General features: G+C 42.8%; 23 protein-coding genes and 1 pseudogene across 33 annotated transcripts; 12 read left to right on the forward strand and 12 right to left on the reverse strand.

Moving 5' to 3' along the window:
- The first annotated feature begins 21,127 nt into the window (after nucleotides 1–21,127).
- Nucleotides 21,128–25,495, forward strand: LOC129833913 (DNA-3-methyladenine glycosylase-like). Its single transcript, XM_055898739.1, has 3 exons — nucleotides 21,128–21,367; nucleotides 24,490–24,683; nucleotides 25,036–25,495. Exons 1-3 carry the CDS (start codon nucleotides 21,128–21,130, stop codon nucleotides 25,493–25,495), a joined length of 894 nt encoding a protein of 297 aa, XP_055754714.1.
- A 36-nt stretch (nucleotides 25,496–25,531) lies between these two features.
- On the reverse strand, nucleotides 25,532–40,014 carry LOC129833106 (GATOR complex protein NPRL3-like). 2 transcript variants are annotated; one of them, XM_055897410.1, is made up of 14 exons: nucleotides 39,471–40,014; nucleotides 39,302–39,371; nucleotides 37,555–37,593; nucleotides 36,548–36,680; nucleotides 34,777–34,851; nucleotides 33,199–33,352; nucleotides 31,049–31,130; nucleotides 30,816–30,953; nucleotides 29,603–29,759; nucleotides 28,810–28,916; nucleotides 28,226–28,355; nucleotides 27,596–27,788; nucleotides 27,164–27,356; nucleotides 25,532–26,643 (listed from the first exon to the last, which is right to left on the reverse strand). In XM_055897410.1, exons 1-14 carry the CDS (start codon nucleotides 39,667–39,669, stop codon nucleotides 26,478–26,480), a joined length of 1,836 nt encoding a protein of 611 aa, XP_055753385.1. In that variant the 5' UTR covers nucleotides 39,670–40,014; the 3' UTR covers nucleotides 25,532–26,477. The 2 variants fall into 2 exon arrangements, with proteins under 2 accessions (XP_055753385.1, XP_055753387.1); XM_055897412.1 differs by lacking the exon at nucleotides 37,555–37,593.
- A 7,044-nt stretch (nucleotides 40,015–47,058) lies between these two features.
- LOC129833107 (hemoglobin subunit beta-1-like) lies at nucleotides 47,059–47,976 on the reverse strand. Its single transcript, XM_055897413.1, has 3 exons — nucleotides 47,814–47,976; nucleotides 47,365–47,587; nucleotides 47,059–47,254 (listed from the first exon to the last, which is right to left on the reverse strand). The coding sequence occupies exons 1-3, from the start codon at nucleotides 47,903–47,905 to the stop codon at nucleotides 47,126–47,128; spliced, it is 444 nt and encodes a 147-aa protein (XP_055753388.1). The 5' UTR covers nucleotides 47,906–47,976; the 3' UTR covers nucleotides 47,059–47,125.
- Nucleotides 47,977–48,949: 973 nt separating this feature from the next.
- On the forward strand, nucleotides 48,950–49,804 carry LOC129833115 (hemoglobin subunit alpha). Its single transcript, XM_055897419.1, has 3 exons — nucleotides 48,950–49,102; nucleotides 49,296–49,503; nucleotides 49,613–49,804. Exons 1-3 carry the CDS (start codon nucleotides 49,008–49,010, stop codon nucleotides 49,739–49,741), a joined length of 432 nt encoding a protein of 143 aa, XP_055753394.1. The 5' UTR covers nucleotides 48,950–49,007; the 3' UTR covers nucleotides 49,742–49,804.
- Nucleotides 49,805–54,155: 4,351 nt separating this feature from the next.
- On the reverse strand, nucleotides 54,156–55,100 carry LOC129833108 (hemoglobin subunit beta-4). Its single transcript, XM_055897414.1, has 3 exons — nucleotides 54,942–55,100; nucleotides 54,543–54,765; nucleotides 54,156–54,403 (listed from the first exon to the last, which is right to left on the reverse strand). Exons 1-3 carry the CDS (start codon nucleotides 55,031–55,033, stop codon nucleotides 54,272–54,274), a joined length of 447 nt encoding a protein of 148 aa, XP_055753389.1. The 5' UTR covers nucleotides 55,034–55,100; the 3' UTR covers nucleotides 54,156–54,271.
- A 1,852-nt stretch (nucleotides 55,101–56,952) lies between these two features.
- Nucleotides 56,953–57,883, forward strand: LOC129833111 (hemoglobin subunit alpha-4-like). Its single transcript, XM_055897417.1, has 3 exons — nucleotides 56,953–57,109; nucleotides 57,320–57,527; nucleotides 57,616–57,883. Exons 1-3 carry the CDS (start codon nucleotides 57,015–57,017, stop codon nucleotides 57,742–57,744), a joined length of 432 nt encoding a protein of 143 aa, XP_055753392.1. The 5' UTR covers nucleotides 56,953–57,014; the 3' UTR covers nucleotides 57,745–57,883.
- A 5,494-nt stretch (nucleotides 57,884–63,377) lies between these two features.
- LOC129833110 (hemoglobin subunit beta-1-like) lies at nucleotides 63,378–64,333 on the reverse strand. Its single transcript, XM_055897416.1, has 3 exons — nucleotides 64,178–64,333; nucleotides 63,728–63,950; nucleotides 63,378–63,574 (listed from the first exon to the last, which is right to left on the reverse strand). The coding sequence occupies exons 1-3, from the start codon at nucleotides 64,267–64,269 to the stop codon at nucleotides 63,446–63,448; spliced, it is 444 nt and encodes a 147-aa protein (XP_055753391.1). The 5' UTR covers nucleotides 64,270–64,333; the 3' UTR covers nucleotides 63,378–63,445.
- A 1,876-nt stretch (nucleotides 64,334–66,209) lies between these two features.
- Nucleotides 66,210–67,086, forward strand: LOC129833116 (hemoglobin subunit alpha-like). The gene is made up of 3 exons (XM_055897420.1): nucleotides 66,210–66,362; nucleotides 66,565–66,772; nucleotides 66,882–67,086. The coding sequence occupies exons 1-3, from the start codon at nucleotides 66,268–66,270 to the stop codon at nucleotides 67,008–67,010; spliced, it is 432 nt and encodes a 143-aa protein (XP_055753395.1). The 5' UTR covers nucleotides 66,210–66,267; the 3' UTR covers nucleotides 67,011–67,086.
- A 2,404-nt stretch (nucleotides 67,087–69,490) lies between these two features.
- Nucleotides 69,491–70,436, reverse strand: LOC129833109 (hemoglobin subunit beta-4-like). The gene is made up of 3 exons (XM_055897415.1): nucleotides 70,277–70,436; nucleotides 69,878–70,100; nucleotides 69,491–69,738 (listed from the first exon to the last, which is right to left on the reverse strand). The coding sequence occupies exons 1-3, from the start codon at nucleotides 70,366–70,368 to the stop codon at nucleotides 69,607–69,609; spliced, it is 447 nt and encodes a 148-aa protein (XP_055753390.1). The 5' UTR covers nucleotides 70,369–70,436; the 3' UTR covers nucleotides 69,491–69,606.
- Nucleotides 70,437–71,584: 1,148 nt separating this feature from the next.
- Nucleotides 71,585–72,710, forward strand: LOC129833112 (hemoglobin subunit alpha-4-like). The gene is made up of 3 exons (XM_055897418.1): nucleotides 71,585–71,742; nucleotides 72,197–72,404; nucleotides 72,497–72,710. Exons 1-3 carry the CDS (start codon nucleotides 71,648–71,650, stop codon nucleotides 72,623–72,625), a joined length of 432 nt encoding a protein of 143 aa, XP_055753393.1. The 5' UTR covers nucleotides 71,585–71,647; the 3' UTR covers nucleotides 72,626–72,710.
- Nucleotides 72,711–75,476: 2,766 nt separating this feature from the next.
- On the forward strand, nucleotides 75,477–76,356 carry LOC129833117 (hemoglobin subunit alpha-like). The gene is made up of 3 exons (XM_055897421.1): nucleotides 75,477–75,632; nucleotides 75,835–76,042; nucleotides 76,152–76,356. Exons 1-3 carry the CDS (start codon nucleotides 75,538–75,540, stop codon nucleotides 76,278–76,280), a joined length of 432 nt encoding a protein of 143 aa, XP_055753396.1. The 5' UTR covers nucleotides 75,477–75,537; the 3' UTR covers nucleotides 76,281–76,356.
- A 10,885-nt stretch (nucleotides 76,357–87,241) lies between these two features.
- On the reverse strand, nucleotides 87,242–88,196 carry LOC129833118 (hemoglobin subunit beta-1-like). Its single transcript, XM_055897423.1, has 3 exons — nucleotides 88,041–88,196; nucleotides 87,592–87,814; nucleotides 87,242–87,438 (listed from the first exon to the last, which is right to left on the reverse strand). Exons 1-3 carry the CDS (start codon nucleotides 88,130–88,132, stop codon nucleotides 87,310–87,312), a joined length of 444 nt encoding a protein of 147 aa, XP_055753398.1. The 5' UTR covers nucleotides 88,133–88,196; the 3' UTR covers nucleotides 87,242–87,309.
- A 1,636-nt stretch (nucleotides 88,197–89,832) lies between these two features.
- On the forward strand, nucleotides 89,833–90,712 carry LOC129833119 (hemoglobin subunit alpha-like). Its single transcript, XM_055897424.1, has 3 exons — nucleotides 89,833–89,988; nucleotides 90,191–90,398; nucleotides 90,508–90,712. Exons 1-3 carry the CDS (start codon nucleotides 89,894–89,896, stop codon nucleotides 90,634–90,636), a joined length of 432 nt encoding a protein of 143 aa, XP_055753399.1. The 5' UTR covers nucleotides 89,833–89,893; the 3' UTR covers nucleotides 90,637–90,712.
- Nucleotides 90,713–94,099: 3,387 nt separating this feature from the next.
- LOC129833120 (hemoglobin subunit beta) lies at nucleotides 94,100–95,049 on the reverse strand. Its single transcript, XM_055897425.1, has 3 exons — nucleotides 94,886–95,049; nucleotides 94,487–94,709; nucleotides 94,100–94,347 (listed from the first exon to the last, which is right to left on the reverse strand). Exons 1-3 carry the CDS (start codon nucleotides 94,975–94,977, stop codon nucleotides 94,216–94,218), a joined length of 447 nt encoding a protein of 148 aa, XP_055753400.1. The 5' UTR covers nucleotides 94,978–95,049; the 3' UTR covers nucleotides 94,100–94,215.
- A 1,132-nt stretch (nucleotides 95,050–96,181) lies between these two features.
- On the forward strand, nucleotides 96,182–97,330 carry LOC129833121 (hemoglobin subunit alpha-4-like). The gene is made up of 3 exons (XM_055897426.1): nucleotides 96,182–96,340; nucleotides 96,816–97,023; nucleotides 97,117–97,330. Exons 1-3 carry the CDS (start codon nucleotides 96,246–96,248, stop codon nucleotides 97,243–97,245), a joined length of 432 nt encoding a protein of 143 aa, XP_055753401.1. The 5' UTR covers nucleotides 96,182–96,245; the 3' UTR covers nucleotides 97,246–97,330.
- A 14,373-nt stretch (nucleotides 97,331–111,703) lies between these two features.
- On the forward strand, nucleotides 111,704–112,668 carry LOC129833122 (hemoglobin subunit beta-like; annotated as a pseudogene).
- Nucleotides 112,669–114,428: 1,760 nt separating this feature from the next.
- On the reverse strand, nucleotides 114,429–115,288 carry LOC129833127 (hemoglobin subunit alpha-2-like). The gene is made up of 3 exons (XM_055897431.1): nucleotides 115,164–115,288; nucleotides 114,848–115,055; nucleotides 114,429–114,661 (listed from the first exon to the last, which is right to left on the reverse strand). The coding sequence occupies exons 1-3, from the start codon at nucleotides 115,256–115,258 to the stop codon at nucleotides 114,533–114,535; spliced, it is 432 nt and encodes a 143-aa protein (XP_055753406.1). The 5' UTR covers nucleotides 115,259–115,288; the 3' UTR covers nucleotides 114,429–114,532.
- Nucleotides 115,289–116,523: 1,235 nt separating this feature from the next.
- Nucleotides 116,524–117,477, forward strand: LOC129833123 (hemoglobin subunit beta). Of its 2 annotated transcripts, XM_055897428.1 has the most exons (3): nucleotides 116,524–116,660; nucleotides 116,895–117,117; nucleotides 117,220–117,477. In XM_055897428.1, the coding sequence occupies exons 1-3, from the start codon at nucleotides 116,569–116,571 to the stop codon at nucleotides 117,346–117,348; spliced, it is 444 nt and encodes a 147-aa protein (XP_055753403.1). In that variant the 5' UTR covers nucleotides 116,524–116,568; the 3' UTR covers nucleotides 117,349–117,477. The 2 variants fall into 2 exon arrangements, with proteins under 2 accessions (XP_055753403.1, XP_055753402.1); XM_055897427.1 differs by having other exon boundaries at nucleotides 116,895–117,477.
- Nucleotides 117,478–119,405: 1,928 nt separating this feature from the next.
- LOC129833128 (hemoglobin embryonic subunit alpha-like) lies at nucleotides 119,406–120,106 on the reverse strand. The gene is made up of 2 exons (XM_055897432.1): nucleotides 119,681–120,106; nucleotides 119,406–119,554 (listed from the first exon to the last, which is right to left on the reverse strand). The coding sequence occupies exons 1-2, from the start codon at nucleotides 119,774–119,776 to the stop codon at nucleotides 119,426–119,428; spliced, it is 225 nt and encodes a 74-aa protein (XP_055753407.1). The 5' UTR covers nucleotides 119,777–120,106; the 3' UTR covers nucleotides 119,406–119,425.
- Nucleotides 120,107–128,582: 8,476 nt separating this feature from the next.
- Nucleotides 128,583–129,452, forward strand: LOC129833124 (hemoglobin embryonic subunit alpha-like). The gene is made up of 3 exons (XM_055897429.1): nucleotides 128,583–128,718; nucleotides 128,823–129,030; nucleotides 129,226–129,452. The coding sequence occupies exons 1-3, from the start codon at nucleotides 128,585–128,587 to the stop codon at nucleotides 129,352–129,354; spliced, it is 471 nt and encodes a 156-aa protein (XP_055753404.1). The 5' UTR covers nucleotides 128,583–128,584; the 3' UTR covers nucleotides 129,355–129,452.
- A 1,879-nt stretch (nucleotides 129,453–131,331) lies between these two features.
- Nucleotides 131,332–132,141, reverse strand: LOC129833126 (hemoglobin subunit beta-like). Its single transcript, XM_055897430.1, has 3 exons — nucleotides 132,005–132,141; nucleotides 131,673–131,895; nucleotides 131,332–131,571 (listed from the first exon to the last, which is right to left on the reverse strand). Exons 1-3 carry the CDS (start codon nucleotides 132,094–132,096, stop codon nucleotides 131,443–131,445), a joined length of 444 nt encoding a protein of 147 aa, XP_055753405.1. The 5' UTR covers nucleotides 132,097–132,141; the 3' UTR covers nucleotides 131,332–131,442.
- Nucleotides 132,142–135,112: 2,971 nt separating this feature from the next.
- Nucleotides 135,113–143,170, forward strand: LOC129833914 (hemoglobin subunit beta-1-like). Its single transcript, XM_055898740.1, has 5 exons — nucleotides 135,113–135,147; nucleotides 136,183–136,405; nucleotides 136,505–136,560; nucleotides 139,080–139,163; nucleotides 143,164–143,170. Exons 1-5 carry the CDS (start codon nucleotides 135,113–135,115, stop codon nucleotides 143,168–143,170), a joined length of 405 nt encoding a protein of 134 aa, XP_055754715.1.
- A 341-nt stretch (nucleotides 143,171–143,511) lies between these two features.
- LOC129833130 (KN motif and ankyrin repeat domain-containing protein 2-like) lies at nucleotides 143,512–168,313 on the reverse strand. 2 transcript variants are annotated; one of them, XM_055897442.1, is made up of 13 exons: nucleotides 167,957–168,313; nucleotides 158,357–158,462; nucleotides 150,604–150,668; nucleotides 148,701–150,152; nucleotides 148,185–148,391; nucleotides 147,976–148,090; nucleotides 147,107–147,865; nucleotides 146,873–146,960; nucleotides 146,381–146,600; nucleotides 145,982–146,124; nucleotides 145,399–145,599; nucleotides 144,983–145,081; nucleotides 143,512–144,874 (listed from the first exon to the last, which is right to left on the reverse strand). In XM_055897442.1, the coding sequence occupies exons 3-13, from the start codon at nucleotides 150,641–150,643 to the stop codon at nucleotides 144,818–144,820; spliced, it is 3,381 nt and encodes a 1,126-aa protein (XP_055753417.1). In that variant the 5' UTR covers nucleotides 150,644–150,668; nucleotides 158,357–158,462; nucleotides 167,957–168,313; the 3' UTR covers nucleotides 143,512–144,817. The 2 variants fall into 2 exon arrangements, with proteins under 2 accessions (XP_055753417.1, XP_055753419.1); XM_055897444.1 differs by lacking the exon at nucleotides 167,957–168,313 and adding an exon at nucleotides 158,904–160,743.
- Nucleotides 168,314–170,427: 2,114 nt separating this feature from the next.
- Nucleotides 170,428–216,704, reverse strand: LOC129833129 (dedicator of cytokinesis protein 7-like). 8 transcript variants are annotated; one of them, XM_055897435.1, is made up of 46 exons: nucleotides 216,305–216,697; nucleotides 213,479–213,563; nucleotides 212,694–212,869; nucleotides 212,286–212,354; nucleotides 211,792–212,131; nucleotides 204,593–204,678; nucleotides 204,321–204,387; nucleotides 203,949–204,098; nucleotides 198,952–199,032; nucleotides 198,497–198,653; nucleotides 196,909–197,039; nucleotides 195,858–195,951; nucleotides 195,507–195,669; nucleotides 191,079–191,196; nucleotides 189,993–190,063; nucleotides 189,757–189,895; nucleotides 189,434–189,535; nucleotides 189,241–189,327; nucleotides 188,885–189,116; nucleotides 188,466–188,630; nucleotides 188,069–188,244; nucleotides 184,406–184,507; nucleotides 183,710–183,796; nucleotides 183,107–183,202; nucleotides 182,714–182,854; nucleotides 182,436–182,549; nucleotides 181,948–182,118; nucleotides 181,647–181,786; nucleotides 181,331–181,500; nucleotides 180,706–180,854; nucleotides 180,132–180,314; nucleotides 179,864–179,990; nucleotides 179,685–179,766; nucleotides 179,290–179,521; nucleotides 178,953–179,105; nucleotides 178,332–178,591; nucleotides 177,705–177,897; nucleotides 177,468–177,611; nucleotides 176,583–176,729; nucleotides 174,369–174,494; nucleotides 174,123–174,212; nucleotides 173,763–173,999; nucleotides 173,438–173,581; nucleotides 173,236–173,342; nucleotides 172,937–173,116; nucleotides 170,428–171,983 (listed from the first exon to the last, which is right to left on the reverse strand). In XM_055897435.1, the coding sequence occupies exons 1-46, from the start codon at nucleotides 216,352–216,354 to the stop codon at nucleotides 171,941–171,943; spliced, it is 6,357 nt and encodes a 2,118-aa protein (XP_055753410.1). In that variant the 5' UTR covers nucleotides 216,355–216,697; the 3' UTR covers nucleotides 170,428–171,940. The 8 variants fall into 8 exon arrangements, with proteins under 8 accessions (XP_055753410.1, XP_055753409.1, XP_055753413.1 ...); XM_055897434.1 differs by having other exon boundaries at nucleotides 198,946–199,032; XM_055897438.1 differs by lacking the exon at nucleotides 184,406–184,507.
- Nucleotides 216,705–224,120: the final 7,416 nt, after the last annotated feature.

Below are 224,120 nucleotides of genomic sequence, written 5' to 3' on the forward strand. Positions count from 1 at the left end.
TGTTTGACTAAATTGGTCTTGTTCTTTCATATTTTTACAGCCCTGATTCAAATCAAATCAAATTGTATTTGTCAAATGCGCCAAATACAACAGGTGTAGACCTTACAGTGAAATGCTTACTTACAAGCCCTTAACCAACAATGTAGTTTTAAGAAAAATAAGAGTTAAGAAAATAAAGTAAAAATAAAGTAAAAAAAATAAAAGAGCAACAATAAAATAACAATAACGAGGCTATATACAGGGGGTACCGAGTCAATGTGCGGGGGTACAGGTTAGTCGAGGTAATTGGGGTAATATCTACATGTAGGTAGGGGTAAAGTGACTATGCATAGATAATAAACAGCAAGTAGCAGCAGCATAAAAAGGGGGGGGTCAATGCAAATAACCCAAGTAGCCATTTGATTAGATGTTCAGCAGTCTTATGGCTAGAATCTGTTACAAAGTCTTTTGGACCTAGGCTTTGCGCTCTGGTACCACTTGCCATGCGGTAGCAGAGAGAACAGTCTATGACTAGGGTGGCTGGAGTCTTTGGTGATTTTTAGTGCCTTTCTCTGACACCGCCTGGTGTAGAGGTCCTGGATGGCAGGAGGCTTGGCCCCAGGCCCCAGTCATGTACTGGGCCGTACGCACAACCCTCTGTAGCGCATTGAGGCCGGAGGCCGAGCAGTTGCCATACCAGGCAGTGATGCAACCAGTCAGGATGCTCTCGAAGGTGTAGCTGTATAACCTTTTGAGGATCTGCTGACCCATGCCAAATCTTTTCAGTCTCCTGAGGGGTAATAGGTTTTGTCGTACCCTCTTCAAGAATGTCTTGGTGTGTTTGGACCATGATAGTTTGTTGGTGATGTGGACAACAAGGAACTTGAAGCTCTCAACCTGCTCCACTGCAGCCCCGTCGATGAGAATGGGGAAGTGCTCGGCCCTCCTTTTCCTGTAGTACATGATCATGTCCTTTGTCTTGATCATGTTGAGGAAGAGGTTGTTGCTCTGGCACCACACTGCCATGTCTTTGACCTCCTCCCTATAGGCTGTCTCATGAATGCATTTGTTTATAGAGATACTTCCATTTTCCTCCAAGAGTGGCTGAAACTCTTATGTAGACCCAACCTCTTTTAAGCAGTCATGTGTTTTCCCTGTTTCCAGGTCGGATTTGTTTTTCATGTCAGCTATTAACAATCTGTAGCAGACGATCACCTACAATTACAGTGTGGATCAAATTAACAATTTGATATTCAAAGTACTCTCTGTTCTTTAATTCAATCCAAGGGAGGTTTTTGTCCTGGAATAGTTGTTTGGAGCTTTTAAGTGCTCCTCAGAGAACAAAGTATTTTGGTTCTAATGTAAAGACCATTCAATTCCATGTTCTCGGTGAAAGCTCATATCCACTCTGGGCATTTAGAGTAGGGAGTCTGATACGGGGGCAGGAGGTTCCAGAGATAATGACAGCCCTAGCGGGTTTCTCTAGATTGTGACTGCTGGGTACAGTAGCCCCAGGTTCCTCTCCTGGCAGGGGTTACCTCAGCCCGGGATTCCCTCCCTCATGGCTTTCTGGCTCCACTTCTCCATCCAAACACTCTCTCTTGACCAGAGAGTCTGGAAGCCCTGAGGCTGTCCCTGGCTGAAGTCGACACTTATTCATGAAAAGCAACAGGTTGCCTAGCAGTGTCTTGCCTCCCCTGTAAAACACTGACTCACTAGCTGCCAGAAGTGACCACAAGACACACATGGCTGGCGTCATGTCAGGAGAGTGGCAATGAAACCTTGCAACACCTCGAAAGTGGCACGACTACTGAACATTTGTGCCATTTTCCGCCTATAAAGAGAAATGTTTAGTCCTGAAGAAAATGTCAGAAACACAGAAACATACTGTATGCTTCTGAGCCTCTATTAGCATTGTGGCGGCAGGTAGCCTAGCGGTTAAGAGCGTTGGGCCAGACACCGAAAGGTCGCTGGTTCGAATCCTTGGAAAGATTTGCCGTTCTGCCCTTGATCAAGGAAGTTAACCCCCAACAATAACTACTCCCTGGGCGCGGATGACATGGACCTCGATTAAGACAGCCCACCACACCTCTCTGATTCAGAGGGGTTGGGTTAAATGCGGAAGACACATTTCAGTTGAATGCATTTAGTTGTGCAACTGACTAGGTATCCCCCTTTCCCACTGTATACGTTCTGATATACCTTGTGAGTAAGTAAAATACAAACGTCAGAACTCTCTTCAATACATACATTAAAGGCCTGTGAGGTAGCGTAGGGAGTTTCTGATTGATGTACCATGAAGTAGCTGTGATTACTCCAATTGGGGGATCGGTGGTAGGGTTTGCGGGGAATAACAATAAAGGTATACTCTTTAAAAAAAAGTATGTATGTCTATGTAGGTATGTGTATGTATATATGTGTATATGTATGCATACGTGAATGGATATATATATTTACTCAAAAAAATATGGGGGATTGGAAATGATGCAGACAATTACATTGGAAGCAACATTCTTTCCGCAATATTAAGCTGATCCACCCCCAAGAAAAAAAAAAGAAAAAAAAAAAGTAGCTGTGATTAACGGTAAACTTTCACCGGGGTCGAGGAGAGGGGGAAGTGCGAAAGAGGTAAAACCAGGCCAGGGCATAGGCAACTAGCGATTAGACAGCTGACGCCAGACCTCTAAGAGCACTCCAGCTCCCCTGAAGCTCCATCAATCACACACAGATAAAAGGATTGAGCTGCAAAGGCCATGTTTAAGCAGAGGAACACTGTCAGACGGATAACACAACTGTTTCCTCCTGTGTCAGCCAACCACAGATGTAGGGGAAGGACCATTATTTCTGAGGGTAAGCTAAAGCAGGAAGAGAGACAATAATTCCTGGGCTACGCAAGCAGTACAGTGAGGATATGGTTCATTCATGGGTTAAAGCCATTCTCATTCAGGTGGGGAAAACGGATACATACAGCAGGCTGGGGGAGTGGAGGCATCGGAGAGACAGGCAGGCTGACAGTCTTCAAAGCTCCATTGAGATATCATCCAGACAGCAGACTGATAGTTCCATCAGGGATCTGAAGCTTAACAAATAGACTGGGGAAAACAACAGCGAGTGAGACCATGTAATGCGTCAATGCATTAACATCAGCAGACTGACTGCATAATCTTATAGTGTACAGCTTTGAGATAATGAGGCTTTTTTCTACATTTCTTTAGGGTCTTGGGTGATTCACTGCAGTGCATTTTATACTCTATTTTAGAATAACTTCATAAATTCCATAAGAGTGAATGGATCTGGAAAGGGTATAATGTAAACTGACATATAAGAACAGCTAGCATGAAGAGACTCTGCACACTGCTCTAACCCATCTGGATAAGAGGAATACTTATGTAAGAATGCTGTTCATTGATTACAGCTCAGCATTTAACACCATAGTAACCTCCAAACTCGTCATTAAGCCCAAGACCCTGGGTCTCGACCCCGCCCTGTGCAACTGGGTCCTGGACTTTCTGACCGGCCGCCCCCAGGTGGTGAGGGTAGGAAACAACATCTCCACCCCGCTGATCCTCAACACTTCGGCCCCACAAGGGTGCGTTCTCAGCCCTCTCCTGTACTCCCTGTTCACCCATGGCTGCGTGGCCATGCATGCCTCCAACTCAATCATCAAGTTTGCAGACTGGTGGTGGTAGGCTTGATTACCAACAATGACGAGACGGCCTACAGGGAGGAGGTGAGGGCCCTCAGAGTGTGGTGTCAGGAAAATAACCTCACACTCAACGTCAACAAAACAAAGGAGATGATCGTGGACTTCAGGAAACAGCAGAGGGAGCACCCCCCTATCCCCTCCGACGGGACAGTAGTGGAGAAGGTGGAAAGTTTTAAGTTCCTCGGCATACACATCACAGACAAACTGAAATGGTCTACCCCCCATACAGCGTGGTGAAGAAGGCGCAACAAAAATTTGGCTTGTCACCGAAAACACTCACAAACTTTTACAGATGCACAATTGAGATCATCCTGTCGGGCTGTATCACTGCCTGGTACGGCAACTGCTCCACCCACAACCGTAAGGCTCTCCAGAGGGTAGTGAGGTCTGCACAACGCATCACCGGGGGCAAACTACCTGCCCTCCAGGACACCTACACCACCCGATGTCACAGGAAGGCCATAAAAATCATCAAGGACAACAACCACCCAAGCCACTGCATGTTCACCCTGCTATCATCCAGAAGGCGAGGTCAGTACAAGTGCATCAAAGCTGAGACCAAGAGACTGAAAAACAGCTTCTATCTCAAGGCCATCAGACTGTTAAACAGCCATCACTAACATTGAGTGGCTGCTGCCAACATACTGACTCAATCTCTAGCCACTTTAATAATAAAAAATTGGATGTAATAAATGTATCACTAGTCACTTTAAACAATGCCACTTTTTATAATGTCAATTAACATAACCTACATTACTCATCTCATATGTATATACTGTACTCTATACCATCTACTGGATCGTGCCTATGCCACACAGCCATCGCTCATTCATATATTTATTTATATGTACATATTCTTATTCATTCCTTTACACTTGTGTGTATAAGGTAGTTGTTGTGAAATTGTTAGATTACTTGTTAGATATTATTGCACGTTCGGAACTCGAAGCACAAGCATTTCGCTTCACTCGCATTAACATCTGCTAACCAATAACATTTGATTTGATTTGATGGGAGAGGATCTGTCAAAATGACTTATTGACAATCTACTCTCAGTGGCTGTGATGTTCAATGTAAAGCCACAGCCTCTGCTCTATCAAGATCCAAAGTCATCTCACTTGTCAAATGTTTCACCCTCCATACACCCTGTAACCCATACACCAGCTGCCACTGAGACATCTCAACAACTACCCTATACAGTGATACTCTGCAAAGTTGACTTTTGTATATACAGTACCGGTCAAACGCTTGGACACGCCTACTCATTCCTGGGTTTTTCTTTATTTAACAATTTTCTACATTATAGAATAATAGTGAAGACATCAAAACTATGAAATAACACATATGGAATCATGTAGTAAGCAACAACAAAAAAATCTACAAATCCAAATATATTTTATATTTGAAATTCTTCAAAATAACCACCCTTTGCCTTGATGACAGCTTTGCACACGCTTGGCTTTCTCTCAACCAGCTTCACGAGGTTGTCACCTGGAATGCATTTCAATTAACAGGTGTGTCTTGTTAAAAGTTAATTTGTGGAATTTCTTTCCTTCTTCATGCGTTTGAGCCAATCAGTTGTGTTGTGACATGGTAGAGGTGGCATTTAGAAGATAGCCCTATTTGGTAAAAGACCAAGTCCATATTATGGCAAGAACAGCTCAAATAAGCAAAGAGAAAGGACAGTTCATCATTACTTTAAGACATGAAGGTCAGTCAATACGGAAAATTTCAACAACTTTGAAAGTTTCTTCAAGTGCAGTAGCAAAAACCATCAAGCGTTATGATGAAACTGGCTCTCACGAGGACCGCCACAGGAAAGGAAGACGCAGAGTTACCTCTGCTGCAGAGGATAAGTTCATTAAGTTCATTAGTTAACTGCACCCCAAATAAATGCTTCACAGAGTTCAAATAACAGACACATCTTAACATCAACTGTTCAGAAGAGACTGCGCGAATCACTACTAAAGGACACCAATAAGAAGAAGAGACTTGCTTGGGCCAAGAAACATGAGCAATGGACATTAGACTGGTGAAAATCTGTCCTCCGGTCTGATGAGTCCAAATTTTAGATTTTTGGTTCCAACCGCCTTGTCTTTGTGAGACGCAAGAGTAGGTGAACGGATGATCTCTGCATGTGTGGTTCCCACCTTGAAGCATGGAGGAGGTGTGATGGTGCTTTTCTGGTGACACTGTCAGTGATTTATTTAGAATTCAAGGCACACTTAACCAGCATGGCTACCACAGAATTCTGCAGCGATACGCCAGCCCATCTGGTTTGCCCATAATGGGACTATCATTTGTTTTTCCACAGGACAATGACCCAAAACACACCTCCAGCCTGTGTAAGGGCTATTTGACCAAGAATAATGATGGAGTCCTCATCAGATGACATGGCCGCCACAATCACCCGACCTCAAACCGATTGAGATGGTTTGGGATGAGTTGGACCGCAGAGTGAAGGAAAAGCAGCCAACAAGTGCTCTGCATTTGTGGGAACCCCTTCAAGACTGTTACTACATGATTCCATATGTGTTATTTCATAGATTTGATGTCTTCGCTATTATTCTACAATGTAGAAAATAGTAAAAATAAAGAAAAACCTTTGAATGAGTAGGTGTGTCCAATCTTTTGACTGGTACTTTATACTGTATATTGAATTCCAACCCAATGAAACCTCACATTCTCACAGTTTATAACACATTAATAATAGACATGAAGAATACAAACGAAGCAGCCGCAGGTTGCATTCAGATCAAACAACCAAACAAGGAGAAAACCGTCCATCCCATTCTCACATTGAGCAGCTGAATAAGTAGAGCAGAGTGAGGCCTCTAAAAGAGTCATAGGGGTAAAATAAAGAACAAACAAAACACAGTTTTGGCTGCAGGCACACAGAATGTGATTCCCCTAGCCATGATCAGAGCATTAGTAGTCGACTGTGGGCTGTAGACAGCCTTGCTTCGCCTGCCTGCCTGCCTGCCTGCCTGCCTGCCCGCCCGCCCGTCCGTCCGCCCGCCCGCCCGCCCGCCCGCCCGCCTTTCTTGGGAACCACACAAAGTTGAGTGACTAAATGTGAGCAGGTTGGACAGATGTTTCTGATCAAGCGTGTCTCTGACAGTTAGGCGCAGCCAGCCAGGGCCCTCTCGGAGACTCTTGTTGAGCAGTAATCCTGCCTCTCCCTCCCACTGAGCATCTACGCCCACCTGACACCTCTGTTGCACCACACAAGAAAAGAGTCTCGTGAAACATTCATGATCATCTATTAAATATGAATCCCATCAAACAGAGAGGAGGCAGATGAAGATTAGGCTCTGCCGTCATCCAAAGGCCTCGCATATGGCTTCTTCTCATCAATTAGTAACAAGAGAACCTCGGTGACTGGTTTTCATTAACAGGTGAAAGATCACCTCAAGACTGGATTGCTGATAAAGGTGATTGAGCGCTGTAGAGAACACCTGGGCTAGAATCCATGTAATGTTCAGAAGAAGAAGTCTGATGCCAACTGAAACAAACAGGTAGCTGTAGATAAGATTATGTGCCAAAATCACTTGGGTAGCCACAACTGCTTCTGTAGCTGATGAATAACAGCATGGAGAACCACTTCAAATGCAGAAAACAGACTATGATCCTAAGCAAACAGCTTTGTGAAATGTGAAAGACATACAACGTTTTTTGGAAGTATGTCAACTATAGTTTAATTCAGTAAAACATGACACCGCCCTTTCAACGTAGAATCAATGTACCTATTTAATGGAGAGAAACCTAAATACATTACTGCTCAAGTGCTTGAGCAGAGGGAAGAGAATTTTAAAGAATTCAATTAAATGTTTCTAGCATTTCTCTCTGAAGCACTGATTCACTCAGCTGCAGTTTTGTCCTCTGAAAAATGCAAGTCTATCCAACCAAGAAGAAGCAGCAAGCATGCCCTTGACCTGCCACTGTAGCAAAATAAAAAAATTAAGCCACTACTAACTGAATGAAACCACCGATACTCTGAGATTTACAATATTCAAAGAGAGGCAGCACGCGAGAGCGAGACAGTACGCATGAGAGAGAGAGAGAGAGAGAGAGAGAGAGGAGGGAAAACTAGAGTACAGTAGTGCAGGACTATGGAGCCTCTGATTAGTAACGCTTGGATCTGCTTGTCAGCTGACAGAGATATCAGGTTAAATTTAGCAAAAGTTCAGTGAGGCGAGCAGATGAGGCAGTGTCAGAAAACACTGTGTTCTAAAGTTGTGGCTACTTGCTTTAAAACTTCATGTTTGGGTTTAGTTATGATTTATTTACATTGGGTGGTACTGCAGCAGCTATTTTCATCATAGTTCCTTTGAGTCTAACATTGGACTCAGGTCTGTATACTGTTAGTTGTCAGCTCTCTGCTCTTCTAAATGGGTTATTGCCGTGCTTAATTCATGGTATTTGTCCTTAAAGAGTAACGTGAGGGATGATGAGCTGCTGTGGAGAGAGTTAATACACTGAACAAAAATATAAATGCAACAATTTAAAATATTTAATGTAAGGAAATCAGTCAATTAAAATAAATGCATTAGGCCCTAATCTTTGGATTTCACATGAATTGGAATAGAGATATGCATCTGTTGGTCACAGATACCATTTTTTTTAAAGGTAGGGGAGTGCATCAGAAAACCACCATGTAGCCAATGGCCTCTGCATAAAAACAAAAACAAACGAGTTAACCTCCTTCGCATAGAGTTGATCAGGCTATTGATTGTGGCCTGTGGAATGTTATAACAGTCCTCTTCAATGGCTGTGCGAAGTTGCTGGTTATTGGCAGGAACTGGAACACACATCGATCCAGAGCATCCTAAACATGCTTCATGTGTGAGGATGCAGGCAATGAAAGAACTGGGAGATTTTAAGCTTCGAGGAATTGTGTACAGATCCTAGCGACATGGGGCTGTGTATTATCATGCTGAAACATGAGGTGATGGAGGCAGATGAATGGCACAACAATGGGCCTTGGGATCTCGTCACGGTATCTCTGTGCATTCAAATTGCCATCGATAAAATGCAATAGTGTTCATTGTCCGTAGCTTATGCCTGCCCATACCATAACCCCACTGCCACCATGGGGTACTCTGTTCACAACGTTGACATCAGCAAACCACTCACCCACACAACGCCATCTGCCTAGTACAGTTTAAACCAGGATACATCTGTGAAGAGCACACTTCTCCAGCGTGTCAGTGGACATCGAAGGTGAGCATTTGCCCACTGAAGTCAGTTACAGTCAGGTCAAGACCCTGGTGAGGACAACGAGCATGCAGATGAGCTTCCCTGAGACGGCTACTGACAGTTTGTGCAGCAATTCTTCAGTTGTACAAACCCAACTGAAGAATGTGTACAAACTGCACATTTTAGTGGCCTTTCATTGTCCCCAGCACAAGTTGCACCTGTGTAATGATCATGTTGTTTAATCAGCTTCTTGATATGCCACACCTGTCAGGTGGATATATTATCTTGGCAAAGGAGAAATGCTCACTAAAAGGGATGTAAACAAGTTTCTGCCCAAAATTTTAGATAAATAAGCTTTTGTGCGTATAGAAAATGTCTGAGCTTAACATCACTTTACATGTTGTATTTATATTTTTGCTCAGTGTAGTATGAAGATAATATACATTTGGCATATGGGGAAGCCTAATGAAAAGCATGCAGGATGTAATACTCCCAAACAGTATGGCTTTGCTCCTTCTCCTTGGTGTGGTACACTGAGCACACTAAGCCAAGCAGGTGCTCCACTGAAACATGAGAGGGTTGCCATCTGTCTGTTTAAAACATTTAATAGGTAAATCATTACATATCGCACCATGTGAAAGCACAGTTAATATGTTGTCTTACAGAGATGCCTGCATCGACAGCTTCAGGGGATTTCTATGAGCGCAATACATCTTCCAAACACCTTTTACAAACCGCAAGCAAATTATTTCCTAAATGCTGTGTCAGAAGTCACTGGTGGGTCAGAGTGAATTCCTCCTGGGTCATGTTCAGTAGGGAACACCGTAGCAAAACCTTTTTCAATGGAAAACAAAAATGTATTTGTATTCTGTATTCTTAATGGACTAGAATACAACCCTCATGTTATGGCTTTATGATTGGTTAGTGGATTAAAATATGCTTGAGTAAATCCAAAGTATACTGAACAAAAATATAAACGCAACATGTAAAGTGTTGGTCCCATGTTTCATGAGCTGAAATAAAAGACCCCATCCCATCCCATGTGTACATCCCTGGTAGTGAGCATTTCTCCTTTGCCAAGATAATCCATCCACCTGACAGGTGTGGCATATCTAGAAGCTGATTAAACATCATGATCATTACACAGGTGAACCTTGTGAAGGGGAATATTTTGTGCATACAGTATGGAACATTTCTGGGATCTTTTATTTCAGCTCATGAAACATGGGACCGACACTTTACATGTTGCATTTATATTTTTGTTCAGTGCAATTAGGGGGCTATGAGTCACAGTGCTATCAGATATTTAGACAGCCTGTGCTGCCTTGCGCTGGCTGATGCATTAGGTTGTTGTACGGAGACCAACCATCTGTGCATCACAGACAGGTCATTGGCGTCCCTGCAAAGAAGCATCGTCATAGCTATGTTCATATCAGAGATGAAAGAAGGCCAGAATTCAAAAGGACAGCCAAGCTCTACCCGCCACTACCCATCCAGCCCATTTAACTCATCAGTGGCACTGCCAAGCTGCCAGGCCCGGCCCAGAGCCCATCCACACTGCTGACAGTCACAGGAAACACAGATAACCTAGCCAACAGATAGAGCCAGAGCATGGCAACGATGGCCTCAGCCAGACTATCAGATCAGATATATGACAGAGTCATCCAACCATCCCTGGCCTCTACTACCAGAGCTGCCCTGGGGGTTTGTGTCTGGCGTCCACCTCGGCTCACCATCCGTCAGTCACAGACTTGTCGCCAATAGGAATTAAAGGACACCTGGTTTCCACATTGGCCACACATGATCTTCCAATAACTTCAACATGCTGCCCTCAAAGCATAGAAGTGTTTGATTTGCAATGTTGATGTACTCAAAGTACTAAAGTAAGGCAAGGAATTGAAGTTCTCATAAATGGTTGCGCTCTCTGTTATTTTTGGATAATGACCAGCTACCCTTTTCTCTATTGCCACATAAAAAAGTAGAGCATTTCCATGTAAAAAAAATAAAATAAAACTATGAGCACTAATATGTGAAGTTCATATTAGCATATCAAATTTGGTGTCAAATGAAAGCTAAGAGTCTGTGTTTTAGAAATTAAGGCATACAGTGCATTCGGAAAGTATTCAGACCCCTTCCCTATTTCCACATTTTTTTTACCTTACAACCTTATTCTAAAATGGATTAAATAAAAAATGTTCCTCATCAATATACACACAATACCCCATAATGACAAAGCGAAAACAGGTTAAGAACTGTTTGCAAATGTATCAAAAAATATATAAAACAGAAATACCTTATTTACATACGTATTCAGATCCCTTGCTATGAGACTCGAAATTGAGCTCAGGTGCATCCTGTTTCCATTGATCATCCTTGAGATGTTTCTACAACTTGATTGGAGTCCACCTGTGGTAAATTCAATTGATTGGACATGTTTTGCACACACCTGTCTTTATAAGGTCCCACAGTTGACAGTGCATGTCAGAGCAAAAACCAAGTCATGAGGTCAAAGGAATTGTCTGTAGAACTCCGAGACAGGATTGTGTCGAGGCACAGATCTGGGGAAGGGTGCCAAAATGGAAGAAGTTTAGAAACACCAAGACTCTTCCTATAGCTGGCCACCTGGCCAAACTGAGCAATCGGGGGAGAAGGGCCTTGGTCAGGGAGGTGACCAAGAACCCGATGGTCACCCTGACAGAGCTCCAGAGTTCCTCTGTGGAGATGGGAGAACCTTCCAGAAGGACAACCATCTCTGCAGCATTCCACCAATCAGGCCTTTATGGTTGAGTGGCCAGACGGAAGCCACTCCTCGGTAAAAGGCACATGACAGCACGCTTGGAGTTTTTCAAAAGGCACCTAAAGGACTCTCAGACCATGAGAAACAAGACACTCTGGTCTGATGAAACCAAGATTGAACTCTTTGGCCTGAATGCCAAACGTCACATCTGGAGGAAACCTGGCACCATCAAGCATTGTGGTAGAGCGTCATGCTGTGGGGCTGTTTTTCAGCGGCAGTGACTGCGAGACTAGTCAGGATTGAGGGAAAGATGAACTGAGCAAAGTACAGAGAGATCCTTGATGAAAACCTGCTCCGGAGTGCTCAGGACCTCAGACTGGGGAGAAGGTTCACCTTCCAACAGGACAACGACCTTAAGCACACAGCCAAGACAACGCAGTAGTGGCTTCGGGTCAAGTCTCTGAATGTTCTTGAGTGGCCCAGCCAGAGTCCAGACTTGAACCCGATCGAACATCTCTGGACAGACCTGAAAATAGCTATACAGCAACGCCCCCCATCCAACTTGACAGAGCTTGACAGGATCTGCAGAGAAGAATGGGTGTGCCAAGCTTATAGCGTCATACCCAAGAAGACTCGAGGCTGTAATGGGTAATGGGTCTGAATACTTATGTAAATGTTATATATTTCAGTTTTTATTTTTAATAGATTTGCAGAAATGTCTAAAAACCTGTTTTTGCTTTGTCATTACCGGGGTATTGTGTGTAGATTTATGAGGGGAAAAACGATTTAATCCATTTTAGACTAAGGCTGTAACGTAACAAAAATTTGAAATAGTCAAGGGGTCTGATTACTTTTTGAATGCACTTTATATACATGTTTCAACCATTTTCATTCTACGAATTAGGAATAAGCAAAGGCTTTGATTTCTGGTCAAAGGGGTCTAAGGAAACATCTGGCAGAACAAGTCTTAAAAGGTATAAGAAGTACATTAAAACACAATAATGTTGAAGACCCCTGCCATCATTCTCTAACCAGATGTTAATCAACTTAATTTACTGTAGTTCAAAAACAAAAGTTGTTTCATCATAGCTGACACCCTATTCTTTCTGCAGACATCTTTGAATCTTAATTCAGAGTAAACATTTAACAGGGAGTTTGGAAAACGTCACATAAACTGAGGGGAATTTTACCGTCATTCTGTTACCAAACTTTACATCTAAACGTTTGAGTAAGTCTGTTTTTGTTAAATTTTCAGTGGAAATTGTTAAAACTAGTCCTTGTGCATAGAGTTGTATGGTTTGTTTAACATTGCAATCAATGGTTTTTGTTTGGCATACTATTAAAGTGAATAATCTAAGTCTCATTCTGTTATTCCATTATCGTGGAATTGCCCAGTATACATTCCCAAATTATTGAGAGATAATAAAATCAAAGTTCTTGATAACGATGTTATCTTCAATAAAACCAATCAGATCTCCACATATCTTCTAACTCTGGACCATTGGACCATTAATTCTTGGACCGACTCTCTTCTCTGTATACATCAATGATGTCGCTCTTGCTGCTGGTGAGTCTCTGATCCATCTCTACGCAGATGACACCATTCTGTATACGTCTGGCCCTTCTTTGGACACTGTGTTAACAACCCTCCAGACGAGCTTCAATGCCATACAACTCTCCTTCCGGGGCCTCCAACTGCTCTTAAATACAAGTACAACTACATGCATGCTATTCAACAGATCGCTGCCTGCACCTGCCCGCCCGTCCAGCATCACTACTCTGGACGGTTCTGACTTAGAATATGTGGACAACTACAAATACCTAGGTGTCTGGTTAGACTGTTAACTCTCCTTCCAGACTCACATCAAACATCTCCAATCCAAAGTTAAATCTAGAATTGGCTTCCTATTCCGCAACAAAGCATCCTTCACTCATGCTGCCAAACATACCCTTGTAAAACTGACCATCCTACCAATCCTCGACTTCGGTGATGTCATTTACAAAATAGCCTCCAATACCCAACTCAACAAATTGGATGCAGTCTATCACAGTGCCATCCGTTTTGTCACCAAAGCCCCATATACTACCCACCACTGCGACCTGTACTCTCTCGTTGGCTGGCCCTCGCTTCATACTCGTCGCCAAACCCACTGGCTCCAGGTCATCTACAAGACCCTGCTAGGTAAAGTCCCCCCTTATCTCAGCTCGCTGGTCACCATAGCAGCACCTACCTGTAGCACGCGCTCCAGCAGGTATCTCTCTCTGGTCACCCCCAAAACCAATTCTTCCTTTGGCCGCCTCTCCTTCCAGTTCTCTGCTGCCAATGACTTGAACGAACTACAAAAATCTCTGAAACTGGAAACACTTATCTCCCTCACTAGCTTTAAGCATCAGCTGTCAGAGCAGCTCACAGATTACTGCACCTGTACATAGCCCATCTATAATTTAGCCCAAACAACTACCTCTTTCCCTACTGTATTTATTTATTTTGCTCATTTGCACCGCATTATTTCTATCTCTACTTTGCACATTCTTCCACTGCAAATCAACCATTCCAGTGTTTTACTTGCTATATTGTATTTACTTCGCCACCATGGCCTTTTTTTGCCTTCACCTCCCTTATCTCACCTCACTTGCTCACATTGTATATAGACTTGTTTTTCTACTGTATTATTGACTGTATGTTTGTTTTACTCCATGTGTAACTCTGTGTTGTTGTATGTGTCGAACTGCTTTGCTTTATCTTGGCCAGGTCGCAATTGTAAATGAGAACTTGTTCTCAACTTGCCTACCTGGTTAAATAAAGGTGAAGTAATTATTTTGGTCACACAAGAGCAAGTGATAAAAGTACTACAGGACAGCTGCCATGACATCATAAAAACGAGCCATGCAAATATTAGATCTGGGAATGTTTATGCCATTCTTAAGTTACTGATATCAACTTACCCCCACTGGCAACTCCCTGCGTGCCCTTCACCTATTTCTGCTATGCTTACACATAAGACCACCACTCCACAAGCACACTGCTGTCTCTGGCAGGCCTCCAAAACGTTTGACTGACTGACTGATCCACACAGGGAGGAACTGCTGGGGTGCAGAGATCAGCAGTTAGTACATCACCACCCAACCATGCATTGCATTTCTCCGATTGAAATATACAGTATCATCTTTTCTCAGGAGTGGCAACAGACCAAAACTAGCGAGAAAGGCCAGCCTTAATATGAGGAAAGATATAATAAAGAACATACACTGCTAGTCCAAGATCACTTATCTCCCATAATTTGATAAGCTGCGATATGGGCTAGCATAAATAAACCTAGTCCTTAAGGCCACACATCTCCACATCTCCCAGTCTATCAGCCTCACAAAAGATGATAGGCCTGACAGTTGACTGACAGCTGGTTTAAATGGACTTGTTTTCTAGGAGGTGCAGTAACCGCCTTCAGCTCTGGGTCTTCTATCCCTCTTATCCAGCTTGATCCTAGCAGCCTGTTGCTTGGTAACAGACTGCGACCACTTCCCTCTCCCTTAAGTGCAAGAGGCCTGCCTTGGAAAGGCTTCAGAGGGGCATGTCACTGAACCATGGGAAACAGGCTCCACCATGTCCCCCTCTACTCCTGTGTTCCTGTGCTGTTTTAGAGCAGCTGAGCAGGCTGTCTTTGGGGAGCAGGAGGAGAAGGCGGTAGGCCAGGCGGCTGGGAGCATGTCTGGCTGGTGCTGATGACAGAACCCTACGGCAGGGAGAGGCAAGGGGGACCAAGCTAGAAACCCCAAAGTCTGTCAATCCCATCAGAGTTATTAACCATCACACAATGTCAAGCAAACCTGGGCAACATGGGGCCCACTCTCATCCTGCAAAGTTAAGTCCTAGAAGAATGTGAAAGCCAAAACGGGAGTGGAAAGTGACCCTGCATCATAACACTGAAGCCCATCTTTCTCAAATCATCTGCTGTTTCTATTTTCTAGGATTGTTGTTATTGCAGGCAGTTTCAGAGTAATACTGAAAGTGGGAGGTAGGCTGAAAGTATAATTAATTTCTTCCCTGTACTGGAACTCACAGGCCTGCATCAAACATTTTATGGGGCTAATCATAGAATTACATATAGAATCCCTATTAATTCAATAGGATCTCTGTGGGCCTATTCATAAAGATGAATCATTTAAAATGTATTACCTTTTATTGTGGCATAAACACAACCCGTCATGGTGTTTTCATCTGATTGTCAAATAATCACTTCAAAGGGCTCCTTTACTTGGCTACCAGTGCACGTTCATTCCCTTGCAACATATTTCCAGCCTCCAAACAGTGGTGAAAGGAAAGAGACATCTATTACATAAAACACCAAAAAGTGTGATGACATTTGGTGATTGTCATTAGGCCAGAATTAATGCGTCCACTGCTGTCCGTGCGTGTCTCGGTGTCGCCCACTCATCTCTGCCTTGCCAAAATGTCAGTGTTCTCGTCGAACCACATCGCATTTTGGAGCGTAGGCTATAGGCTACCTCACGTTTTCATGTCCATTCCCTCATTTTTCATGCATCTGACTTCCGTGGTAAAAAAGGGGTGTAATAGCATACAGTTTTGTTGCCATTTTGTTTTAATTATGTGATAGGCTCATGTTTTAGCAGTATGGTGTACCTTCACTGTTTATTTTGCTGGGACACCATACCGGACCGTACCACCTGACTATGAAACACCATGGCACATTCAAAAATAATAGCTAATTTCATATCACTACCTCTGAAAGGCCTCCTAAACTGTTGTGTCACAAAAAAAAACATTTTAAACACGAGGATAATGGACGGACTGCTGTACTGTACTTCATTCCCAGTGTGCCATGCTGTGTTCACACTCGTGTCACATTCTATTATAGACGGCCAGACTGGCACATTGGTCAACACAGCCTGGGGCCAAGCTGCCTGGTGCAGACAGCCCTCTTCCTGGGCCCGGGCGGGCAGGCACGAGGACATCAGAACTATTTATATCTGCTTATTAGACCAGCACTGTTTTCCTAATGAAGTTGTGTCAAATGAGAAGGCAGAAAGAGGAAAGAGTGGACCCAGGTCTACTACATGCAGTACAAAATGCCCCTTTGAGATTGTACAACTCAATATTAGGAAGGTTTTCTTAATGTTTTGTAATGTTTAGATTGAGATAATACAAAAAACTCAAATTGAGAGTAGCAAAGTGAAATGCCATCTCTAGGGAACCATCCAGATGCTCTAAACGTGTGCAATGTGAAGTGATATCCATGGAATGTGTTCAACAAACCACAAAAAAAGTTTAAATAACTTTGGCATGGGTCAATAACTATGAATGTTATGAACGTAACCAGACAAAGGCCATTACCTCGCAAGGCTGCAGGCCCAGACGGCATTCCCAACCGCGTCCTCAGAGCATGCGCAGACCAGCTGGCTGGTGTGTTTACGGACATATTCAATCAATCCAGATCCCAGTCTGCTGTTCCCACATGCTTCAAAAAGGCCACCATTGTTCCTGTTCCCAAGAAAGCTAAGGTAACTGAGCTAAACGACTACCGCCCCGTAGCACTCACTTCCGTCATCATGAAGTGCTTTGAGAGACTAGTCAAGGACCATATCACCTACACCCTACCTGACACCCTAGACCCACTCCAATTTGCTTACCGACCCAATAGGTCCACAGACGACGAAATCGCAACCACACTGCACACTGCCCTAACCCATCTGGACAAGAGGAATACCTATGTGAGAATGCTGTTCATCGACTACAGCTCAGCATTTAACACCATGGTACCCTCCAAACTCATCATCAAGCTCGAGACCCTGGGTCTGAACCCTGCCCTGTGCAACTGGGTCCTGGACTTCCTGACGGGCCGCCCCCAGGTGTTGAGGGTAGGTAACAACATCTCCACCCCGCTGATCCTCAAACCTGGGGCCCCACAAGGGTGCGTTCTGAGCCCTCTCCTGTACTCCCTGTTCACCCATGACTGCGTGGCCATGCACGCCTCCAACTCAATCATCAAGTTTGCGGACGACACTACAGTGATAGGCTTGATTACCAACAACGACGAGACGGCCTACAGGGAGGAGGTGAGGGCCCTCGGAGTGTGGTGTCAGGAAAATAACCTCACACTCAACGTCAACAAAACAAAGGAGATGATTGTGGACTTCAGGAAACAGCAGAGGGAGCACCCCCCTATCCCCTCCGACGGGACAGTAGTGGAGAAGGTGGAAAGTTTTAAGTTCCTCGGTGTACACATCACGGACAAACTGAATTGGTCCACCCACACAGACACCGTTGTGAAGAAGGCGCAACAGCGCCTCTTCAACCTCAGGAGGCTGAAGAAATTTGGCTTGTCACCAAAAGCACTCACAAACTTCTACAGATGCACAATCGAGAGCATCCTGTCGGGCTGTATCACCGCCTGGTACGGCAACTGCTCCGCCGACAACCGTAAGGCTCTCCAGAGGGTAGTGAGGTCTGCACAACGCATCACTGGGGGCAAACTACCTGCCCTCCAGGACACCTACACCACCCGATGTCACAGGAAGGCCATAAAGATCAAGGACAACAACCACCCGAGCCAATGCCTGTTCACCCCGCTATCATCCAGAAGGCGAGGTCAGTACAGGTGCATCAAAGCAGGGACCGAGAGACTGAAAAACAGCTTCTATCTCAAGGCCATCAGACTGTTAAACAGCCACCACTAACATTTAGTGGCCGCTGCCAACATACTGACTCAACTCCAGCCACTTTAATAATGGGAATTGATGGAAAATATGTAAAAATGTATCACTAGCCACTTTAAACAATGCCACTTAATATAATGTTTACATACCCTACATTACTCATCTCATTATGTATATGTATGTACTGTACTCTATATCATCTACTGCATCTTGCCATCTTTATGTAATACATGTATCACTAGCCACTTTAAACTATGCCACTTTATGTTTATATACCCTACATTACTCATCTCATATTTATATACTGTACTCTATATGTGACAGGTTAAAGGAAATACTAATAGCCTGTTATACATTAAAAAGTATTAGTAAATTCAAAGTATGTGAGGATCTTAAAACATCTAAGGTTAAGAAGATCATGCATTCAGTATTAGTTGATAGATTGATAAAATTTATATAATTGTGTTTAAAATCCGTAAAGCATACAAAGGGTACGAATTGTGAGAGGAATGTGTAAATGTTATGTTGATTACTTTATGTTGTCGTGGGTAAAAGTGTTAATCTGTGATCTACTAAATGCTCTTAATCTATGAGCCTGAGATCGATTGCTCTGGTCTCCACTCAAGTTCACGGAGAATTCGCGGTCTTTTTCTCATTGCGCTAAAAGTTCTCAATGAGTAAACATTCCGTATCACAATTGTGATTCTTTCCCCCCTTTCTCAGGTACGTTATTGATGATAAAAAAAAAGAGTAATTTAAATGTAATAACTGGCTAACATGTCAAGAGTGTTTAGGGTTTGTCTTAGTAACATATTGAGGAAGTTAGTTAAGTTTGCAGAGAGTAATATGAGCCCTACTCGGTTGCAGCTAGCTTCGTACTGCTAGGTACTGCTACGTAGCTGCCATTTTATGTCGATTGTGAATGAACAGGTGCGTTGTTAATAATATATTTTGCGGTGTTATTTGTGTAATGGTTTTTCAAACACTTTAATGCCTGTTGATAAATTGAGTTATGGTTTACTGAGTTAAAGCTTATATTATTATATTATATATTGAAAATAGTATTTGTTTCAGTGATGTACAGTGTATACTGTTGTGATTTAAATAAGCCTTGTACCTTACAAAACTATCTATTTCCTGTAGATTTGTTATTCTGTAACATGTGTTACTTATGTAAAATGTTTGCACTAAAATTCTCAATGAGTAAACATTCCGTATCACAATTGTGATTCTTTCCCCCCTTTTTCAGGGGTGTAACATATACCATCTACTGCATCTTGCCTATGCCGTTCTGTACCATCACTCATTCATATATCTTTATGTACATATTCTTTATCCCTTTACACTTGTGTGTATAAGGTAGTAGTTGTGGAATTGTTAGGTTAGATTACTTGTTGGTTATTACTGCATTGTCGGAACTAGAAGCACAAGCATTTCGCTACACTCGCATTAACATCTGCTAACCATGTGTATGTGACAAATAAAATTTGATTTTGATTTGACCTTATCAGGATCAGCTAACAGACATATTCTCATTCAGACATGGCCAAGACAAAATATTCATAAAATAACAGGAAGCTGACACAATCTGATGTCACTGTGAATCCATCCCCCCAGTCACCTGCTTTGAGTCTTGCTGGCAGTCCAAGCAACACAGCTGGAAGGTATTCACTGTGAACAAAGAGAAATTGTGAAGGGAAACTCAACAATCATCCTAGGTTTACACAAAGGTCAAGTCACTCATTTGAAACATCCCCCTGTAAGTGACTATGATCTGCTGTGCCTGTAAGCACAGATGTACAATGTAAAATTGCACAACCACTTGTTCATGTAGCTAAGGTAGCCTAAATAGTGATTTTCTTTTGTGAGTTGATGTAAGAAAATAAAGTAGAATGAGAAAAAGAAGTGGAAATTAAAACATATTTTCCCCCACCATTCAATCATATAATTTACTTCACATAAATTAAATTCTCTATATAAGAGAGCACATTTTATAAGTACATTTTTGGATTGAATTTGTTCATCTGATGTGTGTGGTCCCTTTAAGAGGAGTCAAAAGAAAATGCTGCGCTTATAACCAAGTGGGCATCTGGTATTTACTACACTGGTAAAAATCCGGTTGAACGAACCTCCAACTGGTAATTACTAGTGGTACAACTGGTAATTACTAGTGGTAAACTCGTGTACTATCTCCGAGCTCCGATTTCTCACACATGATGAACTCTGACGTCACATATTAAGGAAATGGTCTCAATAACAGAATTTTCGGCAGTAAAATGCTACAACAAAATAGTATTTATAGAAAGAAATCTATTGATGTGTTTTTTTAACACTATAATTTGCTTGCGAGCATGATCGCGGTACTTTTTGTCGATGGTTGACATGAGCCAATCGGCGTTTCTCAACAAGTTGAAAGCACGTGAAATCACCCAACTCGTATATACGACTTCACAACTGGTAATTACCACCTTCCCATTAGTTACAAACGCAGCAGAAGCCCCAGCATCCCACGCGATACAGCTAGCTAACTAGCAAGCCAACCCGGCTTTTGACAAATATTTCCTATAACAAATAATTTGTGGGTGCAAACCCAATTTCAGATTAATACATAGGAAACGGACATTATTGATGTTGCATACTGAATAGGCCTGTATGTTCTGGCTAACATAAATGTCCCTCAACAACCCTAACGTTACATCGTTGCAACAAGCCTTATAGGCAAAAAAAAAACATGTCTAGTTAACAAGCTAGATCACAGATGAAAGTTATAAGTATCTCTGGCTAGTTAGATATTTTTACTCGATTACAAGCTCAGGTACATCAAGCAATGTAGCATGTCAGGGCGAAAGAGGACACAAGTATCCGTGCCTGAGCCCGAGGACCAAGTAAAAAGGGGCGTGTCACTGAGACAGGTGAGGTCTACCGTCCATGACCATGAGAGCAGTGATGTTGATGATGTCAAACCAGGGACAGTGAAGAGTCAGTACTTCTCCAAGGAGGGGGACCCACAAAGCCTTGGAGAAGAGTTCTTCAACCAGCCCTGTATACGTTTGGCTAAAGCATTCCTGGGGAAGGTACCTTCCCTAGAATCAAACATCATTTTAACCCAAACCGCTGTTGAATAACCCTTGATCAGATATAGATTATAACACAGTAGGTAGGTCTATGACTAGGGCAGCCCTCGTGATGGGAAGGGGGCTCTTTGTGGACTAATGTCTACCTCTGATATAGCTACAGATTGTTACACCAGATAATGTGATTGAACTTTTTTTGCTCCCTGAAGTAATCCAACAATGTGTATGCCGCCAACTTGTCTATTTCAAGTATTTTCTCATTGATCGAGACTGGTGGTTGTCCACCCTAAGGTGCTCGTGTCATGAAGGACAGACACCTGTCTCGATCAATGAGAGAAGACTTGAAATAGACAAGATGGTAGCGTACATATTGTTGGATTACTTCATGGAACAAAACGATGATTATCTGGTATAACAATCTGTAGTCACCTCTAAGGATTATTGTTGCAACTAAGAGTTGTAAAGGTCATCTATATTAATCCTGAACAGAAACACTGCTTGCATTCAAACGACCAGCAAATTTCAAAGCCAGGAAGTGCTTGTGTATGCAGAGTGACTATTAATAATCATAGCCATGACTCCTTTGCACGTTGCTTCTTTTTAAGCCCTCCAGTGGCTGAATCCTGTGCATGTTTGTGTTTAATTAAGCTATGTCTGGACCAGTTTACAGGAAGGCTGTAATAAAAAGTATGAAAGCCATTATCATGTGGCAAGGCTTCCGGGCTGGTTGTTAATTGTCAGAGAAGCTTGGTTCCCCCCCGGTGTGATCATGCATTCCACCAAACTTCCAGCACACACTGCCTCAGAACACTGTGTGGTTTGTGAACAGTCCTTTGCTCAATACTGAAATAATTGCTCTCCTCAATGGTGACTTCTTTCAACGGCACTGAAAGAAACTCTGACTGTGAGTAGTTGGTGCTGACTGAGATCCAAACAACTGTTGAGAGAGGACTTATCTTGTAGGGAAATATTTTTTTCCTTCTCACATTAACCTAATTTTATACTACTTTGTCCCCTCCAGCTCCATCAATACTAAATGCCTTCTCAGTGGAGTCTCATGGCCTCTTTTGATTTTGTATTTATTATGGATCCCATTAGCTGCTGCCAAAGCAGCAGCTACTCTTCCTGGGGTCCAGCAAAATTAAGGCAGTTTATACAATTTTAAAACATTGCAATACATTCATAGATTTTACAACACGCTGTGTGCCCTCAGGCCCCTACTCCACCACTACCACATATCTACAGTACTAAATCCATCTACAGTACTAAATCCAGTACTAAATCCACATGTGTGTATGCATGTGTCTGTGCCAATGTTTGTGTTGCTTCACAGTCCCCGCTGTTCCATAAGGTGTTTTTTTAATCTGTTTTTAAAATCTAATTTTACTGCTTGCGTCAGTTACTTGATGTGGAATAGAGTTCCATGTAGTCATGGCTATGTAGTACTGTGTGCCTCCCATAGTCTGTTCTGGACTTTGGGACTGTGAAGATGCATGGGTGTCTGAGCTGTGTGCCAGTAGTTTAGACAGACAGCTTGGTGCATTCCACATGTCAATACCTCTCATAAATATAGGTAGTGATGAAGTCAATCTCTCCTCCACTTTCAGCCAGGAGAGATTGACATGCATATTATTAATATTAGCTCTCTGTGTACAGTTGAAGTCGGAAGTTTACATACACCTTAGTCAAATACATTTAAACTCAGTTTTTCACAATTCCTGACATTTCATCCTAGTAAAAACTACCTGTCTTAGGTCAGTTAGGATCACCACTTTATTTTAAGAATGTGAAATGTCAGAATAATAGTAGAGAATGATTTATTTCAGCTTTTATTTCTTTCATCACATTCCCAGTGGGTCAGAAATTTACATACACTCAATTAGTATTTGGTAGCATTGGCTTTAAATTGTTTAACTTGGGTCAAATGTTTCGGGTAGCCTTCCACAAGCTTCCGACAATAAGTTGGGTGAATACTGGCCCATTCCTCCTGACAGAGCTGGTGTAACTGAGTCAGGTTTGTAGGCCTCCTTGCTCGCACACACTTTTTCAGTTCTGCCCACAAATTTTCTATAGGATTGAGGTCAGGGCTTTGTGATGGCCACTCCAATACCTTAACTTTGCTCTTGGTTGAGTGTTGTAGTCATTTCAGTCGCTGTAGTAGCTGACGTGTATAGTGTTCAGTCATCCGCATACATAGAAACTCTGGCTTTACTCAGTCAGTGGCATGTCGTTAGTAAAAATAAATAAAAGCAAGGGGCCTAAACAACTACCCTGGGGAATTCCTGATTCTAACTAGATAATATTTGATAGGCTTCCATTAAGACAAGTAACTCTTTATTCACATTATAGCAGGGGGTGTAAAGCCATAACACAAGTTTTTCCAGCAGCAGACTTTGATTGATAATGTCAAAAGCTGCACTAAAGTCTAACAAGACAGCCCCCACAATCATTTTATCATTATTTATTATTATTTTCTCTCAGCCAATCATCAGTCATTTGTGTAAGTGCTGTGCTTGTTGAGTGTCCTCCCCTGTAAGCATGCTGAAATTCTGTTGTCAATTTGTTTACTGTAAAATAGCATTGTGTCTGGTCAAACACTATTTCTTCCAGAAGTTTACTAAGTGTTGGTAACAGGCTGATTGGTTGACTATTTGAGCCAGTAAAGGGGCTTTACTATCCTTGGGTAGCGGAATGACTTTAGCTTCCCTCCAGGCCTGAGGGCACACGCTCTATAGTAGGCTTAAATTGAAGATGTGGCAAATAGGAGTGGCAATATCTTCTGCTATTATCCTCAGTAATTTTCCATCTAGATTGTCAGACCCTGGTGGCTTGTCATTGTTTATAGACAATAATTTGATCAGAATTTGAGTTGATTGATCTAGCTAAACATGGTGGGAAAATGTGTGTTGTGTATTCCTGTATCAACATTGGAGTCCAGCTAGCAGTTGCACAGCCATTGGCACACATACACCATCAGCAGGGCTTATTGTGACCCCACACATGTAATCTAGTTCTCTTCAGAGACAACAATAGATCAAGTTCCTACTGAAGACTTACCCACTGAGGGTAAGCCATAACACAAGAAAGTATTTATTTAGGCTATCCCTTGTTTGCGCTGCAAGGTATTGGTGCGTCGGAGTGCTGAGCTGAGAGGGAGGGTGGTGGAGACTGAGGCCTACCTGGGAGGAGAGGACAAGGTCTCTCACTCTGCTGGGGGAAAATGCACTGAGAGGAACACAGCAATGTTTATGAAACCTGGCACCATCTATGTATACCCCATCTACGGCATCTACCTCTGTATGAATGTTTCCAGTCAAGGTAAGACCATACAACAAAAGAGTACAACAGCCAGGCTTACCCTGAAGGCAGTGGACCAAACCACCATTAATAAACCAAACTGCCATTAAAACCACATGCAGTAAAGTTCAGTGTGTTGGCCTTATCTGTAGGAAAATCACCTCATTAGAGACTAAGTAGTGTTGCATCTCCCAGGCTCCCCCATGTTACTTTCATTAGGCCATTGTTCTCTTTTTTCAACTGTTTCTCATTATTGAAGACGTTATATTATATGTTGCACCATGTAATTATCCATTCATTGACACTGGAGAAAGGGCAAAGGAAGGAGACAGTTTGGCTCCACTCTATCGTTCCCTGTGTGTGTTCTCTCTGGGGGAGGGTGCTGCCGTGCTTCTGCGCGCTCTGGAGCCTCTACATGGCCTGCCTCTGATGAAGCAGCTGCGGATAGCCAGGCGGAGGGAGGGGCCCCGGCCCCTGAAGGACAAGGAGCTATGCAATGTTCCCTCAAAGCTGTGCCAGGCCCTGGACATACCACGCTGCTTCGACCGGAGAGACATAGCCTCAGACCCAGAGGTGTGGCTGGAGAGGGACATCCAGATAGGTCCGCAAGAGCCAGACCTCAGGGAGGTGGTCTCAGCAAGCCGGATCGGCATTGACTCTCATGGGGAATGGGCCATCAAACCCCTGCGCTTCTATCTGCGTGGTCACCACTGTGTGAGTGTAGTGGACAAACAGGCAGAGACACAGACTCACTCACTGGTCAACAATGTGATATCAGACTTTGCGTCCTCCACAGTGGACATATGTGATGGTGACACAGGACAGTGTTGAAACTGGGAATATTTTTGGAATTGTATCAAACCATGATGGGTATATACTTAATGTTTTTTTTAATCTTAACTATAACCAGGTTTTTACAGACATAATGCAAATGAAAACATGTCAGCTATGAGCTATTTCAGTAATTTGGTCTAGCTATGGGGAAATCATTGCAAAAGACCCAAAGCCAAAATTTCTGCTCTGAGGGGAATCCAGATGAAATATATCATTACTTCTACTTAGATACACACATTGTTTCCCAAACACAAATCCCACAGATATGTAATATGCCATATTTGTATGCTACAAATGATTAAACTACATTCCAAACATCTGTAAAATATTTGATCTAGCCTCCCCTCCCTGCTATCAAAGCAACTAGAATTTCCATTCCAGTCATTCTCATTAATAAACATCCTTGCTTGAAAAGTTATCTTGGAATCATTGATGTCACAGATGTTTGGAACGCCGTGCTCCTCCTCTCAAAGCAGAAACAGCATGTCTGATGTTTGGCATCTTTTCATTCTTTCCCTCCCACTGAGACTCCTGGGGGGAGGCAGCCTTGCCTGCAGCCTGGAATTAGCATTAGGGTTGTTTTCCTACATTGTGTTTGTTGGAGATGATTTAGCACTTTTGGGATTCCCCCAAATGGAAAGGCTCAAGTGGAGTACAGTTTATAGGTATCAGTAAAGCTCTTCACACACTGTTATTCAATAATGTACAGTAGTATTGAAAACAAGGCATTGAACGTAAAACATCTAAGAGAGAAAGGGACAAATTAAATCATCTAAAAGCTATATACATTCACTCCCAGTCCCCCAAGCAGAGCAGACAGTTATGCTTTTATAAATCTTATTTTTGGGGGGTGCATTGATATGAGTACAGTTGGCTGAAAGCAGCAAGCACCAAAATAAGGCCTTTGTACAGCAGCAGTCCGTGTCATTCTGTCCGTCTGGTATTTCAGAAAGGGTCCTTCACCTCATGACAGACCTCTCTACTCCAGAGGAGACTGGAAGAGGGAGATGACAGGGTCCTCATGGTTGGTGACCACCAGAACACTTCTGAATTTGTCAAAGAGGGTCTTCAGCTGAGAGCGCCTCATGTTTTCGTTATACATGATCTCCTCCAGGTGATGGTGCCCTCGGAAGTAGTGCAGCAGTCTGGAAAGAAGGAAGGAACATCACACAACAGGCAGATAAATGAGACTAAAGCAAATTCTCCACCAAATCATTAGCTGAGTAAATCTAGCATGAAGCAGCACTTGTTAAAGCCAGTAATCCCATTAGTGCATCCTGCACACTATGCAGTCACACTATTGATTCACTGCTTAGGGCTTTGGCATTTTCCTTCAAGCTTTTTCTCACTTCTGCAACTCAACAATTGTTACACAACTGAAAAATAACATTCTCTTTCCCATATATTCTTACATGAAGACAGGATGAGAATTTATTTATTTCAAAGCCTTGAACAAAAATCCTTTAATTCCCCACAAGACCAAGCTGACAGATGTATGTTTGTTCTGAAGATATATGAGTCACAAGAGCCTCCAGCCCAGGTCCTTCAAAACGACCCAGCCCACCTGTCATACTGGCTGTTGCACAATAGAGGGCGCCATTACGCCACTGAAATACAGTAGCCCACCTTGGTGCCAACTAGTAAAGGGCAGGGGACATACTGTACCTGGCAAACATGCGCAGGTCTTCAGGACTTTGTGCAGCCGGGATATTGAGGATGACCTGGCGCTCGTGCTCGGACAGGCTGGCCAGTAACGTCTCGGTCATCCTCCTGTTTAGTGGAGAGTCTCCACCAGGAAGCAGTTCTGCACTGGAGTTATCCATACTGGGACTGGTCAGGGTCATGTCATCACTGCTAGCTACAGAGAGAGAGTGAGGGGTGGAGAGAATGAGAAAGACAGACATTGATTGAGGAGAAGGAATGACAGACGGGTTGATGATTAGCTGACTAGAGGCACAACTGTAGCAGGTAACCCTATTGAACAGGTTAACCAGGTACGGTAGTACATAAAAACATCCTCTATCATAAAGATAGAGAGTACTTCAACACTTCATCCCCAGAGTGCAAGACAGCTGGTTGAAGGGGAAGTTCACATACTTGGAGATCCGAAGCTGAGTGCGCTGGGCGTGCTGAGGCTGCGTCCCCCCACCCGGGCCACCAGGGGGAGCTCCTCGTCCCGCAGCAGACCTGGCTCCTCCTCACTGGGGGGCACCAGCAGACACACGTAGGTATGGAGCTGGATCAGCAGGCGCCGCTGGAGCATCCACACCACCATCTGGATCAGCTGGGCCTGGCCAGAGGAAGGCGGAGAGGGAAGGGGGTGGAGGAGAGAGGAAAGGAGAAGGGACCAACTGGGTTAGAGACACCACTCAAAGAAAAAAACTGAACAAGTGGAACTGGAAGAAGCATCACCCTGTAACTGGGCGCATCTGTTTCAGACAGACAGGTTCCAACCTGGCCCAAAATAGAGCCAAAAAATAGCTGTGTGTTCTGGTCCTGTTCTCATGAAAAATAGATGTTGAGAAGGATGGAGTTGATGTGATGTCTTTTATAATTTATCATCTTCGTTTAGAGAGCTCAGCCAAACCAGGATGGGTCTGGGAGAGAGCCCAGATGTTCTTTCTGCTTCAGACATCAGCATTTCTAAAGTATCAATTATATGCTGAGTAGCTTTCTGGAAGCTAACTTTTAGTCAAAATGAGCGTGTGTATTTCCTAATAGACCTACCTCCTGCACAGATGCATCCAGTGGGTTCCTAAACTCAGACAGTGAGAGGGGCAGGGAGAACTTGGCCAGCATGGAAGGCAGGTCATGACCTGGGAACTGCTGGCCAAACGCCTCAGCCAATGGAGAGTACCTATGCAAGAAGAAGGAGATGGTGATTTCTTACTTATTCATATTCATATTGTACCCGGTACAAATGTTCAAGCAGGAGAGAATCCTTTCAGTCTACAGTACGAAACACAGACGGACCATGAGTGGCCCAAAGAAAATCTAATTCAGTCAACAAAAATAATGGGTTAACATGATATGACATCACATTTTGTTATAGATTCACCATCCAATCATTAGGTCATAATTCAACATTAGCACCCTGATGCTCATGATGACAGCTTATTATGTTGGTATAAAATGGATGTACAGATTACAGTGTCTGGTTCATTAGTTTAGCCACCTCTCAGCACACACCCTTTTAATGAGGCATGGCAGAAATGAGAGGAGAGAAAGGGAGCACGAGGCTGTTCAAACACACACACACACACACACACACACACACACACACACACACACACACACAGAGAGATACTCACAGGCTGATGTTGGCGTGTGGGGACAGCATGTAGACATTGTTCTCACACAGAGGGTACACTATGATGGCTTTTCCCCAGTACACCAGGTGAGCAGCAATCTGGAAGATCTGCACACACAACGAACAGAAACAAAAATGCAACTGTGAAAATGCATTATTGGGCATGGACAGAACCTGTCTGTTTAGAAATTAAATATTACTGAAGAGAAAGAAGATTCCTAATTTACCCCACTAGATGGCAGTATGAGAACAGCAACATTATAACACCAACACTATGATGTGACATTGAGGACAGTTTGTAATGACTTGCTATGCTTTATATATACAATTCTTTATAATGTAGCATGTTAGTGTTCAGCAACTTACAATCAAATATAGTCCCCTGTTGAAAAGTGGGCCGATGTCAACTAAACCTGGCTTCAAATACTATTTAGGGTATTTCAATTGCTTTCAAATACATTTGGAAGTAAGTATTTATATTTTATTTTTAAAGACAAGTAGTTGAATATTGGAACGTATTTGGAAATACACTCCTATGCATTAAACCTGGGCATTTAAAAAGTGTTTGAAATTAGTATTTGAAAATGCTTTCAAATAGTAGGCTATTTATAGGAAATTATTTGAAATACATTTACATATTTCCAATAGAAGTATTTTATTCACCACATTATTTGAAAATACTCAAATACACAGAAAATAAGTATTAAAATAATAAACAATCAAATACCCATGTATTTGAACCCGATCAAATACCCGTGTATTAGTGTGTACTGATGCAAGGTGCTCCTACCAACCTGTAGCAGGTTCAGGTCTGCATCCTGTGCCAGCTGTTGCAGGTTCTTGACTGCAGAGCAGGTCTTAATGAGGCGCACCAGAGCAGGAGAGCAGTCCAAAGGCAGCTGGGCCAGCAGAGCCTTCTCACTGTCCAGCAACAGCAGAGCATGATACGGCCTGGGAGACAACAACACATACATTTAACACAGAGCCCATGTTAATGACTAATTATCACTAGTTACATTCTATATAGTCCATGAAGTGTATGGAAATCCTTTATTGCTAGAAATGTACAAATTTTTCTCTCTTGGAAAATACTCATAATATATAGCTATCATTATGGCTTATATTTAAGTTTCAATGCATGTTTTACTAAGGGCAAAATTGTAGTTGTATTAGTATTTTGAGATGAAGACGCTGCATACCACCCTGCATACCACTACTGGCTTGCTTCTGAAGCTAAGCAGGGTTGGTCCTGGTCAGTCCCTGGATGGGAGACCAGATGCTGCTGGAAGTGGTGTTGGAGGGCCAGTAGGAGGCACTCTTTCCTCTGGTCTAAAAAATATCCCAATGCCCCAGGGCAGTGATTGGGGACACTGCCCTGTGTAGGGTGCCGTCTTTCGGATGGGACGTTAAACGGGTGTCCTGACTCTCTGAGGTCATTAAAGATCCCATGGCACTTATCGTAAGAGTAGGGGTGTTAACCCCGGTGTCCTGGCTAAATTCCCAATCTGTCCCTCAAACCATCATGGTCACCTAATAATCCCCAGTTTACAATTGGCTCATTCATCCCCCTCCTCTCCCCTGTAACTATTCCCCAGGTCGTTGCTGCAAATGAGAACGTGTTCTCAGTCAACTTACCTGGTAAATAAATAAATAAATAAATAACATTGGTCTGACTAAACATAAGCATGTGAAAGGCAGAAGTAAATAAAGAATGCCATTAGGTGGCGCTGTGGCCTACAGGAAATGATTGGTGGAGCTGCTCACCAAAATGCAGTTAAAAGTTCCACATAAAGAAGCAGGCCACAAGAGCTAACTGTTGCCACAAAGAGTTCTCTCTCACAGCCTCGGTATATTACTGGAAAACTTTCCATAATGCAGATCTGATCAACTAAATGTCCACATACAATGAAAACCTACAAAGTTCTGCCGTCAGTTAGAACTTGTAACCCACACGTCACAAACAGTGTTCAGTAGCTCACAAAAGGACAAACTCACAGGCATACACACCTTATGGCCTTGAGGCTACGCTCCAGAGCCTCTGGGGGTACGTGGTTTCCCCCTACCTGGTGGATCTTGTGAGGTAAACAGAAGCTCACCTCCAGCCAGTTGTTGATATGGAGCCTCACCACCCCTGTTGTACACAGGCTAGAAACACAACACAGACTCTATTATTACATCTGCACTGTTAGAACAAAGAAACTATCCACAAATACATGACTTTGTACGGTGTTTTTACAAACCTGTCATATGCTTCCTTCAAGTCCCTGGCAAGCTTGCATTTAGGAAGGATTTGTCTGAATGGTGACTGAGGGCTGCCATCAGCTAAGAACGAAAACACAGAAAATCAAGTCACATGCATTGACCTCTCCATGACATTGTAATCCATGTCGCGTGAAGACTTTGACGAAGACACCTCTCATCCCATCTTCTTTGGAACAATATGGAGAGGAAAATATATGCATTGTTCTGTAAAATGCTATCAGAGTAAAGTAGGTACTTCATGGTATATGGTACTTAATGGTGGGTACTTTTTGGTACTTCTACTCAATACCCATCCCGGATCCGGGATCATTCTCATCAGAAACGCTGACTAGAATAGCCTAGCACAACAGGGAATATCATATAATATAAATACATGAAATCACAAGTCCAATACAGCAAATGAAAGATAAACATCTTCAGAATCCAGCCAACATGTCCGATTTTTAAAATGTTTTACAGCAAAAACACAACATATATTTATGTTAGCTCACCACCATATCCCAAAACACAACGCCATTTTTTCACCGCAAAGATAGCTTTCACAAAACCCACAAATAGAGATAGAATTAATCACTAACCTTTGAACAACTTCATCAGATGACAGTCTTATGACATCATGTTATACAATACATTTATGTTTTGTTCGAAAATGTGCATATTTATAGCCAGAAATCGTGGTTTTACATTGGCGCCATGTTCAGAAATGGCTCCAAAACAGCCAGAATAATTACAGAGAGCAACGTGAAATACAGAAATACTCATCATAAAACATTTATGAAAAATACATGTTTTACACATAATTAAAGATAAACATCTTGTGAATCCAGCCAACATGTCCGATTTTTAAAATGTTTTACAGCGAAAACACAACATATATTTATGTTAGCTCACCACAATAGCCCAAAACACAACGCCATTTTTTCACCGCAAAGATAGCTTTCACAAAACCCACAAAGAGATAAAATTAATCACTAACCTTTGAACAACTTCATCAGATGACAGTCTTATGACATCATGTTATACAATACATTTGTTTTGTTCGAAAATTTGCATATTTATAGCTACAAATCGTGGTTTTACATTGGCGCCATGTTCAGAAATGGCTCCAAAATATACTGAGAATTTTTAGAGAGCCACGTAATCTAACAGAAAAACTCATCATAAACTTTGATGAAAAATACATGTTGTACATATAATTAAAGATACACTGGTTCTTAATGCAACCGCTGTGTTAGGTTAAAAAAAATTACTTCAGTAAAAAGCACAGCATGCAATAATCTGAGACAGCGCTCAGCCATTCTCCGCCATGTTGGAGTCAACAAAAATACGAAATAACATCATAAATATTCCCTTACCTTTGATGAACTTTCATCAGAATGCAGTGCCAGGAATCCTAGTGCCACAATAAATCGTTGTTTTGTTTTAGAATGTCCATTTATTCTGTCGAATTAGCAACTTTGGCTAGCATGTGTAGCTCACGTGTCCATGAAGATTTGACGCAATGAACGAAAACTTCAAAATGTGATAATAAAAGTCGAATAAACTGGTCAAACTCAGTTGAGATTCAATCTTCAGGATGTTTTTCTCATATATATCCAATAACGTTCCAGACAGAGCATTTCTTCGTGTCTATCTAACGATTTGCAGACAAAGATATGACATACCCAAGTGCGTGGCCAAAAACTGGCAATATGACTGACCTGTCACTCCAAAGGCTCTCATTCGGTCCCACATAATGCTAGACACTTCATTCCACGTTCTACTGCCTGTTGACATCTAGTGGAAGGCGTATGAAGTGCATACATATCCATAAATATTAGGCAATTGAATAGGCAATGTCTTTCACAGCGACCCATTTCAGAATTTTCACTTCCTGTTTGGAAGTTTGCCTGCCAAATGAGTTCTGTTTTACTCACAGATATAATTCAAACCGTTTTAGAAACTTCAGAGTGTTTTCTATCCAATAGTAATAATAATATGCATATCATATGATCTAGGACAGAGTACGAGGCCGTTTAATTTGGGCACCATTTTATCCAAAAGTGAAAATGGCGCCCCCTATTTCCAAGGCGGGTACTAGACTCAAGCACTGAGTGGTGTGTTTTGGGTAATGTAGTATGTGACTCACTCTCGGTCATGTTGGTGACCTCGTCCTGCACGGCCAGCATCAGCTTGGCCTCTCTGGTGAGGTACTGGCAGCGGCGCTCCTCGTGCTGCAGGGCGATGGCGATGCGCCGGGACAGGTTGTGCATGCAGCTGATGACAGACGGGTCGGCGTTGGCCTGTAAGGTGCACCAGGACAGAGAGACGGCATTATGAGACACTGGTGCAAAGCAACTGGAACACTGATCACACTTCAACACTTGGTTAAAGGGATACTTCGAGATTGTGGCAATTAAGGCCCTTTATCTAATTCCCCATAGTCAGATGAACTCGTCGATAACATTTTTATGTCTCTGCGTCCAGTATGAAGGAAGTGAAAGGTCGTTTCGTGAGCCAATGCTTAGACTTAATAGACTTCCAGTCATTGCGTTTGAGCTAGTTAGCAACTTCCTTCAAACTGCACGCAGACTCTGAAATATCCCTTACATTTTTTACTACTAAAAAGTACTTTATTATTAGTTTATAGATTATTATAAATCTGTAATAGTTAAAACACATTGGTTGAAATTGTGAGAATCTACTAAATTATTACATTGTAATTGTAACAAATAGGGAATCTATGGTCCGGCAAGTCAGTAACTCAAGATATCGGTTTGTTTACATCACATGTTGACTTTAAAATATTGTAATCTCTAAGTAACTTCAAAACAGCAATATTAGCAACATAATCCATTTTAGAAGTTCAATAATAGCTTAATAAAAAAATGTGAGTGGTAAAATGGCCCTAGTTCCAAACTGCTCATTTAAAAATTGTGCATACTATAAAAAAAATGATATCAGATATTTTATCAATACATGCATGTCAAATTTTATTTATTGCAGTTAAATAATTTTGGGTGAACCGACATTGAGTGACATTACTGATATGAATATTTTTATGAATATAAAAATATGAATCAATAGCGTATTTAAACAAATTACTCATATTTCAAAATAAAAACCAAACAAGTCAAAAGGGCAGGACATCATTTTCTGCATGGTCATGTTAGGCGCAGAGCCGTGGAAAGTGCCAGTGAGTGACAGGCTGGGTGGGTTGCTGGGCAGATATGAGGTTAGAACATGACTGTGCACATTCCGCCCAGTCTCAGCTGTGCAGGGCTAGGCAGCCTCCAGTGAATCAGCAGTCTGCCAGGCTGAGTCATGCCCAGGGGAGGGTAGTGCCATGCAGGGTAGAGTGATTAAACAGAGCCCACTGCCCCCACCCAGCTCTCACCCTCCTTTCCACCACAGATAGACCCCATGCTGGAATGTTATCACCCCAAGAGACCCATCCTTTTCTGGGAAAGCACTCTCCCTGACCTGGCCTCACCCACCCAAATTACCAGACAATTTATTTTATTTAATTAGAGAACATTTATTTTTCACCAATGAATGTGGTGTTTGTAAAATAAGCACATAATGTGGAAAACATTTAGCTAATCCAAACCTGAGCATTAGCACTTATTCATCAAATTAAGATGAATATTATTGACATGACAGTAATTATATTCAAGAGGAAAGAGAAAGCTATTTATGGAAAATAAAATAAAAATTATGTTCTTACTCTCAGAGCAAACACAACACTGAACAGGATCATGGTGGGCATCTCCCTCTTAGGTGAGGGGTCTGTCTTGGACACCTGGACAGAAAGAAATAAGATAATAAATATAATAGATATAAGATGTTCTAAATCATTCTATGATCAATGGCTTTGCACATCACTATTTAAATCATAATACTTGCTATTGTATGTATTGAAATGTATAAACAACACAGTGAAAACATTCATGTTAGTCCTGTGGCAAAGCTCTCTAGACAAGAATAAACAGCTGTAAATGGCTCCTTTTATTCATGCCTTTTATACTGGTATTTTCATCTTATTTACAAAAATACATACATGTATAATTGCACTTTTTAAAGCTTGGTTTATTATAGTAGGTATTCAATTAAGCTTTAGAAGAAAAAAGAAACGCACACCTATGTAGGCGAGGTGCTGGCTAGCGGAGTAGAAAACTAGAAAATAAAGGAGAGCCGCACACTCTAGGAGCTCAGATGCAAAAATATTTAATTACCAACGTTTCGACAGACAAGCTGTCTTCATCAGGGTATTCAATTAAGCTTTGAAATAACATTTTATGAGAGCCATAGCTCATGAATTGTTGGTATAATTTCTGAAAAGGAACATTTTGTAAGGATTCTAACATACAACTCAGGCTCGGTTTTTAGGGGATCACACTGATGAGAAATTGCCATTTGGATACAATCAACAGCATACAAATCACATGGATTAAATACATGTCTTTATGGAAAGCAAATGATTCACTGCACTAGTTGAGTAATTTGTTATCAGGTTCATCAGGACACTAATTTCAACCCTCTAATAGGCTACATGTAGTCCAGCGAATGGAATAGTACCTATCATCAACCTACTTAGGTTAGATACGTTTAAGTTACAAACATTTCAATATTTGTCTAGAATTTCACTCCAAATGATTTCTCCACTTCTCACCCCTTATATTCAATCCATTCTATCTTACTTCTGTGAATTGTCAAATAATGATTGTGAAACACTGAGATGTAAGGCACTTCTTCCACTAGATGGAGCGTGGGACCTGAATTCACAGTCTCAGATTGGAATTAAAAGGAGAATTGCTGTTTCAGATCGAGGGGAGAAGAACTGCCCCCTCTTATTGAAGCCACGAAGTTCAAAGCCGACCGCAGTACTGCACAAATTGTTTGCAGAAAATAGTGATTTGGAAAAGGTCAATCTTCGTGTAAATAAATGAAAATATTCTAAGACAAGCATGGTACCAATAATTAATTATATTACACCAGATGTATGTCCTTGAACTGATTATTTTAAAACGAAAAGGTCGCTGGTTCCAATCCCCGAGCCAACTAGGTAAAAAATCTGTCAATGTGCCTTTGAGCAAGGCACTTAACCCTAGCTGCTCCTGTAAACCGCTGTGCAGAAGAGCATCTACTAAATGACTAATGGAAGCCTGCAGTACCCCGGTTGGCCTTCAACTTGATATATTCATTGAGAGGGGGCAGCACTGAGCTAGCCTGCAACGTCACTTTCTGGAGTAGCTCAAACTGTGCATGTTATATATCCATGAGATGCCATATTAACCGACTTCCTTGGCTTCAAATGCGCTATTGAGTCTTCACAAAGGGATGAATTGTGTCACGTGATTGATGGCTTTGTCCATCCATTCATATACAGTCATTGTTCAGATCTCATGCTACTACTGCTGGACTGACTGACAGAGAATCTCTGCGGTGAATGTGTATTTATGCTCAGGCCATCACAAATTCACAAAAAAGTATCTTACCTGAATGGTGTGAGGATGCTGGAGGAGGGTGGGGTGCCCAACGAAACGCACATTGTCTATCTTCAGCTCAAACTTCTTCCCACACATATCAGACTTGGTGGCCAAGATAGTGGCGAGGATGATGTCAGAGAACCTTATTGGAGAAAGAGAGGAGAAAAAGACCTAAGTAAACCAGCCGAGAGTAGAGCAGGAAGGGAGGAGAGCAACAAGATATCTGAGAAAGTGCCAATTATATCTAATTCGGTTTCATTGTCTTTGTTTTATTATTTAGTCCATCAACCTATAATGGTAGCCATAGTGTGACTATGGATAGAAGGGTTAGGTCAATCACATGGATCAGCCTGCAACCTGATTGATAGATCACAGTTTGAGAAGAGCTGGTGTAAATAGTACTTGGAGAGGAGAGACGACAGTGAATAAGCCCCCTCTGGCAGAGAAGGCGAGGGCTTTGTAAAGGGGAGGTGACAGATTCATGCTGGTTTACATAGCTCATGCTGCAGGCCGGCCCCATCATCAAATACAAATTATATCATCATCATTAGGTGGTATTATTCCACCAGAAAACCGAAAAGGGACAGATTCTAATCCAATCTTAATCATGGCTATGTTTTTGTTCTGAGAAATAAGTGAGGATATTACTATGGCTCTGCTTGGTTTAGCCATGTAAAAGAAGTCTATGTATCTATTCAGAATTGATTTCCCAAAAATCAAATATCATCAGATGAAGTGGATTCTAATGCTAAATGAACTGAAGAATCTACGTTGCTGGTTTTGGAGCAATCATTTAGCAAGGCTTAATTGAAATGCAGGATTTACCAAGATAGACCAGTGAATCATTCCATTTGTAATAATTCAACAGGAATTTCAGAGATTAAGGTTGGCGTAGGTATATATATGTACACACACAGGATATATATTTATGCAAGACAAAACAGGAAGGAAGGAGTGGATAAAGACAAGGGTGTTCTAAACAAAGGAAAGGTGGTTTTAGAATGATGTGGTCTTACCCTGCTACCAACTGTTCATCAGTTAGTGGAGTTTGTTCTCTGAAATGGGAATAGGGCCATAAAAAAAAAACGCAAACAAAAGAAAAAAATGCAGCAGACAATTGGACAGAATGCATAACAGAAGGACATCACAAACAAAGCTAAACAAGATTACCACTTGAGAGTGACTTGAATAAATATTTTAAAGCAAATTGATCTATTTTTGTACCAAAGACTTGATTACAGAAAATGTTGTAACGCTTCACGATGCATTACTCTTGTACCGGAGTACAAATGCTATAATTAACCCAGTAACAATGTTATGAACATGTTATTACAAAGTAATTTAGCATTTGCTTTGTAATTACATAGTAGTCAACATTAGATTTTGTGGTTAGTGGACTCAACTCCATTAACATGCAACAACAAAGCAATAACTAACAACAAGTTACTAGAGTAATTACCATGTTAATATCATAGATGGGTTGAAATAGGTAAAGAGTAGGCCAAACTTGATGTAAATATGCCTGTAGATTTTATTTGAGTAACTATCAATTGTAGGCATCTGTATTTTTGTTAAATTCTTCCTTTTAAATTAAATGAGTGACTGAAATTTTCATTAAAAAAAATCTGTATCTTGTGGCCACTATTTTGCATGCCGGCCATTTCTTATTATCTGAATGTCACTTGAAAATTAAAACGCAAACACTTTAAAAGCCCACATGTTAAACAAAAGGCTCTTATGTAACAAGGTTAAAAAGCTCATGTAATTATCCATTTATTTGACATACATATAGAGTGACTTTCATAACCACATATACCAAACAACAGATAAGGGGTGTATTGCCATGAACCAATGCTGTAATATCACAGACACATTTGCAAGAAGGCACAAATACAACCCTAGCCCTCTTGGGTGAACTAGAGCCAATAGGACCCTAGCCAACACACATGCCGCCATTGTTTTAATCAAATGTTGACTAATTTTGTTCTGATATGAACATATCCTAAACTTGACTGGTTAACAAAACGTATGATGAATATGCTGAAGCCTGTCACACTGGCGCAGTGTCACACAGTCCCAGTGTCACACAGTCCCATACCCCATTCATAAATGCTAACTACTTTAGCACATAATGATGATAGTATCTTCTGACTAGGGGAGTTTTATTGAGAGCCCAAACACTTGCTCTAAACATTAACAAGCATTGCCTTTCATATCAGTGAGAAATACTTTTTTATGTTTTATTAAAGTTACTACACACCTTTATAGGGTTAGTGTTCCCACATGGCCAAATCTCCATGTTAAAGAGCTTGTTGATAGAAGACATTGGCCGCCACCTGTTAAAATTGGCTATCTAGCGTGCTCCGAACACCTGTGTGTAAGCTAACTGAGGAGGAAGTGTAGTTCATCAACTGGGGGCACACAAAGTGTATGGATCTGTGTAAAACTACTAAAGTAAGTGTATCGTTAATTGAAAGATTATTTCTCGCTGACATGAAAGATAGGGGGCATATCAGCATACGTTTTGAAAACAGCTTCGAAAGCGATGATTATTGACGTTTTTAAACCTTAAAACACAGCATCGGAATTGTAGTTTACACCGAGCCAAATGCGGGCGAATGTAATGGCTGAAAATCCGACACAAGGAGAAGGTTTTTCGAAAGCTAACAGTCCCCATTCAAAGGGATGTTGTTTATTTCCCCATCGTGATATAGACCTAAACATGGAAACAATATGTAGGTGACATAATATGATGACCAATACCTTGAATCTCCATCCGGGTCTTCAAGAACATCTCCTGTAGTGTTCAATGCATATGGACTTCGCTGTTTTGCTATTGGGCAAAAACATCAGATTAGAAGATTGTTTACCAAATCTTACATATCACACCACATAGTAAGCTAACGTCACACACACAGTAAGGACTACTTACTCGTGAGTGAAGATGTGCAATCTGCAACCCGTTGAAATGGGTACCTAAAGAGCAATTTGTTCCCTCGGCTACCCGAAGTAACCAAAATTACACTGATAGGGCTTGTCTTTTCACCACATTTGAAGAAGCTATTTTCAGACTGTTTATACATAGATTTTCGCTCGCCTTGTAAATCAAATGAAGATGAATGAATGTACATATTTTAACGTCGAGTAAGCAAATTGTTTGTCAATTGATATTTAACATTACAGTAGCTAGCTACATGGTTATAAGAAACCTAGCTACCACTTGCCAGACTTTCCGACAATTATTAAATATAGCTAGCTCGCATGCTAGCTCCGAGCTAACTAGCTTGTGCCAGCTAAGAAATGTTGAGGGTTAATGTTACCTATCGCAGCACCATTAGCTACATTGATTAACAACACTCGGTAATATACTGGTGACAATATATTTTAATACTTATATAATTCCGTTATCTGCTAGATGTGTTATTGTTTCTCTACTCCAGCTCAGCGCTGCCTGCCAATGTTGTGTGTTACACTGATATGTGATGTAGACCGTAACAATAGTTCCGCTAGTGGGGTGGGAGATTACAGTGACTATGTGAGATTATCGGTCGATTCTAAAACAAATACCCTGTTGTAAAACTCGCATTTTACCAGTTAACATCATCACTGTTATTTTTCATATTCAATAGCAATGCAACTGTACTGTAGCCTCGCGAGCCAGCATGATCACGTGAGGCTAATACAACTGGAAAGCACAGAGCAGGGGTTATTAAACGTTATCACCTCGAGACCCAAATAAAACATCAAATCAAATGGTATTGGTCACATACACATATTTAGCAGATGTTAATGCTTGTGTTCCTAGCTCCAACAGTCCATTAGTATTTAACAATTCACAACAATACACAAATCTAAAAAAGAATGGAATGGTATGGTATTAAGAAATATATAAATATTAGGATGAGCGATGTCGGAGTGGCATTGACTAAAATACAGTAGAATAGAATACAGTATATACATATGAGATAAGTAAAGCAGTATGTAAACATTATTAAAGTGACTAGTGTTCCATTATTAAAGTGGCCAGTGATTCCATGTCTATGTATATAGGATAGCAGCCTCTAAATTGCAGGGTTCAGTAACCTGGTGGTAGCCAGCTAGTGATGGCTATTTAACAGTCTGATGGTGTTAAGATAAAAGCTGTTTTTCATCTCTCAGTCCCTGCTTTGATGCACTTGTACTGACCTTGCCTTCTGGATGATAGCAGGGTGAAAAGGCCGTGGCTTGGGTGGTTGATGTCCTTGATGATCTTTTTGGCCTTCCTGTGACATCAGGTGCTGTAGATGTCCTGGAGGGCAGGCAGTGTGCCCCCAGTGATGCGTTGGGTAGACCGCACCACCGTCTGGAGAGCCCTGCAGTTGCGGGCGGTGCAGTTGCCGTACCAGGCGGTGATACAGCCTGACAGTTTGCTCTCAATTGTGTATCTGCAAACGTTTCTGAGGGTATTAGGGGCCAAGCCACATTTCTTCAGCCTGTTGAGGTTGAAGAGGTGCTGTTGCACCTTCTTCACCACACTGTCTGTGTGAGTGGACCATTTCAGATTGTCAGTGATGGGTATGCCGAGGAACTTGAAGCTTTCCACCTTCTCCACTGCTGTCCCATCGACGTGGATAGGGGCGTGCTTCCTCTGCTGTTTCCTGAAGTCCACAATCAGCTCCTTAATTTTGTTGACGTTGAGGGAGAGGTTATTTTCGACGTCCTCCTTTTCGTCATTGTTGGTAATCTGTTGTGTCGTCTGCAAACTTGATGATTGAGTTGGAGGCGTGCGTGGCCACGCAGTCATGGGTGAACAGGGAGTACAGGAGGGGTCTGAGCACGCACCCTTGTGGGGCCCCTGTGTTGAGAATCAGCCAATTGGAGGTGTTTCCTACCTTCACCACCTGGAGGCGGCCCGTCAGGAAGTCCAGCACCCAGTTGCACAGGGCGGGGTTCAGACCCAGGGCCCTGAGCTTAATGATGAGCTTGGAGGGTACTATGGTGTTGAGCTATAGTCAATGAACAGCATTCTGACGTAGGCATTCCTCTTGTCCAGATGGGATAGGGAAGTGGCAGTGTGCAGTGCGATGGCGATTGCATCGTCTGTGGATCTATTGGGCCGGTAAGCAAATTGAAGCGGGTCTAGGGTGTCAGGTAAGGTAGAGTTCATATGATCCTTAACTTATCGCCAGCAGCATAACACCCTGCATACCACTGCTGGCTTGCTTCTGAAGCTAAGCAGGGTTGGTCCTGGTCAGTCCCTGGATGGGAGACCAGATGCTGCTGGAAGTGGTGTTGGAGGGCCAGTAGGAGGCACTCTTTCCTCTAGTCTAAAAAATATCCCAATGCCCCAGGGCAGTGATTGGGGACACTGCCCTGTGTAGGGTGCCGTCTTTCGGATGGGACGTTAAACGGGTGTCCTGACTCTCTGAGGTCATTAAAGATCCCATGGCACTTATCGTAAGAGTAGGGGTGTTAACCCCGGTGTCCTGGCTAAATTCCCAATCTGGCCCTCAAACCATCATGGTCACCTAATAATCCCCAGTTTACAATTGGCTCATTCATCCCCCTCCTCTCCCCTGTAACTATTCCCCAGGTCGTTGCTGCAAATGAGAACGTGTTCTCAGTCAACTTACCTGGTAAAATAAAAAAATAAAATAAATTATCTTTCAAAGCACTTCGTGTGAGTGCTACGTGGCGATAGTCATTTAGTTCAGTTACCTTTGCTTTCTTGGGTACAGGAACAATAGTGGACATCTTGAAGCAAGTGGGGACAGCAGACTGGGATAGGGAGAGATTGAATATGTCAGTAAACTCTCCAGCCAGCTGGTCTGCGCATGCTCTGAGGACGTGTCTAGGGTTTTCCCTTTGTAGTCCGTGATTCTCTGTAGACCCTGCCATATACGTCTCGTGTCTGAACTGTTGAATTACGACTCCACTTTGTCTCTATACTGGCGTTATGCCTGTTTATTTGCCTTACGGAGGGAATAACTACACTGTTTGTATTCGGCCATATTCCCAGTCACCTTGCCATGGTTAAATGGGATGGTTCGCGCTTTTAGTTTTGCGCGAATGCTGCCATCTATCCGCAGTTTCTGGTTCGGGCAGGTTTTAATAGTCACAGTTGGTACAACACTTCATATACACTTCCTGATAAACTCAGTCACCATATCAGTGTATTTGTCTATGTTGTTCTCGGAGGCTACCCGGAACATATCCCAGTCCGCATGATCAAAACAATCTTGAAGTGTAGATTCCGATTGGTCAGACCAGCGTTGAATAGCCCTTAGCACGGGTACTTCCTGTTTGAGTTTCTGCCTATAGGAAGGGAGGAGCTAAATGGAGTCGTGATCAAATTTGCCGAAGGGAGGGCGGGGGAGGGCCTTGTAGGCATCTCGGAAGTTGGAGTAGCAGTGGTCGAGTGTTTTAGCAGCGCGAGTACTACATTCAATGTGTTGATAGAACTTCTGTAACGTTTTTCTCAAATTTGCTTTGTTAAAATCCCCAGCTACGATAAATGCGGCCTCAGGATATGTGGTTTCCAGTTTGCATAAAGTCCAGTGAAGTTCTTTGAGGGCCGTCGTGGTATTGGCTTGAGGGGGAATATACACGACTGTGACTATTATCGAAGAGAATTCTCTTGGGAGGTAATACGGTCGGCATTTGATTGTGAGGTATTCTAGGTCGGGTGAACTAAAGGACTTGAGTTCCTGTATGTTATCACAATCACAGCATGAGTAGTTAAAAATGAAACATACATCCCCGGAGAGATATTTATTCCATTTCAAATTTCCACTCACGCATTACTCCAGACCCTAAAACAGAGCACTTTTTTTATTTATTTTACCCTTATTAAGCTATTCAGGTCAGTTAAGAACAAATTCGTATTTATAATGACGGCCTAGGAACAGTGGGTTAACTGTCTTGCTCAGGGGCAGAACGACAGATGTTTACTTTGTCAGCTCAGGGATTCGATCTAGCAACCTTTCAGTTACTGGCCCAATGCTCTAACCACTAGGCTACCTGCTGCCCAGCATGATTAAAACCCTTTGCTTGATACTGTTATCTATAATAAAAGTCAACATTAGAATCCAGTTTACTTTTAATAACCACCGCCAATTTATCTAAAGAGCTCTAGTGCGCCTAAAGTCGTTTTTCATGGCTTTGTTGCCGTTATATCAGTTCTAGCGTGTCTCAATAATGACCAATCTACACTGAACAAAAATCTAAATGCAACATGTAAAGTGTTGGTCCTATGTTTCATGAACTGAAATAAAAAAATCCCAGAAATGTTCCATTTGCACAAAAAAACGTATTTCTCTCAAATGTTGTGCACAAATGTGTTTATTTCCCTGTTAGTGAGCATTTTTCCTTCACCAAGATAATCCATCCACCTGACAGGTGTGGCATATCAAGAAGCTGATTAAACAGCATGATCATTACACAGGTGCACCTTGTGCTGGGGGACAATAAAAGGCCACTTTAAAATGTGCAGTGCCACAGATGTCTCATGTTTTGAGGGAGCATGCAATTTGCACGATGACAACAGGAATGTCCACCAGAGCTGTTGCCAGAGAACCGAATGTTCATTTCTCTACCATAAACTGCCTCCAACAATTTGAGAAATTGAAAGCGAATGACAAGTGACTATTGCTGGTTCGACAATTTAATGCGCTCAAATACTTTGAATCACGTTTGAATCACGTTTGCTTACAGTTCTATATGTACTGTTTAAGACATGTTTCTTTTTGATCAACGATGAGGTTCTGCTCGCTTAAAGTCACACTCGCAAGCTCTCAAGTTTAATTTGACTGGCCTGTGTACTCGCGGGACCGCTCCTCCGCTCAACTATTTTCTTCTCTCTCGACTCACAATGCAGAGGGCTCCGTATAGCTCCTCCTTGACATGATTGGTTGACTGTAGGTAGAGGCGGAGGTCCAGTATAAAACACAAACTCACTTCCTTGGCAACTTCCTTCACAACAGCTCTGCTTTGCAAAACAAAGGAGTATGAAAACCCTGACGACTGCGGAGGCTGCATGGGGCAGTGCGGAGCCTTTTACCCACTAATGCCAGACAGCCTAAAATAATGAAAGAAAAACCTTAATGTAGCCTATAGTTATTAATTGCTCAAGAATTATACATTCATTGATTTTTAAATGTCTTGTTTTCTCTTTCAACCTGCCGCCAACCACACTGTAAATCCTTATGCTTTACTAGCACAAATATATTGAGTAGACTGAACTTAAATATTTCCAAATGTTTGACACACTCAAACACTTTAAGTGCTACTGTCTGTTTATCATATATGCATAGTCACTTTAACTATACATTCATGTACATACTACCTCAATTGGGCCGACCAACCAGTGCTCTCGCACATTGGCTAACAGGGCTATCTGCATTGTGTCCCACCCACCACCCAGCCAACCCCTCTTTTACGCTACTGCTACTCTCTGTTCATCATATATGCATAGTCACTTTAACCACACCTACATGCACATACTACCTCAATCAGCCTGACTAACTGGTGTCTGTATGTAGCCTCGCAACTTCTATATCCTCACTACTGTATATAGCCTGTCTTTTTACTGTTGTTTTAGTTCTTTATCTACCTATTATTCACCTAATACCTTTTTTGCACTATTAGTTAGAGCCTGAACGTAAGCATTTCACTGTAACCTGTTGTATTCAGCGCACGTGACAAATAAACTTTGATTTGATTTGACTCAAAATTTGATGAGAAGTCATGTGAACTTTACATTTTCAAGTTGACCTAAACAAGTACACACTTTTAAGTATTTATAACATATTATTTTTAAGTGAGTAGCTTAGTTGTATAAGTGAATATAACAAAACACAGCTTGCACATTGAATATTTATTTGCTTGTAGATGCAACTTAAACGCAATTGTCACAAAACAAAACGTGATTTTTACAAGTTAGCATAACATTTGTTTTACTTTAAGTACCTTGAACTCAAATGATTTCACTTTCTCACACAAAGAAATTGTTTGAAACAACAGTTAAGTAATTTTGCACACAAACGTAATTAGTGCAATTTACATAAAAAATATACTTTTATTTTGTTACATGTGATATTTAGTTGGCATTTGTAACATTATAATTTTGTGTTCAAATCAGGTAAACATATTGTGTGTTTACAACTTACCTTTAAATTGTCAACCTTGAATTATATACATTTGTTTAGCTGACTTCGCAAAAAAAGTATTATCACCTTGCTAAATGTAAGTACTTATGTAGCACTCAAATATTATAAGCTACTTTGAAATTAGAGCAACTTTTTTTGTGTTGACTTCAATGTAAAATATTGTATGTCTTCAACTTACAACCTATTTATCTAATATGACTTTCAGGTTTTCGTCCAGCTGGCTTTGCAGTAAAAATAGGCAAATTTAAGTGATATTTTTTTACTTCGATATTCACCGAATTTTGTTACATTATAATTTCATGGCGAAATACGCAGCCTAGATACGTCATGCCATGCAGCGGCTACGCAGGGGTGTCAAACTCATTCCACGGAGGGCCTTGTGTCTGCAGGTTTTTGGTTTTTCCTTTCAATAAAGCCCTAGACAACCAGGTGTGGGGAGTTCCTAACTAATTAGTGATGTTAATTCATCAATCAAGTACAAGGGAGGAACGAAAACCCGCAGACACTCGGCCCTCCGTGGAATGAGTTTGACACCTGTGGAATAGAGTAACTAAAGTAATTAATTAGAGTGATACAACATGAATGATTTAAGTTATTAATCAAGTGATATTAACATATACAATAGTAATATTACTTGGAATTGTAAGTAAGTTGTGCAAAAGTTACACAGTTTGGATACTTAAACAATTGAATTCACAGTGACATGATAGAACCAAGTTAAGTTACAAGTTGTTATGGCTTTAATGTTTTGAGTACAAACAGAACTTTACAACAAGTTATTGTAGGGAGTAAAAGCAAGTTAATGGACAGACATCTTTTAAGTATTCTGTACTCAAAAAAATATACTTCAACATGTTGCCCAGACTACAAATTTGTAATAGATGTAGCTCAAACTACTATGTTTAGGTAACTCTGAAATTACCATTAGTGGACAAAAAGTATTTAAGTGTGTTACACTACTAATCTACTTCATTAGCAAACTATGTTGAGCACAATGTACTTAAAATATTCCTCTACTTACTAAAACGTTTTGTGTTTAATCAACTTTAAATTGTGGCCCATTTGGGATCATGAGACACTTAGAGCTGGCTTTACTCAAACTATAACGTTGTAAGTAACTGTACTCTAGAATCCAAGTGCAGTGGGTTTCCACAAAACTGTAGAGTAATGATAACTAATAAGGGTTTACAGTGCAGCCGCCCTTAATTCACACAATAGTCCGTGACCCTAAACCATCCGTTCCCCATCGGTCAATGCCCATCTCTATATTGCCTAAATATTGATGTTATGGATTTTGTGGTGGAACTTTCCCCCAAAATTGCTACCCCCCAATCCTAACACTAATGTTGTTTGTACAAATACGAATAGAGCAGCTTGTTTCGATGTCTTTATTTTCAATCAGGCAGGGATGTCAGAACATAATCACTTGTCTGGGGTGCATTTAGAAGTACCGACTGCCCATTGCGGCTACAACCACTTTCATGAACTTCTGCCAGGTTGCTTGGATTTCAGGAGTGAAAGCAGCTCCGAACTTGGCGGCAATGACAATTGTGAGGACGTCAGCCAACACCTGTGGACAAAAGACAAAAGAGGAATATGTTAAATTAGACTGCTGTTTTTGTTTTACCTTTGTAATTAGACGTGTAGCCTAAAACATATTGCGCGAGACAGAAGGCATACCCTGAAATTTTCAGGGTCGACGAAGAGTTTGTTGGCGTGGGTCTCGCTCAGTGACTTGTATGTGGCCAAGATGTTGCCCATGTTCTTCACAGCTTTATCCAGAGCTCCACACACGACCTTGCCGTGAGCAGCAACTTTGGGGTTGCCCATGATTGCTGCGGGAGTGGACACATCTCCGAAAGAGCCGAAATAACGCTGAGTCCAGGGGTAGACGATCAGGACTCTGTCATTGCAAGAATACCGAAATATGTGGATTATTTTCAAATCTATTTCAATTATATGCCTAGTTAATAATCTAATATGCGCCATTCAAACTTAATATCAACTCAATATTAATAGTAATGATAAGATAACAGGACAGGTATAATATTGTTATAATTACTCATGATCATCTCCACTATAAACTATATTAGATGACATATTTGAATGAGGCTGAAGCCATGACCTACCTTGCCAGAGCCAGTGGTCCGACCTCATTGACATCTACTTTGCCCCAGACAGCACTGATGGTGCTCTTCTCGGCGTCTGTCCAGTCAGCCATGTTGTCAGTGTTTGTTTTCCGGTTTTGCAACAAGATTGAACAAAGAATGTGTTGTATAGGGAGACACTTTGTCTGCAACTTATATTTATGAGTGCTCTCCGCCCACTGGAGGCGGCGCATGTGATTGGCTCTGGAAAAGATCAGTATTGGCCAAGTTTTAATGAGCGCTTCAGCTCTTGTACTTGATAATTCAAGCTAATTCCGGCCTACAATTTGGCACAGTTTCTTATCTACGACAATATTTTGCCTTCCTTTTTTATCGGGGGATTCAGACCGTTCCGCCCATTTTAAGTGATTAATTTCAAGACATTACATATGATAAGCAGGAATGTCCTGTATTATTTGCAGATAGGTGTGTACCCATGTCCTCGCATGACCTCTGTCTTCCTCTGACTTTTTTTTCCGATCATCATTCGAAGTACAAGCAACCTTCTAATTGGGAATCATATCCAACTTTAATTGAACAAATGTCAAATATGTCACCTTGAATAAATATTTTCCAATTGAATGCAGGTCTTGAAGGTGGATTTGATTTGTACAATTTAATTTACTAAGGTGCATCGTAATTTTAAATAGCCAATTAACTAGCAATGAAATATATATCTATTTTAGCAAAATCAGCTTTAGAATTAGCCTATTGGAAATATATGATTGATTATACAGAAATGTTTCGTTTATGAAACGAAATAAATTATTATTATTATTATGTATTATATTTATCAAACAAATTGAAAAATTGTTGACAGCTCTGGTACAATTTATTTCCATACATTGTTTCACAGTACAGTCAGAAGACGAAAACATAGGCAAAAAAAAAGAAAGTTTCAGAAAAACTTTAATGATGTATATTATTACAAACATAGCCCTCTGACATCTTATGGGAGGGCCTAATATAGAAATTCTAACTTAACATTTGATAAAAGCCAAGATAACGTTTCTTACTCTTGGATTTTGACCAAGATGGGTGCAGTGTAGGGGGAGTGTACCCTAGTAGCTGGGCGTGTCTGCCGCTCTGCTGTAATATAAAGGACCTAGTTGTATAGGCAGTCATCTTCAGTTCATTTCTCGTAGATTTAACACACGTCAATCAATAAGGAGCAAAATGAGTCTGACAGCAAAGGACAAATCTGTGGTCAAGGCCTTCTGGGGCAAGATTAGTGGAAAGGCAGATGTCATCGGCGCTGAGGCTTTGGGAAGGTAAGCCTTGTTAATGAAAGAATGATGAGAATGATTGTGTTTAACCTGCTGACAGCGGCCTATGTGCATTTGAACATTAAGTCAACTACTTTCATTACATTGTAGACAGACGATGGGAGGAGTAAGATACGCATAATGCTTAAAAGTTAAGGCATCTAAATACGCTTAAAATGATATACAAACTCATTTGCAGGATGCTGACCGCCTACCCCCAGACTAAGACCTACTTCTCCCACTGGGCTGACCTGAGCCCCGGCTCTGCCCCAGTCAAGAAGCATGGAGGCGTCATCATGGGTGCAATTGGTAATGCTGTCGGACTGATGGACAACCTCGTGGGTGGACTGAGTGCTCTCAGCGATCTGCACGCCTTCAAGCTGCGCGTTGACCCTGGAAACTTCAAGGTTTGCCCCCAGATAACCTATTGTCTATATATTGATCACTCTCGACATCAACTCTGTTTGTTGCTATGGCTTAATCCTTCAATATTAACTTTGAAAATATACTTTTCAGATTCTGTCCCACAACATCCTTGTGACCCTGGCTATTCACTTCCCTGGGGATTTCACTCCCGAAGTGCACATTGCTGTGGATAAATTCCTTGCAGCTTTGTCCGCTGCCCTGGCTGACAAATACAGATAAATTGTAGTTCAGTTCCTGAGCTGTTGTTATCACAATAAAATAAACGGGCAATGAATTAAGTTATGTTCTGTTTTTGTGTCCTTATTCCCCCATATTTCACCATCAAGGTCATATTTGAATGTTATATATATTTGAACAACAGACTAAATACAGTAGATTCACACATTTAAAAAAAATGGAATGACAAAGGAATGAAGACATAATAAAATAATGGTGCTTTCATTTTTACTAGCTCTATGTTGTTTCCCATCATTTTGTCTAGCCTATCTAATACGTGTAACATTTATTTTGATGAATGTGGAGTAGTTGCTGAATGGGATACTACTAGAGACAGCATAGGCACAATGAAAACCTTGAGATGGATGGTATTTATTTCACATGAATTTTACATTTTAAATTAGGATTCTTTTGAGTATTTTGTCACTTGTATCGGGGTAAAATCAACGTGTAATTTGTAACAAGATAATTCAGAGAATGGTTTTTAGTATTTTCAATGTAGTGAATTTGGTCCAAAATTGGGAAGTGGACTCGACTTTGAAAGCGAACACGTTGCTTAACTGAAAGTCCTGCGCAATCTAAAAAACGTACGTGTTGTTTGGTTGGCACAACTGCTGGGCTGCCGGCGTTTGGTATTTAGTTAGGTAGTTTTCTTTAAAAAGAGCAGTGTTGGCTGATGCTGGGTTATTGGTGCTGGGCTATTGAGATTTATAAAATGGGTGGTTCGAGACCTGAATGCTGATTGGATAACAGCCGTGGTATATCAGACCCTATACCACTATGACAAAACATGTATTTTTACTGCTCTAATTACGTTGCTAACCAGTTAATAATAGCAATAAGGCACCTCGGGGTTTGTGATATATGGCCAATACACCACGCTAAAGGCTGTATCCAGGCACTCCGCAATGCATAAGAACAGGGAACAGGACATAGCCGTTGTACAGTTGAAGTCGGAAGTTACATACACTTAGGTTGGAGTCATTAAAACTCGTTTTTCAACCAATCCACACATTTCTTGTTAACAAACTATAGTTTTGGCAAGTCGGTTAGGACATCTACTTTTTGCATGACACAAGTCATTTTTTCAACAATTGTTTACAAACAGATTATTTCACTTATAATTCACTGTATCACAATTCCAGTGGGTCAGAAGTTTACATACACTAAGTTGACTGTGTCTGGAAAATTACATAAAATGATGACATGGTTTTAGAAGCTTCTGAGAGGCTAATTGACATCATTTGAGTCAATTGGAGGTGTACCTGTGGATGTATTTCAAGGCCTACGTTCAAACTCAGTGCCTCTTTGCTTGACATCATAGGAAAATCAAAAGAAATCAGCCAAGACCTCAGAATTTTTTTTATCCTTGGTAGCAATTTCCAAATGCCTGAAGGTACCACGGTCATCTGTACAAACAATAGCACGCAAGTTAAAACACCATACCGCTCAGGAAGGAGACGCGTTCTGTCTCCTAGAGATTAACGTACTTTGGTGCAAAAAGTGCAAATCAATCCCAGAACAAAAGCAAAGGACCTTGTGAAGATGTTGGAGGAAACAGGTACAAAAGTATCTATATGCACAGTAAAACGAGTCCTTTATCGACATAACCTGAAAGGTCGCTCAGCAAGGAAGAAGCCACTGCTCCAAAACCACCATAAAAAAGCCAGACTACGGTTTGCAACTGCACATTGGGACAAAGATCATACTTTTTGGAGAAATGTCCTCTGGTCTGATGAAACAAAAATAGAACTGTTTGGCCATAATGACCGTCGTTATGTTTTGAGGAAAAAGGGGGATGCTTGCAAGCCGAAGAACACCATCCCAACCTGAAGCACAGGGGTGGCAGCATCATGTTGTGGGTGTGCTTTGCTGCAGGAGGGACTAGTGCACTTCACAAAATAGATGACATCATGACGGAGGAAAATTATGTGGATATATTGAAGCAACATCTCAAGACATCAGTCAGGAAGTTAAAGCTTGGTCGCAAATGGCTCTTTCAAATGGACAATTACCCCAAGCATACTTCCAAAGTTGTGGCAAAATGGCTTAAGGACAACAAAGTCAAGGTATTGGAGTGGCCATCACAAAGCCCTGACCTCAATCCTATAGAAAATTTGTGGGCAGAACTGAAAAAGCATGTGCGAGCAAGGAGGCCTACAAACCTGACTCAGTTACACCAGCTCTGTCAGGAGGAATGGGCCAAAATGCACCCAATTTATTGTGGGAAGGTTGTGGAAGGCTACCTGAAACGTTTGACCCAAGTTAAACAATTTAAAGGCAATGCTACCAAATACGAATTGAGTGTATGTAAACTGGGAATGTGATGAAAGAAATAAAAGCTGAAATAAATCATTCTCTCTACTATTATTCTGACATTTCACATTCTTAAAATAAAGTGGTGATCCTAACTGACCTAAGACATGGCATTTTTACTAGGATTGAACGTCACCAATTGTGAAAACTGAGTTTAAATGTATTTGGCTAAGGTGTATGTAAACTTCCGAGTTCAACTGTATATTGGCCATATACCACACCCTTATTGCTTAAATTACCCAGTGGGTCAGATCAGAAGTTTGGAGACGTAGTTTAGGGGTGTGGCTTTCCGATAATTATGTTTAACCACCATGAGAGTTAATGTCATTCTTGTTAATCTGTCTGTTGTGTAGTTATCACATGTTAAGGTTGAACATTCACTTTTTTTATCTTCAATGAGGCTTAGAGAAGTGTATGAGTTCCCTTAAAGCCTATGCAAATCACATTGTTGGGATAAATACCACCTTATTATAATATGTAATACATAATCTGAATATTCTAGAAGAATCTTTCAAATGCACACATTTAAAAAACTCTTAAATGTAACTAAATGTAATCTAAAATGTAATCTACATAATCCCCCAAAATAATGATTTATCATGAGAGGGCCAAAAACAATAGTAATACTGCATACTCCAAGAAATGTTAACATCTCCCCTTTCTGTTAAACGTAGTTATACATTGCTGAGGTGTAGTCACTTTTGAGAACACAAGCTCAAGTACAAAGTACAAATATGATACAAATATGAAAACATTAAATATTTATATGATGTATTTCCTGTTCAACAAAACAGTATGAATAAGACTTCAAATTACTTATATGCTTTCTAAAATGACTAACTATAAGATTTCACCTTCCTTTTAACTATAAAATACATATTTGTATATACAATGTTAGAGAAAATGTGCATATTTTCTAAAGGTCTCTCTTGATCCAAATGTCTTCCCCCATTGCTGTGAATGTCTCACAGAACTCTTCCTGAACTAATTAGGAATTCGACTTTCATCTCATTTTAATCTGGTCCATCTATGACAAACAGAAAGTGGTTTTCGTTTGAATTATATGAATTATTTAAGATTACTGTCTATCAATCGATCTCTAAATGTGCTACAGCGACGAGACCACTATATCATGTTACTTTATGATGTAGGGATTCCAGGTATATGCGTTGTTAGTTGTTAGTGGCTGTGACATAGGGTTCAGCCAGGAGTTGATGGACAGTGAATTGATGCAATAAATAATATATATAGGCCTTTTTTACCCTCCAATTCCGTTATATCAAATTGGTAGTAGCAGTCTTGTCCCGTCACTGCAACTTCCATACTACAGATCCGAGTTCGCATGGCTCTCGACCTTCACCTCGCCTCTAGCACTGCGCTGTGCCTTAGACCGCTGCGCCACTCCGGAGGCCGCAATAATACTTGCAGCTCTATTTTGTATTTTATCGGATTTGTTTGAATAAAGCTCTGCATCAGTTGCCCTCGTTTTGCAAGACGGCGCGATCTGTCACATTGCTCTGGATAAGTCCGGTGATGGTGAGGGCAAGGCTCCAAAATCATATTTTAAATGGATTGTGTTAGGCTACTCAAGTAATGTGTTGAAAATAATTTCACATGATTGGGCTATGACGTTTAAAATGTTGCTAAAAAGATTGACTTAAATGGGCTTTTAGGTCCAAAAATTGTAAAAGCATTTGTTGACAGTGGATTGCAGTCATTCTAAGGAACTACATATTTAAATATCTAAAACAAAGAAAATAAATATTTTAAAATACTGTAGTTATCAGATTACAATTAGCAAACATTATGTGATGGTCGGCAGGTAGCCTAGTGGTTAAGAGTGTTGTTAACCGAAAGGTCGTGCGTGCCATTGAGTACTTAACTCTAATTCAGCAGACTCTCTGGATAAGAGCGTCTGCTAAATGTAAAACATGTGATCGCCTGTCCACGTTTTAGGAAATCATTTATTTTTCAAACTTGAAAATGTGTAGGCAAGGCATCGCTTATTTGAATCCACTGGAGGTCTAACTAGAACCCATTTGCCATCATTGCAATTGCAGGAGAGCATTTTCCATAAAAAACAATACTTCAAAAAGATAAATGCTTTTAAATGTATTTTATTCATTTCAATATGTGTCGCTATGGCACAGCTTCCAGCCTAACAGACTGGAGTTGGAGTGTCATCTCTCTTCCATATTGATGCTGTCGAGTGATGCGCTAGTGGTACTGTCTGCCAAGAGCGGACACAACGACAGCCAGGAACTTCTGGAAGGCTTCCTGAGTATCAGCACTGAAAACGGCGGGACCGAGCTTGGCCGCCACGCACACGGTGATGCAGTCGGCGAGGAGCTGTGGAGAGTGGACGGTAAAGGAACCAGATGGAGAATGTAATATTTGAATAAGCTTTACATCGGCTCATAACGCTATTTAATTTATAAGACGATATATTTTTGTATTTTGTTTCAGTTTGCTAAAGTGTAATACTCACCCTGAAGTTATCGGGATCCACGTGCAGTTTCTCGGAGTGCATCACACTCAGTGCAGTATAGGTGTTCTTGATGTCATCCAGGTTCTGCACAGCTCTGTCCAGTCCGTGCATCACGGTCTTTCCGTGCTTGGCCACGGCGGGGTTACCCATGATGGCAGCGGGTGTGGACAGGTTGCCGAAGGTGCTGAAGTGTCTCTGAGTCCATGGAGACACGATCAGAAGTCTAAAAAGAAATAAAACAGGCTGCCATTAAAATTATACTTCACAATCAATATGGTCTGTATCGCACCAAAGGTGAACAACGCGGTTTCTAACTACGCAATTAGTGCTAAATAGTCTAGGTAGCCTATTATCGTGTTATTATTTAATGATGTCTACATAAATATTATAAGAATGTACCTGGCCAGGGCCTGGGGTCCGATCTCATCCACGCTGATCTTTCCCCACAGGCCTACGATGGCACTGCGCTCAGCATCTGTCCAGTCGACCATGTTGACGTTTGTTTGTTGATTTCCGTTGGTACTTGCAAAATGTTACAATGGATTCCTGAACTGTTTGTCTCCTGGGACTTCCAATTTATTGATGTTCAGTATCTCCGCCCTGAACAGAACACAGAAAATGATTGGATGAACGTCTTGAGGGGGCAAGGTCCTCGAGTGTGTCACATATCGGCATTGTGCCAACTTCATCCCACCTTTAAAGATAATGCTTGGTCATTTAGGCGTTTCCAAATTCTAATGATTATGGATGGAATAAACAAGTCATGATTAGCCTCCATCGGCATTTTTGTCAAAATGTAGTTATTGACATAGCCTTGTTCTGTTCAATGTTCTCTACATACTGCATACTTAATACTCCAATTCATATTGTTAAGTTCAAAATAATATCTAACACCACTCAAACCAATGAAGGTTCGGAACTTTAATGCCAATTATCTCAGGATAGAACCTTATTTAGCACAAAATTCTCTTTTAATTTATCGTTGTAATATTCACATTGAATTGCAATATTATCTTTATAAAATGCTAATTATTGATGTAAGTGTTTATTTAGGGTCTCGTTTAAAAAAAAGAAAAGCCTCGATTGGGAGTAAACTATTAAAGAAAGAGCATGACTCAATGTGTTTTATCTTCATATTCAGACGGCCCCACCCATTTGAAAGTTCCATATTTCTGGTCTTTTTGAATGATTAATCGAAATGTCAGTTGGTGACTAGTCGTTTTATAGGCCTTCATCAGGGGAATTGATACGTTCTAACTGGACACTATTCAATGTGGATGTTAGCCTATTTCATTCAATGAAACTACAGCTTTTTGTTTAACTCCACTGAAATACAATGCACGTAACCTATATATTGTTACAATGTTTAGTGATAGGCCTAGGCTACGCTTTGCAACCAAAACAAAAACTTTCCGATTATCAGGTCTATACTTTGTCTCAGTATTTATGTGTTAACTGTGAATATTGACTACATAGGCCAAATTGGATATAAGCCAACACGTCTTGATTTGGTTGCTAGTTGCCAATCCAATCACGTTGCAACTATTTGTCAGTGTTGCGGAAGCTACTCTGAAAATAAAATTGACCAGGTTAGCAATTACTTCACACTGGAAGAAGATAAGCTACACTAAAGCTACCCCTAAGAAAAATATTAAGGTACAATGGCAAAGTAGTTCACTATTCAAACTACTTCGTAAAAAATGATCATATGTAAATCTGAAATGTAATAGAGTAAAAACTGTAAGTCAGAGAACGTTGGGGTAAAATGTTGACAGTGTGTATTTTAGCCTATTAGCAGAAAAACTATGTTTCAAGTCAGAATTAGGCAGGTCTAATGCACCAAAAAGGTAAATGATTGCCTACTTCATCCATATTTTATTTTATTTAGCAAAAAAAGTCGTGTGTAGTTCCAGTAGTTAGCTGCTACATGGGGAAAAAAAGTAGTTAACTACTGAAAACCCTAACTCGATTTAAATGTAGTTCAACTCCCACCAAGCTACTGCAAAATGTAGTTAAATTACTAGTTGAACTACATGTAGTCCACTACTCCCCAACACTGCCTTGTGTACAGAATCACATAGCCTTTACTCACCAATGAGTATTGGCAATTTTAGACCGTTTGACTAAACCTTAACTGTAAAGAAAATATTGAGGTATTTAGTGTTTCAAAAAAACTTTGTTATTCAGTCTAAATAAAATAAATACATGCAATGTTATGACAGCATTTTTACAAACGAAATAGATTATGTGCACTTGTCATATTTTGGACATTACACGAATTGGCTCAGTTCCATAACATATTAAAAAAACATGAATCATGTCTTGGAAAAATGCCCAATGAGGGGAGGAGCCGAGATTACATCGGGGTGTGCCTTTTCTTGTGCCTCAATAAAAACAGCCTCTGAGAAGTCTGTGCTCACACGCTTCTTTTCTCAGCATCTTCATTTAAGTGGGTTAACGGACAAGACAGCTATGAGTCTCTCAGCCAAGGACAAAGCCAACGTGAAGGCCATCTGGGGCAAGATCCTCCCTAAATCCGATGAGATTGGAGAACAGGCTCTTTCCAGGTAATTACATAACGATGTATGATAAATTAGACTAAATTAGATAAATAGACCTGAACATGTATTCAAATTATTAACACAACTCCTCAGTCAATTATATGGAAGCTATGAATGCGTAGCCTATCTCAGCAAAAATATGGACGGGATTTCCGACCGTGTGAATTATTATTTAAGATGAATTTTGTCTCACCTGATTTCTAATGTCCACGACAGGATGCTTGTTGTCTACCCCCAGACCAAGGCCTACTTCTCCCACTGGGCTTCCGTTGCCCCCGGTTCCGCTCCAGTGAAGAAGCACGGCATCACCATCATGAATCAGATCGATGCCTGTGTTGGCAACTTGGACGATCTCTTTGGTTTCTTGTGCAAGCTCAGTGAACTGCACGCCACCAAGCTGAGGGTGGACCCCACCAACTTCAAGGTAAGAGAAAAAGACACAAAAAAAAATAAAAAATGTAAGTTTTTACCTGTGTGAAGGTGAAATAATCTATTTCCCTTTTGCTTTGCAGATCCTGGCTCACAACCTGATTGTGGTCGTTGCCGCCTACTTCCCTGCGGAATTCACCCCCGAGATCCACCTGTCCGTGGACAAGTTCCTGCAGCAACTGGCTCTGGCCCTGGCGGAGAAGTACCGCTAAACTGGAGTTCAGCTGCTAAACTGTCATCAGAGCTACAAGCTCTCACAGTCTTACATCAGAATTAGACGTTCATCCATGTTTCTCAAACGTAATGTCCTTCCGATATTGACACACTGACAATAAACCTAAATTAAACTCATACTGAGGTGTTTGTTTTTCATTTTCGTTATCCATAGGGGGCACAGGGGCACGTACCCCATCATATTTTTCCTCTTAAAAAACGAAATAATGATAATAATATTTTTTCTCTGTAGTACTACTAGCCATTTAGCAATTGTATGAAGTTGGCTTTAGCTAGCTCAGATGGGTTCCCAATCTCCCAAACTCATAACTATCTACCAATAAGCCATTTCAGGCTATCAATCAAGTTAGAGAGCAAGCTTGTCAAAATTCTTCAATTTAGGGACCACCCCACAGCCCCACAGCCATCACCCCTCAGATCTTTGCGGTGCATGAAGCCCCTGCTCACATTGTCTTGTGATTTACAGTGCATTCGGAAAGAATTCAGACCCCTTTACCTTATCCACATTTTGTTACGTTACATATTTATTTTAATATTTATTAAATCGTTTATTCCCTCATAAATCTACACACAAAACCCCACAATGACACATCAAAAACAGAATTTAAGAAATGTTTGCAAATGTATTAAAAAAACAACAACAGGAGGAGTCGTGTAGGACAGCGAAAAAAGATGGCAGCATTTTAGAGAGCTCCTACCTGCATGCAAATATTGAAATTCAACGGCATACGCTTTCATTTGTGTCTTAATATATTGACTTGAAGTACAGTTGTCACGCCCTGGCCTTAGTATTCTTTGTTTTCTTTATTATTTTAGTTAGGTCTGGGTGTGACATGGGGAATGTTTGTGGGTGTTGTCTAGTTTAGGGTGTGTGTATTGTTTAGTTTTTTTTTGTAGTAGGTATGGGGTAGTGTTCAGTGTAGGTGTCTAGGAAAGTCTATGGTTGCCTGAATTGGTTCTCAATCAGAGACAGCTGTTTATTGTTGTCTCTGATTGGGAGCCATATTTAAGGCAGCCATAGGCTTTAGGTGTTTGTGGGTAATTGTCTATGTGTAGTGTTTGTGTCAGCACTATTTGTTATTATAGCTTCACGGTCGTCAGTTTGTTATTTTGTTAGTTTGTCTATAGTGTTCGTTTCGTGTTTTTTCCCTCTTCTAAATAAAAGAAGATGTATTTCTCACACGCTGCGCCTTGGTCCTCTTTCTCACCCATAGACGATCGTGACAACAGTTTAATATAAAGATAATTTACATTTTGAAACATTTTGCTAAAGTGGCGTTATTGGAATGTCGACACACGCTAAAAACGTATTCAAGCCTAACACACGGTTTTCACAGAAGGCCACATCGACTAGCAAACAAACAGCAAGTCTTCCCGAACACCCCCACCGAGACATTGAAAAACACGTAAAAGCAGAGAAATCGGTACATATTTAGGATCTATTTGAGCAAATCGGAAATTGAACATGATTTTGTTTGATGTTCCATCTGATTTCTCCACGATAAAAACAAGCAAGAGTCTCACATTCAATTCGTGCACATATGTACATAATGCATTTCAGCAAATTTCGTGCGTTTAAATTTCGTGCATTTTCGTGCGTTTTTGTGTGGCCTAATTCGTGAGAAAAGACACGAATTTATGTGCTTCTTAATTCGTGCAAAAATACACAAATTTAACCATTAAAGCCGCGATAGTCTATATTTCATTTTTGTTCTTCTTTATGGCTAATTCAACGTTATGAATATACAAAAAAGTTGTCTTTGTTTAACCATGTTTTAAAATGTGTCGTTGTATGGCTATATGTACTGTTTTAGACTTTCTGAACAGACATTTTGAGAAAAGACACACATTTACGTGCGACTTAATTCGTGGGATTTTTTAATTATTAATGCCAATGCTGTTTTCTATGCTTGATTTCGCTTACTACTTTAATACTTTGGGATAGTGATGCACTTGTAATCAGAAAGGCCCTTTTTGTCATGTAGGCAACAGTACACGATTTTCTTCATAACCCATTTCATATTTCGTTGAGCCTAATTCACACAATTTTCTTCATAATGCATTTATTACATGTTAAACAGGTTAATGTAAAATAATGAATTACGTTCATGTCAATAATGGTATATACTGTAACGCGTTCAACCAGTTAGCAAGTCAAAAATGTCAGTTTCCTAGTACCGACTAGCACTTGAATGGAGTATTATGCTGGCTTCACATTCTCGTGGGAAATGGGAAAATGGGAAGTTGAACATGATTGTGTTCAAGTGCTTTTGAAGTCGGAACAATTCTTAAACCAATAAGATTGGCAACATCATTTTCTAACTTCCCACTTGTAATTCCTATTCGGAGGGTCATTCAAGTGAAATTAGTAAGTGTAATAGACAACAGTAGGGTCTGGGTCGCGGAGTGTCCAGGGCTCATACACATTCACGACCACCGCGGAGTGTCAGTATCCTACTAGGTGTCCGTTCAGTTAACTAGTAGAATTATTGTTTGTGAAGTAAGTATGGGGATTATTATTAAGGTTCTGGTCGTCTGAGATACCAACAGCCTATATATACAACAAACAATATAACTATAGAATTAAGAAACTAAAGTAAATAAAGTAATAATGAAATCAATGCAAAAACTAAAATATAACATTCACAAATGTTTGGTTGCTTTAAGACTAATATGTCATGTCTACACAATAATATTGGAGCAGTTCCAATGTTTAGCCTACATCCAATGTTTAGCCTACATCCAAGGTTTAGCCTACATTCAATGTTTAGCCTACATCCAATGTTTAGCCTACATCCAATGTTTAGCCTACATCCAATGTTTAGCCTACATCCAATGTTTAGCCTACATCCAATGTTTAGCCTACATCCAATGTTTAGCCTACATTCAATGTTTAGCCTACATCCAATGTTTAGCCTACATCCAATGTTTAGCCTACATCCAATGTTTAGCCTACATCCAATGTTTAGCCTACATCCAATGTTTAGCCTACATCCAATGTTTAGCCTACATTCAATGTTTAGCCTACATCCAATGTTTAGCCTACATCCAATGTTTAGCCTACATCCAATGTTTAGCCTACATCTGTCTTCAGATTTATTTTATGGGTGATTTTTCCATTAAATACATTTCTTTCAATTATCCAAGATTATACCACTCTGACCTTCTTCTCTCCTACAGTACCAGCCCTCATGCTCTCTCCCCTCAACCACAGTTGGCCACCTTGTCATCCCCAGGTCCAAGCTCCAGAGTTTCAGGGCTCTGGAATGCCCTCCCTACAGCCATCCGTGACTCTGAGTCCATCATCATCTTTCTGTCCCGCCTAAAAACCCACCTCTTCGCCATGTCCTACCCTTACCTCCCCCTCCACCATTCTCACACACACCTCTTCTGTTTCACACACTTGCACACACACTCACACATACGCGCAACACCTGCTCGCTCACTCACCTGCTGTCTCACTCACATACTCACACATCACACCCTTTCCTTCAAATCAAATCAAATCAAATCAAATGTATTTATAAAGCCCTTCTCACATCAATTGATATCTCAAAGTGCTGTACAGAAACCCAGCCCAAAACCCCAAACAGCAAGCAATGCAGGTGTAGAAACACGGTGGCTAGGAAAAACTTTAGAGAAAGGCCAGAACCTCGGGAGAAACCAAGAGAGGAACCAGGCTATGAGGGGTGGCCAGTCCTCTTCTGTCTGTGCCGGGTGGAGATTATAAAATGGGGCTGACCAACAATTCTCTGTGTCTGAAATTCCAAAAAGACACTGGGACCTTTTTACACGCAATATGGAAATATACATTAGTGCTACCTTTCTGGAAGGATGTTTTGAAATACTTGGAGGGTTGGATGGTTGGGGTTAATGGTTTGGGTTAATAATTCCAATAATAGCCATTTGATTACCTGTTCAGGAGTCTTATGGCTTGGGGATTAAAGCTGTTTGGGGATTAAAGCTGTTAAGCCTTTTGGTCCTAGACTTGGCGCTCCGGTACTGCTTGCCATGGTGTAGCAGATTGAAAAGTTTATGACTGGGGTGGCTGGGGTCTTTGACCAGTTTTAGGGCCTTCCGCTGACACCGCCTGGTGTAGAGGTCCTGGATGGCAGGAAGTTTAGCCCCAGTGATGTACTGGGCCGTACGCACTACCTTCTGTACTACCAGTCAGTGATAGTACTACCAGTCAGTGATGCAACCAGTCAGGATGCTCTCGATGTTGCAGCTGCGAAATATTTTTAGTTTCCTGAGGGGGAATGGGCTTTGTCGTGCCCTCTTCACGACTGTTGTGTGTGTTTGGACCATGATCGTTTGTTGGTGATGTGAACACCAAGGAACTTGAAGCTCTCAACCTGCTCCGCTACAGCCCCATCAAATCAAATGTATTTATATAGCCCTTCTTACATCAGCTGATATATCAAAGTGCTGTACAGAATCCCAGCCTAAAACCCCAAACTGCAAGCAATGCAGGTGTAGAAGCACGGTGGCTAGGAAAAACTCCCTAGAAAGGCCAAAACCTCGGAAGAAACGTAGAGAGGAACCAGGCTATGAGGGGTGGCCAGTCCTCTTCTGTCTGTGCCGGGTGGAGATTATAACAGAACATGGCCAAGATGTTCAAATGTTCATATATGACCAGCAGGGTCAAATAATAATAATCACAGTGGTTCTCGAGGGTGCAACAGGTCAGCACCTCAGGAGTAAGTTGGCTTTTCATGGCCGATCATTCAGAGTATTTCTACTGCTCCTGCTGTCTCTGGAGAGTTGAAAACAGCAGGTCTGGGATAGGTAGCACGTCCTGTGAACAGGTCAGGGTTCCATAGCCGCAAGCAGAACAGTTGAAGCTGGAGCAGCAGCATGCCAGGTAGTCCTGAGGCATGGTCCTAGGGCTCAGGTCCTCCGAGAGAGAGAGCATACTTAAATTCACACAGGACACCGGATAAGACAGGAGAAATACTACAGCTTAAACAGACCCCGACACAAACTACTGCAGCATAAATACTGGAGGCTGAGAAAGGAGGGGTCAGGAGACACTGTGGCCCCATCCAAATATTTGACCCAATCACAGACTTCACTACAGGTAAACCTAGGTTGTGTAGGCAATCACTCTGACTATGTCTGCAAATAGCCTATTGATTTGGCTTATTATGCTTTGCAATAATGGACTAAATCACAGATCGAGCACATCATTGCGCGCATGTCACACATCATGGAAACCTTGAGGCAAAAAGTACATAGCCTAGTGGCAATATAAATCAATTGATTGAACATGAAATTGAGTTCAATATGATTGAAACAGCCTACATACATGGGCATATAAAGGCTATGTTTTAATACAGTCATCTCGGTTTTCATTTGAAGCATAATTGTATCCTACACTTGTTTATAACAATTGCAGATACTTCGGCTATTTTTTTTGTAGTCAGCTTCGTTCTGATGTTATCCGCAGTCACAGACAGAATCAAGATGTTTAGCAGAGATTTTCTGTAATTGAAGTGACGCGGAAGGGCAAAGAAAACATCTAGCCATGCACTTCGGCTGGTCTATTAGTGGTCTGTTAATGTTAAGAATTTGTCGTGGACTGTCCCCCCTCTAAAAAAAAATGCAATGGTTTGTTTCGATGTCTTTATTTTCAATCAGGCAGGGATGTCAGAACATAATAACTTGTCTGGGGTGCATTTAGAAGTACCGACTGCCCATTGCTGCGACAACCACTTTCATGAACTTCTGCCAGGTTGCTTGGATTTCAGGAGTGAAAGCGGGTCCGAACTTGGCGGCAATGACAATTGTGAGGACGTCAGCCAACACCTGTGGACAAAAGACAAAGGAGGAAGATGTTAAATTAGACTGACGGTTTTGTTTTACCTTTGGAATTAGACGTGTTGCTCTGATTGTTATGTGTGTAGGCTTACATCAATAAAGCCTAAAATATAAGCCTATTTCTCAAGACACAAGGCATACCCTGAAATTGTCGGGGTCAACGAAGAGTTTGTTGGCGTGGGTCTCGCTCAGTGACTTGTATGTGGCCAAGATGTTGCCCATGTTCTTCACAGCTTTATCCAGAGCTCCACACACGACCTTGCCGTGAGCAGCAACTTTGGGGTTGCCCATGATTGCTGCGGCAGTGGACACATCTCCGAAAGAGCCGAAATAACGCTGAGTCCAGGGGTAGACGATCAGGACTCTGTCATTTCAAGAACACCGAAATACCGAAATATTATTTTCAAATCTATTTCAATTATATGCCTAGTTAATAATCTAATATGCGCCATTCAAACTTAATATCAACTCAATATTAATAGTAATGATAAGATAACAGGACAAGTATAATATAGTTATAATTACTCATGATCATCTCCACTATAAACTATATTAGATGACATATTTAATGAGGCTGAAGCCATGACCTACCTTGCCAGAGCCAGTGGTCCGACCTCATTGATATCTACTTTGCCCCAGACAGCACTGATGGTGCTCTTCTCGGCGTCTGTCCAGTCAACCATGTTGTCAGTGTTTGTTTTCCGGTTTTGCAACAAGATAAAACAAATTGTCTTGTGTAGGGAGACACTTTGTCTGCAACTTATATTTATGAGTGCACTCCGCCCACTGGAGGCGGCGCATATGATTGGCTCTGGTAAAGATTAGTATTGGCCAAGTGAGCGCTTCAGCTCTCGAACTTGATGACATCAATTCTAATAATTTATCTGTTAAACAGTAAATGTTAATTTATTAATTGTTACAGAATCAAGTCTGTAGATTAGATCCTAAAAGCTGGAAGCATATGTAAATATGCATATACAATTTTCTAGATTACCAACGTTTCAAAATTCGCATGATCACTATCTAAAAGAGTTTTAATTTATCCAACTGATGCAAGAATAAAAGCAAGGTTATGGCAAAACGCTTCCGGAGATTACATGTCCTTCATTGCAGTGTATAAGGCTATACAAATGAAAAAATAGAAAGACGCAATCAAATATAACAAATATGAATTAGGAACATGTAATAATTCCAGCCAATTCCGGCCTACTATTTGGCACAGTTTCTTATCTATGACAAAATGATGCCTGCCTTTTTTTATCGGGGTATTCAGACCGTTCCGCCCATTTTAAGTGATTAATTTCAAGACATTAAAAATGATAAGCAGGAATGTCCTGTATTATTTGCAGATAGGTGTGTACCCATGTCCTCGCATGACCTCAGTCTTCCTCTTACATTACATTTACATTTAAGTCATTTAGCAGACGCTCTTATCCAGAGCGACTTACAAATCTGACTTTTTTGTTTCGATCATTCGAAGTCCAATCAACTTTTTTAAATGGGAATCATATCCAACTTCCAACCCCAGAGTAGTCATATAACTGACTTGCCTAGTTAAATAAAGGTTAAATAAGAAATAAAAATGTGAAACACGTCACTTTGAATAAATATTTTCCAATTGAACGCAGGTCTTTGAAGGTGGATCTGATTTTTACAATATAATTTTCCAATGTAATATATATTAAATAACTCTACAATCAAATATATATATAGCCTACCTTTAATTATTTAACATTATGTAGGATAGAACAAAGTTTGCGTCATAATCTAGGCCAATACAATTTCAAATAGCCAATGAACAATTAATGAAATATTTGTATATTTTGGCAAAAGAAGCTTTATCTTTTGAATTAATTTATTGGAAATATATGCTCGATTAGGCAACTCTGAAAGATATCCTTTTATGCAACGAAAAAATAAATAGTAATAATTATCTTTATTAAAAAAATTGTAAAATAGTTGACATATTTTTCATCTGGTGCAATTGATTTAAATGCATTATGTTAGAGTACATTCAGAATATCAAACTGTAGGCTACAAAAAGAAACAAAAAGTTAATTAGGCCCTAATGATGGATATTATTAGAAACATAGCCCTATGACATCTTATTGAAGGGTTTAATATGGAAATTCAAACTTAATATTTCATAAACGCCAAAATAATTATTTAACGTTATTTAGGATATAAAAAGAAATTGCCAATTCACTATAAATGAAATATTTGGCAAATTTTGGCAAAAGCAGCTGCAACTTTAGAATATAATATTGGACATATACGCTTGATTACACTGAAATAGTACATTTTATGCAACAAAAATAATAATCTTTATCAATCAAACTGTAAAATTGTTGCATCTGGTAGGCCTCCAATTAATATGCATTGCGCAAAAGAACAAAATGAATGATGGATATTGTTAGAAACATAGCCCTCTGACATCTTATTGAAGTTTTTAATATAAAAACTCGAACTTAATATTTGATAAGCCACAAAAAAAGCTTAATATTTGATAAAAAGATCTTACTCTTGGATTTTGACCAAGATGGTTGCAGTGTAGGGGGAGTGTACCCTAGTAGCTGGGCGTGTCTGCCGCTCTACTGTAATATAAAGGACCTAGTTGTATAGGCAGTCATCTTCAGTTCATTTCTCGTAAATTTAACACACGTCAATCAATAAGGAGCAAAATGAGTCTGACAGCAAAGGACAAATCTGTGGTCAAGGCCTTCTGGGGCAAGATTAGTGGAAAGGCAGATGTCATCGGCGCTGAGGCTTTGGGAAGGTAAGCCTTGTTAATGAAAGAATGATGAGAGGGATTGTGTTTAACCTGCTGACAGCGGCCAATGTGCATTTGAACATTAAGTCAACTACTTTCATTACATTGTAGACAGACGATGGGAGAAAAACGATATGCGTAAAGCTTAGAAGTTCAGCATCTAATACAAAGGCCTATAATAGGAACTATTCTGTACCTTCCTTTGCAGGATGCTGACCGCTTACCCCCAGACTAAGACCTACTTCTCCCACTGGGCAGACCTGAGCCCCGGCTCTGGCCCAGTCAAGAAGCATGGAGGCGTCATCATGGGTGCAATTGGTAATGCTGTCGGACTGATGGACAACCTCGTGGGTGGACTGAGTGCTCTCAGCGATCTGCACGCCTTCAAGCTGCGCGTTGACCCTGGAAACTTCAAGGTTGGCGCCCAGATAACCTATTGTCTTTATATTGATCACTCTCGACATCAACTCTGTCTGTTGCTATGGCTTAATCCTTCAATATTAACTTTGAAAATATACTTTTCAGATTCTGTCCCACAACATCCTTGTGACCCTGGCTATTCACTTCCCTGGGGATTTCACTCCCGAAGTGCACATTGCTGTGGATAAATTCCTTGCAGCTTTGTCCGCTGCCCTGGCTGACAAATACAGATAAGACCATCATGCAAGTCCAAAATTGGACTCCAGTTCCCGCTCTGTTGTTATCACAAAATAAACAGGCAATGAATGAAGTTATGTCCTCTGTGTCCTTATTCCACCACAGTTCACCATCAAAGTCATATTTGAATTTCATCACTATCAACATCTAGATTGAATACATTGAATGAAGAAAAGAATGGATTAAGTACTAAATAGTGCTTTGGGCGCACCATCCACTAGCTCACTATGTTCTTCTCCATAACTTTGGATAGCCTATCTAATACGTGTAACATGAATTTTGCTGACCTCATTTAATATTTGATGAATATGGAGTAGTTCCAGATAGGGGTTGGTAAACTGAATGGGCTATATGAAGACGGTAGAGGCACAATGAAAACCTATTCAGAGATGACAAATATGTATTTTAGACCTACATGAATTTAAAATATTTTAATAACTTTTAAAAACGGTAAAAACAAAACAAGATACTTAATAGAATAGGCTATTTTGTATTTTAAATGCAGTGAATTTGGTTGGGGAAGTGAAATCGACTTTGAAAAACGAACAGGTTGTGTTTTTCTGTATATACCACGCACTCAATCTGGATGTTCCGTGCCTCGACTTTCTTTCAACCGCGGCATTTTGTAGTTTATTTTGATATATTAGTATTTAGGATTTTTAAAATTTTGTAATAATAAAGTATCCTTGCGCATCTCTGAACCTAAATGTCTGTAAGTTAAATGGTTTTACTATTTCGTACAAACATGTATTTTTTTATACATTTGTGGAGATTTAGTCTAGTAGGCCTACTAGTAGGATAGTCTCTCGGGTTTTTGTTGCACGCCCTTTATCCTGATCGTTTTAACGCGCAGGCTTGGTTTTACCCGCAGGTTAGGCGCAGACGTAGCCTAACATATGGGGGAAAAGATTACACATGAAAGTATTTAAATTCATATGCAGTTTTGCACCACAAACAGTGTACTCACTGTACACGTCAGAACCGTGGGATAAAAATAAATGGGGGATATAAACAGACAATGAAAGCTCTTACAATATTAGATTATTACATTTCTCTAAAACAGGTTATAGGTTGTTTGTGCACCACCAAGTTAGAACAGAAGAGGACTGGCCGCCCCTCATAGCCTGGTTCCTCTCTTGGTTTCTTCCTAGGTTCCGGCCTTTCTAGGGAGTTTTTCCTAGCCACCGTGCTTCTACACCTGAATTGCTTGCTGTTTGGGGTTTTAGGCTGGGTTTCTGTACAGCACTTTGTGACATCAGCTGATGTAAGAAGGGATTTATACATTTGATTGATTGTTGGATTGAACAGTATGCGAAATTAAGAGGTGAAAATAGACCAAATTATTAGGGTGAGGCACATTGAAGTCGTTTGGGTCTTTACCTGTCAAAAAAGATACACGACATATAACACTATTTGACGCATTAAATACAAGTTTAATTTGACACGTCAAATAATACAATTATATAATAGAATGTTGTGTGTGCTGAATTTGCACGCGAAAGCCAAGCACCACAACTACTATCAGTAGCAATGTCAAAGCTGTACAAAACAATTTGCCAAACAGGCAGAGATCTGTCCACGACCGATGTGTTTACAATACCGCTTTGGAGAAAATAGAACACATTATTAGGGTGAGGCACATGGGCTACTAACATCTTAATACACAACATTCACTAAGTATTACTTTCTTAGCTACAGTATACATTTCTCCCTTGCATATTACATAATTTATGCAGCAGCATACAAGACATGTTTGGATTCACCTTGTGAAGGTGGCGCAGCGGTCCTTGGTTGGCACATGTTGTCATCAAACTTTGTTATCAAAGTCTGGCATTTTCTGGATTTATGGTGGGAACTCGGGAAACACAGCCACTCCATTGAATAGCAGGCTAACGTTAGTGGTTTCTTTGCAACGCTTGCAGTTATCCACTGATTCCTTCCAAACGACTCATTGTTGAATTTGCGATTTCCAACTTGTTGTGTAATCTTTATGTCCAATGGCCGATGAGCATGTTTTCTATAATTTCTCTTCATTATTTCTCTTCATATGACAATGATTACAAAGGATTTGCCAGTAGATTGTCAACTTGATGACAACTGATGACTGATGATCAGTCCAATCAAAGCTACTGTAGATATAACGTGATTTGATATTGTTCTATTTGTGGCCAATGACTTTGAGGCTTCTTGGATGGGCACTTCTAATATAACTCTATGGCAGAACCCAAGGGGCTACAAAAACATGTTTGTATGCCGCTTTATTAACTCAATTACATTTTTTGCCATCCTCTTTCCTTACCTCATCAATGAATATCCCATAGGCCTCTAGATTATGGACAGAGTATGTGTATGAACACCATCATCAAAATAGTTTTTTTCATTCACATTCCCCAATTTTTAGAGTGTAGAACCCATTTGCAATCAGTATAATTGCAGGAGAGCGTTTTCCATAAAAAACAACACTTCAAAAAGATAAATGCTTTTAAATGTATTTTATTTATTTCAATATGTGTCGCTATGGCACAGCTTCCAGCCTAACAGACTGAAGTTGGAGTGTCATCTCTCTTCCAAATTGATGCTGTCGAGTGATGCTCTAGTGGTACTGTCTGCCAAGAGCGGACACAACGACAGCCAGGAACTTCTGGAAGGCTTCCTGAGTATCAGCACTGAAAACGGCGGGACCGAGCTTGGCGGCCACGCACACGGTGATGCAGTCGGCGAGGAGCTGTGGAGAGTGGACGGTAAAGGAACCAGATGGAGAATGTAATATTTGAATAAGCTTTACATCGGCTCATAACGCTATTTAATTCTTAAGACGATTTATTTTTGTATTTTGTTTCAGTTTGCTAAAGTGTAATACTCACCCTGAAGTTATCGGGATCCACGTGCAGTTTCTCGGAGTGCATCACACTCAGTGCAGTATAGGTGTTCTTGATGTCATCCAGGTTCTGCACAGCTCTGTCCAGTCCGTGCATCACGGTCTTTCCGTGCTTGGCCACGGCGGGGTTACCCATGATGGCAGCGGGTGTGGACAGGTTGCCGAAGGCGCTAAAGTGTCTCTGAGTCCATGGAGACACGATCAGAAGTCTAAAAAGAAATAAAACAGGCTGCCATTAAAATTATACTTCACAATCAATATGGTCTGTATCGCACCAAAGGTGAACACCGCGGTTTCCAACTACGCAATTAGTGCTAAATAGTCTAGGTAGCCTATTATCGTGTTATCATTAAATAATATCTTCATAAATATTATAAGAATGTACCTGGCCAGGGCCTGGGGTCCGATCTCATCCACGCTGATCTTTCCCCACAGGCCTACGATGGCACTGCGCTCAGCATCTGTCCAGTTGACCATGTTGACGTTTGTTTGTTGATTTTCGTTGGTACTTGCAAAATGTTACAAGGGATCCCTGAGCCGTTTGTCTTCTGGGACTTCCAATTTATTGATGTTCAGTATCTCCGCCCTGATCAGAACACAGAAAATGATTGGATGAACGTCTTGAGGGGGCAAGGTCCTCGAGTGTGGCACATATCGGCATTGTGCCAACTTCATCCCACCTTTAAAGATAATGCTTGGTCATTTAGGCGTTTCCAAATTCTAATTAATACGGATGAAATAAACAAGTCATGATGAGCCTTCAATAACATATGCAAACTCAATGATACAATCGAACATCATTTCAAAAAAGTAAAATGTATAGACATTTAATGGATTTTGGTTCCTTTAGCCATAAATGCTCTTTTAATTGTTCGTTGTAATATTGGCATTGAATTGTAATATTATATTTATAGAATGCTAATTATTGATGTAAGTGTTTATTTAGGGAAAACCGTAGATTGGGAGTGAACTATTAAAGAAAGAGCATGACTCATGACTCAATGTGTTTTATCATCATATTCAGACGGCCCCACCCATTTGAAAGTTCCATATTTCTGGTCTTTTTGAATGATTAATCGAAATATCAGTTGGTGACGAGTCGTTTTATAGGCCTTCATCAGGGGAATTGATACGTTCTAACTGGACACTATTCAAATTCAATATGAGCCGATTTCATTCAATGAAACTACAGCCTTTTGTTTAATTCTTCTGAAATAAAATGCATGTAGCCTACATGTTATTAAACTGCTTTGTGATAGGCACAGGCAACGGTTTGCTACCAGAACGAAACATTTCCATCGATTTTTCCATCGAACCTTTTGTAGGTTACAGAATGACATAGCTTATACTCACTCACCAATGAGTGCTGCAATATTAGACCTAAATAAACCTTAATATTAGACTCAACTTTAATTGTAAAGAAAATATTGAGGTATTAAGTGTTTCAAAACCCCTTTGTTATGCAATCTATATTAAATAAATGCATACATTGTTATGGCAACATTTTTACAAACGAAAGTATTATGTGCTAAGGTCATATGTTGGGCATTACACGAATTGGCTCGGTTGCATAATTATAAAGTATAAAAAACATGAATCATGTCTTGGACAAATTCCCAATCAGAGGCGGGACCGAGATAATATCGGGGTGTGCCTTTTCTTGTGCCTCAATAAAAACAGCCTCTGAGTTTTCCACGCTCACAAGTTTATATTCTTAGCATCTTCATTTAAGTGGATAAACGTACAAGACGCAGCTATGAGTCTCTCAGCCAAGGACAAAGCCAACGTGAAGGCCATCTGGGGCAAGATCCTCCCTAAATCCGATGAGATTGGAGAACAGGCTCTTTCCAGGTAATTACATAACGATGTATGATAAATTCTAGACTAGGTACATGTAGGCTGTTGGAATTATTAGCACACTATTCCTCAGTCAATTTGGAAGCTATAAATACGTGGCCTACACTCTTAGAAGAAAAGGTGCTATCTGGAACCTCATAGGGTTGTTCAGCTGTCCCCATTGGATAACGCTTTGAAGAACCCTTCTTGGTTCCAAGTAGAGAACCCTTTTGTTTCCAGGTAGAACCCCTTTGGGTTCCATGTGGACCCCTTTTCCCAGAGGGTTCTACCTGAAACACAAAAGGGTTCTACTTGGAACCAAAAAGGGTTATCCTACGGGACAGCCGAAGAACCCTTTTGGAACACCTTTTTCTAAGAGTGTTTGTCGGCGAAAATAAGGGCAGGAGCCCCGAACGAATGATTATTTAAGATGAATTTTGTCTCACCTGATTTCTAATGTCCACGACAGGATGCTTGTTGTCTACCCCCAGACCAAGGCCTACTTCTCCCACTGGGCTTCCGTTGCCCCCGGTTCCGCTCCAGTGAAGAAGCACGGCATCATCATCATGAATCAGATCGATGCCTGTGTTGGCAACTTGGACGACCTTTTTGGTTTCTTGACCAAGCTCAGTGAACTGCACGCCACCAAGCTGAGGGTGGACCCCACCAACTTCAAGGTAAGATAATTTTTAAAATAAAATAACACTAAAAAAATCTGAGTTTTTACCTGTGTGAATGTGAAATAATCTATTTCCCTTTTGCTTTGCAGATCCTGGCTCACAACCTGATTGTGGTCATTGCCGCCTACTTCCCTGCCGAATTCACCCCCGAGATCCACCTGTCCGTGGACAAGTTCCTGCAGCAACTGGCTCTGGCCCTGGCGGAGAAGTACCGCTAAACCGGAGTTCAGCTGTCAAGCTGTCATCCGATGAATAATGTCCATCCAATATTGGCACACTGACAATAAACCTAACTGAAACTCATACCGAGGTGTTTGTTGTTTGTCATTTTAATTGTCTTGCATTGTCTTGTGGTTTATATTGTAGGCTACATTTGGATTATCTTGTAGAATGGATTTGTCAAATCAAGTATAAAATAAAGTTAACAGCCTATTTCACAGTATTTCAAGGGCATTTCATAAAAATGATGCACTTCACAATAAATGTATATTTTTACTCCACCTTTGCATACACCTTGACATTAAAAAATCCCAAATGAATGTCCCTGAGACCAATATGTTGTGGCCCGACATTACTGTCCATCATGGACGTCACCAGGACCTGGCTTTCAGGGCTTTAGCCCGCTATGATTTTGGGTCAGCCCTGAATCCTTTGCGCAGCTGCAATGGTTTAAAAAAGTGTAGTCAACTGAATGCGCCACTTAGTTCATGGAGCTGTGCTTACTTGAAACCCCCGAAGTCATCCAACAGTTATAATCAGGAGTAGTGCTGCGGGTGCACAGCAGAGCGACGCTCTGCCACTTCTTAAAATGGTGATATGTCTCGCAAGATCACTTCATGATTGATTTGTATTCTACATAACAAACCGACTATAATAGCATGATAATGTCAGGCTACTGTTATACCAAAAACACCATGTCATTTCTTATGATAATTTAGGATGATTGTGCTGAAATGTTTTTTTTTAATTCTCATGTGGTGGCTGTGTTTACTCCGTTTGTTCTAAAATGTGATTAGTTAGGCCGGTTAGCCACCCTTACTTACATCATTCAAGAAAATCGAAATGCACATTCCCATGAAACTGATTGGGATCCAATGGTTGGCATGCATGCAGCATGGACGTTTCACCCGTACAACGTGAAGAATTATCATTATCATCGACAGTGATGATGGCCTAATTTATAATAAGGTAGGCCTAATTTAGTGTTTTAATATTTAAAAAATAGAAAATGTTCCTTTAGCCACTTACAGTATTTGTAGGCATAGGCAATCATGCAGTTTGGATGATGCGTTGTATGTAGCCTACATTCTAGAGTTATTTTATACAATAGGCTTCATGATGGTATGTGTTTGTAACTGATGATTCTAGCACCGTTTTGATTGGACAGCATCACTGCGCTGCTTTGAGACAAGGAACTCAGCTTGATAAATCAAGAAATCAATCAATGTCAGATGTTTGTTTTCACTGGATCTCCGTTTGGATGTTTGGTTACAATTACACTGGGATATGTTCTCATGATCATTAGTCTAGTAATTGAAAGCAACGCAGATCTTCTATACGCACACACGTTAGGCCTACTGTATAGTCTACCCGATGAGCTTCCCTGATGTTCTCATGAACTTTCCAATACCTTTCTGATGCATTGCCGTCATTTAGCCTACTGATGCGAATACACATTTTTACACTTTTCTCGTAGGCTAGTCACTTGACATATTTTTTACTGTTTAGAAATGTCATAAGGCCTACGTCGTCTCAACAACAATAGAGCTGAAACCACTATTGGCTTCATTGACTTACTGAGACCACTTGCTGATAGATTATTTAAAATAGTATTTTAACAGTAGACCTAAGTACACAATAACCACATATGGCATTAATGACCACAATCCATTGAATTATTAAGTGTTGATTCATTTATTTGGCCCTGGGGAGAGCACAGCGCATGGAAGAAAACAGCGCTACAGAAAGGGGTCCTGGAAGTGATGCAGAGAAATTGGAATACATTTGCCAAATTTTATAATTAGGGTGAGTATTTGTAAAATGTGAAACTTTCTGAAAATGTTTTTTTGCAGAACACATTACAGAATCCTCTCATTGTCTAACCCCTGACACGATACCATTCTAAATAGCTTACAAACTCTTACAAAATAAAATATAAAGGGACCACATTTTTTAAGTCCATACAGGCAAATTGGGACACCTTGATTGGCAAAGTGGGACACTTAATTCTTTATTGTAAAGAAGGATAAATTAAAGAGTATATGAGTAATTTCAATATTTTAATGATAAACTTAAATTATTCATACAAATTAAACGTATTAAAATATTATTTATTTATTTATTTTTGTGGAACATTAAGAATTATCATGTACAATAATATTTATTATTATCATTATTCCTCTTCTTCTTCTTATCATAATCATGCCTGATTATAATTATATGATGTTGCCTGTATGTAATTGTATAGACTATAAATAAAATATAATGAACTTCATGTATGTCACGTCTGCTCCCGCTCTTCCCTCCCCTGGCGCTTGAAGGCGCCAGAAAGCCTAGCATCACGCACTCCTGCCATCCATCACGCACACCTGCCTTCCCTCGTCACGCGCATCAGCGTTATTGGACTCACCTGGACTCACTTATCACCTGTTTATTTCCTCCCCTATATTTGTCAGTTCCCCAGCTCTGTTCCCCGCTGCTGCATTGATTGCTTTTTGTCTTTGTTTTCTGTTTGCTAACGCTGTTCCTGTCTTGTTCAATGTCCGTTATTTATTAAATGTTACTCCCCGTACCTGCTTCGTCTCTCCAGGGAATGTTTTATTGTCACCAGAGTCAAATACCGCAAAATGAACTTTTTTATTATGGATATGAATATAGCTAGGATTTTTTTTATGTTGGTGAGGTAATAAACTCTAACTTAATATTTGATAAGCCACAAAAAAAGCTTAATATTTGATAAACAGATCTTACTCTTGGATTTTGACCAAGATGGGTGCAGTGTAGGGGGAGTGTACCCTAGTAGCTGGGCGTGTCTGCCGCTCTACTGTAATATAAAGGACCTAGTTGTATAGGCAGTCATCTTCAGTTCATTTCTCGTAGATTTAACACACGTCAATCAATAAGGAGCAAAATGAGTCTGACAGCAAAGGACAAATCTGTGGTCAAGGCCTTCTGGGGCAAGATTAGTGGAAAGGCAGAAGTCATCGGCGCTGAGGCTTTGGGAAGGTAAGCCTTGTTAATGAAAGAATGATGAGAATGATTGTGTTTAACCTGCTGACAGCGGCCAATGTGCATTTGAACATTAAGTCAACTACTTTCATTACATTGTAGACAGACGATGGGAGAAAAACGATATGCGTAAAGCTTAGAAGTTCAGCATCTAATACAAAGACCTATAATAGGAACTATTCTGTACCTTCCTTTGCAGGATGCTGACTGCTTACCCCCAGACTAAGACCTACTTCTCCCACTGGGCAGACCTGAGCCCCGGCTCTGCCCCAGTCAAGAAGCATGGAGGCGTCATCATGGGTGCAATTGGTAATGCTGTCGGACTGATGGACAACCTCGTGGGTGGACTGAGTGCTCTCAGCGATCTGCACGCCTTCAAGCTGCGCGTTGACCCTGGAAACTTCAAGGTTTGCCCCCAGATAACCTATTGTCTATATATTGATCACTCTCGACATCAACTCTGTCTGTTGCTATGGCTTAATCCTTCAATATTAACTTTGAAAATATACTTTTCAGATTCTGTCCCACAACATTCTTGTGACTCTGGCTATTCACTTCCCTGGGGATTTCACTCCCGAAGTGCACATTGCTGTGGATAAATTCCTTGCAGCCTTGTCCGCTGCCCTGGCTGACAAATACAGATAAGACCATCATGCAAGTCCAAAATTGAACTCCAGTTCCCGCTCTGTTGTTATCACAAAATAAACAGGCAATGAATGAAGTTATGTCCTCTGTGTCCTTATTCCACCACAGTTCACCATCAAAGTCATATTTGAATTTCATCACTATCAACATCTAGATTGAATACATTGAATGAAGAAAAGAATGGATTAAGTACTAAATAGTGCTTTGGGCGCACCATCCACTAGCTCACTATGTTCTTCTCCATAACTTTGGATAGCCTATCTAATACGTGTAACATGAATTTTGCTGACCTCATTTAATATTTGATGAATATGGAGTAGTTCCAGATAGGGGTTGGTAAACTGAATGGGCTATAGCAAGACGGTAGAGGCACAATGAAAACCTATTCAGAGATTAACAAATATGTATTTAAAAAACTTTTAAAAATGACCATGTAATTTGCAGCAAGATACTTAATAGAATAGGCTATTTTGTATTTTCAATGCAGTGAATTTGGTTGGGGAAGTGAAATCGACTTTGAAAAACGAACACGTTGCGTTTTTCTGTATATACCACACACTCACTCTGGAAGTTCCGTGCCTCGACTTTCTTTCAACCAAAACACCTTTCGGCACCGTGGAATTTTGTAGTTTATTTTGATACTTTAGTATTTAGGATTTTTTTTATTATTTTGTGATAAAGTATCCTTGCATCTCTGAACCTAAATGTCTGTAAGTTAAATGGTTTTACTATTTCGTACAAACGTGTATTTTTTTTATACATTTGTGGAGATTTAGTCTCGTAAACCTACTAGTAGGATAATCTCTCGGCCTTTTGTTGCACGCTCTTGTTTCTGATCGTTTTAACGCGCAGGCTTGGTTTAACCCGCAGGTTAGGCGCAGACGTAGCCTAACAAATGGGGGAAAAGATTACACATGAGTATGTAAATTCATATGCAGTTTTGTACCGCAAACTTTGTTTGATGGGACTACGTGAATTGATGCAATAATTCTTGGAACATTATTTTGTGTGACTCACCATCATCGAATTTGTTTGAATAAAGCCCTGCATCAGTTACCCTAAAGACGGTTCATCTATCAGTGGCAGAATCCCCTCCCAAAGTGTGGCGCTCAAAACTGAATGACGGGATGCCACTGGTGTTACTCAATTAATCTGTTTAAAGGTCCAATGCAGCCGTTTTTATCTCAATATCAAATCATTTCTGAGTAACAATTAAGTAGGCTATCCAAAAAAAGCTTCTTAGCCAAGAGACATTTCTCAAGTAGGAACGTTGCTTGGACTGTGAGAGTGGTCTGAGTGGAGAGGGGAAAACTTAAAACTAGCTTTTATTTGCAAAACTCCATCCAATGAAAACAGGCAGGAATTTCATGCAGTCTTTTCAAACCACTCTTACACTAAAAGGGCATTACCATAATTTTCACAATTTCACATTATTATTCCCACCTCATAGTGTGGAAATATATAAAACGCAGGGAAAATCACGTTTTTGACTGCACTAAAATTATTTATATGATTTGGGTATGACCTTTAAAAATGTACTTAAAAAACTGATTTAGGCTACATGGGGTTTTAATCCAAAAACGGTAAAAGCATTTCTTGACAGTGGATTGCAGTAATTATTTTGTAAGGAAACCAATATCTAAATATCTAAAAACAAAGAATATAAATATCTAAATATATTTAGGCCTATATATCCCTTTAAAATTCGCTAATATTTGTCCACGTTTTATGAAATCATTTTGATTTCATACTGGAAGATATGTAGCCCTAGGTTTAGGCCTGTATCACTCATTTGAACCCTCTGAAGGCCTAACTACACTCTAAAAATAAAAGGTTCCTGAAGTACCCTTTAAGGTTTCTTCAAATTGAAACTGTTGGGGAACCCCTATAAGTTCTTCGAAGAACACTTTAAAAGGGTTCTTCAAAGAACCCCTTTAATTGGATCCTCAAATAACCTTTTGGGGTACATTCTTGAACTACCGCCCCTCCCCAGTTATTATTCTCATTAATAATAATATCCATAACAACAACAACACAATATTTTAGTTCTCAGTGTTTATTATGATGTTAGTGGCAAAGCAGAATTAAAAAAAATCTAAATATGTGAAACTCTCAGCAGTGCCCCAAGTCCAATAGATATAACCTCTGGGCACTGAAAATGGCCCCCAAAAGGTTCTTCCAAGAACCCCACAAGAGGTGGGGTTCATCGAGGAACCTCTCTAGTTGGTGGGGGTTCTTACAGGAACCTAACTGCCCAACTGAAACATTTGGATTTGAAAGGGCAGCAGGTGCCGGCACTTATCTGAAAAATGTAAAGATCTTGTCACGTTCCTGACCTGTTTTCCTTTGTTTTGTATTCATTTTAGTTGGTCAGGGCGTGAGTTGGGTGGGTTTGTCTATGTTTGTATTTCTATGTGGGGTTTTGTGTTCGGCCTGGTATGATTCTCAATTAGAGACAGGTGTGTATTGTTTGTCTCTAATTGAGAGTCATACAAAGGCAGCCAGGGTTTCACTGGTGTTTTGTGGGTGTTTGTTCCTGTGTCCTCACAGGACAGTTGAAGGTTAGTCACGTTTGTTGTTTTGTAGTTTGTAGTGTCTTGTTTGCTGTTTTTTCATTAAAAGATGGCTTATTTCCCTCAATCCGCATCTTGGTCCTATCCATGCTCCTTCTCGTCTAAGGGGGAGAACAACATTGACTGCCTTTACAGAAACACCCACCACAACAGGACCAAGCGGATTGAGGAGAGAGAAAAAGAACTAAGGCACTGGACACAGGAGGAATGGTCTTGGGAGATCATGGACGGAAAAGGACCCTGGGGAAGGGTTGGAGAGAATCGCCGCTCTCGGGAGGTGAAGAAGGCAGCCACAGCCCAGGAGCGGTGGATTGAGGAGGCAGCACGTATGAGAGGCTGGAAGCCCGAGAGGCTCACCCAAGAATTTCTTGGGGGGGGGCTAAAGGGGAGTGTGGCGAAGCCGGGTTGGATACCTGAGCCAACTCCCCGGGCTTGCCGTGGAGTAAGAGGGCGTCGTACTGGTCAGCCACCGTGTTATGCGGTGAAGCGCACGGTGTCCCCAGTACGCGTGCTTAGCCCAGTGCGGGCTATTCCACCTTGCCGCACTGGGAGGGCTAGGTTGGGCATCGAGCCGGATGCCATGAAGCCGGCCCAACGTATCTGGCCTCCAGTACGTCTCCTCGGGCCGGCGTACATGGCACCAGCCTTACAGGTGGTGTCCCCGGTTCGCCTGCATAGCCCAGTGCGGGCTATTCCACCTCGCCGCACTGGCAGGGCTACGGGGTCCATTCAACCTGGTAAGGTTGGGGAGGCTCGGTGCTCAAGAGCACGTGTCCTCCTTCACGGTCCGGTATATCCGGCGCCACCTTCCCACCCCAGCTCAGTACCACCAGTGCCTACACCACGCACCAGGCTTCCAGTGCATCTCCAGAGCCCTGTTCCTCTTCCACGTACTCTCCCTATGGTGCGTGTCTCCAGCCCGGTGCCTCCAGTTCCGGCACCACGCACCAAGCCTCATGTGCGTCTCCAGAGCCCTGGACGCACTGTTCCTTCTCCCCGCACTCGCCCTGAGGTGCGTGCCCTCAGCCCGGTACCTCCAGTTCCGGTACCACGCACCAGGCCTAGAGTGCGCCACGAGAGTCCAGTGTGCCCTGTTCCTGTTCCCCGCACTCGCCCTGAGATGCGTGCCCTCAGCCCGGTACCTCCAGTTCCGGTACCACGCACCAGGCCTATAGTGCGTCTCAGCCGGCCAGAGTCTGCCGTCTGCCCAGCGGTGCCTGAACGGCCCGTCTGCCCAGCGCCGTCTGAGCCATCTGTCTGCCCAGCGCCGTCTGAGCCATCTGTCTGCCCAGCGCCGTCTGAGCCATCTGTCTGCCCAGCGCCGTCTGAGCCATCTGTCTGCCCAGCGCCGTCTGAGCCATCTGTCTGCCCAGCGCCATCTGAGTCATCCGTCTGCCACGAGCCATTAGAGCCGCCCGTCTGTCCCGAGCCAGTAGAGCCGTCCGTCAGTCAGGAGCCGCTAGAGCCGTCCGTCAGTCAGGAGCTGCCAGAGACGCCCGCCAGTCAGGAGCTGCCAGAGACGCCCGCCAGTCAGGAGCTGCCAGAGACGCCCGCCAGTCAGGAGCTGCCAGAGACGCCCGCCAGTCAGGAGCTGCCAGAGACGCCCGCCAGTCAGGAGCTGCCAGAGACGCCCGCCAGTCAGGAGCTGCCAGAGACGTCCGACAGTCCGGAGCTGCCCTACAGTCCGGAGCTGCCCTACAGTCCGGAGCTGCCGTACAGTCCGGAGCTGCCCTACAGTCCGGAGCTGCCCTACAGTCCGGAGCTGCCACTCAGCCCGGACCTGCCGGAGTCCCTCAGCCAGGACCTGCCGGAGTCCCTCAGCCAGGACCTGCCGCCCCTTATCCCGGTGCTGGTCCTTATCCCGGTGCTGCCCCTTATTCCGGTGCTGCCCCTTGTCCCGGTGCTGCCCCTTGTCCCGGTGCTGCCCCTTGTCCCGGTGCTGCCCCTTGTCCCGGTGCTGCCCCTTGTCCCGGTGCTGCCCCTTGTCCCGGTGCTGCTCCTTGTCCCGGTGTTGCCCCTTGTCCCGGTGCTGCCCCTTGTCCCGGTGCTGCCCCTTGTCCCGGTGCTGCCCCTTGTCCCGGTGCTGCCCCTTGTCCCGGTGCTGCCCCTTATCCCGGTGCTGCCCCTTATCCCGGTGCTGCCCCTTCATTTAGGTGGGGTTAGTGGGAGGGTGGTCATTGGGAGGGGGATAAAGAAGCGGGGATTGATTATGGTGGGGTGGGGACCTCGTCCACCGCCAGAGCCGCCACCGTGGACAGACGCCCACCCAGACCCTCCCCTAGACTTTGTGCTGGTGCGCCCGGAGTTCGCACCTTAAGGGGGGGGTTCTGTCACGTTCCTGACCTGTTTTCCTTTGTTTTGTATTCATTTTAGTTGGTCAGGGCGTGAGTTGGGTGGGTTTGTCTATGTTTGTATTTCTATGTGGGGTTTTGTGTTCGGCCTGGTATGATTCTCAATTAGAGACAGGTGTGTATTGTTTGTCTCTAATTGAGAGTCATACAAAGGCAGCCAGGGTTTCACTGGTGTTTTGTGGGTGTTTGTTCCTGTGTCCTCACAGGACAGTTGAAGGTTAGTCACGTTTGTTGTTTTGTAGTTTGTAGTGTCTTGTTTGCTGTTTTTTCATTAAAAGATGTCTTATTTCCCTCAATCCGCATCTTGGTCCTATCCATGCTCCTTCTCGTCTAAGGGGGAGAACAACATTGACTGCCTTTACAGATCTCCTCAATTTAAGGTAAGGTTTGTCCCTTGTATGACCTAAATGTATATTGTTTTATGATGAGCTATCTTTTCATATATGTGCAAATCTTTCTAAAACAGAAAATGGACGCAATTCATTGGATACCAATCAACAAAGAGGTAAGAAAATGTAGGCTATAAGAATATGTTGAAGGCTTGGGTGCAGATTGTAAGGGTGCGAACCAGCGGCAGAGTAGTCAGACGCAGGAGAGAAATAGCTATTTCCAACGGCGCAGTTTATTAACAAAACCCACCAGAAAACAGAATGAATCAAATAAATGGGTACATAACCCAACGCACACCAGGACAGACGTGCACTTACAATAAACAATCACTGACAAGGACATGAGGGGGAACCGAGGGTTAAATACACATGTAATTGATGGGATTGGAACCAGGTGTGATGGAAGACAAGACAAAACCAAAGGAAAATGAAAAGAGGATCAGTAATGGCTTGAAGGTCGGTGACTTCGAACGCCGCCCGAACAAGGAGAGGGACCAACTTCGGGCGGAAGTCGTGACAGTACCCACCCCCCCCCCCCCCCCCCGGCGCGGCTCCAGCTGCGCGTCGATACCGGCCTCGGGGACGACCCGGAGGGCGAGGCAAAGGGCGATCCGGACGAAGATGGTGGAACTCCTGCAGCATAGATGGGTCCAACACGTCCTCGACCAGAACCCAGCACCTCTCCTCCGGACCGTACCCCTCCCACTCCACGATCTGTAATAGTTTGCAGGCTCTGCCACATAAGACGAGCGTCGGAGCCGGTGTAGTCCGATTCAATCTTAGTCCTGTATTGATGCTTTGCATGTTTGATGGTTCGACGGAGGGCATAGCAGGATTTCTTATAAGCTTCCAGGTTAGAGTCCCGCACCTTGAAAGCGGGACTCTAACCTCTACCCTTTAGCTCAGTGCGAGTGTTGCTTGTAATCCATGGCTTCTGGTTGGGGTATGTACGTACAGTTACTGTGGGAACGACGTCCTTGATGCACTTATTGATGAAGCAAGTGACTGATGTGGTGTACTCCTCAATGACATCGGAAGAATTCCGGAACATATTCCAGTCTGTACTAGCAAAACAGTCCTGTAGTTTATCAACGGCTTCATCTGACCACTTTTTTATTGACCATGTCACTGGTGCTTCCTGCTTAAAGTTTTGCTTGTAAGCAGTAATCAGAAGGATAGAATAGTGGTCAGATTTGCCAAATGGAGGGTGAGGGAGAGCTTTGTATACTTCTCTGTGTGTGGAGTACAGGTGATCTAGAATTTTTTCCCCTCTGGTTGCGCATTTAACATGCTGATCGAAATGAGGTAAAACTGATTTAAGTTTCCCTGCATTAATGTCCCCGGCCACTAGGAGCGCCGTCTCTGGGTGAGCGGTTTCCTGTTTGCTTATTTCCTTATACAGCTGACTGAGTTCAATCTTAGTGCCAGCATCTGTCTTTGGTGGTAAATAAACAGCCACAAAAATATAGATGAAAACTCTCTTGGCAAATAGTGTGGTCTACAGCTTATCATGAGATACTCTACTTCAGGCAGGCAAAACCTAGACTTCCTTAGATTTCGTGCACCAGCTGTTGTTTACAAATATGCACAGACCTCCCCCCTTGTCTTACTGTGCTGTTCTATCTAGCCGGTGCAGCGTATATCCCGCAAGCTGAATATCCATGTCGTCATTCAGCCACGATTTGGTGAAACATAAGATATTACAGCTTTTGATGTCCCGTGTGGCTCAGTTGGTAGAGCATGGCGCTACCAACTGGCGCCATGGCGCTTGCAACGCCAGGGTTGTGGGTTCGTTTCCCACGGGGGGCCAGTACAAGAACAAGTATGAATGTATGAAGAAAGTATGAATGTATGTACTTGTAAGTCGCTCTGGATAAGAGCGTCTGCTAAATGACTTAAATGTAAATGTAAATGTAAGATATTCGTGATCGTACCTCGTCTAATTTATTGTCCAATGATTGAACGTTGGCAAGTAATACGGACGGTAAAGGCAGGTTTTCCACTCGCCGTCGGTGGATACTTTTGAGGCACCCCGCTCTGTGTCCTTTGTACCTGTGTCTCTTTCTCTTGCCAATGACGGGGATTTTGGCCTTGTCGGGTGTCTGAAGTACATCCTGTGAGTCCTGCTTGTTGAAGAAAAAATCTTTGTCTAATCCGAGGTGAGTGATCGCTGTCCTGATATCCAGAAGCAATTTTTTGCCGTAAGATACAGTGGCAGAAACATTATGTACAAAATAAGTTACAAATAATGTGAGAAAAAAAACAGAATAGCACAATTGGTTAGGTTCCCGTAAAAGTGCTGCCATTTCTTCTGGCGCCATTTTAGAAAATGTCTCTTGGGCGAAAGAACAGCTGACTCCTACTCTGAAACAGTGGATAGAATCAATGTTGGAGGTAGCATCTTATGATCAAATGCTTGCTAGGATCACTGGAAGAAACGAAAATTCTAGAAGCTGGATGTGTTTTTTTGTCATGCTTCTAAGACTGGGAGGTGATTACTTATGCTTGTGAACCCATTTAGTTCTATATTGTAAACTGTGAAATACTATTTGACTGTGTATTTGTGCTATGTTGGAGGATATGTCTTGATGTCATGATCAATGTTTTTATGCTGTACAATGTTATATTTTTGTTTTATTTTTGTTTTATTTGTTTGTTTCTGGAAAAAAAGAAAACAATAAATACAAGTTACATTTTTTAATAACCCGGAAATATCACATTTACATAAGTATTCAGACCCTTTACTCAGTACTTTGTTGAAGCACCTTTGGCAGCGATTACAGCCTTGAGTCTTCTTGGGAATGTCACTACAAGCTTGGCACACCTGTATTTGGGGAGTTTCTCCAATTCTTCTCTGCAGATCCCCTCAAGCTCTATTCAGGTTCGATGGGGAGCGTCGCTGCACAGCTATTTTCAGGTCTCTCCAGAGATGTTCGACCGGGTTCAAGTCCGGGCTCTGGCTGGGCCGCTCAAGGACATTCAGAGACTTGTCCCGAAGCCACTCCTGCGTTTTATTATTTTTATTTAACCTTTGTTTAACTAGGCAAGTCAGTTAAGAACAAATTCTTATTCACAATGACGGCCTACACTGGCCAAACCCAGATGACGCTGGGCCAATTGTATGCCGGCCTATGGTATTCCCAATCATGGCCTGTTGTGATATAGCCTGGATTCGAACCAGGGTGTCTGTAGTGACGCCTCTTGAAGACCGCTGCGCAACTTGGGCTGTTTCTTGGCTGTGTGCTTAGGGTGGTTTTCCTGTTGGAAGGTGAACCTTCGCCCCAGTCTGAGGTCCTGAGCACTCTGGAGCAGGTTTTCATCAATAATCTCTCTGTACTTTGCTCCTTTCATCTTTCCCTCAATCCTGACTAGTCTCCAAGTTCCGGCTGCTGAAAAATATCCCCACGGTATGATGCTGCCACCACCATGCTTCACCGTAGGGATGGTGCCAGGTTTCCTTCCGACGTGACGCTTGGCATTCAGGCCAAAGAGTTCAATCTTGGTTTCATCAGATCAGATAATAGTGTTTCTCATGGTCTCAGAGTCCTTTAGGTGCCTTTTGGCAACTCCAAGTGGGCTATAATGTTCCTTTTACTGAGGAGTGGCTTCCGTCTGGCAACTCTACCATAAAAGCCTGATTGGTGGAGTGCTGCAGAGATGGTTGTCCTTCTGGAAGGTTCTCCCATCTCCTCAGAGGAACTCTGGAGCTCTGTGAAAGTGACCATCGGGTTCTTGGTCACCTCCCCGACCAAGGCCCTTCTCCCCCGATTGCTCAGTTTGGCCGGATGGCCAGCTCTAGGAAGAGTCTTGGTGGTTCCAAACTTATTCCATTTAAGAATGATGGAGGCCGCTTTGTTCTTGGGGACCTTCAATGCTGCAGAAATGTTTTGGTACCCTTCCCAAGATCTGTGCCTTGACACAATCCTGACTCGGAGCTCTACTCACAATTCCGTCGACCTCATGGCTTGGTTTTTGCTCTGACACGAACTGTCAACTGTGGGACCTTTATATAGACAGATGTGTGCCTTTCTAAATCATGTCCCATCTATTGAATTTACCACAGGTAAAGGATGATCAATGGAAACAGGATGCACCTGAGCTCAATTTCGAGTATCATAGCAAAGGGTCTGAATACTTATGTAAATAAGGTATTTCAGTTTTTATTTTTAATACATTTGCAAACATTTCAATAACAAGTTTTCGCTTTGTCATTATGGGGTAATGTGTGTAGATTGATGAGAAAAAATAATTTAATCAATTTTAGAATAGAATCATTCTAATGTCACAATGTGGAAAAAGATAAGGGGTCTGAATACTTTACGAATGAATTGTATGTTGTGGGGAGACACACGCAGGATCGCGTGATTGATGTCCCTGCTGTAACTGGCCACATAACCGCACAAGGCCATTTATGGAACTATTGTGAAATGGGGCCATCTTGGGAACTTTCCCCCCAGTTGACTGCAGCGTACCAACCTTATTTGCTATCTTGTTGCTATATTGGGACAGACTCAAATCATAGTCTATAGTTTGCACACATATCTTTGTATAATTGTATTAAATATTTCAAAGAATCAGGACTCAAACAACCTTGTTTAACATGAAAATATGATGTAAAATGTCTTCAAGGTGTTACACCGTGTTGTCATCGTACATGTTACATTTCTGATTGGAAGGCAATTCATTATCAGTGAGAGAAGGCTACGTTTGCTTGGCAGATCTCAGGAGCTTGTTGGTATTCCAATAGGCCTATGTAGTAGCGGCCTATAAAACCAACAACGATGTTATTACCATTGTTGCTTTAGTAAACAGCTGGTTTATTCATTATCAATCGACAATGATCAAGAGCTCGTTCATGATTTTCAATGAAAAAGATTTGACTGCTTATTTGATCAAATCACAGACTTGACTACAGTGTAGACAATCACTTTGACTATGTCTGCAAATAGCCTATTGATTCGGCTTCTTATGCTTTACGCAATAATGGACTAAATCACAGATCGAGCACATCATGGAAACATTGAGGCAAAAAGTACATACACACAGTAGCCTAGTGGCATAATATAACTCAATTGATTGAACATGAAATTGAGTTCAATATGATTGAAATAGCCTACATACATGGGCATATAAAGGCTATGTTTTAATACAGTCATCTCGGTTTTCGTTTGAAGCATAATTGTATCCTACACTTGTTTATAACAATTGCAGATACTTCGGCAACTTTTTTTTTTTTTTGTCAGCTTCGTTCTGATGTTATCCGCAGTCACAGACAGACTAAACATCTTGATTCTATGTTTAGCATAGATCTTCTGTAATTGAAGGGACGCGGATGGGCAAAAAGCATCTAACCATGTACTTCGGCTAATCTATTAGTGGTCTGGATTACTCGTAGATGTGCAAAGGTTTTTAAGAGCGTTTTTAATTAAGAGCCACGTTACCAATGAGGCCTCTGGGAAACGACTCGGCTAAGCAGATTGTAGTAAGGTTCATAAGGTTACGAAGGCTCTGGGAAACTCCACTTCCAAATAGGGTATAGCCTAAAATATTGATGTTAAGATTTTTGTGGTTGAACTGTTCCTGCCCCCCCCCCCCCCCCCACACCCCATATTTAAAAAAAACTATTTGTATAAATACAAATACAAAGGTTTGCGTCGATGTCTTTATTTTCAATCAGGCAGGGATGTCAGAACATAATAACTTGTCTGGGGTGCATTTAGAAGTACCGACTGCCCATTGCCGCGACAACCACTTTCATGAACTTCTGCCAGGTTGCCTGGATTTCAGGAGTGAAAGCGGCTCCGAACTTGGCGGCAATGACAATTGTGAGGACGTCAGCCAACACCTGTGGACAAAAGACAAAGAAGGAAGATTTTAAATAAGACTGACGGTTTTGTTTTACCTTTGGAATTAGACGTGTTGCTCTGATTGTTATGTGTGTAGGCCTACATCAGTAAAGCCTAAAATATAAGCCTATTTCTCAAGACAGAAGGCATACCCTGAAATTGTCGGGGTCAACGAAGAGTTTGTTAGCGTGGGTCTCGCTCAGTGACTTGTATGTGGCCAAGATGTTGCCCATGTTCTTCACAGCTTTATCCAGAGCTCCACACACGACCTTGCCGTGAGCAGCAACTTTGGGGTTGCCCATGATTGCTGCGGCAGTGGACACATCTCCGAAAGAGCCGAAATAACGCTGAGTCCAGGGGTAGACGATCAGGACTCTGTCATTGCAAGAACACCGAAATATGTGGATTATTTTCAAATCTATTTCAATGATATGCCTAGTTAATAATCTAATATGCGCCATTCAAACTTAATATCAACTCAATATTAATAGTAATGATAAGATAACAGGACAATTATAATATTGTTATAATTACTCATGATCATCTCCACTATAAACTATATTAGATGACATATTTGAATGAGGCTGAAGCCATGACCTACCTTGCCAGAGCCAGTGGTCCGACCTCATTGATATCTACTTTGCCCCAGACAGCACTGATGGTGCTCTTCTCGGCGTCTGTCCAGTCAACCATGTTGTCAGTTTTTGTTTTCCGGTTTTGCAACAAGATAAAACAAATTGTCTTGTGTAGGGAGACACTTTGTCTGCAACTTATATTTATGAGTGCACTCCACCCACTGGAGGCGGCGCATATGATTGGCTCTGGTAAAGATTAGTATTGGCCAAGTGAGCGCTTCAGCTCTCGAACTTGATGACATCAATTCTATGAATTTATCTGTTAAACAGTAAATGTTAATTTATTAATTGTTACAGAATCAAGTCTGTAGGTTAGATCCTAAAAGCTGGAAGCATATGTAAATAGGCATATACAATTTTCTAGATTACCAACGTTTCAAAATTCGCATGATCACTATCTAAAACAGTTTTAATTTATCCAACTGATGCAAGAATAAAAGCAAGGTTATGGCAAAACGCTTCCGAAGATTATATGTCCTTCATTGCAGTGTATAAGGCTATACAAATGAAAAAATAGAAAGACGCAATCAAATATAACAAATATGAATTAGGAAAATGTGATAATTCCAGCCAATTCCGGCCTACTATTTGGCACAGTTTCTTATCTATGACAAAATGATGCCTGCCTTTTTTTATCGGGGTATTCAGACCGTTCCGCCCATTTTAAGTGATTAATTTCAAGACATTAAAAATGATAAGCAGGAATGTCCTGTATTATTTGCAGATAGGTGTGTACCCATGTCCTCGCATGACCTCTGTCTTCCTCTGACTTTTTTGTTTCGATCATTCGAAGTCCAATCAACTTTTTTAACTGGGAATCATATCCAACTTCCAACCCCAGAGTAGTCATATAACTGACTTGCCTAGTTAAATAAAGGTTAAATAAGAAATAAAAATGTGAAACACGTCACTTTGAATAACTATTTTCCAATTGAACGCAGGTCTTTGAAGGTGGATCTGATTTTTACAATATAATTTACCAATGTAATATATATGAAATAACTCTACAATCAAATATATATATAGCCTACCTTTAATTATTTAACATTATGTAGGATAGAACAAAGTTTGCGTCATAATCTAGGCCAATACAATTTCAAATAGCCAATGAACAATTAATGAAATATTTGTATATTTTGGCAAAAGAAGCTTTATCTTTTGAATTAATTTATTGGAAATATATGCTCGATTAGGCTACTCTAAACGATGTCCTTTTATGCAACGAAAAAATAAATAGTAATAATTATCTTTATTAAAAAAATTGTAAAATAGTTGACATATTTTTCATCTGGTGCAATTGATTTAAATGCATTATGTTACAGTACATTCAGAATATCAAACTCACTATAAATGAAATATTTGGCTATTTTGGCAAAAGCAGCTGCAACTTTAGAATATAATATTGGAAATATACGCTTGATTACACTGAAATAATACGTTTTATGCAACAAAAAGAATAATCTTTATCAATCAAACTGTAAAATTGTTGCATCTGGTAGGCCTACGTTTAATATGCATTGCGCAAAAGAACAAAATGAATGATGGGTATTATTAGAAACATAGCCCTCTGACATCTTATTGAAGTTTTTAATATAAAAACTCGAACTTAATATTTGATAAGCCACAAAAAAAGCTTAATATTTGATAAACAGATCTTACTCTTGGATTTTGACCAAGATGGTTGCAGTGTAGGGGGAGTGTACCCTAGTAGCTGGGCGTGTCTGCCGCTCTACTGTAATATAAAGGACCTAGTTGTATAGGCAGTCATCTTCAGTTCATTTCTCGTAGATTTAACACACGTCAATCAATAAGGAGCAAAATGAGTCTGACAGCAAAGGACAAATCTGTGGTCAAGGCCTTCTGGGGCAAGATTAGTGGACAGGCAGATGTCATCGGCGCTGAGGCTTTGGGAAGGTAAGCCTTGTTAATGAAAGAATGATGAGAATGGTTTTGTTTAACCTGCTGACAGCGGCCAATGTGCATTTGAACATTAAGTCAACTACTTTCATTACATTGTAGACAAACGATGGGAGAAAAACGATATGCGTAAAGCTTAGAAGTTCAGCATCTAATACAAAGGCCTATAATAGGAACTATTCTGTACCTTCCTTTGCAGGATGCTGACCGCCTACCCCCAGACTAAGACCTACTTCTCCCACTGGGCAGACCTGAGCCCCGGCTCTGCCCCAGTCAAGAAGCATGGAGGCGTCATCATGGGTGCAATTGGTAATGCTGTCGGACTGATGGACAACCTCGTGGGTGGACTGAGTGCTCTCAGCGATCTGCACGCCTTCAAGCTGCGCGTTGACCCTGGAAACTTCAAGGTTTGCCCCCAGATAACCTATTGTCTATATATTGATCACTCTCGACATCAACTCTGTCTGTTGCTATGGCCTAATCCTTCAATATTAACTTTGAAAATATACTTTTCAGATTCTGTCACACAACATCCTTGTGACCCTGGCTATTCACTTCCCTGGGGATTTCACTCCCGAAGTGCACATTGCTGTGGATAAATTCCTTGCAGCTTTGTCCGCTGCCCTGGCTGACAAATACAGATAAGACCATCATGCAAATCCAAAATTGGACTCCAGTTCCCGCTCTGTTGTTATCACAAAATAAACAGGCAATGAATGAAGTTATGTCCTCTGTGTCCTTATTCCACCACAGTTCACCATCAAAGTCATATTTGAATTTCATCACTATCAACATCTAGATTGAATACATTGAATGAAGAAAAGAATGGATTAAGTACTAAATAGTGCTTTGGGCGCACCATCCACTAGCTCACTATGTTCTTCTCCATAACTTTTGGATAGCCTATCTAATACGTGTAACATGAATTTTGCTGACCTCATTTAATATTTGATGAATATGGAGTAGTTCCAGATAGGGGTTGGTAAACTGAATGGGCTATAGGAAGACGGTAGAGGCACAATGAAAACCTATTCAGAGATGAACAAATATGTATTTTAGACCTACATGAATTAAAAATATTTTAATAACTTTTAAAAACGGTAAAAACAAAACAAGATACTTAATAGAATAGGCTATTTTGTATTTTCAATGCAGTGAATTTGTTTGGGGAAGTGAAATCGACTGAAAAACGAACAGGTTGCGTTTTTCTGTATATACCACACACTCAATCTGGAAGTTCCGTGCCTCGACTTTCTTTCAACCAAAACACCTTTCGCCTCCGTGGGATTTTGTAGTTTATTTTGATACTTTAGTATTTAGGATTTTTTTTATTTTGTAATAATAAAGTATCCTTGCGCATCTCTGAACCTAAATGTCTGTAAGTTAAATGGTTTTACTATTTCGTACAAACATGTATTTTTTTATACATTTGTGGAGATTTAGTCTCGCAAGCCTACTAGTAGGATAGTCTCTCGGGTTTTTGTTTCACGCCCTTTATCCTGATCGTTTTAACGCGCAGGCTTGGTTTTACATGAAAGCATTTAAATTCATATGCAGTTTTGCACCGCAAACAGTGTACTCACTGTACACGTCAGAACCGTGGGATAAAAATAAATGGTGGATATAAACAGACCATGAAAGCTCTTACAATATTAGATTATTACATTTCTCTAAAACAGGTTATAGGTTGTTTGTGCACCACCAAGTTAGAACAGAAGAGGACTGGCCACCTCTCATAGCCTGGTTCCTCTCTTGGTTTCTTCCTAGGTTCCGGCCTTTCTAGGGAGTTTTTCCTAGCCACCGTGCTTCTACACCTGAATTGCTTGCTGTTTGGGGTTTTAGGCTGTGTTTCTGTACAGCACTTTGTGACATCGGCTGATGTAAGAAGGGCTTTATAAATCTGATTGATTGTTGGATTGAACAGTATGCGAAATTAAGAGGTGAAAATAGACCAAATTATTAGGGTGAGGCACATTGAAGCCGTTTGGGTCTTTACCTGTCAAAAAGGATACACGACATATAACACTATTTGACGCATTAAATACAAGTTTAAATTGACACGTCAAATAATACAATTATATAATAGAATGTTGTGTGTGCTGAACTTTCACGCGCAAGCCAAGCACCACAACTACTATCAGTAGCAATGTCAAAGCTGTACAAAACAATTTGCCAAACAGGCAGAGATCAGGCCACGACCGATGTGTTTACAATACCCCTTTGGAGAAAATATAACACATTATTAGGGTGAGGCACATGGGCTACTAACATCTTAATACACAACATTCACTAAGTATTACTTTCTTAGCTACAGTATATATTTATCCCTTGCACATTACATAATTTATGCAGCAGCATACAAGACATGTTTGGATTCACCTTGTGAAGGTGGCGCAGCGGTCCTTGGTTGGCACATGTTGTCATCAAACTTTGTTATCAAAGTCTGGCATTTTCTGGATTTATGGTGGGAACTCGGGAAACACAGCCACTCCATTGAATAGCAGGCTAACGTAAGTGGTTTCTTTGCAACGCTTGCAGTTATCCACTGATTCCTTCCAAACGACTCATTGTTGAATTTGCGATTTCCAACTTGTTGTGTAATCTTTATGTACAATGGCCGATGAGCACCGATACATGTTTTCTATAATTTCTCTTCATTATTTCTCTTCATATGACAATGATTACAAAGGATTTGCCAGTAGATTGTCAACTTGATGACAACTGATGACTGATGATCAGTCCAATCAAAGCTACTGTAGATATAACGTGATTTGATATCGTTCTATTTGTGGCCAATGACTTTGTAACGGTCCTGACCTGTTTTATGTTGTTTTTTATGTGTTTATGGTCAGGGCATGTGTTTTGGGTGGGCAGTCTATGTTATCTGTTTCTATGTTGGTTTTGGGTTGCCTGGTATGGCTCTTGATTAGAGGCAGGTGGTTTGCGTTTTCCTCTAATTAAGAGTCATATTTAGGTAGGGCGTTCTCACTGTTTGTTTGTGGGTGATTGTCTCCTGTGTCGTGTAATGTATGTACCTGTCACGGTCCTGACCTGTTTTCTGTTAGTTTGTGTATGTGTTAGCTGGTCAGGACGTGAGTTTGGGTGGGCAGTCTATGTTTTCTGTTTCTATGTTGGTTTAAGGGTGACCTGATATGGCTCTCAATTAGAGGCAGGTGGTTTTCATTTCCTCTGATTGAGAGCCATATTAAGGTAGGTGTTTTCACACTGTTTGTTTGTGGGTGGTTGTCTCCTGTGTCTGTATGTATGTTCGTGCCACACGGGACTGTAGCGTTTGTTTGTAGTCGTGTACCTGTTCGTGCGTTCTTCAAGTTATATGTAAGTTCGTGTCCAGGTCTGTTTTCATCGTTTATTTGTTTTGTAGTTTATTCAAGTATAGTTCGTTTTCTGTCTACGTCGTGTTTGTTGTTTTGTCGTGTCTTAAATAAATCATGTCATCATACCTCGCTGCACATTGGTCTTCAGATCCCTCTCTCCTCTCCTCGTCTGAGGAGGAGGAGGATTTAGAGAACCGTTACAGTACCATACGGGACTGTTTGGCTGTTCGTTTTCGTTTCGATGTCGTCTGTTTCCTGTCCGTGAGTTTACGTGTAGTTATGTAAGTTTATGTTCAGGTTTCGTTGACTTCGTTTTCTTGTTTTGTAAAGTTGAAAGTGTTTTGTTTTTTCGTGTTGCCATCATCATCGTGTTAAATAAAAAGATGGCTTATTTCCCTGAAGCTGCATTTTGGTCTGATGATCCTTCTCTCCTCTCCTCGTCTGAGGATGAGGAGAGCGACAGCCGTTACAGACTTTGAGCCTTCTTGGATGGGCACTTCTAATAACTCTATGGCAGAACCCAAGGGGCTACAAAAACATGTTTGTATGCCGCTTTATTAACTCAGTTACATTTTTTGCCATCCTCTTTCCTTACCTCATCAATGAATATCCCATAGGCCTCTAGATTATGGACAGAGTATGTATATGAACACCATCATCAAAATAGTTTTTTTCATTCACATTCCCCAATTTTTAGAGTGTAGAACCCATTTGCAATCAGTATAATTGCAGGAGAGCGTTTTCCATAAAAAACAACACTTCAAAAAGATAAATGCTTTTAAATGTATTTTATTCATTTCAATATGTGTCGCTATGGCACAGCTTCCAGCCTAACAGACTGGAGTTGGAGTGTCATCTCTCTTCCATATTGATGCTGTCGAGTGATGCTCTAGTGGTACTGTCTGCCAAGAGCGGACACAACGACAGCCAGGAACTTCTGGAAGGCTTCCTGAGTATCAGCACTGAAAACGGCGGGACCGAGCTTGGCCGCCACGCACACGGTGATGCAGTCGGCGAGGAGCTGTGGAGAGGGGACCGTAAAGGAACCAGATGGCGAATGTAATATTGGAATAAGCTTTACATCGGCTCATAACGCTCTTTAATTTATAAGACGATTTATTTTAGTATTTTGTTTCAGTTTGCTAAAGTGTAATACTCACCCTGAAGTTATCGGGATCCACGTGCAGTTTCTCGGAGTGCATCACACTCAGTGCAGCATAGGTGTTCTTGATGTCATCCAGGTTCTGCACAGCTCTGTCCAGTCCGTGCATCACGGTCTTTCCGTGCTTGGCCACGGCGGGGTTACCCATGATGGCAGCGGGTGTGGACAGGTTGCCGAAGGCGCTAAAGTGTCTCTGAGTCCATGGAGACACGATCAGAAGTCTAAAAAGAAATAAAACAGGCTGCCATTAAAATTATACTTCACAATCAATATGGTCTGTATCGCACCAAAGGTGAACACCGTGGTTTCCAACTACGCAATTAGTGCTAAATAGTCTAGGTAGCCTATTATCGTGTTATTATTTAATGATGTCTACATAAATATTATAAGAATGTACCTGGCCAGGGCCTGGGGTCCGATCTCATCCACGCTGATCTTTCCCCACAGGCCTACGATGGCACTGCGCTCAGCATCTGTCCAGTCGACCATGTTGACGTTTGTTTGTTGATTTTCGTTGGTACTTGCAAAATGTTACAAGGGATCCCTGATCTGTTTGTCTACTGGGACTTCCAATTTATTGATGTTCAGTATCTCCGCCCTGATCAGAACACAGAAAATGATTGGATGAACGTCTTGAGGGGGCAAGGTCCTCGAGTGTGGCACATATCGGCATTGTGCCAACTTCATCCCACCTTTAAAGATAATGCTTGGTCATTTAGGCGTTTCCAAATTCTAATTAATACGGATGAAATAAACAAGTCATGATGAGCCTTCAATAACACATGCAAACTCAATGATACAATCGAACATCATTTCAAAAAAGTTAAATGTATAGACATTTAATGGATTTTGGTTCCTTCCTCTTTTAATTGATCGTTGTAATATTGGCATTGAATTGTAATATTATATTTATAGAATGCTAATTATTGATGTAAGTGTTTATTTAGGGAAAACCGTAGATTGGGAGTGAACTATTAAAGAAAGAGCATGACTCATGACTCAATGTGTTTTATCTTCATATTCAGACGGCCCCACCCATTTGAAAGCTCCATATTTCTGGTCTTTTTGAATGATTAATCGAAATATCAGTTGGTGACGAGTCGTTTTATAGGCCTTCATCAGGGGAATTGATACGTTCTAACTGGACACTATTCAAATTCAATATGAGCCGATTTCATTCAATGAAACTACAGCCTTTTGTTTAATTCTTCTGAAATAAAATGCATGTAGCCTACATGTTATTAAACTGCTTTGTGATAGGCACAGGCAACGGTTTGCTACCAGAACGAAACATTTCCATCGATTTTTCCATCGAACCTTTTGTAGGTTACAGAATGACATAGCTTATACTCACTCACCAATGAGTGCTGCAATATTAGACCTTAATAAACCTTAATATTAGACTAAACTTTAATTGTAAAGAAAATATTGAGGTATTAAGTGTTTCAAAAACCCTTTGTTATGCAATCTATATGAAATAAATGCATACATTGTTATGACAACATTTTTACAAACGAAAGTATTATGTGCTGAGGTCATATGTTGGGCATTACACGAATTGGCTCGGTTGCATAATTATAAAGTATAAAAAACATGAATCATGTCTTGGACAAATTCCCAATCAGAGGCGGGACCGAGATAATATCGGGGTGTGCCTTTTCTTGTGCCTCAATAAAAACAGCCTCTGAGTTTTCCACGCTCACAAGTTTATATTCTTAGCATCTTCATTTAAGTGGATAAACGTACAAGACGCAGCTATGAGTCTCTCAGCCAAGGACAAAGCCAACGTGAAGGCCATCTGGGGCAAGATCCTCACTAAATCCGATGAGATTGGAGAACAGGCTCTTTCCAGGTAATTACATAACGATGTATGATAAATTCTAGACTAGGTACATGTAGGCTGTTGAAATTATTAGCACACAATTCCTCAGTCAATTTGGAAGCTATAAATACGTGGCCTAGACTCTTAGAAGAAAAGGTGCTATCTGGAACCTCATAGGGTTGTTCAGCTGTCCCCATTGGATAACTCTTTGAAGAACCCTTCTTGGTTCCAAGTAGAGAACCCTTTTGTTTCCAGGTAGAACCCCTTTGGGTTCCATGTGGACCCCTTTTCCCAGAGGGTTCTACCTGAAACACAAAAGGGTTCTACTTGGAACCAAAAAAGGCTCTAACTGGAACCAAAAAGGGTTATCCTATGGGACAGCCGAAGAACCCTTTTGGAACACCTTTTTCTAAAGTGTATGTCGGCGAAAATAAGGGCAGGAGCCCCGAACGAATGATTATTTAAGATTAATTTTGTCTCACCTCATTTCTAATGTCCACGACAGGATGCTTGTTGTCTACCCCCAGACCAAGGCCTACTTCTCCCACTGGGCTTCCGTGGCCCCCGGTTCCGCTCCAGTGAAGAAGCACGGCATCACCATCATGAATCAGATCGATGCCTGTGTTGGCAACTTGGACGACCTTTTTGGTTTCTTGACCAAGCTCAGTGAACTGCACGCCACCAAGCTGAGGGTGGACCCCGCCAACTTCAAGGTAAGATAATTTTTTAAATAAAATAACACCAAAAAAAATCTACGTTTTTACCTGTGTGAAGGTGAAATAATCTATTTCCCTTTTGCTTTGCAGATCCTGGCTCACAACCTGATTGTGGTCATTGCCGCCTACTTCCCTGCCGAATTCACCCCCGAGATCCACCTGTCCGTGGACAAGTTCCTGCAGCAACTGGCTCTGGCCCTGGCGGAGAAGTACCGCTAAACCGGAGTTCAGCTGTCAAGCTGTCATCCGAGGAATAATGTCCATCCAATATTGGCACACTGACAATAAACCTAACTGAAACTCATACCGAGGTGTTTGTTGTTTGTCATTTTAATTGTCTTGCATTGTCTTGTGGTTTATATTGTAGGCTACATTTGGATTATCTTGTAGAATGTATTTGTCAAATCAAGTATAAAATAAAGTTAACAGCCTATTTCACAGTATTTCAAGGGCATTTCATAAAAATTATGCACTTCACAATAAATGTATTTTTTTACTCCACCTTTGCATACACCTTGACATTAAAAAATCCCAAATGAATGTCCCTGAGACCAATATGTTGTGGCCAGACATTACTGTCCATCATGGACGTCACCAGGACCTGGCTTTCGGGGCTTTAGCCCGCTATGATTTGGGGTCAGCCCTGAATCTTTTGCGCAGCTGCAATGGTTTAAAAGAAAGTGTGGTCAACTGAATGCGCCACTTAGTTCATGGAGCTGTGGTTACTTGAAACCCCCGAAGTCATCCAACAGTTATAATCAGGAGTAGTGCTGCGGGTGCACAGCGGAGCGACGCTCTGCCACTTCTTAAAATGGTGATTTGTCTCGCAAGATCACGTCATGATTAATTAGTATTCTACATAACAAACCGACTATAATAGCATGATAATGTCAGGCTACTGTTATACCAAAAACACCATGACATTTCTTATGGAATGTTTTTTTTTTAATTCTCATTTGGTGGCTCCGTTTGTTCTCAAATGTGATTAGTTAGGCCGGTTAGCCACCCTTACTTACATCATTCAAGAAAATCGAAATGCACATTCCCATTTTTATTTATTTATTTTACCAGGTAAGTTGACTGAGAACACGTTCTCATTTGCAGCAACGACCTGGGGAATAGTTACAGGGGAGAGGAGGGGGATGAATAAGCCAATTGTAAACTGGGGATTATTAGGTGACCATGATGGTTTGAGGGCCAGATTGGGAATTTAGCCAGAACACCGGGGTTAACACCCCTACTCTTACGATAAGTGCCATGGGATCTTTAATGACCTCAGAGAGTCAGGACACCCGTTTAACGTCCCATCCGAAAGACGGCACACTATACAGGACAGTGTCCCCAATCACTGCCCTGGGGCATTGGGATATTGTTTTTAGACCAGAGGAAAGAGTGCCTCCTACTGGCCCTCCAACACCACTTCCAGCAGCATCTGGTCTCCCATCCAGGGACTGACCAGGACCAACCCTGCTTAGCTTCAGAAGCAAGCCAGCAGTGGTATGCAGGGTGGTATGCTGCTGGCCATGAAACTGATTGGGATCCAATGGTTGCCATGCATGCAGCATGGACGTTTCACCCGTGCAACGTGAACAATGATCCTTATCATTGACAGTGATGATGGCCTAATTTATAATAAGGTAGGCCTAGTTTGGTGTTTTAGTATTTAAAAAATAGAACACTTTCCTTTAGCCACTTACAGTATGTGTAGGTGTAACAGTATAACTTTAAACCGTCCCCTCGCCCCGACACGGGCGCGAACCAGGGACCCTCTGCACACATCAACAACAGTCAACCACGAAGCCTTGTTACCCATCGCTCCACAAAAGCCGCGGCCCTTGCAGAGCAAGGGGAAACCCTACTTAAGTCTCAGAGCAAGTGACGTAACTGATTGAAATGCTACTAGCGCGTACCCGCTAACTAGCTAGCCATTTCACATCCGTTACACTCACCCCCCTTTCAACCTCCTCCTTTTCCGCAGCAACCAGTGATCCGGGTCAACAGCATCAATGTAACAGTTTTACTTTAAACCGTCCCCTCGCCCCGGGCGCGAACCAGGGACCCTCTGCACACATCAACAACAGTCAACCACGAAGCCTCGTTACCCATCGCTCCACAAGAACCGCGGCCCTTGCAGAGCAAGGGGAAACCCTACTTAAGTCTCAGAGCAAGTGACGTAACTGATTGAAATGCTACTAGCGCGTACCCGCTAACTAGCTAGCCATTTCACATCCGTTACACTTAGGCATAGGCAATCATGCAGTTTGGATGATGCGTTGTATGTAGCCTACATTCTAGAATTATTTTATACAATAGGCTTCATGATGGTATGTGTGGTCAACCGATGATTCAAGCACCGTTTTGATTGGACAGCATCACTGCGCTGCTTTGAGACAAGGAACTCAGCTTGATAAATCAAGAAATCAATCAATGTCAGATGTTTGTTTTCACTGGATCTCCGTTTGGATGTTTGGTTACAATTAGACTGGGATATGTTCTCATGATCATTAGTCTAGTAATTGAAAGCAACGCAGATCTTCTATAAGCACACACGTTAGGCCTACTGTATAGTCTACCCGATGAGCTTCCCTGATGTTTTCATGATCATTAGTCTAGTAATTGAAAGCAACGCAGATCTTCTATACGCACACACGTTAGGCCTACTGTATAGTCTACCCGATGAGCTTCCCTGATGTTTTCATGATCATTAGTCTAGTAATTGAAAGCAACGCAGATCTTCTATAAGCACACACGTTAGGCCTACTGTATAGTCTACCCGATGAGCTTCCCTGATGTTTTCATGATCATTAGTCTAGTAATTGAAAGCAACGCAGATCTTCTATACGCACACACGTTAGGCCTACTGTATAGTCTACCCGATGAGCTTCCCTCATGTTTTCATGAACTTTCCAATACCTTTCTGATGCATTGCAGTCATTTAGCCCACTGACGCGAATACACATTTTTACACTTTTCTCGTAGGCTAGTCACTTGACATATTTGTTACTGTTTAGATATGTCATAAGGCCTACATTGTCTCCACAACAATAGACCTGAAATCACTATTGGCTTCATTGACTTACTGAGACCACTTGCTGATAGATTATTTAAAATAGTATTGTAACAGTAGACCTACATACACAATAACCACATATGGCGTCAATGACCACAATCCATTGAATTATTAAGTGTTGATTCATTTATTTGGCCCTGGGGAGAGCACAGCGCATGGAAGAAAACACAGCGCTACAGAAAGGGGTCCTGGAAGTGATGCAGAGAAATTGGAATACATTTGCCAAATTTTATAATTAGGGTGAGTATTTGTAAAATGTGAAACTTTCTGAAAATGTTTTTTGCAGAACACCTTACAGAATCCTCTCATTGTCTAACCCCTGACACGATACCATTCTAAATAGCTTACAAACTCTTACAAAATAAAATATAAAGGGACCACATTTTTTAAGTCCATACAGGCAAATTGGGACACCTTGATTGGCAAAGTGGGACACTTCATTCTTTATTGTAAAGAAGGATAAATTAAAGAGTATATGAGTAATTTCAATATTTTAATGATAAACTTAAATTATTCATACAAATTAAACGTATTAAAATATTATTTATTTATTTATTTATCTGGAACATTAAGAATTATCATGTACAATAATATTTATTATTATCATTATTCCTCTTCTTCTTCTTATCATAATCATACCTCATTATAATTATATGATGTTGCCTGTATGTAATTGTATAGACTATAAATAAAATATAATGAACTTCATGTATGTCACGTCTGCTCCCGCTCTTCCCTCCCCTGGCGCTTGAAGGCGCCAGAAAGCCTAGCATCACGCACTCCTGCCATCCATCACGCACACCTGCCTTCCCTCGTCACGCGCATCAGCGTTATTGGACTCACCTGGACTCACTTATCACCTGTTTATTTCCTCCCCTATATTTGTCAGTTCCCCAGCTCTGTTCCCCGCTGCTGCATTGATTGTTTTTTGTCTTTGTTTTCTGTTTGCTAACGCTGTTCCTGTCTTGTTCAATGTCCGTTATTTATTAAATGTTACTCCCCGTACCTGCTTCGTCTCTCCAGGGAATGTTTTATTGTCACCAGAGTCAAATACCGCAAAATGAACTTTTTTATTATGGATATGAAAATGTTGGTGAGGTAATATCTTTCTAAGTAAAATGCAGCTATGCTATTTTTTTTAGCAAGCTAGCTGATAGCAGATTTGAGGAAATGTATGTTGTACATTTGATCCTATTTAGAAAATCAATTTCTGTTAAGAAATTATGTATTTCATAATCCCCAGGAAAAAAAATTCTGCATTAAAATGGCCTAGAGGAGGTTCCCAGTTTGACAGTATACATATATATAGGCGATAGGAATACTGCAACACTCTCCAAATGTCAATACTCTAAAAAGGTTAGGATAGAAACAAAACCACACACCCTCGCCCTCCATTTGGCAAATCTGACAATAATTCTATCCTCCTGATTCCTGCTTACAAGCAAAAATTAAGCAGGAATACCAGTGACCTGGTCAATGAAAGTGATCAGATGAAGCAGATGCTAAACTACAGGACTGTTTTGCTAGCACAGACTGGAATATGTTCCTCCCATGCCATTGAGGAGTACACCACATCAGTCACTGGCTTCATCAATAAGTGTATCGATGACGTCGTCCCCACAGTGACTGTACGTATATACCCCAACCAGAAACCATGGATTCCAGGCAACATCCGCACTGAGCTAAAGGGTAGAGATGCCGCATTCAAGGAGCGGGACTCTAACCCGGAAGCTTATAAGAAATCCCGCTCTGACCTCGGACGAACCATCAAACAGGCAAAGCATCAATACAGGACTAAGATTGAATCGTAATACACCGGCTCCGACGCTCGTTGGACATGGCAGGGCTTGCAAACTATTACAGACAACAAAGGGAAGCAGAGCCGAGAGCTGCCCAGTGACACAAGCCTACCAGAAGAGCTAAATAACCTCTATGCTTGCTTCGAGGCAAGTAACACTGAAACATGCATGAGAGCATCAGCTGTTCCGAACGACTGTGTGATCACGCTCTCCGCAGCCGATGTGAGTGAGACCTTTAAACAAGTCAACATTCACAAGGCCGCAGGGCCAGACGTATTACTAGGATGTGTACTCCGAGTATGCGCTGACCAACTGGCAATTTCACTGACAATTTCACTGACATTTTCAACCTCTCTATGTCTGAGTCTGTAATACCAACATGTTTCAAGCAGACCACCATAGTCCCTGTGCCCAAGAACACTAAGGTACCTGCCTAAATGACTACCGACCCGTAGCCCTCACGTCTGTAGCCATGAAGTGCTTTGAAAGGCTGGTCATGGCTCACATCAACACCATTATCCAGAAACCCTAGACCCACTCCAATTTGCATTCCGCACCAACAGATCCACAGATGGACAAAAGGAACATCTATGTGAGAATGCTATTCATTGACTACAAGTCAGCGTCCAACACCATAGTGCCCTCAAAGCTCATCAATAAGCTAAGGATCCTGGGACTAAACACCTCCCTCTGCAACTGGATCCTGGACTTCCTGACGGGCCGCCCCCAGGTAGTAAGGGTAGGTAACAACACATCCGCCACGCTGATCCTCAACACAGGGGCCCCTCAGGGGTGCATGCTCAGTCCCCTCCTGTACTCCCTGTTCACTCATGACTGCACGGCCAGGCACTACTCCAACACCATCATTAAGTTTGCCGATGACACAACAGTGGTAGGCCTGATCACTGACAACGACGAGACAGCCTATAGGGAGGAGGTCAGAGACTTGGCCGTGTGGTGCAAGGACAACAGCCTCTCCCTATACGTGATCAAGACAAAGGGGATGATTGTGGACTACAGGAAAAGGAGGACCGAGCATGCCCCCATTCCCTGTAGGGGAGCAGGTTGAGAGCTTCAAGTTCCTTGGCATCCACATCACCAACAAACGATCATGGTCCAAGCACACCAAGACAGTTGTGAAGAGGGCATGACAAAACCTATTCTGCCTTAGGAGACTGGAAGGATTTGGCATGGGTCCTCAGATCCTCAAAAGGTTCTACATCTGCACCATCGAGAGCATCCTGACGGGTTGCATCACTGCCTGGTACGGCAACTGCTCAGCCTTCGACCGCAAGGGACTACAGAGGATAGTGCGTACGGCCCAGTACATCACTGAGGCCAAGCTTCATGCCATCCAGGACCTCTATACCAGGCAGTGTCAGAGGAAGGTCCTAAAAATTGTCAAAGACTCCAGACACCCTAGTCATAGACTGTTCTCTCTGCTACCGCACGGTAAGCGGTACCGGAGCACCAAGTCTAGGTGCAAAAGGCTTCTAAACAGCTTCTACCCCCAAGCCATAAGACTCACTTTAATATCTCTACCTACATGTACATATTACCTCAATTACCTCGACTAACCGGTGCCCCCACACATTGACTCTGTACCGGTACCCCCTGTATATAGCCTCGCTATTGTTATTTTACTGCTGCTCTTTAATTATTTGTTACTTTTATTTCTCACTTTTTTAAGGTATTTTCTTAAAACTGCATTGTTGTTTAAGGGCTTGTAAGTAAGCATTTCACTATAATGTCTACACCTATTGTATTCGGCGCATGTGACGAATAGAATTTGATTTGATTTGCAATTACTTTGATTCACAATTACATCCCATTACTAAATATGTTGTAATGAGACACGGAATATCCTTTCTTAGTTTTTATAACTTTAACATTATTTACCTCAGAATCCTATGCAGTAGTGACCCGTCATTCAGGGCAGGTGTGGTAGAGCCCCACCTGTTTTATGCCACACATTTTTAACAAAAAAAAGAAACACACCATCGGCCTCCACAATCCCCCGACCTCAACTAAAGTGAGATGTTTGCGATGAGTCGAACCGCAGAGTGAAGGTAAAGCAGTCAACGAGTGCTCAGCATATGTGGGAACTCCTTCAAGACTGTTGGACTGTTCTCTCAACCAGAACTCCTTCAAGACTGTTCTCTCAACCAGCTTCCAGGTGAAGCTGGTTGAGAGAATACCAAGAGTGTGCAAAGCTCAAGGCAAAGGGTGGCTACTTTGAAGAATATCAAATATAAAATATATTTGGATTTGTTTAACACTTTTTTGGTTACACAATGATACCATATGTGTTATTTCGTAGTTTTGATTTCTTCACTATTATCCTACAATGTAGAAAATAGTACAAAAATAACAAAAATCCTTGAATGAATGTCCAAACTTTTGAGCAATATTAGAGCTAATCATTCCAAGTCCACATGACTAATAACAATAACCTAATGGAAAATTACATCCCATAGATTTCAATGTGATAACTTGAGGTTAGTTAATTTATTGTATTTACAAAACACTTTTCATGTCCTTTTTTTTTTAAATGTTGAGGTGCCGCTTTTTGTTCAATAGTCATGCTGCTGGTAGCCTGTGTGATGAATTGATCCTTCACTTGATTGCAACTTGTGTATATGAACATCTTTGAGACAAGTCCGACGGCTCTATTGAACAAGGACAACCATAATTACTAGAGTTATTGTGCGATCTGCAATCGGCTAAACACAAAGGCCACAATAATTGCTACAAAACATGACTCCATTTATTTTTAGATCAGACAGCAGGCTCAAACAACCAATGAAATCATTGGTTGAACTCTCCCAGGTGCAAAAATGAAATAAATACAGCTATAGCGCATAATTATGTCTGACACACCCTCTCATCACTCATAATTATGTAGTTTCCCTTTATTAAGAACATACATTGTAGATTAATAATATTACTACATTGTATTGTATTGTATTACACACTCTAAACTTATTCCACGGATCCCTTGTCCAAAATTAGTTGAATCTGTTGTTAGAAATACTGATTTGGTGATATGTCTGCGGACCCCCGCAGTACCTCCATGGACCACACATGGACCACACTGGCTTGATCCTCTGTTCCATATCTGGCCTACGGAAGCTCCACGACATGAACGTAAGATCTCATACTGTACGTTCTCTGGGGTTTCTGGTGTGCCCATAGAGAATGATAGAGGCCTCTAGTTGGCAAAAGGACGTTTAAGTATGGGAAGCGCCATTGAGGGCTTCCACCATGCTTTTGCCATTTTAAAGTAGACCTAGTCAAGTAGTCAACTGGGTGGTGATTCCTATGGGCTGTAGACCCAATGGCGCTGCTGTCACAGACGCTAAAATGGCACAGATATGAAGAAGAGTCCTCTATCTATATCTATGAGTGTACTTCTTTGATAACTCCATGGTACGCTTAGGTATCTCTTATATGAAAGTGTGAGAGTGCCCTCTGCTGGAGATTTGATTGAGGGGGGAAATTATCCAAGAACTGCTTCCGATAAAAAGAAAGCGCCACAAAGTTCCAGATAGTAACAGCAGAGGGCGCTACTAGATTTGTAATAGTAAGACCTAATTTCGCCTTGATGCGTGGCTGTATTGTACACATTTCTGACCATATTACAACTCTACTAATATGGAACTTATTAGGCCTATGAGAAACATGAAACGTGTCGTATCGGCTATTGAGGATCATTATTGTCAGTTTGCACTTGCCTACGAACTTACTTTAGTAGCCTGTAATCGTCCTTTATTGAAATTAGAGTCTTCTTAAATTTTCATAGGCCTATACCCTACAGGCCAAATAGGCACAAAAAATAAAGGAAGAGAATATGCCTAATTCCAAATCCTCCTTGCCAGTTTGCGGTCTATAACAATATGTTGCTATGAGTTAAATCATATTCAAGTGAGTGTGGTACTTGGGGCCCTTGTTAAAGTCATCGGCACAATGAACTTTACCAGGTACCAAGGCATTTTATCCAAAAACCTGGTTGCCTCTGCCAAGAGGTTGACATTTGGCCACAAGTGGGTCTTTTTTTATTTATATTTTTTATTTAACCTTTATTTAACCAGGTAGGCAAGTTGAGAACACGTTCTCATTTACAATTGCGACCTGGCCAAGATAAAGCAAAGCAGTTCGACACATACAACAACACATAGTTACACATGGAGTAAAACAAACATACAGTCAATAATACAGTGAAAAATAAGTCTATATACAATGTGAGCAAGTGAGGTGAGATAAGGGAGGTGAAGGCAAACAAAATATATATATTGTCACGCGGAACTAGGTTGGCGAAAGAACCAGACGCAGAGAGAGAGAGAGCCGCTTTGGAAAAAAATATTCCTTATATTTTTTCTTAATTCAAAACTGAATAAGCCCGAACATCAAGGGCGCAGAGAGAACACTTGCCAAAACCCAAACATACACACACGTAACAAAAAACAGGTGCAACTAATAAGACAAAACAAACAGACAAACGAAAAAGGGATCGGTGGCGGCTAGTAGGACGGTGACGACGACCGCCGAGCACCGCCCGAACAGGCAGGGGAGTCAACTTCGGCAGAAGTCATGACAGTACCCCCCTCCTGACGCGCGGCTCCCGCAGCGCGCCGCCACCGGCCTCGGGGACGACCCGGAGGGCGAGGTGCCGGGCGATCCGGGTGGAGGCGGTGGAAGTCTCTCAGTAAAGTAGGATCTAAAATGTCCCCCACCGGAACCCAGCATCTCTCCTCCGGACCGTACCCCTCCCAGTCCACGAGGTACTGTAGGCCCCTCACCCGGCGTCTCGAGTCCAGAATGGCACGTACTGTGTACGCCGGGGACCCCTCGATCTCCAGAGGGGGTGGAGGGACCTCAGGCACCTCACCTTCTTGCAGGGGACCAGCCACCACCGGCCTGAGGAGAGACACATGAAACGAGGGGTTAATACGGTAATACCTAGGGAGTTGTAACCTATAACACACCTCGTTTATTCTCCTCAGGACTTTAAACGGCCCCACACACTGCGGCCCCAGCTTCCGACAGGGCAGGCGGAGAGGCAGGTTTCGGGTCGAGAGCCAGACCCTGTCCCCCGGTGTGAACACGGGGGCCTCACTGCGGTACTGGTCAGCGCTCCTCTTCTGCCGTTGTCCTGCTAACTTTAGCGATTCCTGGACGGCTTTCCAGGTGTCCTTGGAGCGCTGTACCCATTCCTCTACCGCAGGAGCCTCGGTCTGACTCTGGTGCCATGGGGCCAGGACCGGCTGGTAACCTAACACACACTCAAACGGGGACATGTTCGTTGAGGAGTGGCGGAGGGAGTTCTGAGCGAGCTCAGCCCAAGGAACATACCTCGCCCACTCACCAGGCCGGTCCCGGCAATATGACCGCAGAAACCTGCCCACATCCTGGTTTACGCGCTCCACCTGCCCATTAATCTCGGGGTGAAAACCCGAGGTCAAGCTGACCGAGACCCCCAGTCTTTCCATAAACGCCCTCCAGACTCTGGACGTGAATTGGGGGCCCCGATCAGAAACGATATCCTCAGGCACCCCATAGTGCCGGAAGACATGGGTAAACAAGGCCTCCGCAGTCTGCAGGGCCGTAGGGAGACCGGGCAACGGGATGAGACGGCAGGACTTAGAAAACCGATCCACAACGACCAAAATCGTAGTACTTCCCTGGGACGGGGGAAGATCGGTAAGAAAGTCCACCGATAAGTGTGTCCACGGCCGTTGTGGAACGGGGAGGGGCTGTAACTTCCCTCTAGGCAAGTGCCGAGGAGCCTTGCTCTGAGCACACACCGAGCAGGAGGAGACATAAAATCTCACGTCCTTAGCCAACGTGGGCCACCAGTATCTCCCTCTAAGACTCCGCACTGTCCTCTCGATGCCAGGATGACCCGAGGAGGGGAGAGTATGAGCCCAACGGATTAGTTTATCCCGGACCCCTCCCGGCACGTACTGAACCCCTGCTGGACAGTTAGGAGGGGTCTGCTCTAACCGTGAGGCTCTCTCTATCTCCGCGTCCACCTCCCATACCACCGGTGCCACGAGACATGAAGGTGGAATGATGGGAGTTGGCTCAACGGACCGCTCCTCGGTATCATAGAGACGGGACAGCGCATCGGCCTTGGTGTTTTGGGAGCCTGGTCGGTACGAGATGGTGAACTGAAACCGGGTGAAAAACATGGCCCATCTAGCCTGACGCGGATTTAGTCTCCTCGCTTCCCGTATGTACTCGAGATTACGATGGTCAGTCCAGATGAGAAAAGGGTGTTTCGCCCCCTCAAGCCAATGTCTCCACACCTTCAAAGCCTTGACTACAGCTAACAACTCCCGGTCCCCCACATCATAGTTTCGCTCCGCCGGACCGAGCTTCCTCGAAAAGAAGGCACAAGGGCGGAGCTTGGGTGGTTCGCCCGAGCGCTGGGACAGCACGGCCCCGACCCCCGCCTCGGACGCGTCCACCTCCACTATGAACGCTAAAGAGGGGTCCGGATGCGCCAACACGGGCGCATTGGTAAACAGCTCCTTCAGACAACTGAAAGCTCTGTCCGCCTCTGCTGACCAACGCAAGCGCACCGGTCCTCCCTTCAGCAGTGAGGTAATGGGAGCAGCCACCTGACCAAAACCCCGGATAAACCTCCGGCAGTAATTGGCAAACCCTAAAAACCGCTGCACCTCTTTCACCGTGGTCGGAGTCGGCCAATTACGCACGGCTGTAACGCGGTTCTCCTCCATCACCACCCCGTAGGTGGAAATACGATAACCCAGGAAGGAAACGGCCTGTTTGAAGAACTCACATTTCTCCGCCTTGCAATACAGGTCATGCTCCAACAGTCGCCCAAGTACCTTACGCACCAGAGACACATGCGCCGCGCGGGTGGCAGAGTAGATCAAGATGTCATCAATGTACACTACCACTCCCTGCCCGAGCAGGTCTCGGAGAATCTCATCTACGAAGGATTGAAAGACAGCTGGAGCATTTTTTAACCCATATGGCATGACGCGGTACTCATAATGGCCAGATGTAGTACTAAATGCAGTTTTCCACTCATCTCCTCCCCGGATACGCACCAGATTATACGCACTCCTCAGGTCCAATTTTGTGAAGAAGCGTGCCCCGTGAAATGATTCCACCGCCGTAGCGATGAGAGGTAGGGGGTAACTAAACCCCACTGTGATGGAATTTAGACCTCGATAATCAATGCACGGGCGTAAACCGCCATCCTTCTTTTTCACAAAAAAGAAGCTCGAGGAGACAGGTGATGCAGAGGGCCGAATGTATCCCTGTCCCAGTGATTCAGTAACATATGTCTCCATAGCCGCTGTCTCCTCCTGAGACAAAGGATACACGTGACTCCTAGGAAGTGCAGCGTTCTCCAGGAGGTTTATCGCGCAGTCCCCTCGTCGATGGGGTGGTAATTGGGTCGCCTTCCTTTTACTGAAGGCGATAGCCAAATCGGCATATTCAGAGGGAATGCGCACGGTGGAAACCTGGTCTGGACTCTCCACCGTAGTCGCACCAACGGCAACTCCTAGACACCTGCCTGAACACTCCTCTGACCACCCCTTCAGAGCCCTCTGTTGCCAGGAAATCACCGGGTTGTGTTGAGCTAGCCAGGGAATTCCCAACACCACTGGAAACGCAGGTGAGTCGATAAGGAACAGACTAATCTGCTACTTATGACTACCCTGCGTTACCATGTCCAGTGGTACCGTGGCCTCCCTGACCATTCCTGACCCTAATGGTCGGCTATCTAAGGAGTGCACGGGGAAAGGTAACTCTAACGACACAAGGGGAATCCCTAGCCTTAATGCGAGCCCCCGATCAATGAAATTCCCAGCTGCGCCTGAATCGACTAGCGCCTTATGCTGTAGAGAGGGAGAAAACCCGGGGAAATAGGTTAACACAAACATATGACTAACAGGAAGCTCTGGGTAAGTCTGGTGCTGACTCACCTGGGGTGATCGAGTAGTGTTCCGCCTGCCCTCCCGACTCCCAGAAGAGTTCCTCCAGCACCGGTCGGCCGTGTGCCCTCGCCGACCACAACTGGTACAGGAGGACACTCCTCCTCCGGTCCCCCTTGACGGTGCGGGATTCTGTCACGCGGAACTAGGTTGGCGAAAGAACCAGACGCAGAGAGAGAGAGAGCCGCTTTGGAAAAAAATATTCCTTATATTTTTTCTTAATTCAAAACTGAATAAGCCCGAACATCAAGGGCACAGAGAGAACACTTGCCAAAACCCAAACATACACACACGTAACAAAAAACAGGTGCAACTAATAAGACAAAACAAACAGACAAACGAAAAAGGGATCGGTGGCGGCTAGTAGGACGGTGACGACGACCGCCGAGCACCGCCCGAACAGGCAGGGGAGTCAACTTCGGCGGAAGTCATGACATATATAAATAAATAAAAATATAAAAAAGGCCATGGTGGCGAAGTAAATACAATGTAGCAAGTAAAAACACTGGAATGGTTGGTTTGCAGTGGAAGAATGTGCAAAGTAGAGATAGAAATAATGGGTTGCAAAGGAGCAAAATAAATAAATGAATACAGTAGGTAAAGAGGTAGTTGTTTGGGCTAAATTATAGATGGGCTATGTACAGGTGCAGTAATCTATGAGCTGCTCTGACAGCTGGTGCTTAAAGCTAGTGAGGGAGATAAGTGTTTCCAGTTTCAGAGATTTTTGTAGTTCGTTCCAATCATTGGTAGCAGAGAACTGGAAGGAGAGGCGGCCAAATGAAGAATTGGTTTTGGGGGTGACCAGAGAGATATACCTGCTGGAGCGCGTGCTACAGGTAGGTGCTGCTATGGTGACCAGCGAGCTGAGATAAGGGGGGACTTTACCTAGCAGGGTCTTGTAGATGACCTGGAGCCAGTGGGTTTACAGCAAGACAATAACCCCAAGCACACATCAAAATCTACAAAGAAATGGTAAATTGACCACAAAATCAACAAATCAATATCAGTCTCGGAAATTGAACCCCATTGAAAACCTCTGGTTTGAATTAAAGAGGGCAGTCCGGTCCATAAGAGCAGATGAAGGATATCAAATGATCTGGAAATATTCTATATGGAGGAATGGTCTAAGATCCCTCCCAATGTGTTTTCCAATCTCATTAAACATTTGAGAAAAAGGCTAATTGTCGCTATCCTCGGATGGGGAGGGTGCTGGGGTACTGAAAACAGGATGCCAATAATTTTGACCCCTTAGATTTTTATATGTTTTATTACTTGTATACTCTTTCTCTGAGCAATTATATTAGTAGGCCTATACGATGAGGAAGAAAAAAAAAGAAACCCGCATAATGCTCTTGCTAATATCACTGCTCTTTATTAAGCTTTACGTATCGGCCTCAAGGCCTTCGTGAACTAGAGATAACTGATGTGCGAGTGCCTGATGAATTTGGAATATTAGTAGGTCCATAAAATAATATAATTGTCCCACTGTTCTTTAGCATACAATGTAGCTCAGTATTTTTTATTTTATAGAGTATTTTGTGCAAATTGTATTTGTCACATGCGCAGACAACAACAGGTGTTAACTTTACCGGGAAATGCTTACTTACGAGCCCTTTCCAAACATTGCAGAGTAAATAAGAAAAATGGGTGCCAATAATTTGGTCAAAAGTAAACCTTTCCATTCACATTATATTATCTCAGTAAAATCTGTGACGCTTGGCTTTACAGCCTACTAACACGACCCCCCCCCCCCCCCCCCCATCGCTGTCTTTAGGGAGGAGTGTACTTAAAAAACGCTGCTCAAACAAAGCATAAGTGCACAGGATTCCTTAACTTCAATTAAGAACCCTGTCAAAGCAACCTCATAGCCAGCAACATGGTTGAGTGGACAAACTTTGAGCGCGCCCCAATCCAAAGCATCTTCTCAAAGATGGACTACGATGACGTGGGCCCCGCGGCTCTTTCCAGGTAGGCTACCTTTTATACCCTATTTGATGTCAGCGTTATGGTGCCTTAAACACGGTTGCCTACAAATTATTGGAATTAGTCATGTTGTTAACGGTTTTCAAGGCGGGTTATTATTTGACATATGCGCTTAATTTACGCGTAATGGACATCTCCAAACGACAAAAGCATTTATTTCTGTGCGTTGAGTGTATGCATATATCACATACATATATCAGTGTATGCATTTATCACGTATATTATTTCGACAAGTGTCTGGTCGTGTATCCCTGGACCCAGAGGTATTTCGGTAACTTCGGAAACCTGTACAACGCAGCTGCCATCCAGGGAAACCCAATGGTCGCCGCTCACGGAAAGACCGTTCTGCACGGACTGGACCGGGCTGTCAAGAACATGGATGACATCAAGGCCACCTACGCAGAGCTGAGCGTGCTGCACTCCGAGAAACTGCACGTGGATCCCGACAACTTCCGGGTAAAGTTAAATGTTCTACTTCATACAAGGTACTTGCCTATCTATTAAAATAGTGTGGCAGAATGCGTTTTCTTACATGTCCATGGCTCCTTTCTTTTGCAGCTGCTGGCTGACTGCCTTACTATTGTTGTTGCTGCGAGAATGGGTGCTGCCTTCACCGCTGACGTCCAGGGGGCTTTCCAGAAGTTCCTGGCCGTCGTGGTGAGCTCCCTGGGCAGACAGTACCACTAGAGCAAACAGTACCACTAGAGCAAACAGTACCACTAGAACCCCTCCACTCAGAGACGGACGACCACCAGAGTACCAACAAGCGCTGATCATTTGTTTAGAGGCACATGTTGTTCCTTCTACTAAAGCAAATAAAATCTTCCGCAAATGAATATTTTTGATCTGTGCCTTATTTTTCTTGCATGAACATCAATATGGTGGCACATATGCTAGACTATTATGAACTAAGTGTGAATATTGCCATCTTGATAATCAGATATTGATCATGTGCAATATATACAAATATTTAGCCAATAACTAAAATATTTTTCAATGAACCACTGTCACGTTCTGACCATAGTTCTTGTGTGTTTTGCTTGTTTTAGTGTTGGTCAGGACGTGAGCTGGGTGGGCATTCTATGTTGTGTGTCTAGTTTGTCTGTTTCTATGTTTGGCCTAATATGGTTCTCAATCAGAGGCAGGTGTTTTGTGTTGTCTCTGATTGGGAATCATATATAGGTGGCTTGTTTTGTGTTAGGGTTTGTGGGTGGTTGTTTCCTGTCTTTGTGTTTTCTCTGCACCAGATAGGGCTGTATCGGTTTGCCACATTTGTTATTTTGTATCGTGTTCACTGTTTATCGTTTTATTAAACATGTTGAGCACTGGCTACGCTGCGTGTTGGTCCGATCCCTTTTACACCCTCTCTTCTCGTGAAGAGAGGGAAGGCTGCCGTTACAACCACACTGACATGTTACATTAGCTGTGCGTGAACTAACCAATGCAGCTAATAAATACTACCTTGTGTTTAATGGTGCAGAATTGATACAATGCGTTTAAAGGACATCAGGACTGCAATGATTCATTCCTGTTTAAACACACAATCATTTGATTCATAAAAGTTCAAGAGAACTTTTCATAACAGATCTGGTATTCAATGTTAGGTTCATGTATAAGTGTGGCAAATAATTATTGCGTGATCGAGAGTTTAAACCGAGACTCCCTAGTTGCTGCATCGATTTTGGGAATTAATAATATATACCCATTGATTCTTAAAGAATATAACTTGTAAATGCCTCATGAGCTCAGTTCAACTGTCGTAGCCCATCAGAACCTAACATATAGGCCTAAGTTTGTTTTTCTTTTTACTCTGTTTGCAAACAAATTAAATGTAAACGGACACTGTATAGCCTGAAAACATGGTTCAAACTATACTTTTTGATATCATGGATAGTCAGTCCTTGCATCCATAGCTCTGTCTATGATTTTGAGAGTGGTCACATTTCTCCAGGCCCATCCCTCAGCTTTTTACCATAACAGTCCATGACTGTTTTGTTATTGTTTCAATTAAGGATTCTAGCTTTAACCAGATCAACACGAGATACATTTTTAAAATGAATAACAATAAATCAGATTAGTCAAAAGAACCCTATAAAATACAAAATGCATTTATCAGAGGAACCTCCTGTCCCTGCCAACTTTGAGTTTAGGAAATTGTATTAATAAATACTATCAATCCATTCATAATATATATATATATAGTCCTTAATTAGCCTAATTATATAATATATATATATTATTTGGTTATATCAAATCGTTTTTTCAATTTTGTTTATGTGGTCCTATGTCAAATAGTTTGTTCAATCTTGTTTATCAATAGCAAGTTCTAAGCGAGCCATTTGATTCATCTATAGGCTACTATTTAAACTTTGTTCCACTTCTCTGATTTAGTTTTTTCACTTTTTAAACGTTTACTGCTAAGTTCTCTGAGGACCGCTTTTTGTGGAAATGTTTTGCATATAGTCTCCATTTTCATTTTGAATGCCTTCTCGCAAAAAGCAACATATTTAATCATATCAGGTCATGTGCTCTACAACACAACTCATTAAAAACCAAAGTAAAGACCAAAAAACGTAATTATGCGCGTTTGAACATTTAATTATATTTTAGAACAGTACAGAGCTGAGCACAGTGCTGATCAATGCTGCAATCCGTCTGGTCTGATGCCTTCTTTCCACATCTTATCGGTACTTCTCAGACAGAGCCCGGCCCACCGCGGCCAGGAACTTGTCCATAGCCACATGAGCTTCGGGGGTGAATTCATTGGGGAACATGACAGCCAGCACCACCAAGATGTTGTGGGACAGGATCTACAGGACGAAAGGAATGGAAATTAGTACGCTACATGTTTTAATAGGCTATTTTATTTAATAATCTATGTTGTCCATTTTACTGTAAAGAGTACCCGATATATTTTAAATGCATTTTAACTATACATTTTGATTTGGTGTCAACGGTATACAAATGATTATAAATCATGCTGTGACTGTCCTGACCTTGAAGTTGGCAGGATCGACACGCAGCTGGAAGGCATGCAGCTCGCTGAGGGCGAGGAGACCTGCGCTGATGTCGTCGATGCTGGCCACGGCTAAACCGATGCCTCCCATGATGGTCCCACCGTGCTTCCTGACTGGGGCAGAGCCGGGGCTCAGGTCCTTCCAGTGGGAGAAGTAGGTCTTGGTCTGGGGGTACACAACCAGCATCCTGCACCGGAAGAAAAAGACATGCCAAGAAAGATGGAACGCTAACACCAAACAGTCTACATTTTTACTTCAAAAACAGCTATAAGATTAGCAGCACGACAGCCATTACCTAGATAGAGCATCGCAGCCGATGTCCTCAGCCTTGCCGGCCACCTTGGCCCAGAAGGCCTTGACCATTTTCTTGTCCTTAGCGGTAAGACTCATGGTTGTCGTTAAAGGATGCTGGAATATAAGTTCAGTGATGAGCTCTTACAAACGAAGGCTTTTTATACGAGCCGCGAGCCCCACCCAATGCAGACCCACCTCCAAGATAAACAAGATACAACATGTCTTTTGTAATGTTCAATAGGCACAATCCCTATTATTTCATTTATTTGCTTATTTTACTGGACAAAAACACAAGTTGGTACAATCTTCCATACAAGACTTACAAAGACATTGTTAGCACCTTCTGAGCAACACACAATATCAAACATAAAACACACAGGGTAGAGATGGATAAAAAAACATGAAAGAAGACATGATTATCACAGTCATTGAAGTCTACAAAGTTATTTAGTATTAGAGATGTGTTGAGTTTTTTTTTAATGCTTGTAGTTTTCACAAGGGAGTCAGTCATTTCCATATTTTATTTCAATACAAAATAATTCAATATTCGTTTATTTATTTATTTCTCACTCTGGCTTTATGGTATTTACCCATTAAAGAGAAAAGTCTAATTGTATTGTCAATAGCTAAATTGCCTGTATCATAAGTAAGAAATAGAAGCCTGTATTCAGAAATATGGAAAAGTTGACAGTAGAGATGCATTACACCAAAATAGATTGGAATAGTGTAACTATAAAAAATAAATATTCAATGGGTTCGACCTTACTAGCACAGAACATAGAGGTGAAATATCAATTAATTTGTTTAGAAATGTATTACAAGGATAAAAAATTATGTAATATCTTAGTAGGCTATTTAATATACCTTAGTAATATATTAATATCGTAGTTATATCTTACTAATATCTGACTATAGGCATACACAGAGATAGTTGAAAAATGATTCTCAGACAAAGCAATTGAATCCCTACCAAGTTTAATAAATGTGCAATAGGCCTATACCTTCAGATATTAGGCATATTACACATGTATTTGCGTGTGTTGAGAATTGTATATTTCCCCACTATTTTGGGCTTATTTTTGTTAATATTTCTAATAATGTTAATGTAACAATTGTTATGTAACCTAATACTTAAATTAATGATTTCGTAATGGATTTTAGGACAGTGTGTTATTGTTAAATTGCTTTTAAACATATATGGTAAATAGTAAACCTTCACATTATTATCTCAGTAAAATCAGTGACTTTTGTCTTATACAGCCCACTACCATGACCCCACCCATCGCTGTCTTTGGGGGGGGGGGGGGGGGGGGGGCGTTCCGATCCTTTTAAAAACGCTGCTCAAACGAAGACCAAGTGTATATGATTCGTTAGCCTCTGTGAAAGAAACTTCAACAGCCAGCAACATGGTTCAGTGGACAGACTTTGAGCGCGCCACCATTCAGAGCGTCTTCGAGAAGATGGACTACGATGACGTAGGCCCCGCGGCTCTTTCCAGGTAGTGCGTTTAAAACTGGGGTCACAAATTATTGGAGATAGTCATGTTATTATATTGTTATTATATTAGTATGCGCTTGTTATTATGATTTTCAAGACGAATTCGTATTCCTTCCTTGCGTGTAATTAACACGTAATTGACCTTTACAAATGACACATTCATTGATTACCATAAGATATGTGTGGATGCAGATATCACGTTTCTGTCATTCTTGACTGTTTATTATTTCTACAGGTGTCTGGTCGTGTACCCCTGGACCCAGAGGTATTTCGGTAACTTTGGAAACCTGTACAACGCCGCTGCCATCCAGGGAAACCCAATGGTCGCCGCTCACGGAAAGACCGTTCTGCACGGACTGGACCGGGCTGTCAAGAACATGGATGACATCAAGTCCACCTACGCAGAGCTGAGCGTGCTGCACTCCGAGAAACTGCACGTGGATCCCGACAACTTCCGGGTAAAGTTAAATGTTCTACTTCATACAAGGTACTTGCCTATCTATTATAATAGTGTGTCAGAATGCGTTTTTTTACATGTCCACGGCTCCTTTCTTTTGCAGCTGCTGGCTGACTGCCTTACTATTGTTGTTGCTGCGAGAATGGGTGCTGCCTTCACCGCTGACGTCCAGGGCGCGTTCCAGAAGTTCCTGGCCGTCGTGGTGAGCTCCCTGGGCAAACAGTACCACTAGAGCAAACAGTACCACTAGAACCCCTCCACTCAGAGACGGACGACCACCAGAGTACCAACAAGCGCTGATCATTTGTTTTAGAGGCACATGTTGTTCCTTCTACTAAAGCAAATAAAATCAGCAAATTAATATTTTTATCTGTGCCTTTTTTTTCATGCATGAACATCAATATGGTGGCACATATAGCAGACTAATAGGCCTAATATGGTAATATGATAGGCTATGGGTGTGAATATCGCAAAAACTTTGTTAACCACCAGATATGGGTAATGTGCAATATATACAAATATTTAGCAAATAGACTGACATGTTACATTAGCTGTGCGTGAGCGAACCATATAATGAAGACAAACGTGTGTCCAGAGATGCAGCATTGATACATTGAGTCAAATAAGAGCAGAGCTGCAACGATAAATTCCTGTTTAAACACACAATCGTCATCCATAAAGGTTCAACAGAACTTTTCATAACAGATCTGTTATTCAATGTTTGGTTGATGTCTTAGTGTGGCAAGAAATTGTTGAATGGTCGAGAGTTTAACCAGATCAAAATGACATACATTTTCATGTATGAATAATAATACATCAATTGGTCAATAGAACCCTATAAAGTACAAAATACATTTGTCAGAGGCACCTCCTGTCATGGCCAGCTGTGGAACCATAATAACCTTACATAAAGTGTTCAGATAGGAATCTATTAAAGTCATTAGATTACAGATTATTAAATCAATCAATTAATCAACCAATAATCTTAAGAAATTCAACAAGATATAACTGTCTGTGTATTTCATTTGACATCGTGTATAAATGCAACATGTAACTTTTCACATTTTATTGAAAACTAAACCACATTGGTTTATAAAAATGCATTAACAATATGTTACAATTATAGCATGATCAACAAAACCACTAGGTTATGTTTTACACGTTATGTACGTTTTATGTGTATAGGAAATGTGTTTAGGAAATTTTAAGTGTATAGGAAATGTAATTAATAAATAATATCAACCCATTCATAATATATATATATATATATATATATATATATATATATATATATATATATATATTTGAGTCCTTAATTAGCCTATTTATCTAATATATACTATTTTTGTATATCAAATAGTTTATGTGGTCTTATGTAAAATAATTTGTTCAATATTGTTTATCAGCAAGTTCTAAGCGAGCCGTTTGATAAATCTATAGGCTACTATTTCAACTTTGTTCCCCTTCTCGAATTTTTTCTTTTTACTTTTTAAACTTTTACTGCCAACTTCTCATTAATAATAGACTGATGAATCAATTAATTTATCAACCACTATTGCTAAGAAATTAAAGAAGATATACATTTTAAGTAGTGTAAAATTCGACATTTAACTGTTGACATTTTATGGAAACTGAACCACATTGGTTAATAAAAAAAATAAAAAAATGTTATAAATGTAGCATGATCAGCCATTCAAAATCATTTGGCTATGTTTTACGTTTAAGTATTATAGACAATATCTGCTTATAATCTATTCATAATATTTACAAATAATATGCTGGTAGTCTATCAAATCCTTTTTCGATGTTGTTTACAAGCATTTCACCCGAAATAACATCTGCTAAACATGTTTATGTGACAAATAACATTTGATTTGTTTGTATGTCAAATTGTTTGTTCAATCTTGTTTTTCAATAGCAAGTTCGAAGAGGGCTATTTGATTATTCTATAGGCTACTGCCGGTATTTGTACTTTCAGTTCCTCGTTACCACTTTTATATTTTTAGACTACCTACGAAACCTTTACTGCAAACTTCTTAGAGGACTGCTCATGGACATGCGGCAATGTTTTGCACTGTCTCCGTTTTCTTTATGAATACGTTTTAGCATTTCGTCAAGATTTTGAGAAATAGTTATTTCAGCCTTAAAAATAGCAGCGTATTTCATCAGATCAAGTCCAGACGCTACAACACGACTCATTAAAAAGCAAAGTAAAGATCAGATGACGTGCGTTTGAACATTTATTCATAATTTAGAACAAGACAGAGCATTGAGAACATGCTCTGTCTGGTCTGATGATGCCCCATATTTTATCTGTACTTTTCGGCCAGAGCCAGGGCCAGTTCGGCCAGGAACTTGTCCACGGACACATCAACCTCTGGAGTGAAGTCAGCGGGGAACAAAGTGGCCAGCACCACCAATATGTTGTGGGACAGGATCTACAAGAGGAAATAAATGGAAATTAGTTCGTATGCAGCTTTAATGTAGGCTATTTTAGCCTATGTTGTCTATTGTACTGTAAAACGTAGCCGATTGAAATGTTATAAATATTATACTGTCCTCACCTTGAAGTTGGCTGGATCTATACGCAGCTGGAAGGCGTGCAGCTCGCTGAGGGTGAGGTCGTAGATCTTGGCCACGGCTTCACGGACGCCTCCCATGATGGTCTTACCATGCTTCCTGACCGGGGCAGAACCGGGGCTCAGGTCCGGCCAGTGGGAGAAGTATGTCTTGGTCTGGGGGTACTGGAGTACTGCCAATTTTCCTAGATGAGAAGTTGAAACACAAATGACTCGTTTTTAAACGTAAGGTTTAACATGTTCAATACACATACACATTGAGATGTACGGGGATGGGCCTCGTTTCCCAGGTGCGATGTAACCGATGATCCTACCAGATGCACTCTTATTTACGAGCCAACTTTATCAGAGTGTGTTGTTTCCCAAACAAGCACATAGAGAGAATGTTCGCTAAGTGAGTTGATACTGATATGTTTTTTACAAAACAGCGCTGCTCTCGGATCAGCTTTCTCTCATCTCTCATCTCTCATCATGAGAATTATTCCACAAGAATACTGACGACGGATCAGCACCAAGAGAGAAATTGCCACCTATGGCTGCAAATAGGCTATTGAGGTGGCTTATTAGTCTATGCTTTCCCAATAATAATGCACTAAATTACATATTGGGCCCATCATTGCTCACATGTTGTCACACATCATGAAACACATTGAGACAAAAATGACCTAGTTGCAAAATATAACTCAATTGGCTGAACATGAAATAGTTTCAATATGATTTAAATAGCCTACATAGGCCCATGTAGCCTATATATCTTTCAATGCGGTCATCTCGGTTTTATCCTACTTGTTTGTAACAATTGCAAATACTTCGGGAACTTCGTATTTTTTGTCGACTTCGTTCTGCAGTTACAGGCAGTCACAGTCAGACAGATAGCCTAAACATATTGATTCAATGTTTAGCGGAGATCTGGAAATAAACTAACCTGGAAGGACAAAAAAGCGTCTGGATCACTAGTAGATATGCTGTTTTCAAGAGCCACGTTACTGACGAAACACCTCGGCTATTCAATATACATCGTAAGAAGGTTCCAACGATGATCTTAACGCTAAGAAGGCTCTATAAAACAAGACCCTGCTTAGTCAAATATCTTATTAAGGTATTGGCAGATTGGGTGAAAAAAAAGAAAATAATATAATTTGACCCATTTACTTGGAAACACAATAGTTATCGAATATGAGTTCATCAGGTTTTTTTGCTCAAAAGTAGTAACTTAAGTGAACCAATATAAAAGGAAGTATCTAAAAACGATATCTGGAAATATATTGTACAGTATCCATTAATGTGTTTTCTAAATGATGAAATTACTTGTCTAACCTCGTCTTTAGGTCGTCAATAAAGTAATACATAGGTTGTGGAGATGAGGATAGGAGGCTCATGACTTTGCAGATCTTGAATAACTTACATCAAGATCACTCAATAAACGTATTTCTTTGGTTACTATCTATAGAATGGCTTTTGCGTAAAACTACATAAATGGAGAAACCTAATTGAATTAAAAATATTCTTTGCGACGTATTAGTCAAATAAATGATCTCTTATTTTTTGGTCTTTTTTTTGTTTAGTTTTTTACTGATGGTGTAGGTATTTATTTGTCCGTATTGGGGGACAGGCTTATGGGGCCAACGGATGACAGAGGTTTCGTTTGGTATATGTCTTATTTATTTGATGCGTAATTATCGTGAACACTGGGTTATAATTGGAATCATAATTTTGTATGATTTTATATGAGCGAGACTGATTTAGATTGACTAAAGTGAATACATTTCTAATCCTGACCCCGCAATTAATGAATATCAATAAAATGATTTACTTATCAGTTAATACCATGTTGCCCAATACATTCAACGTATGGAGATTGTTGTTGCCAAGAAAAGGGTGTTTCTAATGCTTATCAGAACAAGGCAACCAATTGTAGCTTTTACGCAGAGGGTGTAACTCATTCAGAACGGCAAGATAAAACGTGAGCCTAAACTTCACTGATAAACAGCCCTTTAGCTCGGTCCCTTACAAGAAAGTCAACTTCTTTCTCTCTACCACATGTTGCAGTGACTGGTGGTAATTTCCAATCGTTGTTATAGTAATTCACGAAGCTAGCAGTGAATAATATAAAACTACTGTTAACTACAGTTTACGTCTTGATGGTGTTTTTATAAGGTACTAATAAAACAGACACATATTGCCGGTGTGGAACTTTTCCATAAGTCGACCTCAGTTGCCGTTTGGAAATTTAGGCAGAACTATGATTATATGGTGTTGGTCGATAAGACCAGCTGGCTGGCAAGGAATGATAGATTACCATTAACGTTTTGCGGACCTTTGATGTCGTTTTTGGCATGAATCCTCCAAGTTTGATTCGTTCACTGGGTCGGAGGGATTCAATAAAAATGAAAAAGCCCCAGTGCCCGACACTTCTCACTTCTCACAGATCAGAGGACACACACAACACCTTCAACATGGTTGACTGGACTGTTGAAGAGCGGAAGCTCATCATAGAGACCTGGGGCAAAATCAAGGTCAAAGTGGTCGGACTCGTTGCTTTGAGATGGTCGGCTTATAATAATGCAAGGAAATAAAATATATTGATAATATATAATTTGACTGTTCTAGTCTTGTTTTATATGTGTGTGCAATTCTATGGATGAACCGAATTAAATGTATTAATATATATTATGTATCTTTTAATGTAATTTGTATTTTCCAGGTGTCTTATTGTATAGCCATGAACTCAGAGGTACATTGGAACCTTTGGAGACTTAAACAGCTAAGAGGCTATCATGGGCAATAAAAATGTTGCCAACCATGGCATCACCGTACTGAACGGTCTCGAGCGAGCTGTGCAGAATATGGATGACATCAAGAACACCTACGTCGAGCTGAGCATTCTGCACTCTGAGAAACTTCATGTGGATCCCGACAACTTCAGGGTAAGATTTTGGAGTTGAAAAGACGTGTAAATATGAGTACTAATGGAAGTGCCTAAAACAAATTAACAATATGTTTTTCCTCATGGATTTACATCCAAGAGAATACTGTTCTTGCAAATAAATGACTAACGTTTCAATCGTTTCCTTTTCCCAACTTACTGCCTCACCAATGTTCTGGCCTTCACGCCAGACGTCCAAGCGGCCTGGCAGAAGTTCCTGACCGTGGTCGTCTCTGCGCTGGGCAGACAGTACAACTAGAGACACGTTCTATCGTGAAATACACATATATATTCTTATTATAGAAGACAGTTTGTATGAATAATAAAATATATTGTTAAGCACACATCCATACTCTTCACTTTATTCTGTTTGATGGGCAGTAAAATAGGAGCCATTACAAAATGTAGCCAAGCCTACTTTAACTCTTATGCCGTTGGCCTAAGTGAGATTGAGAAACCTCTCTTTGACGCTGGGGTCACGAGAGAGAGTATATTTGGTAAAATATCACATGCAGCAACGAATTCTTATCAACGAAATAATCAATATATTCATCAGTATTATGTTATTATTGTAAATATATCAAAACATTCCTTGTTTTTTAATACACTACCATAGGAAAAGTAAGGTAGTCTATCAGAAAATATGTTGCCCAGGTTAACTTTTACTTGCCTCAGGTAGGCAGAATTTGCATATACAGTATCAGTCAAAAGTTTGGACACACCTACTCATCAAGGGTTTTACTTTTTTTAAATTATTTTCTACATCAAAACTATGAATTAACACACATGGAATCATGTAGTAACAAAAAAGTGTTAAACAAATCAAAATATATTTTAGATTCTTCAAAGAGACACTGTTTGCCTTGACAGGTTTCAACACTTTTGGTATTCTCTCAACCAGCTTCACCTGGGATGCTTTTCCAACAGTCTTGAAGGAGTTATATATGCTGAGCACTTGTTGGCTGCTTTTCCTTCACTCTGCGATCCAACTCATCCCAAACCATCTCAATTGGGTTGAGTTTGGGTGATTGTGGAGGCCAGGTCATCTGATGCAGCACTCCATCACTCTCCTTCTTGGTCAAATAGCCCTTACACAGCCTGGAGGTGTGTTGGGTCATTGTACTGTTGAAAAACAAATGGTAGTCCAACTAAGCGCAAAACAGATGGGATGGAGTATCGCTGCAGAATGCTGTAGTAGCCATGCTGGTTAAGCGTGCCTTGAATTCTAAATAAATCACAGACAGTGTCATCAGCCAAGCACCCCCACACCATCACACCTCCTCCTCCATGCTTCACGGTGGGAACCACAGATGTAGAGATCATGCGTTCACCTACTCTGCATCTCACAAAGACATGGCAGTTGGAACCAAAAATCTCGCATTTTGACTCATCAGACCAAAGGACAGATATCCACAGTTTAATGTCCATTGCTTGTGTTTTTTGTCCCAATCATGTCTCTTCTTCTTATTGGTGTCCTTTAGTAGTGGTTTCTTTGCAGCAATTCAACCATGAAGCTCTGATTCACGCAATGTCTTCTGAACAGTTGAGATGTCTGTTGATTTGCTTAACACTTTTTTGGTCACTACATGATTCCATTTGTGTTATTTCATAGTTTTGATGTCTTCACTATTATTCTACAACTGTCACGCCCTGATCTGTTCCACCTGTTCTTGTGATTGTCGCTTATTTTTCCCAGTGTATTTATCCCTGTGTTTCCTGTCTCTCTGTGCCTGTTCGTCTTATTTGTCAAGTCAACCAGCGTGTTTTTCCTTGCTCCTGTTTTCTATTCTCTTTTTCTAGTCTTCCCGGTTTTGACCCTTTCCTGTTTTTTCTGGACTCCGTACCCGTCTGCCTGCCCTGCCTGACATCGAGCCTGTCTGCAACTCTTTACCTCTTGGACTCAGAATCTGGTTTTGACCTTTTGCCTGTCCACGACCATTCTCTTGCCTACTCCTTTTGGATATAAATAAACTACAAAGACTCTAACCATCTGCCTCCCGTGTCTGCATCTGGGTCTCGCCTTGTGCCCCTATAACAACGGTAAACAATGAAGAAAAACCCTGGAATGAGCTGGTGTGTCCAAACTTTTGACTGGTATTGTAGCTAAACGTTGGCATTCCAAATGGGTTTGAAGAGCAACGTGCTTAATGTTCGGAAAAGCACCTGAATTACGCAACGGCACTATTTAAAGAAGACGAGTCAAGAGGACTTTAACATTATTATAACATATCGTTGCAACACATTAGGAAGTGAGTAGCGTTATCATTAGGCATGATGCAAATCCTATAAGTAGGCCTATATTATAATGTTTTCAATAAAAATGCAGATATAGGCTATTTTACTAGTTGCATTGGTGACGAAATAGGTTAATCGCGTTATGCTATGAGATAGGAAATAAAAAGGGTAAAAAAATATTGTGAACATAATAATCATTGGCTCACCTTTCCTCGTTATCTCTATGGTCGAGAGAAGAGGAGGTACCGAGGTTAGAGTAGCCTTCACAGTAGTTTCACCAGCGCCACCCTTTGAAAAGCAAGTGAGATATACTTCAATTATACATGTATCATGCAGGGTGTATTAGCTTACCCAAACAATCAATATTCTTCATGACAAAACGTATTACTCCGATTTTATCCACGCACCTGACAAACGGTGACATGCTCTCTATAAGCTGCTACCACGACTTCAGGCTAGATATTGGTGAACAAAGCCTAAGCTCTCATGCAAAGCACACACATATGCATTTACCTATTTTTAGGGAAATCTGAGTGACATCGCACGACGTGGTAAGGATTATAGAGGTTCAGCAGTTTGTGACTTGAACAATAGACCTGGCCTAACCGTAACTAGTGACCTACTGAGAAAATGTCAATCAACCTCCAACACACCTTACCGGAAGGGGTGCGGTTGCCTTGCTGTTGCAGAGATAAGACAGCAATCTTGGCACTCAACCTTTGCCAACGAGATGTCCATCATCATTTGTTTGGTACCACCCTTGACAAAACAGGGTCAGATTAATGAGGAATACCGTCTATAATGACTTTGGTCATTGTAGTAGGCCTATTTACTGAATTAATTAATGAATTAATGTATTATCCAATTGAGTTGAGTTTATTTTATTTTTACAGGGACAGTGCACATTAATCAACGTTTCAGTGAAAGAGACGGTTTTAGCCAGCCGGCTAATTTTCAACAGCAGTCCCTGGGCAGGTTATTAAAAACAATTACAATATAGACAATCATTGAGCTGTGAGCACACGCAGAGCAACATAGGACAAGCAAGACGTAGCATACAGTGTAGGGTGCCGTCTTTCGGATGGGACGTTAAATGGGTGTCCTGACTCTCTGAGGTCATTAAAGATCCCATGGCACTTATCGTAAGAGTAGGGGTGTTAACCCCTGTGTCCTGGTTAAATTCCCAATCTGGCCCTCAAACCATCATGGTCACCTAATAATCCCCAGTTTACAATTGGCTCATTCATCCCCCTCCTCTCCCCTGTAACTATTCCCCAGGTCGTTGCTGCAAATGAGAATGTGTTCTCAGCCAACTTACCTGGTAAAATAACGGTAAAATAAAAATAAATAAAAATACAGACAGAGCAACATAGAACAAAAAGCAGCAAGACAAAATTCATAAAAGCAACAAAGTGTTTCCACACCTCACAAGCTACAGACAACAGACAACATGGAAAGCGGCAATACACAGCTAGGGATTATGTTCACGAATCTGATTGACCTTTAGCCATGTCTTCATGCATTTTGTGAAAGTGTGGTGCAGTTATGTGTGTCTGATGGCAGTGTATTCCAGACATGGGAAGCTCTCACAGAGAAAGCGGATTTACTAAAGGTGCTTTTCCTTTTAAGGGAACTATACAGTCACCTCTCATGGCAGACCTTGACCTGCCATATGTTTGAGTTTTCTGTTTAACAAAAATACTGAGTGGAGGGGGAGCCAGGCCATTTAGGATCTTGAATACAAGACATGCGTCGGTGTATTGCACAAGATTTTCCCAACTCAGACGCTCATGCTTTCTAAGGATGTAACAGTGATGATGGCTATTGCGCTTCCTATCAAGCACTTTGAGAGCCTGTTTGTAGTCAGACTGAATAGGTTTTAATGTTGTACAGCAAGCTTGGGCCCAACTAGTCAAGCAGTATGTTAAGTGGGGGAGTATCATAGATTTGAAGTACAGTTTTGCTACATCTGTAGTCAAACAATTTCGTATAAATCGGAAATTAGCTAGGTTGAATTTGGTTATTTGAATTACCCTTTTCACATGCTTTTTAAAAGAGAGGTTGGAATCAAGTATGATGCCAAGGTACTTAAAATCAGATACCACCCAGAGCTTCTCCCCTGACACATAGACATCTGGCTCAGTAGCATATGTTGCCCTCTTTGTGAAGAACACGCAAACAGTTTTTTCCACATTGAGATGCAAACACGAGTCACTGAGCCACTTTGTACCCTGGACCATTACAGTAGTGAGTTCTTGTGCAGCTTGTTGTTTGCTCTTTGCATGCACATGCATCACTGTATCATCTGCATACATTTGAACTTCAAACCCAGTACAGACAGAAGGCAGATCATTAATGTACAGGCTGAATAGGAGGGGCCCCAGTATTGACCATTGGGGCACGCCCACATCATAGCTAAGAGTGGGCGACAGCTCATTGCTCACTCTGACACAATGAGTTCTGCCTTCAAGGTATGATTTCATCCATCTCAAGGCATCGGGGGAAAAGTTGAACTTGGACAATTTTGTGATGAGATTCATGGTTGACAGTATCAAAAGCCTTCCGTAGGTCCAGAAACACAGCTCCAACAACGCCCCCTTTGTCCATCTTGGACTTCACATTTTCCAGAAGAAAGCAGTTGGCCGTTTCGGTGGAGTGTTTCGCTCTGAAGCCAAACTGCATGGAGTGTAATGTGAAGGGGCTGTTGTTGAGGTGGGCAATCAGTTGTTCTGCTACACACTTTTCAATAACCTTTGACACCACAGGTAGTATACTAATGGGCCTGTAGTCACTCACGTCAGCAGGGTCGCCCGATTTAAAGATGGCCGTTATGGTCGACTTCCATACCCTTGGAAACACCCCGAGACCATAGATGTGTTGGTGACCTTAGTAATGGGGCCAATGAGTGACTCTTTGTAGTTGTTAAGAAAGGTAGAGTGCAGCCCAAACACATCTTTGACTTTAGAGTTCTTTAGTGAGCTAATCACCTTTATCACCTTTGACTCAGAAACCTCCCTTATGATGAAGACAGGTTGAGCGTCATTCACTAGCACTGAGCCCAAGGAACCAGTGGAGGGGTTCTGTGTCAGTACCCTGACAGAGTCAATAAAGTAGGAATTGAAGGCTATTGCTATTTCGACTGCATCCTGTGTTAGATTGTTATTCACCATGATTTCTACTCTTTTTGCAGTGTTATTATGGTCTTTCCCTGTTAACCTTTTTAGATTCCCCCAGATCAATTTAGAATTTCCCTTTGCTTCACCAATTAATTACTAAATTAATTAATTAATGATTACATCAACGAAGTAATCAATGAATGAGTCAATAAAACAAATGAACGCCTAAATAGCCAAAAAATACTAATCAGACAAATTCCAAAGACCATTCCTTGTGCATTAAACGTCCAGCTGACAGTGTTCATTATATTATAAGAAGTATAAAAGACATTGTTGCATCATGCATAATGTAGCCTTTAGATTCATAACAATTTGAAACATGATTCTTCCGTTTTTCAGCACTGTCGTCATGACACTTACACATACTGCATATCCGTGCGTAAAGCGTCACATTTGTGATTGATCATAATGAAATAGCAATATATTGATGGTTATCAATATACTAATGGTTATCACCAAACTCTGACTTCCATCCAATGACTTCCAGTTGAAGGTGGAGCTAAGCCAAAGAGATCGTTAGAGACCATATAAATATTCCCAGTGTCCACTCGTATGGCACCAGCAGTATCTTGTGTCACAGAAACCGCTAGAATGAGTCTCACAGCCAAGGACAAACAGATCGTGAAAGCCTTTTTTGGAAAGGTGGCTGGCAAAGCAGAGGACATCGGAAATGAGGCTCTCTCTAGGTAACGACATCTTTATATATTGAACGGATTGTTTTGTAACAGAGTTACGCTGTGCATCTATGCACGTTAAATCATAATACATGATCACATGTTTTTATTTCCAGGACCCTGGTGGTGTACCCCCAGACCAAGACCTACTTCTCCCACTGGAAGGACCTGAGCCCCGGCTCTGCTCCCGTCAAGAAGCACGGTCTGACCGTCATGGGAGGCGTCCTGGATGCCGTGACCAAGATCGACGACCTGACCGCTGGTCTTCTGAACCTCAGCGAGCTGCACGCCTTCACGCTGCGTGTGGATCCCGCCAACTTCAAGGTGACTAAATAACTTACTGAATCAATAAAACGATTCACCCTTTCTCAAATATCACAGCGGAGACCGTGTCCAAATTTGAGTCCTGTGTATGTATTTTGTGACGGTTCCAATTAAATCTTCAGAAACACCATATTTCGCATATGGACTAGGCCTAAACGCTTGATAATAATAACTCTATTCCCTCTACATCTACAGATCATCAACCACAACATTCTGGTGGTGCTGGCCATGATGTTCCCTGACGACTTTACCCCCGAGGTGCACGTGTCTGTGGACAAGTTCCTCGCCAAGTTGGCCCTGGCGCTTTCCGAGAAGTATCGTTAAAAGGCGAGAAGATACATCCTCTCGGTTTTCTGTGTTGATCATAAATGTGCACGTGTTGTATGATATGAATCATGGAATAAAAATACCGATATCAACAACTGTTTATCTTGATCGTTTTTATTTAAAGGGGAAGACGATTTTGCAATGTAAACAACTGTGTGGCGAAAACAGCCAGGCTTAGCATTATGCATCAATTAAACATGACACAACGGAACAGGTTTGGAGAACCCTGTTATAACATGCATCTTCCAGTTGCAACGTCTGCTTATGCCCACACATGTTGTCTCAAGAACATTTTATATTTGTAATACCCTCAAACACCAAATTAGGCATACCTAATTTCAAAATAGGTAACTGTCAAAACTGTCAATCGTGAATGAGAGTTATTAATGTTTTACCGGCGAAACTGCATTTGTATTCCAATGATAGATCTCAATCAGTTTCATGGGAATAGTCTATGCATTTCGATCTTGTTGAATTACTATTTAGAGCAGATGGTGTTAACAGACTAATGGCCTTTCCTGTATTTTGTTTCAATCTAAGCATATATCCTGTTGAGTTTTGGCGCACGATACATTTTTTTAAAAACAAACCATTCTAAAATCTCATTAGAAATGATGAGGTGTTTTTGGTGGAACAGTAACATTAGTCTATAGGCCTATTATGCTATGCTATTATATTCGGTTCTGTTATGTAAACTAATAAGTCATCGTTATGTGATCTTACCAGACATTGATTCAGCTTTGATCTAACTTTACTAAACGAGCACCATTGTGAGAAGTGATGATCTTCTATTAGTAATAATAATAATAAGTGATTGGTAGGAATATTAGGCAACAGATCTAGATGAGTGTTGGACAGCGCTAAATAAACTTAGGATTTGATTAGCTTGAACATATGGTTACAATATACCCTATTACAGAATAAAATAAAACAGAGGGGTAAACAATCAATTCATATCATTTATTTGCAAAGATTTAATCAATAAATCAATTGATCAAATAGTGATCATAAATCATTACTATGTAGAATTACAAGATGTTCGTTTTAAAACAGCCACAAAATCATGAATTTGATGTGGTGTATTTATGCATCTCAATAAACTATAATCTAAATGCATTATTACTTCCAACTTGGCCCAATATAGATTTCAATTTTCCCACCACTCCATAGCCTACCAAGCTAGAACATTTAACCTTTATTTAACTAGGCAAGTCACTTAATAACAAATTATTATTTTACAATGACGGCCTACCCCGGCCACTAACCCGGACGACGCTGGGCCAATTGTGCGCCACCCTATGCCCTGCGACTAAACCAATAGCCAATACAGGCTAAATATCTTAAGCAGGGCTACGGCAACTTCCAGGGAGGTCAGGCTCCTGGGCTTTGTGGCGGCCACTCTGGTTTGGGTGTCCTCGGCGTTGCGGTGACCAAGTGTTTACATATCGTTCTGGGTTCCAATGCGCAATAGCAGGTCGGTGGACTTTTATGAACATCAAAGCAGACACAGTTAATTTAGATTTATTTAATTTTATATAGGTTCTGATGCTTTTAACTTTTCACGCCTCCAACCGGCCTCCCCAGTGCACACATGTAGCCTACAGTTCTTCATCATTAGCCAGAGAGAGGACAGGGAAGAAACATCCATTTACCTACCTCTAGGCTGCTGTAGCCTACATATTTATTGGGTATGTCATTCTAACGCTATTTATGGAATTTACCCCCCATGTATGTTGTCACAGTTCATATGTGTGAAATGTATTTTAGGGCGATATTTGTGCTTTTGGTTGGACAGAGAATTGGGTGCTTTGGAGGCGTACCAGTATAAAGATATTGCACAACTTCTAGACATATTTTAACCACAAAAAAAGATGTAGGCCTATTGACGTGGACCTTTCATTTGTTTAAAATAGATGTTAATGTAGGCTATACATGTTGACAAACGAACACATAATGAAAGCGATGACAAATATGTTTTCGATTTAGCACTTTATTTTTCCTTCAGAATCGATACATCTGTTTTGAGACATGCAATGAAGGGCGCCGGATGTTGCTCTGTTTATGTTGACGCAGGCAATGGACGCTCTAGTGGTACTGTCTGCACAGGGAGCACACCACGATAGCAAGGAACTTCTGGAAAGCGCCCTGGACATCAGCGGTGAAGGCAGCACCCATTCTCGCAGCAACAACAATAGTAAGGCAGTCAGCCAGCAGCTGCAAAAGAAAGGAGCCGTGGACATGTAAGAAAACGCATTCTGCCACACGATTGAGAGTAGAATATGACCTTGTGAAGTATAAAATGATAACTCATTTACCCGGAAGTTGTCGGGATCCACGCGCAATTTATCGGAGTGCAGCACACTAAGCTCTGTGAAGGTGGCCTTGATGTCATCCATGTTCTTGACAGCCCGGACCAGTCCTTGCAGGACCGTCTTTCCGTGAGCGGCGACCTTGGGGTTTCCCTGGATGGCAGCGGCGTTGGACAGGTTTCCGAAGTTACCAAAATACCTCTGGGTCCAGGGGTACACGATCAAACACCTGTAAGTGAATAATGGAATTATGAGTGACTGCATTAATCATATAATATGCACGAGGTTCAATGTAAATGTAGGTCTATTTTTAAGGAGGTATGAAAAAGAGCAAAGACCTGGAAAGAGCCGCGGGGCCCACGTCATCGTAGTCCATCTTCCCGAAGATGCTCTGGATTGTTTGGCGCTCGAAGTCTGTCCACTGAACCATATTGACGTTTGTGAGGTATCACTCAATATGATATGTACTGTTCATGCTACTGAAGGGACAGCTTATATACTCGTTTTGTCTCCACACCAAAAGCCAGCTATTGGTTTAGCAGTTTTGTGTGGGCTGGGTTAACAATGTTTTGTAGAAATTCATTGCAGTACCAAGCCAGCCCATTCATAGCCTACTGTAAATTACAACCACCGAAAGGAACAAACCACCAAGACAGGGACGATAGTTCTCATGTGCCTTTTATGCTCATTCATTAATGACCATCAATATTTATTACCAATTCATATTTGAAATTATTTAAGTGGCGTTGTTGGAGATGTGGACAGTTTAATGTCCCTGTGACTGCCGATGTATAGACAAATCATTCATACTTTTGTTTTCAATAAGTCAAATTAAGAAAAAAGTTCTGCCAAAAGCCGATAAAAAAAATATGTTGCCTGCCTTTTATTTTATTTAGGCCTAATAAAACATTTATTATTATTTTTTTACTTTTGTAATAATTTATTTTCCTTTTATTAATCTACATTTTATGATGATAAAGCATGTTTTCATTCACAATACATTTATTTCTTATTGTCTTTTATTGAATAATATGACAACTACGATATCAAGATGTGTGTGCCTATGTTTTTTCAAGCAAGTGCAAGTTTGAGCAATTATTTAAATAACGATTGTTGTATAATATTAAATGGTTCAAACTAACCTAAATGACCTATTGTAGTTATCTCTATAAGAGCAGGACCATTATCATGTCAAGTTTGGGTGAGATATCTGATCCAAGACCAGTGCTTCTGGCTTATTGATTATTTCATGAAATAATAACCTGGTCTAAATACTGTTAATGTAGGCATCCAGAAGACAAACAGTAATGACTTACAAGGATGAAAGGTCATATCATTTATTATATGGCTAAGATAAAGCAAAGCAGTGCGACAAAAACAACACAAGAGTTACACATAAACAAACCTACAGTCATAATGATTGTGATATAATAATGGTAGCCTAATAATGATGATCATAATAATGATAATGAAGGTGGTGGTTACATATTACCATAATAATTGCTATTACTATTAATGGCAATGTGGACCCACAGTGGAGTAGTGGGAGTTTTCAACGTTGTGGATAGTGGATATATTTGTGTAATTATTTCACTATCAATAATCTAGGTCTATCAATTAAATAAATAAGTAACTAAACATTAAAACACATATAGCCTACGATTAATCAGGACAGCAGGACAACAACGTTTCAGATTCGATCGGTACGATTCCTTTATTGCATTTTTTCTTTTAAATTTGCACCCTACAAAGATTGTCAAGTGGAAATCTGTCTCATTGCTTAACGGTACTTCTCAGACAGAGCCAGCTGGGCCAGAAACGTGTCCGTGGCCACGTGCACCTCAGGGGTGAAGTCATCAGGGAACTTCATGGCCAGCGTGGTGTGGGTGAAGATCTGGGGAGGTGAAGGGAGAGCAGAAACATTGTTAGAAGCATATTTCACGAGTATGTTTCTGAAGATTGAAATCCATACATTAAGCTATTACAGTATTCAAACTTCAACGGTTGCCAATGGGAAAAAGCTACTAGTGAGAAAGAAAACAAGGTCATTTTTACTATTTACTGACCTTGAAGTTGGCAGGATCCACTCTCAACATGAAGGCGTGCAACTCGCTGAGGGTAACGGAGAGACTCATTGTTGATTCAACTTCTTGACTTGCTGCTTCAACTTCTTGACTTGCTGCCAACCAACTCAGTAAAGCTCACTGTTTCGGGGCTCTTTTTATGTATTGTCTGATCTGCCCAAGCACAATGCTGCTGCCCAGAAACCACCGCCAAAAGAGACCCGTTGGTTATCTCTTACCATAGCGTGTCATCTTAGTTGTTTACAACTCATGGCACACAGCCAAGTATATATAAAATAAGTCATGGGCGCGTGGCAGGGTTATTCAGGCGTTATTTTCTTCTTTCTTTTAGTGGATTTCTTATTATGACATTATTTTGAATGTTATGAATATCGCTGGCAAAAACAGAATGAACTAATGTTGAATGACATACCGACAGTAGAAAAGAGGAGCATATCTTTTTTTTAATGATGTCAACTTTACTCAACTCCTAATATTGAGCCAATGACACTCACTGGAGTATCTGACCTAGGCTTTGAAAAAGGACCCGCTAATAGGCTAGTGTCGCAAGTGCTGCTGGCTACTGTTAAGCTTTCTTGACTTGGACATTCATTTTGCCAACCTTTGTTAATCGAGCTAAACAGCTGCTTTTAGTGAAAATGTGTTTGGAGTTTACACTTCCTCTTCCACCTCATTCCCAAAACATGGGCATGAATATGGAGTTGATTCCCCCTTTGATGCAATAACAGCCTCCACTCTTCTGGGAAGGCTTTCCACTAGATGTTGGAACATTGCTGTGGGGACTTGCTTCCAGTCAGCCACAAGAGCATTAGTGAGGTCGGGCACTGATTTGGGCTATAAGGCCTGGCTCGCAGTCGGCATTTCAATTCATCCCATAGGTGTTCAATGGGGTTGAGGTCAAGGCTCTCTGCAGGCCAGTCAAGTTCTTCCACACCAATGTCGATAAACCATTTCTGTATGGTATGGACCTCACTTTGTGCATGGTGACTGAAACAGGAAAGGGCCTTCCCCAAACTGTTGCCCCAATGTTGGAAGCACAGAATTGTCTAGAAGGTCATTGTATGGTGTAGTGTTAGGATTTCCCTTCACCGGAACGAAGGGGCCTAGCCCAAACCATGAAAAACAACCCCAGACCATTATTCCTCCTTCACCAAACTTTACAGTTTATGCATTGGGACAGGTAGCGTTCTCCTGGCATCTGCCAAACCCAAATTAGTCTGACGGACTGCCAGACGGTGAAGCGTGATTCATCACTCCAGAGAACGTGTTTCCGCTGATCCAGAGGCGGCGTGCTTTACACCACTCCAGCCGAAGCTTGGCATTGCGCATGGTGATCTTAGTCTTGTGTGCAGCTGCTCCGCCATGGGAAGCCATTTCATGAAACTCCTGACGAATAGGTATTGTGCTGACGTTGCTTCCAGAGGCAGTTTGGAATTCCAGCGTGAGTGTTGCAAACCAATGACAGACAATTTTTACGCGTTATGCGCTTCAGCACTCGGTGGTCCCATTCTGTGAGCTTGTGTGGCCTACCACTTCGCGGCTGAGACGTTGTTGCTCCTAGACTTTACCACTTCACAATTAACAGCACTTACAGTTGACCAGGGCAGCTTTAGCAAAGCAGAAATTTTACGAACTGACTTGTTGAAAAGGTGGCATCCTATGACTGTGCCACTTTGAAAGTTACTGAGCTCTTCAGTAAGGCCATTCTACTGCCGATGTTTGTCTATAGAGGTTGCATGGTTGTGTGCTCGATTTCAAACACCTGTCAGCAACGGATGTGGCTGAAATAGCCAAAACCACTAATTTGAAGGAGTGTCCACATACTTTTGTAGTGTACTTTTGTATATACAGTATAGTGTATCATTCACCTGATCATAAGACAAGATGTGGATTTTTCCCCCGCTAACTTACTATGGGGGTCCTTGGGCCGCCGGTTTACCTGGGACAGGGTCCCTGGGCAAGAACATTTTGAAAACCCCTGGCTCCTGGAGATATGGATATTGAATGAAAATGGGTGAACTCCCATTGAAAAGCAGAAGTCCACAAATCTTCAGACCTGGACGCATAGTCAGTAGGGTCAAAGCCTGTGTCACAATTTAAGCTTGTACTTTGTCAACATTTGACCATACCACGACAACACAAGGATTCTCTTTAGACTGTGAAAATGTGGTGCTGAAAGGACAGCTCCGCTAATCGGTCAGGTAGCAGCATAGAGCGATGGTCAGGGTGAACTTGGTGGTGCTGAAGAAGAGCTCCACCAGTTAAAGAAATCTCACTGATGATGAGGGCACACTTTGTCTCAGCAGCTACCAAACATTAGCTACTGTAATATTTTTTGTAGTGTCATCCTAATAACTACATTTCTATGGATTCATTGAATTAAATTGATTAGTATATATTATGTATCTTATAATATAATTTGTATTTTCCAGGTGTCATATTGTATATCCATGGACTCAGAGGTACTTTGGAACCTTTGGAGACTTAAACAGCGCAGCGGCTATTATGGGCAATAAAAAAGTTGCCAACCATGGCATCACCGTGCTGAACGGTCTCGAGCGAGCTGTGCAGAATATGGATGACATCAAGAACACCTACGTCGAGCTGAGCATTCTGCACTCGGAGAAACTTCATGTGGATCCCGACAACTTCAGGGTAAGATTTTGGAGTTGAAAAGACGTGTAAATATGAGTACTAATGGAAGTGCCTAAAACAAATTAACAATATGTTTTTTCTCATTGATTTACATCCAAGAGAATACTGTTCTTGCAAATATCCTTAGAGAGTTGGAAACAGCAGGTCTGGGACAGGTAGCACGTCCGGTGAACAGGTCAGGGTTCCATAGCCGCAGGCAGAACAGTTGAAACAGGAGCAGCAGCACGGCCAGGTAGACTGGGGACAGCAAGGAGTCATCATGTCAGGTCATCCTGAGGCATGGTCCTAGGGCTCAGGTCCTCCGAGAGAGAGAAAGAAAGAGAGAAAGAGAGAATTAGAGAGAGCATACTTAAATTCACACAGGACACCGGATAAGACAGGAGAAGTACTCCAGATATAACAAACTGACCCTAGCCCCCCGACACATAAACTAATGCAGCATAAATACTGGAGGCTGAGACAGGAGGGGTCAGGAGACACTGTGGCCCCATCCGATGATACCCCCGGACAGGCCCAAACAGGAAGGATATAACCCCACCCACTTTGCCAAGTCACAACCCCCATACCACTAGAGGGATAACTTCAACCACCAACTTACCATCCTGAGACAAGGCCGAGTATAGCCCACAAAGATCTCCGCCACGGCACAACCCAAGGGGGGGCGCCAACCCAGACAGGAAGATCACGTCAGTGACTCAACGCACTCAAGTGATGCACCCCTCCTAGGGACGGCATGAAAAAGCACCAGTAAGCCAGTGACTCAGCCCCTGTAATAGGATTAGAGGCAGAGAATCCCAGTGGAGAGAGGGGAACCGGCCAGGCAGAGACAGCAAGGGCGGTTCGTTGCTCCAGAGCCTTTCCGTTCACCTTCACACTCCTGGGCCAGACTACACTCAATCATAGGACCTACTGAAGAGATAAGTCTTCAATAAAGACTTAAAGGTTGAGACCGAGTCTGCGTCTCTAACATGGGTAGGCAGACCATTCCATAAAAATTGAGATCTATAGGAGAAAGCCCTGCCTCCAGCTGTTTGCTTAGAAATTCTAGGGACAATTAGGAGGCCTGCGTCTTGTGAACGTAGCGTACGTGTAGGTAAGTACGGCAGGACCAACTCGGAAAGATAGGTAGGAGCAAGCCCATGTAACGCTTTGTAGGTTAACAGTAAAACCTTGAAATCAGCCCTTGCCTTAACAGGAAGCCAGTGTAGGGAGGCTAGCACTGGAGTAATATGATCAATTTTTTTGGTTCTAGGCAGGATTTTAGCAGCCGTATTTAGCACTAACTGAAGTTTATTTAGTGCTTTATCCGGGTAGCCAGAAAGTAGAGCATTGCAGTAGTCTAACAAAAGCATGGATTAACTTTTCTGCATCATTTCTGGACAGACAATTTCTGATTTTTGCAATGTTATGTAAATGAAAAAAAGCTGTCCTTGAAACAGTCTTGATATGTTCGTCAAAAGAGAGATCAGGGTCCAGAGTAACGACGAGGTCCTTCACAGTTTTATTTGAGACGACTTTACATCCATCAAGATTCATTGTCAGATTTAACAGAAGATCTCTTTGTTTCTTGCGACCTAGAACAAGCATCTCTGTTTTGTCCGAGTTTAAAAGTAGAAAGTTTTCAGCCATCCACTTCCTCATGTCTGAAACACAGGCTTCTAGGGAGGGCAAATTTGGGGCTTCACCATGTTTCATTGAAATGTACAGCTGTGTGTCATCCGCATAGCAGTGAAAGTTAACATTATGTTTTCGAATGACATCCCCAAGAGGTAAAATATATAGTGAAAACAATAGTGGTCCTAAAACGGAACCTTGAGGAACACCGAAATGTACAGTTGATTTATCAGAGGACAAACCATTCACAGAGACAAACTGATATCTTTCCGACAGATAAGATCTAAACCAGGACAGAACTTGTCCGTGTAGACCAATTTGGGTTTCCAATCTCTCCAAAAGAATGTGATGATCGATGGTATCAAAGGCAGCACTAAGGTCTAGTAGCACGAGGACAGATGCAGAGCCTTGGTCTGACGCCATTAAAAGGTCATTTACCACCTTCACAAGTGCAGTCTCAGTGCTATGATGGGGTCTAAATCCAGACTGAAGCATTTCGTATACATTGTTTGTCTTCAGGAAGACAGTGAGTTGCTGCGCAACAGCTTTTTCTGAAATTTTTGAGAGGAATGGAAGATTCGATATAGGCCGATAGTTTTTTATATTTTCTGGGTCAAGGTTTGGCTTTTTCAAGAGAGGCTTTATTACTGCCACTTTTAATGAGTTTGGGTACACATCCGGTGGATAGAGAGCCGTTTATTATGTTCAACATAGGAGGGCCAAGCACAGGAAGCAGCTCTTTCAGTAGTTTAGTTGGAATAGGGTCCAGTATGCAGCTTGAAGGTTTAGAGGCCATGATTATTTTCATCATTGTGTCAAGAGATATAGTACTAAAACACTTAAGTGTCTCTCTTTATCCTAGGTCCTGGCAGAGTTGTGCAGACTCAGGACAGCTGAGCTTTGGAGGAATAATCAGATTTAAAGAGGAGTCCGTAATTTGCTTTCTAATGATCATGATCTTTTCCTCAAAGAAGTTCATGAATTTATTATTGCTGAAGTGGAAGCCATCCTCACTTGGGGAATGCTGTTTTTTAGTTAGCTTTGCGACAGTATCAAAAAGACATTTTGGATTGTTCTTGGGGCGCGGCTTCACGCCAGACGTCCAAGCGGCCTGGCAGAAGTTCCTGACCGTGGTCGTCTCTGCGTGGGCAGACAGTACCAGTAGAGACATGTTCTATCGTGAAATACACATATATATTCTTATTATAGAAGACAGTTTGTATGAATAATAAAATATATTGTTAAGCACACATCCATGCTCTTCACTTTATTCTGTTTTGATGGGCAGTAAAATAGGAGCCATTACAAAATGTAGCCAAGCCTACTTTAATTCTTATGCCGTTGGCCTAAGTGAGATTGAGAAACCTCTCTTTGACGCTGGGGTCACGAGAGAGAGTATATTTGGTAAAATATCACATGCAAATTCTTATCAATGGAATAATCATTATATTCATCAGTATTATGTTATTATTGTAATTATATCAAAACAGTCCTTGTTTTCTAATACACGACCATAGGAAAAGTAAGGTAGTCTATCATGTTGCCCAGGTTAACTTTTACTTGCCTAAGGTAGGTGAAATTTGCATATACAGTTTCAGGTAAAAGTATGGACACACCAACTCATTCAAGGGTTTTTCAATATTTTTACTATTTTCTACATTTTAGAATAATAGTGAAGACATCACAACTAGGAAATAACACATATGGAATCATGTAGTAACCAGAAAAGTGAAACAAATCAAAATATATTTTATATTTGAGATGCTTCAAATAGCCACCCTTTGCCTTGATGACAGCTTTGCACAATCTTGGCATTTTTTTTATTTAACCTTTATTTAACTAGGCAAATAATTTAAAAACAAATTATTATTTATAATGACGGCCTACCGGGGAACAGTGGGTTAACTCCCTTGTTCAGGGGTAGAACGACAGATCAGGGATTCGATCCAGCAACCTTTCGTTTACTGGCTCAACACTCTAACCACTAGTCTACCTGCATTCACTCAACCAGCTTCACCTGGAATGGTTTTCTAACAGTCTTGAAGGAGTTCCCATACATGCTAAGCACTTGTTGGCTGCTTTTCCTTCACTCTGTGATCCAACTCATCCCAATTCATCTCAATTTGGTGGAGGCCAGGTCATCTGATGCAGCACTCCATCACTCTCCTTCTTGGAAAAATAGCCCTTACACAGCCTGGAGGTGTGTTGGGTCATTGTCCTGTTGAAAAACAAATGATAGTCCCACTAAGCCCAAACCATATGGGATGGCATATTGCTGCAGAATGCTGTGGTAGCCATGCTGGTTAAGTGTGCCTTGAATTTAAAAATAAATCACAAACAGTGTCACCAGCAAAGCAACCCCACACCTCCATGCTTCACGGTGGGAACCACACATGCAGAGATCATCCGTTCACCTAGTCTGCATCTCACAAAGACAAAAGGACAGATTTCCACCAGTCTAATGTCCATTGCTCATGCTTCTTGGCCCAAGCAAGTCTCTTCTTCTTCTTGGTGTCCTTTAGTAGTGGTTTCTTTGCAGCAATTTGACCATGAAGGCCTGATTCACGCCGTCTCCTCTGAACAGTTGATGTTGAGATGTGTCTGTTACTTGAACTCTGTGAAGCATTTATTTGGGCTGCAATTTCTGAGGCTGGTAATTCTAATGAACTTTTTTTCTGCAGCAAAGGTAACTCTGGGTCTTCCTTTCCTGTGGCGGTCCTCATGAGAGTCAGTTTCCTCATAGCGCTTGATGGTTTTTGCGACTGCACTTTCAGAAACTTTCAAAGTTCTTGAAATTTTCCACATTGACTGACCTTCATGTCTTAAAGTAATGATGGACTGCCATTTCTCTTTGCTTGTTTGAGCTGTTCTTGCCTTAATATGGGCTTGATCTTTTACCAAATAGGGCTATCTTCTGTATATGACCCCTACCTTGTCACAACACAAGTGATTGGCTCAAACACATTAAGAAGGAAAGGAATTCCACAAATTCACTTTTAACAAGGCACACCTGTTACTTGAAATGCATTCCGGGTGACTACCGCATGAAGCTGGTCGAGAGAATGCCAAGAGTGTGCAAAGCGGTCATCAATGCCAAGGGTGGCTACTATGAAGAATCTCAAATATAAAATATATTTGGATTGGTTTAACACTTTTTTGGTTACTACATGATTCCATATGTGTTATTCCATAGTTTTGATGTCTTCACTAGTATTCTACAATGTTGAAAATATAAAAAATAAAGAAAAACCTTTGAATGACTAGGTGTGTCCAAACTTTTGACTGGTAACGTGTATAGGCCTATAAAACGAACACACAATTACAAAGGAATTGAATGTGAATTTCAACTTCTCTAGCAATGAACTCATATTTGGACGAGTTGGTGCTCTGACAAGAGGTGGGGTGCACATTGATAAGGGCATCTATCTCTGTCTCTGCATATCTCAAAGGAAACATGCGTCGGTTTTATCACAGTGTTCTGGTTCCACCCTAGTCGCAGTCAGCGTGGCACTGGTATTGTACGTATGTACTTCGATTCAGATAATATTTCCGTGATAGTGTGCCCTACGACATCAGAATCACTTTCATTGTTTGACGTCAATTGGCTATTAATAGCATACATAGGCACATTCTGAACATTTTTACCGTTTTGTAAGAAAGTCATGCTGATTGTTATTATCCTGTTCGTACCATGGGTCATACATGGGGAAATCATTGGCCATACAATCTAAATTTAATCAACGCTTTACTGTTTCACTTATTTAACATTTTTGTATCACAATGAAGGTACATTTCGTAATTTCACATAACTCTTTAAAATCGACATACCAATAGACCAGCAAATCAATCAAAACCAATCAATCAATGGGGTCAACTGTGTCAAAATGTAAAATATGATTGATTCTTCTGAGGCAAAATCTATATTCTTCGGTGACATAGGTAAATCAAGAACAACATGTTAACAACTTACAACTTTACAATAGGCCTATGTGTCACATACAATAGGCATACAATTGGTAATCGTAATGGAACATTTTTAATGTACGAGGTAATGATTAATAGACCAGATTCAAGTGATTATAATGTTGATGACATTGGCAGCAGGCGATTTGATTTTGAAAAGGGGTTTATATGCAGCCTAAGCATTGCATAGCGCAGTGGATTTGGGTTATTTGGCAAAGTGGAAGTCTGCTTTTTTGATGGTTTTGTTTTTGTTGTTTTTGAGGGAAATTGGGGAAACAATAGTTTGGTCTCCAACACAAATACAGCTACCAGCGTCCTCTGCTGGTCTGCTGCAGACATGACAGCGTGCGCAGCGGGCCCAAGAAATCTACGTCGACACTAAATGCAACAGCGCGCTCTGTTGGTCAAATCATCCACAAGTAGGCTACAGCTGGCTCTAGAAATGCACTATTCAAACACCTTGCCAAACGTTAATTGCGTGCCAGGTCCTGTTCAATACCCACTGCAGAGTACGCTAATAGCCTACTTTTATTATTATGATTATTCGTTTCACGGATTAGTCTAATAGCCTACGTAAGGGCAGAGGAACATTGTCTTGGAATGTATTATAATTACAGTATCATCCACGTTGTAATGAAGATTCAAGAAAGCCTGAGAGACTGGTCCAGTTTCTACTGTTGCTAGAAACACACACAGAGACGATTTACGATGAAAGCTGATTTAATATTTTCTTCCAAAAACTCATAAAAACAAAATGGGGAAAAATACAAACTGAGCATTTTACAGAAGGTTAAAAACTAAAACAAATGTGCGAGTAGGTAAACCTATAGTTGTGAACAAGTAATACAAATATAAATGTATAAAAAAGAAAGTAAAACAAATATAAAACGTTATAAAATCCAATTGCTCAGGAAATCCTATATTAAAGGTGGGGGGGGGGGGGGGTTGACGTAAAAAGAGAAATCCAAATTGAGACACCAATGAGCATACAAAAGATTAAGAACACCTGCTCTTTCCATGACAGACTGACCAGGTGAATCCTGCTGAAAGGTATGATCCCTTACTGATATCACTTGTAAATCCACTTCAATCAGTGTAGATGAAGGGGAGGAGACCGGTTAAGGAAGGATGTTTAGGCCTTGAGACAATTGAGACATGGACTGTGTATGTGTGCCATTCAGAGGGTGATGCAACTCCACATTAGGAAGGTGTCCCTAATGATTGGTATACTCAGTGTACCTTTGTATTCTGCACTTCAATCCTTTTTAAATTATAATTTTATGCATCACTACTACTGTAGAATAATGTCATATATTATTATAATTTTGGTATACCTATATTACAATGCAAATTCTTCATTAGATCCATAGTCCATTCTGTCACTTTCTAGTTACCAACCAATCCAAAAAGGGTGACCACTGAACAGGAATGTGAACCTTGCACACCCTAGTCAGTACCCAACCACCCCACGTCACTCCTTCCCTCAGTAAAACCACTCATAAAACCTTTATTCAAGAAAAAAAACAATCTTTCATTTCAGAAATGTAGTACCTTTATTGGAGAGTTAGAGTAGCTACTATTTCTAGTTGCCTTCTCATGAACATTACAGCTGTTATTGACCTCAACGATAATGCTGCTGTTACCAAATATTCTGTTGTGAGTTATCTGTCTGGTCAATACATATTATTATCTTTACACTCAAACGGATCACCACAACATACAGTGTAACAAAAGAGTTGTTATGAGGGGAAGATCTTTGGATAAAAATTCTGAAAAAAATTGTTAACTGTTACCACGACTAAAATGTTGTTGGAAGTTAGCCGATAAGATCATACTTTTAAACAGAAACCTGATAAGGGTTCTGTAGGCCTCGTCAATGCTGTGTGTAAAGTTTGTCATCTGTTAACAGTGTTGGAGATCCATACCGTTACCTATGTGAAATTTGGATTGAATAAAAAGACACTATCAAAAATACTTTAGGGTAAATAAAGGTTGTGTAGAAATCTGGATTTATTGTGCTGAATTAAACTGGAGTCCTGTATCAGAATTGTTTTAGCACCAATCAGCTGACTGATACAATCGATAAAGGACACTTCAGAGAGATATGTGTATTTTAGAATGAAATGGGGGATTTTGTAGTTTTAGAATGATATGGGTGAATTAATAATTTTACAGTGATATGGGTGACTTTTGGCATTTCATAAATGATTGTGATGAGACACAACATATTCCTACTGTGTCATTGCAACTGATCGATTATCAATGATATATAGAATGACATATACTGCGTAGTACAGTAATAAGTAACAAATGCATATGAACAAAAAATAAGCTACAATAATGAACTACGGTAAAGTAATACAATCTTGCTTATCTAGCGGCAATAAAAAACACAAAATGAATGTAAGTGGGATTATTGCTGAGTTGAGTTTGTGTGTTGAGCTGTTACAATGGGAATTGCTTATTCTGTCACGTGAATATTATCTGAGATTGATTTCAACCAACACTGTAACAAAAAAACAGACTCTTGTGCGTAAAGAACTATATGTGAGTATAGCGTCACAATCAATTCCTTTTTCTTTAAAGAAAAGATGCGTTAGGATCGTGTCAAGTGCTGGGTTTCATGCTGACGTGCACATACAGTACATACAGAGAGAACAGATCGAGAGAAGAGGAAAAAGACCATTACAATCACTCTCTCACACACAAATACACACAGACAGACTCACACAGACACACACACATATACACAGATATCAACACTTGTGGTGGAATGGTTGAGGAGCTGGTTGAAGCGGTGCTGCTAAATTCACCAAAAGGTATCTTACAGTGTGGTCACTTTGTTTCACCAGAGGGGGGAGAGGATCCCAAAAGAGGAGACTTTGGTGATACCTTGAGGGTAAAACAATATTGTAAATCACCACCTGATGCACCCACAAATGAGTGTGTGTTTGTTTTTGTTCAAATGTTAACGTAAATTCTCTGTTTGACAACACTTACAGGGGAAGGAGGCTTGGCAAAGTTGAGGTGAGCGTAGAGAAGCACAGCGATGTCATTCTGACTGGCCTCCAGGGCTATGGACAGGGCTGAACTGCCATCCTAGAGGAGAGAGAGAGATAATAACCATAGGTTGGTTGCCAAAGAGAGACAGGGTGAGAAAGACAAGACAAAGTAGGTCAGGCTGAGGGAAGGATGAGAGACAGGGTTGGGAGCTGGTGCACAGAGCTGCACCGCCGAGAGCAAAATAGAGAGACAGAAGAGAAAGTAAAAAACAAACAGTCAAAGACGCTGTATTGACATGGGAGACAGACTCAAAGATACTGTTAGACAGAGAGTAGGGAAAACAAGGTGGGAGAACTACTAAGTAAAATGCTATGTAAAATCCTAGAAGTTTGGGAGTAGGCTTGTTGACTCACGTTATCAGTGAGGGTGACATCACAGCCTGGCATAGACAGCAGCTGACGAACGATGTCGACGTGGCCGTGCTCGCAGGCACACATGAGCGCCGTGGAGCCGTCGTCGTCGCGGATGTTGACCTGTGCCCCGCAGGAGAGCAGCGCCCGTACCATGTCCCCTCGCCCGTGACTCACTGCCAGCATCAACGCCGTCTGACCCGCCTAACAACATACAACAGTTACCCGTTAGGAAGGCCACGAGTTTTACCAGTCTCCTGACCGTGTGACCTTCTGACCTGAAAAAACTCCAGGCGGTAGTTATAAGAGCTGGCCTAACACCAACAGTCAGCTTTTCTTACACAAAATTACAAAACCATCGGAGGCAAGAAAGACATGTCCTGGCCCAACATAACCAATTGAGAATTTTAATTCCATCAGAACATAGATACAATGTGGAGCTATCAACAACATACATGCAAAGGAGCCATCTAACTGAAGTAGCTGAAATAGCCATTTTGTCAGGGGCTTGGGAGGGATGTCATTGGTCTGCCTGAGCTTGGCTGTGTGCAGGGAGGCCTGCTGTCCAGCAGGGGGCATAGTGTACCTGGCTGGCTTTGGCGTTCACATCCCCTGTGCGCAGCAGCTGCAGGACGGTGTGAAGGTCACTGTCAGAGTGGAAGGCAGCCAGAGCTGTCAACATGATGGCTGTGTACCCAGCCTTGTTCTGCTTGTCAGCGTTGCACAGGCCTGACAGGGAGAGAGCGACCAGGACACGTTTATTATGGGAATATCCCTAAGCCATTCCACTAACAGTCATGCAGTACATGAAGGTTATACATACAGTCAATTGTATCTATGGCAGACCACAAGTCTGTGTTAGATTTACACATTCATACAGTGCTGATCCATGTACTGTACAAACAAACCAAACACTTACTTGTCCACCATAAAAGTAAACCACTATTCTCTTGTCTGTAAACACACACATCCCCCAGTCACTCACCAGTGTCCAGCAGCAGCTTGACCACAGGGAAGTTGGAGTGGGAGACGGTGTAGTGCAGGGCCGTGTTGCCGTTGCCGTCGGCCATATTGACCACAAACTTCAGCAGCTGTGGGGAGACGGAGGAGAAGGTATCCATATAGGCCCTGACCACGGCAGTGTCAGCTGCCTTGTGACAGGACACACGAAGCCACTCCTGGAGCACCATGGTGTAGGCTGTCCTCTGAAGAGGGAAAACACAGAGACTGGTCTCAGACTAACAACCAGACAGGACTGGTCAAAGTAACTCACACTGTTTATGATACACAGATGAATGGAGGCCTAACAGCTTTAACTTAATGGGATAACCCAGTATTGTAAAGTGCAGGAGACCTGAGTTAAAATCCCGCCAGTTACATGAACACAATCTTGTAGAAAGGGACTATATGAAATGACAAGTCACAGATGAAGTCATCTAAACTGGCATGGTGGGCAGAGTAAAAGAGAATAGCAGACCGCTGCTTGCTGGCTGAAAGCATTTGGTTCACCCAGGGCTTTCTGCAGGGCATGGAGAGATGCCATCAGGCTCTCACTGAACTCCAGTCTGACAGAGATGAAAGAAAGCACGGCAAATTCAAACACACACACACATACACACATACATTCATACATACATACACAATATCATACTGCACTTGAAATCATTGATGGAATGACGAATCTACTGATTAGAGTTTTGAAATGGTTCACCTGGTTTCTTGATTGGCTGCTCCAGCAGCACTTGGGGCGTTTCCAGGTGCTGGTGTCGAGGCTGATGATTGGACTTTCCTCTGCTGGGAGCTTTGTTCAGTAGCTGACGATTGGGTGGCCCAATGCTGAGGGGCGAGGTCAGTAGTTTGTAATTTGATGGCATCTAGCTGAACGGTGACATCAGTGGTATTTGATTGGGTGACACCCTGCTTTACTTCCGGGTTAGTGGCTTCTGGTTGGCATCTGGGTGGCTTGGGGGGTGCAGAACAGGTAGCTGCTGATTGGATGGTGCACTGCTCAGGTGTAGTGGGTTCAGTGCTAGTATTTATGGAGGTGCACTCCTGAGGGATGGGGTCTGGGACCGATAATTGGACAATACTCCCCTGACGGACACAGTCATTGGCTGGAGACGGGTAGGTAGTCTCAGTGGGGGCAGAGTCAGAGGCACATTGCTGCACGGCAGTGTACAAGGCTGGTGATAAGGTGGCTACATGCTGCAGTCCTATGCTTATGGTTGCTGATTGGCTGGTGCTCCGCTCAGAGGCAGGTTCGCAGGCTGGTGGTTGGACGGTAGTGGCTGGGAGCGGGGTGGCATGCTCTAGCCTTGTGGAGGAGACTGGGACTCCTGCTGCTTGCTGGTGCTGTCCCGCTGCAGACTCTGGTGCTTCTGGGAGTTTCTCTGTGGTCTCATGATATTCACTGGCATCACTCTCCTCTGAACTCTCACTGCTACTGTCGTCTGAGGAGGTGGACTCATACCTGCAGGACAGAACTGATCTATCACACACATTAACTCACCATCTCTGTAGTGTAACATGAATACGCTGTTACACATAAGCAATGTCATACACTATCAATAACACACGTACCCTCCATTGACTCCAGTGAACTGCAGGTTCTTCTTGGTGGAGGGAGAGCCAGGTTCTCCTTCTGCCTTATGTTTCATAATGGACCTCAGGGCGGTCTGGGGAGAGGCTGCTGCAGCTGGAGAGAAGACCCAATGTTGCCACAATGTTATGTTACGTCAGGGAGAGTCAGCGGGAGGGTTAAGGTAAGGAGTCGTACGGTCCATAGCTACCTGGTGGGTCTTCTTGATAATGGACGGTGTTTATGGCAGTGTGCTGGGTTGTCTCTCCTTCCTTCAGATGCAGCAAAGCCATCCGATTACCAACGGTATCAATGGCGACGGCAGGATTAGTGACAGGCACAGAGGTGGACAGCTCACTTCTTAGGACCTCTCGGACCTGTTTGGAGGAGATGGCGATGGGCAGCTCAACAGCTGCATCTGGAGGAATGGAAAGGAAGAGGACAAAAGATGGAAGGTATCAACAATCAAAGAAAACACATGGTTTTTCAACCTAACAACTCAATGTTATAGAAAACATTTGCACATTTTACAGGAGCATATAGGGGGAAGTGCCTTGCTCAGGGGCACATCGACATCATCTTTCACCTAGTCGGCTCAGGGATTTGAACCAGTGACCTTTAGGTTACTAGCCCAACACTCTTAACCACTAGACTACTTGCCGCCCCATTTAAACCTACTTCATTTAATTTGATATCACTTGTAACTTATCACTGAAGTCAGACCTACCCTCTGGGCCCAGGGCCTGTGCATGTCCTCTTTGGGTTCCCTCCAGGACTGTACCACCTGGAGGGAGGGAGGGGGAGCTGCACCCCTCTGCTCGGCGCAACGTGCCCACCCCCACCACAGTGGCTGGTTGCTCCAGCGTGTACACCTGGATTCCCACAGTTCTCTGCGCCCGGTGATGGGGCTGCTGGGTAAAGCTGACTACCGTTTGCAGGCTGCGTCCCTGCTGCTCCTGCCAGCTCAGACTGGTGGCCCTGACCGAGTGGTTTGCCTGGGGGGCCTGAGCCTGCCTCTCCCTCTGAGCTGCCTGCACCTGCTGCTGGGCAGCCTGCAGCTCCTGCATCATCCTCTTCAGCTGGCCCTCCAGCTGGCCCACCTGGCTCTTCAGGGCCTCTGTCTCCGGCACCAGCCCCAGGTCCTGCTCCTGCACCCCAATGCCCACATCCACCTGCTGGCTGCCCCTCGCCTCCTCTGGTCCCACCCCAATGGTACGCACTTCCCTCTGCCCAGCCGGCCGCGCTCCACCCACGATCACTGTGTCCTCAATCTCACAGCCTGAGTCTGCCTGTGGCCTGGAGCCCTCAGGACTGGTGGGGGTGGTGGGGGACAGAGGCCCTGCTGCAACCCTGGTGGTGGCTCCAGCTCCAGAGCTCACCTCCTCTTCTGGGATGTCGATGTAGAGCTCCCCTCGGGGCCGGCCCACTCTGCCGAAGCCAAGGGTGTGTCCCAGAAACTTCTGGCTCTTCAGCTGGACGCTTAGCTGCCTCTTTTCCTCCTGCAGCACAGAGATCTTCACCTGGAGCACAGGGATGGTCTTCACCTGCTCCTCCAGCTCCCGGATCTTCCTGAGAGCCACGGCCATCTGCTCTCTCACATGCTGCAGGTGGGCCGGGGTGGGCGACACGGGCGTGGACAGGCCGGAGCTCATGGGGGTGAAGGAGCCCGTTCCTCCTCCATGGGTGCGGTTGTAGCTGTGGGCGCTGCTCAGGGAGGTGGTGGATCCGGCCATGCTGTTGTGCATGCTACCCAGTGTGCTGGAGAACCTCCTGGGGCCCCCTTCTTTCTCTTCCTCCAACTTCCTGCGGGCGTCCAGCAGGGTCTTCTCCACCCGGGCTGTGCTGAAGCTGGGCCTCTGGGAGTGGGAGTGGGAGCTGTGTGGGTGGTAGCCCGGGGCGCAGTAGGAGAAGGATGATTGGCGGCTGTCCTGGCTGGTGTTGGAGCACAGGGACTCTGTGGAAGTCCACCAGGAGCCTGTGTAGCCGTACCCCCGGGGGAGAGACCCGTAGCGGGGCCGGCGCTGACCGTGCACCTTCTTGATGGTGTTTCCCTTCTCAATGTCGTTGACATACTTGAGGAAGTCTAGGTCCAGACGATAGCCGTAGGGGGTCTCCACAGAGTAGGGTGCCTCCTGCTCCTTCCCATGCAGGGAGGGAGGAGTGGACGGGGTAAGCTTCCCTGCAGGGAACAGGAAATAGAGTTAAAACAAGCGGAAATCTGCCATCTAATCTCGGACTCAGACTTCAGAAAATAGCATTATCTCTCGGGGATACTGTGTGCTTGGGTATATACTCTAATAGTAGCTACACAAATTAGGTAGAAACAAAGTTTAATAAATAAAGTAGTAGGTTATAGCCAGACCTTGATTGGTTTAAGATATCTAAAGACCTTAGGTTGATCCAAGTTATTTTTAATGTTAAACACTTTAGGCCAAGGCCAATTAAGTTAAATCCTGGACTGAAAAGCATGCCCAATGGAGAAACTCCATTGAAATGACTTTTTCGTCTTAATCTGTGTCTGGGAAACAGTCCCTACATGAGAAATAGATTACGCACTCACATGATAGTTTGTGGGAGATGATTCAGTATTATGACGTTAAGAAATAGAAAGAGTAGAGTTAGGACCATACCTCCTGGGAAGCTGGGGTCCATGTGCAGCACCTGAGCCATGATGTCACACGTTCACCCACAAAACCTCACATGGGGGGAGAGAAAGACATAGTCACACAAACCTATCAAACACTTCCACAACACAGTCAGAAGAACTACTCCTAATGGAGCAACCCACTGTAAGATATTTGCCAATACATTGTACACAAATACCATAGATACACCAGCAGGGCAAAGGCCAGTGAAAAAAAGGTGAAATCTAGAACCTTAAAGGGTTCTTCAGTTGTCCCCATAGGGAAACCCATTGAAGAACCATTTTTGGCTACAGGTAGAACCCTTTTCATTCAAGGCAGAACCCTTTCCACAGAGGGTTCTACATGGAACCCAAAAGGGTTCTACCTGGAACCAAAAAGGATTCTACCTGGAACCAAAAAGGATTCTACCTCGAACCAAAAAGGGTTTTCCTATGTGAACAGCCAAAGAACCCCTTTGGAACCCTTGTTTCTAAGAGTGTAGCGTCACAATGACAACCCTTGTAGTTGAAGAGTCTCTCTTTCTCATGAGGGCAGAGTAGCATAAGCTGGGTTTGTATTGGTCAATATACTGCTTCTTTGTTGGGATGGCCTGAGAGTTTAATTGGTCATACTGTAGGATGGTCATATGGTGGGTTGGCTATATCTTGAAAATAAAGGAGAGCCGCACACTCTAGGAGCTCAGATGCAAAAATGTAATTACCAACGTTTCGACAGCCAAGCTGTCTTCATCAGGGTATTATCACAAACACTGCGGGATGACTCGTTTATAGTGTCAAAAGACACACAGGTGTCTGTAATCATGGCCAAGATCTAACATCTTGTGTATGTCCCTAAGAATCTCTGTGTAATATATTTAGCCTCAATTAGCCATTTCTCTGCCTGCTTATGTTCTTTCTGCTCGATAGCACATATTTCTGCTCGATAGTACATCTTTCTGCTCGATAGCACATCTTTCTGCTCGATAGTACATCTTTCTGCTCGATAGTACATCTTTCTGCTCGATAGCACATCTTTCTGCTCGATAGTACATCTTTCTGCTCGATAGCACATCTTTCTGCTCGATAGCACATCTTTCTGCTCGATAGTACATCTTTCTGCTCAATAGTACATCTTTCTGCTCGATAGCACATCTTTCTGCTCGATAGTACATCTTTCTGCTCGATAGCACATCTTTCTGCTAGATAGTACATCTCTCTGCTCGATAGCACATCTTTCTGCTCGATAGCACATCTTTCTGCTCGATAGTACATCTTTCTGCTCGATAGCACATCTTTCTGCTCGATAGCACATCTTTCTGCTCGATAGTACATCTTTCTGCTCGATAGTACATCTTTCTGCTCGATAGCACATCTTTCTGCTCGATAGCACATCTTTCTGCTCGATAGCACATCTTTCTGCTCGATAGTACATCTTTCTGCTCGATAGCACATCTTTCTGCTCGATAGTACATCTTTCTGCTCGATAGCACATCTTTCTACTAGATAGTACATCTCTCTGCTCGATAGTACATCTCTCTGCTCGATAGTACATCTCTCTGCTCGATAGCACATCTCTCTGCTCGATAGTACATCTCTCTGCTTGATAGCACATCTTTCTGCTTGATAGTACACCTTTTGTTTGTTTCTGGTTCTAATATTCTGAGGAGGAGAAGAGTTAGAAGGGGAAAGTTTCCTGGCAGCTTATTCCAGGAGAGAGAGGTTGGAGGCTGCCAGTTACAGCCTTATTAGGAATCGTTTGTGAACACTAACAGAGGTTCTCGATTTAGGGTTTACAGACACTCTCGCCCTTTCTTTCTCTCCCACTCTTTTTCCATTTATTTTCCCCTCTCTGTTCCCTCTCTCCGTCTCTCCCTCAGTCTCTCCCTCAGTCTCTCCCTCAGTCTCTCCCTCAGTCTCTCCCTCAGTCTCTCCCTCAGTCTCTCCCTCAGTCTCTCCCTCAGTCTCTCCCTCAGTCTCTCCCTCCCTCCTCTTCCATTCTTTCTCTCCCCCTCTACTCGTCAGCTGACGATAAAGAGATTTCAGCTGACCACTGTCTCCCCTCATCCCCCTTCCCCCTCCTCTTGCTCCAATACACTCAACCCAAGACAGTACATTCACCACATTAAACACAATCAAGACAATGACCAATTGCACACTGGGATCGACACTGGGAAAACCAATGCATATTTCATGTTGTTGTGAATTTTCTTTCTATTAGCCTAGTAGACGTCTTGCTATTGGTGTACTAACATTTCTGTTTGAAAGTTAATAGTGATGGCCGAGCTATTTTTCTGACACCCTTTGCAGTTTCTGTTTGCTTGTGGCAAGAGGAAAGTGACATGCTGCCAGTGATGACATACTGCCCACAATGAGGGGTCTCTGATTACGTGTCTCCCCGGCTGCTAAATATTAACTTTCTAGGTCATTCATTTGTGGGAACTGGGGATGAACTTTTTCAGCATTACATCTCTTGCATTAGCCACTGGAGCCTCACCAGCTGAATCTGTAAAACAGACATCAAAAGTTTGGATTTTGTTCTCAGGGCATACTTAGTTCATGCCCAGTTTTCTGTTCTGTTCCATCAGCAAGAAAGGAGTCTCTCTCTGCTCATTTCAATTTCTGTCTCTCCCCTCGCTCGTCCTCTCCCTCCCTCTTATCTCATGACTCTCGTCAGCGCCTGTTTATGCTCTTGCCCGTTTCAGGGAAAGTAGGGCACTTGGAAACGTTGACTACATTGACTTGGTATTTTTGAAGCCTGAATTTCTCTGTATACTGTAGCTCTCCCTATCTCTGTCTTTCTCACACTGATATGGCAACACACACAGACATGCACGCCCATGCAAACACACACACACACACACAGATACGCACACACTACGTGCCCACACGAACCCCCCACACACACACACACACACATACAAACAAAGAAGGCAAACAATTTGATATGATCAAAAAGATGCTGATAAGATCAAATGTGACCTCTGCTAAATGGATGGCAGGACATGTAGTGTTAGTATCAAAGTAGTTGCAACAAGGGCCTCCCGAGTGGGGCAGTGGTCTAAGGCACTGCATCCTCTTTCATTCTTTCCCTCCCCCTAGCTGTGCCACTAGAGATTCTGGGTTTGAGTCCAGGCTCTGTCGCAGCCGGCCGCGACCGGGAGGCCCATGGGGCGGCGCACAATTGGCCCAGCATCTTCTGGGTTAGGGGAGGGTTTGGCCGGTAGGGATATTCTTGTCTCATCGCGCACTAGTGACTCCTGTGGCGGGCTGGGCGCAGTGCACGCTGACACAGTCGCCAGGTGTACGGTGTTTCCTCCGACACATTGGTGCGGTTGGCTTCCGGGTTGAATGGGCGCTGTGTCAAGAAGCAGTGCGGCTTGGTTGGGTCGTGTTTCGGAAGACGCATGGCTCTCGACCTTCACCTCTTCCGAGTCCGTACGGGAGTTGCAGCGATGAGACAAGACTGTAACTACCACAAAATTGGGGAGAAAAAAGGGGTGAAAAAAATATATATATAAAAAAATATATATATTTAAATAAAAAGTAGTTTCAACAAATGCTTATGTCTGAGATGTATTGTTTAATGTGCATTTCCTGGTATGAGTACAGTATAAATGCTTATGTGAGCGTATCTGAAATATGGAATGTGAGTGTGTCAGATGTCTCTATGAGAAAGAACAGGAAGGTGGCATGTGAGTGTCATTGAGAGAGTACAGGAAGGTGGAGGTCTGGTTGACAGGGGCACAGTTGATGAGATATAATTAGAGGGTTCAGTTCAGCTACACAGCGTGACAAACATCCCGGCCCTCAGCAATTGACGACGGCCAAAACTCTCCTCTCCACACGCTCCTTCTCTCTCTCTTTCTCCTTCTCATACTAACTCTCAATTTAGTTTAATATTCCTATCTTTTCCTACTCACGTCAAGTGAACACGTACTCTGTCACGGGCCGCTTTCCTCTCTCTCGCCTCTCTCTATTTAACGCATTGCCTGGTAATCCAATTCCTACCCTCCCCCAAACCTTCTGCATCTGCCTCTACAACAGTGCCTCGTTGGGTGTTTGTGTGTGTGTGTGTGTGTGTGTGTGCACATATGTGTGTGTGTGTGTGTGGTGTGAGAGCGTCCGTGCATGTGTTTGTACGTGCGTGTCCACCCGTAAGTGTGTGTCTGCCGTGTCTGTGTGCTCCACCATGTATGTGGGTGACCTTACTCCCTCTCTCTCTGGGCTGTAAACAGTGTTCCATTGAGATGACAGAGAACAGAGTCCAGTGTACCCCCCTGCTCCTCCTCAGCAGCACCAGCACAGCCAGCCAACCATTCTTCAGTGATACACTCCCAGACCCAGACCTTAACCTCCTCCTCTCTTCCTCCAGCCATTCTCTACCCTCCTCCAGGAGGAATGATTTGCCCCAGACTGATGCCCCCCTCCCCCCTCCCCACGTTCCAGACCAGCGGAAGTTAACATTGCCCGCCTCCAGGGTCCCCCCTCTGACTATTAAGATTAGAAATCAAGGGGAGAAAAACTCAGATCCTTCAAGCACAAAATAGGATGTGTCTCTGAGACTGCTGATGTCCTGTTGGATGCCAGAGTGTGGCTGGGTGATTGCTGCTTTGCTACTTTTAATCATTGTGACTTGTTGCAACATTGATACACCGAAGCACAGTCCCTCAATAAAAGCTACAGATGTCCCTCACCTGTATCAAAATGACATACCACATTTCTTACCACACATACACAATGCACATATCTTTGTGATCAGAGGAGGGTGACCATCATGGTTAGTAGGTAAGATACAGTAGGTTTAGTTCTGGAAGAAGACAGAAGTACTAGCCCTGAGAGTTAAGTCCAGAATTATTGGCACCCTTGATAAAGATGAGCAAAAAAGACTATGAAATAAATAATACAAATATTGAGCTATATTGTATGCAGATGTTTTTTGGGAAAAATTAAATTTTATACTAATACAATTGCTCAGAGAAAGAGAGGGGGCAAAATTATTGGCACCCCTGTTTTCAATTGCTTTCAATAGCTCACCTTGTGAGGATAATGGCACTGATTATTTTTCTAAAACGTTTTATGAGTTCAGAGAACACATTGAGAGGGATCTTAGACCATTCTTCCATAACACATTTTTACAGATCCTTGATATCCTTCCTCTGCTCTTATGGACTGCCCTCTTCAATTCAAACCACAAGTTTCCAATGGGGTCCAAGTCTGGAGACTGAGATGGCCATAGCAAGATGATGATTTGTGGTCAATTAATTATTTCTTTGTGGCTTCTGGTGTGTGCTTGGGATTACTGTTTTGCTGGAAGATCAACTTGCGACCAAGTTTCAGCCTCCTGGCAGAGGCAACCAGTTTTTTGGCCAAAATGTCCTGGTACTGGGTAAAGTTATTTTGGATCTCAGTGCTGAGTTTGATACTATTGATCATAACATCCTTGTTGACCAGCTGGATAGGTGGGGGGAATCTCTGGCGTTGCCCTCGACTGGTTCAGGTCATATCTATGTGGTAGATGCTTCTCAGTGAGCATGGGTGCTTCAGTATCATCCCTAGCACCTTTTCACCATGGTGTCCCTCAGGGGTCAATTCTGGGTCCCATCCTTTTTCCCCCTGTACATGCTCCCCCTTGGTGACATCATCCACAATAATAACATTCAGTTTCACTGCTCTGTAGATGACACAAAGTTTTATTTACCAATCAAACCCAGTGACCAAGCTTGCGTAGCTACCCTTCACAAGTGTCTTGCTGATATCAAATGTTTGATGTCTGACCATTTTCTCCAGCTCAATGATACGAAATCAGAGAGGTTGTTTTATTTGGTCCCCACCTTGCTAGAACCCAGATTGTAAATAACCTTGGTAATTTGTCGACCAATGTAAATCCTACGGCCAGAAACCTTGGTGTCTTCTTTGACCCTGACCTAAACCTTGAGCTGCATGTAGAGGAAATTGTCCAGTCCTGCCTTTATCATCTAAGAAATATAGCTAAAGTCAAGACTTTTATTTCAGTCACTGATCTGGAGAAAGTTATACATTATTTAATTTCCACACGCCTAGATTACAGTAACTCTTTGTATAAATGTCTCAGTCAGAAATCACTCCATCGTCTACAGTTAGTTCAAAATGCTGCAGCTCGGATTTTAACAAGCCCTAAAAAATGTAACCATACCACACCAATTTTAGCTACCAGTCACTTTCAGAATAGATGTATTAATCACGTTTAAAGGAAATATTGACCCATTTTGAATGTTAAATCGTTTTTGTGTATCTCTGAGAGATATTCTATCGATTCCTGGGGTCATTTCATGTTTTCATGTGTATTTGATCTCTTGCCGTTCACGCAGGCAGAAAGACAGCTAATATGACATGGCATTGTGACCAGCACTCTCACTACGCTGGAAGTTAAGAGGAAAATGACTTTTAGATTGCGAAAACGTCAAACACACATGTCAGTTTTCAATACTGGGTGGCTAACTAGCTAACAAGCTCGGTAACTATCCAGCAAACCCATAGAGAGATCATTGCATTGTGGGTTTTGTAGTCGACTTGAGATGCAACAGATTTCCAAAACGATTTTCACATTTCATGCTGCTACCAACCTTACTATAATGACAAAATGAAAGAAAAAAAATCACAACAAACATTGTTATCACATATTAGTGTTATTTAACACGGTAAATTATAGGAATTAGTGGTTTTGAGAGGATTTTTCCTTTAAGACTAGACTTGGTTTTGCCCAATCCTATATCTCAGATCTTTTATCTCCCTACGAGCCAGGACGCAGCCTGAGATCCTCTGGCAGGGCACTGTTGGCCATTCCAAAGTCTAGAGTAGATCCGGCTTGCAGATTCTGTGCCTCTTTTTAAATCGCTGCTACAGACACACTTTTATAAAGATGTATGATTTTAAATGTATGATTTTAGTTTGCTAAACGCCATTGGCACTTGGATTGGAACCAGTGCTATGTTCAGATGACATAAAAATAGAGCTCTTTGGCAACGCACACCAGTGCTGGGTTTTACATCTAAAGAAAGATGCATATGCAGAAAAGAACCCCATAACTACTGTAAAATATGTTATGAGGCTATTTTGCTTCCACTGGTCCTGGGGGTCATGTTAAGGTCAGCGGCATTATGAATTTTACCCAGTACCAGGACTTGTGGTTTGAATTGAAGAGGGCGCAGAGAAAAAAATCAAAGATCCGGAAGGATTATGTATGGAGGAATGGTCTAAGATCCCTCCCAATGTTTTCTCCAAATATATATATTTTTACCGGCTCAGTGTCGTTATCCTCGCACGGTGAGGTATTGAAAGGTATTGAAAACAGGGGTGCCAAACATTTTGAAACCTATCTTTGAGAAAAATTGCTTTACTTGTTAAACAAAATCTCTTTCTCTGAGCAATTGTATTAGTATAATAATATATAATATAATTTCCCAATTTCTTTGAGCATACAATATGTCTCAGTATTTGTATTATTTATTTTATAGTCAGTTTTGCTCATCTTTATCAAGGGTGCCAATAATTTTGGACCTGACTGTATGTCCAACACATTGTCTTTATTCACTGTCTTACCTCATTCACTGTCTTACCTCAAAGTAAGAAATACCTTGAATCCCACTACCCAGATAAAATCATGGAATTTTCCACCCACGTCTAAAATAGCTGCCTTTTATGTGATTGCTATTCTGCACAAGTTTGAGAATGGGAATGGTTTATGAATTAGGAAAAGAGGGATATATTTTCTGCTCCATTACCAGCTGCTCAGAGTGCTGCAGAGTTGGTCTCTCCTCCCCAATCTCCTCACTCTGGCTTCTCTTCTGTCCTCTTTTTCTTCCCTCCCCTCTTTCTCACGGTCAGCACCTGAGCACAGCATGGAGGAAAATAATGAAAAGATATTAACATTTATATTAAGAAATCATAACATCCATTTCATAATCCTACTGAGATAGAGATCAGAAAACAGAAAAGACCAGAAAGACCCACAAAATAAACTTGGGATAAATGCAACCAAGTTTCAAATGAAGCACATCATTGAGGTATCCGGTGAATCTTTAACCAGCCATCAAATCTCAAAACGTCCATGACAACTCTAACAGGTCCACCCCAGCCTCTCCAGAGGGCTACAAAAAGGGATTACCCAATGTTTAGGCAGGTTACCAAGGACTGGTTACTGTAAGACTAAAACACCCAAGTCTGCAGTAGAAAACAAACCCCAGAAACACATTCCACTGCCTCAGAGTGACAGCTCCTCACATGAAAAACATCCTTTCCATCTCACCACAAAATGCTAATCAAACTCACGATTCGATGGACCTCATTTCAGAGCAACAACAGACCTCCATGCAGCTAGTGCCTTGAGAAAGCTTCTCATCCGTCTGAGTCTGAACCACAACAACACAGACTGCTGTATGGCTAATCAACCAAGGCTGGCTGGGAACCTCCCTGTCATGACACTGAGCAATGTTTTCATGCACTTCTTGACTCACACTCTTGAACCCGGTGCCATGTAACACACCCCTCTGGTTTCACAGGAACTCCCAAACCAAATCATCAAATCAAATGTTATTGGTCACGTACACATGGTTAGCAGATGTTAATGCGAGTGTAGCGAAATGCTTGTGCTTCTAGTTCCGACCGTGCAATAATATCTAACAAGTAATCTAACAATTTCACAACAACTTCCTTATACACACGAGTGTAAAGGAATGATTAAGTATATGTACATATAAATATATGGATGAGTGATGGCCGAACAGCATAGGCAAGATGCAGTACATTTAAATAATTTAGCAGACGCTCTTATCCAGAGCAACTTACAGTAGATGGTATAGAGTACAGTATATACATATGAGATGAGTAGTGTAGGGTATGTAAACATTATATAAAGTGGCATAGTTTAAGTGACTAGTGATACATGTATTACATCCAAATGTTAATTATTAAAGTGGCTAGAGATTTGAGTCTGTATGTTGGCAGCAGCCACTCAATGTTAGTGATGGCTGTTTAACAGTCTGATTGCCTTGAGATAGAAGCTGTTTTTCAGTCTCTCGGTCCCCGCTTTGATGCACCTGTACTGACCTCGCCTTCTGGATGATAGTGGGGTGAACAGGCAGTGGCTCGGGTGGTTGTTGTCCTTGATGGTCTTTTTGACCTTCCTGTGACATCGGGTGGTGTAGGTGTCCTGGAGGGCAGGTAGTTTGCCCCCGGTGATGCGTTGTGCAGACCTCACTACCCTCTGGAGAGTCTTACGGTTGTGGGCGGAGCAGTTGCCGTACCAGGCGGTGATACAGCCTGACAGGATGCTCTCGATTGTGCATCTGTAAAAGTTTGTGAGTCTTGAGAACACACCCTTGTGGGGCCCCAGTGTTGAGGATCAGTGGTGTGGAGATGTTGTTTCCTACCCTCACCACCTGGGGGCGGCCCGTCAGAAAGTTTGGACCAATTGGGGCGGTAAGCAATTTGAAGGGGGTCTAGGGTGTCAGGTAGGGTGGAGGTGATATGATCCTTGACTAGACTCTCAAAGCACTTCATGATGACGGAAGTGAGTGCCCCGGGCGATAGTCGTTTAGCTCAGTTGCCTTAGCTTTCTTGGGAACAGGAACAATGGTGGCCCTATTGAAGCATGTGGGAACAGCAGACTGGGATAGGGATTGATTGAATATGTCCGTAAACACACCAGCCAGCTGGTCTGCGCATGCTCTGAGGACGCGGCTGGGGATGCCGTCTGGGCCGGCCCAGATACTGTTACCCCAGTATCTTGCCAAGGCATCTCCACGACATAACCTATACTTACGCGTGATTTGCAAGGAATACAGCCAATATTCCCTATCTGCAAATCCATGTGATTTCAGATTCTTCCTGTCACAAATACGTGCAAGTTCCAGGAGATAAGCTGCATGATAATGGAGGTTCTTCCTTGTTCTCATACCTTGGCTTTCACTGTAACGTCTGGGACTTAACTAGTGCATTTCATTGTGGAGTTGTGGCCAAATGACGTCAGTCATTTCCATTTACAGAATGTCACATTATGAACTTTTATCTTACTCAGTCCATTGTTGAATACTTTTGTCATGGGACAGAGGGAGGGAAGGAGAGAGTGAGAGAAACAGAGCCTCATAGAGGAACGACAGTCAAATCACAATGAGCCATTCATTCAGCCCCTAGTTCCACAGCTGGTTCTAATATAGAGCTAGGAGGGGCAGAGAGAGAGAGAGAGAGAGAGAGAGAGAGAGAGAGAGAGAGAGAGAGAGAGAGAGAGAGAGAGAGAGAGAGAGGGAGAGAGGGAGAGAGGGAGAGAGGGAGAGAGGGAGAGAGAGAGAGAGAGAGAGAGAGAGAGAGAGAGAGAGAGAGAGAGAGAGAGAGAGAGAGAGAGAGAGAGAGAGAGAGAGAGAGAGAGAGAGAGACACACGATCAACCCATATTTCCATACATAAATAAAATAAAGAGAGGGAGGGAGAAAGAGAGGCAGAAAGATGGCGAGAGAGACACAGATAGATAGACAGAGAGAGAGAGATAGATAGGAGAGAGAGAGAGAGACTGTTACAGCCAAGAAAATGAGCCTCAAAACAAACGTAATGGTGTCTGAGGCCCTGTTGTGGATCCAGACACTGTCAGAGAGCGGAAATACAAACAGGCCCAGTGATGACAAGCAACCAATGTCTGGGAGGTCTGTGTACATGTATTAGACTCCTACTCTTATCAGTCATCACAAATCAATACAAATGTGATTCTATCATCCTAGAAGGCGTCAGTAAACATCACAATAGAGTATAATAACAGTGTAATAACTAGTCTATACAGACTATAAAATGTCATAACTAAACTAAACTACATACACAGTATATACCAACATACACAGTATATACCAATGTGTATGTGGTGCGCAGTGTTATGAGGTAGGAGGTAGGCTAATCAAACTTTTGTACTTTCTTGTTTTTGTGAAAGAGTCAAACCGTTCTGAAGAGATAGGTTAACACACACTCCCACGTCTGCACCCGCTACCCTTTCATCACACAGCTGAAAACACACACACAGGCACAGATACACACACACACACACACACACACACACACACACACACACACACACACACACACACACACACACACACACACACACACACACACACACACACACACACACACACACACACACACACTCCAGGATCCTTTGAACCCATGGGACTCCCACAGATCCACAAACACAGCTGAATAATTTCAGTTCATTGTTTCAGGTATAAGCTCTGAAGAAACAAATGTGGAGGGCATACAGTAACTCTGTTCTCATCTTCCATCTAAACACGCTGGGAAATTGTAGGGGTGGGTATCAAATCCACCATGACAGTAGTAACCTTTCGACAGCAGCAGTGAGATGACGACATATATACAGTACACCCACTCAAAAGATATCACCATGCACAGGCACTCAACACCACAACCCCTCAACACCAGACCCCAGACTGGAAGAGGGCACATCGTGGGTCACCCTTTCTCACTGTTCATTATAAAGGCTATATATCATTGATGTGCCATTAAAATAGCTTTTGTGTGATTGCCTGAGGTCTGATGAAGAAAGGGTTACAGGAAAAGGAGCTCCATCTCTGTATTCCCCCAGGACCCAGAAACAACCCAGTCACTTCCTCCAAGCCCAGGAGAAAAAGTAACAAGGAAAGGGAAAATGAGACGGAGAGGGAGAAAGAATGAGGGAGTAAAGTAAAGAGAGAGCAGGAGAGTGAAGGTACAGTATGTGAGTGAAAGACGGAGAAAAGAAAGAGGGGTGGGGGTGTGGGTGAACAACAAGAGGGGCGAGACTGGAGTGGGGGAGAGAAAGAAAATAGGGAGGGAGAAGAGAATAACTTTTAAATGGAAACTTCTAGAATGAGAACACCATGACTGTTCTAAGATTTCGAATCCACCAGTATGAGTCATTGAAACTCCCAGCGGCCACACCACAATGTTGTGTCCTCTGCTCTTGCCAAAACAGGGCAGACATCACAGGGATTCAAGAGGAACTCTTGACCAAGGGTGAATTACGTTTCAAAAGATCTTTCTTCATCATCTGAACTTGATGCGCCTGTAAGATTACCATCATATTTTGAACATTCCACTTCTGGTTTAAGGATGAAAAGAGACTCACAATAGAAACCCAGCACAAAGAGGCAGCACTTCTAGTTCCTAAATGAATGTTATTTTGTCAGCACCCAGGCTACTTATGATTGACCTCAATCCAATGAGTATAGTACCATGTAAAATAAACTGGAACAATACATGGGAAAATTGGAACTATTATGAAAACTATTTTGGAAACCAACAAATACATACATCATGCTGGTGTTACATTATTCACTGGAGGAGAAACCTTCATTGCTTTTTCTGCATCTGCTGGGGTCTGCTGTATGTGACCTTAACTCTCATTCTAACAGATGGCTTAATTTAGCCGACTGGTCATGCGTTAATAACCAATGAATTGCTGGTCTCTACTCAGGAGTGGCAAGGATGGTAGCCATTTATCATCATGTGGTTACTTTACAAGTAAACCACTCTTTTTAGAACAAATGCCGTGCCTCATTCGCATGAAAAACAAGACTTTCACATGTGCATGAGGTGGACAGATGCTCTGATATGACCAGGGTATAACAAATTACTGTGGCCGATGTGCTTCTGAATAACTAATAGTGGGTTTGAACTAGGAACAGTGAAGATATCAAATTTTTCTAATCAGATTTTATTTCATCAAATGCAACAACAGGTGTTGATGAACAGTGCAATGCTTCCTTACGGGCCTTTCCCAGCAATGCCGAGAAAATAGAGAAATAATAGAAAAGTAATAATAAATACACAATGAGTAACGATAACTTGGCCATACTATATACACACGGGGTGCCAGTACTGAGTCATTGTGCAGGGGTACAAGGTAATTGAGCTAGTACATATAACTAGGAATAAAGTGACTAGGCAACAGTCACTTTTTTTTAAAGTCAATGTTTAAAGGGTCAATGCAGATAGTTAACCAAATAGCTACCTAGACTATTTCAGTAAGTATTTAGCAGTCTTATGGCTTGGGGGTAGAATCTGTTCAGGGTCCTATTGTTTCCAGACTTGGTGTATTGGTACCACTTACCGTGCGGTAGCAGAGAAAACAGTCTATGACTTGTGTGGCTGGAGTCATTGACAATTTTTAGGGCCTTCCTCTGACATGCCTGGTATAGTGGTCCTGGATGGCAGAGAGCTCGGCCCCAGTGATGTACTGGGTCGTCCGCACTACGGCCCAGCTTTGCGTTCGGATGCCAAGCCGTTGCCATACCAAGCGGTGATGCAGCCAGTCAAGATGCTCTCAATAGTGCAGCTGTAGAACTTTTTGAAGATCTTTCCAGCCTCCTGAGGGGGACGAGGTGTTGTTGTGCTCTCTTCATGACTGTGTTGATGTTTTTGAACCATGATAGATCCTTAGTGATGTGGACACTGAGGAACTTGAAGCTCTTGACCCGCTTCACTACAGCCCCGTCGATGTGAATGGGGGCGTGCTCGGCCCTCTGTTTCCTGTAGTCTACGATCAGCTCCTTTGTCTTGCTGACGTTGAGGGAGAGGTTGTTGTCCTGGCACCACACAGCCAGGTTTCTGACCTCCTCCCTATAGGCTCTCTCATCATCGTCGGTGAACAGGTCTACCACCGTCGTGTAGTCAGTAAACTTACTGATGGTAATGAAGTTGTGCGCGGCTACACAGTCGTGGGTGAACAGGGAGTGCAGGAGGGGACTAAGCACACACCCCTGAGGGGCCCCTGTGTTGTGGGTCAGCGTGGCGGATGTGCTGTTGCCTGTCCTTAACACCTGGGGGCAGATGTCCAGGATCCAGATGCAGAGGGAGGTGTTAAGTCCCGGGGTCCTTAGCTTAGTGATGAGCTTGGAGGGTATTATGGTGTTTTGAATGCAGAGCTGTAGTCAATGAACAGCATTCTCTTATCCAGGTGGGAGAGGGCAGTGTGGAGTACAATAAAGATTGTGTCATCTGTGGATCTGTTGGAGCCGTATGCGAATTGGAGTGGGTCCAGGGTATCTGGGATGATGGTGTTGATGTGAGCCATGACCCGCCTTTCAAAGCATTTCTTGGCTACATATGTGAGTGTTACTGGGCAATAGTCATTTAGACAGGTTACCTTGGCATTCTTGGGCACAGGGACTATGTTGGGCTGCTTGAAACATGTAGGTATTACAGACTGGGTCAGGGAGAGGTTGAAAATGTCAGTGAAACCTTAACCCAGCCAAGCTATGTAGCCTATGCCCTGTTACTGCAAGCAAATAGGATGACTGTTTTTAACATGAAGGAGGAGTAGGGTCTGGAGAGAAATAGTCTGGCCCATACAGCCAGGGAGTAGCCTTACTGCTTGACCTGGCCTCAGCCCTGCCTGCCTGCTCTCCTGTCTGGAACAGGAGAAGAATAAACATCAGCTTCACAGCTGCCATTGGTCATTGTGTTGACCCCTCCAAAAGGAAACTGCCTGGCTAAGGGTGGGGCCCAGGGACAGGAATTGCAACAGAAACAAAATAAGAAAAACTATATGCATTAGAGAGAGAGAGATGGAAGGAAGAGACAGAGGGAGAGACAGAGTGAGAAGTAAAATTCCTGTGCAGAATGGGAGGTAGAGGGATAAGGATTGATGGAGGCCAGAGAGGCAGTGTTCTGGAAGGATTTGGGGAAGGATCAGGGGAGACAGAGACGAAGACCAGAGTAGAGCTGTTAGTCCGGTCAGGCAGGGGAAAGCTGGTCAGACTCACAGCAGTTTTGGGGTTAAAACCTCAGGTCAGTGGAGCCAGTCAGTGGTGGTCACATGCAGCACAGTGGGGTAACGGAAGGAAGTAGTCAAGCACTGAAGCACTGTTGATGTGTCTAAGTGACCCGTTCACCGGGATCCTCATTGATTGTTTCCAGACTGACTCAATGAGTGAAGTAAATTAGATAACAACAAGCGGGACTTGAACCACACCTATAGACATGGCAGGTATACACAAACACACAACAAGGCATTGGGAGGTTGTTGCGAGTCAGTGAATAGAACAATCCATCTTCCCTTTCGGAACGATTCATGTATTAAGAAGGATTGCTCCAGAGATTAGTCCAGCAGATAATGATGTCATGCTTCCTTGGACTCTACATGCATGATCAAGGAATATGTTGACTGAAAACGTTAAAGGATTTGTCTCTGGCTGTAGGTCTGGATAAATAAGTAGGGGTATTAACCCTCAACGGCCAAATCCCCCAATCTGGCCCCATTCTAATATCCGAGCTATGTCATCATTCCCTGCTATAGCTAAATACATCTGCACCTCTCCACAGCAATGAGTGATCAGCAGTCATAAGCGAGGCACTATAGCCTACAGGCTTTACAAAAACAGTTATTAATACTGATGGAGAATTTGGTGATAAGTTACTCTCATATTAAAGTAAAAAATATTGATAATCTATCAATAAAAAGGTGCACAAACTGTGATCCATTTTCCCACCAAAACAAGAAACTTATGTTGTGTGAAATTTGCATAAAACTATACATGATGTCCAAATGTGTATTTGAGCTGTGGCCTATTAAACACCTTCAATGGCAGTAGTGTAAGGCTCAAGTATAACATGCCTTTCTGTGCAGAAGTAGAAGGCTTTCTGCTCACTGAATCAGTAACAATTGTTCATTGACTGATGTGATAGGACTAGTTCCCAGACTACACAAGAGGACATGAACTGTAAAATGGCAGAGTGAAATATACATTGACAGCCTACACGCATTAACTCACAGAGCGTCTGTAATTATATTCCACTACCTGATTCAAGGTGATAGGCAACTCTAAATTAATTGCTCATGTGTGTAACCATGGTTTCAGCTGAACAGAGGGCTTTCAGCTGAACAGAGGGGTGTCAGCAAGGGGACAGTCTGGCCCGCTACGACCTGTCCGCAAATTCTAATAAATCCAGACAATCACAGACATGAAGCTTCATGCAGGTTAATGGCGTAATTCCATTAGTCTAGCTAAATCATTTAAATGCCCAGCGTGTGGTCCACCGCTACAAATGGGCTTTATAACCTTGCATTCCTCCATTTGGAATTCCACTACAGCGCCCCTCGTTCCAAACGTTGTAATCGGGAATGTGGTCCTGGTCGGTGAAACCGTTAGGCTACGCATTCTATCCCCACTGCTGCTGGCACGAGCATGGGATAACTCCAACTGGGCACCTTACATTCTAGGACACCTATGGAGACCTGTGTCGGTCACCTATAAAGTAGGCCTAGTCTGTGTGAAAGCAGGCTGCTATCAATTGATCAATGATTGATCAAAGGACGCCATACAATTATATGGGTCTATCTCACTTGGGTTGTAACCATCTTCTCCAAAGTTCAACAGTTTAATAATGACCAATAGATAAACCGTGAAAATCATTAGTAGGCTATTAGGCCTACAGGCGTTAAATGTTCTTCCAGACACTGCTTCTTCTAGAGAGGAGGAAAACCCGATAGAATGAATTCAACCCTATAGCTTTTGAGGCAGTCATCCGTTCACTGAACTGACCACCAGTCACGGACGGGCGGTTAAAGCAGACCAAAGTTAAGGGCAGAGCGGCAATGAGAAAGTGATGAACATCTGGAAGTAGGCTAATGAAAAGAGGAAGAATGGAAGGACCCACCCTCTCCCTGGAGTAACGGCAATCACGGGGTTTTCTTTAAATGAGGGTTTAATCTTAAAGTATTCATGAATTCAACTTCAAAAGTTTCTTTGATTGAAGAAAGAACCTGATCGAAAAACGTTTTAGTTGAAGTTCCTAATTTTTAAAAGTTTAGCCAAAAGAGTGAGGGTGGCAAGTTTCCAAATTGTTCCAGAACGCAAATATTAACTAAAGATATTCTCTCCAATTTGAACAACAACCTCAGTGAAAATGTGAGACCGCTCTCTCAGCTGTCAATAAAATTCAGCCAACATGACCTAATAACACAAAACGTCTCAGGGATAACACACGCGCCAGTACCCAATGCATTGTGTGCGCTCCCTCGAGGAGCGCATTATCGCCAATGATGCTCAGCCAAATAACCTACTATGCACGAGAACAAAACCACTCATTAGGCCATTAATACTTATGGTAATATTTAGGGAAAAGTGCACACCAATTCATACAAACATAACGCAGTTAAATAGGTAGAGAATGGGCAATACGAGACCCGTTACTTCTAGAAGTAAGACACAAACCGGGGAACGGACAGGACAAAAGAAATATTACGCAAGACACCATTTTGGACTTATTAATTGAGCAAATGTTAACATACAGGCTGCTGGGAATTAAGAATGTATGATCTTATCAAAAGGCTGTTGTACTTACCTATCCTTATAAATCCGTTCAGACGTCTTGGGCCAGGAACGCTCACTGACATGGAGACAAAAACACCGCAGCCAAGCGGTTCAGATTCCCCCCCTCCGCTCTTAAAGGGCCAGGAGAGCCTTTAGACCAGACTAGTACCTTAGGCTAGAAGCCCCATTCCACTCAGACATCTCTGCATATTCATTCAAAACGGTAAAATGTAAGAGTTGGAATAAGAGAGTCGTCGTATTAATGGCTCAGTGTGTCTTATAGAAATATAGTCCAATGCAAGGGTGACCTAAAGTCCGTCAGCATTGCTTTCTTTCCATTCTTTAATTATGTTTTTTATCGGTGACTGCGCATGGGAAATATGGTCCCCGTAACATGACGTCATACTTTAGTCTCCCCTGGAATCTACCCGTGTCTTACAGAAGACTAAATCATCGATTGGGGGACGTAAATGTGGTTAATGTTTTACAGAGAATGGATACACCACAGGTATATCACCGATTGATTAATGCCTAAAAAGGGTGGGTGTGTTTTTATTGTATAGCGTGTTACATATCAATAACACACACTACATCCATACAATGGGCGTTTACTTTGGCAGACAAACATTACGGCTACAATGTCAGGCACACGCGCACAGGAAATTAATTGCACGATGAAAAATAACAGAAAGGGGCGCATACTCCGACTTGAGCCGACATCAGGTTCAAATAGAGATCTGAGGGGTTCGCTCTGCATTGTCTGGCCAATAATTAGGTTGGTTCATGTCTGCAAAGATGCGTCCTGAGAGCCAGATGACTAAACCCGTTTAGTTTCTCCAGGATAACCCATCCACAGCCTATTCATTATCCACTCGAAATGGAACGCTACATCTCTTCTCATTTAAAAAATAAATAAAGCAATAATATGCCACATGTCAATACACATAAAAATGAGATACCCATCTGCATTATTAACACAACATACTACAGGCCTATAGCCTATCAATTAATAAACGAAGGTGTTTAATAATTGAGTTGTTTAAACATTTCCCCTGCTGGCTAAATCCAGTCCTGGGACTCATATTCCCAGGGTAGTAAAATCATGCGTCTAGAATGATTAACCCTCTCAAGGTTATATACAGTACAGTGCATTCGGAAAGTATTCAGACCCCTTGACTTTTTTTCTCACATCTTGTTACATTACAGCCTTATTCTAAAATGGATAAAATAAAATTCCTCATTCATCTACACACACTACCCCATGACAAAGTGGAAACAGGTTTAGAAATGTATTTAAAATAAAAAACAAATACCTTATTTACATTAATATTCAGACCCTTTGCTATGAGCTCAGCTGCATTCTGTTTCCATTGATCATCCTTGAGATGCTTCTACAACTTGATTGGAGTCCACCTGTGGTAAATGCAATTGATTGGACATGATTTGGAAAGGCACACCCCTGTCTATATAAGGTCCCACAGTTGACAGTGCAAAACTGAGCAATCGGGGGAAAAGGGTTTGGTCAGGGAGGTGACCAAGAACCCGATGGTCACTCTGACAGAGCTCCAGAGTTCCTCTGTGGAGATGGGGGAACCTTCCAGAAGGATAACCATCTCTGCAGCACTCCACTAATCAGGCCTGTGGTAGAGTGGCCAGACGGAAGCCACTCCTCAGTAAAAGGCACATGACAGCCCGCTTGGAGTTTGCCAAAAGGCACCTAAAGACTCTCAGACCATGAGAAACAAGATGCTCTGGTTTGATGAAACCAAGATTTTACTCTTTAGCCTGAATATCAAGCGCCACATCTGGAGGAAACCTGGCACCATCCCTACGGTGAAGCATGGTGGTGCCAGCATCATGCTATGGGGATGTTTTTCAGTGGCAGGGACTGGGAGACTAGTCAGGATCGAGGGAAAGATGAACAGAGCAAAGTACAGAGAGATCCTTGATGAAAACTTGCTTCATGGCACTCAGGACCTCAGACTGGGGTGAGGGTTCATCTTCCAACAGGACAACGCAAGGGTGGTTTCGGGACAAGTCTCAATGTCCTTGAGTGGCCCAGCCAGAGCCCGGATTTGAACCCGAGAGAACCTGGAGACCTGGTAATAGCTGTGCAGCAACGCTCCCCATCCAACCTGACAGAGCTTGAGAGGATCTGCATAGATCTGCAATACAGGTGTGCCAAGCTTATACCGTCATACCCAAGACTCAAGGCTGTAATTGCTGCCAAAGGTGCTTCAACAAAGCACTGAGTAAAGGGTCTGAATACTTATGTAAATCTCATATTTCCGTTTTTTTTTTATTTGATAAATTTGCAAAAAAGTATCAAAACCATTTTTTAATTTGTCATTATGAGGTATTGTGTGTAGGTTGACAAGGGAAAAAAACAATTTAATCTACTTTAGAACAAGGCTCTAACGTAACAAATGGTGGAAAAAGTCAAGGGGTCTGAATACTTTCCCAATACATTGTATATCAATCAGCACTGATAAAAGCAGACTGTTAAGATTAAGAGAACATTTTAATACAAAGCAGTACAAAAAAAAAAGAAAAGTGAATAAATTAAAAAAAGTTGTTATTTTCCTGACTGGTAAAAACAGTTTTAGACAAGCCTTGTGAAAACACAATAAACAGAGGAAATACAGTAGTTACAGACGTTGGTACGTAGGTGCGGCAGTGTGAATACAGTATAGTGCAATACAATAAAGGAGACACAGTCCAATACAGTAGTTAAAAAGACCTACATTATATGTTTCCACCAACCACAGGGTTGAAGATTCATTCCAGAACATGTGGAGTGTTTGTCAGCACAGAGGGAGAGAGGGAGAGAGGGAGAGAGAAGAGAGAAGAGAGAAGAGAGAAGAGAGGAGAGAGGAGAGAGGAGAGAGGAGAGAGGAGAGAGGAGAGAGGAGAGAGGAGAGAGAGAGAGAGAGAGAGAGAATGTCACTGCCAGTCTAGCAGTGCTTACAATGTGAACATCAGTGATGCAACAGTGTTTTTGGTCAGTTCAGTAAAAATAACATTTCACAGTGTCACCAGAGACCATTTGTAAGGCTCCCTCTCTTCCCAAAGCCACATCTCTCCAACCTACAATGTGTCCATTGTATGTTGATCTAGAGCAGGCGGGCCTCTAATGATCAAAATGTCATACTTCTTCATAATGAATTCCTGTCCTGATACAGGGTGTATGAAAGGGAGAAGTCAGTAGTGAAAGAATGTCAGTTATTTGGTATGAGGATCGTTGGTTACAGAACGACTCCCTGGGAACATTTAATGACTACGTCTGGCAGCAACTGGTCCCCCACCAAAATAATCACACACAAATTCACTAAGGCCACGAAACAGGCCTGCTAAACCACACAGTGTAACCACCCAGGCCCTTCCACAGCAAACATGACACATACACAAGCAAATGGAAAGAAGCCTATATCCTGTGCAGTCGGGGCAAGACACACACTCAAACACAAACCTCCAAGCGCACACATTCAAACTCGGCCCAAAACAAACACACAATTAGGGAAGCGCCTAGGAGCTATTTTGGATTCTCCAGTTCAGGAAAAGCTACATTTAAACAGAGCGGAGATGAACAGAGAGGGAGAGGCATCATTCTGGGTTCTCCTCAATGCAGAGAGACTCCACCTGAAAGCTGGTCTCTGTAAATGCCCAGGACAATGAGAGATGGTCCAAACGACTATGTTTACAGTGCAGATAAACTTCCAGTATAAACAGAGGAAGCTTTTCCTATAGGAGTGTGAGAGACAGAGAGAATGGGGGGAGGCAGAGCAGAGCTGGAGATGAAGACAAGAAACGAGTGAGTGAGGGGGGAGAGAGGTGGTATGGCCTGACACTGGGGGGGTTTGGAATAACAAGCTAGGGAAATGGAGGAGGATGGTGTGAGTGTTGAGGATCGACTGTTGGTATGTGAACGGGGGTGGGGGAGACAGACAGACCAGTTGAAATCAAGAGTATGTCTATAGCTCTCGGTTTCTTCTCTGTTGACGAGGTCTGCTGTGCTTCAACAGTCCCCCCGGCGGAGACTGGACCTACTGAAGGAATTTCTGTGAAGACATAATAAAGATCAAAAGACAGATTAAAATGTTGCTATCTGGACGAGGGTTTTGCAATGTGTGGATGAAGGAGCCTCTTAATTGCTGGTAAGGTGTATGTCATTTTGTGTTCTGGCAGGTGTGGCTGTGCTCTATCTGGCTGGGATTAGAAATCCTCCAGCCCTCACATAAGACACGCAGCTGGCTCCAAAAACACCCAGTCAGAAACCAACCAACAATGTGCTGACACTTTCCAAACCAGATCTGCTGAGATGATTGAAGCAGCAGCATTGTGTGTGGATGAAGGGGTCCTACTAGCGCTACTCAGTGGGGCGTGATGCATGTTTGTGTGACTACGCGTATGTGAAGTGTCGAGTTACTACGGTGTTTTTCAAAGCAGAGGCTGGCAGTGGGGTGTTCAAATGGATTAGCTCACAGCGTGTGTGTTTGCATCTGTGTGTGTGGAAGACGGTGTCGAGTTACTATTGTGTAGGCTGTAGATGTCAGTGCTCTGCAGAGCTGGATGCACTCATATTGTGTGTGTGTGTGTGTGTGTGTGTGTGTGTGTGCGCGCGCGGTGTGTCTGTGTATTATGAGTGTGTGTGTGTCCATGCATGTTCAGTGTGTGAATCCAGTTTCTTGTACATAGACATGGAATCACTGGTCACTTTAATAATGTTTACATAATGCTTTACTCATCTCATATGTATATACTGTATTCTATTCTACTGTATTTTAGTCAATGCCACTCCGACATTGCTCGTCCTAATATTGACATATTTCTTAATTCTATTCTTTGACTTTTAGACTTGTGTGTATTGTTGTGAATTGTTAGATCCTACTGCACTGTTGGAGCTAGGAACAAGCCTTTCGCTACACCTGCAATAACATCTGCTAAATATGTGCACGTGACCAATAACATCTGCTAAATATGTGCACGTGACCAATAACATTTGATTTGTAACCTTTGTGTAGCAGACTGAAGCCCTGCAGCCGGCAGTGTCCTGTAGAGCTGGGGGATCTTGCGGGTGATGAGTGGTCCCAGAGACTCTTTCAGCTTATTGTAGTTCCTCTCCATTTCCTTGTGGTACTCTTTCTGGTCTGGACCAATCAGAGTCTTGTTTTTCCTCAGGGCATCCTCACACCTGCAGGAGAGGAAGGAACACACACACGGGGTGTCAAAGTCTGTTCACTGGGTTATTGAACCGTGTGTGTGTGTGTCAGACTGTATAGTCCATGTACAGGCTTTGTAAGGTGTCATCACCTCTTAGTGAAGTCTTTAAAGCAGAGACGTAGTTTGTTGTGATGACGGTACAGCTTGGGGTCATCGGGAATGTCAGAGAGAAAGACCTGGGCCACCTCCAGAGGGCCCTGCACACGAGAGACAGAGAGAGAGTGAGAGAGGGTTACGTACACACTCCAACATGTCAAACACACAAAGGGATATTACGCAACACAAACAGTACCTGGTTGACAGTGGTGCCCACGGAGCCCTGCAGCACCATCTGCAGCATCTTGGCGTCGGCAGGCTCCTGGTGGGTAGCGAAGGCCAGCTCCTGGGTCTTCTTCTGCATGTCCTCTATAGCCACCTCCATGGGCACCAGGATGATCTGGAGAGGAGAGGGGACAGCGACATGATCATGAGCACTGCTTCACTGTGAGTGGATTAAGCTAGTGTTATGTACTGTAAAGCTCTATGAGCACCTGGAAAAACACTGCTAAATATAAATCATTTCACTGTTCACAGTGCTCACCATGTTTCACACTACAGTCATACATGTATACACCCACCTCCTCTTTGTGGATGACGTTGACGCGTGTCTTGATGTAAGGGAAAGCGTGGGACGTGGTGAGGATGGACTTGCGTTTGTACTGCTCGTGCAGGTCCCCGTGGGCGCGCCCGTCCAGGGTGAAGGGGGTGCAGTACATGAAAGTGCGCAGGTTGTAGTTCTTGTCGAAGTAGGTGATCCTCTCCTTCAGCTCGTACGTGTCGAAGAAGGGCTCCACGTAGGTGATCTGGAGGTAGGCCTGAGAGCCACGCAGATATACAACAAATAGATCAGTACTACGGGGTCATTCCTCAAGTCCCCATGTAAAAACCGCAACACAAACCTTCAGTCGTTTTCCTTTCTGAGACTTTGGGCCTTTTACCTTATTGGGGTCCAGCTTGTTCTTGTCCACATGGTTGGAGTCCTTGATAATCTCCACCACATCATCTCCAAACCGCTCAGCATAGAACTCCTGAACAAGATGTAGAGACATTCAAAAGACTGGTATCAGCTTATAACACACAACTCTGCAATGGTCCAGTGAGCTACAGAAAGGATCACTGATGTCTTCGGGTGTTATATAAATGATTATTTTCTTATCCTCCTCGTCATTCTCCTCAGACCGTACCTCTAGTCTGTAGGAGATCTCAGCCAGCTTGGTGATAGAGGGCTCCTTGTACACAAACTCCTGCTCATCCAGGTCCCCAAAGCGACAGCCGTAGAAGCCCACCCGGAAGTAGGTCCCAAACATCCTCTACACACTATAGAGAGGGGCATGGAAGACCGAGAGAGGGGGGGGGGGGGAACAGGAAAACAGAACACAGAGATTACTTTCAGAGTCACTTAGTCTAAGTTGTCCTAAATTGACATTAATTTGGTCTAAGTTGTCCTAAATTGACATATTAATTTGGTCTAAGTTGTCCTAAATTGACATATTAATTTGGTCTAAGTTGTCTTAAATTGACATGTTACATTGGTCTAAGTTGTCGTAAATTGACACGTTACAACCAGGGCTCCATATGCGACAACATATTTTGCTGTGCGACTTGGAGTTTAAATTTAGGAGTGCCTTCGTAAAGTATTCAGACCCCTTGACTTTTTCCACATTTTGTTACATTACAGCCTTATTCTAAAATTGATTAAATTGTTTTCCCCCCTCAAATCTACATACAATATACCCCATAATGACAAAGCAAAAAAATTGTTTTAAAAATTGTTGCTAAATTATATTTTTAAAAAACAACGAAATATGACATTTACATAAGTATTCAGACCCTTTACTCAGTACTTTGTTGAAGCACCTTTGGCAGCGATTACAGCCTCGAGACTTCTTGGGTATGACGCAACAAATTAGGCACAGCTGTATTAGGGGAGTTTCTCCCATTCTTCTCTGCAGATCCTCCCAAGCTCTGTCAGTTTGGATGGGGAGCGTCGCTGCACAGTATTTTCAGGTCTGTCCAGAGATGTTCGATTGGGTTTAAGTCCGGGCTCTGGCTGGGCCACTCAAGGACATTCAGAGACTTGTCCCGAAGCCACTCCTGTGTTGTCTGTGTGCTTAGGGTCGTTGTCCTGTTGGAAGGTGAACCTTCACCCCAGTCTGAGGTCCTGAGCGCTCTGGAGCAGGTTTTCATCAAGGAGCTCTCTGTACTTTGCTCAGTTCATCTTTGCCTCGATCCTGACTAGTCCCCCAGTCCCTGCAGCTGAAAAACATCCCCACGGCATGATGCTGCCACCACCATGATTCACCGTAGGGATGGTGCCAGGTTTCCTCCAAACGTGATGCTTGGCATTCAGGCCAAAGAGTTCAATCTTGGTTTTATCAGACCAGAGAATATTGTTTCTCATGGTCTGAGAGTCTTCAGGTGCCTTTCTGCAAACTCCAAGCGGGCTGTTGTGTGGCTTCTACTGAGGAGTGGCTTCCATCTGGTCACTCTACAATAAAGTGTCATGTTGCAGAGATGGTTGTCCTTCTGGAAGGTTCTCCCATCTCTACAAAGGAACTCTGGAGGTCTGTTAGAGTGACCATCGGGTTCTCAGTCACCTCCCTGACCAAGGCCCTTCTCCCCCGATTGCTCAGTTTGGCCGGGTGGCCAGCTATAGGAAGACTTGGTGGTTCCAAACTTCTTCCATTTAAGAATGTTGGAGCCACTGTGTTCTTTTGGACCTTCAATGTTGCAGAACTTTTTTGGTACCCTTCCCCGGGAACATCAGTGCTACCAATAACATTTTTTAATTTGGAGCCCTAGTTAAAACATTGAAACCATATGCTACCACAGCAACCAGTAAATACACCCCAGAGAGTTGGAGCCAGTCAATCTTGTGCAACTGTTTTACACAACTATGTATTGGTTAAGTGTGTGAAAGTGTGAATGCAATGCAATACCGTGGTTTGAATGGGGAGTTTTATTACATTTCACTTACCAGTTAGGAAACATCATCCAGAAAGGACAGGAAAGGCAGGGAAACCACAGGGAAGAGAAATCAAATATTATTGTTTAAATGCATTTATAAACTGGGTGGGTTGAGCCCTGAATGCTGATTGGCTGACAGCTGTGGTATATCAGACCGTATACCATGGGTATGACAAAACATGTATTTATACTGCTTCAATTACGTTGGTAACCAGATTATAATAGCAATAAGGCACCTCGGAGTTTGTGGTATATGGCCAATATACCACGGTTAAGGGCTGTATCCAGGCACTCCGATTTGCGTCGCGCCTAAGAACAGCCCTTAGCCGTGGTATATTAACCATATACCACACCCCCGCGTGCCTTATTGCTTAAATAAACTCAATATCCGTTAAGTTACACAAACAAACAGCATATTTAATTTACTTTACCTCCCATCCAGAACTCTGGTTGTAGATTTTGTTAAAGGCGTCCTGCAACTTTCCATGGACAATAGCCAGCTTCTTGAAGTCTCTGTTGGCCTCGTGGACCGGGAGTAGGATCTTATACACCTCGTTGATGGCCTCGTACATGGAAGCCTGCAGGGGAGATACAGTATGAAACAGTGAGAAGTCTACCTACAGCACACTACAACACCTCGTTGATGGCCTCGTAAATGGAAGCCTGCAGGGGAGATACAGTATGAAACAGTGAGAAGTCTACCTACAGCACACTACAACACCTCGTTGATGGCCTCGTAAATGGAAGCCTGCAGGGGAGATACAGTATGAAACAGTGAGAAGTCTACCTACAGCACACTACAACACCTCGTTGATGGCCTCGTACATGGAAGCCTGCAGGGGAGATACAGTATGAAACAGTGAGAAGTCTACCTACAGCACACTACAACACCTCGTTGATGGCCTCGTACATGGAAGCCTGCAGGGGAGATACAGTATGAAACAGTGAGAAGTCTACCTACAGCACACTACAACACCTCGTTGATGGCCTCGTACATGGAAGCCTGCAGGGGAGATACAGTATGAAACAGTGAGAAGTCTACCTACAGCACACTACAACACCTCGTTGATGGCCTCGTACATGGAAGCCTGCAGGGGAGATACAGTATGAAACAGTGAGAAGTCTACCTACAGCACACTACAATTCATATATACTTTACAAAAACCTGGCTTTCTCTATGTGAACATACAGCTCTGACTATTTACTAGGTGGTAAGGCAAACTGATGCTGTGTAGGGCGTCCACTCAAAGAGAGATTCAAAAGCTATTCGTCCCGTATTTAAGGAAATCTCAATGTAAAGAAGATCTGAGTAATACCATGTGGAAGGAGGTTGCAGCTTGCTCCAGCAGCCCCACCAGCCCCAACTCGCTGAAGTACTTCCCCGCACAGATACCCTCCTCCTCCGGGGACAGGATGTCATCAGACACCGCTGACTCCTCCAGAACATTAGATGAGATGTGCTACAGCAGGTAAGGGACAGAGCAGTCAGGAAAAGACTCAGCTAAGGTTTTGAGGTATACTATAAGGGACAGGAAAACACACACACTCCTGACCTGGAAGGTGACACAGCCAATGGGCAGGTAGCGGCAGTCCTCCAGCATGTTGAGGTACTCTGCCACCAGGGCGGCGCTGTGCACCAGGCAGTGGGCTGCCTCCGCGTGGTTCCCTCTCTCCGAGTGCTTCCCCGCCATGTTCTGCAGCCACGTCAGACGCAGGTCAGGGGAGTTCTGATAGCCCTTAGCAATCCTGAGGGTGGGGTGGGGGGGAAGACAGAAAATCAGGTCGGTACATAGCTAATGCAATCCAAGCCGGGGCGGCAGGTAGCCTAGTGGTTAGAGCGTTGGGCCAGTAACCCGAAAGGTTGCTGGATCGAATCTCCGAGCTGACAAGGTAAAAATCTGTCATCCTGCCCCTGAGCAAGGCAGTTAACCCACTGTTCCCCGGGCGCTGAAGACGTGGATGTCAATTATGGCAGCCCCCCGCACCTCTCTGATTCAGAGGGGTTGGGTTAAATGCAGAAGACACATTTCAGTTGAAGGCATTCAGTTGTACTGACCTGGTATCCCCTCTTACCCTTTGTATTTCTCTTTACTCCGTTTGTGGATGTGAATGTGTGTGGATGTGAATGGGTTTGAGAGGAAGTGGTTGTGTCGATGAGACAGCTGTTGTGTGTGTAATACCTGTACATGAGATCAATGAGCATCTCAGGGTCCTGCTGGTGCTCCTTCATCTTGACTGTGTCAGTCAGAATCATGTGCAGATTGAAGACCAGATCCTGGACCTGTTCTGGGAACGGGGAGTCCCGTAGCTCCAGGTCCTCCTCTGCGTAGGTCAGGATGGTTTTTAGGGAACGTCGGAGGTGCTCCTCGTTGAAGTTCTGAGATGTCCCCACCAGGGAGGACAGGGACATGGTGACCTGCATCTTCACCCGGGCAAAGTTCTACACCAGAGAGAGGATGAGTCAATATTCAAGACTACAGAAGGGATGTGACCAATACAGAATTCCACAACATGTCAGTTGATGGTGTTGAGACTGAACTGGAACCATCTTTACTTCTATTCTTATTGTTGTTGCATTGTTGACAGGTGAACCTGCAAGTAAGCATTTCATTATAATATATACACCACGTATATCCTGCACATAGGACAAATATACTGGATTTGATTTGTATTATTGTGGGAAGATCTTAGCCTGGAAATCCAAACTGAATTCACGCTTCCTTTCACTATGGTTTCACTTCATAACAGTTAAACAGAGTGTGAATGCAGTTTGTCTTTCCAGGCTATGACGTGAGACTCACGTTGCCGATCTCAAAGTTCTGCCTCATCAGCAGATAGAGGGAGGCGGAGGCTTGACTCCGGACAGAGCCCACACTGCTGCTGCAGTGGCGGAGCAGACGCAGACACAGGTCAGCACACAGCTCTGTGTCCTCCTCAAACAGCATCTCTGGGAACTACACACAAGGAACACACAACACTTAATTCACACACACAAAGACATGTAACTTTGTGTGTGTAACTAACATACGGGCGTGCACACACACACACACACACACACACACACACACACACACACACACACACACACACACACACACACACACACACACACACACACACACACACACACACACACACCTTGAAGACGAGTCCCCTCTGTGTAGTGAAGCAGTGCTGCAGGAAGAGGGCACTCTGACTCCCTGCCATGCTGTGGAGGAGGACTCTCAACACTCCGCCCAAAACACTCTCCTTCAGCTCCGACGCCAGCACCGTCTTCACTATGATCTCCAGCGTGTCCAGGACGACCAGAGAGGCTTCAGTGGCCAGGTTTCCATCCACCACGGACTCCTGCTCCGTCTCCGCCTTGGTTCTGCAACGAAACAGGGTTTACAATACCTCAGACACACACAAATCCGTACAAACGTCACTATACAACGTGCCTACACAAATACTGAACACAGACCGTTGATGACAAGTTCTATCAAGTCATTGGTCTACCTCGGCATTAATCTGTGCGTATGGCGGGGACCTACTTGTCGACTCTGTCTGTGTTCTGTCTCCAGTGCGTGACGTTCTTCCTCCATCTGACATTCTCATTGCCATATGGACTCCGCTCTGAACCAAAACAAAACATACGGACACTTGTAATAACCACAAAGGAACATTGCATGTAGAAAATCTCAAACTATTATGGCCCATCCGGTGCTGGTACCTCTGCAGCGACGGACCATCTCCTGTCGGGCTCCGATGGTTCCCAGTATGGCCTCCTCTAGACGAGCCTTCATGTCCTGAGACTTCTTAAATGTCAGGCTGTTGATACGCTCCAGAGCCTTCTTCCCCTGGGACAACCAATCAGAGATGGAACGGTCAGAACGGCTATAATAGGAGGTATTCAGGTCGGAGAGTCCAACAGGGGTAACAGGTGAAGGACGAGAGGTACAGCGGTCTGATCAGTGAGAGGGGACAGAAGTGGTGCCTACCTTGTACTCGAAGCAGGACACCGAGAGGTGCAGCAGGTCTAGCAGCCTGTTGATCTGTAGCACAGAGAGGTCTGACACCCAGCTCTCCAGCAGAGCAGCGTCTGCGTTCTTCAGTACCCACAGGAAAGACACCAGCAGAGTCCTACTGCACTCTGCCGACAGAGAGCTGCACTGACGACCAGCCTGGGAGAAAGATGAACGCCTACATTAGGGCTAGAAGTTTTTCCTGATGTCACTGTGCAAACTATGTCACTTTGCAAACTATGTGGATGGGAAAGAGTGTCAGAGGAGCTCATGAGCAGTGAGCCATCTACAGGTAGTGAGGGGTAGTTCAGTATGGCGGCTGTCATTAGAAGGCATGCTGTACCCCCTCTGGTGTTGTGGATTTGCCCCATGCTGGCACTGTACCTTAGAGTGGAAGTGTACTACAAAGGATCTCAATAACAGAGGGAGGGGGAAAATAAGTTCAATCGTTACCAGGGTTACTGGAGTTACTAAAAATGCCTGAGATATGAAAGCCTGAGGCAGTAAGCTCCACACAGCAGAGGGGGGCTGATGGTGTCTCATTACTCACCACCGTGGGCATGGTGAAGTTCGGGGCTTTGGCATGCGGCAGCGGGGAGCCAGCGATCGCCATGGCGACAGACTGACTGATGGTTCCGTTGTCTGGGTCCCCGTCGTCTTGCATAGCGGGGGCGTGGCGGCCCCGGGCGGGAGAAGTGTCTGACAAACACAGGAACAAAACATACTGGTGATTCTATCAACCTAAGTTAGAATAACTAACTAGCATGCAATCTCCCACCTCCAATCAGGGTTTAAACACAACGCCACATGGTCAGAGAAGAGGAAGATGATACTGGTTAACCTACAGCAGGGGTAGGCAACTAGATTAGGCCGCGGGACGATTTTTGTCGGAGCGGATGGTTGGGGGGCCATAACATAATTATAATAATTTATACACTGCAAATTGACCACAACTAAGCCCCAAAACAGATTGTATTTGAGAATAACAATCATTTCAAACCTTGATTACATTGAGACATCTTTTTCTTATTTGTGGGAATACCTGGGAACAGACTTCCTAAATTAATTCCTGGTGATTGGACAGTGTTTTATTACAACCCCCCAAAAAACCTGCTGGACGTTTTTGGCAAGCGGTCAGCCTGTTGCCGACCCCTGACCTACAGTGTCCTTCTCACCTGTGAAGTCATGGAGCTGGGGCAGGGTGTCCATGACGATGGGGATGAGGGGCAGGTAGAGCTGGGCGATGTGGGTTCGCACCTGGGGGTCCGTGTAGCGAGGGTCCGCATCATGACTGCACATCAGAGAGTGGACTGCACTGATGGCCTTCTTATGCAGGAAAAACACCCTGGCGGAGACTGAATGAGTCAGTACGTGCCGTGTGTGTCTAGTTGTGTGTGTGAGCTTGTGTGTGTGTGTGTGTGTGTGTGTGTGTGTGTGTGTGTGTGTGTGTGTGTGTGTGTGTGTGTGTGTGTGTGTGTGAAGCCTCCTCACCCCTCCGCATCAGGCTCCAGGATGAGGGATAGTTCAGTCAGCAGCAGGCCAGACAGGAAGTGTTGCTGTCTGAAGGGGACGGAGAGCTCAAACATACTGGCCACACCCTGGTCCTGGTGCATACTGGAGAACGCTGAACCCTGAGAGAGGGAGGGAGATGGATGGATGGTGAGAGGAGGGAGAGGAAGGACTTTCTAGCAAGAGTATTACTACAGATGTCCGCAGATGACAAAGTTGGCCCTTGGTCAAGATCACTGTGGTTGCCTAGTAATGAATGGAGCCTCCAGTCCAGTGGAGTTACCTGGGAGGTGGTGGAGGAGGTGGAGGGGGAAGGCGAGGCAGGGGGGCTAAGGGTGGAGCAGGGTAGGTTGAGGGTGACGTAGTGCTCGTGGCTGCACACGATGCGGGTGAAGTCCATTCTCAGAGCAGTCAGAGAGATGGGGTTCTGGGCTGTGTGGAACTTGTTGGCGATCTGACACACACACACACACAGAGAGAGACATATGGTTCAGGTATGTGTAAGACAACGTATTCAGGGACTGGTTGCAGTAAAAGCAAATGATGTCATGTGTGTTTGTCATTTGTGATGACTTGGTTGATGACTGACAGTGGGTGTAAATATTGCCTTGTATTGTGGCAGAATAGTGACACTGTCTGTATGCATGTTCGTACGTGCCTGTTTGTAGTAGAACCCAAAACGCACTGTCTGAGTGGGTGAGTGGGTGTCTGTGTTTATCATTGGAGCAGATGACAGGACCTGTGTGTGTGTATGTGTGTGTGTGTGTGTACCTGTTTGTAGTAGGAGCGGATGAGGTTGAAGACAAAGCCACGGTCCATGAGAGACAGCAGGTCATTCAGGAAGAAGGCCAGACTGCTGTTCAACCTCTCCACAAGCTCCACATCCTGAGAGAGAGACAGGAAGGGAGGGAGAGAAAGTCTGTGATTAGAGAATATGGGAAGGGTTAAGAGGACATAGAAGGTATACTATGTATTCCCTAAAAAAGGGAAACGTGACTCCTATGTTCTGCAATTCCGTTCTAATGGCCCTTGGGTTGTGGCCACTGTACCTTGTGGTATCGCCCTGCTACATCAGCACTGATAGCCCCCACTAGAGCAGCGATGTCATCCACAAAGCGGTCTGGGAAGCGCTGGCGTCTGGGAAGGTCTATCCGGGCGGACAGGAACAGGTGGTGGGACATACTCTTCGTCTGGGAGAGGAGGAGAGAGAGGGAGGAAAAGAGGGATCACGGATTGTATCTAATTCTTCAAATGAACACTGGCTATGTAAAACATCATATTCCTTCACGCTTTTCTCTGAATGACAAATTTGACCAACTGTTTCTTGATTTACGGAAATCCATAAACGGCCTGTGTGATGAGGACGAGTGAGTAAGATCAAGATCTCATGAACGATGCCATACAGACACAACTGTCATTATCCTCGTCATTCAGATACGTACCATGAGTTGGAAGAAGAACCAGGCCTGTTGCAGTGCTGCCTCCCTCACTGTGCTGGTGCTCACCACCCACTGTAGTGCCAGCTCCTCATGGAGCAGCTACACCAGGAAGTAAACAGGGTCAGAGAGAAACACCCAGGCAGAGTGCAGTACACCACGGTTAGCAATACAGAGGCTAACGCAGGAAAAGCTAGCTGAAATACCCAGGTAAAAATGTGAACGTGTGAAAATACTGAGCTAACACTAGCACCATACAATCTCTCCTAAAAAGGTAGGGATATCTGTCTGCTAACAAACACAGTGAAAAAAGCTACTACTAAGCTAACAACAGGATTATTGTCGAACACTAACATGTAATGAATCCTGTCGGTAGCAACACACACACACACACACACACACACACACACACACACACACACACACACACACACACACACACACACACACACACACACACACACACACACACACACACACACACAAACACACAAACACACTTACAATATGAACTGATAAGCACCAGTTACACATACTGACAAACACAGCATGGATGAGGATGGACAAGGGTGTTAATATAGTGTTTTAGACAGTGTATGACAACGGTACCTTCTTGGCAATCTGTCTTGTTGGAGCTGAACAGAAGGTGGCGCTGTCCACAAAGGCAGACATGCGATTGCAGCCACGATCACTTGCCTGACAGAGTAGTGGAGCGATGGAAACACAGTGACGAAGACAAAGAGCAGGAGTGAGCAAGGTGGAAAAAGATGAATGAAAAATGTAAGAAATGTGATGGATGGCTAGAGGACTTCCTGGACTCAATTGACTAGCTTGGATAGAACTGACGTTAGCGCCAGTGGAGTTCAGATGTTCCATGCGGTTGATAGGATGAAATGTGATCCTAGTGAAAAGCATAATTGTGAATAACGAGGCTGAGTCGAGCTAAGCCAAGGAGGGGAAAAGGAACAGACCAATGACAGACAGACAGCTGACAAAACGGACCGTAGACAAACACACAGCGCAGCAGCCACATAGGAGTGGAGGAGGGAAGGGCAGCGAGGAGGGTGGTGTTGGGTACGGGGTGAACATGGGGTTTGTTCTGGAGGCCAAAACGTTACAGAATGTTCAGATAGAAATGTATCGGGTAGAACAGACGCCATTGGCTCGTGTAGAATAGGGAACCATGTCCGCTCTAGTCATTATATTTCTCTCTGCAACGTTCTGAACAATTCTGGTTACTGAATGAACCGGCACCCATGGTGGAGGGGTAGATAGTTGAAGGTAGGGAAGGAGGGTTGTTGGCACCTGCTTGAGCTCACAGGTGAAGTTGGGGTTCCGGCGTAGCACAGCTCTGGAGCCCCCGGGGGCATAAGCAGAGTTTACCCAGGAGTGGGAGCGGTCTATCCCCTGAACATCATATCACATCAGCCACCACACCGACACACAGGCAGCCACAGGCCATGGGGGGAGAGAGGGAGCGAAGGAAGGTTAGGGAGGGTGGGAGGGGTGGAGACAAGGGTCAAATTAGAGGGAGGAGAAGGAAGCAAGAGAGGGAGAGAGAGAGGAGGGGAATAGCGAAGGATAGAACACAGTCCGGCACACAGTCCGGCACACAGACATAGGCACACCACAAGATTGCATAATTGACAACAGCGGTGGAATCAACCAACCATTGGCACAAACAGACAGGAATCACAGGCATGCACATCAAGATACGACACTGGAGCGTCACTACGGGAGGACGAGGGGAGTCTGATTGTATGTTTATTCACAGGAAACACGTCGGACAGACATTCAGCGTACATTTAAACAGCCAGAATGCCATTTAACCCCAATTTGAGTAAGTGTCTATGTTTAGACTGGAAGAGGCAGCAGCACCATCATAAGCACACACATAACATATTCAGGAGTTCGTCACATAGTGCCTTTACTTCCCCAACTAGAGAAGAACCGGAACAGGTTGTATTTACAGTGCCTAGACCGGACAGAACAGGTTGCATTTACAGTGCCTAGACCGGACAGAACAGGTTGCATTTACAGTACCTAGACAGGACAGGTTGTATTTACAGTACCTAGACAGGACAGAACAGGTTGCATTTACAGTACCTAGACAGGACAGGTTGTATTTACAGTACCTAGACAGGACAGAACAGGTTGCATTTACAGTACCTAGACAGGACAGGTTGTATTTACAGTACCTAGACAGGACAGGTTGTATTTACAGTACATAGACAGGACAGGTTTCATTTACAGTACCTAGACAGGACAGAACAGGTTGTATTTACAGTACCTAGACAGGACAGGTTGTATTTACAGTACCTAGACAGGACAGAACAGGTTGTATTTACAGTACCTAGACAGGACAGAACAGGTTGTATTTACAGTGCCTAGACCGGACAGAACAGGTTGCATTTACAGTACCTAGACCGGACAGAGGACAGAACAGGTTGTATTTACAGTGCCTAGACAGGATAGAACAGGTTGTATTTACAGTACCTAGCCAGGACAGAACAGGTTGTATTTACAGTACCTAGACAGGACAGAACAGGCTGTATTTACAGTACCTAGCCAGGACAGAACAGGTTGTATTTACAGTGCCTAGACAGGACAGAACAGGTTGTATTTACAGTACCTAGACAGGACAGAACAGGTTGTATTTACAGTACCTAGACAGGACAGAACAGGTTGTATTTACAGTACCTAGACAGGACAGAACAGGTTGTATTTACAGTACCTAGACAGGACAGAACAGGTTGTATTTACAGTACCTAGACCGGACAGAACAGGTTGTATTTACAGTACCTAGACCGGACAGAACAGGCTGTATTTACAGTACCTAGCCAGGACAGAACAGGTTGTATTTACAGTACCTAGCCAGGACAGAACAGGTTGTATTTACAGTACCTAGACAGGACAGAACAGGTTGTATTTACAGTACCTAGCCAGGACAGAACAGGTTGCATTTACAGTACCTAGACAGGACAGAACGGGTTGTATTTACAGTACCTAGACAGGACAGAACGGGTTGTATTTACAGTACCTAGACAGGACAGAACAGGTTGTATTTACAGTGCCTAGACAGGACAGAACAGGTTGTATTTACAGTGCCTAGACAGGACAGAACAGGTTGTATTTACAGTGCCTAGACAGGACAGAACAGGTTGTATTTACAGTACCTAGACAGGACAGAACAGGTTGTATTTACAGTACCTAGACAGGACAGAACAGGTTGTATTTACAGTACCTAGACAGGACAGAACAGGTTGTATTTACAGTACCTAGACAGGACAGAACAGGTTGTATTTACAGTACCTAGACAGGACAGAACAGGTTGTATTTACAGTACCTAGACCGGACAGAACAGGCTGTATTTACAGTACCTAGCCAGGACAGAACAGGTTGTATTTACAGTACCTAGACAGGACAGGTTGTATTTACAGTACATAGACAGGACAGGTTTCATTTACAGTACCTAGACAGGACAGAACAGGTTGTATTTACAGTACCTAGACAGGACAGAACAGGTTGTATTTACAGTACCTAGACAGGACAGAACAGGTTGTATTTACAGTACCTAGCCAGGACAGAACAGGTTGTATTTACAGTACCTAGACAGGACAGGTTGTATTTACAGTACATAGACAGGACAGGTTTCATTTACAGTACCTAGACAGGACAGAACAGGTTGTATTTACAGTACCTAGACAGGACAGAACAGGTTGTATTTACAGTACCTAGACAGGACAGAACAGGTTGTATTTACAGTACCTAGACAGGACAGAACAGGTTGTATTTACAGTACCTAGACAGGACAGAACAGGTTGTATTTACAGTACCTAGACAGGACAGAACAGGTTGTATTTACAGTACCTAGACAGGACAGAACAGGTTGTATTTACAGTACCTAGACCGGACAGAACAGGTTGTATTTACAGTACCTAGACCGGACAGAACAGGCTGTATTTACAGTACCTAGCCAGGACAGAACAGGTTGTATTTACAGTACCTAGCCAGGACAGAACAGGTTGTATTTACAGTACCTAGACAGGACAGAACAGGTTGTATTTACAGTACCTAGCCAGGACAGAACAGGTTGCATTTACAGTACCTAGACAGGACAGAACGGGTTGTATTTACAGTACCTAGACAGGACAGAACGGGTTGTATTTACAGTACCTAGACAGGACAGAACAGGTTGTATTTACAGTACCTAGACAGGACAGAACAGGTTGTATTTACAGTACCTAGACCGGACAGAACAGGTTGTATTTACAGTACCTAGACCGGACAGAACAGGCTGTATTTACAGTACCTAGCCAGGACAGAACAGGTTGTATTTACAGTACCTAGACAGGACAGAACGGGTTGTATTTACAGTACCTAGACAGGACAGAACGGGTTGTATTTACAGTACCTAGACAGGACAGAACAGGTTGTATTTACAGTGCCTAGACAGGACAGAACAGGTTGTATTTACAGTGCCTAGACAGGACAGAACAGGTTGTATTTACAGTGCCTAGACAGGACAGAACAGGTTGTATTTACAGTACCTAGACAGGACAGAACAGGTTGTATTTACAGTACCTAGACAGGACAGAACAGGTTGTATTTACAGTACCTAGACAGGACAGAACAGGTTGTATTTACAGTACCTAGACAGGACAGAACAGGTTGTATTTACAGTACCTAGACAGGACAGAACAGGTTGTATTTACAGTACCTAGACAGGACAGAACAGATTGCATTTACAGTACCTAGCCAGGACAGAACAGGTTGTATTTACAGTACCTAGACAGGACAGAACGGGTTGTATTTACAGTGTCTAGACAGGACAGAGGACAGAACAGGTTGTATTTACAGTGTCTAGACAGGACAGAGGCAATGTCTAAGATAGCTGTGTTACCGGAGAGGAGCCAATGAGAGAACTCAATTCAATACCATTTGATTTGTATTGGAGGTAGAACTGACCTTGCTGCCGATGATCCTCTGCACCTCCTCGTCAGGTGACGTGGGGGTGCTGGCCAGGTCAGGGTTGGAGTTACTGATGCTCTTGGAGCGGGCCAGGTGCAGGGTGCTGGGGCGGGCCGTTGCCCTGGACAACGTGGCGTACTGGATGGGCAGCTCGTAGGCCGGGGTGGCACCACCTGGTCAGGGAGAAGAGGAGGGCACTGATACCAAAATACACTTATGCTCATTTTAGTAGTTGAGTGAGAATTCTCCAATCACAAGGTTAAATGAATCACACACAAGCACATCAGAGACATGGATAGATTAAAATACTCTTCCTTGAAAGCATTGGGACTACATCATTACAGCTGGTGTGGAGATATAGTAAAACTTCAGTGTCTGCTGTTCCATTCCTCACCAGCAGGGGGCATGGCAGGCTCGGCAGTGGGCAGGTGGAAGCAGTAGTGGATGTAGGAGGCCAGCAGGTTGTTTCTGCCATGCTGGTCCTGGTTCCCCTCCAGGTTCTTATGGATCTGGTTGACCAGCAGGGACATGGCCTCGAACGCTGCACGGCCCAGGTTCACTGAGAGATGGGAATGGGGAAAAAGAGGCAGAGATCACACATGGGTTTGCACTTTTGGGACTGTTCCATTTATTCCATTGTACAAGGCAAGCTCAATCGAGCGTAGACGTAAATAATTTTAAAAATGTATCCTAGATCTGGGAGAAATATTTGACCAGGAGTGTTTCTGTGGGAAAGTGGGGATCTTGAAAGGGCGATGAGGGATGAGTCAATCTAAGATGGCCGCCCTCTGTAAAGTCGGCCACGCCACTCACCGATCTGTCCTGCGATGACGGGCGGGTGGACGATGAGCAGGATGAGTTTGGAGAGCAGCTGGTGGAGGAAGCGGACGCAGGTGTCGAGTAGCGCCCCCCGCAGGCCGGTCATGCTGGCCTTCAGCTCACCCTCCACGTTGGCCTCACTGATGATACAGTCCTTCAGACGGAACGGGAACGAGTACTCCTCCAGGACGTAACACAGGGTGAAGAACTTATCCAGGTGGGGGTCCTAAGAGGGGGGGGGGGGGGGGGGGGGTAATTCATTTAATTTACAATCCCATTGCCGAGAGTATTAGAGTACGTGACAGAGAGGAGAGGAGTGTGGAGAGAGAGAGCGAACGAGAGAGAGTTACCTGAGTGTGAACTGAGGAGGCAGCTGTCACCTCCACATTGAACACCTGCTTGTGATTATCCACCCACTTCATGCCTGGAAGCTGCACCTGCAATACACACACATTACCTACATCAAAACTCAGCCACACACAGACTAAGCATACAAACGCGTGAGTTCATGAGAACTAAGCATGCATGTGCTCGCACACTTACGTCAGGGGTGAGGACGGAGTAGCTGGGTGGTGGTTTCTCCACAGAGACCGGCAGACTGAAGGAACCGGTCCGTAGGCGGCCATGTTGCATCAGAGGAATCCACTGTGGACACAGACAATTTAATGCACATTATTACATCACACATAAATAAAAGACACAGCACAGCCAATCACTGATGACACTTCCAGTGTTTCAAAGGCCTAAATATTAGTAGCTTGTAACTGAGGTATGTAATGGGTAGGGAGGCACCCTAACTTGGGTCCATAGTTTCCCCTGGTCAGGTAAGTGTAAAAAACCTCCGGGTCCTAGTGAAGCGTACTCACGGTGTATCCCACGGGGGTCTCCAGGGGCGTGTTCTGTTTGGGCTGACAGCTGATGTGGTAGAAGGTGAACAGGAGGTGGTGGTTGTCTGTCAGGTTGGCTGGAATCTTCATCTTCACCTCCTCATAGAACTCTGGAGACCTGAGGACAGAGAGAGAGAGAGATAGATAGGTGAGAGAGGGAATGAGAGGATGAGAGGAGTGTAACAGGAAAGGTGTGGAAGGGAACGGGCTCTTACTTGTCATGGTAGATGACGGGTGAATAAGCCTCTGTAAAGAACTCAGCACAGCTGGATTTCCCAAAGATCACCTATTATGATGAGAGGAGAACGTTTTTATTGGATCTATGCCCTTACACAAAACACCCTCCCGCACCACCTTTGTCCTCAGAGCATTCTTGATACACAAGGGAAAATGTTGAGCGTGAAACACCCAGCAGCATTGCAATTCTTGACACACTCAAACCGGTGACTGGCACCCACTACTATACTCCATTCAAAGGCACTTAAGTATTTTGTCTTGCCCATTAACCCTCTGAATGGCACACATACAAAATCCATGTCTCAACTGTCTCAAGGCTGAAAAATCCTTCTTTAACCCGTCTCCTCCCCTTCATCTACACTGTGGATTTCACAATTGACATCAATAAGGGATCAAAGCTTTCACCTGGTCAGCCTGTCATGGCCTAAAGTTTTGTAACTCTGTATGTCCATAAAGGAATTTACCAGAATCCTTCTCAGAACTGCTACGTAAAAAACATGCCATACTAAATGAAATGTAAGGTTCCTTAGCATTACAGTTGGAAGTCTTCCAAATTAGGTCATTTATAATTGCTGGTTTCTAAACATCATTAATTGGATTTGACAGTTTTTCACATTTTATGGACTGGGAATATGTCCAATAGTTGTTTAGATGTCTCCACAGGGCTTCTTCAATGGATTAGGACATTGTTGCCAGGGTCCCAGATTAGATTAGGGTGTGTCCTAAAGGCGCCAATCGGATTAAGAATCCACTGCACTGAACAACACCACAGCTTCTAGACAGGAAGTTAATTCTGCAGTAAAACCCTCCTTCAGTTTGTTATAACCATCAAAAAGGTTGGCTGTTTCCCAAAAACCAGGAACTAGGGTTACCTACCCCCAACTCAGTTAAACATACTAGACATTCTTGTAGAGTGACCTACTCTTGTGGGGCACATCATATTTCACACCATCAGGCTTTTCTTTGTGAGGGGGACGCCATTGTCCTGAGAGCACTGTGTTACAAATCTGTAGAGGTTTCCTGTTTTGTGATTGGCCTGCTTCACCAGTCCACCAATCACTCACCGGCATGGCCAGACTGGGATCCTCTCCTGCCATGAACTGCACCTTGACAGCAATGTTCCTGACTGAGCCCTGCCGACTGCTGAAGTTCAGGCTCTGGGGATAGATATAGAGCAGGTTCCTGGAAGTGGAGAGGAGGAGGACAAGATGAGGGAGAAGAAAGAAATGTCAGTGAATTTGAATTCCCTAATACAACCTGGAAGGCATAGAGGGGTCATTACACTCTAGTTTCAGCTCAGCTAGCATACACGCTGCGGCTGCCTGCCAACATATTCTACCTACTAACTAACGCACGCACCACAGGGAACATGCATGGTCAAATCAATTCTATCTGGCATGTGACTACGAAAACAGAATATCTAGCCTAAATTAGAGGGTAGTATTAGGACATTGCTGCAGATTTATAACAAATCAAAAAATAAAACTTAACAATTAGGCCTATAAAGTGAGAAGGATTGGGAGAGAGAAACCATGTGTTTCGAGGAAGCATGTGAGTGACCTTCAACTCCTGTCCAAGTCAAACATGTGAAAGAACTTCCCGAGCATACCAGTATATTCCAATCCAAAATGTAATTTACTTAGCAAGAACATTGTTCATCTATCTAGTATCCACACACTCACAAACAACACAGAGCAGTGTGACATTATACTGTCATGGTCTGATGGTCAGCCCAATATAATACTGTGCCTGGTTGCATAAAACAGCTTAAGTGTTTCTCTTAAGGATTTACCTTCAGGAATAATGTTCCCTTACCTAAGATAATTGTTGAATGGCGCTGCATAGAGCCCCTCAAACGTTTCCCATAGGTGAGGGCATACTTAAGGGTACTTAATGGGTTTTAGGACCGTTTGAAGGCATGTATGGCAGAAAAATGATCTGGTTACCATGGAGACGACCTGATTACTGACTGAAGGTCTTGTCAAAGAGCATTTATTTTGGGAGATTGCAAAATAAAACATATACATTCAAAACAGGAGAAACAAATTGATTCAGAAGATAATAAAACAAGTTAATTTTAGTTACCTTTTTCTCAACTTGTTTCTATTCATTTCTAAAACGTCAAGCTAACTTACAGAGTAGGTAGCTAACTAGCCAGCTGGCTTTGTAGCCATTGATTGTGCACCTTCCATTGTTTAGCTAAGTAGCTAGCTTGCTGGTTGATGTTTTCCTTTTGCAACCAGGGCAGAGGAAAACATTCACCTTCACAAATTCTGTTTACATTGAGAACCATACTGAATGAAGCACTTAAGGGACCTCATGGGCACCATTAACCTTTTCACTTAATTTAAGAGAGAAATTCACCTGTTTTGTGAATTGTGAATCTGACTTAAAGTTAAACTTGAGATGTTTTATGCAACCAGGCCCTGGTCCATATCTACCAGGACAAACAGAGACTCAGTTGATGTTAATGTTAATGTAGGTCATGTGTATTTGACACCTGGAGTCCTGACAGAGTTACTCCAGAGGTTGGGATGAATGCCAAGGTCAGCCTGACTAAGGACACAGAGCTGATCTCTGATTGGACCACGACTGAGCTAATGTTTCACAGTAATTTTGAACATCCAATATAAAAGAGTCGTATCATTACTGATATCCGATGTGAGATGAAAAAGATACTACAGACCTGAGGCACTTAGACATACAGCTGAGAAAAGGTACCTTTTTAACGACAACTGAGGAGTAACAACACCCTTAACAAAGCTTTAAGACAAACAGCCATAGGAAGGGGCACAGGGCGATTCTCACGAGATTTCGAGTCGATAGTCTCTCTGAAGAGACAAAGAAATAATCTCTCTATATAGCCTCTGTCCTCAGATCAGGATGAGGGCCACACTACTCTGCCTGCTGTGTATGGCCATGTGTTTAACAGGGATCCCAGCCAGCCCCGTCCGGAAGGCCCAGAAGAACAACCAGGCTGCCCCCCTTGATGACATGAACGTGCTGATGTACGGCGTGCTGCAGTTCAGTGAGACCCTCCACCACGTCTACGAGAACACCGATGCCAAGTTCGCGCGGATTGAGAGGTCGCTGAGGAGACATGAGGAACGGCTGGAGAGGCTGGGCCAGGAGGCAGGCCAGGCCGCAGAGAAGGAAAGACAGATGAGACAGGTGCTAGGACAGATACAGGTGAGGAAACATACTCGTCCTGCTCTGACAAAGGTCTACTGTGAACGGAAACTTGCCAATTAAATTACTGAAATGTGCATAGATCTAAGTGTGCAGAGGCTTTTTATTCAGTAGAATTTGGATCTTGCACCTTAGCTAATCTGTCAGGTGTACATTAGATTGATCTATTTACCGGAGAAAACACACCCAGTCAGACACCTCAAACTAACTCTGAAAGTGTCATCAATTGGTAGAGGGTTAAGCATCTAAAATGATGATCAATTTGTGAAATTCACTCCAGAGCGACAGGGCAGACAGAGATAACCCTGCTTTGCCAACAATCTGAAATCCCAGTCAGTCAGATAAGCTCTATTCCTCTGGGCTCCAACAGGGAGAGAGAACAGCTGAAAAGACACCATTGGCTATTTGGCTGAATGGGCCAATAACTGTCATGAACCTGAGCACTCAATTATCTGGCTAGCTATTCAACATAAACACAGAGTACATGTTCGTTTTGTTTACTCAATATAGATCCTAATGTTCTGAGAACAGAGAATGGCATTGACAAGCCAGTGTATGTTGAGGCCAAGGCAGTTTGAGCAGCTGGTCTGAGATCAGTGGGAGGGAGAGGATTTAAAGCCAGATGCTCTTTTCCAAGGGCCAGATGGCTGGGCTGCAGTCAGAGGCTGAGGAGGCCAAGGGCAAGGTGGCCCGGGTGGAGCAGGAGGAGGGGGAGCTTAGGACCAAGGTGATCAACCTGGAGACATACCTTCAGAACTACCCCCCCAACAGCATACAGGACTTAAAGGTAAGGTACACTTCTCAATAACACACAGATTATGCCAAACAATCCAATGCCAACACACTCAATCTGTTCTATTCCATTCATAAATTCATATGTGCGTGTGTGTTTTCAGGATAGGGCGTTAAAACACTCCAGTGTTCTGGAGGGCCTGCTAACATGGACACAGTTCCAAAAACAGAGCATTGAGAGTCAGAACCAACAGTTGACCAAGCTACAGAAACTGGTGTGTATAATAGCTGAACATAGTTTGAAAAATGCTAAATAGAATCTGCTCATGATTGATGTAGTGATGGACGCCGTGTTTGACTAAGTTTGCTTTGTTTATATTTCAGAGTGAAGCCAGGAGATAGCCAGTCCTTTGACACATCACCCGATGGCTCCACTGAATCTTAACACCAGCTACTGTAGCTAATACACTCCATGACTTTACCCTGGTGCATAAATACCCTGCCTACTCATTCTACCATAATTCACACAGAACAAACATTCCCACCCAATAAACTGCATTACAAAAACATTATATATTTATACCACTGTATTATATTTCTGAATACATTTAATTGTGTTTAACACAAGCCCTTTTTTATTGTACATGTTCTTTATTTTAATTCATTCTTACTGCTGTCATATTGTATATTTTGTGTGCAAATAAAAATCTGCAAATATCATTTCTGATCTGTGGTGTTTATGCAGCACATGACATGTAAAATCTATGTATGATCTATGACAGTGTATGAGAGTCTACGTTGTGTGAGGTGTGTAGACTGACCTGTAGGTGGTGTGAGGTGTGTAGACTGACCTGTAGGTGATATAAGCAGTGTAGACTGACCTGTAGGTGGTGTGAGGGGTGTAGACTGACCTGTAGGTGGTGTGAGGTGTGTAGACGGACCTGTAGGTGACATAAGCAGTGTAGACTGACCTGTAGGTGGTGTGAGGTGTGTAGACTGACCTGTAGGTGGTGTGAGGTGTGTAGACTGACCTGTAGGTGGTGTGAGGGCGGTAGACTGACCTGTAGGTGGTGTGAGGCGTGTAGACTGACCTGTAGGTGGTGTGAGGCATGTAGACTGACCTGTAGGTGGTGTGAGGGGTGTAGACTGGCCTGTAGGTGGTATGAGGGGTGTAAACTGACCTGTAGGTGGTGTGAGGGGTGTAGACTGACCTGTAGGTGGTGTGAGGGGTGTAGACTGACCTGTAGGTGGTGTGAGGCGTGTAGACTGACCTGTAGGTGGTATGAGGGGTGTAAACTGACCTGTAGGTGGTGTGAGGCGTGTAGACTGACCTGTAGGTGGTGTGAGGAGTGTAGACTGACCTGTAGGTGGTGTGAGGGGTGTAGACTGACCTGTAGGTGGTGTGAGGGGTGTAGACTGGCCTGTAGGTGGTATGAGGGGTGTAAACTGACCTGTAGGTGGTGTGAGGCGTGTAGACTGACCTGTAGGTGGTGTGAGGCATGTAGACTGACCTGTAGGTGGTGTGAGGGGTGTAGACTGACCTGTAGGTGGTGTGAGGGGTGTAGACTGACCTGTAGGTGGTGTGAGGGGTGTAGACGTAGCGGGCAGGGAACTCCAGCACCTCCTTGGTGGGGCGCACCCTCGGGTCAGGGTAGGGCTTGACATGGAGCAGCTCAGGAGACAGGCAGTAGTGAGGAGAGTCTGGGGCAGGAGAGATGTCTATCTTCAACTGGGCTAGGGACAGAAGGAGCAGGAAGAGAGAAAAACAAGGTTACACTAGTAAACATAAATTATATTCTCTATTCAGCCTATAGAATTTGTGCAGGTGATTACATATAAACATTTGTATGTGTGTGCTGCGCATGTCAGCCAGAAACTTGTAGAGGTCTTCATCAATCAGCCTGTCCCCCTCCTATAGGTACCTGTGACAGGTCTCAGTCTGCGTAGGACAGAGGATGGTCTGCGCATGTCTGCCAGAAACTTGTAGAGGTCTTCATCACTGAGCCGGTCCCCCTCCTACAGATACACAGAGATCATAGTATATCGGCACACAGACACATTTGAGACAGGTTACAGTGACTATAACAAGTATTCATATCCCATGGATTTCTTCACATTTTATTGTTATAAAGTGGGATTAAAATAGAGAAAATAGTCTGCAATGTCAAAGTAGAAGATAAAATCGTATACAAATATAAATTATGAAAAATATATCTTGATTAAATCAGTATTCACCCTGAGTTAACACATGTCATAAAATACCTTTGGCAGCAATTACAGCTGTGTCATTTTGAGTAAGTCTCTAAGAGCTTTGCACATCTTGGTTGTGAAATATTTGCCCATTATTCTTTTCCAATTTCTTCAAGCTAATTGCTAGACAGCACTTTTTTCAAGACTTGCATTACATTTTCTAGGAGATTTAAAGGGATAGTACAAGATTTTGGCAAGCAAGCCATTAAACTCTGCTTTAAAATCACAATTGGCATCATGGTGAAAACCCTGAGTGGTTTCCTTCCTCTCCAGCAACTTAGTTAGGAAGGATGCCTGTATCTTTGAAGTGACTGAGTGTTTTGATATACCATCCAAAGTGTAATTAACCACTGAATATCCCTCTTTGTGGTTGAATCTGTGCTTGAAATTCATTACGTGACTAAGGGACCTTACAGATAATAGTATGTGTGGGGTACAGAGATGAGGTTGTCAATCAAAAATCATGTTAACCCCTATTATTGCACACAGAGTGAGTCCATGCCACTTATTATATGATTTGTTAAGCACATTTTTACTCCTGAAATTATTTAGGCTTACCATAACAAAGTGAATACTTAGATTACCAAGTCATTTTATTTATTTGTCAACATTTAAATCGCAATTTGTAATGCAACCAAATGTTTTTAAAAATCCTGGTGGGATGAATACTTATCATAGGCACTGTACACCTGGGTAGCACAAACACACACCATTCTGACTGACCTGTTTGAAGAAGTTGGTGACTGTGAGAGTGGCTGGACGGAAGGTGGCAAAGTTACACATGTCCTCTCCTACACTCATCCGCTCAAACCCTTTCTTCTTTCTCTCGTTCCATGTTCCATGGCCTTTCCGCTCTGACCAAAAGACAAGTCATCCGTTTAGAGATTAAATAACAATTATTACATACTTATTATGAAATTATGACACTTTTGTTATAGCCACTATTCAACAAGAAAGTTGTCTGAGTGTGACTGATGTAAAGAATTCCAACATGTATTTCGATGTGTATATTAAGAGAGAATCTGTCAGTCCCTCCAAGATTCTGCGATCGCATAGTTCGATACAAAATCAACCAATCAGCGCATATTATGCGAGAGCTCGCAATTTTGACCAATTCCCGCACTTTTAGCGCATAAAAGGGTCCAATCAAGAGCGGTTTCTTGAATTTTTTACCAATTACTGCACTGTTACCGTGGAAAATGGCCTAATCCAACCACACGTCAACAAAGTTTTTCCCCCCTGGCCTGTCAGCGTATTCACGTGCAAAGATGATGGGTGATTGTTGATGGCTGGCAGGCAGTACAATGAACAGAATTCAATCTCATTTGCAAACAAAAATAACAGCTAACGACCGTGCGAAACAATTCCCGAATGTTTTTGGAAACTAGAGAAAGTCAACAATCAACCGTCACTTCGAATCAGCAAAGCATATGAGAATGTCAAAACAGTTCCCACAGCAGCGGCAGATCACCATGACTGAAGTGGTAGCAGGGAAGACTGTGGTAAGCGCTGATCAAATCAAAGTTAGTGGCGTTTTACTCCGCTAACCTTGGCTTTAGTAGGGTGGTCGGCACTCTGCTCTCCACAGTCTGTCTATGGAGAGCGCTGCTCAAAGAACTGAGTGCAATTGGTCAGCATTGCCGTTTTAAACTCTCTGTAAAACTTAATACGGATTACGAAAACACCATCTTTCTGGATTTATTTAAAAAAAAAATAATAATCAACCACAACTCATATTTTTACGTGTTCTGTTCTTTATCTCCCTTACGACCATTTCAGGAAAAACAATCACAATCTCAAGAATTTTGAAGACAAGTTAATAGAAAGAAATATCGATCCTCAAATTGAAAGTGATTGATCAGCTTTGAATCTTTTATTTTTTTTTTTAAAGAGAGGGAGAAGGAGAGAATGAGTAGGAATGGGAGGTGCGTCTCGTATTGATAGCAAGCCCCAAGCCTGATGGAGAGGAGAGGTGTGTGTGAGTGGATTATGACAGAGCTGTTTGTTCAGGAAAGGAAACAGAATTGCGCACTAGATGTTTAATTGTTTTTGTGTTATGTATTCTACTTAAAATTGTCCTAAAACTGAGCACATATGACTTATTGCATTACATGAAATTAACGTGAAAAGAAAACGCCTCAAAATGTATCGCAGAATTTCAGAAAAGCTGCCGCAAAATTAAGCATTTTTGTCCACAGAAATCCCCAAAGAATGTTGCGAAATCCTGGAGGGACTGATCTGTGTATGTGCTTGACATCCTAACTGTGATTAAACCAGGGGGCATTTGGTAGAGGTCAGAGGTCATAACTACCAGAGTCAGAGTCAGGGTCAGAGCGCTCCAGCCCCCCCACACTGCTGACGATGTTGACCAGGTGGATGGCTGTCCAGGCGAAGGGCATCCTGTACCTCCCCAGCCTGCTACACGACGTCTCCGCCTGCAGACGCAGCTTCTCCAGCTTCTCCTTGTGCTAAACAGAGAGAGACAGACTGACTGGTGGGGACTGTAAACCCGGATGGGAGCTTGCTCTATCAAAGGCCTTGAGAAAAGGCCTTTGCTATGTGATACTGTAATATTTATATAATGTTTCAGAGTTTGTTGGACATTGAGCTTCAGAATAGGGAATTGCAAATATTGCAGTTGTCTGACTAGACAGAATTGAGAAATGCTGATGGCTACCCTGCTGGACAGAGTCCCATGTGCATGACCCCATGCACGCGTGCAAAGAAAAGACCAATAGAAGATAGATACTATGAACTTACTGTTACCTTTGATGAGTCCGACTCTTTCATGACCATGTAGGGTTCACAGGATTCCCCTATGTCTCCCTGTTGAAGGACTTTCTCCAGCTGAAACACACACACACAAGACACGTGTGTGACGGTGAACATCGCTGACCTGACCATTATTTGCAAATGGTGCACACATCGTGCATGCACACACATTTCTAACGCAATATATGAAATGCAAATATTGGATGCATCCTCAGAATAACTAATGTCACATTCACTAGTTAAAGACAAATAGTGTCGTTGCACTTCACTGTCACCTATGTGGCAAAGCTTACAGAACTTTATCTAAAGTAAATAAGTGATATAATGCAGCCATGATAAGGTATTGCAAAGTCACTTGGCATGAATCATTCTGGTGGCTGAAGGATATTCCACTGATTTGTCTGGGATGGTCTGCTCAAATACAGTTTACACAGCAAATTGGCCAGTGTTACCTTGTATTGACTTTTCTGTATTACATAAGAACCCCAGTGTTGGTGTTAATATAATAATTAATTAATTAGTCTTATGCTACACTAATCTAATCTGTTAGTTGGATTTATTGCACCCGTTACTGAAATGATTGTTCCGGGTTTAGATGGTTTAGGTAGTCACACATCTTAGTCCTCCTGACCATGGCAGTCATTCTGAATGCAGGTTGTGGGTGAAAACATTTCAAAATGTTGGATCTCTCCACTCTAGCTGGATTCCAATGGAAATTACACCACTTTGCAAGCCAGCATAATTTGACTTGCAAATAAAACGCAAAGAATACAAAGGAAAGGTTTACATCTTCCTAAGTCTGAGGGTGGTTTTAACCTTCCAGACTTGGAATTGTATCAACTCACCACACAAGTCTTCTACTTGCGACATACAGTTAAATGCACTAAAGAGGAACAATGGGTACATATTGAAGATGCGCATGCTCATCCCCTGAATCTTTCATGTGTTTTTTTTCAAAGGATAAAGCTGAGAACATTAAAGCAGCAATATGTAGATTTTTGGGCAACCCAATCTAATTCACATAGAAAAGTGTGTTGTAGATCTGTCATTCTCATTGAAAGCAACTCTAAGAAGCGGTAGATCTGTTCTATGTGCACTATTTCTAGGCTTCCCGTTCTTAAGTTTTGTTTTTGCATCATTTTACTTTCGGTTTTGTACACCAGCTTCAAACAGCTGAAAACACTATATTTTTGGTTATAGAAAATATATTTCACAGCGGTTTGGATGGTACAATGATTCTCTACACTATACTTGTTTGTTTTGCCACAAACTGAAATTATGCGAACTTTTAGAATTTTTGCAACCAGGGAACAACTTCATAATTAAAAACATTATAACAATATAGAAGAAAATGAAATGTATTCTACAAGAACCAATATCACTCTTTAAAAACACAATCCTATGGAACAATCCTTGGATAGCTTTTCAGAATTCACTGATAAATTGGATAGAAAACATAGAAAACTAAATGCATAGAAACCGTAAATGACTTGGTAATAGGAGATACATGTATTTCCATTACAGAATTAAAAAGCAAATTTGGGACTGACCAGTGTAGATATTTTCAAATACAACTTCAAAGTTTATTATCACAAAGTTTCGATTTGAAATCATTTGGACATCAGAGCAATCTTGAGGGAATCCTATTTGAGTCAGAAACTGATATTAATATGATAGGTAAGATATACAAAACCCTGCAGAAAGCCTATCCCAAATATAACTGATATTGGCACAAGATGGAGGGAATTTTGGAACATAACTAAATTACAGTTCATGAAAATGTACGCTTGTGTGTATCCAGCATAAACTAATGTATAGAATTTACTATAGAAGAGACAAAATTCACAAATTCTACAGTACAACGGCAGAGTAATTTCTTAATTATACAACGGGTGGGTCTAATCCTGAATGCTGATTGGTTAAAACTGCATTCAAGCCGGTGTCTATTCCTCAAGTTGCCACAGGCTAAATCTATGACATCAAAATACCTTTATACTCTGTTCCATCTGACTGCGCAATCCACTGTCTGATCAGCCCAGCCAGGCAATTTATAAACTTCATCTCCACTATAAAAAGCACCTAGACATTATCTCATATTTCTTTTCGACTAACATTTCATTTTCAACATTAGAGATTTGTATAAACCTTGCTGTCTGTCTCTCCGACATTTGCAACATTGTTTTAATATTTAAAATTAGATCTCCTGCTGTCCCATAGTAATGAATGAGTCGGGACGAGACAGACAGGCAGGCAGCGTTTCTATGCCAGTTGAAATCATGAATCAGCTGGCATCATTTTTACGGATATTTACAAAAAAAGGTCAATTGAAAAAAGGTCAAACGAAACACAGCTAATTTGCAGTCTTTCCAACTTCAGTTTGAAGTGATTGTGTTACTATAGCTGTGTTGTTGGCTAGCTCCTCTGAACAACAGTGTCCTGATGAGTGAGCACATTTTCTATGCCTGGCGAATTTGCGCTTCATTAGGTCATTCTTATGGATGTATCTACAATAAATGGTCACTAGAAAACAGCTTAAACAAATGCAGCTACTTTGTTGTTATTCTGGCTGCACTTTTTTGACATGACTACAAGTTAGCCGTAGTTGGCTAGCTAGAAAGCAAGCAAGCAAGGGATAAGAACGTTGCCAGCCAGTATGGCAATAGAACATTTATAACAAACGACTGGGTCGCATTTAAAGATACAGTGCTGTTGATGTTTGTGTGCGTCTGTACGCTGTCGTTTGTATGTGTATGTTTTGGAAAAATATATACACTGCTCAAAAAAATAAAGGGAACACTTAAACAACACAATGTAACTCCAAGTCAATCACACTTCTGTGAAATCAAACTGTCCACTTAGGAAGCAACACTGATTGACAATAAATTTCACATGCTGTTGTGCAAATGGAATAGACATAAGGTGGAAATTATAGGCAATTAGCAAGACACCCCCCATAACAGGAGTGATTCTGCAGGTGGTGACCACAGACCACTTCTCAGTTCCTATGCTTCCTGGCTGATGTTTTGGTCACTTTTGAATGCTGGCGGTGCTCTCACTCTAGTGGTAGCATGAGACAGAGTCTACAACCCACACAAGTGGCTCAGGTAGTGCAGTTCATCCAGGATGGCACATCAATGCGAACTGTGGCAAAAAGGTTTACTGTGTCTGTCAGCGTAGTGTCCAGAGCATGCAGGCGCTACCAGGAGACAGGCCAGTACATCAGGAGACGTGGAGGAGGCCGTAGGAGGGCAACAACTCAGCAGCAGGACCGGTACCTCCGCCTTAGTGCAAGGAGGTGCACTGCCAGCGCCCTGCAAAATGACCTCCAGCAGGCCACAAATGTGCATGTGTCAGCATATGGTCTCACAAGGGGTCTGAGGATCTCATCTCGGTACCTAATGGCAGTCAGGCTACCTCTGGCGAGCACATGGAGGGCTGTGCGGCCCCACAAAGAAATGCCACCCCACACCATGACTGACCCATCGCCAAACCGGTCATGCTGGAGGATGTTGCAGGCAGCAGAACGTTCTCCACGGCGTCTCCAGACTCTGTCACGTCTGTCACATGTGCTCATGTGCTCAGTGTGAACGTGCTTTCATCTGTGAAGAGCACAGGGCGCCAGTGGCGAATTTGCCAATCTTGGTGTTCTCTGGCAAATGCCAAATGTCCTGCACGGTGTTGGGCTGTAAGCTCAACCCCCACCTGTGGACGTCGGGCCCTCATACCACCCTCATGGAGTCTGTTTCTGACCGTTTGAGCAGACACATGCACATTTGTGGCCTGCTGGAGGTCATTTTGCAGGACGCTGGCAGTGCACCTCCTTGCACAAAGGCGGAGATAGCGGTCCTGCTGCTGGGTTGTTGCCCTCCTACGGCCTCCTCCACGTCTCTTGATGTACTGGCCTGTCTCCTGGTAGCGCCTGCATGCTCTGGACACTACGCTGACAGACACAGCAAACCTTTTTGCCACAGTTCGCATTGATGTGCCATCCTGGATGAACTGCACTACCTGAGCCACTTGTGTGGGTTGTAGACTCCGTCTCATGCTACCACTAGAGTGAGAGCACCGCCAGCATTCAAAAGTGACCAAAACATCAGCCAGGAAGCATAGGAACTGAGAAGTGGTCTGTGGTCACCACCTGCAGAATCACTCCTGTTTTGGGGGGTGTCTTGCTAATTGCCTATAATTTCCACCTTTTGTCTATTCCATTTGCACAACAGCATGTGAAATTTATTGTCAATCAGTGTTGCTTCCTAAGTGGACAGTTTGATTTCACAGAAGTGTGATTGACTTGGAGTTACATTGTGTTGTTTAAGTGTTCCCTTTATTTTTTTGAGCAGTGTATATATCGTACTATTTTTTTTTTTTGACTTGCAGGCCTGATGTGGCCTGTAAACCATGAGTTGCAGGCCACTGTATTAGGGTAAAACTAGGCCCTCAAAATAAGGCTTATAAAATATGTATTGTCTTGTCTTGTCTTAAAGAATATAATTTTAATGATAACATATTCACTCGGGATCTCACTTAGTGAAGGCTACAGGACTGAAACTGAATGAATGCAACAGCCATGTCTCTGTCACTAACAAATACAGTCACGGGTGGTAACTCTACAACTCACATGAAAGGTAAGGCACACTGTGAAATATGCAAATAAGGCTTTACACTAAGCAAAGTGTTAATTCCACACTTAAAAGTGTGGACCCGTAATGACACTGGAAGATTGTTAAATTTAACACTCTGTGTTTATTTAACAGTGGAGAATTTGCTGTGTAATTCAGTTCATACCTAAAAGACATTGTGGAAGGTGGATAGAAGATAAAAGACTTTGTATCATTAAAAAAGTTCACATGGAACGGACTAGGGGTTTTCTCCTGAACATGTGACCAGACCAAGAAAAAGTCCTATAGAGAGTCAGTAGTTTGTAATGTGACGTAGAGCCTCCTTGGATTCTCTGTATGTACCCCACCCCCTGGTGGCCCTATGCCCAGTACCTTGATGACCAGGAAGATGTCTGCAGAGGGGTACGTGATGGAGAAGATGGCTGAGCGGGCCAGGGTGGAGATGGCTGTGTGGGGCGTGTGGAGACGCAGCAAACCCTTCATCTGATCTGAGTTCAAGTCAAAGTGGAAGTCCTCTGAGATCTGAGAGAGGGAGGGAGGGAGATGAGGAAATGTACATCAAGGGATATTAATTAAGTTTTGACTCAGATTTAAAGCGCAAGACCTTTGAGGCATACTGAGAACTAGAATAATGTAATCAGTCAAAGCATGAGCTCAGCATGACATAAGCATAATATGATCATTCAAAAATAAACATGCTGTATATGTACACAGTCTAAACATTTCTAGAAAACTCATGGGTACCTTTTTCTTTTCCTTGACATCATAGAGAGCAAGAGTCCCAAATATTGGCTCAATTTCTATTTCAAATCTGTAGGGGGTACAAAAAGCACAATGTGTGTTTGGATGAGAAGAAAACATGATTGATAAATTAATAAAATGCCAAAATGTATTTACTATTGTGCTAACCTGAACCGTGACTCAGCACTTTACATTAGTGTGAAAAGGGTATAAGTGAAAGAGTAACCGACAAGGATAATTTTAGGAACGATAAGGACAGACAGATGGTCACTCACTTGAGGGACAGACACTTGACCATGATCCTCTGACCACAGTGTTCTTTGGGGACCTCTGGGACAGAACATCTCTCCACAGCCTCATCCTGTCAGACAACACACATAGCCATGAGAAGATAAACACGACAGCAGCATTTACACAGCCAGACGCCATGGCAACGTTGACAGACACCACAGTAGTGTGTACACAGACATAACGAAAGAGGGAGAGAGCATGAGAAGGAGACAGAGACAAATGGTATACCGGTATTGACGCACGGACCGGGTATGGGCGTTTACTTTACCTTCTATACGGTATTTGAATGTTTTGTTTGTTAAATTTGATACGCCGGTTGTAACGTCCATTTTTATAGTTTACTCCGCTACTTGGGTCATTTCTCCCCGCAGCTTTCCACACAGACCTAGCCCCTCCCCCTGTCACTCATGGAGCGCATTTGTTGTTCTTCGACCACAAGACACTTCAGTCTGCATTGTGTTCAGTGTTCAGTCTGCATTGTCAACGCAGCACATGCAAAACAAATCTAATAAAATGTTATTGATAACATCTAATAACATGTTATTGATCACATACGCATACTTAGCAGATGTTATTGCAGGCGTAGCGAAATGCTTACAATGACAATGTTGATGACAACGATGTGGTTTTCTATTTGCTTCTTAATATAAATGAACTAGTGTTCCAGAATTACACTGTTAGTTTGTCTTTTCTGAGCAAGTTAGGCCTAAATTGTGTTAGTTGCTAATGCTAATCACTAGTTAGCTGGCTAATAAAATGTAGTGAGTCAGAACAAACGTAACTAGCTATACAGTCTGATAATACCAGTGATGGTGTAGACCTAAATCAGCATGTTGTCTGTGCAACAGTATCTTCTAAATCAAAGAGGAATAACCGAAGCATGGACGTTAGCTACATGAAGTAGCTAAAAGAAAATGTTCAACGTAGCCAAAGATTATAGGGTCCCCTAGGAAACACTTTGGTTCCTACTCTGTCACAATAACTCCTCCTTGGCATTTTCATTCAAACAACACTGTATTCAAAGTGCCAACTATCATATTCTAACTACAGAATTAGAATAATCATTCTATTTCCATTATTCCAAAAGTTCCCAAGTGGCGCAGAGGTCTAAGGCATTGCATCTCAGTGCAAGAGGCGTCACTACAGTCCCTGTTTTGAATCCAGGCTGTATCACATCCAGCCGTGATTGGGAGTCCCATATAGCAGCGCACAATTGGCCCAGGGTCGTCCGGGTTTGGCCCGGGGTAGGCCGTCATTGTAAATAAGAATTTGTTCTTAACTGACTTGCCTAGTTAAAAAAAGATATATTAACATAACATTTTTTTTTAAAGTTCACACAAGTGCAATTGCAACATTTTATAAAAAATAAGGCATAGATTGTTTGCCCATATCATGCAGCCCTATGCGGTTGTGTGGAAATTATCTCAAATGAGTGCAGAAATTGATGGAAATAAATGTTGGTTGAAGTTGAATAGAACAGTATAAAACAATCAGAATGGAGAAAGACTCATTGAAATTACTTAGAATGTACAGTGCATTCGGAAAGTATCCAGACCCCTTGAATTTATCTACATTTTGATACGTTACAGCCTCGTTCTAAAATTGATTAAATTCCTCATTAATATACACACAATACCCCATAATGACAAAGCAAAATGAGATGTTTTTACTTTCTGTCAATTTATAAAAATAAAAAATCACACTTACATACAGCTGAAGTCAGAAGTTTACATAAACTAGTTTTAATGACTCCAACCTAAGTGTTTCAACCACTCCACAAATTTCTGGTTAAAAAAAACGATCGTTTTGGCAAGTCGGTTAGGACATCTACTTTGTGCATGACAAGTAATTTTTCCAACAATTTTTTACAGACAGATTATTTCACTTATAATTCACTGTATCACAATTCCAGTGGGTCAGAAGTTTACATACACTAAGTAGACTCTGCTTTTAAACAGCTTGGAAAAATTCCAGAAAAATTATGTCATGGCTTTAGAAGCTTCTGATAGGCTAATTGACATCATTTGAGTCAATTGGTGTGGATTTATTTCAAGGCCTACCTTCAAACTCAGTGCCTCTTTGCTTGACATCATGGGAAAATCTAAAGCAATCAGACAATAACTCATAAAGAAAATTGTAGACCTCCACAAGTCTGGTTCATCCTTGGGAGCAATTTCCAAGCGCCTGAAGGTACCACGTTCACCTGTACAAACAATAGTACGCAAGTATAAACACCATGGGACCACACAGCTGTCATACAGCTCAGGAAGGAGACGTGTTCTGTCTCTTAGAGATGAACGTATTTTGGTGCAAAAAGTGCAAATCAATCCCAGAACAACAGCAAAGGACCTTGTGAAGATGCAGGAGGAAACACGTACAAAAGTATCTATATCCACAGTAAAACGAGTCCTATATCGACATTACCTGAAAGGCCGCTCAGCAAGGAAGAAGCCACTGCTCCAAAATCCCCATAAATAAAGCCAGACTACGGTTTGCAACTGCACATGGGGACAAAGATCGTACTTTTTGGATAAATGTCCTCTGGTCTGATGAAACAAAAATAGAACCGTTTGGCCATAATGACCATTGTTATGTTTGGAGGAAAAAGGGGGAGGCTTGCAAGCCGAAGAACACCATCCCAATCGTGAAGCACGGGGGTGGCAGCATCATGTTGTGGGGGTGCTTTGCTGCAGGAGGGACTGGTGCACTTCACAAAATAGATGGCATCATGAGGAAGGAAAAGTAGAGGGATATATTGAAGCAACATCACAAGACATCAGTTAGGAAGTTAAAGCTTGGTCACAAATGGGTCTTCTAAATGGACAATGACCCCAAGCATACTTCCAAAGTTGTGGCAAAATGGCTTAAGGACAACAAAGTCAAGGTATACCACCCTGCATACCACTGCTGGCTTGCTTCTGAAGCTAAGCAGGGTTGGTCCTGGTCAGTCCCTGGATGGGAGACCAGATGCTGCTGGAAGTGGTTTTGGAGGGCCAGTAGGAGGCACTCTTTCCTCTGGTCTAAAAAACAAAGATCCCAATGCCCCAGGGCAGTGATTGGGGACACTGCTCTGTGTAGGGTGCCGTCTTTCGAATGGGACGTTAAACGGGTGTCCTGACTCTCTGAGGTCATTAAAGATCCCATAACACTTGTCGTAAGAGTAGGGGTGTTAACCCCGGTGTCCTGGCTAAATTCCCAATCTGGCCCTCAACCATCACGGTCACCTAATAATCCCCAGTTTACAATTGGCTCATTCATCCCCCTCCTCTCCCCTGTAACTATTCCCCAGGTCGTTGCTGCAAATGAGAACATGTTCTCAGTCAACTTACCTGGTAAAATAACGGATAAATAAAAATAAAAATAAATAAAAGTATTGGAGTGGCCATTCACAAAGCCCTGACCTCAATCCCATAGAACATTTGTGGGCAGAACTGAAAAAGCGTGTACGAGCAAGGAGGCCTACAAACCTGACTCAGTTACACCAGCTCTGTCAGGAGGAATGGGCAAAATTTCACCCAACTTATTGTGGGAAGCTTGTGGAAGGCTACCCGAAACGTTTGACCCAAGTTAAACAATTTTTAAAGGCAATGCTACCAAATACTAATTGAGTGTATGTAAACTTCTGACCCACTGGGGAATGTGATTAAATAAATAAAAGCTTATATAAAACACTCTCTACTATTATTCTGACACTTCACATTCTTACAAAAAAGTGGTGATCCTAACTGACCTAAGACAGGGAATTTTCCTTGGATTAAATGTCAGAAATCTGAAAAACTTAGTTCAAATGTATTTGGCTAAGGTGTATGCAAACTTCCGACTTCAACTGTAAGTATTCAGACCCTTTACTCAGTACTATGTTGAAGCAACTTTACAGCCCGAGTCTTCTTGGGTATGACACTAGAAGCTTGGCATACGTGTTTTTAGGGAGTGTCTCCCATTCTTCTCTCTAGATCCGCTCTGTCAGGTTTGATAGGGAGTGTTCCTGCACAGCTATTTTCAGGGCTCTCCAGAGATGTTCGATCAGGTTGAAAAACGGGCTCTGGGTAGGCCACTCAAGGACATTCAAAGGCTTGTCCCGAAGCCACTCCTGCATTGTCTTGGCTGTGTGCTTAGGGTCGTTGTCCTGTTGGAAGGTGAACCTTTGCCTCAGTCTGAGGTCCTGAGCAGGTTTTCATCAAGGATCCTTCTGTACTTTGCTCCGTTCATCTTTCCCTCATTCCTGACTAGTCTCCCAGTCCCTGCCGCTGAAAAACATCCCCACATCATGACGCTGCCACCACCATGCTTCACTGTAGGGATGGTGCCAGGTTTCCTCCAGATGTGATGCTTGGCATTCAGTCCAAAGAGTTCAATCTTGGTTTCATCAGACCAGAGAATATTGTTTATCATGGTCCAAGAGTCTTGTAGGTGCCTTTTGGCAAGCTCCAAGTGGCCTGTCATGTGCCTTTCACTGAGGAGTGGCTTCCGTCTGGCCACCCTGCCATAAAGGCCTGATTGGTGAAGTGCTGCAGAGATGGTTGTCCTTCTGGAAGATTCTGCGATCTCAACAGAGGAACTCTGGAGCTCTGTCAGAAGGACCATCAGGTTCTTGGTCACCTCCCTGACCAAGGCCTTTCTCCCCCGATTGCACAGTTTGGCCGGATGGCCAGCTCTAGGAAAAGTCTTGGTGGTTCCATACTTCTTCCATTTAAGAATGATGAAGGCCACTGTGTTCTTGGGTTCTTGGGACCTAAAATGTTACAGAAATTGTTTGGTACCCTTCCCCAGATCCGCGCCTCGACAATCCTGTCTCGGGGCTCTAAGGACAATTCCTTCGACCTCATGGCTTGGCACTGTCAACTGTGGGACCTTATATAGACAGGTGTGTGCGTTTCCAAATCATGTCCAATCAATTGAATTTACCATATGGGGACTCGAATCAAGTTGTAGAAACATCTCAAGGATGATCAATGGTAACAGGATGCACCTGAGTTCAATTTCTAGTCTTATAGAAAAGGGTCTTAATACTTATGTAAATAAGGTATTTATTATTCTTAATACACTTGCAAAAAAAAACTTTTCTCTTTGTCATTATGGGTTATTGTGTGTAAATTGATGAGGAACATATATATTTTTTAAATCCATTTTAGAATAAGGCTGTAACGTAACAAAATGTGTAAAAAGTGAAGGGGTCTGAATACTTTCCGAATGAACTGTATGTGTTGCCACCCTAGGGTCACGCACTACTCAAAGCAAATGTGGAACTTTTATTACTCAAAAACATAATATAACATCAAATACCCTAAAAACATACATTTTACAAATACCTTAATATTATATTTTGGCCATATCGCCCAGCCCTAGAGGCAAGATACGCAAACAGATGGTCACATGGCTGAGGAGAAGGCTATTTCATTGATGTGCTTCAATGTCTATGGTGGAACTGCCTGAATTTTAGAAAAATAATCTATATGTAATTAACTTGGATTTTTTTTAATTATACACTGCTCAAAAAAATAAAGGGAACACTTAAACAACACAATGTAACTCCAAGTCAATCACACTTCTGTGAAATCAAACTGTCCACTTAGGAAGCAACACTGATTGACAATACATTTCACATGCTGTTGTGCAAATGGAATAGACAAAAGGTGGAAATTATAGGCAATTAACAAGACACCCCCAATAAAGGAGTGATTCTGCAGGTGGTGACCACAGACCACTTCTCAGTTCCTATGCTTCCTGGCTGATGTTTTGGTCACTTTTGAATGCTGGCGGTGCTCTCACTCTAGTGGTAGCATGAGACGGAGTCTACAACCCACACAAGTGGCTCAGGTAGTGCAGCTCATCCAGGATGGCACATCAATGCGAGCTGTGGCAAGAAGGTTTGCTGTTTCTGTCAGCGTAGTGTCCAGAGAATGGAGGCGCTACCAGGAGACAGGCCAGTACATCAGGAGACGTGGAGGAGGCCGTAGGAGGGCAACAACCCAGCAGCAGGACCGCTACCTCCGCCTTTGTGCAAGGAGTAGCACTGCCAGAGCCCTGCAAAATGACCTCCAGCAGGCCACAAATGTGCATGTGTCTGCTCAAACGGTCAGAAACAGACTCCATGAGGGTGGTATGAGGGCCCGACGTCCACAGGTGGGGGTTGTGCTTACAGCCCAACACCGTGCAGGACGTTTGGCATTTGCCAGAGAACACCAAGATTGGCAAATTCGCCACTGCGCCCTGTGCTCTTCACAGATGAAAGCAGGTTCACACTGAGCACATGTGACAGACGTGACAGAGTCTGGAGAACGTTCTGCTGCCTTCAACATCCTCCAGCATGACCGGTTTGGCGGTGGGTCAGTCATGGTGTGGGGTGGCATTTCTTTGGGGGGCTGTGCTCGCCAGAGGTAGCCTGACTGCCATTAGGTACCGAGATGAGATCCTCAGAGCCCTTGTGAGACCATATGCTGACACATGCACATTTGTGGCCTGCTGGAGGTCATTTTGCAGGGCTCTGGCAGTGCTACTCCTTGCACAAAGGCGGAGGTAGCGGTCCTGCTGCTGGGTTGTTGCCCTCTTACGGCCTCCTCCACGTCTCCTGATGTACTGGCATGTCTCCTGGTAGCGCCTCCATGCTCTGGACACTACGCTGACAGACACAGCAAACCTTCTTGCCACAGCTCGCATTGATGTGCCATCCTGGATGAGCTGCACTACCTGAGCCACTTGTGTGGGTTGTAGACTCCGTCTCATGCTACCACTAGAGTGAGAGCACCGCCAGCATTCAAAAGTGACCAAAACATCAGCCAGGAAGCATAGGAACTGAGAAGTGGTCTGTGGTCACCACCTGCAGAATCACTCCTTTATTGGGGGTGTCTTGCTAATTGCCTATAATTTCAACTTTTTGTCTATTCCATTTGCACAACAGCATGTGAAATGTATTGTCAATCAGTGTTGCTTCCTAAGTGGACAGTTTGATTTCACAGAAGTGTGATTGACTTGGAGTTACATTGTGTTGTTTAAGTGTTCCCTTTATTTTTTTGAGCAGTGTATATAATTAAGTTTTTATATAGTTTCCGTAACTTTCTATTTTATAGCTATATCATTCTATACAAAGTCGGCTAGCCCTTTAGCAACACATGCTGACAGACAACTGAGCCGAACAAAAGTGAATAGTGTATGGATGATATTAATATTATTATTTGGGACAGACCTCGTCGGGAGCAGGGAAGAGCCCCAGCAGGTCAGAGTGGCGCCCCTGCAGGCGGGCCTCAGCGTTGCGGCGGTCCATGTCCTCTGCAGCCGTGCGCTCTAGCACCGAGGGCAGCAGGGCGTCCGGCGACGAGTTCTTCAGGTCAAAAATACTGGAGGCCCAGCTACCCCGGGGTGTGTCATCCAGAGAGACTGACCGCCGCTTAGCATCGTCCTGGTCATCCTGGCGGTCAGTGGCCGCAGCCTCGTCCAGTTCAAAGGTCTGCTTAACCAGCCCTCGCTGCCTCTCCCTCTGGCGCTCAGAGTTGTGGGGGGTGTGGGTTGTACTGTAACGCTGATACCTACAGACATGACAAAATACATTTTCCTCATCTTTAAATCACAGAGATAATGTACATCATGGGAACCATTGCAACCAAATCAATTGTAAATCAATGTGGATAAAGGAATGGAAAAGAGGGTGGCATATGGGACACATGATAGAGGGACACTCACTTCCTCTGAATGATCAACCAGTCATCTGTGTAGACACCCAAGGCATCTCTCACTCTTGGGTCAAACGTGCTGTGGGAAAAAAACACATGAATTATATAGTATGACATAAATATTACAATGGCATAGGAAAGGTACAGGGTGTTCTGCCTGTCCAGTAGCATGATAATGCTGTGTCAAGAAGTCCTAGTTATGTGAGTGAGCATGTGTGTCAGTCTTACACTCTAGATTATTTTCTAGGCGGGGCACAAAGGAATTCAACGCAACATCCAGGCCCGTCTCCATAATTGCCGTTTGAAACCCAATGAAGCCAAACTCTTTTAGGCAGGTGGAAACTAAGCAAGGGGCCATAATGCTAGGGGAAACACTGGTGTGTGTACTGTACATAATATGTGTGTTAGTGTGACTCACTCCTCCTCGGGCAGAGGGGGCTCCAGTGTAGTACACTCTCTGTCCTGCAGGAGGAGCTCCAGGTCGTCTGGGGGGAACTCCATCAGCTGTCTGAGGGGGCAAGGCTCCGCCCCAGGGGCGTGGCTACTCACATACTCCTCATAGTCCACAGGCTCCACCACCTCTGTCAGCGGCACCTGACAACCAATCAATCAATAACACACAACAATCAATACCTGAGGTGCGTTCAGTGCGCTTGAACGTTTGCGGAACAGTTTGTACGGAACGACACGTTTTCTTGAACAGACTGAGATAGGTTTGCTCCGTTCGGTGGGTGTGCCTTGAAGCAATGAGTGACATATTTAAAAGGGCAGAGGTGCATTTTGAACCTCAACTGGTCGTTCAGTACAGCACCGTTTCTGTTCAATTGAACGTTTTTTTTTTATGTACTGAGCGCAGCCTCGGAGAAGCATTATATTCATACACCTGAACATTCCACCAGGATCACACACGCCACAGGCCACACTGAGATAGTGAGCAAAGAAAAGAGATGGATAATATGAGTGATCAAGCCTACGTCACCTAGTTTTGAGACACTCGTTCGTATACATAGACACAGGCTCCACTTCAGTAAGAGCACTGTGGCGCTAGCCTTTTTATGCACAAATAGATGACATGCTAAGTGGTTGATGACCTCCTTATGAAGTTGTTCGTTTCCAGAGCAGTAAATTCAACTCAACCATAGAAATTCCGTCCTCATCTTTGACCAAAAACAAGGTGATATACACACACACACTGCTACTTACAGGTTGGTGTGCTCCTCGTTTCTTGGACAGCTGAGGGGAGCCGTACTCTCTGGATACCTGCTTCCTGACCTCTGCAGCCACCGTCCTGACAGAGACAGACGGACAGGAAACGGTAGAGTTACACTCAAAGAGGGGAAAAACTGTTTTTCATTCACAGCTGTATCTTCAGGAAGCCAAACAGAAACAAGTCTAGACATAATAAATATAGTAGATAAAGACGGTTAACTTGAGGAGAACTGATTTGATGCCCAAACTTGCAAGCGCTAGCCTCAGATTCGCATGCAAATATGCTCCATAATCTAGATACTCAGCTAAAATCTCTCCAGCGAGGTGCCAAAAATCTAATTGCCTCCCCATTATCATGCACATGCAAATAAGCCAATTAACATAGGCTAAACAAAACCCTTGCTGCAGATAACCCGGAGTTAAACCTATTACATTTTGCTTATTGCTGCTTTAAACCATTATGAATATGTAGGCTACTCCCAGACGTAATGCTAGAAGTGTTTTATACATAATTATGTGCCTGCCTTAGATTTCATAATAGCTTTCCAGTTTTGACTTCTTATCAGATGTGAGCAGCCATGTATGCTATCCATTCTCTCCCCACTACCCAGTCCCCAGCAGCTGGTACTAGATGCAGTGCTGAATGCCAGCAGCTGTTGTGAATGGGAGTCAAGCCGGATCTGTGGGAGAAGAGAGGAGCGGTGGCTGGGCCTAGTACAGAAACCAGGCAGAGAGCCATAACTCTCTCACCACCCCTGGCCTGGGCCTTTATGGACCAATAGCAAATGGGAGGCTTAGAGAGGGGGACACAGTCAAACTAGGCCCCCAATCATCTCAGAGACACAGCATGCAGCTGCTCTTCCACAAACTTATAACGGACTGGCCATCTCATACTCTCAGATGATATATCTCACACAGACATGCACAGATACACACATAACGCTTCTGAAATTCCCTGGTCACGGTCGCTGTGGTCAAACTATGTCTTCATTCCACACATTAAATGCTACTGCTCTCAGCTTCAAAAGGAGACCCTCAAATGTAATTTATCCCCATGACATACTACACCCCCCCCCCCAATCCCACCCCTCAGAAATAACTCTGCTACCCCAAATCACAAAACCCTTTCAAGCTGGAACTCTACAACAATCTTTTGACAGAGGTGTCAGTCACAACAATGTTTGTGGAAGTGTTATTCTGCCGTTAAAATGTGCTACCTTCTCCAATCCCCACTTTAAACAGGATAAAGGAAAAGCTATCGCCTCCAAGGGTAATAAACGGAACACCCTGTCACACCCTTTCCTGCATCCTGAACCGATACAATGGACTGGCTCCCACTGGGGAGAGAGAGAGAGGACTGGACGATAACAGAGTTGGGGAGAGAGGTGAAACTGTAGCAATGATTAGGCCTAAGTTGTTGAATTCAGCACTCTACTCGGTTACTACTAAGTTAGAATATAGCCTAGTAGTAGGTTAGCTGATACAATTTGAACTAGTAGGCTGCCAGTCAACATTCAGAGGGAACAGCACCATTCACCGTTAACTAGGCTAACTCAATATGATAATCATGTGAGACTGAGAAATATACGTACATACCATGGTGAGTATAATAAGTATGGTTGGGCCAGTCGGAAAGTCCTAACACGAGATACAAGGTATGTGCCTGTTGTGGTGTTGTTGACTGTTTCGCACTGGACTGCTGACATTCCAAGATGTCATTGAGATTTCCCTGTTGGTTTTGATGTGACATGTTCACCTGCATGTTGTGATGCTGATAGACATCTCTTATCACTTATCCAGTCTGCTCTCAGGAGCCTCCAAGGGCCACTCACCCATAACATGAAGGAGGTTCTCAGATGATTCTATGAAGACTGCAAGGTGAACAGCTAGGCTAGTGATTGTATTCTTTAAGTAAGTATGTATGTGTGTGTGTGTGTGTGTGTGTACACCTGCTATTAGCATGTACTACCATGTATTACCTATACCCAACCACCTTACACCACACAATCAATTGCTTAGCATGCAGTTCCCTGATGAAGGCTTTGATGAACACAAGTATGAACTTAACTCAGCAATGGTGGAACTGGGAAATGCATCATGTCATGCAAGGTGATATTACAGCTATAGGCCTGATCTAACTCTGTGGATAATAATAAAGATACTGTTCTTTCCCATAGGAAAGGGGAACTCCATCTGGCCTACTTCTGTTTTCATTGTGTATCAGAAGAACTCGACGTTTCAGTTCCATCTACAGACCTACCCCCAGGAAGAGTTCTACACAGTATGACCTGAACTAGGAGTGACAGCACAGAGGATCAAGCTGAGTTCATTAGCAGCGCAACAATATTAGTGTAACCTAACCCACGCCTTGTTATCCCACAGGTCAACGGGAAAGCGAATTCAACGGCTGGTATGACTAGATAACTACTCATTATAGTTTTATATCCGTTTTACTTGGGTCTCCTCAAGATAATGTAAAATAAAGTAATTTAGGTAACTAGTAGCCAACATGTTTGATGGCTCGAGTGTCAGCCTACTAGCAAAAGGATAGCTGTGATCTAGTTCTATGTCTGTGCAACAAAGTAACAATCGCAAGGTATGAAAAATCGTTTTCGTTTTCTAAACAATGGCAGGATGAATGATAAATTCACATTTCATTCGAAGCCCATATGCTGAACAATAGACTCCGTCTGTCTCCGTTCCTATTCAGTCTGCGCGGTTTACGATCAGCGATACCCTCAAATCCTGCACTACCCGGTCTGTCCGTTATGTCACGCGAACTAGCTGTCCTACTGAGTACATACAAATTATGAGTCTCACCGATTAATTTTGTGAGCAAATGCCCTCCTCTCGTTGGTTGAAGATGCCATTTCGCGTCCCCATTTAGTGTAGTCTGCGAACTATTCTCTCTCTCACACACACTCCTGCACTTCGATACTGTTGTTTTCCTGCTGGAGTTCGCTTCCTTGTATCACCACGCTACGGTGCCTATCCCAGTGGTCCTCCTAGTGGTTGGGAGCAGAAATACAAGGTTGTGTTGTATGGGATCGTCCGCAGTGCATTCACAATTCTCACCTGACCGGTTTCAGTAACGCTGTCACGCCCGTGAATGGCCCATATCCTCAACAGTTAGGGTTTCATTACAGTGTGAAAATTGAGGAAGTTTGCTGAACAGCGAGACCTACTTTAGTTCAACATGTATACCAAGTGAAAAACACAACGTCAAAGCCCGTAGGTGTGTCATCTGTTGACAGTTTGGTGGTCCCAGCTACCTGTCAAAACAAAAGCAAAACACTACAATTAATGCATAAATTCATAAATCACACTGCATATATTACAGGCCTATAATACGGATATGAATCTGCAGTAGGACATTGTTTTGTTACTATGCACCCATTGGTGAATTAGGAAATCTGCAATGATGCAAGTAGGCAGGTGCAACACAGCAGGCAGGTGCAACACAGCAGGCAGGTGCAACACAGCAGGCAGGTGCAACACAGCAGGCAGGTGCAACACAGCAGGCAGGTGCAACACAGCAGGCAGGTGCAACACAGCAGGCAGGTGCAACACAGCAGGCAGGTGCAACACAGCAGGCAGGTGCAACACAGCAGGCAGGTGCAACACAGCAGGCAGGTGCAACACAGCAGGCAGGTGCAACACAGCAGGCAGGTGCAACACAGCAGGCAGGTGCAACACAGCAGGCAGGTGCAACACAGCAGGCAGGTGGCACCTGAACAAGGTCAACATTTTTTTTAGCTCAAGGAGGTTGAAGAGGATGGTAGGCTATCAAGCAATGCAATCAGGAGAAAATGTTGGGTAGTGAAGTACTAGGCAGCTAGGGATTTAAAAGGTTTATAGCCTACTGTTCAACTGCTAGGCTTTTTTGAGCCAATAGACCTAGGCCTGTGTCAACCAGACAGATAACTGTGGTCTGATTACTATTTTCCTCACCCGGTGGTCAACTAATCCAATTGATGAAAAAATAATCTGCCTTTTACCAGGGAGGGAGCCATTTCATTCGTCATTTGGTTAAGTAGATCTAATCCTGTTAATTCTGTCTGGCATGTGCCTACAAGGTCTATCTAAGAGGATGTGTACTGGCCCTATAATTCAGCGGTGCTACATTGTGGTGTGCTAATTTACACCTTTTAAATCATTTGTCTACCTCGATCATGTTGTGTGCTTTAGAATACTCTTCACACTACACAAGGATAGTGTGTTCATATTTTGGATGAATATGTATTATAATCATATGCCCATCCCCTCAAACAGTTAGTTCCTCTGGATGTATCTCTACAGCAGCATCATATGTTTACCTCACATTCATATTCATAACATGCTCAAGTATTTCAGGTTTATTCCATTATCCCCTTTTGGGGGGAGTTTGTGTAATATACTGTATCACATTTCCCACACCAGCCAAGAGGCAAAATGCTGCCTCTCCCTTCAGCAAGTGTGCTTTACTAACTGTTGACCAGCAGAGGGAGATGTTCACCATGATTGTGGAGAAAAGGGTAGGGCCCAAGCCTCTTCTCTAAGAAAGGCGGGTCTTCAGATTCATGATTCTTTCTGATTTCTGATTTCTGATTTCGTGGTTCATGGTGCTCAACAGAACTAGCTAGTACTGTAGTGACAGACTCTGATTGTAGCGTTATGTTGCACTGTTTCTGGTTTTCTTTGTGGCCTTTCAGTATATAGACAACAAACGTTGGTCTTAAGACCCAAAGGAGATGGCCTCCTTTCAAATGGAATCCAATTACTTACAATGAAGCAAATTAAAAGGAGGTACACCAAAGTTCAGGACACAATGTGTCCCCACAGGGTTGTCCCTGATGTCTTATAGCTGGTCCATCTTTCATCTCAAATTTAAATGAGCAGGTAACACTAAATGGGAAATGAATCAATGCATTATTGTATTTACATTTGACGTTTTAGTAATTCAGCAGACACTCTTATCCAGAGTGACTTACAGTTAGTGCATTCATCTTAAGATAGCTAGGTGGGACAACCACATGTCACAGTCATAGTAAGTACATGCTTCCTCAAAGTAGCTCTCAGCAAAGTCAGAGCTAGTAAGGTAAGTATTGTTTTATGTATCTCTCTCCCTCTCTCCATCCTTCTCTCCTTCTCTTATCGATCCTTCTCCACAGGAACCACTTGTCAATTTACTGTAAAACCTCTCCCTCCGCTCTGTCTGCCTTCATTCCCCACCCCCATCTCCTCCATCAGTAAAGTATAACCAAATAGAGCTGCCTGCTGCAACCCTGCCCCCACCCCTCCTTACTCTCCCTCTGCCCCATGGTCCACCAATTCAGCACCAGGGAAAGCAGCCTGCCTGGCATGCTGCTGCAGGTACTCAGCTCCCGCTCTGCTCTGTCTGCAAGATGCCAGATGAATAATGGGCTGTATGGAGGTTTATGAAAAATGAGAGACAGAGATAGAGAGTGGGAGAGAGAGCGAGAGAGAGGGTTGGGGCGAGGGGGGGTGGCTGGTGTGGATAAATTAACCTTGTGTGACAGACAGAGGCTGGGGCTGTAGCAGAGGAAGGGATTTGTGTGTGCTCTCTCAGAGCAGAGCAGGGTAGCAGGCAGGCTCAGTGCTAACAGCAGGCAGGAGTCTGGGCCAGAGACCATGTTAATGAAGACAAATTAATCTCACTTTCTCTCTCTCCTCTATGTAGGTCCACTGCTTCCACCTCAATGCCCACACTAGCCCTTTCTCTACCATGGTTGTCCTGAGAATGAAGAACGAAGAATATTGCCCTGCAAGGCGACACGTGTGCATTAGAGATTGTGAGAGCCTAGGTATTGTATTTGTAATGTATTTTCTCAGGTGGTCAAGAGTCACTGAGCCAGACAATGTAGACCACTATGAGCTTCCATCATGACAGCCAGACAATGTAGACCACTATGAGCTTCCATCATGACAACCAGACAATGTAGACCACTATGAGCTTCCATCATGACAACCAGACAATGTAGATCATCATTATCCTTTTCCCCATTGGTAAGTTAGAATACATGATTAACTGGACATTTAATTGGATATTATATAAAGCATCTTGCACACTACAATGCAGCCATCATTACCATCACGCATAGAAACACTGTCCAGACAAATCTATAAATATCACACTGATGTCATATTTTGGAATTAAATGTCAGTATCCAATCAAATCAAAGTTTATTGGTCGCGTGCACAGACTTGCAGGTGTTTTAGCAGGTGCAGTGAAATGTTTATGTTACTAGCTCCAACAGTGCAGTAGAATGTCTAGCAAATACTATACAAATACACAATAATCAACAATTGAATGAAGCGCTCGTATGTTTGGCAGTGACATTGTGGTGCCCTTGCATTGTGTTTGTTCGTATAGCACTGATTAATACTGTCAGTGGACAGTACCTACGACTGGTCTATTCTTCCCACCTCTCTAGCCTCCTTCTTTCTCTCCTCCTTAGCCCTCCTCTGTTCATCGAAGGCTTTCAATTCCTAGACCGGCACTATTGTTCGAGATGCTGCCCCTCCCCCACAGCCGAGAGAACCCCCCCACCCCTTCCATCCCTACTGCATTACCAAAGAACAAAAGAGAGCGTGTCAGACACCACCCACTGGATCTCTTTCACACAACAGCCCCCACCTCACTTCCAGATGGGCTTAGCTTTTTTTCAGGGGTTTCTCGCAACCCCAAGAGTCCTTCAAAATGGATGTCACTTCCCCTCCCCCCCAGAATCCACTCATCAGCTGCCCGTCATCCACCTGCTCGCCCACCACGCGCCCATGCCCAGAGCACGCCCCATCTCCACCCCCTCCCCTCTACCTCTCCCTATCGGCCTGGGGGGAGGGGGGGGGGTTCCCATTAAAATAATTAACCACTTGCTCACTGTGGCCCAGCTCCAGGACATTACTTCAGCAGCCGTAAAAAGGCTTTTACCATATTAAGTGCTGAGGGAGAGAAAAGGAAGAACAAACCTCTAGTGTTTTTGCATATGAAAGCTCTCACAATTTAGCAAACCACATGTCGGGGGAAGAAAACAAACATACGTAAAATACATGCTAAAAAGAGAGATGATTAGACGTTTTAATCAATATACAGAGATTCTGTATGATTGGCTACATGTATGAAACTAAAGCAAGAAACAACAAATGCAAAGAAATTATACAAAATAAGACAGGCTCATATGTCTATAACAAGTAATAAAGCATTACACCTGTTGACTATAAGTCAAGTGTTACCAAGGATGACATAATGGTATCACCTTCCCAATCACCTTCACAAGCTGAACACTGATGATGAAGGAATTACCCATCATGACAATAGCTATAATCAATAACGTTAAAGCAAATGTGCAGTAGTATCTCTTGCTGTCCTCTACTGAGGGCAGGCAGATGCTTATTTGATTCTGTGACTCGAAAGGCATCAACACGTTGCATCTTCAGGAGATTGTTTTCTCTAACCTGGACTGACCCCTGACCCTCCAGGGAGCTAGAGGAGAGGTGCAGCACTAGGCCGCATCTGCCACCCCCACCGGACAGCTGTTAGAACTTTAATGGAACTTGTTCTACCATTAAGAGGGTGGGGAAGCAGGGGGGGTGGATAATCCCTGCTAAAATCCTTTCAAATCTGGTTAATTACTTAAATCTATATCCCCAGTTGCCAGTACACATCCCTCCACTTCTGTACTCCCACTCAGCAGATTTGGCTAATAGACAGAGAGCCATTTAACAAAGTAAATCATGATGCTAGCTAAATTATTTCAAAATGCAGTGCACTAGTACTCAGTATACACACAGAGGGTACAGGATATGTCGAACAACCTGGAGCCGTAGCTTAGCCTTCAGTATATGTTGGATGGCGTTGAAGATGTGTGTTGGGAAATTGCGGTTGAGGCGTCACACTCGCCAACCTGAGCAGCAGCAGTAGAAGCACCACTTTCTCCTGCCTTCATTACATGCATGGCTGCTTACATGGCTGTCACACTAACCAAGATTTATGTGGATATCCACAGTTCTACGCTCAATAATGCCTACCACAAGCCAGCCCTGTTGAAGGGTGTTTCATGGTGAAGGACATGCAGATTGTGGTACAGTATAATGCATGCAATGTGTTTACGATTCCCTCGACTGTACCCTCTATAGATTATTTTATCTGACCAAACCTTCATCCCCATTACCACCACCCCCTCCCAGTCCCTAAGGGTTCAAGCACCCAAATCAATGTTAAAGAAAAGAGAAGAGGGCTGTGTTCCTCCCCCTACATCTGTCATAGAGAGAGAGGGAGGGGTTGTACTTGTGGGCTGTACAGGGGAACAATATCACACCATCTGTCACAAACCAACTGCTTCATCTCTGATGGGATAAATACACCTCCTAAAAACATCTACCTTTAGATGATTACAGAGTATTAGTTTACTGGGGGCAACGGCTCCCCCAATCCCCTACAGTATACCCAGCAGACACTCTGTCTGCTTCTGCCTAACCACACCCTACCTCTAGTGTATCCATCCACCCAGCAAGCTGCGCATTACACACGCACATAATAGGCTTTTCCATCATCAAAAATCTAGCCATTCTGTGCAAAAGGAACTAATTTAATTTCACAATATTCAATCAGGGAATTGAAATGGTGCTCGACACAATAAGGAAATATATGGAGAGTGTTTCTAGGAGAGTGCACAGAATGGATGTGAAAGCTTGATGAAAAGGAGAGCACATTGTGCTCAGAGGTAATGTTGAAAATGTAAGATGCAATCTGTTCATAACTGAACAGGGCTCTTTCATATTGAAATGATGCTGCTGCCTCTGCTGCCTCTGATACGGGAGGGTGGGCGGGGCTGGCGGATTCTTCTTGCTTCCTTAGCCGTCGCCTCTTTGTGACGTGCCCTTTCACAGTTCACACAGTCCAACTACGCCAAAGCCCTTGTTCAGTACAGAGCACTAAATGACCCTCCTAAACAATATTGGTACAAACATGTATGTCACTGATGATTAGCCTATGACGGGCTAAAGGAGATGCTAGTAAACAACAACAACATCAACAAATCACTACACACTGCTTCTCAACCGAACAAGACAACAGACACCCCAGAAATTTCACTATGGGGCTGGCTAACAGAATGGGTCTGTATGGAGAGAACTCAGCTAAACCTCATATCCCCTATGGGCCATATGCCTCTCTCTCACTCTCTCGCAGTAGCATGTAGCTCGAGCCGCAATCTCAGTCATTCATATTTAATTCCAGTGGAGTTTCCGGCCGGACTAATGTGCTATTGATTTCAAGTCTCCTATTACTGGGGCTGGGAGATTGGCGTGGGAGAGAGGGATGGAGAGGGACTGATGAGAGAGGGTGAGGAGAAGGGAAAGGTGGAAGATGGAGAGGAAAAAGAGAATACCGTGGGGGTGCTGTTGAGGAGCACGGACATGGAGAATCAGGATCATATGTCTTCTCAGACTGACTGTGGTGTCTATTTTGGAGTTCTATTTCTCTCTCTCGTGAAATAATATTTTAGACCAAAGACTTCCATTAGAAAGAGTGGAGGGAGAACGTTTGAGACAGTGAAAACAAAAGCGTTTTCAAAGATTAGACTTTTTTTAAAGGCCTAATGCAGTTGTTTTTATATCAATATCAAATCATTTCTGTTTAACAATTAAGTACCTTACTGTAATAGATTTCCATTAAAATTGGCATATATATATATATATATATATATATATATATATATATATATATATATATATATATATATATATATATATATCCATTAAAATTGGCATATATATATATACTATTTCTCAAGCACGAATTTAGCGAGGACTGTCTGGGAGTAGTTTGAGTGGGGAAGGGGGGAACTGAAAACTAGCTGTCATTGACAGAGAGGTTTGGAACTCTCTTTGTTATTTACTGCATGGTGATGTCACCATTGAAAGCCCAAACTCCCCGCCCATGCAAACCTACTGATTAGAAGGTCCTGTGTAGATTGTATTTTCAACCAGCAACTATCAGGAAATAACATTGACTTTTTCACACTTTTAAAGTGTTAGTTTCATCAGCTGTTGTACAATATCATATAAAACAGAATTTTGACCGCACTGGGCCTTTAAAGTCAGAACTGTTACACAATATGAATATCAATGAGCTGAAGAAACACCCACACTCTTGCGTTATTGCATTTAGTTTAGCGTCTTAGTGATGGTGTTTGTATGTGACAGATAGACAGAGGAAAAGAGAGTGGGAAAGGGAGAAGAAGAAAAGAGAAAGATTGTCTGAGAGCTGGGTGTATTTAAGGTTTTCTCCCTGGATACCAACGCAGACGGGTCGAGATGAAAGATTAATAACCATCTATATTTAACGAGGTTTAGAGTAAAACATGTTCCTTACCAGAAAGGGTGGTCGCACTCACCCCCCCCCCCCCCACCCCCCCCCCCCCCCCCCCCACCCCACACACACAAATACACAATGCACTATGACTTTTTTGGGTTTGCACATTCACAATTAATGTAGTGTAATGCATACACTCCTACGCATGACAAAATATAATGCACTTACACGTTATGCACCTATGGCCCGAATTAACACAGAAGAATACACTACATTAACACTCCGGTTTGAAATCAAACACACACACACACACGCACACAC

Source organism: Salvelinus fontinalis, chromosome 34 (genome assembly GCF_029448725.1).
Source record: "Salvelinus fontinalis isolate EN_2023a chromosome 34, ASM2944872v1, whole genome shotgun sequence".
Classification (NCBI taxonomy): domain Eukaryota; kingdom Metazoa; phylum Chordata; class Actinopteri; order Salmoniformes; family Salmonidae; genus Salvelinus; species Salvelinus fontinalis.

Coding starts and splice junctions, on each gene's coding strand:
- LOC129833914 (XM_055898740.1), top strand. CDS start 135,113: ATGGGAAGCCATTTCATGAAACTCCTGACGAATAG. Junction 135,148..136,182: donor ATGAAACTCCTGACGAATAG/GTATTGTGCTGA, acceptor TGTATTTTCCAG/GTGTCATATTGTATATCCAT. Junction 136,406..136,504: donor TGGATCCCGACAACTTCAGG/GTAAGATTTTGG, acceptor TTTACATCCAAG/AGAATACTGTTCTTGCAAAT.
- LOC129833120 (XM_055897425.1), bottom strand. CDS start 94,977: ATGGTCGACTGGACAGATGCTGAGCGCAGTGCCATCGTAGGCCTGTGG. Junction 94,710..94,885: donor GGACCCCAGGCCCTGGCCAG/GTACATTCTTAT, acceptor ATTTCTTTTTAG/ACTTCTGATCGTGTCTCCAT. Junction 94,348..94,486: donor TGGATCCCGATAACTTCAGG/GTGAGTATTACA, acceptor CCCTCTCCACAG/CTCCTCGCCGACTGCATCAC.
- LOC129833118 (XM_055897423.1), bottom strand. CDS start 88,132: ATGGTTGACTGGACAGACGCCGAGAAGAGCACCATCAGTGCTGTCTGG. Junction 87,815..88,040: donor GGACCACTGGCTCTGGCAAG/GTAGGTCATGGC, acceptor TTGCAATGACAG/AGTCCTGATCGTCTACCCCT. Junction 87,439..87,591: donor TTGACCCCGACAATTTCAGG/GTATGCCTTCTG, acceptor TTTTGTCCACAG/GTGTTGGCTGACGTCCTCAC.
- LOC129833123 (XM_055897427.1), top strand. CDS start 116,569: ATGGTTCAGTGGACAGACTTTGAGCGCGCCACCATTCAGAGCGTCTTC. Junction 116,661..116,894: donor GGCCCCGCGGCTCTTTCCAG/GTAGTGCGTTTA, acceptor TTATTTCTACAG/GTGTCTGGTCGTGTACCCCT.
- LOC129833116 (XM_055897420.1), top strand. CDS start 66,268: ATGAGTCTGACAGCAAAGGACAAATCTGTGGTCAAGGCCTTCTGGGGC. Junction 66,363..66,564: donor GGCGCTGAGGCTTTGGGAAG/GTAAGCCTTGTT, acceptor CTTCCTTTGCAG/GATGCTGACCGCTTACCCCC. Junction 66,773..66,881: donor TTGACCCTGGAAACTTCAAG/GTTGGCGCCCAG, acceptor TATACTTTTCAG/ATTCTGTCCCACAACATCCT.
- LOC129833124 (XM_055897429.1), top strand. CDS start 128,585: ATGGCACCAGCAGTATCTTGTGTCACAGAAACCGCTAGAATGAGTCTC. Junction 128,719..128,822: donor GGAAATGAGGCTCTCTCTAG/GTAACGACATCT, acceptor TTTTATTTCCAG/GACCCTGGTGGTGTACCCCC. Junction 129,031..129,225: donor TGGATCCCGCCAACTTCAAG/GTGACTAAATAA, acceptor CTACATCTACAG/ATCATCAACCACAACATTCT.
- LOC129833111 (XM_055897417.1), top strand. CDS start 57,015: ATGAGTCTCTCAGCCAAGGACAAAGCCAACGTGAAGGCCATCTGGGGC. Junction 57,110..57,319: donor GGAGAACAGGCTCTTTCCAG/GTAATTACATAA, acceptor TGTCCACGACAG/GATGCTTGTTGTCTACCCCC. Junction 57,528..57,615: donor TGGACCCCACCAACTTCAAG/GTAAGAGAAAAA, acceptor TTTGCTTTGCAG/ATCCTGGCTCACAACCTGAT.
- LOC129833107 (XM_055897413.1), bottom strand. CDS start 47,905: ATGGCTGACTGGACAGACGCCGAGAAGAGCACCATCAGTGCTGTCTGG. Junction 47,588..47,813: donor GGACCACTGGCTCTGGCAAG/GTAGGTCATGGC, acceptor TTGCAATGACAG/AGTCCTGATCGTCTACCCCT. Junction 47,255..47,364: donor TCGACCCTGAAAATTTCAGG/GTATGCCTTCTG, acceptor TTTTGTCCACAG/GTGTTGGCTGACGTCCTCAC.
- LOC129833106 (XM_055897410.1), bottom strand. CDS start 39,669: ATGTACATTCATTCATCTTCATTTGATTTACAAGGCGAGCGAAAATCT. Junction 34,852..36,547: donor AGCATCCTCACACCATTCAG/GTAAGATACTTT, acceptor CTTTCTGTCCAG/GTGTCCAAGACAGACCCCTC. Junction 30,954..31,048: donor TTGAAGGAAGCATATGACAG/GTTTGTAAAAAC, acceptor TTGTGTTTCTAG/CCTGTGTACAACAGGGGTGG.
- LOC129833913 (XM_055898739.1), top strand. CDS start 21,128: ATGTCAGGGCGAAAGAGGACACAAGTATCCGTGCCTGAGCCCGAGGAC. Junction 21,368..24,489: donor CTAAAGCATTCCTGGGGAAG/GTACCTTCCCTA, acceptor TTGCGCTGCAAG/GTATTGGTGCGTCGGAGTGC. Junction 24,684..25,035: donor TGTATGAATGTTTCCAGTCA/AGGTAAGACCAT, acceptor TGTGTTCTCTCT/GGGGGAGGGTGCTGCCGTGC.
- LOC129833110 (XM_055897416.1), bottom strand. CDS start 64,269: ATGGTTGACTGGACAGACGCCGAGAAGAGCACCATCAGTGCTGTCTGG. Junction 63,951..64,177: donor GGACCACTGGCTCTGGCAAG/GTAGGTCATGGC, acceptor TTGAAATGACAG/AGTCCTGATCGTCTACCCCT. Junction 63,575..63,727: donor TTGACCCCGACAATTTCAGG/GTATGCCTTGTG, acceptor TTTTGTCCACAG/GTGTTGGCTGACGTCCTCAC.
- LOC129833108 (XM_055897414.1), bottom strand. CDS start 55,033: ATGGTCGACTGGACAGATGCTGAGCGCAGTGCCATCGTAGGCCTGTGG. Junction 54,766..54,941: donor GGACCCCAGGCCCTGGCCAG/GTACATTCTTAT, acceptor ATTTCTTTTTAG/ACTTCTGATCGTGTCTCCAT. Junction 54,404..54,542: donor TGGATCCCGATAACTTCAGG/GTGAGTATTACA, acceptor CACTCTCCACAG/CTCCTCGCCGACTGCATCAC.
- LOC129833121 (XM_055897426.1), top strand. CDS start 96,246: ATGAGTCTCTCAGCCAAGGACAAAGCCAACGTGAAGGCCATCTGGGGC. Junction 96,341..96,815: donor GGAGAACAGGCTCTTTCCAG/GTAATTACATAA, acceptor TGTCCACGACAG/GATGCTTGTTGTCTACCCCC. Junction 97,024..97,116: donor TGGACCCCGCCAACTTCAAG/GTAAGATAATTT, acceptor TTTGCTTTGCAG/ATCCTGGCTCACAACCTGAT.
- LOC129833117 (XM_055897421.1), top strand. CDS start 75,538: ATGAGTCTGACAGCAAAGGACAAATCTGTGGTCAAGGCCTTCTGGGGC. Junction 75,633..75,834: donor GGCGCTGAGGCTTTGGGAAG/GTAAGCCTTGTT, acceptor CTTCCTTTGCAG/GATGCTGACTGCTTACCCCC. Junction 76,043..76,151: donor TTGACCCTGGAAACTTCAAG/GTTTGCCCCCAG, acceptor TATACTTTTCAG/ATTCTGTCCCACAACATTCT.
- LOC129833112 (XM_055897418.1), top strand. CDS start 71,648: ATGAGTCTCTCAGCCAAGGACAAAGCCAACGTGAAGGCCATCTGGGGC. Junction 71,743..72,196: donor GGAGAACAGGCTCTTTCCAG/GTAATTACATAA, acceptor TGTCCACGACAG/GATGCTTGTTGTCTACCCCC. Junction 72,405..72,496: donor TGGACCCCACCAACTTCAAG/GTAAGATAATTT, acceptor TTTGCTTTGCAG/ATCCTGGCTCACAACCTGAT.
- LOC129833129 (XM_055897434.1), bottom strand. CDS start 216,354: ATGGCATCTTCAACCAACGAGAGGAGGGCATTTGCTCACAAAATTAAT. Junction 195,670..195,857: donor CAGACTGAGACCTGTCACAG/GTACCTATAGGA, acceptor TTCTGTCCCTAG/CCCAGTTGAAGATAGACATC. Junction 183,203..183,709: donor CAAGACAGATTGCCAAGAAG/GTACCGTTGTCA, acceptor TTCCTGGTGTAG/CTGCTCCATGAGGAGCTGGC.
- LOC129833127 (XM_055897431.1), bottom strand. CDS start 115,258: ATGAGTCTTACCGCTAAGGACAAGAAAATGGTCAAGGCCTTCTGGGCC. Junction 115,056..115,163: donor GGCTGCGATGCTCTATCTAG/GTAATGGCTGTC, acceptor CTTCCGGTGCAG/GATGCTGGTTGTGTACCCCC. Junction 114,662..114,847: donor TCGATCCTGCCAACTTCAAG/GTCAGGACAGTC, acceptor TTCGTCCTGTAG/ATCCTGTCCCACAACATCTT.
- LOC129833130 (XM_055897442.1), bottom strand. CDS start 150,643: ATGGCTCAGGTGCTGCACATGGACCCCAGCTTCCCAGGAG. Junction 150,153..150,603: donor GGACCCCAGCTTCCCAGGAG/GTATGGTCCTAA, acceptor TGTTCCCTGCAG/GGAAGCTTACCCCGTCCACT. Junction 148,091..148,184: donor TTATCAAGAAGACCCACCAG/GTAGCTATGGAC, acceptor TCTTCTCTCCAG/CTGCAGCAGCCTCTCCCCAG.
- LOC129833115 (XM_055897419.1), top strand. CDS start 49,008: ATGAGTCTGACAGCAAAGGACAAATCTGTGGTCAAGGCCTTCTGGGGC. Junction 49,103..49,295: donor GGCGCTGAGGCTTTGGGAAG/GTAAGCCTTGTT, acceptor ACTCATTTGCAG/GATGCTGACCGCCTACCCCC. Junction 49,504..49,612: donor TTGACCCTGGAAACTTCAAG/GTTTGCCCCCAG, acceptor TATACTTTTCAG/ATTCTGTCCCACAACATCCT.
- LOC129833126 (XM_055897430.1), bottom strand. CDS start 132,096: ATGGTTCAGTGGACAGACTTCGAGCGCCAAACAATCCAGAGCATCTTC. Junction 131,896..132,004: donor GGCCCCGCGGCTCTTTCCAG/GTCTTTGCTCTT, acceptor ATTCACTTACAG/GTGTTTGATCGTGTACCCCT. Junction 131,572..131,672: donor TGGATCCCGACAACTTCCGG/GTAAATGAGTTA, acceptor TTTCTTTTGCAG/CTGCTGGCTGACTGCCTTAC.
- LOC129833109 (XM_055897415.1), bottom strand. CDS start 70,368: ATGGTCAACTGGACAGATGCTGAGCGCAGTGCCATCGTAGGCCTGTGG. Junction 70,101..70,276: donor GGACCCCAGGCCCTGGCCAG/GTACATTCTTAT, acceptor ATTTCTTTTTAG/ACTTCTGATCGTGTCTCCAT. Junction 69,739..69,877: donor TGGATCCCGATAACTTCAGG/GTGAGTATTACA, acceptor CACTCTCCACAG/CTCCTCGCCGACTGCATCAC.
- LOC129833128 (XM_055897432.1), bottom strand. CDS start 119,776: ATGGGAGGCGTCCGTGAAGCCGTGGCCAAGATCTACGACCTCACCCTC. Junction 119,555..119,680: donor TAGATCCAGCCAACTTCAAG/GTGAGGACAGTA, acceptor TTCCTCTTGTAG/ATCCTGTCCCACAACATATT.
- LOC129833119 (XM_055897424.1), top strand. CDS start 89,894: ATGAGTCTGACAGCAAAGGACAAATCTGTGGTCAAGGCCTTCTGGGGC. Junction 89,989..90,190: donor GGCGCTGAGGCTTTGGGAAG/GTAAGCCTTGTT, acceptor CTTCCTTTGCAG/GATGCTGACCGCCTACCCCC. Junction 90,399..90,507: donor TTGACCCTGGAAACTTCAAG/GTTTGCCCCCAG, acceptor TATACTTTTCAG/ATTCTGTCACACAACATCCT.